This window comes from Neoarius graeffei, chromosome 12 (assembly GCF_027579695.1).
Source record: "Neoarius graeffei isolate fNeoGra1 chromosome 12, fNeoGra1.pri, whole genome shotgun sequence".
Taxonomy (NCBI): Eukaryota; Metazoa; Chordata; class Actinopteri; order Siluriformes; family Ariidae; genus Neoarius; species Neoarius graeffei.
This window is the reverse complement of record NC_083580.1, coordinates 58,002,101-58,290,458: the sequence shown is the minus strand read 5'-3', so window position 1 is coordinate 58,290,458 and position 288,358 is coordinate 58,002,101. Positions and strand designations below refer to the sequence as shown.

At 41.7% G+C, this 288,358-nt stretch overlaps 9 protein-coding genes and 1 long non-coding RNA gene across 20 annotated transcripts; 5 read left to right on the top strand and 5 right to left on the bottom strand.

The window, feature by feature from the left end:
• The first annotated feature begins 4,559 nt into the window (after positions 1-4,559).
• Positions 4,560-33,571, top strand: cysltr2a (cysteinyl leukotriene receptor 2a). Of its 2 annotated transcripts, none has more exons than XM_060936122.1 (2): positions 4,560-4,823; positions 29,326-33,571. In XM_060936122.1, the coding sequence occupies exons 1-2, from the start codon at positions 4,771-4,773 to the stop codon at positions 30,350-30,352; spliced, it is 1,080 nt and encodes a 359-aa protein (XP_060792105.1). In that variant the 5' UTR covers positions 4,560-4,770; the 3' UTR covers positions 30,353-33,571. The 2 variants fall into 2 exon arrangements, with proteins under 2 accessions (XP_060792105.1, XP_060792106.1); XM_060936123.1 differs by lacking the exon at positions 4,560-4,823 and adding an exon at positions 18,478-18,684.
• On the bottom strand, positions 13,153-25,100 carry LOC132895467 (uncharacterized). Its single transcript, XR_009655756.1, has 3 exons — positions 24,722-25,100; positions 13,648-13,805; positions 13,153-13,350 (listed from the first exon to the last, which is right to left on the bottom strand). It is a non-coding gene; the product is annotated as an uncharacterized LOC132895467 (long non-coding RNA).
• Positions 33,572-38,456: 4,885 nt separating the features above from the next.
• dub (duboraya) lies at positions 38,457-102,648 on the top strand. 3 transcript variants are annotated; one of them, XM_060936125.1, is made up of 7 exons: positions 38,457-38,588; positions 93,359-93,430; positions 95,160-95,237; positions 97,659-97,727; positions 100,253-100,447; positions 100,565-101,048; positions 102,430-102,648. In XM_060936125.1, exons 1-6 carry the CDS (start codon positions 38,541-38,543, stop codon positions 101,015-101,017), a joined length of 915 nt encoding a protein of 304 aa, XP_060792108.1. In that variant the 5' UTR covers positions 38,457-38,540; the 3' UTR covers positions 101,018-101,048; positions 102,430-102,648. The 3 variants fall into 3 exon arrangements, with proteins under 3 accessions (XP_060792108.1, XP_060792107.1, XP_060792109.1); XM_060936124.1 differs by lacking the exon at positions 102,430-102,648 and adding an exon at positions 101,144-102,099; XM_060936126.1 differs by lacking the exons at positions 38,457-38,588; positions 93,359-93,430; positions 102,430-102,648 and adding exons at positions 64,228-64,355; positions 101,144-102,099.
• A 20,694-nt stretch (positions 102,649-123,342) lies between these two features.
• Positions 123,343-134,537, top strand: guca1d (guanylate cyclase activator 1d). Its single transcript, XM_060935110.1, has 4 exons — positions 123,343-123,537; positions 124,315-124,464; positions 129,643-129,730; positions 134,386-134,537. The coding sequence occupies exons 1-4, from the start codon at positions 123,343-123,345 to the stop codon at positions 134,535-134,537; spliced, it is 585 nt and encodes a 194-aa protein (XP_060791093.1).
• A 3,161-nt stretch (positions 134,538-137,698) lies between these two features.
• On the bottom strand, positions 137,699-157,719 carry alg8 (ALG8 alpha-1,3-glucosyltransferase). The gene is made up of 13 exons (XM_060936121.1): positions 157,605-157,719; positions 154,819-154,897; positions 154,474-154,667; positions 154,237-154,343; positions 154,061-154,128; positions 145,717-145,843; positions 144,095-144,198; positions 143,859-143,979; positions 142,883-143,022; positions 140,132-140,271; positions 139,948-140,045; positions 139,786-139,858; positions 137,699-138,599 (listed from the first exon to the last, which is right to left on the bottom strand). Exons 1-13 carry the CDS (start codon positions 157,691-157,693, stop codon positions 138,371-138,373), a joined length of 1,569 nt encoding a protein of 522 aa, XP_060792104.1. The 5' UTR covers positions 157,694-157,719; the 3' UTR covers positions 137,699-138,370.
• Positions 157,720-162,162: 4,443 nt separating this feature from the next.
• On the top strand, positions 162,163-173,451 carry ccdc90b (coiled-coil domain containing 90B). 4 transcript variants are annotated; one of them, XM_060936120.1, is made up of 10 exons: positions 162,218-162,228; positions 162,347-162,426; positions 162,528-162,665; positions 166,439-166,542; positions 166,623-166,724; positions 169,465-169,506; positions 169,617-169,688; positions 171,405-171,458; positions 171,554-171,668; positions 171,761-173,451. In XM_060936120.1, exons 4-10 carry the CDS (start codon positions 166,501-166,503, stop codon positions 171,814-171,816), a joined length of 483 nt encoding a protein of 160 aa, XP_060792103.1. In that variant the 5' UTR covers positions 162,218-162,228; positions 162,347-162,426; positions 162,528-162,665; positions 166,439-166,500; the 3' UTR covers positions 171,817-173,451. The 4 variants fall into 4 exon arrangements, with proteins under 4 accessions (XP_060792101.1, XP_060792099.1, XP_060792103.1 ...); XM_060936118.1 differs by having other exon boundaries at positions 162,163-162,426; positions 162,528-162,647; XM_060936116.1 differs by having other exon boundaries at positions 162,163-162,426.
• Positions 173,452-175,882: 2,431 nt separating this feature from the next.
• On the bottom strand, positions 175,883-192,221 carry pcf11 (PCF11 cleavage and polyadenylation factor subunit). Its single transcript, XM_060936115.1, has 16 exons — positions 191,829-192,221; positions 189,312-189,437; positions 188,889-189,071; positions 188,641-188,793; positions 187,563-188,548; positions 187,238-187,421; positions 186,510-186,744; positions 184,442-185,910; positions 184,264-184,330; positions 184,064-184,177; positions 183,776-183,905; positions 183,510-183,693; positions 183,155-183,310; positions 182,531-182,623; positions 182,407-182,442; positions 175,883-176,859 (listed from the first exon to the last, which is right to left on the bottom strand). The coding sequence occupies exons 1-16, from the start codon at positions 191,994-191,996 to the stop codon at positions 176,644-176,646; spliced, it is 4,500 nt and encodes a 1,499-aa protein (XP_060792098.1). The 5' UTR covers positions 191,997-192,221; the 3' UTR covers positions 175,883-176,643.
• Positions 192,222-196,306: 4,085 nt separating this feature from the next.
• On the bottom strand, positions 196,307-210,415 carry ddias (DNA damage-induced apoptosis suppressor). Its single transcript, XM_060935109.1, has 4 exons — positions 210,180-210,415; positions 199,709-199,867; positions 199,509-199,614; positions 196,307-197,886 (listed from the first exon to the last, which is right to left on the bottom strand). The coding sequence occupies exons 1-4, from the start codon at positions 210,293-210,295 to the stop codon at positions 196,336-196,338; spliced, it is 1,932 nt and encodes a 643-aa protein (XP_060791092.1). The 5' UTR covers positions 210,296-210,415; the 3' UTR covers positions 196,307-196,335.
• A 2,122-nt stretch (positions 210,416-212,537) lies between these two features.
• Positions 212,538-262,811, top strand: polq (polymerase (DNA directed), theta). 3 transcript variants are annotated; one of them, XM_060936111.1, is made up of 32 exons: positions 212,538-212,966; positions 215,537-215,648; positions 215,738-216,380; positions 219,560-219,742; positions 221,671-221,801; positions 221,990-222,146; positions 222,260-222,368; positions 225,166-225,379; positions 225,461-225,602; positions 226,928-227,074; positions 227,848-228,060; positions 228,151-228,293; positions 232,364-232,553; positions 232,635-232,777; positions 235,610-235,803; positions 237,205-237,329; positions 237,442-237,685; positions 242,068-242,574; positions 244,477-244,643; positions 249,144-249,284; positions 249,382-249,584; positions 253,209-253,449; positions 253,563-253,756; positions 253,876-254,010; positions 255,872-256,046; positions 256,252-256,378; positions 256,470-256,588; positions 257,047-257,231; positions 261,531-261,642; positions 261,727-262,080; positions 262,148-262,254; positions 262,523-262,811. In XM_060936111.1, exons 1-32 carry the CDS (start codon positions 212,908-212,910, stop codon positions 262,634-262,636), a joined length of 6,030 nt encoding a protein of 2,009 aa, XP_060792094.1. In that variant the 5' UTR covers positions 212,538-212,907; the 3' UTR covers positions 262,637-262,811. The 3 variants fall into 3 exon arrangements, with proteins under 3 accessions (XP_060792094.1, XP_060792093.1, XP_060792092.1); XM_060936110.1 differs by having other exon boundaries at positions 242,068-244,643; positions 261,727-261,851; positions 261,939-262,080; XM_060936109.1 differs by having other exon boundaries at positions 242,068-244,643.
• On the bottom strand, positions 262,812-275,160 carry birc2 (baculoviral IAP repeat containing 2). 3 transcript variants are annotated; one of them, XM_060936112.1, is made up of 10 exons: positions 275,062-275,130; positions 274,642-274,748; positions 265,013-266,596; positions 264,826-264,925; positions 264,658-264,736; positions 264,527-264,569; positions 263,970-264,212; positions 263,635-263,889; positions 263,332-263,373; positions 262,812-263,165 (listed from the first exon to the last, which is right to left on the bottom strand). In XM_060936112.1, exons 3-10 carry the CDS (start codon positions 266,022-266,024, stop codon positions 262,972-262,974), a joined length of 1,968 nt encoding a protein of 655 aa, XP_060792095.1. In that variant the 5' UTR covers positions 266,025-266,596; positions 274,642-274,748; positions 275,062-275,130; the 3' UTR covers positions 262,812-262,971. The 3 variants fall into 3 exon arrangements, with proteins under 3 accessions (XP_060792095.1, XP_060792096.1, XP_060792097.1); XM_060936113.1 differs by lacking the exon at positions 274,642-274,748 and having other exon boundaries at positions 275,062-275,160; XM_060936114.1 differs by lacking the exon at positions 263,332-263,373.
• Positions 275,161-288,358: the final 13,198 nt, after the last annotated feature.

Here is a 288,358-nt window from a genome sequence, read left to right as displayed (position 1 = left end):
GAGGATAGCAGAGAGAGAGAGAAAAGGTAAGATTTAAGTTGAGTTTTGAACTTGAAGAGAGATGTGCCATCATGAAGGCTCTGAGGGAGAGAATTCCACAGCTTGGGGACTGCAACCCTAAATACCCTGGAACTTATAGTGGATTATTACCTCTGCTAACTTTGTTGGAGGAGGTTATGTTTTTGCCTCCATTTGTTTGTTTGTCTTTTCCCAATGTAACTCAAAAAGTAGTGAAAGGATTTTGAGGAAATGTGGGCCATTGGCCAAGGAACAATGGATTTAGATTTTGATGCAAATCTGAATATGTTGCTTGGCAGAGCCCTTTTGGTGGGTGCACAGGCAGAGAATTACCTGCTGGGCATTGCTGCCTGTTGCACCTCCAACAGTGCCTTAGGGACAGCTGCAGGGTCATCAGCCGGGAGCCACCCTTCATTGATATTTTGCTCCATTAATCCCTACCGCCCCCTACAACAAACCCTAGGATCCTTGTTTTCCCCATGCCTGATCCTTTCTTCTCAGCTAAAGCCAGAAGCTGCCTTGTTCCACCTCCTCTGAAAGGTCCTTGAGTGACTTCTTGAATTTGGGGGCAGATCTTCCTATGCTTCTCAAGAAGTGCTGGGTAGATGGTCCTCCGAACCCCTGATAGCCAACTTCCACAGGGACAGCTGAACATCCTGCCTCTCTGCACTTAGCTGCCAGCTCTGTTTACTTATCTCTTTTCCTCTTGAAGGCCACCTTCATCTCTCCCTCTCTCTCACAGGACCATGAGCTCAGCCATGATAACTGTCCGGGCTGTGGTGGACCATAAAATGATGTCTGGCCGCAGGGAGGTTGTAGTGATCTCCGTTGGGAACTTAAGCTCCCGCTTGAGGTCCACCCTCAGATTCCACTCATACCCAAGAGTTAAAGCTGATCTCACCCTTCGTGTTGTGTTCAGTGCCGTTCCTCCTTCTCCAATGAAATGGATCAGTCGTTTTGATGATGATTGGGGGGAGGGGTCTCTGGTTGTTTCCAGTCTGTGGGTTTCCAGAATTTCAGCCAGCTTTTGTAAGACTTGATCATGGCACCACCTGTACCGACCCTGGGCCAGTGCGGTTTTGCAACTGTCAAGGATGTGCTGCAGGGTCGGGTTCGTGGCATCACGGAGCTGGCAATTTTTGTCTGTGCTGTACCACAGGCACACTTTGCTGGGACTTGGGAGCATATAACAAGTTGACCTGATGAGCTTCATCTAGTTTGAGGGATCCTCCACATCAACTTATGCTCCTGGTGACAACTGCTTCCCACATAGTCCAGCCTCCTTGCTGCCGATGGCTGAGCACTTTGATCTTATATTTTTAGTTTAAATTTGGGGACAGACAACAGACCAGAAGATGAAGATCTGAGACTGCGAATGGTAGAGTAGGGTTGAAATAAATCCATTAGATATTGAGGAGTGTAGCAATGGAGTGTTTTAAATGTACACAGAAAATTTTATATTGAATGTAATATAGACCAGGGAGCCAGTAGAGGTTCTGGAGGATAGAGATTATGTGTGCGTTTAGTAAGGGTGAGGACTCTGGTTGCAGAGGTTTGAAGATACTGAAGCTGAGCAATAGACTTGGCTGGAAGACCGATGAACAAAGCAAGAAATAAATCAACAGTCTTTCCTGGGGATAACATAAACCATATTTCTGATAAAATCTATAGGTTTTGCATTGGAGTGACTGCAGGCTTTTTAATCTTGTTTGTATATCTTTGCAATACTTGAAGCATTGTGTTTGAGCATTCTTAAGATTACTAATGATAATCAGTGACTAAATCATGAGGCTCAGATCTTCTGAAAAAGATAAGACTTCCAACAAGAGGCGGGATACACCCTGGATGTAATGCACGTGTTTGGACTGTGGGAGGAAACCCACACAGGCACGGGGAGGACATGCAAACTCCACACAGAAATAGCCTGGGCCCGCCCATCCTAAGTGTGACGCAACACAGGGGGCTGTTGCGAACTTAGTCTGGCAAGGCAAGCTATCTCCAGCTCTTCCAAGCTTCCGAAAAATCAGGAGCCAATCAACTTTAAGCATCTCCACCGACCCTGGGTAGAAGCGTGTTCAAGGCAGTGATGTAGTAGAACTGTGACCGGAAGCCATAGATTGTTTACAGAATCTATGCCGGAAGCACTTCATTCACTAGAAACATTACGAACATGGAGCAGCGGCAAGCCTTTGACACAGCGGTAGATGCTGTATTGAAAGCATTCAACGGGAAGTTCTCATTGAAAACGGAGCAAAGAGCAGCCTGTTACTCAAGCAGTTTCCGTCGCGTCACATACGTCAGAGGAAAGAGTGATGTGATTGGTTTAAGCTTCGTCACAGCCTTATCTGGCTTCGACCAGTAGCAAACTGAGGCATTTCAGGGAGGCGGGTCAACTACGCGCTTTGGGAAACGGTTGGGCTTAATATCTATGCCAGACCAATGCTCGCAGAGCTTTGAAGTTGCGTTAGCCAGACTAACACAGAAAGGCCATGAGGTTCAAACCCAGAACCATCTTACTGTGAGGCAACGGTGCTCACCACTGCGTTGCCTCTTGCATGTTTCACCAAAGGAACGTCTTCTATCAGTAAATGGAATTTTAAACAAAGAAAAAACTATAATTAATAATACAGGGTGTTTAAAATTTTTTTTATATCATTTCACAATCTAATAACTTTGCCAATTCTTGTTCGACCAACCTCAAATTTCAACAGCATATGTGGAAACAGGTCAAAATTTTATGTTTAATGTTTTTTGTTTTTAGGTATAGAAATGCCCTTCACTGGAAAAGAAAAGGCATTTTGTGTGTTAGAGTACGCTCAAACACAGTCAAACAAGACTGTGCAGTGTGCATTCATGAGAGAATTCTCTAAAAATGCACTATTGCCAGAAAAGACTGTTACCAAAGACATGCTGCAGCATGTTTGGCAGGAGCTGTACTACCGACTTGAGGCATGTTGTGTCTCAGGTGGCGTGCGTATTGAAAATTTGTGAAATCTTTCATGGAATCCACATACCTTTGAATTTCTCATTCAGATTTTGAGGAATAAAGCTTATATTGCTCAACATTAAACCTGTTCAGTTTCATTTGCCGAGACTATGTAGCTTCTGGGAGATTTACATCTCAAATAATATCAAATTTTTTTGAAACACTCTGTATTACATGGGGACCTGTAAGGCAGATGTTTCATATATACAGATTAAAAATATGTACAGTGGTGCTTGAAAGTTTGTGAACCCTTTAGAATTCTCTATATTTCTGCATAAATATGACCTAAAACATCATCAGATTTTCACACAAGTCCTAAAAGTAGATAAAGAGAAACCAGTTAAACAAGAAACAACAACAAAAAAATCATTGAAAGTCCTGAATTAATTCTGCAGCATCTGCATCAACCAGTGTTGTAGTCGAGTCACTAAACCTCGAGTCCGAATCCGGTCTCAAGTTGTGTTCAAGTCCAAGTCAAATCCATGTCATCTCATCTCATCTCATTATCTCTAGCCGCTTTATCCTTCTACAGGGTCGCAGGCAAGCTGGAGCCTATCCCAGCTGACTACGGGCGAAAGGCGGGGTACACCCTGGACAAGTCGCCAGGTCATCACAGGGCTGACACATAGACACAGACAACCATTCACACTCACATTCACACCTACGGTCAATTTAGAGTCACCAGTTAACCTAACATGTCTTTGGACTGTGGGGGAAAGCGGAGCACCCGGAGGAAACCCACACGCGGACACGGGGAGAACATGCAAACTCCACACAGAAAGGCCCTCGCCGGCCACGGGGCTCGAACCCAGGACCTTCTTGCTGTGAGGTGACAGCGCTAACCACTACACCACCGTGCCGCCTATTGAAAATATGTAGAATGAGACGAACCCGGGACGTGATGCGTTTGGTGTGAGTGGGTCGTTTCTGTCGACCTCCCAACCTAAAGACCAAGAACTTGCCATTTTAACTATTTAAACCGCAGAAAACTGTCAATTCAATGTTAGTGATATGTCTGGAACAGAAGAGAACTCAAGTCAACGAGAAGCTTTGAAGGGGAGAACACGAGCTGGCAAGAAAATGCAGGCGGCTAATCGTGAGGGTGATGGTGATGCTGATGATAGCGTGGCTAACGCCATTGCTCAAAATGTTATTGAGAAGATCAGTGCACTTATGGAGTTGAAATTCGCTGAGTTACAGTCCTCCCTACAAGGTCTGAGTAACCGCATCGACGAAAACGCCAACAGGATTACCGATGCAGAAACGCGCATCGCATTTCTCTCGAGAGAGAAAAGTTGCCGAACTTGAGAAAATCGTTAAAGCCGTGGATGACCGAGTCTTGGATGCTGAAAACCGTAGCCGAAGGAGTAATTTACGCATCACCGGTCTCAAGGAAGGTACGGAGGGAACACAAGTAGTTGAATTTTTTGAAACCTGGCTGCCCGAAGTCTTGGGGCTGGAAACAAAGCACGGGCGTGTCAAGATTGACAGGGCTCACAGAGGCAGAGCGCCTGTGCCACGAAGGCAGAATTATATCCGGCCTGTCATTTTGAAATTGCACAATTTTAGAGACAAGGCGAGGATTCTAGCAGCCGTCAGAGACAAGGAAGAAATTCTCTACGAGGGAAAGCAGGTTTATATTCGCCAAGACCTGTCACCACGCGTGAAAGACGCTAGGCGTCAGTTCAACATAGCATGCCAGGAGCTTATCAAGAAGAAAGTACTGTTCCAAATGCGTTTCCCGGCCACGCTTCAGTTCTCCCTCGATGGGAAGGAATACTCATTTGAATCTGCAAAGGAGGCGGAGGAATTTCTTAAGGTTTGAAACTGAACATGGAAATGTTTGTTAGTAGCCTATAAAGCTACCTGCCCTTTTGTTTTACAGGAAAAAACAAGGTTATAGGATGACCTGATAACTTGTTTAATAGCCCACCACTTTTTCTTTTTCTTCTTCTAATAATTGTGTCTGGCATTGAAATTTCCCCTTTCTCCCTATGTTTTTTAAGGGTAGCCTACCCCTTTTCCCTCTATTTTCAGTCAATATTTATTAATGGCTTTGTCCTTTTACATGTATGTTATTTTACTTTTTTGTTCATTTTGTTTGCCATGACCCAGATACTATTTGACTGGGCTGGGCTATTGCTGGATTACATTATTTCTTCACTAATCATTTGACACATGTATCACTTACTAATTGTTTGCACAATGTTTCTCAATGTGTGGTTTTAAAGCCTTACTTAGTTGGCTTACAGGGTTGGGGGTGTGTGGAGAATGTGTGTCAGCGGGGGAATGGATTTAGATCTATCTTCTGCTGTCTGGTTCTCTCTAAATGATAGAGGGACACCGCTTTGCGTCACTTATCCTAAGTCCATGATTGCCATGCGATGGCAGTTTTTTTTTTTTTTTGTGTGGGGTGAGGGTTGTTCTTTATTGGGATGTGCTCCATCGTTTGGGGATGGACCTCTACAGGCAATTTTTCATTTTTTATTTCTCATTTGTTTTTTATATTGGTTTTTGTATGGGTTATTGTGCTCCTATCTTTAGGCTTAACCTGACACTGGTTTCAGTCTACAATTACTGTACCGCCCACATGCTGTTTTGTACATTTTTCAATTTAGACTACCGTAAAATACCAAATAATAGCCCGGGCTATTATTTGTCTCAATCACGTAAGAGACCCGGCGCGTATTAGAGACTAGGCGGCTATTTGGAACAGGCGATTAATTCCTTCTTCACAAACACCTTCCCCAAAATCTACCTCAAAACGGGGAAAAATCATTCTCAGATAGGCCTACTTTTAATCAGTATAACTTACAGTTTGTTTAGAGTTAGATTACAGATAGCACGGTGCCGACTTCGGGGAATTTTGAAGACGCAGAATGCATCTTCGCATGGCACAGTCGGGGTGGATAAAGGATAAATCACACACCTTTTCCTGTTAATGACTAGTTAAGCGCATGCTTTACAAAATAATCAAGAAACCACACCATTGTCTGTGCGCAGCACTGTGATTTAATTACTCTGCAAAGTTATGGTCACTTGCTCTCACCCTCACCCATGCAGCCTCCACCCTTTGCGCTTCGCGATGTCTGTCAATCTGAAATTGCATGGAGGGCGCGACGTTGAAGCAACATAATTAGGGTGCGAAGTGTCAAACCAAAGGGTTTTTTCTTATGCTGAAAAATAAGTGACCTGCAGTGGCTACATAGTATACTGTCATCTTGCATTCTCACGTTTCTCTCCAAGACGTTTCCCTATTTGGCCGATATGAGCCTATTCCCCGAGTGAGTTGGTACGGTGGCTCGACCCCGTAGAAAACTTAAAGTTCGGATGAAAGTTAGTTGAATAGGTTACTGACTTGTAGGCCTACATGTTGCGTGCCTGCGTGCTTCTGCCCAACTTGCACGACAGATTACTTGTTGAAAAGGCCCCTTGGATTAGATTGGCCGCGAGCAGACTGAAATGCATGTTAGAACGCTCTCACCTTTTTTGTAAAGCGTCTTCCAGATCCGAATGGGTAAGGGCAAGTGAAATGGTATAAGGTCTTTAATAAAACTCAGTGTGTGCTTTGACGCATGCATTCGGCAATTTAGGTCGTTTAACAGAAGCAGCAGTCCAACCTTGGAAACCCGCAGTCCTCAATGTCACCACACACGCTGGCTTTCGTTGGGTATACCCAAAGGGGTATTCCTCATTCGATGACGTAAGTGATATCCCACACACCCATGTCAAACGTAATTGGCTAAGACATCTGTCAAAAGTTACGGAGTTGCATTCCTCAAGAAATATTACGGTAGACCAAGATTATAACATTGAAATGGCATGTTTATTATCACGTAAGTTACGTGTAAGTTACGTGTCATTCTGAGATGCGCAGATAGACAGTAAAGGGAATTCCGAATTCCCTTTACTGTCTATCTGCGCATCTCAGAATGACACAGGACAATGGGCGAACTAGATTTTTTTTTTTCCCCAGCCACGGCGCGCCGGAAATCCGGCGCGGCGCGCCGGAACGCTATCACCCCTGCGTAACAAAATGTTGTAAACAGTATTATAGAAATAATTTCATTTTGCATTCATTCATTCATTCATTCATTCATTCATTCATATTGTTTCGGTAGAAAACTATGCAATGCAAAATCGTTTAAACACCAGAAAACCAGAAAAGTGCTGGGCCTCAAGATTCTAGATAGAACGTTCGGACGCTTTTTTTTTTTTAGACCCCGGCGAGTATTCGGAACCGGCCTTTATTTGTCACAACACACGCGTACACCCGGCCGTTAAAGGGAACTCGACGGTTAATTGGAACTCGGCTATTATTTGGTATTTTACGGTATTATGAGTAACATCAAAATTATTTCTCTCAACGTTAAGGGCATTAACCATGTGATTAAACGCCAGAAAATTTTCTCCTTCTTGAAGAAGGAAAAATGCCAGGTAGCATTTCTTCAGGAGACTCATCTTTCGGACTTAGAACATGTAAAATTAAGAAGGAGTTGGGTGGGACAAGTGTTTTATAATTCCAGAAGCAGAGGGGCTGCCATTCTTTTACATCGCAGCCTGCCTTTTACCCTTGAAAAAACAGTACATGACAAAGAAGGCCGCTATGTTTTACTTTCAGGGTATTTATTTGGGGAGCATGTTAGTTTTGGCTGTGTATATGCCCCTACCGTTTATGAAGCTTCCTTTTTTTCACAACTGTTCTCAGATTTGGCTTCACTTTCCTCATACTTGGTTGTGGGAGGCGATTTCAATTGTGTGCTGAACCCTAGCATTGATGCTTCACCGTCTCGTCCAGTGTTGTCTAAGAAAAGTACCGATTTGCTTGATTTAATGAAAGACGCAGACTTATATGATGTATGGAGGACATTACACCCCTTAGACAAAGATTATACTTTTTTCTCGATCCCTCACCAAGTCTTTTCTAGAATAGACTATTTTCTCTCATCAAGGTCTGTTTTGAGTACACTGTAAAAAATAGAATTATGCTTTGTTCAAGTAATTCCATATTCACAATTGAATGGACAAGAAAATATGAATAATTATTAACGAACAGAAAAATCCACATCAAACTGATAGGGTGCACCTCAATGATGTGTAAATATACAATAGTGAATAATCTGAATTGAAAATACATAATTGCCACAGGTGTTTATTCAGCGCATGCTCTTAATGACCAAGACACGGGGTTTCCTCTCCCAAATGCAAGGGCTGGGCAATGTGGTTCTCTCTCCAGTTGAAGTTCATGTTATCGTGGCTCAGGTGGATAAGGCGCCATACCATAAATCCGGGGACCCAGGTTCGAGGCCGACCTGAGGTCATTTCTCGATCCCTCCCTGTCTCTCTCTCTCTCCTGCTCATTTCCTGTCTCTACACTGTCCTATCCAAATAAAGGTAAAAAAAAAAAAGCCCCCCCCAAAAATTGTGATAACCTCAATTGCCTTTTTGTACTACTGTGAATGCCACTGTTCAGCAAAAAGAGAAATTTATGTTGGCAGAATGAGGAATTGAAAATTGACAATTAAGAATTCTTAATAAAGATAACAGTGTTATCATAGTTTGGATTATCATGGGCACATCGTTGGCAAAACATAAAATTCTTAATGCAGACGGTTGCCTTGAAATTTCAAGTATTCTCAACTATTCTTTTTTTACAGTGTAGGATAGTGAATTGTTCAATAGGCATCCAGTCTATTTCTGATCATTCTCCTGTTGCCATAACTATCTCACCTCCTTATAGGGATCCATCTTTTAGGCATTGGCGACTGAATCCTGTTTTACTTCAAAAACAGTGCTTCATTGATTATATAACTGCGGAAATTGGTCGCTTCTTTGCTGAGAATAATACATCTGGAATCAGCCCCACTATTCTGTGGGAATCTGCCAAGGCATATTTACGTGGGTCGATTATTTCTTACTCCTCAGCTCAAAAAAAGGATGCCATTAAAAAACAATTAGAATTGGAGGAAACTGTATGCGACCTTCAGGCTCAGCTTAAGCGCTCTTACAGTACCTCTTTGGCAAAACGGTTAGAGGCTGCCCAGTCAGCTCTAAATCAGTTGTTAACCCAAAAAGCAGAAGCACAAATATTCTTTGCAAAACACAGGCTATTTGAGGCAGGCAATAAGCCTGGCCGGTTGCTTGCTTGTCTTGCGCGTGGCATTAATGAACCAAATTTGATTCCCTCCCTAATAGATAAACATGGGTGCAGGCACTTCAAATCGGCTGATTTAAATAAAGTTATGAGGTCTTTCTATGAGGAACTTTATAGTTCAGACTATATATCCTCTGCAGAAGCACGCTCAAAATTTTTAGACCGTTTAGACCTGCCATATCTATCTGATGATCAAAAAGAAGCATTAAATAGGCCTATTAGTAAAGAAGAAGTTCTTGATGTCATTAAAAACCTCAAAGGAGGCAAGGCCCCTGGCCCAGATGGATTTGGCGCTGATTTTTATAAGGCTTTTGGCGGGCTTGTGGTAGACCATCTAACAAATATGTATTTGGATTCTTTTGACAAAGGCTGTCTGCCCCCTACTTTAAACCTTGCCCATATTTCAGTCATTCTGAAGAAAGGAAAACCACTGGAACAATACGGGTCCTACAGACCTATTAGTTTAATATCAGTTGACAATAAAATACTTTCCAAACTTCTGGCCAAACGTCTGGAGAATCTGCTCCCAGTGCTTATAAATTCGGATCAGACCGGTTTTATCCGTGGGCGTCATTCCCTCAGTAATGTAAGAAGGTTGTTGAATATTGTTCAGTACACAACTCACAGGAAGAAGAAAGCTCTTTCTATCTCTCTTGATGCCGAGAAGGCCTTTGATAGAGTAGAAATGTGCTATTTATTTGACATAATGCAGAAATTTGGTTTGGATGGGGACTTTCTTAAATGGACAAGAACAATATACCACTCTCCTACAGCTGCTGTCATAACCAACGGCTTACGGTCTGCACCCTTTTCAGTGGCTAGAGGTGTACGCCAAGGCTGTCCACTTAGTCCACTACTTTTTGCTTTGGCCTTAGAACCATTAGCAGAGCGTATAAGGTGCGATGCTGATGTGAGGGGAATAGAGCTGGGCGCCAGGGAGCATAAAATTGCGCTATATGCTGATGACATCCTTTTATTTGTAACATCTCCTGAATCGTCCATTCCCGTTATTATGAATATATTAAACGAGTTCAGTACTATATCAGGATATAAGATAAATTATGGGCGGCACGGTGGTGTAGTGGTTAGCGCTGTCGCCTCACAGCAAGAAGGTCCTGGGTTCGAGCCCCGGGGCCGGCGAGGGCCTTTCTGTGTGGAGTTTGCATGTTCTCCCCGTGTCCGCGTGGGTTTCCTCCGGGTGCTCCGGTTTCCCCCACAGTCCAAAGACATGCAGGTTAGGTTAACTGGTGACTCTAAATTGACCGTAGGTGTGAATGTGAGTGTGAATGGTTGTCTGTGTCTATGTGTCAGCCCTGTGATGACCTGGCGACTTGTCCAGGGTGTACCCCGCCTTTCGCCCATAGTCAGCTGGGATAGGCTCCAGCTTGCCTGCGACCCTGTAGAAGGATAAAGCGGCTAGAGATAATGAGATGAGATGAGAAGATAAATTATGATAAATCTGAAGCTATGCCACTTGGACCTTTGACTAATGCAGATGTTTTGGATGATTTTCCTTTCAGGTGGTCAGCTTCTGGTTTCAAATACTTAGGCGTTAAGATCTGCCCAGATTTGAGGGAACTATGGAAACTTAATTTTGTCCCAGTGTATATAGTGGTCAAGAGAGATATTAAACGATGGCATAACTTGCCTTTATCCTTATTTGGTAGAGTGAGTCTAGTGAAAATGAATGTGCTTCCTCGACTGTTATATCCCCTACAGATGCTTCCTATATATCTCACAAAAAAAGTCAACAGGGATCTTGAAAGGGTTGTTTCAAAGTTCATTTGGCAGGGTAAGAAGCCCAGACAAAGGCTCAAGCTATTGCAACTCCCTACAAACATGGGTGGTTTATCTGTGCCAAATCTTATTTTTTACAACTGGGCCTGCCATGCCCAACATCTCTGGGTTTGGCTACATACATACATTAAGAATGAGACGTGTGTTGACTCATGGGCATGCTATCCTCATAGTCCTTGGAGCCTAACAACCTGTGATGTATCAAATGTTAAACCGGAGCTTAAATACAATCCCATTATTTACAATAGTGTCAGAGTTTGGCGTGATATAACGAAGTTTTTAGGAAGAAAGCATTTGAAATCTTCATTATCTCCCATTACTCAAAACCCTGATTTCCCAGCTGGCGTGGGGTCTTCTGTGTTCTGTGCTTGGCGAGACAAGGGAATTCATGTACTGGCAGACTTATTTAGAGATAATACACTAATGTCCTTCCAGCAGTTGCAAGAATTATACAATATCCCTAAGACACATTTTTTTGGCTATTTACAAATCAGACACTTTGCTTCTTCACTATCAAATGCTCCCCTTACTAGTTTACCTCTCAATGACCCAGAAAGGTTCCTTTTTACATGTAAGAATTCTGAACATTTTGTTTCAGCTTTTTACTCCACTCTTACTTCCTCTGATGTGTATGAGCTCCCCAATATTGCTCGCAAATGGGAGAACAATTTAGGCAGTGAATATATAGAAGATGATTGGAAGGTGGCCATAGAGTTAGTTAGATCTATATCTACATGTAACAGGTATAAGGAGACTCAATATAAAATACTTCATAGGCTTCACATCACCCCTGTTATCTTGCATAAAATGGATAAATCATTCTCTCCTCTCTGTATAAAATGTCACTCTCAAAGGGCTACCTATTTTCACTGTTTCTGGGAATGCAAGTTTATCTCCCGATTTTGGATTCATATTGCTAAAGTAATTTCTGAGATACTCCATTTTGAGATCAAGAAAGACCCTTGTGTCTTCTTGGTAGGTCTCCCCTCCAGAGTATTTCAACTTTCTGCCTCAAGGTATACACTTCTTGAAAAGCTCCTCTTTATTGCTCGAAAGTGCATTTTGCATAACTGGATTAAAGAGTCCCCACCAACTGTTACTTTATGGTATAGGGAGATTTTTAATACCTTTCCACATGAACGCTTACAGGCTCTTACTAAGGGACGAGATGGGAAGTTTTTGAAAATTTGGTCCCTCTTCCTAGACTATCTACCAGACGACCTGGGATGCCTGTTTAGGAAAGGAGAAATTTGTGCCTTTAGGAATCAAAAACCATTTCATAGTGTGTAGCTGACACCTATAATTTAGGTTAAAATAATAAAAATAATGCCTTTACTTCATTACTTCATTTCTTGTTGCTCTTTAAAATTGTATAACTGAACCTATTCTGTAATTGTAGGTTTCTAGTTTAGAGCCAGCCTATACTTTTACATGTACCTTGTTTATGTTTTTTTTTCTTTCTTTTTTTTTCTTTCTTTGTCCTTTTTTCTGTCATCTTTTGTACTCATTGGTTGTAGTTTTATTAATATATTTGTAATTACGTTTAAGTGTATATTTCTTAATGTCTGTAGGGGGCACATGGGGGGGGGGTGGAATGTTATGTTGTTGTCCTATGTTTAAATTTAATAAACAGTGTTTAAAAAAAAAAAACTTAGACAAAAAAAAAAAGAAAATATGTAGAATATATTTTGCTAATTTTTGAACACCCAGGTAGTGTCCAGTCACATTCCTGTTCTTGGGAACTGAAAGAAAAATTTAACTTCATCACTGTTTGCTTTGGGTGCTAGATGGAACTTTCTTCAAAGCATGTAAAAAAGAACTAGTACCTTCAGTGACATGACAGTACCAGGTCTTCTGATTGGACAAAAGTGACATCCTCCTACAAACATTAATGTACAGTTACATTAGTTTTTTTGGGTTTTTTTGCCAATATTTAAAAAGTTTTTTTTTTTTTGGCTGTCAAGTCCCATGACCGTATCGTTTTACACCTTTTTACAGCTACATATTCACAAATAGTGACTTTACAAGTAGAACAGGATTTTATTTTGTGAACATCAGTGTCAAAAGTTGCGATTATGTTTTAACACTGCACTCCAAGAGTTTTGTCATTCTTCTACATTTCCAGTTATAATGCTGTGTTTGTCAGTGAGAGATTTGAACTTGCCAAACACTAACCCCATTAAATGTCACACATGCGTCTTCACATACTTTTTTATTCTCAAAACATTTAGTGAGTTTCCTGTCTCACATATCACACATAATGGTTGTTGATGTCTCTTTGACTTGGAAACATTTTAGCTCTGATCTGCATCCTGTTTCTTGACACCCTCCTTTGATGTGATGCGTACTATTTCAGGCGAAAAATTTCACTGGAATCTGGATGAGTAGTGGTTCTCTGAATCAACAAAAACACAAATTTAACATTATATGGGAAGAAATTGGAGTATTTTAAATTGACAAAACATGTAAGAATGTTTGCATCACAGTATTCAAGAATTCTCTGAGAAACAGGATGTGGGAGATTAGTCAGCCCCTTTGTACCGTATGTTGGTCAATAAGAATCTAGCTCATCATTTTTTTTTTGTGTGTGATAGAAAAATGTAACAGGAAATCGGTCGCATGTGAATGTTGGTTTGAACTGCACAGAGCACACTGAAACAGTATTTGTGTCATGTCATTTAAATAGACTTACCGTAACTGTAGAGAATTGCGTTTGTGAGTGTGATGCCACACAACCCAATGAAAGCGTTGCAGGAGATGTCGTCATATATGAAGCTCATGGGTCAATCAAGGGCCATGCTGATTAACAGATGAGTGCACTGGGTGCTCATGCGGTGCTCATGTGGTGCTCTGCGATGCAATAATGATTCACTCATTAATTCATATTTATTAACTGCTTATTTAGTGTCCTGGTCATTTCTCTTTACTTAGTTGAGTGGTTAACATAATATGGATTACTACAGTTGTGGAATAGGGCTATTTACTGTATTTTTTAAAAATTATTTTTTACTGTTTACAGTTTGGGGCGGCACGGTGGTGTAGTGGTTAGCATTGTTGCCAAACAGCAAGAAGGTTCTGGGTTCGAGCCTAATGGCCGACAGGGGCCTTTCTATGTGGAGTTTGCATGTTCTCCCTATGTCTGCATGGCTTTCCTCCGGGTGCTCCGGTTTCCCCCACAGTCCAAAGACATGCAGGTTAGGCTAATTGGTGGCTCTAAATTGACTGTGAGTGTGAATGGTTGTTTGTCTCTGTGTCAGCGCTGTGATAGCCTGGTGATTTGTCTAGGGTTTACCCCGCCTCTCACCCATAGTCAGCTGGGATAGGCTCCAGCTTGCCTGCAACCCTGCACAAGATACATGGTTACAGATAATGGATGGATGGATGTTTACTGTTTGATCTCAAACACATTAAAAAGACAAGAAATTGCACTAATTAATTCTTGATGAGGCACCTCTTAATTGAAAAGCATTCCAGGTGACTACCTCATGAAGCTGGTTAAGATCACACCAATAGTGTGCAAAGTGTCATCAAAGTAAACGGTGGCTACTTTGAAGAACCTAAAATATGAAACGTATTTTGTTTTTAAAACACTTTTTTGTTTACCACATTTCAAATATGTTCCATATGTTATTTCATAGTTTCAATGTCACAGTATTGTTCTACAATATAGGAAATAGCCAAAATACAGAAAAGCCTATGAATGAGTAGGGGTGTCTAAGCTTTTGACTGGAAATGTATTTCAACCACAAGTAAGGTTCTAGCATGTTTAAGCCTGATTACCCCAAAAGTGAATGGGAAGAAAATCACATTTAAAGATTTCAATCTAGTTACACTGAGACACAACAGTGTAATGATTGTCTAAAAGTAACAATTTCTCGAGTTCAGTCGGGTATGAAATAAAAACAAAGCTGTACAAATTATAATTATATTATACATTAAACACTTTCCCAAATGATTTATTTAACAATGTTATAGTTTTGCAGTGGAAAATGGTGTGGATTGTTGTTCAAATCTAGCAGTAATCCACACCAGTCTCTATCTCATCACCTGAGGTATTGAGGTATTTCACCTGACGTCACAGGGTCACGTGACGCCCCGGTGTCCACCATTTTGGACGCAAGCTAGCTAATGTCAACAACAGTAGCTAGTATGTTACTGTAGCAATATTTACGTTCAGTCATTTGGATGACTGTTAAAACCTTTCGGTCTCAAGTTTTTCCTTTACTGGATTTACTAGTTTACTGAGCTAGCGCGCGATGGCTCCCGGCTTGGCCGGAGAGCGCGCGATGGCTCCCGGCTTGGCCGGAGAGCGCGCGATGGCTCCCGGCTTGGCCGGAGAGCGCGCGATGGCTCCCGGCTTGGCCGGAGAGCGCGCGATGGCTCAGTAAACTAGTAAATACAGTAAAGGAAAAACTTGAGACTGAAAGGTTTTAACAGTCATCCAAATGACTGAACGTAAATATTGCTACAGTAACATACCAGCTACGATGTTGTTGACATTAGCTAGTGCTAACAGCTAGTTGCTAATACACTGCTACAACTACACCGACCCTAATAATACAGTTCTTGGTCATTGCCTGGTAACAGCAAATTTATAACGGGCCATGTCTCAACAGACTAAGAAGTTATTTCAATGACATTTAATAACATTTTGTTTATCCTGAGGACCGAAAGTAAATGAAAATGTGAACAAACCTTAGCTGTAATCAGATGGCGACCACCGGCTCCAGGGACGACCCGCTGATGTAGGCATGTTACCCAGCCTGACACAAAATATTTGTAGGCATCCAAACTCTTATACGCTTTCAGATCAATACCTGTGTATGGCGATGGGTTTTTAACGACATAGGTATACAGATCATGTGGGCCGAAGTCAGGTAAAGACGAGGGCTTCGTGTACTTCCGTACGTCAGTGAACAATCCTGGTGGAAGCAGGTAAACATCGTTCTCTAAGCCTGCTAACCTCAATTTTTGCAAATACCTCTCCCTCTGCTCGCCCTGTAAATGCCCTACGTCGCTGGATAGTGAAGGTGTTTTCTGCATCTCGCTCCTTTTCCTTTTATGTTTTTTGTTTGTCGCCTTCCTCGCATTCAAACTGATTCGAGCCGTGCCGTCCAAAATGGCAGCATCACATGACTTGGTCACGTGAGTGAAATACCTCAATAATGGTCACCCGATGTGTTTAAATTGATCACTGACTGCTCTTACACTGGAGGGAAAATGACCTTCTGTTGGCAAAACATTGACTTTTTTGGTAATTTAAGCATTTTAAGACTTTGCCCACTGTCTCCTAGACAGTGTGTGTTAGTTCTGCTTTTATAATGTAACAGCACACATCACAGACATTTTGACAGTTGGTATCTCATCACAAGCTGAATGGACTAGGATTTTGTCTGTTTCACTACAAATTCAAATGATTGAACATGCTTAAGAATGGCACACACACCTATGTGTGTATGAGGTCCAACAATTTCCAACATATATCAGACCAAAAGCCAAGCCATGAAGTCCAAGGAACTCTCTGTAGACCTCTGCAGTTAAATTGTATCAGTCTGGGCAAAGGTATAAAACCATTTCTAAAGTTTTGAAAGCGCACCATCATTGTGAAAGGGAAAAAGCTTGGATGCACCAGGTCACCCTAGAGCTGGCCATCCGGTCAAACTCAGCAACCCGGCTAGAAGGGCCTCAGTCAGGAAACGTGACCAGAAAACAGTGTTTCAGAAGTCCTCCACAGTGATAGGAGAACCTGCGAGAAGGACCACCTTTCCGGTAATACTCTATCAACTAGGCATTTATAGGAGCGTGGCTAGTTAGAAGCCTATCCTAAGTAAAAGGCATATGGCAGGCATGAGGAAGGGATTCTCTAGTCTAATGGGACAAAAATGGAATTTTTGGGGCTGCACTTCAAGCGCTATGTCTGATAAAACCAAGAACTCCTCATCAATGGGCTCCTGAAGCATGGTGGTGGCAGTATTTTTCTATGGAGGTACTTCACAGTGGCAGGGACAGGGAAACTGGTCAGAATTGAAGGAATGATGAATGCAGTCACAGTCACATAGAGAGAGGTCCTCCAAGTCCTTGCACTCTGGACCACACAACCTCAGACTGGGGCAATGTTTCACCTTTCAGTAGGACAAAGACCTGAGGCAAACAGTCAAGACAATGCTGAAGTGGATTTGGGACAAGTCTCTGACTGTCCTTGAGTGCCCCAGCCAAAGCCCAAACTTTAAACCGATAGACCATCTGTGGAGAGATCTAAAGAGAGCAGTTCACAGATGCTCCCCATCCTATATGATTGTGCTTGAGAAGATTTGCCAGGAAAAAATGAGAGAAACCAGCCAAATCCATATATGCAAAGCTTGTAAAGGCATCGTCAAAATGATTCAAAGCTGTAAATGGTGCCAAAGATGCTCCTGTTAAGTACTGAAAAATAACGGGTCTGAATACTTATCTCAGTGAGAGATTTCAGTTTTTGATTTTTAATAAATTTGCCAAAATGTCTAAAAACGTTTTACTTTGTCATTGAGTTATTGTGTGTACATTAATGGCACCCCCCCCCCCCCCCCCCCCCCGCCCCGAAATTTAATCCATTTAGAATTTGTTAAAACTGAAGAGGTGTGAATACTTTCCAAACTAACAAGGTTTTAGACATCTTTATGTCCAATTATTTGTCTTTATTGGGCGGCACGGTGGTGTAGTGGTTAGCGCTGTCGCCTCACAGCAAGAAGGTCCTGGGTTCGAGCCCCGGGGCCGACGAGGGCCTTTCTGTGCGGAGTTTGCATGTTCTCCCCGTGTCCGCGTGGGTTTCCTCCGGGTGCTCCGGTTTCCCCCACAGTCCAAAGACATGCAGGTTAGGTTAACTGGTGACTCTAAATCGACCGTAGGTGTGAATGTGAGTGTGAATGGTTGTCTGTGTCTATGTGTCAGCCCTGTGATGACCTGGCGACTTGTCCAGGGTGTACCCCGCCTTTCGCCCGTAGTCAGCTGGGATAGGCTCCAGCTTGCCTGCGACCCTGTAGAAGGATAAAGCGGCTAGAGATAATGAGATGAGATGAGCTCTTTACACAACATGATCTTTGGAGCAAGAAATTTGAGGCAAGATTAGGCTTTATGGTGCCTTTTTTTTTTTTTTTAATTTTCAGACATAGTGACATTCGACAGGTTTCCCACACTGCCACACATATAGTACAATAAACTTCTGGAGTGGTGCACACCTCTGCTTCACTGTGTCTTGATGTTCGGACACAGTTGGCCTTTTGTTAAATCAATGACTACTGGGATCTGTAATCATCTGAGCGATAAAAGTGAAGGACTGTTTTTTTATTTTAAATAATACAAGCTGAGAAACAGGAACTAGTGAACAAAGAAGTAAACAATGTTCAACAGAATGAGGAACTTTCACCTGTTAAAAAAAAAAACCAACAACAAACCTGAATGCTCAGAAGAGATTTTAAATGCAGTACCTAAACGTTGTTTTTAATGATAGATGTTTTTTTTCCTGGGTTTTCCCCCTCTCGCTTTTGGACTGTGTGCTTCCAGAGAACAAGAATTTATTAGCTTGCATTATGGAGAAACTGCAGGCCCTAACAAAACCAGTTCTCTTCAGCCCGCCTTCCTTCTTCAGTCTCACGTTGCCTGTGCAGCTCTTATCTCTTCTGGAAATGTAGCTCGAGACGCCTACATTTCCCTCTAACTGAAAGGTCTGCAGTTTTGAGTTGAACCTAAAAAGGTAACTAATTGCTTTTTATCTTTTAATATAGTGCTAGCTGAAATGACTGGATTGTGATTGGGTTGGATTTTGTTTCACTTGTAAATCACAGGAGAGTGACTTTAAATACCTGAGAAATTGAACGTCAAGCGTGAATGTCAGTTTAACGCTCCATGTGTTTAGAGATTGCTGTAAAAATTCAATGTAAATCTTGTGGTATGTTTAATCTGTTACTGTCTAGCTAATCTAAAATGGTTTCTGGCCTTTAAGCTCCACAGACTTTAGTTTCACTCCTTTATTAATGTCATTATAGTTTAATGAGTAGCTGAGTAAATTTGATTCATACAGCACATTTAAAACAACAAACGTTGACTAAATTCCTGTACAACGTTTCAAGCATATGTATAAAGAAAATAAACTGCTACTAATAAATAACTAAACAATAAGCTGCATGAATTTAAGGGGTTAAATAATAATTAAAAAATTGATAAAAGTGATATTTGTATATTTTTAAGATGCAATGATTTGTAAGATTTGAAATATTGAGATTTGTAATACTGTAACAAAGCAATACTCTTATTTTTAAATCTCTATTCAGCTTACAGAACTGTGCAAGTCTTAGGCACACTATTTTTTTTGAACAAACTTTGTAATAGATTTTTATTTTCTGACTTCTACATTACTGAGTCAGTACAAAAACATTTTAGATTTACAAACATTAGTTTTTCAGCACAAAATTAAATGTTGTTGGAATGACACCAAATGATTGTCAGATATTTTTGAAACACCATTATGAATAGCTTTGTTTAATCTGTTCAGAGATGGCACTGCTTTTTTTTTGAGGAAGAATTTGTGGTTTTGACAAAATTATCAGAGCAGATAAGTTACTCAAATAGTGGAGAGTTGGTACATGGCTATAGATAGATAGATAGATAGATAGATAGATAGATAGATAAGAACTGCTTTTCAGGATACAAACCCCATTTCCAGAAAAGTTGGGATATTTTCCAAAATGCAATAAAAACAAAAATCTGTGACTTGTTAATTCAAGTGAATCTTTATTTAACTGACAAAAGTACAGAGATTTTAATAGTTTTACTGACCAACTTTATTGTATTTTGTAAATATAATCGAAGTTAGAATTTGATTCCTGCAACACACTCAAAAAAGTTTGGACAGAGACAATATTACCTCACCCGGGACGAAGTCCACCAGGGGGTGAGGTATTGTTTTCAGTGGGGTTTGTTTGTTTGTTAATGATGATATGGAAAAATGGCTGGACCAATCTTCATGAAACTTTCAGGATCGATGGGCATTGGTCTCAAATAGAACCTCCAACATTTTGGGGGTCATCCAGTCAAAGTCAAGGTTTTTGTGGCCACTATGTCATCGTGCTGTAAGAATGTAAGACTGTAACAATCGCACAGTACGGCGTGAGAGCAGTACAGTGTGAGAGCAGTACGGTGTGTTCTGATTGGCTGAGAGTAGCGGAGAATCAGAATCAGAACCATGTTTATTGGCCAAGTATGTTCACACACAAGGTCAAAATCAAGGTCACCAAAAAGGTCGAAATCATTTTTTCACGATATCTTCCTTCATATTCATCATAAGTGCTACCGGGTGAGGTTTGCTTTGCCTGGCAACACTTGTTACCATTGTGTTACATCACCTTTCCTTTAATAACACTTTTTAATCGTATGCGATCTGAGGATACAAATTGTCACAGTTTTGCAATTGGAATTTTTTTGTCCATTCTTGCTTGATACAATACTTCAGCTGTGCAACCGTCTGTGGTCTCCGTTGTCTGATTCTCCTTTTCATGATGCGTCATACATTCTCAACAGGAGACAGATCAAGACTGGCAGCAGGCCAGTCAAGCACACACACTCTGTTTCTATGAAGCCACGCTGTTGTAGCCCGTGCAGAATGAGGCCTGGCATTGTCCTGCTCAAATAAGCATGGACTTCCCGGGAAGAGACATTGCCTTAATGAATATGTCTCTCTAAAATCCCAATACAAGAGTCTGCATTGATGGTAACTTCACACACATGCAACTCACCCATGCTGTGGGCACTGATGCCCCCCATACCATCATAGATGCTGGCTTTTGAACTTTTCTCTGATAACAAACTGGATGTTCGTGTTCACCTTTGGCACTGAAAACTTGACATCTGGTTTTCCTGAAAACAAACTGAAGTGTGAACTCATCTGATCACAGCACACATTTCTACTGTCTTTCGGTCCATCTGAGATGAGTTCGGGCCCAGAGAAATCGGCGGCATTTCTGAATAGAATTGATGAATGACTTCCTCCTTGTGTAATACAGTTTCAGGTTGCATTTCTGAATGTAGAGGTGGGCTGTGTTAAGTGACAACAGTTTTCCGAAGTACACCAGAGCCCATGTAGCTATATTTGTCACATTACCATGACAGTTTCTCAGGCAGTGCCACATGAGGGCTTGAAGGTCCCGCACATTCAATAGTGCTTTCTGACCTTGCCCTCTTCGCACTGAGATGTCTCCGAATTCCCTGAATCTTTTCACAATATTATGTACTGTAGACTTTGAAAGACCTAAAATCTCTGCAATCTTGCATTGAGAAATGTTCTTTTTGAATTGACTAACAATTCTCTCATGAATTTTGGCACAAAGGGGTGAGCCACAACCTATCCTTGCTGGCAAAGACTGAGCCTTTGGTGCTGCTCCTTTTATACCCAACCATGATATCCTCACCTGTTACTAATTAACCTGCTTATTGTGGAACCTTCCAAAATTTTGCCTCTTTCCCAATTTTTTTCGAGTGTGTTGCAAGCATCAAATTATTGAAATTTGGAAAATATCCCAACTTTTCTGGAAATGGGGTTTGTATACTGAAAAGTAGTTCTTATCTGTTTCTTTTTTTCCCATAGCTATGCAACAATAAGCCACTATTCTTGTAACTTATCTGATCTGGTAACTTGGTCAAAACTACAAAGTCTCCCTCTAAAAGAAGCAGTGCCGTCTCTGAACCGACTTTAGAAAGCTATTCATAATGAATGTGGTACAAAAATATCTGGCATAATCACTTTGTTTCATTCCAATAACTGCACTGAGATTTCCATTAAGTGACTTTCTGCTCTGTTGTCAGACATTCTTGTCCATGGTCCTCACACAAAAGCTACAAATGCAATGGCATTCATTCATTCATTCATTCATTCATTTATTTGCTAGCATGGTTGTGATCCACTTGTCCTTTTAGCGAGAACCAGGGGTTAAATTGGGCCGGGGCTGTCCGGGGCTGAGCCCCGGCACATAAGCTCGGAGCGGATGGCATATGATCACGCACACATCAAAAGCAACAAACCCTTTTCACGATTTTCAGTTCTGAATAATTAAATATCGTTTTATTAATCAATAAACCCATGACTTTTATGAGATAGATCATAGTTTTCCTGATAACAAGACGACCTGTCAAAGCTATTTAGAACAGAACTTGCGATCAGAGATTCTGGTTTCTGGAACACTGCGTGGGTTGCCAATTCCGCTTTTTATAAGCGACTTTGGGGTTTCTTTTTTTGTGAGCTCGCTTTAAAAAAAAAATCAGAAGTCGTGGTTTGCGGGTTTTTGGGCTTGTGTTTCAGCGTTGTGACTTGTTTATAATTTTCTCCGTACACCGTCTCCCCTTTTACCTGCATACGATCCTAATCCATCAGAGGTGCTTGAACGAACTGTCTGTGCATTTGGCGAGTTCAATTTCCATAGTCCCCAGTTATCGACAGAAATTAGCCAGGGAGAAGGGGGAGATAATCATTATCATATTTTTTATTATTAAAAACAAAATATCAAATAATACTGAAGAGGGGAAAAAATAATACTGATCTAAATATGTTGTGTTTTTATTTTTAGACAGTATGTGTTTAGCAAAACACATACTGTCTAAAAATAAAAACACAACATATTTAGATCAGTATTATTTTTCCCCTCTTCAGTATTATTTGATATTTTGTTTTTAATAATAAAAAATATGATAATGATGGGCGGCACGGTGGTGTAGTGGTTAGCGCTGTCGCCTCACAGCAAGAAGGTCCTGGGTTCGTGCCCCAGGGCCGGCGAGGGCCTTTCTGTGTGGAGTTTGCATGTTCTCCCCGTGTCCGCGTGGGTTTCCTCCGGGTGCTCCGGTTTCCCCCACAGTCCAAAGACATGCAGGTTAGGTTAACTGGTGACTATAAATTGACCGTGAGTGTGAATGGTTGTCTGTGTCTATGTGTCAGCCCTGTGATGACCTGGCGACTTGTCCAGGGTGTACCCCGCCTTTCGCCCGTAGTCAGCTGGGATAGGCTCCAGCTTGCCTGCGACCCTGTAGAAGGATAAAGCGGCTAGAGATAATGAGATGAGATGAGATGATAATGATTATGTTCACTGTATTGTTAATATTAATAGTGTTTTATTATTTATTGTTAATATTTAATTTAATGTTAATTTATTATTTATTGTTAATATTATTAGTGTATTATTAGTGTAATTATTATTGTTATTATTATGTATTCAATTATTTATTTGGCATGTGGTGCTTTTTGTATTGTCTAGAACATACATAAGATGAGCATATTATAGCAGCAAAATAGAAGCACAATCATTTGAATGCAGCAAAACTTTTGCTGCATTTAAATGATTGTGCTTCTATTTTGCTGCTATAATATGCTCATCTTATGTATGTTCTAGACAATACAAAAAGCACCACATGCCAAATAAATAATTGAATACATAATAATAACAATAATAATAAATGCTTCCAATGTTATAGTGTTGTTTGTATTTGGTTGCATTCACTGCATGAATATATTTGATTGACAATTTGACTGACAGTGTTTTGGCATATTTAACATTTATTCTCCAAAATAAATCAACTGTTTTGGTTTAAGATTGTGCAAGCCTTCAAATTTTCTTACTGAACATTTCTCCTTCACATTTTTCACCTGTAGGCATGTGACAAGATTTAACATGATATTGCTCAACCTACCTCTGTAAAGTCAGCTAACAACTTATTAAAATGCACCAGAATTCAGCAAATAACATGTATGATAATAAAAAACTTCTGGGGGAGGACCCCCAGACCCCCCACTAATCACTTCCTTCAACCAATGTACAACAACCTGTACAATCTGTTACATTGGCCAACCAATCTACATTCAAACTGCCATAATGTGTAGGGGGGCACTACAAGACACACATAGGCCTACAACACACAGATAAGGTGTATATCTCTGTGCAATATGATATGGTTATCAAATTAGAGGGTTATTTTCCAAAAAGTATATTGGGGCAGGGCGGCGGGGGCAGGGGCGGGTACGAGGCAGAGCCCCCCCACATAACCAATCCCAATTTAACCCCTGGCGAGAACCATGACTACGAATCAGTGCAAAATTCTTCTGACTGAACACCTTTATCTTCTGGTTCAACATTTCTATTCTGGTAGGAGTAATCTCATCCAGGATGACTCAGGGCATGAGGATTCAGTGAATGGTTTGATGAGGATGAAATGAATGTGAGTCATATGCTATGGCCTTTACAGTCACCAGATTTCAACCGAATTGAATACACCTTCGAGACTTTGTAGTGGTTTGTCTCAGTGCTCTCACCAACCATCATGAACAGTGGCGATCCTAGAGTGATTTACTCCCCGGGCGAAACACCCTGCTGGCGCCCCCCCCGGCCCAACCCGACAACCACCTCCCACCCACCACCTAAGAAAACACTAACTTCATCCAGAACACACACGACCCCATACACAAACTCACAACAACTATTTTCAAGAACAAATTTCCAGTTTTAATGACTAGTGCAATAAAAAATACAAAGATAAACAATAAAAGATAAACAATAAAAGATAAACAATAAACAAAAAGACTCAATGACTTCGCATTACAGCTATCCACAGCTATTTAACACGAAGTCCCAGAGAGGGGCCATTTGGCCTTTTTACCTAGAAAACCCACAAGAGGGCCAATTGGCCCCAAGTCCTCCCTGTAGACATTCATTTTGTTATGGAAATGTGGCTGTAGCTTAGAAATGAAATCTTACAATGCCTGTTGAATGTTGAATCTCTGCATCTTCGTTCCTTGGAGAGGAGCTTCTTTCACCACAAAATTCTTGAGGGAACTGAAGCGATAGTCCATGTGCACTGAGGTATTTATCCATCAAACAATTGTCTGGTTGCAGTCACATGAGTCGTTATGGTCACATGGGACATTCACATGTTCACATTTTAGAATAGAATGTGTTTTTATTCCTCATTCTCACATTCACACAGAAGTAGCCAACATGACTTCACCACTGAAGTGTGAAGTGTGTGAAATGTGACCCCCTCACCCCACACACTGCCACTAACAGCCTCATTACCATAACAAAATGAGTGATTAGTGTATTGGGGAAAAGCGGTCGGGCCAAATGGCCCCTATGTGGGTCTTCTAGGTAGACAGAAAAATGCTGGGACTGCTTTAAGAAAGCACAACTGCACTACAGCACCACCCGATGGTCAAAATATTGCACAAGTCAGTCAGTTTTACCAACAGAGTGCACAATGAATTATCATAGAGTACCATTCACCATTATTATTAACAAGAAGACTTAAACCTCCATTAAAGTCGCACCATATAAATAACAAAAGAAGCTAAACAGTTAAACAATCACAATTACAGAATAACATGAAGTGACAAAAGATCTAAAAATACTATACATTAAAGTGGCAAAAATGATAAAATGCAATCATGTATCATAAATAAATGAACTAACGACAGAGAAGAGGTAAATCCTATACATATTACTGTACACATAAGAAGAAATAACACACACTATTGTGTATCATAAATAACAAGAAGTAACAAATGAAGAAGTTAACACTCTTTAAAGCACTCAAAAAATAAAACATTGGATTTACTTAACCGAGTTATGGCAACCGGTCCCACGAAACTGTGTCAATTTAGATGTATTGAATACAGTTATGTTGAGTTATTCAAAACATAACTGTATTCAATACATCTAAATTAACACAGTTTCGTGGGACCGGTTGCCATAACTCGGTTAAGTAAATCCAATGTTTTATTTTTTTGAGTGAGTGGCAAAAATGCCAAACCACTATAATTTGTCATAAATAACAAGATGTGCAAAAGAAGTAAGAGGAAAACAGTCTATATACATTTAAAGGTCCCATGGCATGGTGGTTTGTTGATGCTTTAAACGGGCTCGTGGAGGTTTCCGGATGTTATATCCGCAGCCTTTCTCGAAATGAACCCTCGGCACGTAGATATAGCCTCCTGGGAGAAAGCCCCATTTCAGCGCTTTTCCCAGTGCGTCGTTTTGCTAATGAGAAGCAGGAGGCGGGGAAGGGTAGAGGGTAGGGGCGGGTCTTATCATTAATATTCATGACATGTAAACGTGTTACCTCTGATTGGCTAACAGCACTGTGACGCTACCTCCAGTGGGTCAGAACAAGCGGATGTGGGTGTCTTACTATGGCGAGAGAGAAGGAACAAACCGCGAAGGGAAAAATACCGCCCGCTGACGTCATTAAGGTGCAACACGAGGAAATAAAATAAATTCAACAAATGTTTGGGTTTTTACTGAACAAACAAACAAATAAAATGAACGAGTGACTTAAAAAAAAGAATGTGGGTGTCTTTGTAAAAACTGTTTTGATTGGCTATTATAACAGAGCATGCTGCATGCTTTTTGGTTTTGTAGTGCAGAGTACCTGGCTAACTGCAGGAAGCGGTTAGCTGCACAGCTAATGTAGCCATTGCAAGGCTAACGTGGCACCGATTTTAAAGCACGGCAAAACATAAGCTCATAAGTTACAGTCAATTTCCAGACTAAACTCAGTTTAACAGAGCATGCTGCATGCTTTTTGGTTTTGTAGTGCAGAGTACCTGGCTAACTGCAGGAAGCGGTTAGCTGCACAGCTAATGTAGCCATTGCAAGGCTAACGTGGCACCGATTTTAAAGCACGGCAAAACATAAGCTCATAAGTTACAGTCAATTTCCAGACTAAACTCAGTTTAACAGAGTATGCTGTATGCTTTTTGGTTTTGTAGCGCAGAGTACCTGGCTAACTGCAGGAAGCGGTTAGCTGCACAGCTAATGTAGCCATTGCAAGGCTAACGTGGCACCGATTTTAAAACACGGCAAAACGACTTAACAGTTATACACTTACTTGTTCGGTGTTTGTGGCTGATGCGGCAGGGATGCTTGGTACAGACCCAGGCTTCAGTGACAGTTGATGTGCAAAACCTGCCCTGTACTGTCCCAAGTTGTGGAAACATTCATCAGGAAAATGCTTCCGACAAACATACACCGTCTTAGGTAGACTCGACGGCGTATTATTGGAGTAAATAAAATTAAGCCACTGCGTCTTCAGGGGCTCTCCCGTCGGCAGTAAAAACAGACTCCTTTCTGTGTTGTCACATCCATGTACAGCGCAACTTCCATGTTTGGTGGCAACTTTTGAGCTGGGCGGGCAATCCATACAGTGGGTGGGAATCCAGAGGGGGGCGTGGGGATCATCTCCCTTGCTGACGTAGGCAAGGGAAGAGTTTATCAACGCGCCGTTTTGACGCGCCATTCTCAAATGTTGGGCATAGTTTGGTTTACACATTATGAAATTTCTAGCCACTGGGGTGACTTAAGAAGGTCAGAGGAACTGATTTTAACGTTAAAAAACCTCAGAAAGTGAAAATTTCATGCCATGGGACCTTTAACAGCACGCAGCAACAGCACGGTTGTCCTGTGTCACCGCATAAGCTGCCATTTTTAATTTGAAATAAACATTGGGATATAGGCATTAGTGTTTCTGTGTGTGTGTGCCTAACTTGTCGTAGCCCCATAATATGCACAATCCCGCCAGCAAAAGACTTTACTACCATAGTACTACACTACATGACATTATACAGAGTCTTAAGTAATACATTACGACTTGATCATTGCCATTCTGGTAACAGCAAATTTATAACGGGCCGTGTCCACGACGTACAACACACGACGAGAAATGTTTAAACGACCATGTAAAAATGTTAACATTCTGTTGGCTAATACAGAGCCCAACGTTAACCCAAGGCAATGACAGCAATAACTTTAAACGTTTTGTTGCAAAGCCTAATCGTTATGCTGAAATTAATTTCGTGTTGGGGGGCAGGCCAGGCCAGGTCATCCGACTTAGCAAGCATCAATAATATAAGGCTAATCAGGGCACTAATTCATGTCACTCACTGAAATTGATTCATAAAGCATACCTTTTTCTTTTGCTCGTTTCTCCTCCTCTTCTTTCCTTTTCTTCCGGAATTGGGCACCTGATGGCTTTGACCTTTTCCTATCCATTAGATCTATTCCCCCGCCCGCCCACCCACCCACCCGTCCGTCTTGTTTTTTTTCGGGTTTTTTTTGGGGGGGACCCGTTTTTTTTTTTTCACGCCCGCGCTCATGCCGCCCCCACGATGCCGCCCCGGGCGGCTGCCCGGTCGGACCGTCCCCAGGACCGCCCCTGATCATGAAAACCCCAACTTGGGGAATATGTTTTGCAAGAATGGTGTTAACCCCTTCGGTAGAGTTGTAGAGATGTGTAGAATCAATGCCAACATTTATTGAAGTTGTTCTGGCAGCTTATGGTGGCTCAACACTTTCTCATCTCATCTCATTATCTGTAGCCGCTTTATCCTGTTCTACAGGGTCGCAGGCAAGCTGGAGCCTATCCCAGCTGACTACGGGCGAAAGGCGGGGTACACCCTGGACAAGTCGCCAGGTCATCACAGGGCTGACACATAGACACAGACAACCATTCACACTCACACTCACACCTACGGTCAATTTAGAGTCACCAGTTAACCTAACCTGCATGTCTTTGGACTGTGGGGGAAACCGGAGCACCCGGAGGAAACCCACGCGGACACGGGGAGAACATGCAAACTCCGCACAGAAAGGCCCTCGCTGGCCACAGGGCTCGAACCCGGACCTTCTTGCTGTGAGGCGACAGCGCTAACCACTACACCACCATGCCGCCCCGGCTCAACACTTTACTAATACATATTAGTGTCAATACAGAGGTGATTATAGAAAATCATGTGTGCTGATTGGTCGAGAAGTTCGGACTATTTGTTGATAATCACCTCGAGTGACTCGGCAAAATGGCGGCCAATCGCTTTGTCACCTTGAGTGAGGAACAATTGCAAATTCTGAAAGAAAATGCTGTTCCTAAAAACACTAAAGATATTACGAAGTTTGGTCTAAAACTATTCAAAAGTAAGGTGGAATTGTGATTTATTTTATCTATTTCAAAACAAAGTATTTTATGTTGGTTGGTGTATAAGTAACACACGTCTGTGGGCATTACATTTGCATGCTGCTTTTGAAGTTTAAATAAATGATTTTTTAAAAAAATGTGATAAAAAAATCACCTGTGTATTTATACTAAAACAATGATCCACTTCAGGTTCAGTGAATATCAGTGAATAATTGTTAATTATAATGGTTTTTCCTTTAATTTGTCACCTATATATATTACATTCAAAAAATTCATGTGCATTCCTTTGAATACGATATGTACTTAAATGTTTCTATGTTTCTTTTACTGATATTTATGTTTTCCTTTCATGTTTTTCCTCAACATCGGATCTCTATTCTCAAATCCTGGTCTCAAGAGGTGACATGATTTCAGCGAACTGCAGCATTAAGGATTTCAAGGAGTCCATGTTTCCCATCGCCTACCTGCTCATCTTTATTCTGGGTATTACCGGTCACTTGGTCTCCATGTATGTCTTCTTCAGCATGTGGAGGAAGAAGAGGAGTCTGACGACGGTCAACTTGTTCATGGTTAATCTGCTGATGTCAGACCTTATGTTGGTGTGCTCGTTGCCCTTCAGAGTTTCTTACTACCTGTCAAACTCTTGTTGGACATTTGGCAGGGTGGGCTGCAAGCTCATATTCTACATCTTCTACCTGAACATGTACACGTCTATCTATTTCTTGGTTTCCCTTAACATCATGCGGTATTTGGCGCTGGTGCAGCCATACCGCTACAAACGCTTACAAAGATGGTGTAATGGACATCTGGTTTGTCTTTTCATCTGGCTTTTTGTAGCACTGACCTCCAGTCCTTTGCTGTTTTTGTCCAAGAATACAAATGCTACTAGAAACGATTCTTACCAATGCATGGAGCTACCAAACCACAACCGAACCATCCAGACTTTAATCACTATCAACAACACAACTATGTCTGTGGGTTTTGTGGTGCCTTTGGCACTTATTGTGTGGTGCTCTGTGTTTGTAGCCTACAGATTGTGCAAGCCTGGTCCAGCCCAGCGCATAGTCACCATTTCAAGGAAGAAAGCCTTTGCTTTGGTTATCATCAGCCTCAGCTCCTTCATCATCTGTTTTTTGCCATATCATGTCATGCGGACAGTGTTTTTATACACGGAGTTGGATGTGAGCAATGGCAAACATAGCAACTCTTGTGACTCCATCTGGCTAGTGCGTAAAGCTGCAGTGGTGACACTTTGTTCGTGTGTAGCCCACAGCTGCCTGGATCCCATCCTGTTCTTTTTTGTTGGTGAAAATTTCAGAACTTTCTTTGCAAAGCTACTGAGGCAAGAGAAATTGGATACAGGCAACAGAAAAAGAGGCCAGCAGAGGGCAGAGTTTGCAGATCCTGAAGAAATGAGACTATAACATTGGGGCGAATCATGAGTTCAAGTGACTTGTGCTTGAGGAACAAAAAACAACCTTGCAGCATTTCAGAGATACTGTTGTCTTTTTTGGCTCATTGTCTGTACAAGATTTAAATCATCATGGATGATAAGTTATTATGGAAAGTTTATGCTTGAGAAGCATGATACATTATCCAAACATTAAGTAATGTTTTCGCCAATTTGTAAAATACTTAGGCTGTAATGGTCAGTGTTACGGTAATGATGTGAAAAGATGTGACATAACATTTACTTCATAATATTTTATAATGATGCTTATAAAACATTCACTTATGGATTGAAACTAATATCACATCAGAAGCTGTGTATATGCTTAACATATTTTAAAGTAGCAACAAATGTTCAGACTGGAAACCTGGAAATTTTTACCTTTTTCTTGAGAAATGCTTAAAAAGTGAAATAAAGAAAGAATTAATTTTTAAAATGTCAACATAAATTCAGTATAATATCTTAATCTAGTAATTACACCGGGTGGCATGGTGGTGTAAGTGGTTAGCACGGTCGCCTCACAGCAAGAAGGTTCTGGATTCGAGCCCGGGGGCCGGCGGGAGCCTTTCTGTGTGGAGTTTGCATGTTCTCCCCGTGTCTGCGTAGGTTTCCTCCAGGTGCTCCGGTTTCCCCCACAGTCCAAAGGCATGCGGTTAGGTTAATATGGGATGGCCTTGGGCTAAGATGCCCTTGAGCGAGGCACCTAACTCCCAACTGCTCCCCGGGCGCTGTTAGCATGGCTGCCTACTGCTCTGGGTATGTGTGTGTGCTCATTGCTCACGTGTGTGTGCATGTGTGTGTTCACTGCTTCAGATGGGTTAAATGCAGAGAGGAATTTCACAAGTGTGTAATGAATAAAGTTGTGCTTTCTTTCTTTCTAATTACTGATAGCATTTTTTACACCCACAACCACACTCATACTGAAATGCTAAAATTGTTTGTGAAGTCCTGAAAGGGCTAATTTAACCTAATGTGACTGGAAAATGAACAGCAATGAAAAATTGCAAATGAATGACATCTCTGTAGTACTTGGAAAAAAAACAACAAAAAAATCATTGAAAGTCCTGAATTAATTTTGCAGCATCTGCATCAACCAGTGTTGTAGTCGAGTCACTAAACCTCGAGTCCGAATCCGGTCTCAAGTTGTGTTCAAGTCCAAGTCAAATCCATGTCATTAAAAATTTTTTTGAATCGAGTCCACTATTGATCCGAGTCGAGTCTAGTCCAACACGCCAACCACACCATCTGACGGTGGCTGTTTTAGCGCCATTACCATTAGTTTGTTCTTGAACATGATGTATGAACAGGTGAATGTGCTTCTCTTTGTCAGGGATTGTGAAGTATTCTGTCAGAGATGGTTGGGAGATGGATGTAAGTGCAGAAGATGTGTTTATTAATACAAGTGAAGACAGGTAAACAATCCAGAACGGCAGGCAAAATCTCATCTCATCTCATTATTTCAAGCCGCTTTATCCTTCTACAGGGTCGCAGGCAAGCTGGAGCCTATCCCAGCTGACTACGGGCGAAAGGCAGGGTACACCCTGGACAAGTCGCCAGGTCATCACAGGGCTGACACATAGACACAGACAACCATTCACACTCACATTCACACCTATGGTCAATTTAGAGTCACCAGTTAACCTAACCTGCATGTCTTTGGACTGTGGGGGAAACCGGAGCACCCGGAGGAAACCCACACGGACACGGGGAGAACATGCAAACTCCACACGGAAAGGCCCTCGCCGGCCCCGGGGCTCGAACCCAGGACCTTCTTGCTGTGAGGCGACAGCGCTAACCACTACACCACCGTGCCGCCCCAGGCAAAATCGTAAAACGGTGAAACAGGCAATAGGTCGAGCGAGGCACAAACAGGCTATCGTAGACTCGGCAGAATCAAAGACGAGAAACAGAAAGTCAGGGATCAGGAAACCAAACGAGGAAATAAGGTTTGGTAATGTGTCAGCAATGCAACTCAACACTTCGCAAAGTAAGTGCATTTTCACAGTTTTTATATAGGCGCGCTGATTGCACCTTAATCCTGTGCAGGTGCGAGTCATTTACGGCACATGCAAGAGTCCACTTGGCCCGTGCGCTGTCCAGAGCGCGCCCGAGAGTCTATCTGATGCACGCGCCAAGGCGCGCAGGTGTGACACTCTTGCAGGAAATCAGTGCAAAATTAATGTCGATATAAATATTGTATGCGAAATTATTATGGCATGTTACAAAAAATAAAGAAAAAATCAGAGTCCTCATCTACAATTTACGAGTCCGAATGCAGTTAATGCACGAGTCCAAGTCCGAGTCATCAGTGCTCAAGTCCAAGTCGAGTCACAAGTCCTTAAAATTAGGGCACGAGGCAGACTCGACTCCGAGTCCTGGACTCGAGTACTACAAGCTTGGCATCAACCCTGATAAACGAACCCTTCATACAAAACATTCACGCATGAAATTGTGAGCTGCGACAAGCAAAATGAGTCTTCATGCACAAGTCAGCTGCATTTCTATAATCTCTAATGCTAATAACACAGTTGTCTGTGGGTGAATTTTATGAATGTGTGAAATTTTGCGGAGCATGTTGATGTATTTTAAATATCCACTATGGGTGGATCAGATTCTTAAAAAGCAAGTGTGGGAAGCTCTTCCTTCTACATTTAGCCTACATGTAGCTGATGCTTTTATACAAAGTGCAAACAGCTGAAGGCGTAGCAATGCAAACAATCTGGAGAATCTATAAGGATTCATAACCATAACCTAAAGGCTAAACCTGGCTTCACACTATACAATTTTCAATACGATTTCAAGTTGAGATTGCCAGGCTTAAATGCAAAATGATATGTGTTTCACATAGGGTTGCCACCTGTGTCTGACAAAAATCCTGGACATTTCGACCATCCAATCGACCTTTTTGCTTGTAAGCAACAGCGCCCTTCGCACATCTAACCCAAGACAAAAAAAAAAAAATCGCCCTTCTACGCTGAAATTGTATTGCTCTAATTAGTAAAAATGACGCTTTTGCTAGTTATTTGTTTAGTTAATTGCTTTACATAATAAAGCAGGTCTTCATTATTTTGGTTTATTTCCAACAGTTTTTGGTTGTGGACACCTGGGGGCAGTAGTGGGCACAGGTAAAAGGGGAATACATAATTAAGTTCTGTTTGTTTGCTTATGTGGAATAAAAATAATTAATTTTTCATTGTATCTAAGAATACCTGAATGTAACAATGTAAGGTGTAGTGTCAAACAGCTTACCTGATTGCTTAGAGTGTGGTGTGTGCTTTGCTTGTGCTTGCCTGTGCCTCTGCTGCTTGCTGCTCTTGGCTAAACAAATACATAGGAGGACATGTAACTGATATAACTGGGCACATACAGGAGTATGTACTACACTACACTATTTCATTTAATTCACCAAAACCTTACCTAATCTTCCATTTATATTTGGTGTTTTTCTTTGCTGCTGCTATGAGTCCTGGCTGATTTTCAATGAATGTCTTGAACTCAGTACAGGACAACTGAAAGTTTAGCCTGACTTGAAGCTCAGCCTTCACCACTGCAACAGAGAGTCTGTTTCTTTTATCAGTCCAAGCATCCTCCATTGCCCCTTTTCCACCAAAGCAGTTCCAGGGCTGGTTCGGGGCCAGTGCTTAGTTTGGAACCGGGTTTTCTGTTTCCACTGACAAAGAACTGGCTCTGGGGCCAGAAAAACCGGTTCCAGGCTAGCACCAGCTCTCTGCTGGGCCAGAGGAAAGAACCGCTTACGTCAGCGGGGGGCGGAGTTGTTAAGACCAACAACAATAACAAGACCGCGAAAGATCGCCATTTTTAAGCGACGAGAAGCAGCAGCTGTACAAACGCGAAGTCAGCCATCATCATTATTATTGTTGTTGTTGCTGCTGCTTCTTCCGTGTTGTTTTTGCTTTGATATTCGCGCCAAGGTTTATGCAAACGTAGCGCCGTAACTGACGTATACAGCGACGTAAGTGACGTATACAGCGACGTAATGACGTATTCAGCGACGTAATGACGTGGCTCCGCTTAGCACGTCGAGCTCGGAAAAGCAAACTGGTTCTCAGCTGGCTCGCAAGTTGAAATACCCATTTTGCCCATTATGTACAAAAAACCGGGACATTCAGTGTCCCGGATTTTTATTTTTTTTTCCGGGACAGACCATGAAAATCCGGGACAATCAGGAAAAACCGGGACAGGTGGCAACACTAGTTTCACGACTGCCAATTTAGTGCCACTGTGACCAAAGACAGCTAAAAAAGTGAGAAATGTGAGGAATTCTTTTATTAAAATCTCACTGTGACCTCTGTTATGACACTCATCCAAAAGCCACCAATAAGGGAACAGCATCAAATTATGTGAAATTCATGGCACTGCAACAAATGCCATCCAGCGATAATGGCAATGGACAGAAAGAAATATGATTATTACCCTAAATTCACATTGAAGAATGTTTTTGTTTAATGCAAGCTGGATCACGATGATTGATGACACAAGCAGAAAGTAGACGAGAATGGGGTTAGTTGTCACATGGGTTGGTTGTCACACTCCTCAAAACTCACTCACTAGAGGCTGCTGTCATAAACTCATCTCATCTCATTATCTCTAGCCGCTTTATCCTTCTACAGGGTCGCAGGCAAGCTGGAGCCTATCCCAGCTGACTACGGGCGAAAGGCGGGGTACACCCTGGACAAGTCGCCAGGTCATCACAGGGCTGACACATAGACACAGACAACCATTCACACTCACATTCACACCTACGGTCAATTTAGAGTCACCAGTTAACCTAACCTGCATGTCTTTGGACTGTGGGGGAAACCGGAGCACCCGGAGGAAACCCACGCGGACACGGGGAGAACATGCAAACTCCGCACAGAAAGGCCCTCGCCGGCCCCGGGGCTCGAACCCAGGACCTTCTTGCTGTGAGGCGACAGCGCTAACCACTACACCACCGTGCCGCCCCTGTCATAAACTGATGAAAAAAAATTCAGAAGTGGGGTCAGAGGTCACCTACGAGGACATTTCTGCAGAAAGTGTTGACTCATTGCGGTGAGAGGAATATGAATGTTTTTCATGTCAAACTGTAAATGTTCAACACTTTGGTATTTCTCTTCTAGTTTTTTTTACACAATGGGTGTATAAAAAACAATTATTACAGTTAAATAGTTTGAAGGGAGAGCTATAGTTTTCATATGTTTTTTTCTTAGCTATGCTACAACAGGTGGATGCTACCGGTAGCATTAGCATTAGCAAAACAGCTTAGTTGGGGATGGTTGTCACATGAGACCACCAACCCCTTTCTTGGCATAGACATGCATAGTGTGATATATCTACTCCTTTTTTTCTTTTTAGATAGAAAAATGGGTAGGAATTTTGTCAGGAAGACAAACCAGGGCCAGATTCTGCCAGATGTAATGCTACAGTAAGGGCAGTCAGAGAGGTGAAGCTGCACAACCAAACCATTAGAGCCACTGCGAAGGAATTTCAGATTAATTACAGAACACTGGCAAGATACTGTAATAAAATAAGTCCATCAGAGGTTGCTGGAGATGCAATCTGCCCGTCCCTCTCAGTAGGGTATGTGAAAAATCATTTAGTTTTCAGTGAGGAGCAGGAAAGTCAGCTGGCAGAATACATAATGACTGCGTCAGACATCTTATTTTGGCCTCTTTCCTATTGAAGTTCAGAAACTTGCCGACACATGCTTTCCTGTTTGTTTCCTCAATCCAGGATATTGTTGGGTTGTTTCATTTCAGTGAAATAAACATTTTTAAATTCATTTTTTATAATGACTCCACTTTTTTATTTTTCGCCATGAAAGTAACATCGGGACAACCAACCCCACAGTGTGACTACCAACCCCACAATGGGGATGGTTGTCACAAAAGCACAAGACATATTTGACAGTACACATCTTTTAAACAGAATAAGCTGAAAGAGAGTAAGGGCATTCTATTTCTACCTGACACTGTAGGCTTCCATTACAGATTGAAAGGGACACTATTAAGGATACAGTATTGGAGGAATTCAAATAAAAGTAAAAAGTGTGACTACCAAGGGTGGCATGGTGATGTAGTGGTTAGTACTGTCGCCTCACAGCAAGAAGGTCCTGGGTTCGAGCCCGGTGGCTGGCGAGGGCCTTTCTGTGTGGAGTTTGCATGTTCTCCCTGTGTCTGCGTGGGTTTCCTCCGGGTGCTCCGGTTTCCCCCACAGTCCAAAGACATGCAGGTTAGGCTAATTGGTGGCTCTAAATTTACCGTAGGTGTGAGTGTGAATGGTTCTTTGTCTCTGTGTCAGCCCTGTGATGACCTGGTGACTTGTCCAGGGTGTACCCTGCCTCTCGCCCATAGTCAGCTGGGATAGGCTTCAGCTTGCCTGCGACCCAGTAGAACAAGATAAGCGGCTACAGATAATGGATGGATGAATGGAAGTGTGACTACCAACCCCATTCTCCTCTAGTAATTTTCTTTAAATCACAGGCTTAAGCCCTATTCGCACGGGATTAGTATTACCTGTGAACCTATAGTAATTTGTAAATTCCCACCCAACTTCTGTGTTAAATCCCTTGCATTCGCACGGGATAAGCAAAGTCCGTAATTTACTCAATTTACAGACATCACGACCGGATATGTCGCAACATCCTGTACTTCCGCTGCACTTGAGTGACAAAATGGTGACGACTTCAGCTCACGCTTCGTCTACGTGCAGAGCAGCAGCCAGAAGAAAGCAAGCGAAAACACACCATTGGACTCGTGAAGAGACCGTGAATTTGATAGCTGTTTGGGCTGAGCCACGTTGTCAAAGGCAGTTTGAGTCGTTGGTGCATAACCACACGGTGTGGGAGTAAATATATGAAGAGCTTGTGCGCCGCTGTCCTTCGGTTCACGATTTTGGCGATTGGGCCAAAATGAAAGACCGCATGGATTACCTCAAACGCAAGTACAGGGAATGCCTCAAAAATAACAAGAAGACTCGGTCCACACCGAGTCGGTGTCCCTATTATGAGGAATTGGACGCAGTTTTGGGTAAGTTAAAACATTGACTTTCACCTGCGACGTTAGCAAATTAGCTGCTAGCATGTAGTTGTTAGCTCGTTATGCTAGTGTTAATTTCACTAACGTTAAGGATAACATATGACACGTTTAACACATGTTTAGGAATTTGCTACCTGACGAACAGAATTCCCATTTCGTTTGATATATCACATGCTCATCTGTTTTCTAGCACACTAATTTTACTGTTTCTTTCATTGTGCTGTTAGGGTGCAGACCCATGAACAACCCAGGGGATCATCGACTGGACAGGGGGAGTTCAGAAGAGGAGGAGAATGAGGAGTCTTGTAAGTACAGTATTAACTTACAATAGGTCGGTAGACAATCCAATGTTGTAATCACATATTGTGTTTGATTAATTTAGACGTTTTTGTATCTTAATGACGGCAGTCAGACAGTAGAGGACAAGAGGTGACTGACATTGCCCAATATTGTCTGTGTTCAGCTGGTGAGTCACCAAGTGGGCATCAACCGGGTGAAGATGGTACAGAGGGGGTGGAGGATGAGGCGGCAGAGGATGAGGCAGCAGTGGATGAGCCAGTGGTGGATGAGCCTTCATTTGCTGAACCTGATCCTCAAGGTGAGATCTGTGTATTAATGTACTGGTAGTAAAATTGATTGATCTGTGTAGATTCAGTTAGATGATGCTTGGGATGAGTGTTTGTGGTGTGTTTTCAATAATATTTTAATTTAAATTACATTATGTGAGATAGTACCTTTATCTCCAGGCCTGTGAGTAATGCCAAAATGGTACAGTTTCTCCTGGCCATGTTGATTGCTGGCAGAGTAGCTCACAGAGGAAAAAAGTCAGGAGGCCCCAGTGCATATGCTGACTGAATCAGTTATGTCATATATTCCTATCTACTACAAAAAAGTGAATTAAAAAGACTGTATTTGAGGAATGTAATTGAAGCAGAATGCATTTTAAAAATAGTCATACATGCAATTTCATATGTAGTATGTATCAAGTATGTTATTTGAAAAATGAAATGTTTTTACAGCACAGTGCCGAAGAAAGGGCCGTAAAACTCAAATGATGGAGGCCCTTGAGAAGGGGTTGGACCGGCTGTGTCAACATGACTATGCCTATGAGCGAGAGCGCCTGGAATGGGAGAAGGAGGTGGAAAGGAAGTGGATGGAACTAGAAAACAAAAGGTTAGAATTTGAAATGAAGCGTATGGAAGCTGATGAACATAGATCTAGGGATAACAGAGACCTCATGGCCCAACTTTTCCAGTGCATCAGACCCCCAGCCCCCTTCTCTTACATGGCACCACATATGGCACCTCACCCATTTCCACCACCCCACCAAGGCACATCTATGGAGTGCTATTCTACAGCCCCTGGACCCCCTGCTCCAGCAGCACACCAGGTCCAATATTATGACTCCCCCTAGAGACGGATACATAGGGTTTCTCTGCACCTCCTTCACCTATTCTGTCAGGTTTTAGGCAGTCATTTGTTTATTTTTGTTCTTGTGTTTTAAATGAATCCTTTTGCACATTTGAAGTCTATTTATAAGACAAGTGAGCCTTTTCCGTACATATCTTTGTATTTTTCTATTTTATACTTGTCAATGTTGACAGCATATTTAATTTGCACTTAATGTGTAAAAGACAAGTGAACCCAAGCCTTTTCTTTATACATCTTGATATTCTTTATTTTATACTTGTCAATGTCGACAACACTTGAAACAATTTTTAAAAACTGAAACATTTGCACTTTATTTTAGAGAAAAGGTTAAGATACATTTGAATAAAAATTTGAATACACCTGAAACTATGAGCCTCTGCACTTTTTTAAAAAATGTAAACCTAGAGAAATTGCATGGTTAAAACAGGAAAGCATTATTTTAACAAGATTTGAAAAAAACTTCTCAGGAAAGCTCAGCCATTGTATTTGATACAAATTGTCATTGTAAAGTGTTGATATGGGCTACCAATGCTTCTCGTATGCGCTCTGCTGGGGAGAAGTCATCAAGTGCACCCTGCTGCTGTGGTCCTGCCTCTGGCTGCTCAAACATTTCTTCCTGGGTTTCCTGGTAAGCAACATTCTGCATCTCACAAAAGTTGTGCAACACTATACAAGCAGCTACGTGTTTCACTCTTTTGGTTTCGGAATCATTCCTCTTCATTATGCATCGCCAGCGACCCTTGAGACGACCAAATGCATGTTCCACGTGGATGCGTGCGCGGCTTAGGCAAGCATTGTAGGCTGCTCTTGGTCCCCTTACTCCATCTGGGAATGGCTTCATAATGTTGCTGGTTAAGCTGTACACAGAATCTGCTACAATCAGGGCAGGTATGTTGACCCCTTGGATGGTCCTGGTGACTGGAGGGAAAAAGGTGCCATCCTCCAGCTTACAGCACAGACGGGAGCACTCAAAAACATATGCGTCATGGCACTTTCCAGGCCACCCAACATCAAAGTCCATGAACGTGTAGGTGTGGTCTACAAGCCCTTGTAGTACAACACTATACCACCCTTTTCTGTTGTAGTAATCAGTAGGATAGCTTTGTGGGGCAATGATTGGAATATGTGTGCCATCCAAAGCACCAACACACATGGGGAATCCTGTCTTCCTCTCAAAACCAGCAATGTGTGATGTGAGTTCTGGGACAGATTTTGGCCTCTTCACATAAATCTTCCTGAGTTCGCTCAGCGCCTCGCACACCTCCCAGAAGATGTTGCAGACTGTGCTGGTCCCAATACCAAACAGGTTGGCAACGTCGTGAAACTCCACATTACTAGCAAGCCTGTAAATGGTGAGTGCCACCCTCTTCTCTAAAGGTACTGGTGCCAGCATGTTAGTGGTTTTGGGGTTGACATATGGGCGCAGCTGGTCACGCAGTTTCCTGAAGGCATCTTGGGGCATTCTGAAGTTCAGGTACCAGTCTTTCTCCACAAAATTCCCAAGCACCTCCATTTCCCAGAAAGACTGGCCTCTGTCCCATGGTGTTCTTTGAGGGTACCATACATCAGCTGCAAGGAAGAGGTTGGGTAGGTAGTGTAAAGGTGTCTGCTAACAATTCAGTACAAGCATGTTGGCAGTGTTGACATATTACTGTAGTAAGTATATGGATAAATTAACAAATAAGGATTAAAAACAGTTGGCATAAAAATAGCACCAAGTATCCAACCTATTAGGAATTAATAAATGACCGTCATTGATAGGCAAAAAGTCATAGGCCACAACTTCAGATAGCCGTCAATACTGCTATGTCCATGGAGGACATGGCCTAGCTATAGCTATGAAATATTAAAAATGTTCCTTACCGAAAGCAGCCACACAAGTCATCCAGGTCAAAAATCTCCGAGCTCTCCTCTTGGATTTCTTGCTGTTTTTGGGAAGCAGATTCCATGTAGTGTGGTATGGGGCACAACTACCACTTGCCCCTAAAACAGTACTCATGAAAATTTCAACCGTAGCCTCCATTAGCCTACTCACAGTAACCGGAAAAGATATAAAATGCGCGCAATTACAATAACAAACACGGACATGCGTATTCGCACGGGACTAGTATTGTCACTGGACGTCTGTGTTTGACAAAATATAGTAGGTAATTTGCGGCGGAATTATTACTTTACAAATTACAGACATGGCGCATTCGCATGGGACTAACATCTCAGACATTCTCTGCAATTATTACAAATCGCCAGAGGTTCACAGGTAATACTAATCCCGTGCGAATAGGGCTTTACATTGCAATTTGACATGGACAACACATTATCACACAGTTCAGCCAAGAATTTTATTGTGAATTTCTCATATAGTGTGATGTCATCATTTTAAAGGACTTCTGAAAGCTTGGCTTCTATTAGTGGTCTAGTTGATAACAACGACAAATTCAAACCCTAAATGAGGACCTGTGATGACCTGGCGACTTGTCCAGGGTGTACCCTGCCTCTCGCCCATAGTCAGCTGGGATAGGCTCCAGCTTGCCTGCGACCCAGTAGAACAATGTCCAGGGTTTAAGTTTTTCCTTGCCACCGTCACCACAGGCTTGCTCATTGGGGATAGATTAGGGATAAAATTAGCTCATGTTTTAAGTCGTTCAAATTCTTCATTACAATGGCACCTGTCAAGGGGTGGGATATATTAGGCAGGAAGAGAACAGTCAGTTCTTGAAGTTGTTGTGTTGGAATTGATGTGGTGTCGAAGGCTCACTCATTCACATGGGGCACGAAGGCTAGCTCATGTAGTCCAATCCCACAGAACAGCTACAGCACAAACTGCTGAAAAAGTTCCATCCATCCATTCTGGCATATCACTACAGTGACGTGGCCGTTCTGACAGCTTCAGCCATCAAAGTCTCTAGGTTTCCTGTTGTCTTCTACTGGATTATTATAGAGGTTTTCTCCTCTGAACCATTCACACTCACATTCACACCTATGGACAATTTAGAGCCACCAATTACCCTAACCTGCATGTCTTTGGACTGTGGGGGAAACCAGAGCACCCAGAGAAAATCCACGCAGACACGGGGAGAACATGCAAACTCCACACAGAAAGGCCCCCATCTTGCTGTGAGGCGACAGTGCTAACCACTACACCACCATGCCGCCTGCTGAAAAAGTTAAAGCTAACTAAAACAGAAAGGTGTCAACACGAACTTTTTCAGCAGTTTGTGCTACAATAGCTCTTCTGTAGGATTGGACCATATGGGCTCGCCTTCGTACGCCATGTGAATCAATGAGCCTTTGACACCCATGACCCTGTCGCCGGTTCACCAGTTATCCTTCCTTGGACCACTTTTGGTAGGTACTAACCACTGCATACTGGGAACACCCCAGAAGATGTGCCATTTTGGAGATGCTCAGACCTGGTCATCTAGCTATCACAATTTGACCCTTGTCAAAGCTGCTCAGATCCTTATGCTTGCCCATTTTTCCTGCATCCAACACATCAACTTCAAAAACTGTTTTCATGCTGCTTAATATATCCCACCCCTTGACCGGTACCATTGTAATGAAATAATCAGTGTTATTCACTTCATCTGTCAGTGGTCATATTATGGCTGATTGGTGTATAGTAAGAAACTATAGCACCCTCCAATAATTCCCACGTGTTGCACAGTATGTTCAATATTATTTTTTCAAAGGTTTGTTGTTTTATCTCATAATGACACTTTTTTCCATTATAAAACCACTGAATTACCACTATCCTATTAAAACCGTGAAAAGTGTGTGAAACATAACAACTACATAGTAAAATTGTGTTGAGGGAAAATTCCTCAGTTCTGAAGATGTTCCCATGGAACCTCACTGACCGTTATAGTGTGTTGACACTGGAGATTCCTTCCATAAATGTTAAATAAACAGAAATCTCTTAACAAAAAACTTCACCATATCAACAATTTTACAGTTTCCTTTGTTATACAACAAAACATTTCAATCTGTTTAGCTGTTTATTATTAGGCCTAAATTATGCAGCTCACAAGCCATACAAGTCCCTGAGTAAATTATTATGGTAGCTATATCATATTCAACACACAGAAGTAGAGCCAACATCATATCATTTGAATAATCTTTATTTTTGCAAACAATAAAATTAAATGTTTATGCGGATTGTTATTTTGTTTGTGGAAGATGGTTATGCCAATTTTCATTTAGTGATTTCAATTTTCATTCCTCAGCCGTCTCTAGCATCGTTTTCTGCAAGAAGCCCCTCTAACACTCTTACATACAATGTGTAGCGATTTACCTCCTGCACCATAAAGCATAAACATAAAGTGTTCCTCACAGGCAACGTCTGAAAGTAATTTAAATGCTCCAAAGCCTTCTTTAACAGATGCTTGTAGCACTTGAGCTGCTGCTCTAGAGACTGACAGGTGGAAAATGAAGGTAGGAGTTGAGGGTGCTGTGTCATCATATCACATGAAACAGGAATGAGTGGAGAAGCAGAGATACGGGCAGCGATGCGGTTAATGGTCATAACCCATGATGTCTGTTCTACTTCACTCTTGGCCTGTAAGTAGAAGTGTCTGGAGTCTCTAGTCCTAAGGCAGAACACATGTGACCTCTTTTTGTAATCTATAGGGTATGCCATGGCATGATGCAGTTTAATGCCATTGTCTGTCCTGAACATAGAAGATGTGTCGTTTTGGAAATCAAGAACTGTACCTTGTAGAACTGCATCAAGCAGCTTCCATGATCTCTGGTTCTTTCTGGTGTTAATTCCATTTTTGTCTGTAACTCTTTTGCACATAAGAGATCCTCTTTTATGGACAATATCCATGCCCATGGCCTGACAATTGGTTTCAAACGTTGCTTCCTCTTTTGCACCTTCTGCCCTTTCTGCTACTCCATCCATGAATTCTTCTCTTTCTGCTACTTCATCCACAAATTCTGCTACTCCATCCACGAATTCTTCCCTTTTTGCTACTCCATCCACGAATTCTTCCCTTTCTGCTACTTCATCTACAAATTCTGCTACTCCATCCACGAATTCTTCCCTTTCTGCTACTTCATCCACAAATTCTGCTACACCATCCACGAATTCTTCCCTTTCTGCTACTCCATCCACAAATTCTTCCCTTTCTGCTACTCCATCCATGAATTCTTCACTTTCTGCTACTCCATCCATGAATTCTTCACTTTCTGCTACTCCATCCACGAATTCTTCCCTTTCTGCTACTCCATCCATGAATTCTTCACTTTCTGCTACTCCATCCACGAATTCTTCCCTTTCTGCTACTCCATCGACGAATTCTTCACTTTCTGCTACTCCATCCACGAATTCTGCTACTCCATCCACAAATTCTTCCCTTTCTGCTACTCCATCCATGAATTCTTCCCTTTCTGCTACTCCATCCACGAATTCTTTTCCTTCTGCTACTCCATCCAGAAATTCTTTTGCTTCTGTTGCTTCATCCACAAATTCTTCCATTTCTGCTACTTCATCCGCACATTCTCCCCATTCTGTTGCAACATCTTTCCAGTCTGTTGATCCATCCGAAAGATCTGGCAGTTCTGTTACTCTGTTTTCAGCTTCTTCTGCTGCTTCAGTCGTGACTTCGTCCAGTCCATCACTGTCTTGCTTTTTTCTCCACTGTCCAAGCACGAATGACAGAATATATTGTGACATTATCGTGTATTAATCTGTCGTTCTGTAGCAAGAAAGTGGTAAGAAATCAGCTGGAATAAGTGAGCTTGTTGTTGTCTGCTTTGCCCCTGTTGTGATGCCTTTATGACGTCACAAACACCATTCGAAAACGTTGCCATGGGTACTATGGGGCTGCAGAGAGTCACGTGATCATGGTGTTTCTATGAGCTAAGAGCTGAAATTAATTTAGAAACAGTCCAGTGCAGCTCAATAACCAGTGTGGAAACTTCACCCCTCTCTGAAAAGGGAAAAATGAAGATGACGTTCATTATAATTTCTTCCTCAGTGTCTTCAGTGGAAAAAAAAACATGGACAATATCCAATCTATTGTTTCATATTGTTTGTTTTGTAAATAAAATAACATTTTCCTTTAAAAAAAAAAAGTGTTAATTTCCCATGTGGACCGAAATCGATCCTTAAAAAAAAAGAGTCGAGTCATTCATTTGAGAAAGTCTTTCGGGACACCCTGTAAACATCTGCTGCCTGTCTCACTCACTGAAACGCTGGTGCTCAATTAATTTCATTTGCGGTGTGTGCGCATGCGCGCGAGTCGAATCATAAAATGAGTGAGTCGAAAAAAACATAAACATAAAAATAAATTAATATGCTGTACAGTGGTGTTGTGATCTGTGTGAATGCAGAGCACCGTGTAAAATCCTGTGTATGTAGTTCAGAGACGAGACATAAATCAGTTAATTATGTAAATTACAAAACTGATCCTGTTGCTTTAATCAGTTATTTTTAAACTGTGATCCTACACTCTCAGAAATAAAGGCACCAAACTGCACTTATTACTGATGTGGGGCCACATAAAGACATCTTTTGGACCTTTAATATGCTTATTTAACCAGGAAACATGAACATAGTACAGCTTAAAAATAAATTATTAATAATAATAATAATAATAATAATAATGGGGCAGCGCGGTGGTGTAGTGGTTAGCACTGTTGCCTCACAGCAAGAAGGTCCTGGGTTCGAGCCAGCGGCCGACAGGGGCCTTTCTGTGTGGAGTTTGCATGTTCTCCCTGTGTCCGCGTGGGTTTCCTCCGGGTGCTCCGGTTTCCTCCACAGTCCAAAGGCATGCAGGTTAGGCTAATCGGTGGCTCTAAATTGACCATAGGTGTGAATGAGAGTGTGAATGGTTGTCTGTGTCTATGTGTTGGCCCTGTGATGATCTGGCAACTTGTCCAGGGTGTACCCGTCTTGCCCATAGTTAGCTAGGATAGGCTCCAGCTTGCCCACGACCCTGTAGGACAGGATAAGCGGCTAGAGATAATGGATGGATGGATAATAATAATAATAATAATAATAAGGTGTCTCCCATAACCCGGTACGGAAGGTATGTCAATCATGATCACTAACAGGAAGTTAAGAGACCTTGGACTTGGCAAGATAAGAGACATTTTGGAAGTTTCATCACTTCTGAATTAATAATCTAAGTGAGTGTATGTAAATTTTTGACCCTGGGACCCTGTGTTGATTTCAGAAAACCCAAAGAAAATTAAAACTTGTGCACCAAATTATGGTGTTTTTTATTTTTATTTTTTTTATTATTATTTTTGTACAATCATTCTGCCACAGAAAAAGAACAGTTCAAAGAAATTACTGAAAGCCCAAATATTGCCATGACATTCACCTTTAGAAAAGCCTTAGACAATGACAATCATATAAGATAAGATAAGATAGCCTTTTATTATCCCACAAGGGGAAATTTACATTGTTACAGCAGCAAAATATATACAGAGAAAAAGATAAGGCAGTGAAGGAGTAGTGCAAAAGTACTAAGTATACAAAAAAAGGATATATATATAAAAAAGAAATAAACTACAAATTTAGAGATAAAAAAATTAACAAATTTGCATAAATTAACAGGTTTGCAGATATACAGTTAACATAAGTGTATTACAAAGATGGTATTGCACGTGTAAGTATTGCACAGGTATTATTACCAGTATTACCCAGGTAGTATTGCACAAGTATATATGTAGAGAATGTTTTGTAAATACAATAACATTTTCCTTAAAAAAAAAGTGTTAATTTCCCATGTGTACCGAAATTGATCCTTAAAAAAAAAGAGTCGAGTCACTCATTTGAGAAAGTCTTTAGGGACACCCTGTAAACATCTGCTGCCTGTCTCACTCACTGAAACGCTGGTGCTCAATTAATTTTGTTTGCTGTGTGTGTGCATGCGCGCGAGTCGAATCATAAAATGAGTGAGTTGACTCTTTTTTAAAAATGATCGATTTGTATAGGTAATCATATGGAGCCGAGTAAAATTAAGGATTAATTTCACGAGTGATTTCGAAGTTTTGAAAATTGCCCGAGTCCTTGATTGACCAATCAGAATTGAGTAATTTGGCCCTATGTATTACACTACCGTTCAAAAGTTTGGGGTCACTTTGAAATGTCCTTATTTTTGAAAGAAAAGCACTGTTCTTTTCAATGAAGATCACTTTAAACTAATCAGAAATACACTCTATACATTGCTAATGTGGTAAATGACTATTCTAGCTGCAAATGTCTGGTTTTTGGTGCAATATCTCCATAGGTGTATAGAGGCCCATTTCCAGCAACTCTCACTCCAGTGTTCTAATGGTACAATGTGTTTGCTCATTGCCTCAGAAGGCTAATGGATGATTAGAAAACCCTTGTACAATCATGTTAGCACAGCTGAAAACAGTTTAGCTCTTTAGAGAAGCTATAAAACTGACCTTCCTTTGAGCAGATTGAGTTTCTGGAGCATCACATTTGTGGGGTCGATTAAATGCTCAAAATGGCCAGAAAAATGTCTTGACTATATTTTCTATTCATTTTACAACTTATGGTGGTAAATAAAAGTGTGACTTTTCATGGAAAACACAAAATTGTCTGGGTGACCCCAAACTTTTGAACGGTAGTGTATAACAATTGTAAACCAAAAGTAGGATGGAGACTTGATGGTTTGCAACACATTAAAAGTGCACAGTAGCTATGTATATTGTGTTTGCTAAGAATATACAATCATTTATCAGCGCTACTGGGTCAGAAAAACAGTTTAACTTCGAACAAAATAACTGATTCAAATGGTTTGGCTGTTTGCTGCATGACATCAGTTGTGTTTTGAAGTGAGAAACTGTTCATCTTGTAGATGAATTATTCGTGAGTTAGATCACAAGTGTCCAGAAAACCGGATATCAGTACAGTTAGGGTGTCTCCCATAACCTGGTATAGAAAGTATGAACCGGAACCAGATGGTACATTACAATAATGTTACATTTTCTAAATAGTCAGGGGTTTCATACTTTACATCTTGTACTCAGACATATCACTGTCAGGTATTCTTTGATTATCCAGTATTTTTTTATATCCCATCACATTGTATTAACATTATATTAACAATATTTTCAATCAAAATTGATCTAAAAGCCCTGAACTCCAATTACAGAATATACCTCAGTGTGACGTCACAAAGAAATCCAATGTGGCGGAACCAGCGCCATCCTGTTGGGATGGGTTCTCACTCGATAGTTGTCTCCACTTTTAACTGTAATGATGGAGATGTTGATGTGTTAGACAGTGGAGGAGGCAACTATCTCAGGTTAACATGTTTAAGGAGTGTGGGCAGCACGGTGGTGTAGTGGTTAGCACTGTCGCCTCACAGCAAGAAGGTCCTGGGTTTGCGGCCGGTGAGGGCCTTTTTGTGTGGAGTTTGCATGTTCTCCCTGTGCCTGCGTGGGTTTCCTCCGGGTGCTGCAGTTTCCCCCACAGTCCAAAGGCATGCAGGTTAGGTTAATTGGTGGCTCTAATGGCCCTTTTCCACTACCCTTTTTCAGCTCACTTCAGCTCGCTTCAGCTCACTTCAGCCCGACACGGCTCGCGTTTCGACTACCAAAAACCAGCACGACTCAGCTCGCTTCAGCCCTGCTTAGCCCCTAAAACTCGCACCGTTTTGGAGTGGGGCTGAAGCGAGCCAAAGCGAGCCGACTGAGGCTGGGGGCGTGAGCAGACACTCCCCTGTGCACTGATTGGTGAGGAGGAGTGTCCTCACATGCCCACACACGCCCCGCGAGCACGCTGGGATCTGTAAACACCGCAAACCCGGAAGAAGAATAATTACGAATTACGAGAATTTCTGAAGCCTTATGCGCCTCGCCTCATCTATACGCTCTTGCCAGTATCTGTTGGCGTTGTCGGTGACAACAAGCCACAGCACCAAGACCAGCAACACTAAAGACTCCATGTCCTCCATGTTTATTGTTTACTATTCGGGTCGTGAGACTACCGCTGAAAAGATCACTGAATCAGTGACATACAGAGCATCGTGGACGAGTTCGCGGAGCGCAAGGCTCGTCGTATGCCCTTCAAATAATGCGCGCAGTAGGCTATTGATGTTTTATTATGAGCCATGTACAGTATGTCGCCTAATGTTTTTTTGTTTCTGAGTTCGTTTGAAGGACTTAATGTACAAAATAACATAGTTGCACCCCGTAGTGTTGAAATTGGTAAACACAGTGCATTCAGTGAGGTTTGCACCGCCCTCCTTTTATTTCTGACTCTTCCTGTCACCGTTGCAACCTCTGAGCGCTCATTCGTATGCCCTTCAAATAATGTGCGCAGTATAGGCTATTGATGTTTTATTATGAGCCATGTACAGTATCCTAATGTTTTTTGTTTCTGAGTTACATGTTCGTTTGAAGGACTTGATGTACTAAATAACATAGTTGCACCCGGTAGTGTTGAAATTGGTAAACACCGCAGTTGCGGACATTTTGTAGCCTAAAATGATGTTATGATAAGCTTTAATAAAGGGCCCGGTCATTTGCCCCGCCCCCGGCCCGGCTCTGACTTGTTCCGCCACTGTCACTGATGTCACTGTTTGCGCTGCTTAACGACATCACATGACGTCCACCCACTTTCGCTAACTCCACCCAATGTGTCCACCCACTTCCAGCCAGCACGGTTCAGCGCGGTTGTAGTCGAAATGCAACTCCAACAGCCCCGCTCAGCTCGACTCAGCTCGACTCGGCACGGCACGGCTCAGCCGCGTTTGTAGTGGAAAAGCGGCATAAATTGACCGTAGGTATGAATGGTTGTTTGTCCCTATCAATCAATCAATCAATCAATCAAACTTTATTACAGACTCCAACGTCCAATTAGACATAAAAAACATGTACAGTACAAAACAAACATACATTGTGACAGTTGTAAAATCACAATAAATAAGTAAATAAATAAATATATTAATGCCCTTCCTATAGTGTGCACAAGTACCAGTGTTTCCACATATAGGACTGATATCTTACAGAACTGCACCTTGGATTGGTCAACTCCATAATGAGATTGTTCTGGGACCCCTGCAGCCTACCTATGAATTTATACATCAGTCCTCTCAGGGTGGCCTGAAAGGTGGTTAATCTTAAGTTACAAAACAGCTCGCTGGCACTACTACCCCTGGACTTCTTAAGCAATATTCTGAGGCAGTCGTTGTAAGCAACCTGGAGTTTACGCAAACTCTCTTTCTTATACCTGACCCAAAGGGGAGCTGTGTACATAGGGGTACAATACGCTCTGAACAGGTTCACCTTCACCTCATCAGAGCAATAGTGAAATTTCCCTACTAACACATTGGCTTGGGCATACAGTGTCCTTCTCTGTCTAAGCATGTCAGCATCATCCTCCAATTTATCATTGATGATGTGGCCTAGATATTTTGCACTGGTACACACAGACAGGGGTTGACCAGATAAGTGGAACCCTGGAAATTTAAGATGTTTATCCTCCTTGGTCCTACATATCATTACTATGCTCTTTTTGGCATTATACTTAATGTCAAACTTAACCCCATAGTCTGAGCATATATTGAGAAGCTGTTGGAATCCTGCACTACAGGGAGATATAATAGCCAAGTCATCAGCGTACATGATATGATTGATTAAGGTGTTACCTATTATACACCCTGTTCTGCAATCTCTCAACTGCCTTGACAGATCATCCATGTACAAACTAAATAGGCTTGGGGAAAGAAGCCCACCCTGTCGCACCCCATTGCCTACCCTAAAGGGAGAGGATAAGATATTACCCCATTTTACTTGCATAGTCTGTTTATCGTACCAATATGCCAGAATACGTATTATGCTGCTTGGAACACCCTTATGCTTCAGCTTGGTGAAGAGCTTATGATGGTTGACTCTATCAAATGCCTTGGAGGCATCAATAAAGCCAACCAGCATTGTTGTGCCCTGCCCTCTGTACTTATCCACAGCTTCTTTTAATGCATAAATACACATATCAGTGCTGTGCTTGCTCTTAAAGCCGAATTGATTATCCGTAGTACAGATAAGGTCCCCAACTTTGTACATTAACACACTTTCTAGCACCTTAGACAATATGCTGGCTAGGGCAATAGGCCGATAATTATCCATACTCCCTACCTTACCAGGCTTGTCTTTAATAACTGGAACAAGGATGACTGTCAGCATAGTATCTGGCAGGATGCCATGCGTCACCAACCCTGTGAGACAGATGGACAGTAACACTGCTACCCTAGGACTAGCTAGCTTTAGGTGCTCCGCAGTGATGTTATCCATTCCACATGCTTTGCCATCAGCTAGCTGCCTTATGGCTTGGGAAATCTCAGGAGGGCTGATGTATACCACCTCCTCCTCTATATTCCCTGTACAGTAAGGTTCGCTTTTGACACAGTTAAATAGAGCAGCATAATGCTGCCTCCATAATTCTGTGATATTTTCTCCACCAGATACACCCTCAATGTTACATGGCAGTGCTGTTTTAGCCCTATTTATGTTTTTGACTTCTTTCCAGAAACCAGTGACATTTCTGTCAAGCAGTTCCCCAGCCATGGAGTTCGCTCTCAGGGCTTGCTCATGCTTGCCCACAAAACGCACTGCATATTTATATCTAGCATTGGTTACCTTTTTATGTTCCAGAACAGGCCCCTGCCTAGGTCTACCAGCCATAACCCAAGCCTTATGGGCCGCCTTAGCTTCCGCATGGGGGCCAGCAACATACCTGTTCCACCCAGGTTTGTTTCTAGCTTTATTAAAATGAGTGAATAACGGTTTACTGGCCTCTAATAAGGCATACACAATACCATTATACAGTTCACAAAGATCAGCACAGTGTGAGATGTCTCTACAATTAACATTGGTACATAGAATGGCATGCATAGGTAGATATATTTTACTCAAGAATGCATCTGATCTTCCACAATAAAAAGATACATCCTCTGAGGAGAGTTTAGTCCAGTCTATCTTCTCCTCCCTTACACTACTGTCCTCCCTCATTATCTCAGGGAGGCTACCAATGTCAAATATGATCTCTATGGGAAAATGATCAGTTGTGGTTGCATCATAAAGCACTTTCATATGCCCAAGTGTGGCATGAGCATCTGCAGTACATATCACATGATCAAGCCAGCTAGTTGTTCTGTGGGCCTCACTATAGTAAGTGAAGCTATCCGCAGGTAGAAGCAACTGACTAGACAAAACCAAATTATTGTCCTCACACATCCTTAACATATGTTTAGCAAAGGGGGAAGTAATATCAGAAATATCAGCATTCATGTCTCCCATTACAAAAACAGTTGTACAGCAGTTATCAGCAATGAATGAGTTAATAAATGCCAGCCTATACACATATTCATCATCATTTTGGCTAGACTCATACGGTGTGTAGATATTCAAAATAATACACTCTTTGTTATTCATCCTGACCTGGACCCCAATGCACCAGTCAGTTTCCAGTCTGACAATATTAATCACTGAGTCAAGCCTTTTATGCCACAAGATGGCCACGTCCCCCGGGATTCTCCCCTTGATGATACCCTGGGAAAGATCCGTAGTTGACTCCCCAGCGCCATGAAAGTCATCATGGATACAATTCAAACCCCCCAAATCCTGCTTGCAGAGGAATGTCTCCTGCAGACACAAAATGTCACAGTTTTGTAGAAGTTTATCCACCTCGACTCGTCGAGCCCTGTCCCCTGCGCTGTTACCTATGCGCAACCCGTGACAGTTATAAGAGACAACCCGCATCACAGCTCAGGAGGATATAGCCACAGCTTCATTGTTCCCTGATTGCAGCAGTTCATTTCCCCCCACAAGAATATTGTCAGTGGAGACTCTGTGCCCGCGGGGCTCAAAATACCTCCTAACATACACCCCAGCAGGCCAGATCTGGGGACAGTACATATCAGCCACCTCTTTACAGTCTGCAACAACATGAAATGAGCCATATCTGCTCCCATGCGATTCTATCTTTCTACATGCCACAGACTTGTTGGCTAATTTCTCAGATAGATAACTGCGCAGTCTCAGCATCCACATCCAGAGAGAATCTAGTGCCAAATATACTCACTCTCTTAGTCGTGATCACTGAGATGCGACTCTCTGTGCCAGTGCCAATAATTCCAGGAGGCCTCTTCCTTTGCTCCCGTTTCCCCCGAGCCAGTGCGGGTCGCACCTTGGGTGTCAGCTTTCTGATTCCATTGCTCACGACAGAACTCCACAATTGTGACTCAGTCGGTGTGCGTGGCTGAGTGCTCTCTGCAGCCACTGGAGCCAGAGGGGGAAGTGTCACCTCTACCTGCTGAGCCGGGTCTGCCTTCCTCTGTGCCTGTGAGGTCCCCGCTACAGCCGGGTCTGCCTTCCTCTGTGCCTGTGAGGTCCCTACTACAGCCGGATCCATGGAGCAACTCCTCTCCATCGCCATCACCTGTCGATTCACAGCCGCAGTAGCTACTGTCAGGTTTTCATTCACTTCAGCCTGTGCTTCGATGGTCCTCCGCAACCCAGTAACCTCACTGCCCAGTTGCTCTACTCTCCTGAGCAGGGCCGATGCGTCTATACTGCCAAAGCCAACAGGTGGTAGCTTATCCAAACGGTGCGAGACAAACATAGGCATATTTTCCCCAAACTCGTTAAACAAGCTCAAGCATGCCTTCACGTTTTTAGCATCTTTGTCTTTTCCCGTATAATTAATTTTACATTGTGTTGTTGTCGAGCACACTTCAAACAGGAACCCCTTCGATTTTGCAATCCATTCCGATGAGAAGTTGTTTGTAGCTAACAACACGATTTCATTGTGGTCAAGAGTCCTCATTTTGTCTGAAATAAAGTTCAAGAACTCATCCACTACAATCATCTTCCCACATTGGGTTTTAAAAACTTCAGGTTTATCACAAGGGCAAGCAGTGATTTCTCCCGACCCACTGCCACCCGCCATCTTGGTATTGAGAAATAGTCCGAGTTTCTCAACCAATTTCTCAACAATCTATGTGTCAGCCCTGCGATGACCTGGCAGCTTGTCCTGGGTGTACCCCGCCTCTCGCCCATAGTCAGCTGGGATAGGCTCCAGCTTGCCTGCGACCCTGTAGAACAGGATAAAGCGGCTAGAGATAATGAGATGAGATGATGGAGATGTTGATGTGTTAGACAGTGGAGGAGGCAACTATCTCAGGTTAACATGTTTAAGGAGTGTGGGCAGCACGGTGGTGTAGTGGTTAGCACTGTCACCTCACAGCAAGAAGGTCCTGGGTTCGGGGCCGGTGAGGGCCTTTCTGTGTGGAGTTTACATGTTCTCCCTGTGTCTGCGTGGGTTTCCTCCGGGTGCTCCAGTTTCCCCCACAGTCCAAAGGCATGCAGGTTAGGTTAATTGGTGGCTCTAAATTGACCGTAGGTATGAATGGTTGTTTGTCTCTATGTGTCAGCCCTGCGATGACCTGGCGGCTTGTCCTGGGTGTACCCCGCCTCTCGCCCATAGTCAGCTGGGATAGGCTCCAGCTTGCCTGTGACCCTGTAGAACAGGATAAGCAGCTACAGATAATGGATGGATGTTTAAAAGTCCCTAAAGACTTTCTCAAATGAGTGAGTCGACTCTTTTTTTAATGATTGATTTTGGTACACATGGGAAATTAACACTTTTTTTTGAAGGAAAATTTTATTTTATTTAAAAAACATTCTCCACATGATTGCCATTGTCAAAGACTTTCCTAAAGGTGATCTGAAATTATACATACATACATATGTATGTTGTTAGCCCAGTGATAACCTGGCAACTTGTCCAGGGTGTACCCCGCCTCTCGCCCATAGTCAGCTGGGATAGGCTCCAGCTTGCCTGTGACCCTGTAGAACAGGATAAGTGGCTACAGATAATGGATGGATGGACATATGTATGTACAGTTGTGGTCAGAAGTTCGCATACAGTGACACGAATGTCATCTTGGATATGAATGTAATGGTGTCAAGTGCACGAGGGAGGCGGATGTATGTACAGAGGTGTTTATTATAATACAGTGCGATCAATACAAAAAGTGTAGAAAACACACAAAAGCAAGCAGTCCAAATTGGCAGGCAAGGTCATGAATGAGAAAACAAGCAAATGGTCGATCGAGGCGCAAACAGAATGTTGTAGGCAAAACGAGGACGAGAACCAGGAACAGGAGTCGAGAAACCAGGAAAACCACAAACATGGGAAACAAGGCTCGGTAATACGCACTGAATGTGGCATAATACTTCGCATCATCCTTGCATCAGCGCAGTCCTTAAATAGCCCAACACTTAGTTCATTGATTGAGAACAGGTGCCCCTTGTTCATGGCGCGTGTGCTGGAGCTCACTTGGTGCGTGCGCAGCCCAAGGCACGCCTTTTGGTGCATGTGTCACAGCACGCAGGACTGACACATGGCAATATTTGGGCTTTCAGTAATTTCTTCGAACTGTTCTTCTTCCGTGGCAGAATGATTGAACAGCATACATCTTTAATTAAAAAAAACCACAAGAAATTTGATGCACAAGTTTTAATTTTCTTTGGGTTTTCTGAAATCAACACAGGGTCAAAATTAAACATACAGGGTCAAAAATTTACATATGCTCGCTTAGATTATTAATTCAGAGGTGCTGAAACTTCCAAAATGTCTCTTATATTGCCAAGGCCAAGGTCTCTTAACTTCCTGTTAGTGATCACGATTGACTACAGCTGGTAGCTTCTCTGTGCCTTAATAAAAAGGGTTTGTTTACAGCACTCATTGGACTGACCAACACACAGTAAAATGGGAAAGTCCAAGGAGCTCAGTGCAGATCTGAGAAAGATGATTGCAGATATACACAACTCCAGAATGTCTCTTGAAGCCATTTCTAAACAACTGCAAATTCCAATATCAGTTCAAACAATTGTATGCAAGTTATTGTGAGGTGTAGTCACTTTGCCAAGCCACTTTGCTTCAAGAAAACCCAAACTGTCACCCTCAGCTGAAAGGAAATTGGTTTGGATGGTCAGGAACAACCTGGGAACCACTATGGCACAGCCCTGCCATGAATTGGAAGCTGATGGATCACTGTCTACAGTTCAGATCACCATGGACTAAGAGACTGCTATCCAAGAATTAACCTCCTGCTCCAAAATTGACACCTTCAAGCTTAACTAAAGTTTGAAGCTAACCACATGGGCAAAGAAAAAGCTTTCTGGAGGAAAGCTGTATGGTCAGATGAGACAAAGATTGAGTTGTTTGGCCACAATGACCACCATGTACAGAGGGACGCTGTACCAGCTGGTGGTGGTAGGATCATCATGCTCTGGGGCTGTCTTGCTGCCAGTGGGACTGGTTCATTGCACAAAGTGGATGGAATAACGAAGAAGGAGGACTACCTCAGAATTCTTCAGCATAAACCATCAGAAACTTGAACATGACTTAGGATTTGGGAGTTACAACAGGACAATGAACCCAAACACACATCAGAGCTGACTGTGGAGGATAAAGCAGGCTAACATTAAGTTTAAAACAAGTCCTGACTTCAACCCTATTGAAAATATATGGACAGTGCTTATAAGTCGAGTCCATGCGAAGAAAACAAATTTAATTGAACTCTCCCAATTCTACTATGAAGAGTCGTGAAATATCCAACCAGAATTCTGCCAGAAGCTTGTTCATGGTAAACAAAAATGTTTGGTCAAGGTTAATCTTGCAAAGAAACATTTTACCCAAATATTAGGTGTGCTGTATGTATATTTTTGACCCTGAAATGAAAATTAAAACTTGTGCACCAAATTCTAGTGGGTTTTTTTTAATTAAAGATATAAGCTGTACATTCTGCCACAGAAAAAGAACAATTCAAAGAAATTACTGAAAGCCCAAATATTGCCATGACATTCATATCCAAGATGACATTCATGTCACTGTATGTAAACTTCTGACCACAACCGTATGTACCATATGTATGAATATGATGAATGAGTGAGTGAAGCAAATGAGTGAAAATATTTTCAACATGAGGCACCATGTAATGTTCTTTATATTATATAGACACATCCACAAAAAAAATGCAAATTGATCAAAAGTTAGTGGGAAAACACTGGAAGTGATGTCATCGGAGTGAAATATCGGGAATTAGTATAAATACACAGGTGATTTATTGAAAATCGCGTGCGCTGATTGGCCGAGAAATTCAGATAATTTCTCAATAATCACCTTGAGCAACTTGGCAAAATGGCAGCCAATCGCTTTGTCACCGTAAGTGAGGAAGAATTCGATTATGAAAGAAAATGCTGTTCCTAAAAGCACTAAAGATGCTACGAAGTTTGGTCTAAAACTATTCAAAGGTAAGGTGGAATTGTGATTTATTTTATCTATTTTTATCTATTTCAAATCAAAATTTTATGTGAGTCGGCATAGATAAATGACACAACCCTGCACTACGCCGTTATTACATTTGCATGGCGCTTTTGAAGATTGAAATAAATTATTTTTTAATGATTTTTTAAATAATCACCTGTGTATTTATACTAAAACAATTATCTGCCTCAGGCTCAGTGAATATCGGTGAATAATAACCTCGACTTCGTCTCTGTTATTATTCACTGATATTTCAGAATCAGAATCAAATTTATTGCCAAGTACTTTCTCACATACAGTACAAGGAATTTGCTTTGGTGATTGGTGCTTGAACAGTTAAGAGAGAAGAATTTAGCAAAGACAAAAGTAGCTACTATATATACATAGAATAAAAAATAGAAGAATCTGAAACATACAAATTTGAAAAGTGGACAAATTTAAGGGGTATGTGTGTGAGTTATTGAAGTCCAAGCTGTACAGTATGTCCGGAACGTGCAAAAATAGGTCACATGATAAAGATGGAGAAGAGACATGATAAGAATGCGTGAGAGGAAGAGAATAATGGGCAAAGTCAATAACCAAGCTGTACAGTGTGAGCTGGAATGTGCAATAAAGGTTCACAGAATGGAGATGTATGACATGACCTTGAAATGTGCAAAATTGCAGTTCAGAGACAAAGTGCATTAATGTTGCAGATTGGAAGTGTGAGGTTAGAGTCAATAGGGGTCTCTGACCTTATTGATGAGGCCAACTGCAGTGGGGAAAAAGCTGGCCTTATGGTGTGAGGTTTTGGTTCAAAAGGATTGCAGCGTCCTACCAGAGGGGAATGATTCAAAAAGTTTGTGTCCGGGGTGAGAGGGGTCAGCCACAATCCTTTCTGCTCTCCTCAGGGTCCTGGACTCGTACCAGTCCTGAAGAGATGGAAGGTTGCAGCCAATCGTCCTCTCAGCAGAGCGAATGATGTGCTGCAGTCTGCCCTTGTCCCTGGCAGTGGCAGCAGCATACAGTACCAGACGGTGATGGAGGAAGTGAGGATGGACTCAGTGATGGTGGTGTAAAAGTGCACCATCACTGTCTTTGGCAGCTCAAACTTCTTCAACTGCTGCAGGAAGTACATCGTCTGCTGTGCTTTCTTGGTGAGAGAGCAGGTATATGTCTCCCACTTAAGGTCCTGGGTGATTATAGTGCCCAAGAAGCGGAAATACTTCACATATATAGAGATCTTGCAGTCACGTGACCGGAAAGTACACAGCCGCCATCTTGTTGGTAAAAAACACCGCTGAATACTGCTGCACTCGTGTACAAAATGGATAAATTTCAACCGGCGGACTACACGGCTCATTTTTCTAATGAACAGATAACTAGATATGTCTAAAATAAACGACCTACAGATTAGTGACCCTTATCGATTACCGGACGTAGTTTTCACGACCGTGTCAGTGGATATTGAACTGCCAGAGGTGGAATACCCAGATGTGTATAATTACCTCATTAACTTTCCCTCGCTGTTCAGTGGTGAAGCACTGCATGCTTATAAATCTCTGGACAGTTATTTTTACAGAAATTCAGGATTTGTCAGCCCCCCTCAGATGTGGCATCTCGTAAACAAGAAAATAACAATCCTCATTGGACGGGTAAGTCACTTAAGTATTACTAGTACTGATACTAGATATATCAGTAGTATCTAGTATAGCACTGACCAGCCGATTATAGAATAGAATAGAATAGAATAGAATAGAATAGAATAGAATAAGGTAATTCCAGCTGTAATTCCAAATCGTCCGTCTTGTTTACCATGGATCTGGCGTTGGAGAGGTAGAGGCTTGGCAGTGGAGATTTGAGTGGCTGTTTTCTGAGCTTAGTCAACAGGCCGGCTCTGCAGCCTCGCTTTTGCTTCCGCTCCCGACTCCGCCTCCTTCGCCTGCCAGACCCAATAACAATCCACGGAGACCCCGCTGGTCTCGCTATCTCGTCCGGAATGTTGTGCATGTGATGGAAATCGCTACAAACCGTCATTTTCTGCTGGAAACCAATGTCCAGTAAGTCCATACGGTTGTAGTGGATATTGAAGTCCGGTACAGACGAACAACATGCAAAATTACACATAAAAAACGTACACAGGTAGGGAGAGCTTGTAGCCGCAGCCATTGTAGGAGAATTGTATATAGTAGGGTTTTCCAGAAGAAAAGGTAGAAGCAGAAGTAGAACCAAAAGTAGAAGGCGGAAATATGGCGTTTGACTGACAAGATGGCATCTGTTACAATCTGGATCAGCTGTGACATCACATGCAAGATCTCTATAAATACTTACTGGGGAGTCAAACAGGGTGATGGGGGAGGGGGTGGCAGAGCTCCTTCTGAAGTCTACAATCATCTCCACTGTCTTTAGAGCGATGAGCTCTAAGTTGTTCTGCCTGCACCAGGACACCAGATGGTCAATCTCCCACCTGTAGGCAGACTCATCCTCATCAGAGATGACTCCAATGATGGTGGTGTCATCTGCAAACTTTAGGAGCTTGACAGACTGATGACTGGAGGTGCAGCTGTTGGTGTACAGGGAAAAGAGTAGAGGAGAAAGGACGGAGCCTTGAGGGGATTCACTTCACCTCTTGCAAATAATTGTTAAATATTTCACTCAGATCCATGATGTATTTTGCATGAAAAATGCAAGTTTTTCAACACAAGAAGATAAACTTCATATCTTCAAGCTAACGTGTGAGTTTCTTTTTATTATATAGACACATTCACAAACAAAAAAATACCCAAAAAGTACTTCCGCATATACTGTACACACACACACACACACACACACACACACACACAAATAAATCCTTAAAATCACTGCCCATCAAAAGTAGTAAAATAATTTTAATTAGTGCTTTTGCTTAAATTACAACCCCGATTCCAAAAAAGTTGGGACAAAGTACAAATTGTAAATAAAAACAGAATGCAATAATTTACAAATCTCAAAAACTGATATTGTATTCACAATAGAACATAGACAACATATCAAATGTCGAAAGTGAGACATTTCGAAATTTCATGCCAAATATTGGCTCATTTGAAATTTCATGACAGCAACACATCTCAAAAAAGTTGGAGCATGGGCAATAAGAGGCTGGAAAAGTTAAAGGTGCAAAAAAGGAACAGCTGGAGGACTAAATTGCAACTCATTAGGCCAACTGGCAATAGGTCATTAACATGACTGGGTATAAAAAGAGCATCTTGGAGTGGCAGCGGCTCTCAGAAGTAAAGATGGGAAGAGGATCACCAATCCCCCTAATTCTGCGCCGACAAATAGTGGAGCAATATCAGAAAGGAGTTTGACAGTGTAGCAAAGAGTTTGAACATATCATCATCTACAGTGCATACTATCATCAAAAGATTCAGAGAATCTGGAAGAATCTCTGTGCGTAAGGGTCAAGGCTGGAAAACCATACTGGGTGCCCGTGATCTTCGGGCCCTTAGACGGCACTGCATCACATACAGGCATGCTTCTGTATTGGAAATCACAAAATGGGCTCAGGAATATTTCCAGAGAACATTATCTGTGAACACAATTCACCGTGCCATCCGCTGTTGCCAGCTAAAACTCTATAGTTCAAAGAAGAAGCCGCATCTAAACATGATCCAGAAGCGCAGACGTCTTCTCGGGGCCAAGGCTCATTTAAAATGGACTGTGGCAAAGTAGAAAACTGTTCTGTGGTCAGACGAATCAAAATTTGAAGTTCTTTATGGAAATCAGGGACGCCGTGTCATTCGGACTAAAGAGGAGAAGGACGACCCAAGTTGTTATCAGCGCTCAGTTCAGAAGCCTGCATCTCTGGTGGTATGGGGTTGCATTAGTGCGTGTGGCATGGGCAGCTTACACATCTGGAAAGACACCATCAATGCTGAAAGGTATATCCAGGTTCTAGAGCAACATATGCTCCCATCCAGATGACGTCTCTTTCAGGGAAGACCTTGCATTTTCCAACATGACAATGCCAAACCACATACTGCATCAATTACAGTATCATGGCTGCGTAGAAGAAGGGTCCGGGTACTGAACTGGCCAGCCTGCAGTTCAGATCTTTCACCCATAGAAAACATTTGGCGCATCATAAAACGGATCCTACATTAGACAAGAATGGGTTAACATTCCTATCCCTAAACTTGAGCAACTTGTCTCCTCAGTCCCCAGACGTTTACAGACTGTTGTAAAGAGAAAAGGGGATGTCTCACAGTGGTAAACATGGCCTTGTCCCAACTTTTTTGAGATGTGTTGTTGTCATGAAATTTAAAATCACCTAATTTTTCTCTTTAAATGATACATTTTCTCAGTTTAAACATTTGATATGTCATCTATGTTCTATTCTGAATAAAATATGACATTTTGAAACTTCCACATCATTGCATTCCGTTTTTATTTACAATTTGTACTTTGTCCCAACTTTTTTGGAATCGGGGTTGTATATAAATTTAAATACTCCAAAAATTAAAAACAAACTTGATAATAACTAAAAAATCTAACCAGGTAAGAGATATCGGTGAATAAAGAAATGTTTATTATTACGTGAACTGAAAAATGGAAAAACAATTCTAGTAATATAATGTCTAACTATATTACACTGAGGTGGCACGGTGGTGTAGTGGTTAGCACTGTCGCCTCACAATAAGAAGGTTCTGGGTTTGAACCCAGTGGCTGATGGGGGCCTTTCTGTGTGGAGTTTGCATGGTCTGCGTGGGTTTCCTCCAGTTTCCTCCACAGTCCAAAGACATGCAGTTAGGTTAACATGGGATGGCTTTGGGCTGAAGTGTCCAAGAGTGGCGGCGTACACGTACGTAACAGCTTTGCTCTCCTATGATGAACTAAATTTCATTGTGCAGTGACAATAGAGGCATTCTATTCTAACTAGATTAAATTAAATCTAATGGAAAAGCCAAAATCTTTATTAAACTAATTTGTTATCTGTTATTGTTCACGAAATCTACTCATTAAGTGGGGGAGAATCCATTACCATGCTTGAATATGCATTTTAATTTGATTCAGATGTGTTGATAATATACAATCCAATTCCTTAAATGTTTTACCCTTTAAAAGTGAATCACAAACGGTCTATTTTGCTGCAACTCTACTGCACTACTAGTATTTGTTGCTGACTTCTGGGAACTATTGAGAGACTCCATGATCCATCATTGCTGTAAAAAAAAAAAAGGTCCATTGGAGTGAATGGAGTTGGCGTGACTCCCTCTCTCTCTATATGGCTCTGGAATACACTACACTGACATTAACGAGCTTTGTGTTACTCTCAGGGCGGCACGGTGGTGTAGTGGTTAGCGCTGTCGCCTCACAGCAAGAAGGTCCTGGGTTCGAGCCCAGCGGCCGACGAAGGCCTTTCTGTGTGGAGTTTGCATGTTCTCCCCGTGTCTGTGTGGGTTTCCTCCGGGTGCTCCGGTTTCCCCCACAGTCCAAAGGCATGCAGGTTAGGCTAATCGGTGGCTCTAAATTGACCGTAGGTGTGAATGTGAGTGTGAATGGTTGTCTGAGTCTATGTGTCAGCCCTGCGATGATCTGGCGATTTGTCCAAGATGTACCCCACCTCTCGCCCATAGTTAGTTGGGATAGGCTCCAGCTTGCCTGCGACTCTGTAGGACAGGATAAGCCGCTACAGAAAGTTGAATGAGGTGCAGCTTGAACCAACGCTCTGCTCCTATGTCATAATCGTAATGCTAGCAGTTTCAGCTGTTGTACTGCCAAACCATGGCAAACAATAAAAAATATGCCACTTCTGCTGGTACTACTGCCAGTCAGTGTGATCACCGCCTCGATGTAGGCTGACTAAAGTTATTTTGGATGTTTGCTAGTTGGAGAAATTAGGCTATGATGTTTTGAGTCCAGGGAAGGCTGTTAGATTACTGTTGATAAATTTTGCACTTCATTCAGCATTTGATCAGCACCAACTACAGCAGCCAGTGTTCGTGGTGCTGCTGATCATAGGTGAGCCTCTCCATGGTGACATAGCAATTGTCTGCTTTGCAGTTGTCTGGAGTGCTCGTGTGTGCATGAGCGTGTACTTTTGTTTGGGGTGAGGGGAGCCCAAGAAAAAAATGGGGCCAATGGCAATTATTTTACGCTACTGCCAAGGACACAACATAAATGTGACTGATGAATGCTAATAACACTGCTAGCAAGCCATTTTGAAAACAGCGGGAACTTTGTGAAGTGATATCCAACAGTAATAATGATTTAATGTGACATGGATATCGATGACACCTGACTGAAGAGAACTTACTTGTTCTAGCAGAAATGTCTTCCCCTTCCTCCGATACCCAGGGTCTGTCAAAATGCAGCTTCCGCTTTCATTTCCTCCATAAATGGTTGTGTTCTTGACACATCACAGAAACCATAACCTGCTACCTTAAGCTTCTGATTTGGGTGGCAGCGAAAGTGAACAGTAAATGAGCCCTTTATCTACGTGCATGCTCATTATTACTGCATGGCCACTTTACATTTCTGGGTGCATTTTGTTTGACTAATAATGACATAATTATGAAATTTGGACAGTAAGTCCTTTTGTGACTTAGGTACATGGTGAAAGATCTTTATTCTGTCAAGCTCCTAGATGTGATGTTCACAAGTGTTCACTGAATATCATTATTATATGTGTGTGTTGTTTAGTGTGGCATTATTTTTTAAATTATAATTTAATGTATTTGTGATGCTTATTATTTGATTTATTTTCTTATTTTTATCATTAGTGCTGACTTAAGATATTATTGAAATATTTATTATTGACATCCTGTGTTCTCCTTCTTTATGGGTGGTGGTCTCGCTGAGTCCTGCTGTGAGAAGCACAGCTAAATATAACCACTGGTCTGCATTATCACTACTCAGGCCTTCATCATGGACATGAGGGCTGGCATGAGGGCAAGGTTGCCAGATTGGAGAGTTCCATCTTCTTTTTGAGTACCATTAAATTAGATTATGATGAGCAAAAACATTGCAGCTTAGAGAAGTAGATAGTAGTCAAAGTGAGTTTGAAAGAGTCATTGTTAGGGAAGTTTCTACATCAGGTTTTTAGCTGTCAACACTAAGCCTCAATCTGGCAACCCTGACCTTGGGTGGAGGGTGAGAGGAGAGCTCCAGCTACAACTTCAGCTAGTTGATAAACTGGAGAGTAGTAAGAGTGTTCAGGGGAGCTCACCAAACACAGGAGGGGAAACATGGCGGTAAGCACAAGAAGCTCACTTTTATTTGAGGTTTGTTAATTTAAATGGATTAGTTTAACTGATCAGCTGCAGAGCTTCATGTGATGAGTCTTTATTAAAGTCTCTGTCTTTATTAAAGTCATGGAGACTGAATAAAAGTTAAGTCAAATGAGGCAATAAGGTGATGAAAGCTGAATTGGCAGTGTAACTTTACGTTCAAGTACTGCATAGTATTATAACAGGTTGATAACTGTGTTACTATAGAGTTATGAGTCAGGTGGCAGTGTGTGATTGATTGGCATGTTAAATGCCACTAAATACAAACAAACAAAACAAAACAAGAAGAAAAAGAAAACACCTTACAATGCTTATTGCATAGATTTAATCATAATAACAGATTATGACATTTGATAGGACATTGTGTTTTCAGGTAAAACAGGTTTTCTGTGAGCTTATGGATCACTAACAGGTGATAATAATGATAATAATTAAATGAAAGTAATATTAAAATTATTCTCCAAGTGAGAAATGGTGGAAAAAAAAACAAGACAGGTCATTGATTTCAGTTCCTATTTTCTTGCATATTTTATAAACTCTTTTTATAAAGTTTCGAATAAGCTGTTATTTTATTATTTTACACCACTCCATACTGATACATGATGTTTTGCACGTTTCTGTGTTCTGCTGGAGGACCAACAACATTTGACTCTTCAGTTAAACTAAAGCATGGCTGGCATTGTAGTGAGTTAACTGACACAGGAAGTGGTGTAACCTCATCCGTAGAACAGACCAAAATGGCGGGTTGATGTGACACACTGGTGTAAGCATGTATGTGTGCGAACAGACAATGGTACAGATTTGATAGTATTATTTAGTATGGTGCGTACAAGGCTGCTGAAATGTAAGAGTAATAAAAGGAAATGGCAGGGACCTTAAATAGCCTGTGGCTATTTTAAGGGTGAAGGCTGCAGAGATGTCACTCATAAACAGGCTTTAGCTTGACCTTAATAGATATTCATGCTGATTTCAGTGAGCTTAAAGAGGTTAACTGCCCAATAATGCACATTTTATGAGCAAGTATGGTGTTTAAAGGCCCAAACTGGAATAATTTATTTCTTTTTGAAGAGGTTATTATATAATAGAATGAGTTTGATACTGAGGCATTAAGTTTTTAAAGCATTACCAGCTTTAATTTAATGTGTGGTGTTATTTTTTATGTGTGTGCTCTGATCAAAATCTATAATATAATATAATACAATATCCATCCGTCCGTTGTCTGTAGCCACTTATCCTGTCCTACAGGGTCGCAGGCAAGCTGGAGCCTATCCCAGCTGACTATGGGCGAGAGGCGGGGTACACCCTGGACAAGTCGCCAGGTCATCACAGGGCTAACACATAGACATAGACAACCATTCACCCTCACGTTCACACCTATGGTCAATTTAGAGCCACCAATTAGCCTAACCTGCATGCCTTTGGACTGTGGGGGAAACCGGAGCACCCGGAGGAAACCCACGCGGACACGGGGAGAACATGCAAACTCCGCACAGAAAGGCCCTCATTGGCCGCTGGGCTCGAACCCGGACCTTCTTGCTGTGAGGCGACAGTGCTAACCACTACACCACCGTGCCACCATAATATAATATAATATAATATAATATAATATAATATAATATAATATAATATAATATAATATAATATATCATCTCATCTCATTATCTGTAGCCACTTTATCCTGTTCTACAGGGTCGCAGGCAAGCTGGAGCCTATCACAGCTGACTACAGGCGAAAGGCGGGGTACACCCTGGACAAGTCGCCAGGTCATCACAGGGCTGACACATAGACACAGACAACCATTCACACTCACACCTACGGTCAATTTAGAGTCACCAGTTAACCTAACCTGCATGTCTTTGGACTGTGGGGGAAACCGGAGCACCCGGAGGAAACCCACGCGGACACGGGGAGAACATGCAAACTCCGCACAGAAAGGCCCTCGCCGGCCACGGGGCTCGAACCCGGACCTTCTTGCTGTGAGGCAACAGTGCTAACTACTACATCACCCTGCCGCCCATAATATAATATAATATAATATAATATAATATAATATAATATAATATAATATAATATAATATAATATAATATAATATCGATACTAAGTGAGTAATAAAACATGACTGGACATGCTGTTGCAGGAAAATATACAATAGATTGGTGTGGTGATGCGGAATTACTGATACCAGCCCAAACCTGATTATTTTCTAATAACAGAATGCCCAAAATTTTTTGTTCCTCTTATACCAAGCTAATGATTTTTATTTACTCAAGAATGACAACTCATAGTACTGTGCAAAAGTCTTAGGAACCCTTTTTTTTTCAGACAAACTTTTAACAGATATCTATTTTATGACTTCTACATTATCGAGTCAGTACAAAAACATTTTAGAGTCCAAACGTTCGTTTTCCAGCACAAACTTTGTTACAGAAAAAAAATGTTTCTTTCTGAGCAGGATATGATATAAGAGACCACTTTTCCAATGAAAAAAGAAAACCTAATGAAGGCTGCTGGGTTTTTGGTGCAAAATTAAGAAGCAAGTGTGAGAGTCAAAGTGTCCAGAAGAACTGTGGCTGGTTCTGCAAGATGCTCAGTAAAACCTACAGCTCATTTCCTTATAAAACTGCACTCATTGTATCTCAGACTACTTTTTTTTTAAAGCAAAGGGTCGTCTCACACCAAATATTGACTTTGTTTCATTTATTAGGGCTTCTTGCTACTTATAGTATTTTTTTTATTTTGAAACATTTCATTTCATTACTTTCTTCCATCCATCCATTATCTGTAGCCACTTATCCTGTTAACTTAAATTAACTGGTACTTGAAGCAAATCCCTTTTTCACATATCACATCCTCTTGCATTCAAGTGAATTCCATTCAGTATTTTACGTGGTGGATTCTATTCCCCTGTGATGTGACTGTTGCTTTTTTTTTTTTTTTACAGCTCTAACTGACATGTCATCCAAATAATTTTTAATATACAATTCTTGTTTCAGACTTTAGGGAATGTCTCCTATTCACTACTAACACTGAGTGATAACAAACTATGTTCTCTTCAAGACGGAGCTACAACTGTTTTTAGCTCTGTGATCGTCCACTTTTAAAGATAACAGTAACTTTTATAGATAACTCTCATTTGATGTTAGTACAGTAGGAAGTAACATTAAGCTAGATGCTAAAAAAAGAAATATTTTTAAAAGTGTCAGACAGTGTCAGTAACCACAAAAGTGAGTTGAGGTGACTTAACAGCGTGGTGTGATTTGAGGTCTGTGAGGATTTAGCATGATGCTAAACCTTAGGTGGTAAGTTTTCCCTACTTGTTAGCACTATTAGACTTGTAACCAGTGTTATAGTTGAGGCACGAAACTTCGAGTCCAAGTCCAGTCTCGATTCCCCAGTGTTCAAGTCCAAATCAAGTCCAAGTCATTCAAGAGAATTTCGAATCAAGTCTGAGTTGAGTCTACTACTGAGTTGAGTCTGAGAACAAGACTCCAACCACAGCATTTGACGATGGCTGTTGCTGCCTTTATGTGAAACTGTCTCTGCTGCTGTGTTGGACTAACATTACTGCTTGACTGCCCCATTTTAGTTAATAGGCTACAGATAAAATCTTGTTCGTCACTCAGCAAGCCCCGCCCACTATCAACAGGGCAAATAACGTGAGAGAGGGTTAACACTAGCTAGTTCATCGGTCAGCAAGCCCCACCCACTATCAACAGGGCAATGAACATAGCGTGTCACTTACTTCTCTGGGTGGAGTCTTGCCAAATGACGATTGAAGTTCAAGGTTGTCCCCGTCGTCTCCTCGATAGTTCTTCTACATATGGAACACATAGCAGTGCATTTTTTCCCACTGCACGAGAAGTCTGTATAAGCAAAGTGGACAATCCTAAGGGCTTCTCTCCAGGCATTATAGTGCCATTAACGTTAGTTTGTTCTTGAACATGACGGATGAACAGGTGAATGTGCATTCTCTTGCACGGAATTAGTATAAAAATTAATGTAGATATAAATATCTTGTACCAAATTATTATGACATGTTACAAAAAAATAAAGAAAAAAATCAGAGTCCTCGTCTCCAATTTACGAGTCTGAATGCAGTTAATGCACAAGTCCAAGTCATCAGTGCTCAAGTCCAAGTCAAGTCATGAGTCCTTAAAATTAGGGCACGAGTCGGACTCAAGTCCGAGTCCTGGACTCGAGTACTACAAGCCTGCTTGTAACTCTAGAACAAATCCAAAGAAGCAAACTTTGACCAACAAACACATAGTCTAAGTGTAGCTACAAATGGATAGTGTGTCTCAATTTTTAACAAGTTCCAATCCTTGGCAAATTGCTGTGGTTAAGAGTAATAAACTACTCCAGGAAGTGCTGTGTGTTATAAGAAATGAATCAATGTCAGGGTGGTAAACTTTGCAGGGTAAGATTATTCAAGCATCATCGACATCTTGTTGAGGAAATACTGCAGTCAACCGATTATTGTGTGATGTTATAACTAATCCCAGTATGAGTCATGAGCTGAGCTCTGAGCTGACAACGTTTCCCTGTGATGTTAAAGGGCTGGTCCTAGGCGAGGGGGCTCTGTGTGTGTGTGTGTGTGTGTGTGTGTGTGTGTGTGTGTGTGTGTGTGTGTGTGTGCTTTCCAGGCTATTTGGGTTCATTACATCCTGAATGTCAGCGATGTGAAAAGTCTGGCAGGAATGAGTTATTGTCAGTCCCACCTCAGCAGCTGCCCCCAATGCGTGCATGCCCCCACACACACATATGAACCAGAGCAGGAAGTTACATGATCATGACTGATTACTTTCTATAAGAGAAAAGCACTCAAAAAGTGGTTGCAACAAAGTTTCTGCGGAAACAGAAGTCAGGCTCCACTTTCACAAGCTCTTATCCATTTTCAAAGTGCTAGTGAAACATATTTGTGTTAAGCATGCTAAGCATCTTTTTAAGTGTTGTAATGAATTATGAAAAAATGTTGGGTTTTTTTCATCAGGTTTTTTTTCTTACGTCAATTTTGTTCTGTTCCTCAAAATGTCGTTTTGATTCACTTCCACAGGAAAAACACTGCCTTAAACTGGTCTATCGGCTGGTTAGAGATCCTCTTTTTCCAGTTTCTAGCTTTAGAGGGGATTTCCATGAATATCACTTGCCTGAAATTGTTGTTGTATGTTTAATCTATGAGAATTAAATGGGTATCTATAATAGCAGTGGCATGCATGTATTGTATCGACTGGCATTCTGTAACTAATTACATTAGTGCTTGAGATTTTGCCCAAGCATAGTAATGGAAACCTTTTTTAGGCCCTGCAGACTGAGTGTTAGTGTGAATATGGTGGACAGATTGTACATACTGACCCAGCCCTTTTGGGACGTTCCTTCAAATTGAGCAACACAACTGCATTAGAAAGTTGCACAATTCTTCTTAAATAACTACTTTGCATACTGTTGCAGCACAGCCGGTCAGTTATGTCACTGCTGCTGTTGCCAGGGTTGCCATGTCTGGAAAAAAACAGTACAGTGATCATTAAAACTAGTTCAAATCCAAAATGTAAAATCTCCCAGACCCTGTAAAAAAAAAAAAAAAACCTCTGATATTTACTACAATTGTAATATTCACAAAACCGTTACACTGTGTAATATTATCATATCAGATTTAAGTTATTATGTAAGGAATAACATACTTGGGTAAAATATTATGCCATTATAGGAAATGAATCAACAATAGGTGTTGTGTTGTGTTGTGGCCAAGTGTGAAATGGAGCTACAGTTACCATCATGAAGTTGATTACCTTCCAACAACAGCCAGTCACAATGTGTTTTACTCCTGTTATACCACAGCAAATTGCCAACAATGTCAATTTCTATTAAGTATAGAACAACATATTGTACCTTTTATCCATTTATAGTTACATTTCATGTTGTGGAACATCCACAAAACAAGTTACTGCCTGTTATCATCTTGCAACAGCTATATTTATGGTCATTTCCTCAGCAGCCTCTCTTTCTCCCTCACTTTCTCCCTCACAGAATCTGCAAAGCTTTCCATCCTAAAGACTTTCCTGTATTAAGAAGCTTAAAGTTACAGCTTTACTGTTGACTCTTAGTCAATAGACACTGGAGACTCCTTCCACAAATGCTAATGTGTTATATGGAGTGTCCACTATCAAATCAAGTTGAGATGATAATGTATTCAAATGAGCACATTGATATAAACCTTGCAGCCAGAAATAATGACCAATCAGAACTGGGAATTCAACAGTACTGTGGTTAGAAAAGAAATATTTCTTTAAAAGAAGGTTTAAAGAAATCTGATACATGCTTGGATTTAAGCTCAACAGCTGAGCTTATTCAGTGTGTGTATGGTTACTACAAACCTGTTTCCAAAAAAGTTGGGACACTGTAAAATATAAATAAAAACAGAATACAATGATTTGTAAATCATGGAAACCCTATATTTCATTGCAAATAGTACAAAGACAAAATATGTAATGTTGAAACCAATAACTTTTTTGTTTCTTGAAAAATATATGCTCATTTTGAATTTGATGCCAGCAACAAGTTTCAAAAAAGTTGGGACAGGAACATGTTTACCACTGTTTTCCATCATTTTTATGTTTAACAATACTCTGTAAAGGGGCGGCACGGTGGTGTAGTGATTAGTGCTGTCACCTCACAGCAAGAAGGTCCGGGTTCGAGCCCCGTGGCCGGCTAGGGCCTTTCTGTGCGGAGTTTGCATGTTCTCCCCGTGTCCGCGTGGGTTTCCTCCGGGTGCTCCGGTTTCCCCCACAGTCCAAAGACATGCAGGTTAGGTTAACTGGTGACTCTAAATTGACCGTAGGTGTGAATGTGAATGGTTGTCTGTGTCTATGTGTCAGCCCTGTGATGACCTGGCAACTTGTCCAGGGTGTACCCTGCCTTTCGCCCGTAGTCAGCTGGGATAGGCTCCAGCATGCCTGCGACCCTGTAGAACAGGATAAAGTGGCTAGAGATAATGAGATGAGAATACTCTAAATATTTGGGAACTGAGGAGCCCAATTGCGGCAATTTTGAAAGAGAAATGTTGTTCCATTCTTACCGGATATACAATTTCAGTTGCTCAACAGTTCCGGGTCTCCTTTGTCACATTTTTTGTTTCATAATGTGGTAAATCTTTTCAATAGGAGACAGATATGGACTGCAGGCAGGCCAGTTTAGTACCTGGACTCTTTCACTACAGAGCCATGCACGTGTTTGGCATTGTCTTGCTGAAATAAGCAAAGCCTTCCCTGAAAAAGACATCATTTGGATGTCAGTATATGTCGCTCCAAAACCTGTATCTATCATTCTGCATTAATGGTGCCTTCCCAGATGTGCAACCTAAAGCTACCCATGTCATCACAGATGCTGGCTTTTGTACTGTGCGTTGATAACAACTGGATGGTCCCTTTCCTATTTACCCTGGAGGATACAGCAGCCATCATTTCCAGAAAGAATTGCAAAAAAGAACATTTTGATTCATCACACCACAGGACACAGGCAGCTGTGCTTCTGGATATTGTCTATATATGGTTTCTTCTTTGCATGGTAGAATTTTAACTTACATTTGTGGATGCAGCGATGCACTCTGTTCACAGACGATGATTTTCGGAAGATGTTCCTGAGCCCATACAGTGATTTCCACTACAGAATCATTTATGTTTTTAATGCAGTGTTGCCTGAGGGCCTGAAGATTACAGGCATCCAATATTGGTTTTTGGCCTTGTCCCTTATGTACGTACAGAGATTTCTCCAGATTCTCTGAATCTTTTAATGACATTATGTACCAGAGATGATATGATCCCCAATTTTTTTTGCAATTTTACATTGAGAAATGTTATTCTTAAATTGTTGCATTTTTTTCCCACGCAGTCTTTCACAGAGCAGTGAACCCCTCCCCATCTTTACTTCTGAGAGACTGAGCCTCTGTGGGATGCTCTTTTTATACCCAATCCTGTTACTGACCTGTTGCCAGTTAACCTATTTAGTTGTGAGATGTTCCACCAGGTGTTTTTTTTTTTTTACATTACATAACTTTTTCAGTCTTTTGTTGCCCCATCCCAACGTTTTTGAAATGTTTTGTTGGCATAAAATTCAAAATTAGTGTATATTTTTCAAAAAGCAATAAGTTTTCTCAGTTTCAACATTTATTATGTTGTTTTTATACTATTTTTGATGAAATATAGGGTTTCCATGATATGCAAATCATCTAATTCTGTTTTTGTTTACATTTTCCACAGCATGCAAAATTATCTGCAAATGGGGTTATACTAGTGAATTTTTTAAATGTGTTCTTCTTCAGTAGGTTTATTCTTGGGTTGCAGTGCAACCCCAAAAATGTATACAGTACATCATAGGCTGAGAAAGTAATCTAAAGTTCTGTTGCAGTTTTTTTAAATTATCATCAGATTTTTAATTGTGTTAAGAGATTATGTTGTACACTACCGTTCAAAAGTTTGGGGTCACCCAGACAATTTTGTGTTTTCCATGAAAAGTCACACTTTTATTTACCACCATAAATTGTAAAATGAATAGAAAATATAGTCAAGACTTTTTTCTGGCCATTTTGAGCATTTAATCGACCCCACAAATGTGATGCTCCAGAAACTCAATCTGCTCAAAGGAAGGTCAGTTTTATAGCTTCTCTAAAGAGCTCGACTGTTTTCAGCTGTGCTAACATGATTGTACAAGGGTTTTCTAATCATCCATTAGCCTTCTGAGGCAATGAGCAAACACATTGTACCATTAGAACACTGGAGTGATAGTTGCTGGAAATGGGCCTCTATACACCTATGGAGATATTGCACCAAAAACCAGACATTTGCAGCTAGAATAGTCATTTACCACATTAGCAATATATAGAGTGTATTTCTGATTAGTTTAAAGTGATCTTCATTGAAAAGAACAGTGCTTTTCTTTCAAAAATAAGGACATTTCAAAGTGACCCCAAACTTTTGAACGGTAGTGTATACAGTTGTGCTCATAGTTTACATACCCTGGCAGAATCTATGATTCTTTGACCATTTTTCAGAGAATATGAATGATAACACAAAAACATCTTTTCCACTCATGCTTAGTGGTTGGGTGAAACCATTTATTGTCAAACGACTGTGTTTTTCTCTTTTTAAATCTTAATGACAACAGAAACTACCCAAATGACCCTGATCAAAAGTTCACGTACCCTGGTGATTTTGGCCTGATAACATGCACAGAAGTTGACACAAATGGGTTTGAATGGCTACTAAAGGTACCGTAACATCCTCACCTGTGATCTGTTTGCTTGTAATCAGTGTGTGTGCATAAAAGCTGAGTGAGTTTCTGGGATCCAGACAGACTCTCGCATCTTTCATCCAGCCACTGACGTTTCTGGATTCTGAGTCATGGGGAAAGCAAAAGAATTGTCAATGGATCTACGGGAAAAGGTAGTTGAACTGTATAAAACAGGAAAGGGATACAAAAAGATATCCAAGGAATTGATAATGGCAGTCAGCAGTGTTCAAACTGTGATTAACAAATGGAAAATCAGAGGCTCTGTTAAAACCAAGCAAATGCCACAAAGTATCTCGCCTACAATACGCCAAACAGCACAGAGTCAAGCCTCAAAACTTTTGGAACAAGGTAATTTGGAGTGATGAGACCAAAATTGAACTTTTTGGCCACAACCATAAACGTTACATTTGGAGAGGTGTCAACAAGGCCTATGATGAAAGGAACACCATTCCTACTGTAAAGCACGGAGGTGGATCGCTGATGTTTTGGGGATGTGTGAGCTACAAAGGCATAGGAAACTTGGTCAAAGTTGAAGGAAAGATGAATGCAGCACGTTATCAACAAATACTGGAGGCAAATTTGCACTCATCAGCCCGGAAGCTGCGCATGGGACGTACTTGGACGTTCCAACATGACAACGATCCAAAACACAAGGCCAAGTCAACCTGTCATTGGCTACAGCAGAACAAAGTGAAGGTTCTGGAGTGGCCATCTCCGTCTCCTGACCTCAATATCATCGAGCCACTCTGGGGAGATCTCAAGCGTGCAGTTCATGCAAGACAGCCCAGGAATTTACAGGAACTGGAGGCTTTTTGCCAAGAAGAATGGGCAGCTTTACCATCTGAGAAAATAAAGAGCCTCATCCACAACTACCACAAAAGACTTCAGGCTGTCATTGATGTTAGAGGGGGCAATACACGGTATTAAGAACTGGGGTATGTAAACTTTTGATCATGGTCATTTGGATGTATTTTGTTGTCATTATGATTTAAAAATAGAAAACACAGTTGTTTATCAATAAATGGCTTCACCCAACCACTAACCATGAGTGGGGAAAAAAGTTTTTGTGTTATCATTCATATTCTCTGAAAAAAGGCCAAGAAAGCAAAAATTCTGCCAGGGTATGTAAACTTATGAGCACAACTGTATGTTAATGTCAAGTCATTACAGTCTCTTTAGGCATGTAGTGATGGGGTGACAATGAGAGCAGGGTGGAAATGCATAAGGCATTTGTACCTCACTCACTGACTCACGCTGCATACTTTTGGGAAGGTCCTATTTTTCCAACACAACAACAACCTGAGCCAAAGCATGAGGTCACACCTCAAAAAAAAAAAAAATCTCAGAGGAGGTTCTAGTAATGAGCCATTACAGCCAGACAATACTAGTCTTTAAAACAAGGAAATCAAGCTTCCATTTGCACAGGACATATTTTAAAATGGCTTATTAAATAATATCTTGAGTCATGTGCTTTGGTCTGCTTTATGGAAGATCTGGATGCACAGTAATGGGGGTCAATACTTACAGTGGGGCAAAAAAGTATTTAGTCAGCCATCAATTGTGCAAGTTCTCCCACTTAAAAAGATGAGAGAGGCCTGTAATTTTCATCATAGGTATACCTCAACTATGAGAGACAGAATGGGGGGAAAGAATCCAGGAAATCACATTGTAGGATTTTTAATGAATTAATTGGTAAATTCCTTGGTAAAATAAGTATTTGGTCACCTACAAACAAGCAAGATTTCTGGCTCTCACAGACCTGTAACTACTTCTTTAAGAGGCTCCTCTGTCCTCCACTCGTTACCTGTATTAATGGCACCTGTTTGAACTCGTTATCAGTATAAAAGACACCTGTCCACAACCTCAAACAGTCACACTCCAAACTCCACTATGGCCAAGACCAAAGAGCTGTCAAAGGACACCAGAAACAAAATTGTAGACCTGCACCAGGCTGGGAAGACTGAATCTGCAATAGGTAAGCAGCTTGGTGTGAAGAAATCAACTGTGGGAGCAATTATTAGAAAATGGAAGACATACAAGACCACTGATAATCTCCCTCGATCTGGGGCTCCACGCAAGATCTCACCCCGTGGAGTCAAAATGATCACAAGAACGGTGAGCAAAAATCCCAGAACCACATGGGGGGACCTAGTGAATGACCTGCAGAGAGCTGGTACCAAAGTAACAAAGGCTACCATCAGTAACACACTACGCCGCCAGGGACTCAAATCCTGCAGTGCCAGACGTGTCCCCCTGCTTAAGCCAGTAAATGTCCAGGCCCGTCTGAAGTTTGCTAGAGAGCATTTGGATGATCCAGAAGAGGATTGGGAGAATATCATATGGTCAGATGAAACCAAAATAGAACTTTTTGGTAAAAACTCAACTTGTGTTTGGAGGAGAAAGAATGCTGAGTTGCATCCAAAGAACACCATACCTACTGTGAAGCATGGGGGTGGAAACATCATGCTTTGGGGCTGTTTTTCTGCAAAGGGACCAGGACGACTGATCCGTGTAAAGGAAAGAATGAATGGGGCCATGTATCATGAGATTTTGAGTGAAAACCTCCTTCCATCAGCAAGGGCATTGAAGATGAAACGTGGCTGGGTCTTTCAGCATGACAATGATCCCAAACACACCGCCTGGGCAACGAAGGAGTGGCTTCGTAAGAAGCATTTCAAGGTCCTGGAGTGGCCTAGCCAGTCTCCAGATCTCAACCCCATAGAAAATCTTTGGAGGGAGTTGAAAGTCCGTGTTGCCCAGCGACAGCCCCAAAACATCACTGCTCTAGAGGAGATTTGCATGGAGGAATGGGCCAAAATACCAGCAACAGTGTGTGAAAACCTTGTGAAGACTTACAGAAAACATTTGACCTCTGTCATTGCCAACAAAGGGTATATAACAAAGTATTGAAATGAACTTTTGTTATTGACCAAATACTTATTTTCCACCATAATTTGCAAATAAATTCTTTAAAAATCAGACAAAGTGATTTTCTGGATTTTTTTTTCATTTTGTCTCTCATAGTTGAGGTATACCTATGATGAAAATTACAGGCCTCTCTCATCTTTTTAAGTGGGAGAACTTGCACAATTGGTGACTGACTAAATACTTTTTTGCCCCACTGTACATAATGACAACTTTTACATTTTTTTATTTGTGAATAATTTTGCAAATATATTTCCCCCAATTCAATATTATGGATTATTATACATACAGAACACTTTTTCGATTGAATAAAAACATGTATTTTATTCCCTGCTAGCAAGTTTCATTAATTTGGCTTGATAGCATGCAATATTGTTAGCATATCGCTTATCCTATGTGTATTACATCACTCTACCCAATGGAGAATGAGCGTTGAATAAGGTTTACGGTATTGCACGTTGTCAAGACAAGATGACGTCACACGTTGGAGATGTAAAACTTCCGTGCTAGTGAGCGACTGTGACAATTTGTAAACAAACATGGCCTCCAGGTTTGCTTTGTTAAATAAGGATGATTTTGAGAGAATTTTGAAAGAGAAAGACGCGTTGAACACCCGAAAGGAATGTGTACGTATAATAATAATAATAATATTGGCTGGCTTTTTTTGTGGTATATCAGATATATTCCATTCAGCTACTCGCCTTCGATTCATTCAATATCATGCTAGCTGAATGGAATATATCTGATATTCCACTCAACACCAGTCAATATTATTTAAATATTTTGTGTAGATTCATGACAAGTCCATTTCAATAACAGGTTTAAACATTGCAGAATGTGGAAAAGTTCAAAGGGGGTAAATACTTATCCAAGGCACATTACTTCATAGTTGTTTTGCACTGACAGATGCTCTTGCTGGTTCATAAGCCTAATCTTGAACAAATATGCCTGTTTTCACGACAAAGTAAGTGATATTTCCTCACACAGTGAATATTAAGTTGAGCAAGCTGCTGGATACCCAAGTGAAATGGAAGTACAGTACCAGTCAAAAGTTTGGACACCCCTACTCATTCATAGGTTTTTCTGTATTTTGACTATTTTTTATATTGTAGAACAATACTGAAGACATCAAAACTATGAAATAACATCTGGAACATATATGGAATTATGTGGTAAACAAAAAGCATTAAAAAATAAAACGTTTCATATTTCAGATTCTTCAAAGTAGCCACCATTTACCTTGATGACGCTTTGCACAGTATTGGCATTATCTTAACCAGCTTCATAGTCACCTGGAATGCTTTTCAGTTAACAGACGTGCCTCATCAAAAGTCAATTAATGCAATTTCTTGCCTTCTTAATGTGTTTGAGGTCAAATACTAAATAATTAATAATAAAAATACAGTAAATAGCCCTATTCCACAACTGTAGTAATCCATATTATGTCAAGAACCGCTCAACTAAGTAAAGAGAAATGACATCCATCATTACTTTAAGGCATGAAGTGTCCTTTAAGTAATAAAAAGAAAGAAAAACCATTTCATTAGATGGTGTGTCCAAACTTTTGACTGGTACTGTTAAGTCTAATAAATTCAGTTTTTAATCAGATACTGGTTGTCAAAATGTCAGAAAAAAAATACCTTCACTGTATTGCCAAATGCTATTACTAACAAAATGTCCTGGGGACAGCATAATTAAATAATATTGGCTGGCTTTTTTTCATGGTATATCAGATATATTCCATTCAGCTACGTAGCATGATATTGAATGAGTCGAAGAGGAGTTCAATATCATGCTAGCTGAATGGAATATATCTGATATACCATGAAAAAAAGCCATTATTATTATTAGTATTATTATTATACACTCTGTTCATATCAGCATACTTGAAGACCAATGCTAGCTTACCTATGACTCTGTGGTGTTAGCGCAGTAGTGCAGTCACCTTCCAGCTGGTGTAGCGTTCATCAGTTGTGTTAGTGAAGGCCAGCGCTAGCTTACCCGTGACTCAGTGCTGTTAGCACGGCAGTGCAGTTACCTTTCAGCCGGTGTACCATTCATCAGTAGCGTGAGTGAAGGCCAATAAAGCAGTCAAGCCAGTGCTATCGACAGCAAGTAGCACAGGCTAACGACTGAGAAACTAAGATTTCTGTCTCTAGACTCTTTTTCCACGTACACTCACCACAGTATTTTTCATTCATACTTACAGTAAGTATTCATTTCCCTGTGTAATTTACTTAGTTACTTTTAGAGTCAACATTGACAACTACACACAACGGTGCTACCTGGCAGTCAAAATTCTCTCAAAATCTTTTGTATTTAATGAGGCAAACCTGGCAGCCATGTTTGTTTACAAATTGCCACAGTCGCTCGCTAGCACGGAAGTTTTACATGTTCAACGTGTTTCTTTTCCAGTTTTTCAATGTCTGTTGGTATGTTTTTCTCTTGTAAATATGCGTGAAGAATAATTACGTTTTGGTAGCCTTTCAGGTGTTCAATGCATCTTTCTTTTTCCTGGCGAACACAGAAATGATTGTGCACATGCGCAGCAGAAAAGTTTCTCATTGCATATTCGTGCTATGTCGTGTTGTCTTGACAACGTACAATATTGTAACAATATTGCACACTCTCCATTGGGTAGAGTGGAGTAATACATGTAGGATAAGCAATATAATAACAATATTGCATGCTGTCGAACCAAATTAATGAAACCCACTAGAAGGGAATACAATGCATGATTTTATTCCATGGAAAAAGTGTCCTGTATGTATAATAATCTTTGACATTGTGTGTAATTATTGTCTATGATGATGTTCCACTGTGTAGTAGTGCATCTATGTGTGGAGACACAAAAGTAGTTGTCTTTGGACTTTAATATATGGTCCCAAGGCCAGTGGTAGAACTTGTAACATCATCTGTGGTTAATATTTTTACACCATTCATTAGCAATGCTCCAGGTTTCATTCTTAAAAAGATTTGATGATCCTCTGAATCAACATCGGCTCAATTACTGCCAATAGCAAAGGGTCTTACATACCTCACTCATCTTCTTGACAGGTTCATGATTAGTTTGATTAAATTTGTCTCTATTCCTTCAGTACAGCCATCAGTTTGAATGTCTTTGATTCCATGTGTAATTAAACGCGAGGGCTGGTGTACTTGGTGTTTTAGTTGTCTAGTTTGTCATGATGATTCTGTCCCTTTTGTCAAGATGAAGGTTTTGTTTGGTTCCTCTTCCGTTCTGTAGGAAGTCCTGAGGCACAAGAGCGCAGTTGTGTCTGTGAACTTTTTATAACCCTAGCTGAAATGTGCTAAAAACTGACATCACGGGTCCTTTGAATTAGGTTAGGTAATATTAGAGCAGACTGAGAGATAAACTGCAGAATCAACACCAACATCCTGTTACAACCCAGGCTCGCATGGGCCGCAAACATGAACGGAGTCAAACACCAAAACGAAGTCTCATCTCATCTCATTATCTCTAGCCGCTTTATCCTGTTCTACAGGGTCGCAGGCAAGCTGGAGCCTATCCCAGCCGACTACGGGCGAAAGGCGGGGTACACACTGGACAAGTCGCCAGGTCATCACAGGGCTGACACATAGACACAGACAACCATTCACACTCACATTCACACCTACCATCAATTTAGAGTTACCAGTTAACCTAACCTGCATGTCTTTGGACTGTGGGGGAAACCGGAGCACCCGGAGGAAACCCACGCGGACACGGAGAGAACATGCAAACTCCGCACAGAAAGGCCCTCGTTGGCCACGGCGCTCGAACCCGGACCTTCTTGCTGTGAGGCGACAGCGCCAACCACTACACCACCGTGCTGCCCCCAATAATGAAGTTAATAAAATTAATTTATTTGTATCAGAAAAAACAGAAGATATGTCTAGGGGATATGGGCTTCTGGTTGTGAATGTAATGAGTGAGTGAAATGCTGGCAGGGATCAGAATGAGAATGGAAAAATGATTGTGGTGTAGCAAGGGAGTGTATGAAAGATACACTGAGTGCATGCATGTCAAGGAGGAGAGAGAGTGTGAGTGTTAAGGCCTCTGCATGCTCTTGCGACAAGGCTTTCGCAGATAGCTTTTCGCAGACAGTTGTAATTTATTGTTGAGCGGGGAGTAATAGGCGTGCGCGATGTTATTCACCGCCACAATGCAAGGGGGCGCGAAGTCGCGAAATCGCTAGGAGTAGTTGGTGGGTGTGGTTAGTGGAGTGTTTATCCTCCGGTTACTTATAATGACTAGAACTGGAGTCGTATAGATGTACGTACTTCCTCACTTCCTCGATCAACCGCTCTTCGTGCTGCTCCATCTTCGCTCGTGTTTTTAAAAATGGCGGTCGTGAAAACAAACCAAACCGGGAAAGTAGGGAAGTGGAAGTGCGTGTACAGCGGATGTAGAGTGGACCAATCAGAGCCCTCTTGTCTGCGACGCTGTCTGCGAGGCTGTCTGCGGTGGTCACAATTTTTGGGAGGTTGGGAGGTGCGCGCAGAGCGTCTACGAAGGGGGGGCTTCGCAGACGCCATCTGCGACGCCATCTGCGAGGACTGGGTTGTCAGCATAAATTGGCCTATAGGCTCAAGTGTGGGGGCGGGGTCGAATCTGTCTAGGGGCAAGTTGTTCCCGGCTTTGAAAGCCGGCTGCCAGGTGCGGCTAATTCCAATCAACCACTCTGTCCTTCCTGCCAGCCAAGACTCCATGGTAGCCTAGACTGACAGAGATGCAGAGGGTTGTCACAATACACACATTGTAAACTTGCCCATTGTTCTCAGGGGAGAGGGTCTGCACCCTGCCCTACAGAGCTCTGCTAGCCAACCAAGCTGCTCAGGACAGTCTGCACTAAAAGATAACCAAGCAAAACACTCAGAAAATACAGTGTCTTGCAAAGTATTCATCCCCCTTGGTGTTTGTCCCATTTTGTTGCATTACAAGCTGAAATTAAAATGGATTTTTTGGGGGTTATTTGATTTACACAACATGCCTACAACTTTAAAGGTGAAAACTGTTGTTTTATTGTGACACAAACAATAATTAAGATGAAAAAACAGGAATCTGGAGTGTGCATAGGTATTCATCCCCCCTCCAAAAGTCAATACTTTGTAGAGCCACAATTACAGCTGCAAGTCTCTTGGGGTATGTCTCTATTAGCTTAGCACATCTAGCCACTGGGATTTTTGCCCATTCCTCAAGGCAAAACTGCTCCAACTCCTTCAAGTTAGATAGGTTGCATTGGTGTACAGCAATCTTCAAGTTATGCCACAGATTCTCAATTGGATTGAGGTCTGGGTTTTGATTAGGACATTCCAAGACATTTAAATGTTTCCCTTTAAACCACTCCAGTGTAGCTTTAGCAGTATGTTTAAGGCCATTATCCTGCTGGAATGTGAACCTTGGTCCCAGTCTCAAACCTGTGGCTGACTCAAACAGGTTTTCCTCCAGAACTGCCCTGTATTTAATGCCATCCATCTTTCCTTCAGTCCTGACCAGCTTTCCTGTCCCTGCAGATGAAAAACATCCCCACCACATGATGCTGCCACCACCATGCTTCACTGGAGGAATCGTGTTCTCAGGGTGTTGGGTTTGCACAACACATGGCATTTCCCATGATGGCCAAAAAGATCAATTTTAGTCTCATCTGACCAGAGAATCTTCTTCCATGTGTTTGGGGAGTCTGCTACATGCTGTTGGGCAAACTCCAAACGTGTTTTCTTAATCAGTAGCTTTTTTCTGGCCACTCTTCCATAAAGCCCCACTCTGTGGAGTGTATGGCTTAAAGTGGTCCTATGGACAGATACTCCCATCTCCACTGTGGATCTTTGCAGCTCTTTCAGTGTTATCTTTGCTGTCTTTGTTGCATCTCTGATTAATGCCCTCCTTGCCTCGTCTGTGAGTTTTGGTGGGTGGCCTTCTTTTGTCAGGTTTGTGGTGGTGCCATATTCTTTCCATTTTGCTGTAATGGATTTAATGGTGCTCCCTGGGATATTCAAAGTTTGGGATATTTTTTTATAACCCAACCCTGATCCATACTTCTCCACAACTTTGTCTCTGACCTGTTTGGAGTGCTCCTTGGTTCTCATGTTGCTTGCTTAGTAGTGTTGCAGAGTCAGGGTCCTTCCAGAACAGGTTGATTTATACAGACATCATGTTACAGATCATGTGACACTTTGATTGCACACAGGTGGATCTTAATCAACTAATTATGTGACTTCTGAAGTGAATTGGTTGGAGCAGCTCTTATTTAGGGGTTTCAAATGAAAGGGGGTGAATACCTATGCACACTCCAGATTTCTGTTTTTTCATCTTATTGTTTGTGTCACAATAAAACAATTTGCACCTTTAAAGTGGTAGGCATATTGTGTAAATCAAATGGTGCTACCCCTCCAAAAATCCATTTTAATTCCAGCTTGTAATGCAACAAAGCAGGACAAACACCAAGGGGGCTGAATACTTTTGCAAGACACTGTACAAAATTATTACTTACTACTGACTGCTTCAAAGAAAATAATTGCATTGTGCTATGTTTATTTTTTCACTGCAAATTTGTGCAAGGAAGTGCAGTGAGCCAACCAGATTGCACCATTCAACATTGTGAAGGCAAGAAATGACTCTCAGTCCACATGTACGGCGAGGTCCAAAAGTCTGAGACTACATTGAAAATCTGGGCTTTAAAAAAAAAAAAAAACTCGAAACAAACCTTTTTGGAATATTAGAAATTTGATAACATTAAAACAAAGAAAGGATAGATTAAATATCTTGAATATTCAGAATTTAAAGATTCTACATTATGGCACTATGTTAACTCCTTTGTACAAAAGGTCAGATTTTCCTTAAGGCTTATTCCTTCCATTAAATCATGTGTTCAGATGATGCGCTGATGGATTTAATTTCACATAGGTCATCAGGTTCTGGACAAACTGGAGGAGTGGAGTCCATGCCAGTGGAGTGCACACTGTTATTAAAGCAATTGGTGACATGCCAAAAACTAAGAAACTTTGAAACTTATGGAAATATTTCTAAGATTCATCTCTTCACTCAAGTTGTTGCGAGAAATCTAATTTGCAATGTATTAAACTAGAAAACAGTGCAAAATAGAAGCATTTTCACAAATGGTCTCAGACATTTGAACTGCACCAAATATTTTTGAAAAGTCCTGTCTGCGCAAACACGTTCAACAAATATATCAGGTTCGAAAATATCTCTGTCCACATGAAATTGCAAACCGCTCATATGAGCAGCCCAGTAATAGTATTTCTTTAATAAACTGTGATGCCAAACACTCTAAGAATAACCTTACAAGCAGTTGACAAAGCAAGTGCAGGATGCAAGATTGATATGTGTCAGCTAATGATAAAATACTGGTTAATGTTACACTTGAATACAAAGTCTGCATCCAAGTCTTATGCAGAATTTAAGTTCCCAGGTCAGTTTCTACTGTTGGAATGGTGGTTATACGAGCTGAAGAGTGAGCATCAAATCCTGACACCTCCTCATGATTGTATAGATTACAAAATAACAGTAGCAATGAGTCCTAGCACATTCATAGTACATGCAAAATGTCTGTGACATTTTGAATTTTGTAACCATTGTTATAAAAATATCATTCACTGCTTATTATTGGAGTTGACCTTTTGTGCAATCCTAATTGTTATATTCTTGTATATCACTTTTCTCACAGCTTTCCCATTTCTTAATGTGCTAACACCAGGTGTGTTACTCCAGCAGTGATTTTGTTTTCTGGTAATACATGAATAAAATCACACACAGCAGTAATAATATAATTACATAACAATAGTTATGATATTTGTAACCTAACCCCCCCCATATCACCAGGTTGTATAGCTAAATGGAAATCTGTACACAGCTACATGAGGTATGCTAACTGATATGTCGCTATGAGATATGCTATCAGTGCTGAGTAAGCTGTAGTCCTAACGTGACCAGACGTCCCGGTTTGACCGGGACAGTCCCGATTTTGAGTTGCATGTCCCCAGTCCCGACAAAGGTCCGTTGGGACGCTGAAATGTCCCGGTTTACACCAATCACTAACAAACTGTCCCAGTTACAGCGATCATATATAGCCAACGAGATGTCAATAAAGCTTCTAGCAATTCAGCATCAATGTGCGTGTGTGCGCAGTCAACCTTACAATGTATCTATTTGTACAATGTTACAATATAGAAGCCGCGTTATAACGTTTTTTTTCGCTAGCGGCTGTCAACTACTACGCGACAATGCCGAATGGATGAGCGCTGGGCGGAGATGTTCATGCACTTCAAGAGTAGGGAGATTCCTTACAGCAATGCCAGCCAGCTTTGCCAGTTTGCCATGTGCCTACCTGGCACCAATGCTCCAGTTGAGCGAATATTTTCACTCATGAGCAACACCTGGACTGACGAGAGGAATCGCATGACCATACCTACTCTCAAAGCCTTGCTCATTACCCGGGCCAATTTCAACGATACTTGCTCACAGTTTCACAGCAGGCTCTCAAGCAGTAAAGCGCTACTGGAGCAAATTCACTCATCATGTAAATATATGCAATAAAATGGCATCTTCTTTAGGGTGGGAGGGTGGGTTGGGTGGCTGTTTTTCTGAAACATTTTTTGTTGTCTTTCATCTGTTTCATCTGTCTTTAATCTGTATCACAGATTGTCTTGACTTGTTTGATGCTGTTGTCAACTCAGGGTTCATGTTTTCAAAACAGTTAATAGCCGACACTGGTTAAGATTAAACAGAGGCATTTTGGGTAAAGGTTCGGAGGTGACAACGATTAGGCTCATGCGCTCGTTCCTGTTACAATGCATAGCCTATTGTTTAAAAAAAAGTTCATCGCATAAAATGTTGATGTTAATATGCAAGCAATGCATTTTCTTGGCATTTTCACAAAGGTGAAATAAATCAGTTGAAATTTAGGCTATTGGCCTATCCCCTATCATCACATCTGTTGTCTGATTTTCTTACTTTAACTGAATTGTGATAGAAGTACATGTAGATAACAAGAAAATACTTGATTATTCTCTGAAATGTTGATAAAAGTGAGCTTCTACAAAGTGATAAAAGCACCTGTCTGAGCCATGGTTTGAGCCGGCGCATGTTTACATCAAAACGCGTGTGCGTGCACGAGTATCACGGTCACGCACAAAGTGTCCCAGTTTTAGACTCGGGAAATCTGGTCACCCTATGTAGTCCACAATTTCACTGTAACTATATTAAAGAGTCACTGTACAACTACAACTACTTTGACTTGCCTTAATCCCTTCGCCTCTTCGAGGAACATAGGTCATCCACTATCATCCACAAAAAAAACCCCTACAACTACAGTATGTATCAAATCTGTGTGAGGAGTTGCACGATGTTTAGCATGGTGCTACCATAACAAAATTCCCCTGTGAGGATGCTAGGTGAAGTTGTTAAACAAACAACAGCTACTGATTAAGTGAATTGAAGGTTTTAGTGTTTTATTTTGGTATATAATTATTTCTTTGTTAGGATTTTAGGCCTGATAAGGATCGTAGTGAAAGCTTCAACTCAGAAAACAATACAGCAGTGAATGAGAATGGATCAAAAGCTAAACTAGCATACACCTAGCGAGAGGTCTCAGAGGCATTATGCAAAATAAAAATGGTTGGTTTGTTTCAAAAAAAAAGAAGAGCATGTGTTTTTTTCCCCTTCTTCTTCTCAGCAGGCAGAAAGTGACTTATTGTCTGGAAAATATGGTTGTCTTTAGATCATTTTTGCATCTCAGTTCTTTGAGTGAATAAGCGTGTTCTCATTCTCATTATCTCTAGCCGCTTTATCCTGTTCTACAGGGTCGCAGGCAAGCTGGAGCCTATCCCAGCTGACTACAGGCGAAAGGCGGGGTACACCCTGGACAAGTCGCCAGGTCATCACAGGGCTGAATAAGCGTGTTTTCACATATAAACTTTTTAAAAGTACCAAACTGAGTCTTATGGTTTTCACACATGGTCTCTTTAAGCCCTCCAAACAAGACATGTGGTTAGGTTACGTTAGGTTAGGTTAATATGGGATGGCCTTGGGCTGAGGTGCCCTTGAGCGAGACACCCAACTCCCAACTGCTCTCCGGGCGCTGTTAGCATGGCTGCCCACTGCTCTGGGTATGTGTGTGTGCTCATTGCTCACGTATGTGTGTGTTCACTGCTTCAGATGGGTTAAATGCAGAGAGGAATTTCACAAGCGTGTGATGAATAAAGTTCTTCTTCTTCTTCTTGTAGAGATTTCATCGACAGGGCTACTATGATGACAGACTGCTCAGTCTTAAAAGGTTAAATCATTGAATAATATAATAGTAGCACAAATGGAAGTACACTGCCTGGCCAAAAAAAAAATTAAAAAAAAATCACCATATGGATTTAAATATGCAAATATTTCAATATTATCATTGGATAATTATTGCAGCGATTAATGTGTTTTAGCTGGCAACAGTTCTTTTAACCCTACTTGATGCAGTGAGTAGCTTCTTATTTCTTAAACAACCATGTCAGAAGATGTATCGTGTGGTCATGGAAAAGCTCTTACTGTGTTTCAGAAGAGTGCAGCACATGACAGCAACCAACATCATGTTCTGTAATACCTCTGACTGTTTAATACTAAACATCTTATTCATTTCAGTATTGTTGAGCACCACCAAATTTGTACTTGTCCTCTGTCTTAAAAAAAAATCTGATAAAGTATATGTATATTAAATACTACATCATTTTAGGATCTCACAGAGCTTTTTCTGAAATTTTATTTTATTTTTTTGACTGCTTGAGCAGAGCATCATAGCTTATTTATCTTGGTTTCCTGTTGTGGAAAATGAAATGTTGTTTCGTCTGGTATGTGAAAGGCATGTGGCAGTATAACAGATGTCTTGATTTCTTGCCTTTGGCATTATGCAGTGGCACGTTACTTCTTTAAAAGTACAGATAAAGATTCTTTGACAGCTTCTGAATGGTGTTTAACCATCACGTGACTGTCCTGTTGTCTTTAGAGCATCTTTGCATCTCAGTTCTTTGAGTGAATATGCGTGTTTTCACATATAGACTTTTTAAAAGTACCAAACTGAGCCTTATGGTTTTCACACATGGTCTCTTTAAGCCCTCCAAACAAACTCAGATCCCTCTGAAATGAATCAAACTGAGACCACTTTGGGGCGTGCTCTCAGTTGGGTTCACTTCACAATGCAGTTCACTTAACCTGCACACTGTAAAAAATAAAAATAAAAAATAAGATGTCTAGGGTATTTACATGAAATACTGGGGTATTTAAATAATACTTCAGTGTCTTCTAGGAAGACATGGGTGTATATGGAGGATGCAAGAAAACATGTGTGTCTATTATAAAGACACCGGCGTCTATCAGTAGACACAAGACATGTCTTCCAGGCATTGCTAATACCCTAGACATGTTTTCCAAGTATTTTTAAATACCAGATGTGGACAGTAACAAAGTACATTTACTTGAGTACTGTACTTAAGTACACTTTTTGAGTATCTGTACTTCACTTGAGTTTTTTTTTTAAAACTTATGACTTTAACTTCACTACATTTGAAAGGCAAATATCGTACTTTTTACTCCACTACATTTCTATCAAGGTCATTGTTACTCGTTATTATGAAGCAGCTTTGAAAGTGGATGTTTTTTCTTTTCTTTTCTAAAACGTGATTGATTTTTTTCGCAGGTGGCACTGAGACAGCCTATCAGTAATCACTAGGGTCATGTCATATTCTTAGACTGTATAAAATCAAGTTCAGTGACTTCTCAGCAGCATTATTTGAACACGATCAGTTGATGGCAGAATGGAAGGAGGCGGTTCTTCTGGGGAATGCATGCACCCATGGCCATACCTCGAACCCATGTTTCAGTTTTCTGAAAGGAATAAAGATTCGTTTTGTTTTAAATGTTTTGCTTTGTCTGCCGAAAATGAACCACATCACAGCCTACAAAAACTCACCCTCCAACCTGCGGAAGAATATTGAGGTATATAAACGTTTTATTCCAAGAAAAAGCTTGCAACGAAGTTGTCTGTGCTTTTAGAGCTAGCGATAACATTGCAATAGCTATGCAGTCTGGTTAGTCAAATGACTTTCTATGGATTTTCCCACCAAGTTGCCATAGCTTTGTCTACAGCTAACGTTAACACATAGCTAGTTAACTTGGACACTGTTAGTTTGCATGTAAAAACAGAGTTACACTAGAAGAAGTAGAAGAAACCTTTATTTGTCACATGCACACTTCAAGCACAGTGAAATTCATCCTCTGCATTTAACCCATCTGAAGCAGTGAACACACGCACACACCCAGAGCAGTGGGCAGCCACACTAGCGCGCCCGGGGAGCAGTCAGGCATTAAGTACCTTGCTCAAGGGCACTTCAGCCCAAGGCCACCCCACGTTAACCTATCTGCATGCCTTTGGACTGTGGGGGAAACCAGAACACCCGGAGGAAACCCACGCTGACACGGGGAGAACATGCAAACTCCACACAGAAAGGCCCTCACCGGCTGCTGGGTTCGATCCCAGAACGTTCTTGCTGTGAGGCGACCGTGCTAACTACTACACCACCATGCCACCCATGTTAACATGAATAATGTTAACTTATCTGAAGTCCTTTCAGAAATATGTTTTAGCATAATCTTGCCAAATAAACGGAATGTAGAAATCTTTCTTTTCTAGTAGCATTAGCTACCCAATATGATTTCGAGTTTGAAAAGAGTTTGCTAGCATGTCAGGTGGAGTTTCACTGACTAGCTAGCTTAACGTTAAACCACCATGATGGCACAGCATGTGTTCATTTTTTGAATTCACATTTCTTTCTTTGGTAACAGGGTTAAGTTTTGTAAGCGCTGTGGCAATAATACAGTGATGCATTGACAGAAAATGTACTTTTAATACAACCCCGATTCCAAAAAAGTTGGGACAAAGTACAAATTGTAAATAAAAACGGAATGCAATGATGTGGAAGTTTCAAAATTCCATATTTTATTCAGAATAGAACATAGATGACATATCAAATGTTTAAACTGAGAAAATGTATCATTCAAAGAGAAAAATTAGGTGATTTTAAATTTCATGACATCTCAAAAAAGTTGGGACAAGGCCATGTTTACCACTGTGAGACATCCCCTTTTCTCTTTACAACAGTCTGTAAACGTCTGGGGAGAAGACGTCTGCGCTTCTGGATCATGTTTAGATACGGCTTCTTCTTTGAACTATAGAGTTTTAGCTGGCAACAGCGGATGGCATGGTGAATTTTGTTCACAGATAATGTTCTCTGGAAATATTCCTGAGCCCATTTTGTGATTTCCAATACAGAAGCATGCCTGTATGTGATGCAGTGCCGTCTAAGGGCCCGAAGATCACGGGCACCCAGTATGGTTTTCTGGCCTTGACCCTTACACACAGAGATTCTTCCAGATTCTCTGAATCTTTTGATGATATTATGCACTGTAGATGATGATATGTTCAAACTCTTTGTAATTTTACACTGTCGAACTCCTTTCTGATATTGCTCCACTATTTGTTGGCACAGAATTAGGGGGATTGGTGATCCTCTTCCCATCTTTACTTCTGAGAGCCGCTGCCACTCCAAGATGCTCTTTTTATACCCAGTCATGTTAATGACCTATTGCCAATTGACCTAATGAGTTGCAATTTGGTCCTCCAGCTGTTCCTTTTTTGTACCTTTAACTTTTCCAGCCTCTTATTGCCCCGTCCCAACTTTTTTGAGATGTGTTGCTGTCGTGAAATTTCAAATGAGCCAATATTTGGCATGAAATTTCAAAATGTCTCACTTTCGACATTTGGTATGTTGTCTATGTTCTATCGTGAATACAATATCAGTTTTTGAGATTTGTAAATTATTGCATTCCGTTTTTATTTACAATTTGCACTTTGTCCCAACTTTTTTGGAATCGGGGTTGTACTTAAGTATTTCTAAAAGCAAGTACTTCAGTACTTTAACTTAAGTAAAAATTTGATTGTACAATTTTCACTTGTATCAGAGTAACATTTGACCAGTGGGATCTGTACTTTGACTTAAGTAAAGAAGTTGGGTACTTTGTCCACTTCTGTTAAATACCCAAGACATGTCTTCTAAGTATTACATTTAGGGGTATTTAAATAAGACATGTCTAAGCCCTTTTTCATTTACAGTGCATGCATTGTGAACACAAAATGCTCCAGGATTGCTTGTTCCAAATAAAAGCTACCAATAATACAAACCAATAAAGATCTGAGACCTCCAGAGAAACTATAGTGTGAACAGAAAGAGGACTGTGGCCCTATTAGAGCTGAAGTGAACCAGAAAGAGAACTAAGTCCTCTTTCAAATGAACTCGCAATGTGAACACAAAAAGAAAAGTCCTTTTTCCGTTGGTCCACTTTTTGGCCCACTTTAAGAGGACTGAGTTTGGTTCTTTTAAAAAGGAACATATGTGAAAACACCCTGAATTCATTTGGCGTGTTCATGTATGAAAAAAATGGGGGGGGGAATAGAAAATTGGAGAATGAATTGTAGCATGTTGAATAGTACAACACCTTTCTACACAAATTGAACAGTAGTCCCAAGCTATTTAAAAATATTTACATTACGAGCCTTCATGTTTTCTCAGATAAGTGTACTCAATTGATCCTTACACAAAGTAAATATTTTAATTACACAACACATAATCAAATGTTGATGAATTTCAGTAGCATTCTAGAAAATTAATGCAAAACACATTTGTCTTGTTTTGTATTTTATATTCTTAGTAAGCACAATATGTATTTTCCCTCCCATACTTGATCCCTTACCTGTATGTAGCTTTATAGTACTGGGTGCAAAAGTTTGCCCACCTTTAGCAAAATGTGAGAAATCACATCACAAGCAGGGGTGGAAAACAATATGAACTCAAAATAAAAGTATGTGTTTTGAATGAAAACCTTTGAAACACATTTTGCGATATTATTGTCATTATTTCTCGAGACTCATCATTTTGAGATACAATCTTTATAAATCATCTCATTATTGAAACTTAGTGAATGACATCAGTTTGTGTTTATTTGGGCGAAACTTCTGCAAATATAATACATGCTCTTTGGATGTATTCATTTGCACACTTTCAGGTTTAGTAAATCACACTGTGAGTGTTAAATTAATAATATTTGCATTGACTCCATCCTGTATTTTTTATTTGTAGATAAAAACACCCCAAATAAACATATTCATTAAGACAAACATTCCAAACTGGACAAACGTGCAATGTTGCTGATTTCAAAAGACGCAGTCCTGCATAGACACTGTTAGTAAATCAGCTTGAATTTTTTTTGGGGGGTGCTTTCAAGTTTGCATGTTTTTACACACAAGCTAACTTAAAGTTGTTAGCTGGAGCCTATCCCAGCTGACTACGGGCGAAAGGCGGGGTACACCCTGGACAAGTCGCCAGGTCATCACAGGGCTGACACAGAGACACAGACAACCATTCACACTCACATTCACACCTACGGTCAATTTAGAGTCACCAGTTAACCTAACCTGCATGTCTTTGGACTGTGGGGGAAACCGGAGCACCCGGAGGAAACCCACGCAGACACGGGGAGAACATGCAAACTCCACACAGAAAGGCCCTCGCCGGCCACGGGGCTCAAACCCGGACCTTCTTGCTGTGAGGCGACAGCGCTAACCACTACACCACCGTGCCACCCTATATATATAAAAAAATTTATAGTTTGATGTCCCTGCTCAAATTATATATATATATATATATATATATATATATATATATATATATATATATATATAATTTGAGCAAGGACATCAAACTATAAATTTTTATATATATATATATATATATATATATATATAGAGGGTGGCACGGTGGTGTAGTGGTTAGCGCTGTCGCCTCACAGCAAGAAGGTCCGGGTTTGAGCCCCGTGGCCGGCGAGGGCCTTTCTGTGCGGAGTTTGCATGTTCTCCCCGTGTCCGCGTGGGTTTCCTCCGGGTGCTCCGGTTTCCCCCACAGTCCAAAGACATGCAGGTTAGGTTAACTGGTGACTCTAAATTGACCATAGGTGTGAATGTGAGTGTGAATGGTTGTCTGTGTCTCTGTGTCAGCCCTGTGATGACCTGGCGACTTGTCCAGGGTGTACCCCGCCTTTCGCCCGTAGTCAGCTGGGATAGGCTCCAGCTTGCCTGCGACCCTGTAGAACAGGATAAAGCGGCTAGAGATAATGAGATGAGATATATCATAAATATACAGTAGATGTCATCATAATAAAATGCCAATGGGCTGTAAGAGCACTAAGAGTCCACCAGTCCTTTGTTAAAAATGAGAGTGCAATTGCAACTAAGCCTACAGCTTGTTTAAAAACCCACCAGAACAAAACTCCTCGGGAGAATGTACGTCCTCCCTGATGGCAAGGGTTGAAATGCTGCATGAAGTGGGTGTTGAGGGTCTGTCAGGATGGCCTTTGCCCTCTGAGTGGCTCTAAATTGAACACTTGGTCTGCCTGGTTATTTGATGATACGAGTCTTTCTGCCATTTACAGGTTTTAATGCTTTAATTTCCTCAAGACGAAAGAATTCTGAAATTATTTCTGTCTTCATTCCAGATGACCACACACATCCACACACACACACACACACACACACACACACACACACACACACACACACACACACACACACACACACACACACACACACACTTCCATTTCAGCAGCTGTTGTTTCATGCATGCTTTACACTCCACTAACACTGATGTATTTCAGAATGGGTCGAGACTCTCTGTGGCTGAACTGGCTGGAAAGTTCGCATCTCCCATTCCTACAGCAGATGAAGTGGTGAGGCTTCCCAAACTGTACCTGATCAGTCTCTCCATCCTTCCTCATTCAGACTACGTCTCTTACTTCCTTGTGCTTACATTTTCACACTTCACTCTGCTTAATCAGACTCTCTCAGTCCCTCCATCAACCTACCCTTCCGTTACACTATTATTTTCTTATTAGTTATTGTTTATAATTTACTGGGATTGAATACTCTGGAATTCATGTCAAGCTCAGTCACTCAAAATAAGTCTCAAAAAAAAATCTGTAATCTTGAATCTTCAGTTGCAATTATTAAAATAGAAAAGTGACATTTTATACGATGTGTTTGTAATCTATATAATAAAACAGTGTAATTAGATGTTTTTTTCTGGGGCAATTCAGAAATAAAATGCTTTCATGACTCCTCTAATTAAGAATAACCTGCTGTTATAGGAAAAAATAATTAACTACCAGTTACAGGGACCACCCCCAGGTTGATTATTATCCTAGAACAGCATATCCTGAAATGTTTTATTCCTCTTACACCACAGTATTTGGTCAACAATTACAACTTAAAGTTATAGCTTTAGTTCTGACTGTTACAAAGTACTGAACTGGAAACTCAGCTGAAAGGAGTCTCTTTACAGAAAACAGTTTGACATTCTTTGTGAACTAACAATACATTTATCTGTTGATTTTTAGACTTTTTATTATTAGATTATATGGATCATCTGCTATTAAAGTTTGAATGAGATTAGAACTGAAAACAACATGCTGGTGTGGTCATAACAGGTTGTACAGTACATGCATGTAGACTCCGAGGAGGTGGTTTGACAGGGCTGGGCTGTAACCTCAAAACCCCTCACTGGCAAATCCTGACTGCATGCTAATAAAAAGGACTGTTCCATAACAGTAATAGGTTGTAGCCCTGTGCTGAAATTGCACCAGCGGCAATTTCAAATAACAGAGTGATTATATGTATTATTTACTTCATATATTTTGAAGTTATTTGTGTAATCACTTGAACTGATTGGGTTGAATCCAAAACTGATTAATGAGAAAACAATTAGACTGTAAGTAATATTAACTTCGCCCTACCTAATAGTTATAATAAAAATGGGATGCAAAGCTCTTTTGCTTTATTTTACTATCTATCTATCTATCTATCTATCTATCTATCTATCTATCTATCTATCTATCTATCTATCTATCTATCTATCTATCTATCTATCTATCTATCTATCTATCTATCTATCTATCTATCTATCTATCTATCTATCTATCTATCTATCTATCTATCTATCTAAGTTAAAGGGGTCCCTGGCCAGAAGAACATTGAGAACCCTGATTTAGGCTGCTGATCTTTGCTTTTTTTTTCTCCCCAGCATCAGAGCTTTGAATGAAACCATTTTCAAGCCTCTGTTTCTCACTTTCACTGCGTTTATTATCAGCGACCTGTTCTTTTTTCTGCATTCCTGCCCTTTGTATCCATCTCTCCTGCTTTTCTTTCCCATTTCCCACTGATTTTATTCACAGACATGTGACTATCATTCTCTTGTTTTCTTTTTTTTGTGGCGCTTCCTTCAATAAATATATATTTTGAAGGGTGATGAACGAATGAATTCTTTGGAAAAGTTATACCCGATTGTACTTTTGCTGTCTTGCTCTATTTACCAAACTTGTCACATCTGATCCAAGCTCAACTCTTAAAAATCTGATGATCCAGTGTGATAAAAAATACAGCTTTTGTTTCACTGTGTTTCAGAACAAGCCTGTACGGAGGAGACCTCCACGCACACTGCCACTTCCTGGCAGTAATGATGTGGCTCAGGGTCAGGACGAGGTAAGACAAGATGAGATGCCTGAAGGGAAACCATATTTTGCTCGGACTTGTTTTGATTACAAATTCACAAACTGTGAGAAAATATTTCACTGAGCTGTTTTCTGTATCAAAGAAACTGAGAGGTTCTACTTGGAAACTTTTCTGAAAGGGAAATGTTCTACTGGAGAGTTCAATATGTAATTAATAAAACATTTAAGGGTGTGCTGTTATACCACTCTTATGCCACAGCCATTTTCCAAAACTGCAATTTTTATTTAACAAAGACCAAAACCAGCCAGAGGCGATTCTAGAGTCTGCTGTGGCCCCAAGCAAAAATTTCCAGGGGGCCCTTCTGACCAGTGTTCATCACCAATATGTTATAAATAACCTGACACCAACGAAAAATATATGAAACCAAAGTTTTTTAAATTCCAAATGTGAAAATACAATGGTAAAGAACAATAAAAACAATAAAAAACAAAATAAATAAGCCCTCGGGCCCCGACTCTTGGGGGCCCCCTGGGCCAGGGGGCCCCAAGCAGTTGCCTGCCTTGCCTGTTCACAAGCTGCGCATCTGAAACCAGCAGGCTCAAGGACAGTTTCTTTCACCAGGCGGTCAGGAGGCTCAACTCCCTCCCTGTTCTGCTCCTCCTCCCCTCTCTGCCCCCTGCCACAGATTCTGCCCGTACACCCCCTGCCCCCCCTTCAACATCTGACATCATGTCACCCTCACAGTTCCCCCCCCAACACACACACACACACACACACACACTCTCAACATTCATTCGCACACTGAACTCAGGGACTGCACATTTCACTTTACTTCGCTCATTTGCACTATTCCGCACTACCTCACCTTAACAGCTATTAGTTTATTGTTTATACTGCTTATTTTATGTTTACCTGCTATACCTCAAGTGCCCTTGACTGTTTATTTTATGTCCTTTTGCTCCAATTTATGTGTGTGTGTGTGTGTGTGTGTGTGTGTATATGCGTGTGTGTATATATGAGTGTTTAGTCTATGTCTATTTCTTATCTAGAGTGTTTATACTGTTTATATTGTTTATTTCAATTATTCTATTTTTATTTATTGCATTGCCTGTTTGCACCATGGGCAGAGAGGACTGAAATTTCATCTGGGCTGTATGTCGAGCATGTATAGCATATTTGACAAAGTTGACTTGACTTGACCAACATGGCATACTTGTTATCCATTTCATGTTGTGGAATGCTCCCAAGTCAAGTTAGTACCTGTTATATAAAGAGTCATTCCTTCACTGCCTTTCATATTTTTTTCTTTCTCTTGAATAAAACAAAATAAAGAATTAACAAGACAACAAAAATGCAGCTTGTTCCTGAGAAACCAGAAAGTGTAAAGTCCTCTGTCCTGAAGACCTTATGGACAGTTGCAAGAAGCTGAGACTGGAAACTCCTTCCATAAACGGCCCCTTAGAAAAAACTTCAATCAATCACTGCTGGTTTTTTTCTCTCTTATTAAATAACAGCGTGGTTTAGTCTGTTTATTAGCCTATTGGTCTTAGAATAGTTGGAGCACTTTATATGTGGAGCACTTTTTTAATCCTAGATGGAACATTCAGTGCGTTTACATGCACATAGAGAGAATCGAATTTCTGCCGTTGCTCGACTGAAATCGAAGTTCAAAATGCCATGTATACACCTTAGCTCGGCTGAAATTGAACCGAACTTGATTTCTCGGAATCGAGCTACACGACCTAGATTATGCGATTTCTGCCGAGCTACTTAGTGCATGTATACCCTATCGAGCTAGTAGTCGAGCTACTTACTGCCCCTTCCGGAAGTGACGAGTGACGAGACCACAAGCGGGAAACACAACAGCCTCGGTCGGCATGACAACAGTAGTAGCGAGCAGCAGAAGAGGTCAGGAGGAACAAACGGAGAAGAGAAAATGGCGAGCAGAAACGTGCACTTCTGGAGCAATGAGGAGACAGAGTTCATGCTCATTCAGTTTAAGGAGTTGAATATATTAAAATTCATGGACGGGAGAAAAACGCGCAATGGAGAACACGGAACTGATAACTTTGTTTACACTCTTGAATAGCTCTTCTTCATGACGACAACCGGAGGTGTACCAACACGATGGGGCGTGTAGCGCCACCTGTGGCTCGGGTGCACAATGCACCTCACACAATAGCCCGATTTCATTGTGTGCATGTACGATTGGATTTCTCTGGCACCCTGCTGGGACCTTCAGCTCGATTACCGACAGCAGCTTGATTTGGATGTGCATGTAAACGTAGTCACAGTTTTAAGATGTTGGGTTGTACATTCTTGTGCAAGTTGTGCATTCTTATTTCTTCATCTCTGTTGCTTGAAGCAACTTCTTGCATACAAGAACATTTTGCATACAATCATACTTTGTTTCCAGGGTTTATTCATTTGTGTATGTTATTTTGTAAACAGCAGAAAGCAGAAGTGGAGTCCCACCCGCCGAGAAAGAATCGAAACTCTGCCCTCATTGAGAAACTACAGGTGGGTGGGTTTTTGCTGCAAACCATCTTCACATCTTCACCAAATACCCCAATCATAACACCTCCCCTACAACATACACACGTACCGTATGTTTGTTTCACTACCCCTGTGAGGACCTTCCATTGACATAATTATTATTGCAGTTAATTAAAGGGGAACTGAAGGCAAATTTTTTATTATCAAAATTCAATTTCTCATTTTATTAAATATAGGAATGCATTTTTGATCGCTATTTTGTCACTGCTATAGCAAGTTATGAGTGTTTGAAATATGCTCTGTAATATATCAGCCCATATGTCAAAGCAATGGCCATAAGCGAGATTCGTTGAGACCTGTGCGAAACATCGTAGGACGGAAGTAAAACATACAGCGGAAATCAAAGTGACCAACATCTGCCAACGTTGTCAAAAGACACGCGCGCCCTCTTTCGAATGCTGATGTAAATCAAGCCGGAAGTTTTGTTTGATTTGATAGCAATCAGGAAAGTTTGAAAAAAGTAGACAGTAATCATCATTTAAACTCGTTTTTGTGGAATATTTCGTTTGGAAAACAGTTTTCAAAATGGCGGCACTGACACCTGGCTGACACTTCACGTTTTGAAGTCTCGCACAAGTCTCATGAAGATCGCGCGGATAAGCAACGCCTGCCATGGACCAAATGAACTAAATTCAGCATGGCTAAAAACCGAATAGGCCGATAAGTATAATATTTAATTGCAATTAGTTGCCAATATGAGTCATGATATAAGGTTACTAAAACCGAAAACGTAATTGAATAACATGTTAATTAAGAAATAAAGCAAGTTTAAAAATGACTTCAGTTCCTCTTTAATGCTGTGCCTGCATCTCAACCTAACCTTAACCTTAAGCTCAGTAATGAAAAGTAAACTGTTTGTCTCTATTATTATTATTATTATTGTTGTTGTTAAAACACACACACAACAGCAATTTCCTTATGGGGACCATCCAAATGTCCCCACAAGGTCGAAATTGTCAGATTTTACTGTCCTTGTGGGGACATTTGGTCCCTAGTAGTAAATAAAAACAGGTACACACACGCTCTCTCTCTCTCTCTCTCTCTCTCTCTCTCTATTTGGTCTCCCTCTAGTGGCAAGATATGCATATAGCGATATTATTTGAAGCCTATCACACAAGTTTTACAGTAATGAGTCTCCTTTTACCCCAGTATATACAATCTCAGGATCTCTGCTAGGCTCTGTATTTGTTTAAAAGAACACAGGATGGTTAAAGGAGAGAGTTCTTTCTTTTTATTTTATATAAATCTTTCACAACTTTCTGTTGATATTGGCATGCACAATAGCAGGGTATACCTAATAAGGAACGACACACATTACAGTTTTTTCTGTAAATGCTTGCTTTCTTCCCCTGTTTTTTCTCTTTAACATGGTGTGTTTATTTATTTTGCTGTTACATGCTATTTTAAAGTGCTGTTTAGCAGGAAAGGAATGTCATTTCATCATTGACATAACCGGTGGGATTGGCGTTAACAGGGCCAGAGCATGATGTCCATCCTTCTTTGTAGAACCGCTCTTGGTAGATCAGCTCAAAAACTAATAACCCAAACCACCATGGACTCCAGCAACCAATGCCAAAACTCCAGGAGTGCAATGACAGCCATTGGCTATGTTTCTAGTGCTCACAAGAGGACAGAGAGAATCAGCATTCCATTGATCACCTTAACGGGCAATCCATTGATCACCCTAATGACTCCCGAGGCCGTTCACATCCAGCCCCCAGTGACCCACACCAACAGGATGACTCAACGACACCTTAGATGAGCTTTTCATCCATGAGAGGATAAATACCTGATACTCCCTACTAGTCAGACAGAACTGAAGAAGCCTTTCGGATGAGAGGTGAAACGTCTTCAAGAATCTTCAAGCAAGTCCAGTTGCTCTCTTTTACCACCCACAGTTTCTAGTGCTATGGTATTAACCATCTGAGAAATGCTGTCCTCAGCTCTAAGGCTTCATGCTCAGCAGTTTGTCTCAGCAAGCCCAATTGTTTCTGAGTCCACTCTTACCTAGCCAGATAATTGAAACCAAAATCATTAATTTTAGGGCCGAAGCCACACTTCAGTGGCATCCTCCTGATAGTTTCAGGTTCAAGCCTTCCTCTTGGTGCTCAACCAAGAAGTACAAGGACAGTGTGTGTGGCCATGTCCAAGAGATTCTTCCAGAAGAATGAAGAACCGACATTTGACCTGCGTCACTCAACTTCAAGCTCAACTGCATCCAGGAAGAGTCCAGATCAGCATCTGCCAGCTCAGGGACAAACCTGACACGATGTACGGTTCAATACTGTGGCTCCACCCATAACACTGAATTCTATGTACTTTATTCTATGGACTTCAATGCAAGGAATACATCAAAAGCTACATGCTGAGACCCGAGAGACCCTAGAATCGTTAGACAACATCAGATATTGAATGTATCTCATCGGTTTGATTACATCTGGGATAAAATTGTGTAAATTTGATTTTTCGATGTGTTATGTTTGTCACAGGCAACTCTTTCACCAACAGCCCTCTTGCCTTCCCCATTGAGTCCAGGAGCTGGGAAACCACAGCTGCCATTTTTTCCACCTCACCCACCCTGTGACCCAGGAAACTCAACCTCAGCATCCAAACTGAGCCCAACAGAGGCCCCAGCCAGCTTCGAGGCCCCTGCGGAAAGCACTGTCCTTCTAAGCGTCAACAAGGTTAAAAAAAACCTCATTGCCACCGTTCAGTCTTTAATTAGAAACAGTATTACTTATAGGGAGTGTATGTTATATATTGAGATTTAAAATACGTGTTGCTCTGGATCTCACACACAGGGTCGTGCTCGTCATTCTATCAAACGCCGTCCGCCATCTCGCCGACTCAGGAAGTCCAGTGGGGAGGAAGAGGAAAAGACCTCCTCACCTGTCTCTGGTCCGACAACTCCAGACGGAAAGGAGAATGATGTGTTTGAGAAGCAGAAGGTGGAGAAAGAGGAGATTGATGGTACTGACTCAGCGTCTGCTACGTCTGAACAACAGCAAGATCAAGAGCAATGTGAAGCCTCAGCGGATTCAGAACAGCAGCCCTTAACTTCAACAGGAGGAGAAGACGAGAGCAAGGAGTGTGTTGTGTTAGCTGAGAACAAGGAGACACTAGACGAGGAGATGAAGTCTGAGCAACCTGAGTTAGACAGCAGTAAAGAAGAATCCATAAAACAAGAGCCTGATGACGAGACAGCCATGGAGGCACAGAGTGAGCCAGCAACAGCAACAGATGACAAAATATAATGGGAAGTGAAAAAAGAGAAAGAAGACAGAGGTGAGGCTTTGGTTATGTTGTTCCTTATAGGAATTCCTGCTTATTTATTTTTCAATGCTTAATCTAAATAGTTGTCTGTGTTTGTCATACTGCAGGAATGTAAATGCTCCAAGCAATGAAAATAGGAATTCTGCTCAAGGGATAGTTCAGTAAATCCAAGCCACATGGGAGAACCACAAGGGTGAAACAGAGGCCCAATAGTAATGTGAATAAAATGCCATGAAACCTTCCAACAAAGCTTTATCTCCAGTTAAAGCTTTTGGCCATATATATATATATATATATATATATATATATATATATATATATATATATATATATATATATATATAATGTGTGTGTTAAAGTGCAAGTTCATCACAAAGAGGAAAGAAAACCATTTTTTCTTGTACAGCTTTTTTTTTTTAACATTTTGCTAACATCTTTTTTTGTGCTGGTAGAATTATTTCAGATTCAGTATTTGATGGCATTTTGTATATACATTGCACTAAAGTTGTTGTTGTTGTTGTTGTTGTTGTGAAGGATGGATGGATAGATGGATGGATGGAATATTCTAGTGAAGGATGGATGTTGACATGAACCTGCTTTTTATTTAAACTCCAAAACACTGGGATTTAGAGCAAGTGTATAGTGTGTTGCCAGATACAGTCAGGTATTATGTTAAAAATCAATGTTTTAGTCAAATAATAAAATCACAGACGTACATGTTCCAAGGATTAACAGCCATAGGAGTGATAGCTGAATCGTGCTTTAAAGTGCATTAAAGTTGATTTTCACCCTTAAACTAAAGCAAGCACAATCTTGAACCTGTTTGAACGTGACACGATGTGTGTGTTGTCAAGAATTTAAACATTTGACAATATTTCTGCTTTCCAAAATATACCTCTCTGAGTTCTACATTGAATGAATCAAAGGCAGTTACCATATCAAAAAGTAGTTAGCAGTTTAATAATCATACACTGGAAATACTTCCATTTTAGTCTTTTTTTTTGCACTGTGATGTTTTTTTTTAAGTATGTGAATAAAAAAACTTGCAGTTATGTGTACGTCATATTGCTGTGTGCTTCTTCCTATAGTGCACTAGATGGTTTAAGCTGTTTCATTGTGGTAATTTTAGATGCCTTTAATTCAGAGGTGGAAAGTAATGAAGTACATTTACTTGAGTACTGTACTTAAGTACACTTTTTGAGTATCTGTACTTTACTTGAGTATTATTATTATTTTTTTAAACTTATGACTTTAACTTCACTACATTTGAAAGGCAAATATCATACTTTTTACTCCACTACATTTCTGTCAGGGTCCTCGTTACTCGTTATTATGAAGCAGCTTTGAAAGTGGGTTTTTTTCTTTTCTAAAATGTGGTTGTTTTTTTTCGCAGGTGACACTGAGACAGCCTATCAGTAATCACTAGGGTCACGTCACGTCGCAGACTGTATAAAATCAAGCTCAATGATTTCTCAGCAGCGTTATTTGAATACGATCAGTTGATGGCAGAATGGAAGGAGGCAGTTCTTCTGGGGAATGCATGCACCCATGGCTTTACCTAGAACCCATGTTTCAGTTTTATGAAAGGATTAAAGATTTGTTTTGTTTTAAATGTTTGCTTTGTTTGCCGAAAACGAACCACATCACGGCCTACAAAAATTCGCCATGCAACCTGCGGAAGCATATTGAGGTATACAAATGTTTTATTCCAAGAGAAAGCTTGCAACGAAGTTGTCTGTGCTTTGAGAGCTAGTGATAACGTTGCAATAGCTATGCAGTCTGGTTAGTCAAATGACTTTCTATGGATTTGCCCACCAAGTTGCCGTAGCCTTGTCCACGGCTAACATTAACAAATAGCTAGTTAACTTGGACACTGTTAGTTACCGTAGCATGTAAAAATGGAGTTACGGTAACATGAATAACGTTAACTTATCTGAAGTCCTTTCAGAAATATGTTTTAGCGTAATCTTGCCAAATAAACAGAATGTAGAAATTTTTATTTTCTATTAGCGTTAGCTACCCAATATGATTTTGAGTTTTAAAAGAGTTTGCTAGCATGTCAGGTGGAGTTTCACTGACTAGCTAGCTTAACGTTAAACCACCATGATGGCACAGCATGTGTTCATTTTGTGAATTCATATTTCTGTCTTTGGTAACGGCATTAGGTTTTGTAAGCATTGTGGCAATAATACAACGATGCGTTGACAGAAAATGTACTTTTAATACTTAAGTATTTTTAAAAGCGAGTACTTCAGTACTTTGACTGAAGTAAAAAATTTACTGGACAACTTTCACTTGTATCGGAGTAACATTTGACCAGTGGGATCTGTACTTTGACTTAAGTAATGAAGTTGGTTACTTTGTCCACCTCTGCTTTAATTAAACATCGCTCCTTTTCAAACTGAGTAGTTACAAAATATTGATCTCTGGTTGTGGATTGTAACTAAGGACATTTAATCAACGACTGTACTTACGGTAAGTACAAATTCGAGTTACTTGTACATTACTTGAGTATTTCAATTTTATGCAACTTTATACTTCTAGTCCACTATAATTAATAATAATCATAATAATAATTTAAACTTATAGGATATAGCACCTTTCTCACAGCCAACGTCGCTTTACAATGACAAAAAATAAATAAATAAATAAATAAATAAATAATCCACCAAAAGAGATCAGGATGTAACTCTAGTGGCATAGCTGGCCACAATCCCGCCAAAAGGTGCACGAGGGTAAATCCCACACTGCCTCCACAGCTGCCACGACGCCACTGGGCAACAGCACTTGGAACACTGCACCATGGATCCAGAAAGCGAGCACACCGCACAGAGTGCTGGGCAACTCCGATGTTCAAGAGAACAACAAACTCACTGCAGTCCATAGCAAGGAGCACAGGCATTATCCATGGTGGACCAAGGCCTGAGGAAACCGACACCCAAAACTGGGTCTGGAGCTACACCACAAGTGGCAGACAAAACATTCAAACAAAGAGCATTCAAACAAAGAGCAAACATCAAACTATACAAACACAAAAAGAAAAACAAAGGGAAAAAAAGGAAAAGCTCCGAACCCAAAGTGAATATCAGTGAATAATAAGCAAGACGAAGTCGAGGATATTCACTGAGTCTGAGGTGGATAATTGTTTTAGTATAAATACACAGGTGATTATTTTTTACAAATCATATCTCATCTCATTATCTGTAGCCGCTTTATCCTGTTCTACAGGGTCGCAGGCAAGCTGGAGCCTATCCCAGCTGACTACGGGCGAAAGGCGGGGTACACCCTGGACAAGTCGCCAGGTCATCACAGGGCTGACACATAGACACAGACAACCATTCACACTCACATTCACACCTACGGTCAATTTAGAGTCACCAGTTAACCTAACCTGCATGTCTTTGGACTGTGGGGGAAACCGGAGCACCCAGAGGAAACCCACGCGGACACGGGGAGAACATGCAAACTCCGCACAGAAAGGCCCTCGCCGGCCACGGGGATCGAACCCGGACCTTCTTGCTGTGAGGCGACAGCGCTAACCACTACACCACCGTGCCGCCCCGAAATCATATTTTAAAAATAATTTATTTCAAACTTCAAAAGCAGCATGCAAATATAATAACGGGGCGGCACAGTGTTGTCTCACCTATCTACATCGAGTCCTATAAAATACTTTGTTTTGAAATCGATAAAATAAATCACAGTTCCACCTTACCTTTGAATAGTTTTAGACCAAACTTCGTAGCATCTTTAGTGCTTTGAGGAACAGCACTTTCTTTCATAATTTTGAATTCTTACTCACTTACGGTGACAAAACAATTGGCTGCTATTTTGCCAAGTCACTCAAGGTGATTATTGAGAAGTAGTCTGAATTTCTTAACCAATCAGTGCACACGATTTCCTATAATCACCTGTGTATTTATACTCATCACAATTATAATACTTTTCAGATTACAATTTTTCATCCCCTTCCTGTCCAGTGAAAATGATGTATCTTCAAATTTGGTGATTTTGAATGCTTGTGATAAACTGAAGGATAAAGTGTTCCTTTATGGGTTGAGAAAACTGTCCTTCTTCTGAGGCTAAATAAACTATTTAAATAAACTTCTTTCTTGGATTAGCTGGAAAATTCGATGTCACAAAGATGAAAAACAGGGCTGTTTTTCTGAGCACACGAAAGGCTGACTTTTTAGTGGTACGGTATGCAGTTCTCACAGGATATTAACACTACAATCATATAATGATCCTATAGAACATGATGCTTTGCTGTACACTAAACTACCCAATGGTATATAAACTAGTTAAAATTAACTCAATCTTAAACATCCACAGTAGTAAAATGCAACATACACATAAATGCAACAGTAATATTAATCCAAAAACAATATCAGTGGCAAACTATTAGAGCTGTCCCAGACACACCACAAAAGCAACAGGGCAAAGGATTTTGCAAGGGATTTGCGGCAGGCTGTGAGGTCGCTCCGTTGTGTGTAGCTGTCAATGTTGATTTTAAAAGTAAGTAAATTACACAGGGAACTGAATACTTAAGTATGAGTGAAAAATACTGTAGTGAGCATGCAGTGTGGAAGAAGAGTCTGGAGACAGAAATCTTAGTTTCTCGGTCGTTAGCCTGTGTTACTTGCTCTCAATTGAGGTTTTTCACCCACGTGACCAAGTCATGTGATGCATCGTTAGGCTGCCATTTTGGACGTCACGGCTCGAATCAGTTTGAATGCGAGGAAGGCGACAAATGAAAAACATAAAAGAAAAAGGAGCGAGATGCAGAAAACACCTTCACTATCCAGCGACGTAGGGCATTTACAGGGCGAGCAGAGGGAGAGGTATTTGCAAAAATTGAGGTTAGCAGGCTTAGAGAACGACGTTTACCTGCTTCCACCAGGATTGTTCACTGACGTACGGAAGTACACGAAGCCCTCGTCTTTACCTGACTTCGGCCCACATGGTCTGTATACCTATGTCGTTAAAAACCCATCACCATACACAAGTATTGATCTGAAAGCGTATAAGAGTTTGGATGCCTACAAATATTTTGTGTCAGGCTGGGTAACATGCCTACATCAGTGGGTCGTCCCTGGAGCCGGTGGTCGCCATCTTATTACAGCTAAGGTTTGTTCACATTTTCATTTACTTTCGGTCCTCAGGATAAACAAAATGTTATTAAATGTCATTGAAATAACTTCTTAGTCTGTTGAGACATGGCCCGTTATAAATTTGCTGTTACCAGGCAATGACCAAGAACTGTATTATTAGGGTCAGTGTCTGTGTTGTAGCAGTGTACTAGCAGCTAGCTGTTAGCACTAGCTAATGTCAACAACATAGTAGCTAGTATGTTACTGTAGCAATGTTTACGTTCAGTCATTTGGATGACTGTTAAAACCTTTCAGTCTCAAGTTTTTCCTTTACTGTATTTACTAGTTTACTGTAATTATGATCCAGCAGCTATTTACACCGGATCCAGTGTAAATAGCTGCCGGAGCGCGCTCCGGCTTGCTCCCCCTCAAATTAAGCAGCGCACTCCGGGAGCAAGCCGGAGCGCGCTGCTTAATTTGAGGGGGAGCAAGCCGGAGCGCGCTCCGGAACCTCGGCCAGAGCACTCCGGGAGCAAGCCGGAGCGCGCTGCTTAATTTGAGGGGGAGCAAGCCGGAGCGCGCTCCGGCAGCTATTTACACTGGATCCGGTGTAAATAGCTGCCGGATCATAATTACAGTAAACTAGTAAATACAGTAAAGGAAAAACTTGAGACTGAAAGGTTTTAACAGTCATCCAAATGACTGAACGTAAACATTGCTACAGTAACATACTAGCTACTATGTTGTTGACATTAGCTAGCTTGACCTTCAAAATGGCGGACACTGGGGCGTCACGTGCCCCTGTGACGTCAGGTGAAATACCTCAATAGCACTGGTTTGACTGCTTTATTAGCATTTGCTAACACTACTGATGAATGCTACACCAACTGGAAGGTGACTTCACTGCTGTGCTGACAGCGCCGACTTGTGGTTAAGCTCGCGTTGGCCTTCGAGAAGACCGAGGGTCCCTTGCACTATAAGTCAAAATCTGATTGATTAACATAAACATACACTGCCATGGCATTCTGTCCCGGCAATGAAGTCCTAACCAATGAGTGAGCCAGCTCGAAACTCTTCTCAGCCTAGTGACAGCAAACAATCTCACTGGATAACTCCATTTTAATGTTTTCAGGACAGTAATCTTTTCATTTCTGAAGCAAATTTGATAGAAAATGAGGCCAAATTAGAATTAGAAGAGAATAATTATAATGAAATTATGAAAGAATGAAAGCAATTAAAGAATGAAAGAAATTAAATATAGCATTTGAAATGCTGATATGTTTGGGCCTTCTCTGAAGGCCTAGAAGGCCCTAATGGTTCCCCTGTGATATATATACAGTGTCTTGCAAAAGTATTCATCCCCCTTGGTGTTTGTCCTGTTTTGTTGCATTACAACATGGAATTAAAATGGATTTTTGGATGGTTAGCGCTATTTGATTTACACAATGCGCATTTGGAGTTTGGGGAAACGTAATTTCAATCCTCTGTGTAATTCTGTTACATGGTCTGATTGACAATAAAGTTCACTTTGATTTTGACAATATGCCTACCACTTTAAAGGTGAAAATTGTTGTTTTATTGTGACACAAACAATAATCTCATCTCATCTCATTATCTGTAACCGCTTTATCCTGTTATACAGGGTCGCAGGCAAGCTGGAGCCTATCCCAGCTGACTATGGGCGAAAGGCGGGGTACACCCTGTGAAGTTGTGAAGTTATAATGAAACAACTTGAAGTTAGTTTTGTTTAACTTGTTTACTGAACTTCGTGACTGAGTGGCATACAGCTTCTCTGGTTACTGCACACACTGATACATATCACAGGTGATGTGTCTTATATATGGGACGTACCACATTAAGGCATAACTCCGCATTAGAAAATAGATCCTTACATCACATCACCCTTCCTTTTGAGATAACAAAAAAAAAACGTCATAACTGTCTAAACAAATACTGAAACATTTTACTCAGGGTATCCAGGCTGCAGCATTTCCTAATAACACATTTCATTCATTACGTGTATCCAAACAATAGCCTCTTGATAAACTTTAACTAAGGCTACTTAAATCCATTAATTGAAACTCATTCTTTAATAAAATCAGTCCTTCATCCAGTCTTGTGGTGTGTAGGTATCATGCCGCCATCTTGCTCTAAGAACTATAACTACCAGCCAACTTCCGCGTTGACTACGTCAAGCCTGGACGGGATCATGGACATCACATTCCTCAGGAATTCAACAAAAGACTTGGAAATCCACCATCTCGTGCTCTTTCGCGTCGGACTCTAACCGAGACTGACCTAAAAAGAGAAGTCATCATCAGACGTCTAAACAGCGCGTTTCCTTCTTTAATCTGCTCCTGATCAAAGTAGATATCGGAAACACGCGATCATCAACTCAAGCGAGTTATTAACCGGTTTTTGCAAGTATTACTTGTCTTTTAACGCGTATGCGGCTGCGAGCAAAGGCAGTTTTCTAAAGAGCTCTTCTCTTTTCTTTCTTTTAAATACGTGCACGGTGTTGAACAAAGACTTTTCGTCTTATCAACTACGAAGATCACCAAAGAAAGCTTCAGAACTTCTCTCTCCCTCACCGAAGACTTCTGACCTCAGGAAGCACGCGCAACTTCCTCGAGCCTCCAACTTCAAACAGAAGACAAACTTCCTCTGCAGTAAGAAGGCATTGGGCAAACAGAAGTTTAAGTCTTAGGAATTAGTTATTCACTTAATGTGAAGATTGTATGAAGTTAAATGAAGTGTATACACTGAATCTTGGTTCTCTATCATTTGTTTGTTGATTTAAAATTGGTTAATCCATAAGTTTGTGCATGTCTTTCTCTCTCTCCTAACATTCTAATTTCATTTAACTCAGTCATATTGTGACCTCATTAAGATTTCAGAATGTTTTGCCTCTAAAAAGGGCGTTTGCATGCTTAGGAAGAGCCCCTCTTCCTTCCCCTTTTGTTCCAAGAGGTCCTGTATCTCATCTTTGAATTAAATATCATAAGTCCCAAGTTTAATTCAACCTTGATAGCAATTCTGCTGTTTACATTTAAAGCCATATAAACTACAGATGACTGTTTGAATGTTTAATTTTAATTAAAGCCTTCAGCTTTTACACACTAGGCCTGAAAGCACATGCTAGTTAGCATCTCTTTGTCTGATTAGCCTACAAGCTAACCACTAGGCTGGAAGCACATGGCTAGTTAGAAATTCTTTTGTTCAGTTAGCTCACAAGCTAAAACTGCTTATACACACATGTGCTCACTAAACTTTGAGGATTCCCCTCCTCCAAGATTGCAGATAAGACACCCTGGTCTGTCCTGGCACGGGGACACACACACACACACACACACACACCAAGATTGCAGATAGCACGTCCTGGTACGGACACATTCCAACTTCGAGAGAGAGCCAAGGTCTCTCTCTCTCTTTTCTCACACACACACACACACACACACACATACACACACACACACACACACACACACTCTGTTTACAGAAGATTTCAATTCTGCTGCTATTAGATTGTTCAATTTTTCCTTTTCTTTTTATTAAAATTTTTATTATCTTTTTATAATAAACTCCATTATTATCAGAATTGAAGTGGTGTCGTGTCTGTTGTCCCAATATCTTCTGGAAGTCGCCCACATCGTCAAAGAATTCCTAAGGTGTATGAATAATTAGATGCAGTTTGGTAAGTGATAAATTTGAATTATCAAATTTTAAACGATTCTTCAATTGATAACTTTAAATGATTCACTAAATGATTCATTTGATTCACTGACTCGATTCATTGAATGATTCACTTCAACCAATTCAATGAGACTGTTTCTATGGTATGATTCAATTCAAATGAGTCAAATTAAACGATTCAATAGGATTGATTCATTTTAACTATTAACCTTCAAATTTAATGAGACTGATTTCATGTAATTATTAAAGATTGATCACTTATCCAATCTTAAATACACAAAATCATTAATTACACCTACAGGTGGATTCAGAACCTGTAAAGAAAGCTTGTTAATTATAGCACGAACACCCTGTAAAGAAAGATTATTAGTACTACACAAAGTCTTTGTATCTTTCAGGAGGCTTCACGGCATGGCCACTGTGTGTCTTCACAGGAGACGGTGAGGCCTCCACTGCTGGTGGTTGGTGACTTGGACCCTGGTGCGGTTGAATGTCTTTGTTAGCCTGCGCTTCCTGCACAGGTGTAGGTTGCTCAGGAGCAGGTGTGTCTTGCTCAGGTGCTCCTGGGCCGTCGTCCATGTCAACTTTGGGCATCAAATGATGACGGTTGCGACGCAGTACTCCTTTGTCTGTTTGTATGAGATAGGATCTTGGTGTCTCGCACATTTTGAGCACTTTGCCATCTTTTCGCCATCCTTGCTCGCCATCAAGCTTCAGGGCAACTGCAGTTCCAGGATTAAGCTCAGGTAAGTCTGTGACATTGTGCCTTCTGTTGAAGTTGCGCCTGTAGTTTGCTTTGGCGTCTGCCTGTCTCACCTGGTGCAGGTCAGGCCAAGCAGGCTGCAGGTGTGACTCCAGTGTGGGGATCGGTGTCCTGATCTGCCTCCCCATCATCAGCTGCGCCGGGCTCGTGCCCGTGGCCTGGAGAGGAGTTGATCGGTAGCTCAACAGTGCTGCAAAAGGGTTAGACTGTTTCAGGATTTTCTTTGCTGTCTGTACAGCCCTTTCTGCTTCGCCATTAGCCTGGGGGTAATGGGGACTGGTTGTAATATGTTGAAAGTCATAGTCTTTTGCAAACTGCTGAAAAGCTCGGCCCGTGAACTGTGGGCCATTATCAGTAATTAAGACATTAGGACAACCCCATCTTGCAAATATGCACTTCAGTCTGGCACGAGTTGTCTCGCCAGCTAGGTTAGGATGTGCAATCTCTATATATCTAGAGAAGTAATCTACAGCTACTAGATAGTACTGTTTGTTCAACTCGCATATATCCACTCCCACTCTTTCCCATGGACGGGCAGGCAGCGGGGTGGTCAGCAGCGGTTCTCTTCTCTGTGTAGGTCGTGATTCTTGACAGTCTTTGCAGCTGCTGACTAACTGCTGAATGTCTTTTCCTATGGCAGGCCACCAGATGCTCATTTGGGCCCTCTCACGGCACTTCACGATGCCCTGATAACCGCTGTGAATCTTCTGCAAGATGTCAGCACGCATGTTTTGGGGTATGACAATTCTGTCGCCGTAGAGCACTAGCCCCTGGGAGATGGATAGGTGATGTCTCTCACTGAAGTATGGCTTCACTGCATGAGGAACGTTAGCAGCGTACTTGGGCCAACCAGCCCTGATGTAGTGCCTCACCTTTTCCATATCTGCATCTTTTCCTGTCTCTGCCCTAACAATGTCCATTTTGGTGGGCGAGATGGGCCATGCGTTGCTGACTGCTTCCTCATATGCCTCTACTTCCTGGATCAGCTCGCAGACATCTGCAGTGATGACTGGCTGGGGGTGTCTTGAAAGCGCATCCGCGACAATTAGCTCTTTGCCAGGCACATACACAGCAACTGGGTTGTATCGCATCATTCTCATGAGCAATCTCTGACACCTGAGTGGGACTGAGTCAAGGTCTTTGGCGTTTATCAACGGGACGATTGTGGTCAGTTTGAAGGGTGAAGTTTTCTAAGCCGTACAGGAATCTGGAGAACTTTTCACATGCCCACACAGAGGCTAAGCACTCCTTCTCAATTTGGGCGTATCATTTCTCCGCATCTGTAAGCACTCTTGAGCAGTAGGCTATCGGCTTCAGTACGCCCTCGTGGTCCTGTAGGATAACACCGCCCACTCCATAACTACTGGCGTCAGCACTAACAATTGTTTTCTTTGTAACGTCATAGAATGCCAAAACAGGTGATTCTGTGATTAGGCACTTTACCTTGTGGAATGCTTCATCTTGAACTGGGCCCCAGGTCCACACTGTGTCTTTTCTCAGGAGCTCGTTGAGTGGCCTTGTCACCTCAGACAGGTGTGGAACATACCTGCCCAGATAATGGACCATGCCCAGCATCCGTCTCAGGTCAGATACATTCTCAGGTGTCTGTAGTTGTGTTATGGCCTCGATCTTTGCATTGTCAGGATGTATGCCATTGCTGTCGATCACATGCCCTAGGTAGCAGAGCTGGCTCTGTCTCAGCAGACACTTTTCATTGTTCAATTTCAGTCCTGCATTCTCAATGGTGCATAGTGCACTCTGAAGTCTTTGTTTGTGTTGCTCTGTTGTGTTTCCATACACTAATATGTCATCCATGAAAACTGCTACGCCGTCTTGGTCTTTCAGGAGCTCTGACATTTCTCTCTGGAAAATCTCTGGCGCACTTGTTATTTCGAAAGGCAGTCATCGGAAGTAGTACCTGCCAAAAGGTGTTATAAATGTAGTCAGCTTTGCACTGTCCTCATGCAAGGGCAACTGCCAGAAGCCACTAGCAGCGTCGAGGAGTGAAAAGACTTTGGCTTCTGCAAGTCTAGGTAGGATATCGTCAATGGTGGGGAGCATGTATTTCTCTCTCTTTACTGCCTTATTGAGTTGTTTGAGGTCCACACATCCTAATTTGTCCATTTTTCTTGGGGACAGCCACCATCGGCGCACACCATTCAGTTGGCTCCTTTATTTCCTCAATTACGCCAGCCGCCATCATTCTGTCTAACTCCATCTTGACCTTGGAAAGCATTGGCACAGAAATTCTTCTGGCTGTTGTGACACTGTATGGGACCGCATTGTCTTTCAAGCAAAGCTGAATTGGCTTAATTTTCAGCAAACCAATGTCTGTTGGGACTGCCGATTTGAGTTCATCCAGCCTTTTGACTAAGCCCATCGCGACTGACGCTCCACGTCCTAGGAGGTTGCTCACAGTAGATCCACTCACAACGAACAGCTTTATCCTAAGAGGCTTGTTCTTGACAGTAGTTGTGACCGTGAACTGTCCTTTGCACTGTAGTTTTCCTCCCGGGCTCTCCAACTTGGCAGTCACTTTTGTCAGTTTAGGTTTGTATTTTAGGCTTGAAAATGTCTTTTCAGAAATTACACTATCATCCCCAGTATCAATTTTGAAATCAACAGCAGTGTCAAGTATTGGGAGAGAAATAGTCCATGCACTGTTATCCTGCATTTGCCTGGTTTCACCTAGGAAATGTGTGGCAACGGCGCCATCTTCTGGTGCACTAACATCATTGACTTCTCGAGTACGGCACACTACTGCAAAATGCCCCGTTCTATTGCACTGTCTGCATGTTGCATTTTTAGCTGGGCAATCATTCCTCCCATGGCTTCTGCCACATCTCTTACATTTCCACTCACCGGTGTTTTCTCTCAGATGTTTGTTGGCTTGTCCGTGTCCTCCACTTTTAGGTCTCCCCTTTTCTTTGTGCTGCTGTTGCTGCCGTTGTCGTGCCACTTCATTCAAATGAGCACTGCTGCTAGCTGTTTGTTCACTGACATGTTCCTTTACTTGTTCCGATTGTCGCACAAGTTCCACTGCTTTGCTCAACGTTAAACTCGGCATTAATTGCATCTTCTCAGACAGTTCTTTGTCGATAATTCCTATCACAAGTCTGTCGCGGATATTCTCATCCTTTGCATTTCCGAAAGCACACGTCTGGGCTAGCTCATGAAGGCTGCGAATGTATTCTTCAGCAGATTCGCCTGGTTTCTGAGCACGCAGGTGGAATCGTGCACGCTCATGGATCACATTAACTTGCGGCACAAAATAGCTGTCAAACTTCCCTAACACAGTCTCATACGTCTCTTCTTCTTCGAAAACGAATGTCTTGTATATCTGTTCTGCCTCCTTCCCGAGTGCATAAATCAAAGTACAGACCTGTACATCGTCTTCCTCTTTGTTTAATTTCACCGCAGTCCTGTAGCGGGAAAAACATTGCTTCCATTCTGGCCAACGTTCCGGATGGTTGAATTCAAAGTTTTCTGGAGGATGGAATTTCGCCATTCCTTAACTTCTGACACCATGTGAAGTTGTGAAGTTATAATGAAACAACTTGAAGCTAGTTTCGTTTAACTTGTTTACTGAACTTCATGACTGAGTGGCATACAGCTTCTCTGGTTACTGCGCACACTGATGCATATCACAGGTGATGTGTCTTATATACGGGACGTACCACATTAAGGCATAACTCCGCATTAGAAAATAGGTCCTTACATCACACACCCTGGACAAGTCGCCAGGTCATCACAGGGCACAAACAATAATTAAGATTAAAAAAAAAGAAATCTGGAGTGTGCATAGGTGTTCACCCCACCAAAAAAAAAAAAGTCAATACTTTGTAGATCCACCTTTTGCTGCAATTACAGCTGCAAGTCTCTTGGGGTATGTCTCTATTAGCTTAGCACATCTAGCCACTGGAATTTTTTGCCCATTCCTCAAGGCAAAACTGCTCCAACTCATTCAAGTTAGATGGGTTGCATTGGTGTACAGCAGTCTTCAAGTTATGCCACAGATTCTCAATTGGATTGAGGTCTGGGTTTTGATTAGGCTATTCTAAGACATTTAAATGTTTCCCTTTAAACCACTTGTGGCGGGTACAATGTGTGGGTGGAGCACAGAAGACGGCAGGACAGAGATCAGGATGAAAACAACTGGCTTTTATTGCCAAACTTTTCAGTTTAACATATAATTCAATCTCTCAGAGGCTGACTCGCACGCGCACACACAGACTGTTGTCTCCTCTGGATAATCACTCCCCTCTGCTCTCACTCTCCCTCCTTAAATAGGGTGCGGTTTACTGGGGAGAACACACACAAAACATGGGTTAATCACACTCAGGTGAAGCGATTCTGCCACTTACCTTCCCCAACTCCGCCCTCCTGTCACAGACCGGCACTTGACCACGCCCCCACTGCCACATACCCCCACCGCCCGACTCAGGCCGGGCGCCTGTCCGGCCCGCAGCCGACTCCCCCCCCCCCCCTTGACGGGAGAGGAAGTCCGCCACGACCATCTGCGCCCCCGGCCTGTGGACCACCTTGAAGCTGAAAGGTTGGAGCGCTAGATACCAACAGGTGATCCGCGCATTGGCATCCTTCATGCGGTGGAGCCACTGGAGGGGCGTGTGGTCCGAACAGAGGGTGAAAGAGCGCCCCAGCAGGTAGTAACGGAGTGCGAGGACCGCCCACTTGATCGCCAGACACTCCTTCTCGATGGTGCTGTAGCACCCCTCACGCACCGACAGCTTTCGGCTGATGTATAATACTGGGCGATCCTCTCCCCCCACCTGCTGGGACAAAACGGCCCCCAGCCCTCTGTCCGACGCATCCGTCTGTAACAAAAAAGGGAGAGAGAAGTCAGGGGAGTGCAAAAGTGGCCCCCCACACAGTGCAGCCTTTACCTCAGAGAAAGCCCGCTGGCACTGCTCCGTCCACTGGACCGGATCTGGCGCCCCCTTTTTAGTGAGGTCAGTCAGCGGGCTGGTGACGTCCGAATAATTAGGTATAAACCTACGATAATAGCCAGCCAGCCCCAGGAACTGTCTCACCCCCTTTTTGGTCTTGGGCCTCGGGCAGGCCGCAATCGCTGCTGTCTTATTAATTTGGGGACGCACCTGCCCGTTACCCAAGTGGAAGCCCAGATACCGTACTTCCACCTGCCCAATCGCACACTTCTTCGGGTTGGCAGTGAGCCCCGCCCGCCTCAGCGACCTAAGGACAGCCCTCAGGTGTTGCAGGTGACGCTGCCAGTCATTACTATAAATGATGATGTTATCTAAGTAAGTGGCCGCATAGGTGGCGTGGGGCCGGAGGATCCGGTCCATCAGCCGCTGAAACGTAGCGGGCGCCCCAAACAGCCCAAACGGAAGTGTGACGAACTGGTGTAAGCCGAACGGTGTGGAAAAGGCCGTTTTTTCCCAGGATAATGGAGTCAAGGGGATCTGCCAATATCCCTTCGTCAAATCTAGTGTCGAGTAAAAGCGAGCCGTGCCTAGTCGATCGAGCAGCTCATCAATATGAGGCATTGGGTACGCGTCGAATTTAGACACCGCGTTGACTTTTCTATAGTCCACACAGAACCAGACCGAGCCGTCGGCCTTGGGAACCAAGACCACCGGGCTGCTCCAGTCACTGTGGGACTCCTCGACGATGCCCATTTCGAGCATGGCCTGAAGTTCTTCCCGAACCACCTTTTTTTTGTGTTCGGGTAATCTATAAGGACGGCTACGCACTACCACCCCCGGGGGCATCTCTATGTGGTTTTCTATGAGGTTGGTGCGACCAGGCAGGGGCGAGAACACATCCGAAAACTCGGCCTGCAACTGGGCGACCTCCGTGAGTTGGGTCGGGGAGAGGTGGTCTCCACAGGGGACCGGAGAGGTGCGAGATGCCAATGACCCTTTTTGGACCTCCAGCCCCAGCTCTGCCTTCTCCAGAACTACCGACACCAATGCCACGGGGACCTCCTCGTTCCAGAGCTTCAGCAGATTGAGGTGGTAGATCTGTAGCGCCCCCTCCCTGTCTGTTCGCCTAACCTCATAGTCGACGTCCCCGACTCGCCGTGTGACCTCAAAGGGCCCTTGCCACTTGGCGATTAATTTGGAGCTCGACGTGGGCAACAGGATGAGTACCTTATCTCCCGGAGTGAACTCTCTAAGGCGCGTGCCCTTGTTGTACAGGCGGGTTTGCCGTTCCTGGGCCTGCTGCAAATTCTCCTGAGTTAAGTGGGTGAGCGTGTGGTTTTGCGCGCAGATCCATAACGTATTGAATTTCATTTTTGCTCTGCGAAGGTCCCTCCTCCCAATTTTCCCGCAGTACATCTAAGATGCCGTGCGGCTTACGCCCATACAATAATTCAAACGGGGAGAACCCCGTGGAGGCTTGGGGAACCTCTCGCACTGCAAACAATAAGGGTTCGAGCCACTTATCCCAGTTACGTGCGTCCTCACTTACGAATTTTTTGATAATATTCTTGAGGGTGTGGTTGAACCGTTCGACTAAACCGTCCGTCTGTGGGTGATACACGCTGGTGCGGATCGGCTTAATACCCAGTAGCCCATACAGTTCGGCCAGTGTTCGTGACATAAACGAGGTGCCTTGGTCAGTCAGAATCTCTTTCGGGATTCCGACCCGGGAGATGACGTGGAAGAGGGCCTCTGCAATACTACGTGCGGAGATATTGCGAAGAGGCACCGCTTCCGGGTATCGCGTTGCATAGTCCACCAGAACCAATATAAAGCGGTACCCTCGTGTTGACCGATCTAATGGCCCGACGAGATCCATCCCAATTCTTTCAAACGGGGTCTCGATTAATGGTAGGGGGCGCAAGGGCGCTTTTGGAATGGCCGCTGGATTTACTAACTGGCATTCGCGGCACGCCGTACACCACTTACGGACGTCGCCACGAATCCCCGGCCAATAGAATCGGGCCATTATCCGGGCGAGTGTTTTATCCTGCCCGAGGTGTCCCGCCATGGGATTAAAGTGAGCCGCCTGGAATACCAATTCCCGGCGGCTCTTTGGAATTAACAACTGGGTGATACGCTCCTTCGTCTGAGTGTCCTGCGTCACTCGGTATAACCTATCCTTTAAAATGGAAAAATAGGGGAAGGTCGGGGTGGCATTTGGCTGGAGCGTTTGACCATCGATTACTCTCACTTGGTCAAACGCGTGTCGCAGAGTTTCATCTCGCGATTGTTCCAGTGGGAAATCCGCGAGGGATTCCCCAATAGAAAGAGGAGGGGCCGGGGGCTCCTCACTCTGTCGCGGAGATGACGTAGACGGCTCTGCGACCGCAGCTCCAGCCAAAACGACACCGGGACCCCCCCCTGCTAACCGGCAGGACCCACTCTTTACTAGGTGTGCCATCAACCCCCGAAATCCCGGCCAATCAGTCCCCAAGATCAAAGAGTGGGTAAGGCGAGGATTAACCGCCGTCTTTACTATGGATTTGTCCCCTCTGAAATGTATGTGGACCGACACCAACGGGTAGCAGTGAACATCCCCATGCACACACAACACCTTCACCCCTTGTGCTCCCCCCAATGCCTCGTCTTGCACCAGGCTTTGGCGGATCGAGGTCTGGTTGCAACCCGAATCCACCAACGCCTGATATGTCGCCCCTTGTACACTTATCGGTATGCGATACGCTCTGGCCTGATTGAGGGCAGCCTCTGGCGCATCGGGGATCCACACCACCGCCCCCACCTCCATCGCGGCACACTGTTGCTGCAGGTGGCCCGGTTCCCCGCAGCGCCAGCAAACCGGCCCGGGCCTCCCCTCTGCAGCTGTGGTTTGAGGGTCACTCACCTGAGGGGGGGGAGAGACAGACACAGAAGGGAGAAATGGGAGGGCACCACGGGTGCGGCGGGCCAGCTGGGGTGGAGCCGGCCCCCGCCTCCGTGGTGGGGGAATGGGGCGAGGATGGGACACGGGAGGAGGGGGAAGCGAGAGAGAGAGAAGATGATGTCATCCGTTGTCCTGCCGCCGGGACAGCCGCCAGATGATCCTCTGCCAGTCCTACGGCCTGATCCAGCGACGCCGGGTGGTGGCACTGGACCCACTCCGCGGTTCCGGCGGGTAGGCGGGCGATGAACTGTTCCAGCGCCACCTGGTCGATGATCCCCTCGGCATCGCGATCTTCGGCCTTCAGCCACCGCCAGCAGGCGTCCCGGAGCTGCTGGCCGAACGCAAACGGGCTGCCGACTTCCTCCATTCGCAGCGCGCGGAAGCACTGGCGCTGCTGCTCCGGCGTGCGCCCCACGCGCTGGAGGACAGCCCGGCAAAGGTCGGCGTAGGCCAGCCGGTGGTTGGCGGGGAGCTGTAGTGCGGCTAACTGCGCCTCTCCCGTCAGGAGGGGGAGGAGGCGCGCCGCGCGCTGCTCCATCGGCCACCCCGAGGCTTCGGCGACCTGTTCGAACAATGCGATGAACGCCTCGGGGTCGTCCTGCGGGCCCATCTTAGTCAAGGTGATGGGAGATGGGCCCGCGGCCGGGGCGCTGGTGGACCCCGCCGACGCGAGGAGGCGCCGGAACGCCTCTCGGTCTTCCTGTTGAGCCAGCACCAGGGCTTCGAAGTGGCGCTCCTGCTCCTTCCGGAGCGTGACGAGTGCCTGGTGCTGGCTCTGCTGAGCCGTGGCGAGGGCGTGGACCAAGTCCGCGAACGGGGAGGATTCCATGGAGCTGCAGGACAGGTGCTCCACCTTCCCGGGTTTCGGCACCACTGTGGCGGGTACAATGTGTGGGTGGAGCACAGAAGACGGCAGGACAGAGACCAGGATGGAAACAACTGGCTTTTATTGCCAAACTTTTCAGTTTAACATATAATTCAATCTCTCAGAGGCTGACTCGCGCACGCGCACACACAGACTGTCGTCTCCTCTGGATAATCACTCCCCTCTGCTCTCACTCTCCCTCCTTAAATAGGGCGCGGTTTACTGGGGAGAACACACACAAAACATAGGTTAATCACACTCAGGTGAAGCGATTCTGCCACTTACCTTCCCCAACTCCGCCCTCCTGTCACAGACCGGTGCTTGACCACGCCCCCGCTGCCACACCACTCCAGTGAAGCTTTAGCAGAATGTTTAGGGTCATTGTCCTGCTGGAATGTGAACCTTCGTCCCAGTCTCAAACCTCTGGCTGACTCAAGCAGGTTTTCCTCCAGAACTGCCCTGTATTTAGTGCCATCCATCTTTCCTTCAGTCCTGACCAGCTTTCCTGTCCCTGCAGATGAAAAACATCCCCACCACATGATGCTGCCATCACCATGCTTCACTGGAGAAATGGTGTTCTCAGGGTGTTGGGTTTGCACCACACATGGCATTTCCCATGATGGCCAAAAAGATCAATTTTAGTCTCATTTGACCAGAGAATCTTCTTCCATGTATTTGGGGAGTCTGCCACATGCTATTGGGCAAACTCCAAACGTGATTTCTTAATCAATGGCTTTTTTTCTGGCCACTCTTCCATAAAGCCCCACTCTGTGGAGTGTATGGCTTAAAATGGTCCTATGGACAGATACTCCCATCTCCACTGTGGATCATTGCAGCTCCTTCAGTGTTCTCTTTGGTGTCTTTGTTGCATCTCTGATTAATGCCCTCCTTGCCTTGTCTGTGAGTTTTGGTGGGTGGCCTTCTCTTTGTAGTGGTGCCGTATTCTTTCCATTTTGCTATAATGGATTTAATGGTGCCCCCTGGGATATTCAAAGTTTGGGATATTTTTTATGACCCAACCCTGATCTATACGTCTCCACAACTTTGTCTCTGACCTGTTTGGAGGTTCCTTGGTTTTCATGTTGCTTGCTTAGTAGTGTTGCAGAGTCAGGGTCCTTCCAGAACAGGTTGATTTATACAGACATCATGTGACAGATCATGTGACACTTTGATTGCACACAGGTGGATCTTAATCAAATAATTATGTGACTTCCATCCATCCATTATCTGTAGCTGCTTATCCTGTTCTACAGGGTCGCAGGCAAGCTGGAGCCTATGGGCAAGAGGCAGAGTACACCCTGGATAAGTCACCAGATTATCGCAGGGCTGACACATAGAGACAAACAACCATTCACACTCACACCTACGGTCAATTTAGAGCCACCAATTAGCCTAACCTGCATGCCTTTGGACTGTGGGGGAAACCAGAGCACCCAGTAGAAACCCATGCAGACACAGGGAGAACATGCAAACTCCACACAGAAAGGCCATCGTCAGCCACTGCGCTCGAACCCAGGACCTTCTTGCTGTCAGGCGACAGTGCTAACCACTACACCACCGTACCGTTCAATCCCAAGATGATTTAAAAAAAAAAAAGATCTGTGCTTTGTTGTCATTGCTGCCTGTTGTTATAGTTTTGGTAGCTGATGTTAATGGTGGAATGTTCTGGGTTTTTGTTATTCCATATAATTTAGCTTGTACTGTTCTTAAAATCATTGTTTGGTACAAAGAAGATTGGTGAAAATCTTACTGTTATGCTGCTGGTGTGTCAGTACCATTATTGTACTGGAGTACTTTGTGCTGTCAGTGAGGTTGGAAGTGTTGCTGCTGTTTGTCCAGAAATTTAATTGTAATTCCAGCTTGTAATGCAACAAAACAGGACAAACTCTGAGGGGGATGAATACTTTTGCAAGGCACTGTATAGTGTGCTATCACTACTTTTATTTAAGTGAAGGATCTGAAAACTTCTCCCACAACCGTTGATATCAGCTAATACTTAGTATTGTTATCAGAAAACAAAAAATGGTATCATGCTTTTCCTATTATCCTGTAAATGCTGATCATTATGCATCGTGGTATACAAAATGTACTTAATGTATTAAATCATTTACTTTTTTACTAATAGCCAGGATTGCCTCTGAGCACAGAGGTGAGGTCAGAATGTCTTACATAAACAATCTCTTTTTCCGTACCAGCAACTCTTAAAAATACAACCCCGATTCCAAAAAAGTTGGGACAAAGTACAAATTGTAAATAAAAACGGAATGCAATGATGTGGAAGTTTCAAAATTCCATATTTTATTCAGAATAGAACATAGATGACATATCAAATGTTTAAACTGAGACAATGTATCATTTAAAGAGAAAAATTAGGTGATTTTAAATTTCATGACAACAACGCATCTCAAAAAAGTTGGGACAAGGCCATGTTTACCACTGTGAGACATCCCCTTTTCTCTTTACAACAGTCTGTAAACGTCTGGGGACTGAGGAGACAAGTTGCTCAAGTTTAGGGATAGGAATGTTAACCCATTCTTGTCTAATGTAGGATTCTAGTTGCTCAACTGTCTTAGGTCTTTTTTGTCGTATCTTCCGTTTTATGATGCGCCAAATGTTTTCTATGGGTGAAAGATCTGGACTGCAGGCTGGCCAGTTCAGTACCCGGACCCTTCTTCTACCCAGCCATGATGCTGTAATTGATGCAGTATGTGGTTTGGCATTGTCATGTTGGAAAATGCAAGGTCTTCCCTGAAAGAGATGTCATCTAGATAGGAGCATATGTTGCTCTAGAACCTGGATATACCTTTCAGCACTGATGGTGTCTTTCCAGATGTGTAAGCTGCCCATGCCACACGCACTAATGCAACCCCATACCATCAGAGATGCAGGCTTCTGAACTGAGCGCTGATAACAACTTGGGTCGTCCTTCTCCTCTTTAGTCCGAATGACACGGCATCCCTGATTTCCATAAAGAACTTCAAATTTTGATTCGTCTGACCACAGAACAGTTTTCCACTTTGCCACAGTCCATTTTAAATGAGCCTTGGCCCCGAGAAGACGTCTGCGCTTCTGGATCATGTTTAGATACGGCTTCTTCTTTGAACTATAGAGTTTTAGCTGGCAACGGTGGATGGCACGGTGAATTGTGTTCACAGATAATGTTCTCTGGGAATATTCCTGAGCCCATTTTGTGATTTCCAATACAGAAGCATGCCTGTATGTGATGCAGTGCCGTCTAAGGGCCCGAAGATCACGGGCACCCAGTATGGTTTTCCGCCCTTGACCCTTACGCACAGAGATTCTTCCAGATTCTCTGAATCTTTTGATGATATTATGCACTGTAGATGATGATATGTTCAAACTCTTTGCAATTTTACACTGTCAAACTCCTTTCTGATATTGCTCCACTATTTGTCGGCGCAGAATTAGGGGGATTGGTGATCCTCTCCCCATCTTTACTTCTGAGAGCCGCTGCCACTCCAAGATGCTCTTTTTATACCCAGTCATGTTAATGACCTATTGCCAATTGACCTAATGAGTTGCAATTTGGTCCTCCAGCTGTTCCTTTTTTTGTACCTTTAACTTTTCCAGCCTCTTATTGCCCCTGTCCCAACTTTTTTGAGATGTGTTGCTGTCATGAAATTTCAAATGAGCCAATATTTGGCATGAAATTTCAAAATGTCTCACTTTCGACATTTGATATGTTGTCTATGTTCTATTGTGAATACAATATCAGTTTTTGAGATTTGTAAATTATTGCATTCCGTTTTTATTTATAATTTGTACTTTGTCCCAACTTTTCTGGAATCGGGGTTGTACACTCTGTACAAAGCTGCCTATTATCCTATTACAGGTTATTTCAAGTGAACACTCTTTTTAGTGACGCTGACATAAGAGGTTTAGAAACCCTTCCTTGAGCTGTCTGTAGTGCTCAGTGAGTGACTGGTTGGCAGTGCCACAGGATACAGGAGACATGGTAAGTGCCTAGCTGATACCCCAGAGCGCTGAGGTGAACCAGGTGTAGGACAAAGAGTTTCCTCAGACATGGGCAACAAACACACCACCCTGGATGACATCCTGGCTGAGGACATGCACCACTGGTACAACAAATTCATGAAGGAGTCTCCATCAGGCCTGATCACGCTCTTTGAGCTGAAGTCCATCCTCGGGCTGCAGGGGATGCCTGAGCATGCTAACAGTTATGTGGACCAGGTCTTCTACACGTTTGACATGAATGGGGTGAGAAGTCTCTAATATATCATCGTGTCTAATGTACAGCTTGGTTGAATTTTTGCTCTCAGTGATGTGACACTGACCATGTCACATAAGATACAGCTATTAGTTACTTGATGTCAATTTGGACAGGATTATACAGTGTTACATGATATATGAAAATAATTCTGAACTTCAAATTCAGAAGTCATCAGTTAATTTGATTAGACAATGAGCAAGTTCATGTGTCCAGAATTTACTGATAATTGCAAAACAAAAATTTCATTTTGCACATAAGATGGACACAATAATCTGATAATGAGAAAACTCTACTCTGATTCTACAATTATTATATAAAAAATGTCTAAAGATGAAAATAAAGAGCACATCTCTGCAGCCACTTCATACCAGATCATACTGGATAAGAATGTGGTGTTAAACTTGTTTTAATTTTTCAGGGTTTTTTGTTGTTGTACATAATTGTACATAATACTGTCCGTATTTGACTTGTTAAAGCACATACTTGGATGTAGAACAAGAACAGATTAAAAGTGTACATGCGTTGTGTAATCTGATTACTAATTAAAATCCAGTTTTGTTTTCTGTTAAATGTCTAATACTGGATTTAATCCAGTGTAAAGTTCTCGGTAACCTTTGCATGATCGCTTGAATAACCTGCTGAAGTCTGATAATGATCACATTAATAGTGCACATAAAGACGCTCTTAATACCTGCATCATCGAACTGAATTAATCTTACAAAATGATTACTTATTAAAGCTGACATCATGTTTTTTCTGTTCAGGATGGATACATAGACTTTGTGGAATACATTGCTGCAATCAGTCTGATGCTTAAAGGTGAAATCAACCAGAAATTAAAGTGGTACTTTAAACTGTTTGACCAGGACGGCAATGGAAAAATTGACAAAGAAGAACTGGAGACAATATTCACGGTATGCTGGAAAAAACAGTCGTGCTTTTCATGTGTGTCTATGCATATGGAAATAAATATATACATTTTTAAATTGCATATATTTCGTTATAGATAAGTATCTGTACTTAAAAATACAAAATACATGAGATTCAGTAAATACTGTGTGTATCATGACACTGATATTCTGCATTATGCATAAGAAGAAGAACAACATCAACAACAAAGTTATACAGTATTTATGAGAATGAGCAGCATGAACCTTGAGTGCAAAGATTCTTGGCTCTTGAGGTCGACTAAGATCGTTAGCCGTCTAAGATCAGAGTGGAGCGTATGCAGAACATATGACCACATTTTCATGTAGTCGTGCATGGTTGTGTAAAGGATATGTATGCAATCCAGGACCACACATAAAAGTCCCTTAATGATTTGATTTTTGAGTTCAGACTGCAGTCAGCCATGTCTCACATTCAACAAGACTACAGCACTTAATCTGTGCATGTGTGACTTAATCCCAATTAGGAGTTGACACTGATGTATCTTTGGCACAACCTCAAAGAGCTTCACTATTTTCACCATAAAAAAGAAGTGACAGAGCCGATGTGTGACATTTCAAGTGATGCAGCAATCTCCATTTTATGTATTCCTAATACCAGTATCAAAGCGACAAACATCCTCACAGTTGCCAAAACATCAGAGGCTTTTAGAGAATCTGACGCAATGAATGATCCGTCCATCCATCCATTATCCATAACCACTTATCCCATGTAGGGTTGCAGGCAAGCTGGAGCCTATCCTAGCTAACTATGGGCAAGAGGAGGGGTACACCCTGGACAAGTCACCAGCTCATTGCAGAGCTGACACAAAGAGACACACAACCATTTGCACTCACGTTCATACCTACGGTCAATTTAGAGCCACCAATTAGCCTAACCTGCATGTCTTTGAACTGTGGTGGAAACCGGAGCACCCGGAGGAAACCCACACAGGCACAGGGAGGGCATGCAAACTCCACACAGAAAGGCCCATGTTGGCCACTAGGCTCGAACCCAGAACCTTCTTGCTGTGAGGCGACAGTGCTAACTACTACACCATCGTGCCGCCCTGAATGAATGGTGCAATTATTTAATGCATTTTGACTATTTGTTTGGGTTTTTGTTACACTGTGACCTTTTTTTATACTTTGAACAAGAAGAAGAAGCCTTTATTTATCACACGTACACTCAAGCACAGACTCTTTTCACACAGTGAAATTCTTCCTCTTCATTTAACCCATCTGAAGCAGTGAACACACACATACCTGGAGCAGTGGGCAGCTATGCTACAGCGCGAGGAGCATTTGGGAGTTAGGTGCCTTGCTCAAGAGCACTTCAGCCCAACCTTCAGGCCATGGCTGCCCCATGTTAACCTAACCGCATGTCTTTGGACTGTGGAGGAAACCAGAGCATCCGGAGGAAACCCACGCAGACACGGGGAGAACATGCAAACTCCATTTTGATTACGTAAATGCTGAACCTTAGTGTATGCAACATTCAGTGAAATCCTGGGTTTTCAACAGCTGTGGAGGGGCACAAATCTTTTGTGATGAAACATGCAGTTTTGACCTGGTTATTCATTTTGCTCTTTCTGACTCACCAGACGCTTTTCCACTTACTTGATTGTTCTCTGTTTAACAAGAACAGCAGAAAATCATTTTCCCTCCGATTCCAGCTGCACATGTGTAATGTGATTTTGCATCTTCATTGTATACCCACAATACTTGATTTTGACACACAGCATCTTTTATCCAGTATCCAATTTTAACTCGTAAAATCCTCAATGTGCCCACACGGTCACTTCCAAAGCAAAGGAAAAAGCTCTGAGTTTCTCCAACTCTTTAAATCTGCTAGCTAGCTCATAGACATAGTGCACATGCTAGCCTACAATTTTCCATTTCACTACTCAACTAGTCAAGATAGGGCAGTACAGTGGTGTAGTGGTTAGTGCTATCGCCTCACAGCAAGAAGGTCTGGGTTCGAGCCCCGTGGCCGGCGAGGGCCTTTCTGTGTGGAGTTTGCATGTTCTCCCCGTGTCCGCATGGGTTTCCTCCGGGTGCTCCGGTTTCCCCCACAGTCCAAAGACATGCAGGTTAGGTTAACTGGTGACTCTAAATTGACCGTAGGTGCGAATGTGAGTGTGAATGGTTGTCTGTGTCTATGTGTCAGCCCTGTGATGACTTGGCGACTTGTCCAGGGTGTACCCCGCCTTTCACCCGTAGTCAGCTGGGATAGGCTCCAGCTTGCCTGCGACCCTGTAGAACAGGATAAAGCGGCTAGAGATAATGAGATGAGAATGAGAACTAGTCAAGATCTGCGTCATATTGTTTTTGAACTTTTTTATGTGGATTTTTCCCTAATTTTCTCCCTAATTTAATCTTGGTCCCTAATTTAGTCATGCCCAATTCCCACCCATCAGGCATCTCTCCCCAGCTGGCTGCATCTTTTCAATGAGCTGCTCAAGCAATGTCACAGGACAGCGTAATACACTCTAACTGCTATTCGCCCACTTCTGCATACATGAGCTCACAGACACCCAAGATTCCCTTCCTGAGAGCACCATCAATTTTGATTTCTTGAGCTTTTGGCCATGGATGGCTGTGGCATTATTAGGATTCAAACTCATGATCACCAAACACTTTTCTGTTGCACCATTTGAGAGCCCCATATCTCATCTCATCTCATTATCTGTAGCTGCTTTATCCTGTTCTACAGGGTCGCAGGCAAGCTGGAGCCTATCCCAGCTGACTACGGGCGAAAGGCGGGGTACACCCTGGACAAGTCACCAGGTCATCACAGGGTTGACACATAGACACAGACAACCATTCACACTCACATTCACGCCTACGGTCAATTTAGAGTCACCAGTTAACCTAACCTGCATGTCTTTGGACTGTGGGGGAAACCGGAGCACCCGGAGGAAACCCACGCGGACATGGGGAGAACATGCAAACTCTGCACAGAAAGGCCCTTGCCAGCCATGAGGCTCGAACCCAGGACCTTCTTGCTGTGAGGCAACAGCGCTAACCACTACACCACCGTGCCACCCAGCCCCATATTTGAAATGTTAAATTTGTTTGTGTATGGATATCTGCTCATCAATGCAGAATCAGGGGCAGAACATACAGTACCAGTCAAAAGTTTGAACACATCTTGTAATTCAATGTTTTTTCTTCATGTCTTAAAGTAAAGATGGATTTCATTTCTCTTTACTTAGTTGAGCGGTTCTTGACATAATATGAATTATTACAGTTGTGGAATAGGGCTATTTACTGTATGATTATTATTTACTATTTACTGTTTGATATAAAACATATTAAGAAGGCAAGAAATTACACTAACTTTTAACAAGGCACACCTCATTTTTGCACTGTTGGGCCCTTGAGCAAGGCCCTTAACCTTCTCTGCTCCAGGCATGCTGTATGATGGTGGACCCTGCGCTCTGATCCCAACTTCCTAACAAGCTGGGATAAGCAAAGAAAAGAATTTCACTGTGCTGTAATGTATATGTGACAAATTAAAGTCCATATCACTGGTAAATTCAGGAGCAAGATCAATGTAATTCTCATCTCCTCTAGCCGCTTTATCCTGTTCTACAGGGTCGTAGGCAAGCTGGAGCCTATCCCAGCTGACTATGGGCAAGAGGCAGGGTACACCCTGGACAAGTCACCAGGTCATCACAGGGCTGACACATAGACACAGACAACCATTCACACCTACGGTCAATTTAGAGTCACCAGTTAACCTAACCTACATGTCTTTGGGGGAAACAGGAGCACCCGGAGGAAACCCACGCGGACAACATGCAAACTCCGCACAGAAAGGCCCTCGCCGGCCACGGGGCTCAAACCCGGACCTTCTTGCTGTGAGGCGACAGCGCTAAGCGCTACACCACCGTGCCGCCCATGTAATTCTCCTATTTTATATTAAACTTTAGTCAAATGTCCGTCACATTTTGCATTTTGTGCAATTTTTTTACCTTGCGCAATACCAGAAAAATTCAGTTGAAATCAAACCATTTAAGGCGAATTGGTCCGCCTCTGAAAAAACTTGGCATTTGGATTTCCCGGCAAACATTGATTTTCGTGACGTCGCGTGCGGGACGCCTCCCTCTGAATCCTATGTCAGCGCTGGTTTGTTTATGAGAAAACGACCTGGTGGTTTTCTGCAAATTTCTTCAACGTTATCGTGTAATTATTAAAATGGTTAACAGATGTATCGTAGGAGGGTGTAGCAACGCCAATCTTGATGGGATTAGTATGCATCATTTTAAAGAAGACCGGACAATGAGAGAGAAATGGGAGCGCTTGGTCTACACAGGCTGTGTACTGAAACCGTGCAAAGCTCACGCAGCCTGCTGGCGCTTCCGCAGGTAACGTCACGAATCTGGCTCCAGACTCCCTTGGGATTTTTCCAGATGCATTTTGTTATTTTATTTTTTTTCTGCTGTAGACAGATGGCCTTGTGCAAAATTACCCTTCTGGATGAATGTGTAAAGGGACATACTTTCATATAAAAAAAAATTGGTCCAGGATATGCACTTTAAGGCTTCTTCTCTTTTGTTAATTGAAAAGTGTTCCAGGTGACTACCTCATGAAGCTGGTTAAGATAATGCCAGTAGCGTGCAAAGCGTCATCAAGGTAAATGGTGGCTACTTTGAAGATTCTAAAATATTAAACATATTTTGTTTTTTCACACTTTTTTTGTTTACCACATAATTTCATATATATTCCAGATGTTATTTCACAGTTTTGACGTCTTCAGTGTTGTTCTACAATGTAGAAAAGAGTCAAAGTACATTTAAAAAAACTGTGAATGAGTAGGGGTGTCTAAACTTTCAACTGGTACTATATATGTACATTCTGGAGAGCATTTAATTGGACAAACACAAGACTAATACAGAATGAATCATCAAAAAATCTAGAAAAAGAAAGCTCTGAAACAGTTTTGATTTCAGTGGAACTAAAGAGAAAATCTAAGAATGCATCTAAGAATCAATTTTTCAAAAAATATACGTTTATGGATTGGATAAAAAAAATTATCTTTGTAAATATGTTAGAGCCAACAGCAATCCAGCATTTCAGGCCAATACTGGTCTATACTTCATTATCACAACCAGATGATAGCATGGCACTTTATCCACTTTTTATTTTTCATTACTACAGGCCATACAGGACATCACACAAAATCACAGCATCGTACCGGAAGAGATAGTAGCACTTATATTCGAAAAAATTGATGTCAATGGAGAAGGTAAGCAATAAGACTTAAGCCAGATGAATCATTTAATATCCTCTGGAGTTGATGCTATTAAAGGTTTATGTGAAATTCTGGAGGATCAAATTCTTATTTGTAAACTGTCTACATTTAAATTTGAAGTTACATAACAATGAAGCCAACCTGTTTGTTGGATAGCTTCTTTTGATATTATTTAAAGAATGACTGAAGGCAAATTTTTAATTATCAAAATTCTATTTCTCATTTTATTAAATATAGGAATGCATTTGTGATCACTATTTTGTCACTGCTATAGCAAATTATGAGTGTTTGAAATATGCTATGTAATATATCAGTCCATATGTCAAAGCAATGGCCGTAAACGAGATTTGCTGAGACCTGTGCGAGACATCGTAGGACGGAAGCAAAACGTACAGTGGAAATCAAAGTGACTGACATCTGCCAACGTTGTCAAAAGACGCACGCGCCCTCTTTCGAATGCTGATGTAATCAAGCTGGAAGTTTTGTTTGTTTTGATAGCAATCAGGAAAGTTTGAAAAAAGTAGGCAGTAACCGTCATTTAAACTCGTTTTTGTGCGATATTTCATTTGGAAAACAGTTTTCAAAATGGCGGCACTGACACAGGGGCGCAGATAGAATTTTTGAACTGGGGGGGACTGAGCTGTCAGCAAATGATTCCATTTTGTGTATATATATATATATATATATATATATATATATATATATATATATATATATATATATATATTGTGTGTGTGTGTGTGTGTGTGTGTATATATATATATGAGTGATTCCACGCTTATGGGTACTGAAATGGGGACATGAACTTATTTTTAAAAATTCACCTAAAACCATTTCTTTTTTTACCATCAGGTCACAAAACATGTAATCTTTAATGAATGATATGTTAAAAGATAACTTTAATTTTCTGAGATGTAATAAAAACATATTTATATGCCAAAGTCAGAACGTAACAGAAGTGTTGTGGACATATATATTCTCAATTTTAACAATGTAGAATTACTTTTTGAAACATAGGAAGGTGATGTTTTAGCAAATATAATTAATAAACATGTGTAGTAGAATAAACATACACATTCTTTCAATAAGATTAACATGGTATATAGCTAGATTGTAATTAATTTGTAACAGACGCGAGATGGACAATCGTAACAGAAGTAATGTAACAGACATCATTTTGGAACTCATAGGCTTGACTTTGGCATATAAATATGTTTTTATTACATCTCAGAAAATTAAAGTTATCTTTTAACATATCATTCATTAAAGGTTACATGTTTTGTGACCTGATGGTAAAAAAAGAAATGGTTTTAGGTGAATAAGTTCATGTCCCCATTTCAGTCCCCATAAGCGTGGAATCACTCATATATATATATATATATATATATATATATATATATATATATATATATATATATATATATATGTACACACACACACACACTACCATTCAAAAGTTTGGGGTCACTTTGAAATGTCCTTATTTTTGAAAGAAAAGCACTGTTCTTTTCAATGAAGATCACTTTAAACTAATCAGAAATCCACTCTATACATTGCTAATGTGGTAAATGACTATTCTAGCTGCAAATGTCTGGTTTTTGGTGCAATATCTCCATAGGTGTATAGAGGCCCATTTCCAGCAACTATCACTCCAGTAAAATAATAAAATGGTACAATGTGTTTGCTCATTGCCTCAGAAGGCTAATGGATGATTAGAAAACCCTTGTACAATCATGTTAGCACAGCTGAAAACAGTTTAGCTCTTTAGAGAAGCTATAAAACTGACCTTCCTTTGAGCAGATTGAGTTTCTGGAGCATCACATTTGCGGGGTCGATTAAATGCTCAAAATGGCCAGAAAAATGTCTTGACTATATTTTCTATTCATTTTACAACTTATGGTGGTAAATAAAAGTGTGACTTTTCATGGAAAACACAAAATTGTCTGGGTGACCCCAAACTTTTGAACGGTAGTGTGTATACATGTTATTTCACCTCCCTCACTGCCATCACCAGGAACTACCTGCAGGCCAGGACAATGATAACATTTTAACATCGCCTATGGAAATCTAAAGTTTACACATTATCATCACGCACAGAAATTGCAAAACTAGTTTTAAAACCGCTAAGTTCCAACTGTTAAACATAGCGAGAGGCTGGGCTACGTGTGTGTGTAAAGTGTAAACCAGTGCATCCTGACTTTCTAACTATGCCTGTGTGTTGCGTGAGCAGCAGTCAGTCAACAACTCTTCGCAAAGTTTCCTTATGAAACAATATGCTCGCTGAAATTATGGCAGGGAACGCCAGATTAAACATTAAAACTGCCTTCTGAGCACTGTATCTACAGGCTACCACCGAAAGAAGGAGGCTACCAGAAAGGCATCTCTACTCCGTACGATTTTACTTTCACTACGACATTACTTTGAACAGACTATCAAAAAATTGCAAGGTCATATGATAAAGTAAGGCACAGTTTACTTACAGTCTTTTTTTTTTTTTTAAAAAACGATGCAATCGTTTTCTGCCTTTTGGCACCCTTCATCATGCCGTGTTGGGGTCCTGAACTAGGAGGAGCTGTTCCCGATATGCCTGTCAAACTTGTAACCATAGCAACCAAGCTCGAGCTCGCAACCCGTGCAGTCTGCGCAGTTGCAACTATGTATGTACTGCTGTGCACCTCAATAAACCGAATGGTAATTAGTCTTTTGATTTTTCCGTGAGGTTTGCCTTATGCAAAGAAAGACAGCATAGACGTTTTTTCCTCCCTATAAGTGGGGGGGACCGAACGAGGTGAATTTAAATCTGGGTGGGACGAATCCCCCCGTCCCCCCCTCTATCTGCGCCCGTGCACTGACACCTGGCTGACACTTCATGTTTCGAAGTCTCGCACAAGTTTCATGAAGATCGCGCGGATAAGCGACGCCTGCCGTGGACCAAATGAACTAAATTCAGCATGGCTAAAAACCAAACAGGCCGATAAGTATAATATTTAATTGCAATTAGTTGCCAATATGTGTAGTGGTTAGCACTGTCGCCTCACAGCAAGAAGGTCCGGGTTCGAGCCCAGCGGCCGACAAGGGCCTTTCTGTGTGGAGTTTGCATGTTCTCCCCGTATCTGTGTGGGTTTCCTCCGGGTGCTCCGGTTTCCCCCACAGTCCAAAGACATGCAGGTTAGGCTAATTAGTGGCTCTAAATTGACCATAGGTGTGAATGTGAGCGTGAATGGTTGACTGTGTCTATGTGTCAGCCCTGCGATAACCTGGTGACTTGTCCAGGGTGTACCCCGCCTCTCGTCCATAGTCAGCTGGGATAGGCTCCAGCTTGCCTGCGACCCTGTAGGACAGGATAAGTGGCTACAGATAATGGATGGAAGGATGGATAGTTGCCAATATGAGTCATAATATAAGGTTACTAAAACCGAAAACGTAATTCAATAACACAATAATTAAGAAATAAAGCAAGTTTAAAAATGACTTCAGTTCCCCTTTAACGGTTATTCCATGAAATCGAGTCGTACATGAGCTGACAGTTGACGAGGCACATACTGCCAAGTTGGCTACAATCCATGTACGACGAGATTGAGTGGAATAACTGTTTTATTCTATCCACATTCACCAGATTTTGAGAAACAGAGCATTTTTATTTTTTGCAAATCCGATAAATAAAAACTTTATATAAAATGTCAGACAAAATAATTTCAGCTTAGAATGTAAACAAATCAGCGAAATGACAGTAGCAATTTGTGAAAAATGCTATAATCATAATTATCAAAAAATTAAAAAAATACATTCTTACCATCAAATATTTTTATTCCATATTGTGTTGCATTTTTTTTTTTTCGGGGGTTTTGTTTTCGAGTAGAGTTTTTATTTCATCCTCCGTTGGTTCAGCAACACACTCCGCCATTTTGTTTTTCTCTACTCACGGTATATGAGCTTATATACTAGTAGTAGAGTAGCCAATCAGAGTGCACGATTGCTCATATCCAGTGAATGTGGATAGAATAATTGTAATTATACCACAGCACTGTTGAATTCTCAATTCTGATTGTTTAGGAAGTGATTTTTTTTTTTTTTATAACAGCAGCTCTGACAGTAATTCCAACTGTAAGGCAAATCACAGATTTATATTTTATTATATAAAAAACGTTATTGGACAAAAAAATTTAATTCTTGGTAAGGTGTTCTATCAGGAGATATTTATTAAACAACATTTATTTAACAAACAGCTGCAAATTTAGGTTTTCTGGCACAGGAATATCTTCCAAACAGTGGACTTTCCCAATTTTGTAAATTGTTGTGGTATAAAAGGAATAAAACACTTCAGGACACTATCATGATAATTAAACTTGGTGTGTTAACAGTAACTCCACTTTGGGCTGGGATACATCGCACCCTGTTGTTGATTATTTTCCTGTAACAGAATGCCTGAAAGTGTTTCATTCCTTTCTAAGTATATGATCAGTCTTGGATGTTCTGCTTTTGCCTTTTTTGGGTTCCATGTCAGTTGACATAAGCAAAATTCTTCAAATAGAGTAACATCTCCATTTCATGTACTTTCCATATACTGTATACTGTACAGTGGTGCAGCTTTCAGTTTGTTTCTTGTCTGCTGGACTAAATGCTCATTTTTGCACTATTTCTCACTAAAGGTGAATTAACACTAGAAGAATTCATTGAAGGAGCCAGAGGGCACCCAGACATAATGGAGATGCTGAAGGGAATAATGGATCTGACCCCAGTGCTAGAGATTATTGTTGAAGGGCGACAGAAAGCAGACAACTGTGAACAAGGCCAGACCTAACAATTTTTGGAGGACTTGAGTTAAATTTCTGACAAACAGCAGCAACACTTTCAACCTCACTGACAGCACAATGCACTCCAGTACAGTAATGGTACTGGCACACCAGCAACATGATGGTAATATTTTCACCAATCTTCTTTGTACCAAACAATGATTTTAAGAACAGTAGAAGCTAAATCATATGGAATAACAAAAACCCAGAACATTCCACCATTAACATCAGCTACCAAAACTATAATAACAGGCAGCAATGACAACAAAGCACAGATCTTTTTTTTTAATCATCTTGGGATTAAAAGTGACCTAAAGTGAAATGTTAAGCCAGCATTGTATCATTGCATTGCGTCAGAATGATGAACGTGTCGTACCTCACTTCAAGCACAAGCACTAAACATTCAACCATGTGAAAGCAACATACTTTTACATATTATATACACAGATTTAATAAATGCACATAAACGCATCCTGGTTTAATAATATGTATATTAAGAGAATGGCCTGATAGATATTGTATATGCAACTGTAGAAATAAGTCTAAATTGGTTGTATTTGTAGATAGCAAACAAGAAGAGGATGTCAAAATCTAAAAAAAAAATGTATTTCTATAATCTCCAGATTCTCAAAAATCAGGAGATTTTTGACTGCAATTTTTTTTCAAATGGCAAATATGGATATGGAAAGAAATCGAGAGAATAGAAATTTCACTGCTTATATATAGTATGTGATGTGTATATACAGGAAATAGTATATGGCGATGTGCTTTGTTAGTAGTTTCAAAATTGAAGTAATGAAATTAATTAAATTAACTCAATGAAACAAATGAAATACAACCACGAATCAGAAAAAGTTGGGACGGTCTGGAAAATGCAAATAAAAAAAGAAAGTAGTACTTTCTAAATTTACTTTGACTTGTATTTCATTGCAGACAGTATGAACCAAAAGATACAGTGGTGCTTAAAAGTTTGTGAATCCTTTAGAATTTTCTATATTTCTGCATAAATATGACCTAAAACAACATCAGATTTTCACACAAGTCCTAAAAGTAGATAAAGAGAACCCAGTTAAACAAATGAGACAAAAATATTATACTTGGTCATTTATTTATTGAGAAAAATGATCCAATATTACATATCTGTGAGTGGCAAAAGTATGTGAACCTTTGCTTTCAGTATCTGGTGTGACCCCCTTGTGCAGCAATAACTGCAACTAAATGTTTCCAGTAACTGTTGATCAGTCCTGCACACCGGCTTGGAGGAATTTTAGCCCATTCCTCCATACAGAACAGCTTCAACTCTGGGATGTTGGTGGGTTTCCTCACATGAACTGCTCGCTTCAGGTCCTTCTGCAACATTTCGATTGGATTAAGGTCAGGACTTTGACTTGGCCATTCCAAAACATTAACTTTATTATTCTTTAACCATTCTTTGGTAGAACGACTTGTGTGCTTAGGGTCGTTGTCTTGCTGCATGAACCACCTTCTCTTGAGATTCAGTTCATGGACAGATGTCCTGACATTTTCCTTTAGAATTCGCTGGTATAATTCAGAATTCATTGTTCCATCAATGATGGCAAGCCGTCCTGGCCCAGATGCAGCAAAACAGGCCCAAACTGTGATACTACCACCACCGTGTTTCACAGATGGGATAAGTTTCTTATGCCAGAATGCAGTGTTTTCCTTTCTCCAAACATAACGCTTATCATTTAAAACAAAAAGTTCTATTTTGGTCTCATCCGTCCACAAAACATTTTTCCAATAGCCTTCTGGCTTGTCCACGTGCTCTTTAGCAAACTACAGAGGAGCAGCAATGTTCTTTTTGGAGAGCAGTGGCTTTCTCCTTGCAACCCTGCCATGCACACCATTGTTGTTCAGTGTTCTCCTGATGGTGGACTCATGAACATTAGCCAATGTGAGAGAGGCCTTCAGTTGCTTAGAAGTTACCCTGGAGTCCTTTGTGACCTTGCCGACTATTACACGCCTTGCTCTCAGAATGATCTTTGCTGGTCGACCACTCCTGAGGAGGGTAACAATGGTCTTGAATTTCCTCCATTTGTACACAATTTGTCTGACTGTGTATTGGTGGAGTCCAAACTCTTTAAAGATGGTTTTGTAACCTTTTCCAGCCTGATGAGCATCAACAACGCTTTTTCTGAGGTCCTCAGAAATCTCCTTTGTTCGTGCCATGATACACTTCCACAAACGTGTTGTGAAGATCAGACTTTGATAGAGCCCTGTTCTTTAAATAAAACAGGGTGCCCACTCACACCTGATTTTCATCCCATTGATTGAAAACACCTGACTCTAATTTCACCTTCAAATTAACTGCTAATCCTATCAGTATCCAGGAAAGGTTTAGTCTTTGAGCAGCAAAAAAATGAGAAAATTATTGAAATGTTTAAAAGCAATGTTCCTCAAAGAAAGATAGAAAGGGATTTGGATAGTTCACCCTCTATGGTATATAATATTTAAATGATTCAAGGAATCTGGAGGAATTTTGGTGCATAAAGGGCAAGGGCATAAGCCTAAGCTGAACACCTGTGATCTCCGATTCCTCAGACAGCACTGCATCAAGAACCATCATTCAGCTATAGCTAATATAACCGCATGGGCTCGGGATTACTTTGGCAAACCTTTGTCAAGCACTATTAACTTACCCTTCTGTGATGACAGCATTAATTCAGAAGAGTACATTGAAATTTTGGAGCAATATATACTGCCTTCAAGACGATAGCTTTTCCAGGGGTATTTCAAGACAATGCAAAAACACATTCTGCACACATTACAAAGGCATGGCTGTAGAAGGAGAGAGAGCCTGTCCCCTCTGTCCACAATAGAGAATGTGTGGTGAATTTTGAAACAAAAAAATATGATAATGTCACCCCCAAACTGCTGCACACCTTTACACCTGTTTGCAGGAGCCATGGGCCAAAATAACACCGGAAACACTTTATCACTTGGTGTCTTCAGTCCCTAAATATCTTTTAAGTGTTGTGAGAAGGAATGGCAACATTACAAAGTGGTTAATGCTTTACTTTCCCAACTTTTTTTGAAATGTGTTGCAAGAATCAAAATTGAAATGTATTTATTTTGAAAAAAAAACTCATGAGGTAAAACATCAAATAATGTGCTGTTGTATTATTTTGAATGCAAGACAGGACAAAGATTATTTACAAATCATTGTTTTCAGTTTTAATTTCAATTTCAACATAGCGCCCCAGCTTTTCCTGATTTTGGGGTTGTAAATGACAGGTTTCACATTATATTTGTAGAAATTGTAAAAATTATCATATACTGTACATTATTTATTTACTTACAATTTCTACCAATATCATGTTTTATGTCCACATTCAATCATGAATAAGGGCTTTTCTTCAACTGTAATCTCTGAGGACTACATTATAATACATGTACACATTTCATTTTCATGCTGTAAACACTAAGTATTAATCAGAATTTATTTTTGTGGACACTTTACAAGTCAAGTGAAGTATAGCCTGAACATCTATGCAGTTGTGTTTTTGCCTTATGAAGAATAAAATGTGGAAAAATATCAATGTTGTGGGGGTTTTTTTGCCTCCGAGCTGCAATATTATTTATTAAAAAAAAGCCAGGAAAAGGTGATGGAAGAAAAGTGAAAGTATAGTTCTTTAATTAAAACACCACATTCAAGAGAAAATGACTGCATATCAAAATAAAAGTACTTACATTGATAGACACCCCTTCCTCAAAAGTAGTTTTATGGGTCCAAAGTAACATATGGTCACATAATTGTAAACAAAATTTAATTAGAGCTCCACGTTATCGAACATCCCAGTGTTTCTACAACCTTCATGCATTACTGAGTTTTCACTTTGCTGCTGGAAGCACTGAACACTGACAGGTAGAGTCTGATGAAGCTGTAGACTACACCCAGTGCACAATAGACAGAGGTGAAGAGCAGAGGGATGAAGGGAAACGTCTGCTGCCAGCGAGTCAGCGGGTAAACAATCTCACAGATGAGCTCCAGAACAACCAGGCCCAGGAGATATACAGCTTCCACTGAGTTCACCAACCAGCCCGCTTTACTGCAAGAAAAAAAAAATCATCAGGGATAACGAGTCAGTGGTATAACATCTGCTTCTTGAAAAACACAAAGCAAAACATCCAACTCTTTTACACTCATATATCCATACAGTACTGTGCAGAAGTCTTAGGCACATGTAAAGAAATGCTGTCAACCAAAAATAGCTTAAAAATAATGAAATTAAATGTTTCAACAATTTAAAATTAAAAAAAAAAAAAAAACTACCAACAGCAGTAAGCCATAATAAATGAAAGTCAATATTTGGTCTGAGACAACCCTTTGCTTAAAAAAAAAGTAGTCTCAGGTACAATGAGTGCAGTTTTATAAGGAAATGAGCTGTAGGTTTTACTGAGCATCTTGCAGAACCACATGTGCGGGATGCCTCCCTCTGAATCCTACATCAGCGCTGGTTTGTTTATGAGAAAACGACCTGGTGGTTTTCTGCAAATTTCTTCAACATTATCGCAGAATTATTAAAATGGTTAACAGATGCATCGTAGGAGGGTGTAGCAACACCAATCTTGATGGGATTAGTACTCATCGTTTTCCAAAAGACCAGACAATGAGAGAGAAATGGGAGCGCTTGGTCTACACAGGCTGTGCACTGAAACCGTGCAAAGCTCGCGCAGCCTGCTGGCGCTTCCGCAGGTAACGTCACGAATCTGGCTCCAGACTCCCTTGGGATTTTTCCAGATGTGCTTTGTTATTTTATTTTTTTCTGCTGTAGACAGATGGCCTTGTGCAAAATTACTCTTCTGGATGAGTGTGTAAAGGGACATACTTTCGTATAAAAAAACAAAAAAACAAATTGGTCCAGAATATGCACTTTAAGCAATCAGTCTAACAGCGCACATCTGGGCAACAAGAAACACCCGTCAGCCACGTTTCCATATTGTTCATCTCTTGAAAATATGGGTAGGTTCAAACAAAAAGGTGCTATGTTCTAAGTTAGTTAACAGATCTAGATGTAAAGATCAGGAAATGAAAGCTGAAAATCTGATCCATCATCTCATATTCAACAAAATATTATATTTTTGTGGTACTCTAACTGTAATACATGTTTATTTGTAGTGTATGTTACAAAAAACATACTACTCCCAAAGATACTGTTTAGAATCTAAGGTGGTGAAATTCATCAATGTGTTGTATTGAAAAATGGCAAAATAGCCAAAATATCATGAACTGACCTGAAAAGCTTCCTGAATGAGGTAAAACTGAAGATTGTAAACATCAGCACGAATAGAATTTTGATAGGCAGCTCTGCATGAAAAAAAAAAAAAAAGAGGATGAGATGTTTATAAACTTAACCACAGTTCTGTAATGTTGAAGTGACAGACACGTGTCCATACCTGGTGCTGTAAAGAGGAGTGGAAAAAGGGAAAAATGGCCTGTTGTACTTAGGATCAGAAAGGTTCGAGCATCATCTTTACTTTCTACCGCTAGCAAGCTGGAAAGAAACAGACAAAAAAAAAAAAAAGTATGAGCAACAAAATAAGTTTAGATTCTGTTCTAAAATATAAAGTAAAAGATTACCTTAGAGGAAGTATTGCCATTAGAATGGCTTTCTCATGGACATGCCAACCAAACATGAAAGAGCCGAGGGCACAAATAATCATGCAGCGCAGGAAACCTCGGGCTCCGTTAGGTCTTTGCCACGTACTGAACACAACAGGCTACAAGGGACAAAAAGGAAAAAATATTTCTGGCAAAACTTTATAGAATCTTCCAATTAGCATCGGACTCTGGCAGGGGGCGTGGCCAAGGATTTGAAATGAGAATTGTCAATCAACAGTAATTCAGATGACAATATAATTTGATTTCTGGATAAACTATTTCTTTAACAAATACACTACTTAAACTAAACCATTTAAGGTTAATAGGATTTCTTGAATCTATATCAATATGTGTACAATAATAGTATGAACGGGATATATATAAAGATGAAGTGATGTTCTTAAAATTCTTAAAAATAATCAATTTACAGGCATTTCTATTTTTTAATTCCTGTGTGTACAAAAAAAAAAGCTAATGTACTTTATCAAGTAATCAGCAGTAGGGGTACATCATTTTTTTAAAGATATCTTTCTTATAAAGTTATTATTTATGAATGTAAGTGATAATTTTCAAATGAAATATTCTTCATGAATTGACACTTTTACTTAATTTAGACTTCATACTTTTTAGTCAGTCATTCTTATTCTGTATAATGTACATTATTCTATCCACATTCACTGGACATGAGCAATTACGCACTCTGATTGGCTACTCTACTACTAGGCTATCAGCTCATATACCTTGAGCAGAGAAAAACAAAATGGCAGAGCATATTGCTGAACCAACCGAGCGCAAAATAAAAACTACTCCAAAACAAAACCCCAAAAAATACAAAGAAAAAAATAAAAGCAACAAAATATGGAATGAAAGCATTTGATGGTAAGAATGTATCTCTTTTTTTTCCATTTTTCAAGCATTAAATAATATTGGCTGGCTTTGAGTGGTATATCAGATATATTCCATTCAGCTAGCATGATACTGAACGAGTCAAAGATGAGTTCAATATCATGCTAGCTAAAAAGCCAGCCAATATTATTATTAATATTATAATACATACATACTCTTCATATCAGCATACTCGAAGACCAGCGCTAGCTTACGTGCAAGTTGGTGCTGTTAGTGCAGCAGTAAAGTCACCTACAGCCGGTGTAGGGTTCATCAGCACGGCAGTGAAGTCACCTTCCAGCCGAGGAAGTGTTCATCAGTAGCACAGGCTAACGACCGAGAAACTAAGATTTCTGTCCCAAGACTCTTCTTCCACGCACGCACGCCACAACATTTTTCCACTCAGACTTAAGTATTCATTTCCCTGTGCAATTTACTTAGTTACTTTTAAAATCAACATCGACAACTACACACAACGAAGCGACCTGGCGACCAAAATTCTCTCAAAATCTTCCACTTTTAACAAAGCAAACCTCACGGTCATGTTTGTTTCCAAATTGTCACAGTCACTCACTAGCACGGAAATTTTACATCTCCGACGTGTCTCTTTTCCAGTTTTTCGATGTCCGTTGGTATGTTTTTCTCTTATAAATATGCGTGAAGAATATATAATGAAGTTTTGGTAGGCTTTCAGGTGTTCAGCGCGTCTTTAGTTTCAGTTTTTAGTTTATTTATTTAATGCTTAAATTATAGCATAGCTAATCCAAGCAGTAGCACTGGATTAGCCTCGTCTTCTCTTTTTCCCGGCAGACAAAGAAATGATTGTGCACATGCGCAGCAGAAAAGTTTTGTGTCACTGGATATTTGCATGAGCTCCAATGTGTGATGTCGTATTGTCTTGACAACGTGCAATATCGTAACAATATTGCATGCTCATTCTCCATTGGGTACAGTGGCGTAATACACAGAGGATAAGCGATATGATAATATTGCATGCCATCAATAAACCCATTAGAAGGGAACAGAATACATGTTTTTATTCCACGGAAAAAGTGGCCCGTATGTATAATTCATCTCATCTCATTATCTGTAGCTGCTTTATCCTGTTCTACAGGGTTGCAGGCAAGCTGGAGCCTATCCCAGCTGACTACGGGCGAAAGGCGGGGTACACCCTGGACAAGTCGCCAGGTCATCACAGGGCGTATGTATAATTATTATTATTATAGCATTTTTCACAAATTGCTACTGCCATTTTGCCGGTTTCTTGACATTCTTCATCTTTAAGCATTAAAATTTGCTGAATTTTTTTAGACTGATTCAAAAGCTCAAAGACGTTTGAAAATTACATGACTGAAATGTCCAAGAAAGAATTAAATAAATGTCTAAAGCTATTCTATACCTTGGCATGACAGCAAGACGGAACTTTCTACAAAAAAAACAAACACGAAAAAGTCAATTCATTCAGCCATCGATAGGTTTGTAAGAAGTCCGCCTAAGCGGACATTATTTTGCTGGACGTTTTGTATAAAGTTTTTATTTATCGAATTTGTAAAAAATAAAAATGCTCTGTTTCTCAAAATCCAGTGAATGTGGATAGAACAGTTATTCCACTCATTCTAGTTGTATATGGCTTATAGCCAACTCAGCGCTATGTGCCTCATCGGCTATCAGCTCATGTATGATTCGATTTCGTGGAATAACTGTTGAAGATAAATGTCGATGAAAAACAATTCAGCTGCTCAGTGAGGCTGAATGAGGTTCATCAAGTTATTTCAAATCACAACTATTTTAACAGAACTGGGCACCAGCAGGGTTATTACTTATAGTGCACAACCAAACACTCACCAGGATTGACAGTAAAGTACAAACAAGTGTCACTAGAGGAGACACAGGTGGAAGAACGGCGTGTTGAAATTCCTGAACCAAACCTCCAGTCATCGAAGCTTTGGGAAGTTTGTTCTGGTCAAGCAGTTTGAATTTTACACCTAAAATAAGCAATAACTGTTAGGCGGAGTTTTAATAATCACGACTGCTTATACTACAGCACTGGCGAATTCTTAAATCTGATCAGACGGTGTTGATTAATTTTCTAAAACAGCATCTCTGACAGTATTGCTGGCTCCCTATGTTCTCCCCTGCCATTTCCCACCCTCCAGTCAGCTCTCCCCAATCATACAACAGCTACCAACTGGACAGGGTGAGGGCTAACACATGTGCCAACTACATGTTTTCACACTGCTGCTCATGCTGTGCCACAAGGCAGTGTAACACACACGGATGAAAGCATTATCTGCCCTCTTCCGCATACATGAGTTCACAGACACTGGAGATTAACAAGGGTCACTGTGATTGACAGGAGAGAGAGAGTATGCCCCGCCCACCTAGACAGCATGGCTAATTTTGCCCCCTTGTCTCCTGGCCAGAGATAGCTATGGCATCATCGGGATTCAAACTCACATCTACTGAAGAAAACGTGAACAAGGTTCTGTTGCAGGAACTAACTTCTTGTGTGAATGTTCCATAACATAAATGCTACCTAGAAATGGATAAAAGTGCAATATTCCAAATGGTGTTTATTTTGTCATAAATAAAACATTGTAATCAATCACTGACAACTTGCTGAGGTAGAAGAAGAATAAAGCACGTTGGGATATGCTATTATAGGAAAATATTCAACGTTATGGTGATTACAGAAACTACGCTTGGCGTCAGGCCGAATTACACCAGCCCACCTTTGATTATTTTCCTATCGTAGCACATCCCCAAGTGTTTTACTCCTAACAAATGGATTGTTATAAGAAAAACATTTTTTTTTCCATACCCAGGACAGAGAGAGCTTTGTCTGCTATGTTGTACAGTGCCCAGATATTAGGGGCCCAGTAGGCGTGACATAACCCACGCTTGAAAGGGAAGAGTCTGGAAAGGACTTGTGGAATTTGACCCTTTAATAGATCAGAAAAAAAAAAGAAGTATTCAGCAATAATGTTGCTTTATATCAAAGAAACAATCAGAGAGAGTTCATGAAGTTTATGACAAAGAATCAAATGAGATACATACCAGAATAATAAAGGGTCCAAATGACACAGCAAAGATGGACAGCACAATAAATCCAAGAACTACGAAGCGGAAAAAGCTGAAACTTTTCCACCTCACTGAACCATCTAAAGAAAAAAGAGACGTTAAGAAAATTTTATGCTTTAATTCATATACACGTACCATGAACTTGTGGAATTCGTGCAAAGCACTGAATTTCATGATATTATTAAAATTTTTATATCAAAATTTCTTGTTATTTCTTGTTTAGGCTTATTAATTATGCATATACAACGATGCTATTGAAGCCCCAATTCTGATAATTTCATAATTAGTACTAGAAAAGCACATGGTAGAGTGTATACCTCCGCCAAGTCACATTATCAACATCAAAATCACTTGAATCTAGGATAATACTACACCAAATTTCAACAGAATCCATTCACTACTTTTTGAGTTACGTTGGGAACAGACAAAAAAAAAAAAATCCTGGAGCCACATTTGCATCAAAATCTAATAAATTTTTCCTTGGTCCACGGCTTACCTTTCTTCAAAATTTCATCAAACTCTGTTCACTACTTTTTGAGTTATGTTGGGAACAAGCAAACAAACAAATAAACTGAGGCGAAAACATGACCTCCTCCAACAAAGTTGGTAGTCGTAAAAACATAACGTTTCATTCTTTAATAAATAAAAAATGTAAAATCATGGCAGGTTTACATTGTATAAGAGGAATACAACACTTTGGCATAATGCTGCTATTGGAAATTATTCTATCCACTGATAGCCTACTACTAGGATATCAGCTTATATACCATGAGTAGAGAAAAACAAAATGGTGGCGTGTTGCTGAACCAAACGGGGACGAAATAAAAACTCTACTCGAAAGCGAAACCCAATAAATAAATAAATAAATAAATAAATAAATGGAATAAAAAGTACGTATTTGATAAGAATGTATTTTTTTATTTTTCAAGAATTATTATTATCACATTTTTCACAAATTTTCACACATTTTTCAAAACTGTCATTTCGCCAGTTTGTTTACATTCTAAGCAGAAATGATTTGGTAGGACGTTTTTGTTTATCGAATTTGCAAAAAATAAAAATGCTCTGTTTCTCAAAATCCAGTGAATGCGAATATAATAAGTTATTCCATTCAATATCGTCATACGTGGCTTATAGCAAACTCAGCGCTACACGCCTCGTCGGCTATCAGCTCATGTACAACTCGATTTCGTGGAATAACTGTTAAATAATCTTAAATTAACTGAAAATGAATTGCAGGTCCAATCTAACACATGAAATTCTAAATGAAATAAGCAGATAAACAAAAGAAAAAAGTATTCAATCTATAAATTCAATGTACGATTCTGCGCATGTATTTCCTGGATGTTATTTTACGTTGCGAAAAATGTGAATGAATTTAGCGACGTGTAGAAAAGGACTAAAGTGCTTGTGTGTTTTTTTAATGTCAAATCATGTATTCAAGCAGGAGTTCAGATTCTGAACTGTTCTAGTATGAATTTCGAACTGCAATTTCGATGTTAGATTAATTCTCAACAACATTCAAATTATCATCACTGAAGCACACGTAGAACTCCATAAACGCAACAAGACACTCCGATGTTTTTGAAAATCCAAACCTGCGTTACTCTGAGTGAAGCAGAAACACCTGAGCAGGAAGATTCCATAGGCTGGTGCAATGTACAGGAATATGTGCTTCAGGTTTAAGAGGAGAGAAAACAGTAGGGCACCCTCGAAATGTCTGTTCTGTTTAAACACAAGCAGAGAAAGACAATGGATTAACAGAGTGCTTTATAAGAAGAGATGAGGTGAGGAGTACAAATCCTACTCAGGCTACAATTATTATAGCAAAAGTGAAACATTTAAAGATGAGAGGATATTTGCTATTTTAATTCTTTAAAAAGGACTAAACATTTACTTTTTCCATTTAAACAACAGTGTTGAGAATGCAGGAATAATCAGTGCCATTTATGCACACTGATCTATTCACTGCAACATCCACAATGTGGAAAAATTATTAGTGTGCTTAAAGGCAAGCACACTATTGTTCTTCTTAAGTTTACTTATTCTGCCTTATTCCGACACGTTTTTTGGATCCACTACTCCTCCTAGGCCGTTCGAGATAGAGACACCGTTCCAACTCTGAGACGTCTGGCCCGAAGTGGTGTAGTGTGCTTGTATACAGCTTTTGGATCAACGTGCCCGTTCTCTTGTTCTTGTCGTTTTTCTTTTGTTTTTTTCCCCATAGAGAATGAATAGGGCTCATGAATCGAATCGTCCTACTCGGACACGCTCCATCGCAGATGCACCAAACCTCATATGATACTTCAGGCCAACTCCCCTGACACATACATGCAATCGGTTCTGACCCGCACTCATATTTTTCCTTCCTTTTTGCTCATCCCTTTTTCCCTCTATAGGCTTGCATTGATTTTTGGCCCCATTGAAAATGAATGGTGTTTCAGGAGAAAAACTTTCACTCTCCATCAGTTTTTTAACCAAGTAACCAAACTTCAAGAAACTTCACTTGATGCCTCAGGCCAAGTCCCTGCACAGATCCATCCCCTCATCTGAGACCTGCACTTGTCTTTTCCTTGGTGTTCACGCATCTCTTTTTACCTCCACAGGTTTCCAATGATTTTTGGCCCCATTCAAATGAATGGAGTTTTGCTCAGTAACACTTCACCACACATCCACCAAACTTCATACGGCACCTCAGGCCAAATCACCCATCACACACGATATCGGTTCTGACCCGCACTCGTCTTTGTCTTGCCTTTCATCCGTCCATTTTTTCTCCATTTTGCCGCTAATCAATGGAAGCTTGACTGAGTCATTCCTCCCTTCCCCCATAGGTGATGATGCATTTGGCAAGGATCTGCTCATTTGAGACTTTTATAGCAAATCAACTTCAACTTAATGGCCACTTTATTAGGAATACTTACACGCACACATGATAGCAATTAGCATATAAGCATTCACGTGTTACCATGCTAGCTGTTAGCATGTTACCCATTACGATATCATGCCCGCTGTTAGCTCGCGAGTTGTTAGCATGTTCATCATTAGCAAGTTATCATGAGAGCTGTTAACATGTTAGGATTAGCATGGTAGCATGCAGAGTTCGCATGTTTGCTGTTAGCAAGTTTGTCTGAGCATGTTAGCATGCTAACTGTTAGCATGTCACCCTCAGCGTGTTAGCATGCTAAAAGTTAACATACTAGCCATTAGCATGTTAGCCTGTTAGCATGATAGCTGTCCGCATATTAGCCTTAAAGTGTTAGAATTTTAACAAATAGCATGTTAATCATCATTAGCATGTTAGAATGCTAGCTGTTAGCATGTTATCTATTAGCATGTTATCATTAACATGTTAGCTTTTAGCATGTTAGTATGCTAACTGTTAGCATGCTAGTTGTTAGTATGTTGGCATTAGCATGTTGGCATGCTAGCTTTTAGCATGCTAGCTGTTCTGCTACAGCTCAGCAAGCACACTGCATTTTCTCTGCGGAAATGCAGTCTAGTTACATTTGCATGCCTCTTTTGAAGCTTGAAATAAATTATTTTTTAAAATAATTGCCTGTGTACTTACACAAACAATTATCAGTGAATATCGGTGAATAACAACCTCAAATTCGTCTCGCTTATTATTCACCAATATTCATTTCACCTTCAGCGAATAACTGTTAAATAGTAAAAGATAAAATCATTAAAAAGAGAGGTAGAAGGGCCTCACACCACCATCCTCAACCAGCTACAGAACAAAGAATAGTGCAAGGTGGGCAATTGACACAGTAACTAACTTTAAAGTTATACGGCCTTTCGACTTCATAAAATCTGTGAAATTTAGTTCCCTCTGAAATTTGGTCATTGTGATATGTTTATTTCTGTAATATCCCCCCCCCCCCCCAAAAAAAAAAAACCCACACAACCCCAGGCCATTCTGTGGCTGGGAAGTTATTTAATTTGAGGGGATTCCCAAGCAAATAATGTGCATGAAATTGCTTGCTTCATGCAGTCAAGCAGACAAAGGAAGTCCGTGTGCGCATGCGCAGGTTTATTTTCTTCTTTTGGGTTTTACAGCAGCTGGCATTCACAGTGTTGCATTACTGCCATCTCTACAGGTATACCTTGACCGTGCACTGACAGTTACATCATTCTGTCGCTAAACAAACAGCTGATAACACAGAAGTGCTCGCTGACCGCCGATATTTATTAGTTTGGTCCTGTGTTTCCTTTCTTTTGCAACATAACATCTTTTCTTCTCGCTTTCCATTACTGTAGTCGGTCTTTCACATTTCATTCGCACACTCGCGTCCATCATTTTTCTCTCCTGTTTCAAATTTGTATCCCACAATGCTTTGCATGAACAGGGAAGGCCCAGCATGTGATGCATGACATAGTATCTTGAACTGGGCCCTAAATTCATTAAATTGTTCTATTAATAAAAACATTGGAAGTCTGTGATTCAAATTCAGTAGCTTTCGGTCCACTCAACAAAAATAATTGGGTCCATCCATCCATTTTCTACCGCTTATCCGGCTCGCGGGGGTAGCAGCCTAAGAAGAGCAGCCCAGACTTCCCTCTCCCCGGCCACCACCAGCTCTTCTAGGGGAATATCGAGGCATTCCCAGGCCAACCAAGAGATGTAATCTCTCCAGCGTGTCCTCCCGGTGGGGCATGCCCAGAGAACCTCCCTTGGGAGGCGTCCAGGGGGCATCCTAACAAGGTGCCCGAACCACCTCAACTGACTCCTTTCAATGTGGAGGAGCAGTGGTTCTACTCTGAGTCTCTCCTGAATGACCAAGCTTCTCCCTGTCTCCAAGGGAGAGCCCAGCCACCCTGCGGAGAAAACTCATTTCTACCACTTGTATCCACAATCGCATTCTTTCGGTCACTACCCACAGCTCGTGACCATAGGTAAGAGTGGGAACGTAGGTGGACCAATAAATTGAGAGCTTTGCCTTTTGGCTCAGCTCTCTCTTTACCACAACAGACCAGTTTAGCGTTCGCATCACTGCTGACACTGCCCCAATCCGACTGTCCAACTCCCACTCCCCCTTACCCTTACTCGTGAACAAAACCCAGAGATATTTAAACTCCTCCACTTTACGTAGCAACTCCCCCCCCCGACCTGAAGTAGGCACTCCACCCGTTTCCAGCTGAGCGCCATGGCCACAGAATTGGAGGTACTGATCCTCATCGCAGCCACTTTGCACTCAGCTGCAAACTGTTACAGCGCATGCTGTAAGGTCACAGATTGATGAAGTCAACAGGACCACATCATCCACAAAAAGCAGAGACATGATCCTGATGCCACCAAACCGGACACCCTCCGCCCCTTGGCTGTGCCTAGAAATTCTGTCCATAAAAGTTAATGAACAGAACTGGTGACAAAGGACAGCCCTGGCAGAGTCCAACATGCACCGGGAACGAGTCTGACTTACTGCTGGCAATGCGAACCAAACTCCTGCTCCGGTCATACAGGGACCAAATGGCCTGCAGTAGTGGGCCCTGAACCCCATACTCCCAAAGCACCCCCCACAGGGCGCCACGAGGGACACGGTCATAAGCCTTCTCCAGGTCCACAAAACACATGTAGACTGATTGGGCAAACTCCCATGCACCCTCCAGTACCCTTGCAAGGGTAAAGAGCTGGTCCAGTGTTCCATGACCAGGACGAAAACCGCATTGTTCCTCCTGAATCCGAGGTTCGACTACCAACCAGACTCTCTTCTCCAGCACCCCAGCATAGGCTTTCCCAAGGAGGCTGAGAAGTGTGATCCCCCTATAGTTGGAACACACTCTCCAGTCCCCCTTTTTAAAAAGGGGGACCACCACCCCAGTCTGCCAATCCAGAGGCACTGTCCCTGACCTCCACGCAAATGTTGAAGAGGCGTGTCAGCCAAGACAGCCCAACAACATCCAGTGCCTTCAGGAACTCAGGATGAACCTCATCCACCCCCAGAGCCTGGCCACCGAGGAGCTTTTTAACCACCTCGGCAACCTCAGCCCCTGTGATGGGCGAGTCCTCTCAAGCACCCTCAGACTCTGTGCCCTCCTCAAACAACATGAAGGTGGGATTGAGGAGATCCTCGAAGTATTCCTTCCACTGCCAAATGATGTCCCCAGTTGAGGTCAACAGCACTCCATCCTCACTGTAAACGGTAGGGACAGAGCACTGCTTCCCCTTCCTGAGCCGCCGGACGGTTTGCCAGAATCTCTTCGAGGCCGACCGAAAGTCACTTTCCATGGCCTCACCGAACTCCTCCCACACCCGAGATTTTGCTTCAGTGACCGCCAGAGCTGCGTTCCGCTTGGCCCGTCGGTATCTGTCAGCTGCCTCTGGAGACCCACAGGCTAACCAAGCCCAATAAGACTCCAACTTGACAGCTCCCCTCACCGCAGGTGTCCACCACCGGGTTCGGTGATTACCGCCATGACAGGCACCAACAACCTTGCAGCCGCAGATCTGCATGGCCACCTCAGCAATGGAGGTGCGGAACATGGTCCACTCGGACTCAATGTCCCCATCCTCCCCGGTATATAGTTGAAGCTCTGCCGGAGGTGGCAGTTGAAGATCCGACGGACGGGAGCCTCCGCCAGACGTTCCCAGCATACCCTCACTACATATTTGGGCCTACCAGGTCTGTCCGGCCTCCTCACCCACCATCTGATCCAGTTCGCCACCAGGTAGTGATCAGTTGATAGCTCTGCTCCTCTCTTCACCCGAATGTCCAAGACATATGGTCGTAGATCAGATGAAACGACTACAAAGTCAATCATCGATCTATGGCCTAGGGTGTCCTCGTGCCACGTGCACTTATGGACACCCTTATGCTCGAACATGGTGTTCGCTATGGCCAAACCGCGCATGGCACAAAAGTCCAACAACAGAACACTGCTCAGGTTCAGATCGGGCAGGCCGTTCCTCCCAAATCACACCCCTCCAGGTCTCACCGTCATTGCCCACATGAGCGTTGAAGTCCCCCAGTAAAACAATGGAGTCCCCTCGTGGTGCACTGTCTAGCACCCCACTCAAGGACTCCAAGAAGGCCGGGTACTCTGAACTACCATTTGGTGCATAAGCGCAAATGACAGTCAGAGACCATTCCCTGACCCGAAGTTGCAGGGAAACGACCCTCTCATTCACTGGGGAGAACTCTGATGTTAGCACGCTCAACTGGGGGGCTACCAATAGCCCCACCCCTACCCAGCGCCGCTCACTCTTGGCAACTCCAGCATGGAAGAGAATCCAACCCCCCTCCAAGAAATTGGTTCCAGAGCCCAAGCTATGCGTTGAGGTAAGCCCAACTATATCTAGTCAGTACCACTCAACCTCACGCACAAGCTCAGACTCCTTTCCCACCAGAGAGGTGACATTCCATGTCCCAAAAGCCAGTTTTGTCAGCCGGGGATCAGTATGCCAGGGCCTCCGCCTTTGGCTGCTACCCGATCCACAGTGCACTGGACCCTTACAGCACCTCCTGCGGGTGGTGGATCCACAGGAGAGTGGTTCCGTGTTGCTCATTCAGGCTGGGCCCAGCCGGGCCAAATTAATTGGGTGTCGGGGAAAATTCTTTTTATGACCTAAACTTGAAAAATATGAAAGGCAGTCTACCTTTAATCCAAGCACAACTTTAAATTGTCGTAAGTTATAACACAAAATAATTTTGCCATAATTTATCATTTTGCATATACAGTATGCTGTAGTACAAATATCACACTACAATTATCAATTAAATACTGCAAAACTTACAAGAGCAGGTGGTGTTTATTCAGCACCAGATGCCAAACTGTTCCTCAATTCCCTAATGGAAATTGTACCTTAGGTTGGAAAATCTAACTAATTTCGTCTGGTTTAACAAAATAAATTGAGGTTTTTAAACTGTGATCTTTTTTCCTTATAATATATAATAACCTCTATTTCTTAAGATAAAGACATATCTTACATTACAAACACTGACTTGTAATCTGCCTCTACTATACACTATTTTGAATAAAAGTAATTGAAATGGATGGGTGAAAAATAGAAGAAAAGATGAAGAAAAAGACAGAGAAAACTAGAAGGGCACTCAGTAGAGTGCTTATTTCTGCTAAGCCACATATTAGAATATTTAAAAAAAAAATTTTTTTAAATCCTGGATCCACATATACAGTTGTGGTCAAAAGTTTACAAACAGTGACATGAATGTCATCTTGGATATGAATGTCATGGCAATATTTGGGCTTTCAATAATTTATTTGATCTGTTCTTTTTCCGTGGCAGAATGATTGAACGGTGTACATCTTTAATTAATTTATTTATTTTTTTAAAGAAAAACATGGGGGGCACGGTGGTGTAGTGGTTAGCACTGTCACCTCACAGCAAGAAGGTCCGGGTTCGAGCCCCGTGGCCGGCGAGGGCCTTTCTGTGCGGAGTTTGCATGTTCTCCCCGTGTCCGTGTGGGTTTCCTCCGGGTGCTCCGGTTTCCCCCACAGTCCAAAGACATGCAGGTTAGGTTAACTGGTGACTCTAAATTGACCGTAGGTGTGAATGGTTGCCTGTGTCTATGTGTCAGCCCTGTGATGACCTGGCGACTTGTCCAGGGTGTACCCTGCCTTTCGCCCGTAGTCAGCTGGGATAGGGTCCAGCTTGCCTGCGACCCTGTAGAACAGGATAAAGCAGCTAGAGATAATGAGAAAAACACTAGAATTTGGTGCATCAGTTTTAAATTTCTTTGGGTTTTCTGAAATCAACACAGGGTCAAAATTATACATACAGGGTCAAAAATATACATATGCTCACTTGGATTATTAAGTCCAAGGAGCTCAGTGCAGATCTGAGAAAGAGGATCGCAGATATACACAACTCTGAAATGTCTCTTGGAGCCATTTCTAAACAACTGCAAATTCCAAGATCAATTCAAACAATTGCATCCAAGTTATTGTGAGGTGTAGTCACTTTGCCAAGCCACTTTGCTTCAAGAAAACCCAAACTGTCACCCTCAGCTGAAAGGAAATTGGTTTGGATGGTCAGAAACAACCTGGGAACCACCATGGTACAGCCCTGCCATGAATTGGAAGCTGATGGATCACTGTCTACAGTTCAGATCACCATGGACTAAGAGGCTGCTATCCAAGAAATAACCCCCTGCTCCAAAATTGACACCTTCAAGCTTAACTAAAGTTTGAAGCAGACCACACGGACAAAGAAAAAGCCTTCTGGAAGAAAGCTGTGTGGTCAGATGAAACAAAGATTGAGTTGTTTGGCCACAATGACCACCATGTACAGAGGGACACTGTACCAGCTGGTGGTGATGGTAGGATCATCATGCTCTGGAGCTGTTTTGCTGCCAGTGGAACTGGTTCATTGCACAAAGTGGATGGAATAATGAAGAAGGAGGACTACCTCAGAATTCTTCAGCATAAACAATCAGAGACTTGAACATGACTTGGGAGTTACAACAGGACAATGAACCCAAACACAGATCAGAGCTGGTTGTGGAGGATAAAGCAGGCTAACATTAAGCGTCAAACAAGTCCTGACTTCAACCCTATTAAAAATATATGAACCGTGCTTATAGGTCGAGACCATGCCAAGAAAAAAAAACAAGTTTAATTGAACTCTATGAATTCTACCATGAAAAGTGTTGATTTCAGAAAACCCAAAGAAAATTAAAACTTGTGCACCAAATTCTAGTGTTTTTTTTTTTTTAAAGATGTATGCTGTACATTCTGCCATGGAAAAAGAACAGTTCAAAGAAATTACTAAAAGCCCAAATATTGCCATGACATTCATGTCACTGTATGTAAACTTCTGACCACAATTGTATGTCCTAAAATCTAAATCAATTGTTCCTTGGCCCACCTTTCCTCAAAATTTCCTAAATCCATCCACTATTTTTTGAGTTACATGGGGAACTTATCATCAAACAAATAAATAGAGGCGAAAACACAAGTCCTCCAACAAATAATCAGTACCTGAAGATGTCGTGCGACTGAAAGCAGAAGAATTCCAAAAAGGAAGCCATTGTACTGGAAATGAATGTCTACATCATGTTATTTAAGGATTAAACACATGGATTCAAAGTGAGCAGAAATACACTATTGGATTGTTTCATATTTATGAGGACAGTATATAATTTTAATAAGGATACGATCAACAATCAGAAGTCCACAGTTCCACAGCAGCAGTGTGGCCAGGATGAAACATGGCTTTGCCAGCAGATCCTTTCCTTTGTCTTCCCGTAAACATTTACAACATCTAAAAATGGCACAAACCCCAAATATAAACGATTTAACAGTATGTACACAAGTTCAGAATGATGCCAATGGCATTTTTAGTTGGTTGGGGTCATCATAGTGTGGGTGAGATATGATTATCACAATCGTACTCGCTAACAGCATAAATGAAGATCACATCAGTGGTAATGACAGAAAGTCTCTGGAACAACACTGTGGCAGGACTGGCATAATTAAGGTTCTCAACAACCAGCATCTTCGCATCGAAGTATTTGGCGATGTGTGACAGTCCAAACTCAAACCATGCAAACAGGGGAGGATAATCCAGTGTCCACTCTGATGTGGCCTGAAAGCATTAAGGCAAGAAAATAAAAAGCTGTCAAACTCTTCGTTAATTACAGGGATGTAAAGGCTTGATTGTAATTACACTACGATAATTAGAGGTCAATGGCATCACCAGACTGAGTGTACTGGAATTGTTCATTGTGAGTAAATACCTCATAATACCACTTTGACACAGGCAGAGAGTGAGTGATGGCGAGCCAGTTCCGGTGGACTTCAAAATCTGTAGAGTGACTGGAAAATAAGACGTTTATTCATTACATTACAGGCATTTAGCAGATGCTCTTATCCAGACCGACATACAACATACCCAGAGCAGCCTATCAGGGGTTAGCTGCCTTGCTCAAGGGCACTTCAGCCATTCCTGCATGTCCAGGGAATTGAACCAGCAACCTTTTGGTCCCAAAGCTGCTTCTTTAACCATAAGGCCATGGCTTCCCCATTCAAATTACAAACAGCTAAACAGTGCTGTGCAAAAGTCTTAGGAACCCTATTTTTTGAATACAAACTTTGTTAAAGAGTTTCATTTTATAACTTCTACGTTATTGAGTAGAACAAAAACATTTCAGATTTCCGAACATTAGTTTTCCAGCACAAAATGAAACGTTACAGAAAAATGTTTGCATGTCAGTACAGAAAGCAGACACTTTTCAGACAAAAGCACACTGAAGGCTGCTGGGTTTTGATGTGAAAATAAGAAGCTAACGTGACTGGTTCTGCAAGATGCTCAGCAAAATGTACAACTCATTTCCTTACAAAACTGCACTAATTATACCTGAGACTACTATATTTAAGTAAAGGATCATTATACCAAATATTGACTTTATTTCATTTATTACTGTTTACTCCTTCCTACAGTATTTTTTTAAAATGTAGAATCATTTCATTATTTTTGAAGGCATCTTTGCTCTACAGCATTTCTTTGCACGTGCCTAGGACTTTTGCACAGTACTGTATATAGCTATGAAATCCTAAAATATTACATAGATTCAGTATCAATCTATGAACTAGTTAAATTACATTACAAGCATTTTAGCAAACACTCTTTTCCAGAGCTATGTACAACAAGCACACACATACCCAGTGCCTGGGGAGCAGTTGAGGGTTAGGTGCCTTGCTCAAGAGCACTTTAGCCATGGATTTTCCTGCCGGTCCTGGGAATCAAACTGGTGAATCTTTGGGCCCAAGGCTGCTTCTCTAACCTTTACGCCATGGCTAAGTATTACTGTACAATAATCCCAATAAATGCATTATTGGGTAAATGGGGACCAATAAGATCGTGAGCTGGCCTAGTGGTTACTGTGTCTGCCTCTCGATCATGAGTTCTACTTGCAGTCAGGTCATAAAAAAGACCAAGATAAAAATGGTACTGGCTGCCATCTGGCAAGGCACACTGCAAAACAGATGTGAGTGGGGAGTCAAACTCTCACGGTTACCAGAGGACTAGCCCACCACTGTAACCCTAGCTGTATAATAGGTGAGAGGCTGAGGGCTACTGAAACGGAGATTGGCACCACACCTATGTGCCTCAAGAGCTGGTTAGTACTGGGACAGGAGACTGCCTGGGAAGACCAGGTCCTGGCGCAGGAAGGACTTTGACTTGGGGACCAACATGCAAAGGTTTAAGAAAGAAAAGAAAGAAAGCACAACTTTATTCATCACACACTTGTGAGATTCCTCTCTGCATTTAACCCATCTGAAGCAGTGAACACACACACATACCCAGAGCAGTGGGCAGCCATGCTAACAGCGCCCGGGGAGCAGTTGGGAGTTAGGTGCTTCACTCAGCCCAAGGCCATCCCATATTAACCTAACCGCATGTCTTTGGAGGAAACCCATGCAGACACGGGGAGAACATGCAAACTCCACACAGAAAGGCCTCCGCCGGCCGCTGGGCTCGAACCCAGAACCTTCTTGCTGTGAGGCGACCAAGGTAACCACTTACACCACCGTGCTGCCCACAATAAAACAATTTCAACAATAAAAAGACATCTACACACTGTACAAGGTTTGATCTGGATCCCACATAAGAGCATTTACTGTTAACAAATCTCATATCATCTCTAGCTGCTTTATCCTTCTACAGGGTCGCAGGCAAGCTGGAGCCTATCCCAGCTGACTACGGGCGAAAGGCGGGGTACACCCTGGACAAGTCGCCAGGTTGTCACAGGGCTGACACATAGACACAGACAACCATTCACACTCACATTCACACCTACGGTCAATTTAGAGTCACCAGTTAACCTAACCTGCATGTCTTTGGACTGTGGGGGAAACCGGAGCACCCGGAGGAAACCCACGCGGACACGGGGAGAACATGCAAACTCCACACAGAAGGGCCCTCGCCGGCCACGGGGCTCGAACCCGGACCTTCTTGCTGTGAGGCGACAGCGCTAACTACTACACCACCGTGCCGCCCCCTGTTAACAAATATGGAATGAAATGCTGCTGTAAAGTACAACTTGTCTGAACAGTTACCAGGCTCCCAAATCACAGGCCCAGCTGGTCAAACTAGTTTTGGCAGCTGGTAACAGTTTAGATCAAGCTGGATTTTTGAGCAGAGAAATACAGATATTAGTACAAAAATAACTGGAAAACATGTAACTAGCTACTCTTTACAGTGAGTATCAATGGAGGTATACAACAATTCATAATGTTGGATCATAATGATAATATCGTGATGTCATACTGTCATTTTGCTCAGTCCTAGGGAATGACTGAGGCTAGATCAACTGGCCAGTTACTATAACAAGAACCCCCCCCCCCCCCCCCCCCCACACACACACACACACTTTTTTCCCCCAAGCTTCATACCATTACAGTGGCAAGAAACTTTTTTTTTTAATCAACATTTAACACCAAAGTTAGAGCAAGTAATCCAATAAAATTAATGTATCAAACGTGTCAACACTCATTTTAACAGGTTAAACTGTTCACTCACTAGGCATTTATCAGTAAACATTTCAGAAAAGAAACTCCAAGAGCCAAAGCGAGAAACCAGCTCCAGCCCTGGCTTGTGGACGCCGCCATGACAACTCGCTGAAACAATAAAGTTTACTTTATTTAAAACACAACCCACAGCAACGCTTGTTTCCGGAAGTATGACGAAAGACAGTAGTAATGGCTCGATCCCAAATGCCTTCATAGTTGATATGAAGTGCACTCAATAGGGTGCAGGATGTCGGATTCGAGAAATTCGACTCCCATTCTGATTCAACGTGTTATGAATCGCTGGAGTCTTTACTGTGGGTGGAATGATTCTCAATTCCACTACCTATGGACTATAGAGTCGACTCTGGTATTCAGAGAATCGGGAATCTTTTGAAATTGACTCCTAGTCCTAAGAGAAGATATTTATTTCCAAAAAGAGTCGATTATCGATTCCACAAAATAAAACCCAAGGCAAGAAGGAAACGATATTTAAGTATACAATTACAGAGCCATATATATACACAGCAGAGGTGGACAAAGTACCCAACTTCATTACTTAAGTCAAAGTACAGATCCCACTCATCAAGTGAAAGTTGTCCAGTCAAATTTTTACTTAAGTTAAAGTACTTGCTTTTAAAAATACTTAAGTATTAAAAGTACATTTTCTGTCAACGCATCGTTGTATTATTGCCGCAACACTTACAAAACCTAACGCCGTTACCAAAGACAGAAATATGAATTCACAAAACAAACACATGCCATGCCATCATGGCGGTTTAATGTTAAGCTAGCTAGTCAGTGAAACTCCACCTGACATGCTAGCAAACTCTTCAAACTCGAAATCATATTGGGTAGCTAACGCTTCTAGAAAAGAAAGATTTCTACATTCTGTTTATTTAGCAAGATTATGCTAAAACATATTTCTGAAAAGACTTCAGATAAGGGCGGCACAGTGGTGTAGTGGTTAGCGCTGTCGCCTCACAGCAAGAAGGTCCGGGTTCGAGCCCCGTGGCCGGCGAGGGTCTTTCTGTGCGGAGTTTGCATGTTCTCCCCGTGTCTGCATGGGTTTCCTCTGGGTGCTCCGGTTTCCCCCACAGTCCAAAGACATGCAGGTTAGGTTTACTGGTGACTCTAAATTGACCATAGGTGTGAATGGTTGTCTGTGTCTATGTGTCAGCCCTGTGATGACCTGGCGACTTGTCCAGGGTGTACCCCGCCTTTCGCCCGTAGTCAGCTGGGATAGGCTCCAGCTTGCCTGCAACCCTGTGAACAGGATAAAGCGGCTAGAGATGATGAGACTTCAGATAAGTTAACGTACTTCATGTTAGCGTAACTCCGTTTTTACATGCTAACTAAGAGTGTCCAAGTTAACTAGCTATGTGTAAACGTTAGCCGTGGTCAAGGTGATGGCAACTTGGTGGGCAAATCCATAGAAAGTCATTTGACTAACCAGACTGCACAGCATAGGCTCCAGCTTGCCTACGACCCTGTAGAACAGGATAAGCGGCTACAGATAATGAATGGATGGATGGGATGGGATGGACTGCATAGCTATTGCAACGTTATCGCTAGCTCTAAAAGCACAGACAACTTCATTGCAAGCTTTCTCTTGGAATAAAACGTTTACATCCCTAAATATGCTTCCGTAGGTCGGACGGCGAGTTTTTGTAAGGCATGATGTGGTTCGTTTTGGCAAACAAAGCAAACGTTTAAAATGAAACGAATCTTTAAGCCTTTCAGAAAACTGAAACACAGGTTCGAGGTATGGCCATGGGTGTGTGTGCATTCCCCAGAAGAACCGCCTCCTTCCATTCTGCCATCAACTGATCGTGTTCAAATAATGCTGCTGAGGAATCATTGAACTTGATTTTATACAGTCTATGGACATGACGTGACCCTAATGATTACTGACTGGCTGTCTCAGTGTCACCTGCGGAAAAACTAATCACGTTTTATAAAAGAAAAGTAAAAAACATCCACTTTCAAAGCTGCTTCATAGTAACGAGTAACAAGGACCTTGATAGAAATGTAGTGGAGTAAAAAGTACGATATTCTCATTATCTCTAGCCGCTTTATCCTGTTCTACAGGGTCGCAGGCAAGCTGGAGCCTATCCCAGCTGACTACGGGCAAAAGGTGGGGTACACCCTGGACAAGTCGCCAGGTCATCACAGGGCTGACACATAGACACAGACAACCATTCACACCTACCGTCAATTTAGAGTCACCAGTTAACCTAACCTGCATGTCTTTGGACTGTGGGGGAAACCGGAGCACCCGGAGGAAACCCACACGGACAACATGCAAACTCCGCACAGAAAGGCCCTCGCCGGCCACGGGGCTTGAACCCAGACCTTCTTGCTGTGAGGCGACAGTGCTAACCACTACACCACTGTGCCATCCACTCTCAGAAATATATACTAGTGCATCTCAAAAAATTAGAATATTGTGAAAAAGTTCAATATTTTCCATCAGTTATTTAAGAAAGTGAAAATGTTATATATTATAGACTCATTACACATAAATGAAAATGTTTCAAGCATTTTTCTATTTTAATTTTAATCAGTATGGCATACAGTACAAAAACAAAAAATAAATCTCAAAATATTAGAATATTTCATTTCGAGTTTGAGTAAAACAGTATGAACACAGTGTATCTCTCGGTCTAGTTCAGTACACACAACCACAATCATGGGGAAGACTGCTGACTTGACTGTTGTCCAGAAGATGATCACTGATGCCCTCCACAAGGAGGGTAAGCCACAAAAGGTCATTGCTGAAAAGGGTGGCTTGAAAAGGTGCACAAGCAACAGGGATGCCCGCAGTCTTGAGAGGATTGTCAAGAAAAGTTGATTCAAGAACTTGGGAGAGCTTCACAAGGAGTGGACTGAGGCTGGTGTCAGTGTATCAAGACCCATCACGAACAGACATCTTCAAGAAAGGGGATACAACTTTCGCATTCCTAATATCAAGCTACTCCTGAGCCAGAGACAATGTCAGAAGTGTCTTATCTGGGCTAAGGAGAGAAAGAAATGGACTGTTGCTCAGTGGTCCAAAGTCCTCTTTTCAGATGAAAGTACATTTTGCATTTAATTTGGAAATCACGGTTCTAGAGTCTGGAGGAAGAGTGGAGAGGCACAGAATCCAAGGTGTTTGAAGCCCAGTGTGAAGTTTCCACAGTCTGTGATGATTTGGGGTGCCATGTCATCTGCTGGTGTTGGTCCACTGTATTTTATCAAGTCCAAAGTCAACGCAGCCATCTACCAGGAGATTTTAGAGCACTTCATGCTTCCATCTGCTGACGAGCTTTTTGGAGATGCTGATTTCCTTTTCCAGCAGGACTTAGCACCTACCCACAGTGCCAAAACTACTACCAGATGGTTTGCTGACCATGATATTACTGTGTTTGATTGGCCAGCCAACTTGCCTGACCTGAACCGAATCTATGGGGTATTGTCAAGAGGAAGATGAGAAACACCCAACCCAAAAATACAGATACGCTGAAGGCCACTATCAAAGCAACCTGGGCTTCAATAACACCTCAGCAGTGCCACAGACTGATCACCTCCATGCCACACCGCATTGATACAGTGATTCATGGTAAAGGAGCCCCAACCAAGTATTGAGTGTATAAATGAATATACTTTTCAGAAGTTGGACATTTCTGTATTGTAAATCCTTTTTTTGATTGATCTTAGGGAATATTCTAATAATTTGAGATACTGGATTTCTGATTTTCACGAGCTATAAGCCATCTCATCTCATCTCATTATCTCTAGCCGCTTTATCCTTCTACAGGGTCGCAGGCAAACTGGAGCCTATCCCAGCTGACTACGGGCGAAAGGCGGGGTACACCCTGGACAAGTCGCCAGGTCATCACAGGGCTGACACATAGACACAGACAACCATTCACACTCACATTCACACCTACGGTCAATTTAGAGTCACCAGTTAACCTAACCTGCATGTCTTTGGACTGTGGGGGAAACCGGAGCACCCGGAGGAAACCCATGCAGACACGGGGAGAACATGCAAACTCCACACAGAAGGGCCCTCGCCGGCCCCGGGGCTCGAACCCAGACCTTCTTGCTGTGAGGCGACAGCGCTAACCACTACACCACCGTGCCGCCCCGCTATAAGCCATAATCATCAAAATTAAAACAAAAAAGGCTTTAAATATTTCACTTTACATGTAATGAATATAGAATATATGAAAGTTTGCCTTGTTGAATTAAATTATGAAAAAAAGGAACTTTTTCATGGTATTCTAATTTTTTGAGATGCGCTAGTATATATTTTAAAATTCCTATTTATGCAGTATACAAGAGTCAAGGATGGAGATACTATCCAATCAGAAATGTATTTAAAAATAAAGGTTCTGTGTATCTGGTTAAGTACAGAACTCAAGTACTTTGTTACTGTCCGCCTCTGATACACAGTCACTGGTTGGTACAGAAAGCTTCGGAGTCGACTCCGTATTTCCCAGTTCAAAGAATCGGAGAGTCGATTCTAAATACATTTTCGTTGAGTGTGTAGGAAGCAGGGAGTCGTTTAGAATGAAACCGGAATGAAGTGGTGTAAGTGACTGTAGAACTGAGCTGGTGTGTTGGAAAGGTTGATCTGTTCCTTGGGTTAGGTAATTCAACACTACCTCATAACGTTATAACAAGCATGTTAGTGTGACTTGCTGTTTTTAAGCCATAAATAAGCAGATAATAGTTGTGGATCATGCCCTGGAGGTCGCTCTTCCACAGGTACTGTGCTGTTCAGATCAGACAGCATGTCCGAGCTCATCAGTGGGTCAGGCCGACATCATCCTGGCTTTCTGCGAGAGGTAAAGTCGATGCGGTGCTTGTGGCTGTTTAACTTTTTTTTTTTGCATAACTGATATGATATTGCAGGTTTATTGTCTGAGCTGGTTGTGTTTTTATTCAGGGCTCCACGTGACTGGCAGTAGGAGGTCATATGATGTGCGGAAGGTGGAGCTCACACCCCTGGAGCAGAGGAAACTCACCTTTGACAGTCATGCCCTTGTCAGAGAGCTGGAGTCTAACGGTACAGTGGTGCTAAAAAGTTTGTAAACCCCTTAAAAAGTCAGAATTTCTGCATAGATTTGACATGAACAAAATTCATCTCGTCTCATTATCTCTAGCCGCTTTATCCTTCTACAGGGTCGCAGGCAAGCTGGAGCCTATCCCAGCTGACTACGGGCGAAAGGCGGGGTACACCCTGGACAAGTCGCCAGGTCATCACAGGGCTGACACATAGACACAGACAACCATTCACACTCACGGTCAATTTAGAGTCACCAGTTAACCAAACCTGCATGTCTTTGGGGGAAACCGGAGCACCCGGAGGAAACCCACGTGGACAACATGCAAACTGCGCACAGAAGGGCCCTCACCGGCCACGGGGCTCGAACCCAGACCTTCTTGCTGTGAGGCAACAGCACTAACCACTACACCACCGTGCCACCCCTGAACAAAATTATACTTTTTTATTATTATGACATATGGTGGTGCAGTGGTTAGCAAGAAGGTTCTGGGCTCGAACCTCACACCCGAACAAGGCCTTTCTGTGTAGAGTTTGTATGTTCATGCACCAGGTGGTACGGTGGTTAGAAGAAGAAACCTTTATTTGTCACACTTCAATTCATCCTCTGCATTTAACCCATCTGAAGCAGTGAAAACACACACAGTCCTATACAAACTCCACACAGAAAGGCCCCCGCCAGCCACTGGGTTCAAACCCAGGACCTTCTCGCTGTGAGGCAACTGTGCTAACCACTACACCACCGTGCCACCCCCAAGGGTTAGCATGGTCACCTCACAGCAAGAAGTCAAATCAAGTTTATTTGTATAGCGCTTTTAACAATAAACATTGTCGCAAAGCAGCTTTACAGAATTTGAACGACTTAAAATATGACCTAATTTTATCCCTAATCTATCCCCAATGAGCATGCCTGTGGCGACGGCGGCAAGGAAAAACTCCCCCAGATGACACGAGGAAGAAACCTCGAGAGGAACCAGACCCAAAAGGGAACCCATCCTCATTTGGGCAACAACAGACAACATTACTATAACATTAACAGTCCTAGCATAAAGTCAGCTTCGTTGATGCTATAAACCCCCCACCGACGGAAACCCGAGCGCAAAACCGTTCACGACAACTGCAGTCCCAAAGTCAGCAAGTCAACTGCAGTCCCCAGCCACAAAAGCACCACTGCAAGAGTCCAGAGCATCCTCCAGGCGCAACCCCCAACTGTCCACATGGGGCTGCCCTCCACAGGAGCGATGCGATGAGACTCCAACCAGACGGAGGGCACCAGGATGGATCAGGCAGGTCCGAGGAGCAGAAGAGGTCAGCATCTCGATCCCAGGGCCGACATGTAACTCAGAGGGACAGATTTGGTGGGGGGGGAGAAAGGTTCTGGGTTTGCATTTGGTGGGGGCCTTTCTTTTTGCATGTTGTCTGCGTGGGTGTGCTCCAGTTTCCCCCACAATCCAAAGACATGCGGTTAGGTTAATATGGGACGGCCTTGGGCTGAGGTGCCCTTGAGCGAGGCACCTAACTCCCAACTGCTCTCCGGGCGCTGTTAGCATGGCTGCCCACTGCTCTGGGTATGTGTGTGTGCTCATTGCTCACGCATGTGTGTGTTCACTGCTTCAGATGGGTTAAATGCAGAGAGGAATTTCACAAGTGTGTGATGAATAAAGTTGTTGAATAAAGTTTTCTTTCTTTTTCTTTTCTGTCCGTTTCTGTGTGGGTTTCCTCCAGGTGCTCCGTTTTCCCCTACAGTTCAAAGACATGCAGATTAGGTAAAATACACCCCCCCCCACTGGGGTTGTACAAGCCAGTGCATGTTTAATGCCGGTCCGGACAGATTGGGGAGGGTTGCGTCAGGAAGGGCATCCGGCATAAAACCTATGCCAAATCAAATATACAGAACAGATCCACTGTGGCAACTCCTAACAGGAGCAGCTGAAAGAAGCAGTCGTATTGGTTTCACATGGGACAGTTGTGGCTCAGTGAGTTAAGGTTCAGGGTTACTGGTTGGAGAGTTGGGGGTTCAAGTCCCAGCACCTTGTTGGGTCCTTTGGCAAAGCCTATCAGCTCAGCCTATCCATATAGATATGGAGGAAACAGTGCAATGGCTTTATGTAGACCTCTCTCTCATTGGAAAACCCTCCTTTGTAGGCTTCTATATGAAACCTTTAATGATTCCCCCATTGGGACAAACATAAAGGGGAACTGAAGTCATTTTTAAACTTGCTTTATTTCTTAATTAACGTGTTATTCAATTGGGTTTTCAATTTTATTAACCTTATATCATGACTCATATTGGCATATTATATTACACTTATCAGCCTTTTCGGTTTTTAGCCATGTTGAATATAGTTCGTATGGTTCACAGCAGACGTTGCTTATCCGCGCGATTTTCACGAGACTTGTGCGAGACTTCAAACGTGAAGTGTCAGCGTTGGAAAGACGACAGGATAAGGACTAGTCTGTCGTGCTGGTATTTACATCATTACTGTCGCAAAATTAAAACATGCCAGATCAGGCGGCTGGTGGGTTTTCAAAATAATAAATGCATGCATGTATTTTTGTGATAAATACATATTATACTGAGCGTATTTCCCACATAATCCTCACTAAGGTTTTGGACAGCACTACAAAATGTCTTCCCCACTATATAGTGCCCTTTATAGTGAGTAGGGAGCGATTTCGGACGCAGGGAAAACTTCCAGCTTGATTACGTCAGCATTTGAAAGAGGGCGTGCGCGTCTTTTGACAACGTTGGTAGATGTTGGTCACTTTGATTTCCGCTGTACGTTTTGCTTCTGTCCTACGATGTCTCGCACAGGTCTCAGTGAATCTCGTTTACGGCCATTGCTTTGACATATGGACTGATATATTACAGAGCATATTTCAAACACTCATAACTTGCTATAGCAGTGACAAAATAGCTATCAAAAATGCATTCCTATATTTAATAAAATGAGATAAATAGAATTTTGATAATAAAAAATTTGCCTTCAGTTCTTCTTTAAAGAGCCCTTAAGTGTTCCTTTAGAATGAACTTTTTTCTGAGAGTGTAACTGTTGATAAGTCCTGCACATGGGTATGGACAAACCTTTTGGCTTATTCCTACTTACAGGATTACTTCAATTCTGTGATGCTGCTCATTTTTCTTGTGTCATACTGGATTAAGCTCAGGCTTGTCAACATTGTGTTTGGCAGGTTTTACTGGGTCTCTTTTTAATTTGTGCTAGTAGCGGTAGTGCAAATTGTTACTCTCACTCAGGATCTTTATACTTTCTTCCTATTATTATTATTATTATTTTTTTATTATCCTAACGTTTTTAGGACGCTATTTCTCCCTCAGTTTTCAACCAGTTGTTACCAAATTTCACATGCAGAATACCTTTGGGCTGAATTACATTGCTATGACTTTTGGTGCTGATCTGGATCACTGAACTGGAATGATCCACGGGCTTTTTCCTCACTAAGCGCCATTCTCTATCTCTTACCGTTCCAGATCTATTGGGTACAGTGACCAGACGTTCCGGTTTGTAAGAGCTAGCACAAATCACTGTAACTTTAGTCACAGTCTCTGTCTAGTTTATATTTTGAGTCTTATAATGAACTCAAGCTTCTGGTGAAGCTGTTATATTTAAATCAGATTTTGGTTTGGACTTTTGTTGAGATCTTTCATAGAATGTCCTGTTACAATTCAAAATGTTATATTTTTAATAGTTTATGTCGAATTTGTACAGAAATTAAGAGAGTTCTGAGGAACGTTGATGCCAGATTGTTAACACTCCAAGCTCTAATGTGTGTAGGATTTGAGAAGAAGCAGGCAGAGTTGATCGTCAATGCGCTGGTCACTCTGACAACAGCCAACATGGACATTGTATACAGGGACATGGTAACAGGAGCTCATCAGGTAAAGAGTCAAACAGGAACATGCTGTAAATATATACTAATTACAGTGCTGCTTTTCTTCACCAAGTGTTTCTGTTGCAGGAAATCGCGCTCCAGCAAATTATGGCTCATCTGGATTCCATTAGGAAGGACATGGTTATTCTTGAGAAAAGTGAATTTGCCAACTTAAGATCGGAAAACGCAGTATGTTTCTTGCGCCTCTTTTATAACCAAAAGAATTAGAGTGGACACGCTTTAGATTAAATTAACTAAAGAGTTTTAGGTTTAGATTTTGCAGTGTGTTTTCAAAAGGTTTATATCGATGTATAAATGAAAAGCCTAAATCTTTGTGAAGCAGATTGGAAAAACTCTTTGCATTTTTTTACTCTATAGTTATGAAAACTACAGGATTCGTTGAACAGAAATATGTTTTTCTAGTGCGTACATCTCAAACAGACGTTATAGCATTTTAAATACTGCTTCCTCCCAAAAAGTGAAAAGGGAGAAAATTTGGCATTTAACTATTCTGTTCAGACTGACATACAGAAGAACATCAGACATTTGGAGAGTTGGCATCTGAATACATACTGAGTACATACTGGACTGTAGCTATCCAACAGCTTGAACAAAGTGTGACATTCACTGTGTGAGGAACTCAGGGATCTAGACATCGTTATTACCCAGTTTATTAAAATTTCCTTATCTAACATGAACTCTGCAGCAAAATAGCCTTGGTGAAATTAAACATTTGGGTGAAATATATTTTATTCTATCCACATTCCCTGGATATGAGCAATCATGCACTCTGATTGGCTACTCAACTACTAGGATATCAGCTCATATACAGTGAGTAGAGAAAAACAAAATGGTGGAGTGCATCAAGTAGAGCCCTGCACTCCCGCGGGACTCGCGGGACCCGCCGCAAAGCAGTGTGACGCGGGACAAATTTTGAAAGCTCATTGCGGGCGCGGGCGGGAGCGGGAGTGCACATATGCGGGCGCGAGAGGTGATAAGCTGCAGTCCCGCTAACTAAAAACGTGTTTAAAATAAAATTTATAAATTATTAATTTATGTCTATCATATATAATTTGTGCTGGATATTTTATTTGGCATTAATAAAAACATTTTAAGATGCCTAAATTTGCAGAGAGAGTCAGATTGCCAGATTGAGTGAGGAATGGCATCTTAAATTTGCCATTGATCACCCTAACGGGCAATCCTTTGATCACTCTAATGACTCGCCGTTCACACCCAGCCTCCAGTGACCCACACTAACATGATGCCTCAATGACACCTTAGATGAGCTGGTCATCAGAATTCTGATTCTGATCCAGGAGAGGATAAATAACTCTCGTACGTTTCCGATTCCTTTCCTCTTCCTTTCACACTAATTATTCATAGGAGACGCACCACGGGAGAGCGCATACTTAAATGATTAGCCTACTTAAATAATAATAATAATAATTATTATTATTAGAGACACTGACGAAGGCAACAGCCAAAACGTTTGTCTCCTTCTGCTGCTAAAAACAACTGAAAAGAAATGTAACTAAAAGAATAAGTTCAAGAGTGCGATCCATCTCTCCTTTCACACTAATTATTCATAGGAGACGCACCACGGGAGAGTGCATACTTAAATGATTAGCCTACTTAAATAATTATTATTATTAGGTCTACATGCTGCCATTTCAACATTCCGAATTCAGAAACAAGGTAAATAATAACAAACGTGAACGTGAGCTGTAGATATTTATGCTCAAATCCACTCAAAGTAGGGGGCGGAGCACCATCACGCTGTGTCAAGACAAGAACTTTCCTGAGAAATAACGCGAACGTCTGCATCATGCGGGATTTGCGGGCGGGAGTGGGACTGAAAATCATAATTCTTTGCGGGCGTGGGCGGGACTGAAAAATCATAATTCTTTGCGGGCGCGGGCGGGAACGGGACTGAAAAATCCGACCCGCGCAGACCTCTAGCATCAAGTCACATATATCACTTTATCAAGTATTTAAAAAAAAAACAGAAATAGCAAAACGAATATAGTTGTTCCCCCCCCCCCAATATCTCCTGTTCCACACTCCAGTCCAGTCGATGGTAATGCATCTTTAATTTGGTTTTCCAACCGCCAAAAAACCCTACAGAAGAAAAAGAAAATGGCGGCATGTGTTGCTGAACCAACTGAGGATGAAATAAAAACTGTACTCAAAATCAACCCCCCCCCCCAAAAAAAAGCAACAAAATATGGAATCAAAGTATTTGATGCTAAGAACATTTCTTTTTTTATTCTTTAAGAATTATGATGATAGCATTTTTCACTGATTGCTCCTGTCATTTCGCTGGCTTGTTTACATTCTAAGTGGAAACGATTTTGTCGGACGTTTTGTACAAAGTTTTTATTTATCGAATTTGCAAAAAATAAAAATAAAACTGCTCTGTTTCTCAAAATCCAGTGAATGTGGATAGAATCAAACAGTTATTCCACTCAAGCTTGTCGTACATGGCTTATAGCCAATGAACAACTCGATTTCATGGAATAACTGTTAATCAGTTTGAAGTGTCAGTGTGCTGTTTTTGTTTCAGAAAAAAACCACATTTTGGTCGAAACTTTTTTTGGCTGTTGGATAGAATTTAGTTGTGGCAATGTCTGACAGGTTTTCCTCAATGGCCACACATTTCTGGTGTCTGAAACCTGTTTCTAGTTGTGCACTCATAGCTATCAGTTAAAAAAAATCCATACATAATCAATACCAAACATCACAGAGAGTTCTAGATTTAGATCTAGATTGTACACTTAGCTTAGTTTTTAGCTTCGATGCTCCAAAAGTCCAAAACTTAGAAAGCATGTCTTGCTTGATCAGATGCGTTTCTGATCCATGGAATAAAGTGTTTTTGTTTCTTTTTATGATTTTATTGTCTTGTTAAACTCAGTACTATTTTGTTTAGAAAATGAAGACTGAACTTGAACAGATCAAGAACAGACTGCTTGTGAGTAGAAGCTCTTCTGCCTGAATGAATGACGTCAACTGCAGGCTGATTTTTGTCATCATGGTTATTAATGTTACATTGATCTTTAACGTTGTGTCTTTTGATCGAAGGAGGAAAGTAAAAAAATCAGAGCAGATGCAAAGTTGGATATAAATTTTGAGCGAAATCGAGTAATCGACATCGTAAGTAACCTCCTGCTTGTGTATCCTGTTTCCGAGTTTGTAAAAAGCTTAATTACAGTCAAGCCCAAAATTATTCATATCCCTGGCAAATTTTGACTTAGTTACTTTTATTCAACCAGCAAGTTTTTTCTTGATTGGAAATGACACAGGCGTCTCACAGAAGATAATAAGACAATGTACAAGAGGCATCATTGTGGAAAAAAAAATGTCTCAGCTTTTATTTACATTTGAACAAAAAGTGGCATGTCCAAAATTATTCATACCCTTCTCAATAATCAATAGAAAAGCCTTTATTGGCTATTACAGCAATCAAACGCTTCCTATAATTGCTGACCAGCTTTTTGCATGTCTCCACTGGTATTTTTGCCCATTCATCTTTAGCGATGAGCTCCAACTCTTTCAGGTTGGAGGGTCTCCTTGCCATCACCCTGACCTTTAGCTCCCTCCACAGATTCTTGATTGGATTTAAGTCAGGACTGTGGCTGGGCCACTGCAAAATGTTAATGTTTTTGTCAGCCAATCATTTCTTCACCATTTTTGCTGTGTGTTTTGGGTCGTTGTCATGCTGAAATGTCCACTGGTGCCCAAGGCCAAGTTTCTCTGCAGACTGCCTGATGTTGTTATTGAGAATCCTGATGTTCTGCTCTTTTTTCATGGTGCCATTTACTGTGATTAGGTTCCCTGGTCCATTGGCTGAAAAACACCCCCAAAACATTAGGTTTCCACCACCATGTTTGACAGTGGGGATGGTGTTCTTAGGGTTGAAGGCTTCTCCTTTTTTACGCCAAATGAAGGACACATCATTGTGGCCAAACAATTCAATTTTTGTTTCATCTGACCATAAAACAGAAGACCAGAAGTCTTCTTCTTTGTCCAGATGAGCATTTGCAAAGGCCAAGCGGGCTTTTGTGTGCCTTATCTGGAGAAGTGGCGTCCTCCTTGGTCTGCGTCTGTGGAACCCAGCAGTGTGCAGTGTCCGTTGGACTGTCTGCCTTGAGATCTTGCCACCAGCAGAGCTCAGATTCACCAGGATGGCCTTGGTGGTGATCCTTGGATTTTTTTCCATCTCTCTCACTATCCTCCTGGCCAGCACAGGTGTCACTTTTGGCTTCTGACCACGTCCTCTGAGATTTTCCACAGTGTGGAACGTCTTATATTTTTTAATAATACTTTGCACTGTAGCCACTGGAACTTGAAAACATTTAGATATGGCCTTATAGCCCTTTCCTGACTTGTGAGCAGCCACAATGCGCAGCCTCAGGTCCTCAGGGAGCTCCTTTGTCTTAGCCATGACTGTCCACAAACCAACTGCAGAGAGCTGCTGTTTTTCACCTGTTGAGTTGATTAAAACAGCTGTTCCCAATTAATCAGGGTAATTAGGATGCTTTAGAACAGCTTGGACTATTTGGAATGGTATAGAACTTTGGATTTTCCCATAGACTGTGACAGTTTGCAAAGGGTATGAATAATTTTGGACATGCCACTTTTTGTTGAAATGTAAATAAAAGCTAAGAAATAATTTTTTCCACAATGATGCCTCTTGTACATGGTCTTATCTTTTGGGAGAAGCCTGTCTCACTTCCGGTCAAAAAAAACCCTTGCTGGTTGAATAAAAGTAACTTTAAGTCAAAATTTGCCAGGGGTATGAATAATTTCGGGCTTGAGTGTAGATGCTTTATATACACCAAAAAACTGAACCAGTTTCTCATGCATCAGTTCACAGAGCAAGAGAAAAAATTGATGGAAATCACCTCTGAGTTTCACAAAAAGGTAGGTTGTGAGGGAGTGAAGCTGATTAGAAGAATAAAAAAATAATAAAATCCGATATTTAGTTTAAAAGCTGTCTGTCTTTTTGTAATGTTTAGAATGCTGAAATTGAAACTAGCGCAATCGAAACCACCAAGAAAATAGACATCGAAGTGGCTTCGCTGAAAACGCTCCTGGAATCGCTGAAGCTTCAGACGATCCGATATCTCGCAGGTACGCCAAGATCAGACACTTTGCTTCATGTATTACCAGATACTGTACATCAATTCCAAAATACCAATATCTGTCTTGATATTTTTCCACAGCGTGCATCTTCTCATGTTTGGCCATTGCTCTCGGTGTCTACAGGTTATGGAAGTAAAATAAATGTCTTTTACTTTATTAACAGTTTTAGCTTTTTCAGTTATGTAAAATGATTTGAAATATTATTGTCAACAAAACCTGTTTTTAATTTTTTTTAATATGATAAACATATCCTCCTTGTATTGTTTTCTTTCATGATGTAGCACAGCACCAGTCAATAACCACTAAAATACCTGAGCGGTGTTTTTGAGCCACAGAACATGCAGCTTGTTCATAAATATTTAAGTTATTCCATGAAATCGAATCATACATGAGCTGATACACACAAGGTGTGTAGCACTGAGTTGGCTATAAACCATGCACGACGAGATTGAATGGAATAACTCTTTTATTCTACCCACAATCACTGGATTTTGAAATACGGCACATTTTTATTTTTAGCAAATTTGATAAATAAAAAACTTTATACAAGACGTCTGACAATCAGATTCAAAACTTCTTAAAAACCTATTGAAGGCTGCACGAATTGACTTTTTTTAGTGTTGTTTTTTTGTAGAAAGTGCCGTCTTGCTGTCGTGCCGAGGTATAGAATAGCTTTAGACATTTATTTCATTCTTCCTTGGACATTTCACTTGTGCAATTTTCAAACTTCTTTGAGCTTTTGAACCAGTCTAAAAAAAATTAAACAAATTTTAATGTTTAAAGATGAACAATGTTAACAAACCGACAAAGACAGGAGCAATTTGTGAAAAATGCTATAATAATTACTGAAAAATAAAAAACATATGTTCTTACCATCAAATACTTTCATTCCATATTTTGTTGCTTTTTTTGTATTTTTGGGGGTTTTGTTTTCGAGTAGTTTTTATTTCGTCCTCGGTTGTTTCAGCAACACGCTCCGCCATTTTGTTTTTCTCTACTCATGGTATATGAGCTGATAGCCTAGTAGTAGAGTAGCCAATCAGAGCACGCGATTGCTCATATCCAGTGAATGTGGATAGGATAATTTGTGTTATGACCACTAAATCCTACTGGTCTGGAATTAAAACTCACTCTACTGCTATTTCTACCTTCTGTGAGGCCATCCTTTATTATTATTATTATTATTATTATTATTAATAAAGCATACATTTTGTTTTAAGGCAGTTAAAATGAACCAGAGTTTTAACAGGGAATTTTACACACAATGCTCTGGATTTTCTTTCATACATTTTTCTAAAGCACAGAGTATCAGCGAGGTAAAGACTAGACTCGTTTGTAATGGTATAATCACTAATGAATTGGTGTGAAACGATCAGATAATTAGGACTCATGCAGAAGTTTAAGATTGAAATGAATTGAAGCAACAATCAAACGGATTATAAATGGATCATTGTAAAAAAGACAAACCAACTGGAGTATAAAATTAATTTTTTAATGTGTAAATAATTTAAACGGCTCGCATTTTTTGCTAGTGAAAGGGGTATTAAGTTAAATTTTTTTTTAATGCAAAGATATGCTTATTGATTTTTTTTTTTTTTACATTATAAGCCTTGTGAACCAGGCGCTCTAATGATAACCCTGTGCCTCTGGAACGAGCTCAGAGTTATAAGTTACTCATCTCATCTCATCTCATCTCATTATCTCTAGCCGCTTTATCCTTCTACAGGGTCGCAGGCAAGCTGGAGCCTATCCCAGCTGACTACGGGCGAAAGGCGGGGTACACCCTGGACAAGTCGCCAGGTCATCACAGGGCTGACACATAGACACAGACAACCATTCACACTCACATTCACACCTACGGTCAATTTAGAGTCACCAGTTAACCTAACCTGCATGTCTTTGGACTGTGGGGGAAACCGGAGCACCCGGAGGAAACCCACGCGGACACGGGGAGAACATGCAAACTCCACACAGAAAGGCCCTCGCCGGACCCGGGGTTCGAACCCAGGACCTTCTTGCTGTGAGGCGACAGCGCTAACCACTACACCACCGTGCCGCCCTGTTATAAGTTACTAGGTGCATATATTTCTAATAATCTCTCATGCAATGTTTATTGTAATTAAGAACGCTAACAAAAGATTACTCGTTATTAGATTGCTTTAGAGCCGTGCTCTCTTTCCTTTGGATCTGGTTACGGTCTATTGTTCAGTCCTTAGGTCCATTCTTGAATATACGTCCCCAGTCTGGGTTACCTGGGCTGACTTTATTGAGCCAGTTCAAAAGAAAGTATTATACATTATTCTATCTACATTCACTGGATATGAGCAACCAAGCTCTCTGATTGGCTACTCGACTACTAGGATATCAGCTCATATATTATGAGTAGAGAAAAACAAAATGGCAGCACGTGCTCCTGAACAAACCAAGGATGAAATAAAAACTCTACTTGAAAATGAACCCCTAAAAATACAAAAATATATATATATGGAAAGAAAAGTATTTGATGGTAAGAATGCATCTTTTTTTAATTTTTCAAGAATGATTATTATTATAATAGCATTTTTCACAAATTGCTCTGGTCATTTCACCAGTTTGTTGACATTCTTAGCAGAAATTATTTTGGCCAGTTTGTATAAAATTATTTATTGAATTTGCAAAAAATAAAAATGCTCGTCGTACATGGCTTATAGCCTACTCGGCTATCAGCTCATGTACGACTCGATTTCGTGGAATAACTTATCCAGGTTCAAGCTATAAAGAAACCTTACAGCTTTCTAAATTACCTCAGTGATAGATGTGAGGAATTATGTATTAAGTTTATGAAGAAGTGAAGTGGGATCCCTCTGAATTTCACCAGCCTGATAATTTTAAGCAATAAAATCATTAAAGTGCTTGGTTCTACTACCCTGATTATGCAGGACTCATGCAGAAGTTTAAGATTGAAATGAATTGAGGCAACAATCAGACTGATTATAAATGGATCATTGTAAAAAGGACAAACCAACTGGAGTAGAAAATTAATTTTTTTTAAATGTGCCCCAGCACTTCAGGGTAGTAGAACCAAGCACTTTCATGATTTTATTACCATCTGCCACCAAGTGTTTGCTGGATAGGGCACAAGTTGATACTAGGATATTAAGCTACATTATATCACCTGACTGATCCCCATTTATGGTATTTAATATGCAAGAATGTATTTATTGCTTTGCATTTTTGTATGTAGGATTGTGTCTTACCAACATTCCTTGTAACTCTGTTGTTATTGCTAAAAGGTATAAATAAATTGATTGCAAGGTGATTTGCCTGTAACTCCGCTGCTTAAAATAGTCCACCTCGATGTCATCATTCCCAAATCAGCTATTAATTACCTACCTGAGATTCTGATGAACATATATTGATTGATATGAACACATGTATGACATATATCAGTGAGAGGCTATTAAAGTCATACCAAAACAGATTCGGTGGTATTAAATCATTGCAAAAATTACATGGAAAGCAGAGATTTACATCCCTACTAATGACATGCTCTGAAAAGTGTATTTGATATGGAAAATAACTTTTGTTGAAGTGATGCATTTGTAGCGTTTTAGTAATAATAACCGCTTTTTACACATAAAAATAAGGTTTGGAGCGCACTATAGACATCTCATCTCATTATCTCTAGCCGCTTTATCCTTCTACAGGGTCGCAGGCAAGCTGGAGCCTATCCCAGCTGACTACGGGCGAAAGGCAGGGTACACCCTGGACAAGTCGCCAGGTCATCACAGGGCTGACACATAGACACAGACAACCATTCACACTCACATTCACACCTACGGTCAATTTAGAGTCACCAGTTAACCTAACCTGCATGTCTTTGGACTGTGGGGGAAACCGGAGCACCCGGAGGAAACCCACGCAGACACGGGGAGAACATGCAAACTCCACACAGAAAGGCCCTCGCCGGCCCCGGGGCTCAAACCCGGACCTTCTTGCTGTGAGGCGACAGCGCTAACCACTACACCACCGTGCCGCCCCACTATAGACATTAGAAAAGAAATTTTAATCTGGTGTCCGTTTGTGTGATTGTCAGATGGCAGGAACCGAAATCCGCTTTGGAACTAATCTAAAAATACACACACACAGCTGTCACTGGTGATGCAAAAGGTATAGTGTCCAAGTTGATAAAGGAGAAAAAGAAAGACCACATGAGGCATGCATCATTAACACTATTTATTTATTTAAGATAAGTACTTCAAAAAGCACACAAGTAAACACTTTGCACACACAGACACTATTTTTTTTATGATGATTCACTTTATTGAATTCAGTATGTCAAGCAAACCTCTTTAAATCTCTGCAAATTATTTATTTTTTTCCTTTTTAAACTAAATACATTTTATTAACCAGAACCAAAAACATTAGTAAACTCAATGGGTTTGACACGTATTTATTTACACATTTAGGCTGAGGAGGGGAGAAAAAAATGGATCCATCTTTAAATCTTAGTAACTGAAACCCTCTGCCTTGTAGGAATTTGTAACGACTGAAACGGGGCATTATAGACCCGTCGTCACGTCGTCTGTAAAAGTAGTCAGTCATTGCTGTTCGTCTCTCAAAATATCTGTACAAATGTCTAATCAGGGGGAAGGGGGAAAAAAAAAAGAACTCTTGGAGGATTTAAACCCAAAAGTTTTAGATTCTCAATATTACACAAAGAATACCAAAAATATTTCTTTATTTATAAATTAAATTATAGATGCATTTCCCCCCCCAACATACAACTTATAGTACATTTCACTTGGTATTCACACAGCAAAAAAAACACCTGACATTTGCAGGTAGTTACAAATACAAAAATGTATTTAAACGTATGCATTGCTGAGGACCCTGCCTCAGAGCCGTCCTGTATAAAAATAGTCCTACAGAAACTCAACTCAAGTAACCACGAGAGAAGGAGGTCTTAAAGCAGCAGCACGGTTTAAAATGGAATTGCACTAATCATTTGAGACCCTCCTTCTGACTCATTCTGAACCTCCTGTTTTACCGTTACGGCCTCTGTGTCTCCCTCAGCTGGCTCTTCTTTAATACTGGAGCAAGACCCCTCACCTTCTCTCTCTTGTTTTAAGAAAGCATTTAAAGGGTTTTCTGTGAGCATCTTATTGGGGGATGGAGTGGAATCCACAAAGGAAGATGTCTATAGTGTTTATGTAAGAGAAAAAAAAAAAAGAAGCGTTTTTAAAGTGGCTTGAATTGAGGACACATGAGAAGCTCTTCTTTATTTACAACACATCACTGACATTAAACGAGTGGTTCAGCAAAAATCTCATTTACTACACAAGTTTCCATTTAGCCTGAATTAGCCAAGACATGTCTGGTGTCCGGCGTTTGCTTCTTTAATTCTGCACTGGAACTACCAAGTAATGCCAAGTCCACCTCACCCAAACACTTCCTATTAACTTTTCCAGAATAATTAATATTAAGATTTTTAAACAACATTGTAAAAGAGCAAATTTAAAGTAAAACTGTATCATCCAAAAAACCCTGCACCTTTCCTGTACATCACAGGGGTCTTCAGAAAATCTAAAGTAGCCAGCGGCTCTGGAATCAAGGCACGTTAATGTTAGTGGGGTCTTGCGGGATGCCCGCCAGAAAATTTTTGAAAATGTACATGCCTTCTGGTGCATTTTCAGCTAATAAATTACTAACCATTTCCCTGGAAAATACTTGCAAAATATATGTATGAAATTTCCCTCCAAATGCAAATGGCTTTCCCGGTTACCCTCTGTAGTGCACTGCCTGGCTCTGTAACATAACTACATACGCTACGGCGTGGTCCGGCTCAGCCAATCAGAATGTGAGAATCGATCAAAAAACATGGCGTCGCTTCTGGTCATGCTAGACTTGAATCGAAGACTATTTTGTGGTGGAAAAATTGGCTTTGCAGCAAATTATGGACAACGGACTATATAAAAATCGCCTGAACATTGAAAGGCAAGTTGTTAATTTTTTTTCTGGGATTGAGTAGCCGACGCAGACCGTCTGTGTAGGCGGAGAAAACCCGCCGGCGCTTGCGGACATGGGTCTAGTGTGAAGACAATTGTGAATTTAAACCTCCCTTACAATAAATTTTTAAAAAGTCAAACTCGATGTCAGTGGCGTCAACCAGTCTAGTCCTTCATTATTAATTTTGATGCCTTAAAATATACAGTACCAGTCAAAAGTTTGGACACCCCTACTCAACTCATTCATAGGTTTTTCTGTATTTTGACCATTTTCTACATTGTAGTACACCACTGAAGACATCAAAACTATGGAATAACACATAGAACAATGTGGTAAACAAAACACGTTTCATAGTTTAGATTCTTCAAAAGTAGCCACCGTTTACCTTGACGCTTTGCACACTATGGCCATTACCTTAACCAGCTTCATGAGGTAGTCGCCTGGAATGCATTTCAATTAACAGATGCCTCGTCAAAAGTTAATTAGTGCAATTTCTTGCCTTCAAACAGTACATTTTTTTTATTAAAATAAAGGAATACCACTGAATTAGAAGGTGTCCCCAAACTTTTGACTGGTTCTGTACTTCCACCAAGAAGGAAGCTACTGAAGAAAAACTATTTTAGACATTTGACCTCGTTTGGGTCCAATGACGCATCCATATAAATCCTACAAACAAAAACATTCAACCACCACTTAGTGGCCGAGGCAATAAATAAATGAATAAATAAATAAGAGACAGATAAATACCCACACACACACACTTGTCCAAAATAACAATTAGTAAGGTAGCCGCATCCATAAACATTACAGCGTTCAGCTCCATGGTGGAGTTTTGTTCTTGTTTATAGAGAACAGTCCCACTGTGTCCTAAATCACATCAGTACATCTATTACAGCACTGAAGAACTGGGTGTGCTTGAGGCAGACTGACTTATTACTTGTTAGCTACAGAGAACCAGACAGCAAACATGCCTTCACATTTGGGGTAAGACATGACACACTGACACTAGGGCTGGGCGATATGTAGGGGATAACATACAGCGAGCTGTTCATTATTGTGAAACAAAACCTGACAGGGTGATGCAAGACCCTGAGGCAAGGAAGTTTTTTTTTTTTGCAATAATGACCAGCTCGCTGTACATACCCTTCTTTATTATGCTATTTACTAAAGAAATCAATAATTTGACAAAATATTGATTTAAAAATTATTTTATTGCTTCCGTTAATGACGTGGTCCATAGCAACAGTCTGTTATACATAGCAACGGTCCATTAGACAGAAATAACGGACCATAGAATGCCATAACTGACCGATCAGAAATCAACAAAACTGTGTAGTAAGACGATAACGATATTTTAAATATCAAAAACACTTGTTTTATAAAGCGCAATTAAAAACTCGAAACTGAGAAATATAATTGCTTTTTTTTATTTCTCCTTATTGTTGATTTATCCTTATAGACATAATACAACAGTATCAGGAATTTACATCATTGAAATGTCTTCAAGTATCATATCACCCACTCCTATCAGGGCTCGACCGATATACTATACTAGCTGGCCGATAAATAAGCCAGATATTAAGGTTATCGAACAAGTATAGTGGTGTTGACAGAAATCCCAGCAATAACACCAATAATCTCCCTGCTCTTTAAAAATAGTTTTCTAAAGTTTCACACAGTAGACAGTTATAATAGTGTGACCGTTAAGTGTTAAAGTAATGAGGCCTCACTGTGTGACAGCCCCACATCGCTCAAACACTTCACTACGAATAGACCCTTCCCACTGACGTCACCGGAAACCGGAAGTAAACAAACCCTGCGCCATATTGGAAGACCAACAAACTCGTGATTAGGGGGAAATAACGGCAGCGCGCGGAATTTAAACCCACGAGGCACTTGATTCATCATAAACCTACAATGGTAAACTTTTGTGCTGTGTTAGGGTGTTCCAACAAAGCTGATGGGAAAGGTGAAAAGAAGTCGTTCTACAGAATACCAGCTGTGACTGAGACACAAGCAAACCAAGGAGCTTTCTGCCAGGAGACAGAGAATAAGTGCATTACTGAGTGTCCGTGAGCAAAGGAGAGCCTGAACGTTGCAACCTCCCTATTGACTGTTTGTAAAAATGTATCAATTGTTGCCCTTCATCGCGGGCTCGAGAGACGAGACCTGACGAGTTAGTTCGTTGGTAGCAGAACAAAATGTCTGGACACAAATTGGGTTTTCAGAAAAGGAAAGAAAATAAACGCAGGGTCGAAAATACAAAAAAGGAGGCAGAAAAAGCAAAACGAGTTAAGGTAGGACAAATGGTTACTTTTCTGAGGCAGCCCGCCGTGGCTGCCTGCAGGCTTATTTATTATAGCCCATTTAGTTAAAATAGTTGATATAAAATGTTTATAGTTATTAGTTATGTGATGGTTGTCCTCAGTGTTCGAACTATGCCGATATTTTCGGGGGGGGTCCCTTTTTTTCCCTGGGGGGTGCTTGCGCTTGTCTCGGAGCGCGGATCTCCAAACACGAGAAGCCTATCTTACGCACATATCACGCGGACTCCACACCTCCACACACGCATCGCGTCTGAAGTCATAACTCATCAGGGGAAATCGTGTCCGCATTGGCATGTTCAAAAAAACAACCTCGCGTCAACAATGATACCACACGCAAGAAAAAAAAACAGTCAGGCTACTCAACAACCAACCTGGCAGCAGCAGTCGTTGTCATATCGGTTTATTTTATCTTTGATGTAAACACAACACTTCGGATATGCAAATGCTTCCCGTTACACACGATTGCTATGTCAATAAACATCATTTTGCCAATATTTTAGAGACCATCCAACATTTCCCAAATCATGTTTTCAAGGGATCTCATGTCTGTTTCAGGGGATCTCGGATCCCCCGAGTACCCCCGCAGTTCGAACACTGGTTGTCCTGATTTAGACTGCTGTGTTTTGTTTTTTTTTGGGGGGGGGGGGGGGGGGGGGGTTGTTGCGCGATGTTGCACCCGGGTCCAGATTAGGGCAGAACCGGCCCTGGCTACATTTCAGGTGTAGTTTGTTTTATGTATGTACTTGCACAGATGTGTACTTGGTCTTCCAATATGGCGACTACCGAACTCTCGCGGCGCGGTGACGTCGTGCGGGAACCCTCTATAGGCCATTTGCAGGAATTGGTCACGTGTCAGTTTTTCCCATAGCAACAAGCCCGTGGTGGGCAAGCTAACTTGACATTCCTTGACAACCATAAGAGTTTGACTGGCGATGCGAAGCAATCCATTTCTATAATAGCTGTTTTTACCTTTTCTACTGTCTTTTTTTTTTACCCGAATTTTCGTGTACACTTGGGAAAAGTTTGTGGTTTTAACTCCTGTCGTAAGTTAAAGCGAATCATTGGCTGTAAAATGCCGCTTTTCCACTACAAACGCGGCTGAGTTGGGCTGAGCCGTGCCGTGCTGAGTTGGGCTGAGTCGAGCTGAGCGGGGCTGTTGGAGTTGCATTTCGACTACAACCGGGCTGAACCGTGCTGGCTGGAAGTGGGTGGACACATTGGGTGGAGTTAGCGAAAGTGGGTGGACGTCACGTGATGTCGTTAAGCAGCGCAAACAGTGACATCAGTGAGCTTTTAAGCGGTAGTCTCACGACCCGAATAGTAAACAATAAACATGGAGTTGTTAGTATTGCTGGTCTTGGTGCTGTGGCTTGTTGTCACCGACAACGCCAACAGATACTGGCAAGAGCGTATAGATGAGGCGAGGCGCATAAGGCTTCAGAAATTCTCGTAATTCTTCTTCTTCCGGGTTTACGGTGTTTACAGATCTCAGCGTGCTCGCGGGGCGTGTGTGGGAGTGTGAGGACACTCCTCCTCACCAATCAGTGCACAGGGGAGTGTCTGCTCACGCCCCTAGCCTCACTCGGCTCGCTTTGGCTCGCTTCAGCCCCACTCCAAAACGGTGCGAGTTTTAGGGGCTAGGCAGGGCTGAAGCGAGCCGAGTCGTGCTGTTCTTTGGTAGTCGAAACGCGAGCCGTGTCGGGCTGAAGTGAGCTGAAAAAGGGTAGTGGAAAAGGGCCAAAAGAGAGTTTTTTGGATTCAAGTTGGTCGCCGCCGAAAGAAATTCACGTGCGAAATGGCAGATTTCTCAGGTATGTTTATAACTTAGAATTTCTCCTTTTCTACCTTTATCATTCACTTACTGTAGTTTGCACCCGTCCAGGTTTTTTGACCATGAGATCCTGCACTTTCGGCAGCGACCAACTTGAGTCCAAAAACCTCTCTTTTATGGCCAATGATTCGCTTTAACTTACACGACAGGAGTTAAAACCACAAACTTTTTCTAAGTACACACAAAAATTCAGGTCAAAAAAAGACAGTAGAAAAGGTAAAAACAGCTATTATAGAAATAGATTGCTTCGCATCGCCAGTCAAACTCTTATGGTCGTCAAGGAATGTCAAGTTAGCTTGCCCACCACGGGCTTGTTGCTATGGGGAAAACTGACGTGACCAATTCCTACAAATAGCCGATTAACAAATTCAATTTATAATCAAGTCTGTTTGTCAATCATAACACTACCATCTGTCCAAAGTCTGAACACAAATTTATCTCCAATTTCCAGAGATTTTAGCCCAATTTTTATTTTTTTAATGGTATTGGTGGTAATTTTCATATCAGCCAGGCCCTGGTAAGAACATTTATCGCTATAAATCAAAAGCTTGCATACCAAATCTTGAAGTCCAACACTTACTTTTGTGTAGTCTTCATAACACAAGGGATGGTACGTCTGAAAGAAAAGAGTGAAGCATGAATCTGTTGTCTGCACTCATCACCAGACAGAACCAGACAATGAACATGTGCATCAAATTTCATACCTTTTCATCAACTCTGATGGCGTTCTTCAGGTGCCATTCCTCCTCATCTTCTTCCCAGTACATCTCAAACTGCTCTTGGCAAATCTCACAAGACTAGAGCGAGACACAGGAGGAGAACGCAATTTAAATGCATTGCTACTTGAAGTATTGAATGGATTAATGCAGCTGCCAGTGGGGCTCATCAATACGACGATATTATATAAAAAAATAAACATGGACAGCTTGAATGTCAAGTATTGTGATGGAACACTTTAGTCATATGGCCCACACTAAAACTGCACCATGATCAATGTTGTTTAAATTAAGGATGCACCAATCTGATACTGAGCATAGGTGTTGGACCAACTGGTCCGAACGAATGAATTGGAATGCAATTAGAATTGATATATTTTCCAATCTATTGAGTTTTCCAATTATGCATGCTGTAAACAGTGTAATGCTGACTATGCTTTTTTTCTTTTCATGTTCAAGCTTAGTATTAGAGCTAAGAAAATAACAGCAAATTATGCATCCTCAAGCAACAACTTACGCCTTTTTTTTTTTGCAAGTGAACATACATGGTGAAACTAGTGTTGCGTATTTTATACTATAAAATGTGTTCAAGGCTTTACTCTGCATGCTTACTTCATGAACAACATCTGCAGCAGCCTTCACACTCTGGAATTCTCTCTCTTTGGCTGCTTCTTGGTTTTTCTGCACAACCTCTTCATGCACTTTTTCAAAGAACTGGCTCTTTGCCCTCTCTTCAAGATCAGCGATTTCTTCAAATTCAATCCAGTCCTAAACAAACAGTTGTTTGCTTTAAATCATTTGTCAATAAGGTTTGTTACTCCGAGCATGTCTTAAGGAACAAAACCATGCACCTTGTCAGTACAGAAAAAGCACACTGGTGAGTATCTCAGTGACCTTTCCACTACATTGTACAGCTTCTTAAAAATAAGAATGCATCAAGAGCAAAACTTGCGCTTTTTACACTTACCGTGAGACTGTAGTACCACCGCCGGTGCGTGATTTTCCTACTGATGTCCTTCTCTGAGCGGTTTTGTCTGTAGTGCCAATCCAAGTGATCAGCATAAATATCAGTCTGAGATGCAGTAAAGCGCATCCCACAGGAGTAACACTGGATTCCAGTGTACAATTTGGTGATGACACTTTCATGTCTCCTGTTAAGTGACAGAACCAAAGCCAGTTTAAAAACTCTGAGATTAAACATACAAACGTAAAGACTAATCAGTAAATACATACTGTTTCATATCGTCTACAATAAAGCCGGTCAAATCAGGAAGGACATCATCGTCATCCTGCTCCTCCTCCTCCTCCTCCTCTGGTTCCTCTTCTTCTGGTGCACTCTGAGATGGAGTCACAGATGCAGATTCTGAAATAAACAAAAAAATTTGTTTACAAAGACAAAAATCAGATAAATGCAAGATAATTGTTAATAATTTTAGAAATCAGACATTACATGATCTTAGAGTGCACGCAAGTCAATGTTTCAAATAAAAAAAAAAAAATAATAATAAATAAGGATCTTACCACTGCTTGAGTCCGTTTGTGTTGGTTTGATTATTCCAAAATCTATCAGTTTAGCCATCAGATCATTAACATCCATTTGGCCTAGATGACTCTCAGGCTGTACAAATTGGGACCCTAACATGCAAAAAACCCCATAAGTTGTCTTCATGGAAGATCACGTACTTATAAGACCCCAAAACAAAAATGTTCAGAAATCTTACCTGGTGGGTTGAAAGGCGCTGGGTTTGGTGGTGCAAAGTTCTGAACTGGAGCAGGCATAACAGGCATCTAAAAAACAGAAGATGACAACAATCAGGTTTCACCACCAGCCTCCAAAGCCAACCACATTCATCTTTAATCCTATACTTTTAGAATCCAGCTATACTTTTTGGTACTCACAGGCTGAAGGTGGTTTGCAGGAGCAGCCCCAGGAAATGGAGCAACAGGCCTGTATGAATTCTGAAATCCTGAAGGTGTAGGTTCTGGCACATTAAAGGTGGATGCCTGTGAGATGTTTTGCTGTATGTGAAACGGCAGTGGTTGACCATCAAATGCATTAGGTGCTCCCATGTTAAAACTGTGGGGTGGGACACCAGGATTTAACATTGGACCTGGATTCTGAGGCTGATCGATCATCATCTGCCCTTGTGGTCTGAATGAATTTTGCATGTTTGGAGGTCCATGGTATCGTGGAGGACCCTGTGGTGCAGACTCGAATCTTGGCATGCCAGAGGGTTGTCCTTCAAATCTCATTGGTGCTGGTTGTACTGGATTGTCAAAGCGTATCATGTTCGACTGATTGCCTGGCCCTTCAAGTCTCCTTGGTCCCTCATAATTTACCATCCCAGAAGGATACCTCACTGGGCCTTCAAAACCTCCAGGAGGGCCTTGTGGTACATGGGGATTCTCAAACCTTGAGGGGCCATCAAACCTATTTGGCTGCATTGGACTGTTGTACCGTATAGGTCCTGGGCCATCAAATCTTACAGGACCTTGATGTCCCATTGGACCATCAAAACGGCCTGATCCTGGCCCTTCGAATCGGCCATGAGGCTCTGTATACCTCATTGGTCCGTGTGGCACTGACTGGTTATCATATCTTCCAGGCCCTTTCAGCAGTGGGGGTCTTTCAAATCTGTGTTGTCCAGGACCATCATATCGACCGTGCCCCTCAAACCTAGGTGGACCATGAGCACCCAGACCGTCGTATCTCCCTGGACCTGCATTTCCGTCATATCTCCCTGGAGGATGAGGTCTGGATGGACCCTCTGGTCGTGGCTGTCCTACGAGGCCATGTGTTCCTTCAAACTGAGAATGGGAACTCGTATGGCCATCAAATCGTGGTGGAACGTTTGCTCCATCATGTCTTGGCATATTTATCTGTATGCTAGGCCCTTCAGATGCATGAGGCGGTGTTTGGCCAGGAGATTCATTAAGGTTTCGGCCACCTCTCCCTGGCCCTGGTCCAGGCATCATTTCATGCCTTGAAGGAGCATCTAAACCTAGTGGAGCGTCATTGTCTGGACCTGTATCGGAATGAACACTGTTAGGACTCTCGAACCTGGGACTGATATCTCCATCCTCAAGTTGATCCATGTCCATGGATTGTGCTGATCCTTCAAATGGCAAACTTGAAGATTTTCCAGTGTTTCCATCACAACCGACCGGACTTGGGGAATTTCTGAAGGAGTGTCCTGTTCGAGATGGTGGTCTGTCGTTTCTTCTAGGGTCATCGGGCCCTGAGAAAGGCTTAAAGGCTTCACCGCCCTTTTTGAGTGCATCTGAGGTGAATGGATCATCGTGCTCTTGTTGAGGCCTATGATGTTGCACGTTCTCTCTTGATGGTGAGCTCCGATGAAATAGAAGAGCTAGAAAACATAGTTAAACATTAATAAACACATTTTCATCCCACTAGTACAGTGATCACTAGTCCTTTTCCTATAGCAGGAAAGCCCAACCCTAATCTATCATATCTGCTCCAGATAATCAGACCTCTTGATTATCCAAACCAGTTCTAAAGGTTTAGGGCCATTATTATACATACAGGACACTTTTTTTTGATGGAATTAAAGCATGTATTCTATTCATTCTATTCTAGCGAGCGGCTTTTTGGCGTTGGACCGTTTTTTATTTTTAGACCTTTAACTTTTTACATGTACATTGGATTGACAGAACACTGAATTACAGTGGATCAGAATCAGCATTGAATACTGATAAGTGACCCCCGTTCTTAACTTTTTGTAAAATCTATAATTGTTCCATCAAATGTACATGTATAATAATATTGGCTGGCTTTTTTTTTTTCATGGCATATCAGATATATTCCATTCAGCTAGCATGATACTGAACGAGTCAAAGAGGAGCTGGAAGATAAGATGGAATATATCCAATATACCACTCAACGGCAGCCAATATTATTAATTCGCACTTCTCATAAGTAGTGTTCCACATTAATACAGCATAGTACCTGGGCGTTGCAACTGTGTTCTTTTCAGCTTCGATTTGTGCTCCAAATAAGAGAGCTCAGCAACAGACATGTGTCCATGGGGTTTCTTTCTCGTGCACACACCATCATCATTCGGTCCCTCCCAAGAATCAGAGCGCTGTCTTTCTTCTTGGTACTGAAATACCTGCTTGATTTGATGGGCCACGTTGAGGAATTCTTCCTGGGATAGCTCTCCATCAGCCAATCGCTGGCTAGCCTAGAAGACAGTATGACATGCAAGATTTGCTACTGGATGACTAATGTGAACTAGTACAAAAAAATTACTAAGTAGGGCCTCATTTGCATTAGAAAGCCTTACTATGATATAAAAATGTGACCAGGAAGCACATGACTTGTTTTACAAATGGATGTACATGGGCATCTGGAGATGGCTTTGGAGACCATCTGTGATCAGATTTAAGGTTTACTGACATTAGCGAGAAAGCACCCACAACCATCCAGAGGATACAAGGTCATTAAAATTGTTCCAAACAAAAGTTTTGTCTAATAATCTGGGGAGAAGTGGAGCAAAGTGCATTTCGTGTGTCAGCAGAAAGGAATACTAAAACTAGATACAGGACTATGTAAACGTCAAACGTAATGCTATTTAAGTAGCCTAGGTAATACGGAGATAGCTTAATTTGTAATGAACACAGTTTTGCTAGTAGAGCACTGTTTGAGAGAAAGAAACTTGAAGGTGTCTATTATACCTTTAGTAAAATCTCTCTCTTGCTGGCGGAATTAAGCACATCTGGAATCTGCAGGTTGGCGTCGACACTCAGACGGTGCGGTTTTGGTGCCCGTGATGTCGGAGATCTCTGATAACTGTTCCACGCTTTATGCCTTTGTGGACCAGGTTTGCCATGCGAGAGATCTGGGTCAGGTTGTTTGAGACTGTAAATTAAAGTTACACAAAAACTTGTTTCAATTATACTCTTAAAAATGAACACACATTCCATACAAGTTCATGCCACAAGAAAAAAAAAAAAAAAAAAAAAGTGTGTTGGGGCAGGGGGTGCCTATGAAGCTACTTACAGCTTACTTTCTTCCCATCCACTCCTCCATCTCTTGATGTCTTTTGTACTTTTATGTTCTGCAGGGGACACCCTCTGCAGCTGGACATCTCTGTGCTCAGGAATTCTATCTTCCAGCAGTCTTTTTAACCGCCTTGGCTCGGGAAGGTTCTTCTTTGGTACATTCCGATCCTCCCTGACATTTGCTTGTTGGTGATCATCTTCATTATGTTTGCTTAACTGCCGAGTCTTTACGGATGATTTCTGAGGTGGAGTGATGCTCCTTGTTCTTCTCTTTGGGGACCGCCTATCTTTTCTTTTAGGAGAGTGCTGAGATGGAGAACGAGATCTAGACCGAGACCGTTTCCTGATGTTTGTTTTACTGGGTTTAAGATCTTGTTTTTGAAAAGAATCAAATCGGTCATGCTTACTCAGAGACCCATTTACTAGCCTGCCTCTAGAGTTGCTGGATCTCTGCAGCTCAGCGCCTTTGCCAACATCTTCCCGTTCCTTCCTCTCTGTACTTCTTTTCTTTTCTTTGACTTCTTCCTCTTTCAGATCGGCCTTCTCATGCATCTGCTTTCGCAACCTTGGATCCTTTTTATTAACATCTAATGTCTTTGGGTGCTCAGGCTCAGAGTCTTTGCTTTTGTGAAGGACTCCTTTGTTTAATGGTGACACTGACTTGGATTTTGCTTTTTCATCAGTTGCAGAGGTATCTTTTTTTGGTATTCTCATTAGTTTACTCGGCCTTTCTGGAGGTACAGGTGCTCTCCTTTCAGGTACATTGACAACAGGTCGTGTGACTTGGCTCTCCTTCCTGAATGGCCCTTGTTCCTTTGTATTTACAGATGAGGCAGAAGCTCTGTTTAATCTGGGATCTCTGTTTGATGGCTTGTCTGCTGGTGGTTGAGACCATGACTTGTGTTGGGTAGGAGCTGGCTGACTCACAGCAGGTGACTCAAACTGGCCTGGAACACTCTGAGGTGGGTGGCTTGTACTGGCCGCCTTGAAGAAAGAAAAATTGTAGATTTAACCGTTTGCACTTTAATTCCCCTTTAAATTGAAGTGAAAATTCCACGAGTCAACACACAGCTTACCAGTTGCGCTTTTGTTTGTTCAAGTTCAAGCTCTATCTTCTTCTGCTGAAGTTCTAACAACTGTTTTTGCTTAGCAAGCAACTGTTGCCTTATTATCTGTTCCTCTGCCAAGTTCTTCTCACTGATTGTAGGATGAGGAGCTAGCTCTTCAGTCTACACAAAGAGAAAAACATTATAATTAACCCTTTTTCTTACCTACACTGAGGATTTGAGCACCAAGCTCCTGTTTAATCATTCCACATGCTTACCGGCTTTAAGAATTTGGGGTTGACATGAATGCTGGCATTCACATTTGGTGGTAAAGGCTTAATAGGCCAAGCAGGATCTACTGCGTTCACACGAACGTCTAAAGCGTATAGCTTCTTCAAGGGGAAAATTTCATCCCAGGTGGAACGCAATTTGAAAAGACATTTTCTAGTGTTTTCATCCACCTAAAGCAAGGCAGAAGAAAGGAATACTGACATCCATTTCTTTGGCAGATATAGAAAAAAAATTAGAAGACTAACTTCCTAAAATAAGTTTCATAGAAATTTGTAAACCTATTACCAAATACCATCACTGGTTAAGAAAATATTACAGTACAAATCGATACATGAACAACATGAACTCATTGAGGCACTAGACGTTTAATGTTCAGCAACATAAGAAGAAATAAGTGGAAAATTAAGTACCTTCTCAAACACACATATAAAGGAAGGGATTAGGTTTTTAGTAAACACTTCAAGGTACTGTCCTCCAACATTCTTCACTATGGAATCCACTAAGTACAAAACAGGAAGCTTCTCAGCAGGAGGCGCCTACAGCGATAGAAAACTCACAAGTTTAGTACACAACATGACAAACGTGCATCTACAGTGTGATATTAGCTTGTATCCTTTGGAGTTAAAGTTGACTGGGGGTGTGTGTCCCATATCCCTCCACTGCCCCCTCCCAAAAAAAACCCCCATGAAAAATACACTGATTTCTCCATTTTCTTCCAATTGCGCCAGCCTTCGATTGGGAAAAAAATGAAAAATCTTGAGGAAAGAAAAAAAAAAAAAAAAAGACTTGCAAGGATATATAGTGACTCAAACCACCATACATTTATTCTAAAACAGGAAGGGGGGAGGAAAAAAAAAAAGTTGTATTCCACTTCAAAAGGAAAAAAAAAAAAAGCTCCAACGATGAATCTTCAGCGCAGGTATCCCAGGGTAAAAATATGCAGGATGTCTTTTTTTTTTTTATTAGTCATTTGTTAGAGTCACCATTTGAGAAACATTTTTGGAAGTGCTGCTTTTTAAGTAAGAAAGTCTTTTTGTGGGGAAAAAAGAGGGGGGAATACATGAAGTCTTATTTTATTTTAATAAATTTTTGCAATTGACCATATTCACCCTTTCAGACATCAAATGCAAAATTAAACATTGGCTTTAAAAAAAAAATCCATTGTAATTTTAACCAAAGGTTGTTTGAAGTTTGTCCTTTAAATTGTAGGGTTTGTCATTTTGTCCCTCTTCCCAAGGCTACATCACTGACAACTTTGTTTTAAAGATAATTAAACATTTGATCAAATTATGAAGTTACTATGAAAAAAGACACTGTACCTATTAAGCACTGTCTGATAAAGACCATTTCTCACAAACCAACTCAAAAGAACAGACAGATGTTCCCACAAAAAAATTACACTGGTAAAGAAAGACAAAACCACATTTCATATAGTTTATTGTCACATTTTTATAGCATTTATTAACAATGAAAAATCAAGAGAGAAAAATTACTCAGCAATCTAAACACGCTATGAACCCTTTATTAGTTAGTAAATACAAAAATAGAAATGAGCTCGACTTCACGAACCACCAAATGTTACGACCACAGGACTATGGCATCACAGCGATCATGAGCATGTTGAGGATTATACGCACACTTACACTGACAGCGGTAGATACAAGTAGTGCAACTTTTATTGGTCCGGACACAGATTAAAAATGAACTTGACTCTCACACGTGCTCATTTCTACCCAGCGTCCTGGTTAATATACCTGCTACTAATACACTGGAACGCATAATCCCGATTACTGCTTGGCCAAAACAATGAGCTGGTCCACCACATGCCCACTGTCGTTAAGAGAAGACCTGTTGGCTGAGCAAGCTACTCAGTCTGTCATGTAACAAACACTGGTTAGTCGCTTTTCTTCGCAGACAATGGAAACAAAGCCAACAAATTAAAATTAGGCTTTGCTTTTGATAGTCATCTTTTTAGTGATAATGTTTCCAAAGCCATGATCATTTCCTATTATTACAGTAACTGATTTTTAATTCATAGAGACTCAAAAACTTTGTGCTGCCAGAAACCTGTTTAACTGTAAAATAAATGCCATGGACCCTCACTCAGTTTACATTAGGTCCAAGCTGACTTGCTTTTGAGTTACTTTGGTTTGGACTGGAAACAGTCAAACAGACTTGTATCAAAATATCAATTTAGTATTTCAGGACACATGATGGAAATTTGTAGAGATCAAAATGAAAAACTGGCAGAAAAAAAAAATCACTTCACATTTCAGATCTGACAGCTGTATCACTGAGCTACTCTAAGGTTTGAGATGGATAGATTTTTTTAAAATAAGGTACTGTATATACTTGCACTGAACTACCTGTTCAATGCCTAACTGCTCTAAAATATTTGCTCTTTGGGTGTAATTTAAATCTATTATATTTATAACAGCCGTACAGATTAATACAGAAACCGGATGTTAAGTTAGTTAAGACACTCTGCGTTATTAAAATTGCCTACATGTTCGTTCCATATTTTAAAAACACACCAAGACAAATTTTAGAATCTACGACTTGTATTTGTTTTTGTTCAAATTTGAATCGTTAAAGCTAAAAATACACCTCAGGTAAATAAGCTAGCATCTTAGCAAGACGTTAGCCAACATGCACGCGCCAGCAAAAATAAAGCAAAATGGACGTCCAAGATCAGGTCCTGCGACATAAATAAGTTATAAAAGGTCTCAAGGGAAAAAAAATTTAGGTTTTGTTTATTCGTTTAACTAAAGTCGGATATACAAAACACTGTGGTATTTCTGCGCCGCGTTAAGGCCTCAACACGCTTTAGCTGACTCTGCACATGCGCGTACTTGTTGTATTCGACGAGAACAATATGGCTGCCATGTACGTGACAAAACAAAAAAAAAAGCTATTTTCATAAAAACCTTGGCAATTTGTGCTTCAATTATAGCGACGATATCCTCGGAGAAGTGCAGATTTTCTTCAGCGAGGATGGTCAGCATGTTGATGTGCGGTTTGCTGTTGAAAGTCAAGTCTTCCAGAGACGACTGATACTCTCGACAGGCGTCTTCTCTCGCGGCTTCGGCCGACATCTTCGAGTCGTATCTTTAAAGCAGTTTCGACCGAATTTCGGATAATATACAACCACAAAATTCGGTACAGTCCATTTACATATTCATCCTTTTCTTTTATTCTTCAAAAGCCGGTTCTGGTACAGTACCGCTCACAGTTTCCTCTTCTATTTCGGTTCGGTATCAGACACCAGAAAATGTCTGTCCTCTTTCAACGGTTGCCTGCGTCATACAAAATGGTTTGTAACTAACCGACGTCACTGCGTTCTGATTGGCTATCTTCTTAATCTTCCGGTTTGCGTTTGCAACAAACAGCCACTCCGTGTCACGTCCTCGCAGGCTTGCACACGGTCCGCCGGTGAATCAGACCTGACCTTTGTTTTTCACCCTGTTTACACACGGACTGCTGATATAATGACGCTTTCCAACGAATTAGAATCCGAATCAGAACGCCCTTTATTGTCATTCCATGCTAACATACAACAAAATTTGCTGCCTCTTTGAATTAAAACAAACAAACAAAAAAACTATACCTCACTCACTCACTAAGTAGAGAAGAAACCTTTATTTGTCACATGCACACTTCAAGCACAGTTTAATTCATTCTCTGCATTTAACCCATCTGAAGCAATGAACATGCGCACACACACCCAGAGCAGTGGGCAGCCACACCAGAGCGCCCGGGGAGCAGTCAGGGGTTCGGTACCTTGCTCAAGGGCACTTCAGCCCAAGGCCGCCCCACGTTAACCTAACTGCATGTCTTTGGACTGTTGGGGAAACCGGAGGAAACCCACGCAGACACAAGAAGAACATGCAAACTCTACACAGAAAGGCCTTCGCCAGCCGAACCCAGAACCTTCTTGCTGTGAGGCGACCGTGCCATCCCCCCCCCCTTTTTTTTAAATATATCTACAGTACCAGCCTTTTTTTTTTTAAATACCTAATCATGTTACTGACCTGTTACCAATTAACCAAATTATTTTTTTAATATTACACAACGGCGGCACGGTGGTGTAGTGGTTAGCGCTGTCGCCTCACAGCAAGGAGGTCCTGGGTTCGAGCCCCGGGGCCGGCGAGGGCCTTTCTGTGTGGAGTTTGCATGTTCTCCCTGTGTCCGCGTGGGTTTCCTCCGGGTGCTCCGGTTTCCCCCACAGTCCAAAGACATGCAGGTTAGGTTAACTGGTGATTCTAAATTGACCGTAGGTGTGAGTGTGAATGGTTGTCTGTGTCTATGTGTCAGCCCTGTGATGACCTGGCGACTTGTCCAGGGTGTACCCCGCCTTTCGCCCGTAGTCAGCTGGGATAGGCTCCAGCTTGCCTGCGACCCTGTAGAACAGGATAAAGCGGCTAGAGATAATGAGATGAGAGACATTACACAACTTTTCCAGTCTTTTGTTGCCCCGTTCCAACTTTTTTGAAACGTTGCTGACATCAAATTCAACATGAGCATACAGTTTTAAAAACAACTAACACTTCTCAGTTTCGACATTTGATATGTTGTCTTTGTACTATTTTCAATGAAATATAGGGTTTCCATGATTTGCAAATCATTGCATTCTCTTTTTATTTACATTTTACACAGTGTCCCAACTTTTTTGGAATCGGAGTTGTACATGTAGACTCTGTATTCCCTGATATTTAGTGCGCCATCGGTTTGGCATTTATAATATGTTAAAAAAGATGGATATGACATTAAACGGATGTCTAGATTCTGGCTGGAGTGAAAGTTTTAAGTTGTTAAAAAGTTAACTGCTCACTGAGTACTCATTAAATGTAATATAATTGTGGTCCCATTACTCAGGGGGAGATCTTCCCTTTTCTCCTGGAGAAGCCTTATGATTAGGATCACTTAATTTGTAATGGTGATGTTTCTAGGACAACTGAAGTGATTCTTCTCCATAGCAACAGATCAATGATTCCACCAAGAACAATATTTCCTTAGTTTTTAGTCTTTTCTTGGTCGTAGCTTATCTAATGGCATTCTCATTGTTTTTTTTCAAGCGACTGGCAAAAAATCTTCATACAATTGTGTTTTTGGAAGTCAGAACGATCAAGGTTTAGCTTAACAGTAGTGTGGCATGGTGCTGTAGTGGTTAGCACGGTCGCCTCACAGCAAGAAAGTTCCAGGTTTGAACCCAGCGGCTGGTGAGGGCCTTTCTATGTGGAGTTTGCATGTTCTCCCCGTGTCTGCATGGGTTTCCTCTGGGTGCTCCGGTTTCCCCTACAGTCCAAAGACATGCAGTTAGGTTAACGTGGGGCGGCCTTGGGCTGAAGTGCCCTTGAGCAAGGTACCTAACACCTGACTGCTCCCTGGGCGCTCTAGTGTGGCTGCCCACTGCTCTGGGTGTGTGTGTTCACTGCTTCAGATAGGTTAAATGCAGAGGATAAATTTCACTGTGCTTGAAGTGTGCATGTGGCAAATAAAGGTTTCTTTTATTCTTCTAGTCACACCAATATTTTACAGTAAATTACTTATCTCAAGTCTATTCCGACATATTAATAAGCTGTTCAAATTATCATATCCACCACTGAACCTCACCCAAGATGTACTCAACATCTTGCAAATCCCCATTTCTAACATTTTTGGCCTGTTGAGTCATCGTCCAAGGTATATGAATATAAAGCCACAGTACTCATTTCCTGATCTGCGCCAGTCACCAGGCTCTGTGGGCATTTTCAGTGTTGTGTCACGTATGTTTCAAAATACATCAAATCAGTATTTGTATGCTGCCTCTAAAATAACTCATCCTGTTTGTTTTGCAAGGACATCATGTGCCGCATTGCATCGGCCTTGTAGCCTGCACGCTGGGACTTGGAATAAACCATGAGTGGTAGTTGCCAACATTTTTTTTTTTTTTGCAGCACTTGACCATAATACCAGCAGAAGAAAATGAAACAGACACTTCTCTTAAACCTTAAAGAACTTTCAAGGGACAGATTTTTTAAATCAAAATCTTTATTGCATCAAATTTGTACATCTATACATGATAGAAAATTGATTTTCGTTTTTCTGAAGGAGTTCATGGGCTATGTTCGGTGACTTCTGTTTAACTTTATGCATTAAATATTTAAATAAATTATATATATGTAACTTTAATAAATTAAACCTGACATCAGAATAACATTCTCCAGTCATCATTACGTAGGGTTTAAGGACATGTAAGGCTTGCATTATGTTACTCAGGAATGTACTTAAAAACCACATTGTTTTTTCTTTCCCCCAAGGTGATAGTCTTTCCAAATAAATGACAACTCAGAAATCATCATAGGAATGTTCTGAAATACAAATAACTCAAATCTGGTCATCTAATAAAAATGTACTTTCTTATTACCAACATATATTTTTTAAAATATTGTTCGAGATCCAAGCACTTACAAAAACATTTGAGTGAAATAATTACTTATGGGTATGTCCTAGGTAAAAAAAATAAATAAAATAATAATAAATAAAATTACATCACAATACCTGAATATACTGTATTGTCACTATATACCGAATATCTAACATTATTCTATCCACATTCACTGGATATGAGCAATTGCGCGTTCTGATTGGCTACTCTACTACTAGGATACCAGCTCATATACCATGAGTAGAGAAAAACAAAATGGCAGAGTGTGTTGCTGAACCAACCGAGGACAAAATAAAAACTCTACCTGAAAACAAAACTCCAAAAAAATAAAAAAAAGCAACAAAATATGGAATACAAGTATTTAATGGTAAGAACATATCTTTTTTTTTTCAAGAATTATTATAGCATTTTTCACAAATTGCTACCATCATTTCACCGGTTTGTTTACATTCTAAGCGGAAATGGGCGTTTTGTATAGGATGTTTTGTATAGTTTTTATTTATCGAATTTGCAAAAAATAAAAATGCTCCATTTCTCAAAATCCAGTGAATGTGGATAGAATAAAAGTTATTCAACTCAATCTCGTCGTACATGTCTTATAGCCTATTCTACGCTACGCGCCTCATCGGCTATCAGCTCATGTATGACTCGATTACATGGAATAACTTAAATATTTAGTTAACAATGTGGCGCAATCACTAACAGTGGAAAAAAGCAGAAGGGTTGCGTTATATCCAAAAGTTTTATATTTTCTGTTACAGATGAACAAGACAAACCGTTCCTAACATTGTTACAATTACATTGAAACAACAAAATGCTCAAATTTATTTTCTTACAACTCAAACACTCTTCAATCATATTTGGTCATGTGAGAATTTACAAACTCAGCTCATAACCAAAAAAAAAAAAAATATATATATATATATATATATATATATATATATATATATATATATATATATTTGATTAGATTTCAGAACTACAATTTTTAAAATCTTAATCAGTACTCAGAACAAAGAATCAAAAAGGTCTCTCGAGCAGTCATTAGCGGTGGAGGGGAAAGCAGAGTTTCCAGGTGTGTGTTTCATATCTGCTTTCAGTTCACAGCCACCTGCTGAACTTTCAGAGATTTCGAGAGAAGAATCAGAATGCAAAGTGTGATTACATTCAGATTTTACCACCTGCAACCCTTTGCTGTTATTAGTGTGGTTTTGCATTACTCTAATATGGCTTGTACGAGCGATTCTTTTCTTAGACCTTTGCAAGCCTGACCGTTTTTTGCTGAGTTTACGCCTCTGTCCATGTGCGCACTGGATGGATGGATCCACAATAGGGGTGGACTGCAGAGAAGGAGCAAAATTGAAACTCAAAATATTAGGCTCAAAAATGTTATCACAAACACGGTCTTGCTTTTTTGAATCGGCGTCAGAGACGGCGCTTTCAGCTACATCAAACATGTCCATGCTGCTTTGGTGAAATAAGTCCGCTGAACAATTATAGGCATCAGAGCCACTCAATTGATTTTCTTGCTCTTTTATGGCATGACTTTGTGCACGAGTACTTGTGTTTCTTTTTGACGCCACATCCTTTGAGACACACGGGAGCAACTCCTTAGAAACATGTGATAGTTTTGTTGTATGTTTAGATGCTGAGGACGTTTTCTGCTTTCTATCCGTTCTTTCCAGCGACTTATCGTCATTGGTAGCATCATGCAATGGTGTGAGAACAGAAAGGGAAGAGTACAGTGATCCAACCTCTGAGGTACACCTGGGAATTGTGTCATTGTCAAGCAGAACACTGTTTTCAGGTGTGACTTGATCTCTTTTACTGGTGAAACCGAGGACTTTCTGATTAACAATCTGCGGCTCTATGCTGACAAAGCCTCCTAAGGATTCTGACAGAGGTGCATCCTCTAAAGCAAAACTGGTGTGATTGACAAGCGGTTTTTCAGGAAAAGATGCATTAAATTGGCTAAGACAGTTTTTTGAAGCCCACTGATTCAAGGAGAAGCTTTTCGATTCAGGATCACAGGGTGTGGTTTTTACGGGGGACGTAGGCGAAGCATTAAACAAAGACTCATGTGAAGTAGAGAGTCTGTTATGTTTTGATTCAGAAGGCTTGAAGGGGCAGAGTTCAGCACCTTGCACACCATTTGACCACTGCGAGACCAAAGGTTCTTGTGATTCATCGTCCACCGAAACCTCCGGTAAAGAGCATCCTCTTGTTTTCTCTGGAGAGAAGCATAAAACCAGGTCTGACACTGAATGCCATGCATGTGGGGGTGTTAATCCATCCTGGCTGCTTTCGGAGTACGAGTTCTGACACAGCGGGAGAGTGTGGTCAAAGCTGCTCCCTGGAGAAACGTTCTGCTGCCACGGACAACCAGCTTTTGGAGAACAGCCTGAGCGAGCATTTGCCTGCATAAGTCTTTGCAAGTAGCCGAAAACAGTGATGCCCAGAAAAGCTCCATGAGGAGGAATGACTTGACAGGCCACAAACTGCACTGATTCAGCAGCATGTTTGCCAAGTAAACAGCTCTCTGCATCGCGGCCGGAAAGCTGTAAAACAGAATTTCAAAAGAACTGATGAAACAGAGATCTCATTCCCTCTACCCATTTTCTCACCAATGTGGTCTTGCCAATTTCCACCCATTAGCCAACTCTCCCTTACCACACAACACCGACCAACTGGGGAGGGTGGGGGAAACATAGTCTTTCTCCAAGTCCCATAATGCCAACCTTTGCATCTTTTCAAACTGCTGCTTTTTCTGCATCACAGGGAAAGCTCTAGCTGCCCTGTTCTACATACATGAACTCACAGATACCGGTGATTGGCTAGTGTCGCTGTGATTATCTCCCCTGTCAGAGTATGTCATCCTTTCCACCCAGACAGCATGGAAATTCTTGCTCTCTTTACTCCCAGCCATAGATGGGTGTGGCATCAACGGGATTTGAACTTATGATTTCCCAACTATAAGGACACCCCCCAAGGTCTCATTTTCCATCTTGAATGAACTTGGGGTCTGTGTCTAGATCACAATCCAATCTCGCTCTTGCACTTACCTCTGCTAATGACACGCGTTCTCCCCCCAATTATATTCAGAAATGCTTCCGTTTCCGGTTGAGAGTACGCTGTGCGCATTTTGGCTGACGCTTCTCACCTGAGCTTTTTATTTTTTATTTCTTCCCTGTGTTTTACTTTTTTGGGACTGTATGGTCTGATGTTTGTTCTCTGTTTGAATGTTTTGTCCGCCACTTGTGGCGTAGCTCCAGACCCAGTTTTGGGTGTTGGCTTCCTTCAGGCCTTGGTTCGCCGTGGGCGATGCCTGTGCTCCTCGCTATGGACTGCAGTGAGCTCGTTGCGCTTTTTTAACATCGGGGCTGTCCAGCGCTCTGTGCGGCGGTGCTTCTGTGCTTGGCGCGGCGTTCCAAGCAATGTTGCGCGATGACGTCGCAGCGACTGTGCAGGTGGTGTGGGACACACCTTCATGCGCCTTTGGTGGGACTGTGGGCAGCTACGCCACTGGAATTACATCCTGACCCTCTTTTTTTTTTTTTTTTCCTTGGTAATTGTAAAGCGACCTTGGGTGTGAGAAACGTGCTATGCAAGTTGAACGACGACGACTTCTCATCATCATCATTATTTATTAAATGCTGGAACTACAATATACTCTACAAAATATTAAGGTGGTTTTAAATATGCAGTATTTACTCTGTTTTAATCCAACTCTGGTGCATTTGTCCCCACTAATTTGTTCAGCAAGTGGAAACAGAGCTGTCATATCTGATCTTTTATTGTTGTTTTACTCTATTTATATACATGTTTAACACATTCTCTTCTAACACTGACTTTTCCCATGCTCGTAGAGTTTTTAAAAAGAGTTTTCAAGCAAGAAACCCTTCACGGTTTTCGATTTCACCCCCCCCACTACAGTGAAATAGGCACTAGTGATGATTAGTGATTTATGCTGTATTTGACTTAACTCGCAAGTGGGACATAGGAATTCAGAATATACATCGTTTTTCGAACTCTGTGTTTTCAAGCTCCAAAGTGGGCCTGAAGCCTCCATGTTCATCATTTGTGAGCAGCAATCTAATCTAACTGTTCATACAAGGCGTAAATGGGGCTGTGTTGTATTTAAAATAAAAGAATAAAGAAAAGACAGAACAGATAAACATACCTTAAATCCAAAAACTAAGCATTTTCCAATAAAGCAATCCTCCACGGCTTTGATTAGTAGTTGCTGTAAACTCTGTGGTCCTTCAAACTTTTCTGACTCTACAAATCTGAAAAATTAAAGCATAAAATAAAGTGGGAAGTAAGGTACAAATGGGAAGTATGTACATCCTGTGAATTTAAAATAGCATTTAAGAAGCGTACCTCTGTAAACCACCAGCCGTAATGCCAAAAAACGGATTCAGACAACCTCCAAAAACTGTCACTCCAAACAGACTCGTATCTCGAGACACTTTTAGAGACAGCCTGAATCTGTAGTCCACATTTCGTGTTTCACATGTGAAGCCACACTTGGGACACCGGCTTCAGGAAGAGAATAAGTACAGAGTTAATATTCCTTTTTATACAATAGAGTCATTGCTTCAGTTGGGATTGAGGCGCGCGCGCACACACACACACACAGAGATCAGCCATAACATGACAGGTGATGTGAATCACATTGATTATCTCATTACAATGGCACCTGTCAAGGGGTGGGATATATTAGGCAGCAAGAGAACAATCAGTTCTTGAAGTTGATGTGTTGAAAGCAACTTTGACACGGGCCAAATTGTGATAGCTAGATCAGCCTCTCTCAACCGGGGTGCCATCTGGCTTCATTAGGGGTGCCATCAAAAAATTATATATTCTAACATTGAAATAAATAAGGGGCGGCACGGTGGTGTAGTGGTTAGCAGTGTCGCCTCACAGCAAGAAGGTCCGGGTTCGAGCCCCGTGGCCGGCGAGGGCCTCAGGGCTCGAAATTAACTTTTTTTCTTTGTGTCCCCCAGTGGTCCCGAATTCTGTGTTGTATTGTCCCGAATGGAAGCAATAGTGTCCCCATTTTTTTCCTCTCTGAAATAACCAGTGGTTAATATTATCATATGAAGTCTCATCTCATCTCATTATCTCTAGCCGCTTTATCCTGTCCTACAGGGTCGCAGGCAAGCTGGAGCCCATCCCAGCCGACCACGAGCGAAAGGTGGGGTACACCCTGGACAAGTCGCCAGGTCATCACAGGGCTGACACATAGACACAGACAACCATTCACACTCACATTCACACCTACGCTCCATTTAGAGTCACCAGTTAACCTAACCTGCATGTCTTTGGACTGTGGGGGAAACCGGAGCACCCGGAGGAAACCCATGCGGACACGGGGAGAACATGCAAACTCCGCACAGAAAGGCCCTCGCCGGCCACGGGGCTCGAACCCAGGACCTTCTTGCTGTGAGGCGACAGCGCTAACCACTACACCACTGTGCCACCCATCATATGAAGTTACTATTATATTTGTAACTATGCGATTTTGAACCCTTTATATAATTTTTACAATAAGTCACAAGACACAAGAGACACATGTCCTATACATCATCTACTTCAAAATTACAGTTATTGCATTTTCCGTTTATTAAACTTTGGCGATCTCACTGTATGAATAGATACCCGTTTATTTAAAGGGCCCAACTAGCTCATTCAGAAAATGTTTCAACTCCCTACATCTGCAGTACACTTTAGTTGAAAATAAGACCCCTTTTATGTTCATTTCATCTACTTATACCTTGAATATCTGTTGGCACGGGGCGGCACGGTGGTGTAGTGGTTAGCGCTGTTGCCTCACAGCAAGAAGGTCCTGGGTTCGAGCCCCGGGGCTGGCGAGGGCCTTTCTGTGCGGAGTTTGCATGTTCTCCCCGTGTCCGCATGGGTTTCCTCCGGGTGCTCCGGTTTCCCCCACAGTCCAAAGACATGCAGGTTAGGTTAACTGGTGACTCTAAATTGACCGTAGGTGTGAATGTGAGTGTGAATGGTTGTCTGTGTCTATGTGTCAGCCCTGTGATGACCTGGCGACTTGTCCAGGGTGTACCCCGCCTTTCGCCCATAGTCAGCTGGGATAGGCTCCAGCTTGCCTGCGACCCTGTAAAAGGATAAAGCAGCTAGAGATAATGAGATGAGATGAGATGAGATCTGTTGGCACTTATAAGGCCAACTTATAATTTTCACCATTACCGTTATCCATTTTTATGAACTTTCCGTTATCCATTACCGTTATCCATTTTTATGAACTTTCCGTTATCCATTTTATGAACTTTCGCTGCCGGGTGCAAACGTTAGCAACATCAGCATAGTGGCAGGTCCGAGCCTAGTTGTGCTGTTGACTGACTAAACTTTCTGAACTAGAAAGACACCAAGAAAACTCACTTATTCTGTTGAACGGTATCTTCCGTCAATATCATCCACATCATTCCTGTTGTATTTTATAACGTGTCTAACAGTGTTCATTAAGTTCATTCAGTTGCTAGCGTTGCCTGCAGACCAGGCGATGACACTTTGGATCCTGAAGGTCCCGGAGACGTTATGTCTGGGCTTTCAGTTTCTTCCCCGCGGTCGGTCCGCTTCAACCACTTCAGCATTTTTGTTCTGGCAAGAGTCGGCGCAGCGTGTGCGGTAGCAATTCCATTCCAAGTCCATATAATGCGGACTCCGGCCGAAGATTCTAGAACAGAATGCGCTGCTCTGTAGCCTACGGATGCAGGTGCATCGCAAGTGTAGCTACTATGTATTTTTCGCTGTTAACGTTTTAAAATTAAAATTGACAAATTAGGTGAATGTCTACGTATGTGTTACAGCTTTGTAAATAATATTAATGTAGAACTTTTTTTCTAGATCTATTTTTTTCCATTGTCCCGGGATTGTCCCAGATATGATAATTTTGTGTCCCGATGACATTTTTTATGGTCCCCGGGACACCGTTAGTTTCGAGCGCTGGAGGGCCTTTCTGTGCGGAGTTTGCATGTTCTCCCCGTGTCCGCGTGGGTTTCCTCCGGGTGCTCCGGTTTCCCCCACAGTCCAAAGACATGCAGGTTAGGTTAACTGGTGACTCTAAATTGACCGTAGGTGTGAATGTGAGTGTGAATGGTTGTCTGTGTCTATGTGTCAGCCCTGTGATGACCTGGCGACTTGTCCAGGGTGTACCCCGCCTTTCGCCCGTAGTCAGCTGGGATAGGCTCCAGCTTGCCTGTGACCCTGTAGAACAGGATAAAGCGGCTAGAGATAATGAGATGAGATGAATTAAAATTCAAAAAAACAATAGTTACACTAATACAGATCATCGCCGCCTCATGCATCATCAAAATTTGTCTCACGGCCCCCTTTCCCATGTCAGAACGTCACTGCTGGGGTCAGCATATGGTCAGCGTGACTGCGTATATTTTCTATGGGGGTGCCTTGAGAATTTGCATACTTCTGAAGGGTGCCGTGACTGAAAAAAGGTTGAGAAACACTGAGCTAGATGACTGGGTCTGAGCATCTCCAAAACAGCAGGTCTTGTGTTCCTCGTAAGCAGTGGTTAGTACCAAAAGTGGTCCAAGGGAGGGCAACAGGTGAACCAGTGACAAGGCGATGGGCACCCAAGGGTCACTGATGCACGTCGAGAGCAAAGGCTAGCCCTTCTGGTCCGATCCCACAGAAGAGCTACTGTAGCACAAATTGCTGAAAAAGTTAATGCTGGCGATGATAAAAAGATGTCCGAACACACAGCGCATTGCAGCTTGCTGCGTAGGAGCAGACTGGTCAGAATGTGTGTGATGGGCCGCGTCCACTGTCAAAAACACCTACAATGGGCACATGAGCGTCAGAACTACACCATGGAGCAATGGAAGAAGGTGGCCTGGTCTAATGAATCATCTTTTCTTTTACATTATGTGGACTGCCGGGTGCGCTGATTACCTGCAAAAGAGATGGCACCAGGATGCGCTATGGGAAGAAGGTAAGTTGGCAGAGGCAAGGTGATACTCTGGGTAATGTTCCGCTGGAAAACCTTGGGTCCTGGCATTCATGTGGATGTTACGTTCACATGTACCAACTACCTAAATGCTGTTGCAGATCAAGTACAACCCCTCCACCGCAGCAGTATTCACTAATGGCAGTGGCTTCTTCCAGCAGGATAATGCACCCTGCCACACTGCAAAAACTGTTCAGGAATGGTTTGAGGAACATAAAGAGTTCAACGTTTTGACCTGACCTCCCAATTCCCCAGAAGTCAATTTGATCCGGCATCTGTGGGATGTGCTGCACAAACAAGTCTGAAGGCTCCACCTCACAACTTACAGGACTTAAAGGATCTGCTGATAACATCTTGGTGCCAGATAACACAAGACACCTTCAGAGGTTTTGTGGAGTCCATGCATCGACAGATCAGAGATGTTTTGACAGCACAAGGAGGACCTACACAGTATTAGGCAGGTGGTTTCAATGTTACGGCTGATCTGTGCGTGTGGATATAGCAGACACGCCATATAAAGAGATTAAAATCTGTATAATCAATTCAGAGGTGGACAAAGTACCCAACTTCATTACTTAAGTCAAAGTACAGATCCCACTGGTCAAATGTTACTCCGATGCAAGTGAAAGTTCATCTCATCTCATTATCTGTAGCCGCTTTATCCTGTTCTACAGGGTCGCAGGCAAGCTGGAGCCTATCCCAGCTGACTACGGGCGAAAGGCGGGGTACACCCTGGACAAGTCGCCAGGTCATCACAGGGCTGACACATAGACACAGACAACCATTCACACTCACATTCACACCTACGGTCAATTTAGAGTCACCGGTTAACCTAACCTGCATGTCTTTGGACTGTGGGGGAAACCGGAGCACCCGGAGGAAACCCACGCGGACACGGGGAGAACATGCAAACTCCGCACAGAAAGGCCCTCGCCGGCCACGGGGCTCGAACCCAGACCTTCTTGCTCTGAGGCGACAGCGCTAACCACTACACCACCGTGCCGCCGCAAGTGAAAGTTGTCCAGTCAAATTTTTACTTAAGTTAAAGTACTGAAGTACTTGCTTTTAAAAATATTTAAGTATTAAAAGTACATTTTCTCTCAACGCATCGTTGTATTATTGCCACAATGCTTACAAAACCTAATGATGTTACCAAAGACAGAAATGTGAATTCGCAAAACAAACGCATGCTGTGCCATCATGGTGGTTTAACGTTAAGCTAGCTAGTCAGTGAAGCTCCACCTGACATGCTAGCAAACTCTTTTCAAACTCGAAATCATATTGGATAGCAAATGCTACTAGAAAAGAAAGATTTCTACATTCGGTTTATTTAGCAAGATTATGCTAAAACATATTTCTGAAAGGACTTCAGATAAGTTCACTTCATTCATGTTCGTGCAACTCCGTTTTTACATGCTAACTAAGAGTGTCCAAGTTAACTAGCTATGTGTAAACGTTAGCCGTGGACAAGGCGATGGCAACTTGGCGGGCAAATCCATAGAAAGTCATTTGACTAACCAAACTGCACAGCATAGGCTCCAGCTTGCCTGCAACCCTGTAGAACAGGATAAGTGGCTACAGATAATGAATGGATGGATGGGATGGACTGCATAGCTATTGCAACGTTATCACTAGCTCTAAAAGCACAGACAACTTCGTTGCAAGCTTTCTCTTGGAATAAAACGTTTACATCCCTCAATATACTTCCGCAGGTTGGATGGAGAGTTTTTGTAGGCCGTGATGTGGTTCGTTTTCGGCAAACAAAACAAACATTTAAAACGAAACGAATCTTTAAGCCTTTCAGAAAACTGAAACACAGGTTCGAGGTATGGCCATGGGTGTGTGTGCATTCCCCAGAAGAACCGCCTCCTTCCATTCCGCCATCAACTGATCGTGTTCAAATAATGCTGCTGAGGAATCACTGATCTTGATTTTATAGTCTATGGACGTTACGTGACCCTAATGATTACTGACTGGCTGTCTCAGTGTCACCTGCGGAAAAACTAATCACATTTTAGAAAAGAAAAGTAAAAAACGTCCACTTTCAAAGCTGCTTCAGAGTAACGAGTAACAAGGACCTTGATAGAAATGTAGTGGAGTAGAAAGTACGATATTTGCCTTTCAAATGTAGTGACGTTAAAGTCATACTGTAAGTTTCCAAAAAAAAAAAAAAACCTCAAGTAAAGTACAGATACTCAAAAAGTGTACTTAAGTACAGTGCTCAAGTAAATGTACTTTGTTACGGTCCACTTCTGATAATCATCGATACGGTGAAGTTTTCAGTGAGGAGACATTCATATAATATACAGGGTGTTTCAAAAAATTTGATATAATTTCACAATCTAATACCTTTGCCAATTCTCATTCAATTAACCTCAAATTTTAACAGCACGTGTGGAAACAGGTCAAAATCTTATGTTTAGTGTTTATCTTTTTTAGGTATAGAAATGCCATTCACTGGAAAAGAAAAGGCGTTTTGTGTGTTAGAGTACGCTCGAACAAAACTGCAACGTGCATTTATAAGAAAATTCTCTAAAAATGCACCAACTGCAATGCAGATTTGGACATGGCACACAAAAGAGGAGAACAACACTCATGTGCGGATGCTGTTCCTGGACTTCAGTTCAGCGTTCAATACTATCATTCCACAGCATCTGGTGAACAAACTGGGTCCCCTGGGCTTCAGCACCCCCCATACAACTGGCTGCTGGACTTCCTCACTGAAAGACCACAGTCAGTGCGGGTCGGACAGAACACCTCCAGTGTCATCACCCTCAGCACAGGCTCCCCTCAGGGCTGTATCCTGAGCCCTCTGCTGTTCACTCTGATGACACATGACCGCATCCCCAGGGCTGCCAGCAACCACACTGTGAAGTTTGCGAACAACACAACAGTGGTGGGCCTCATCAGGGACGACAACGACCTGGCCTATAGACCCTTTTCAGTCACGTGACCTTCGTAAACGCGACCGCCATTTTGGACATGTAGTGGACTTCGGCTCGAATCGGTTTGAATGCGAGGAAGGCGACAAACATAAAAGAAAAAAGGAGTGAGATGCAGAAAACTGTATTTACTAGTTTACTGTAATTATGATCTGGCAGCTACTTACACCGGATCCAGTGTAAATAGCTGCCAGAGCCGCCGGCCGCGAGCTAGCGCGCGCTCTCCCTCCCCGGCCGGCCGAGAGCTAGCGCGCGCGCGCTCTCCGGAACCTCGGACGTTGGCTCCGGCAGCTATTTACACTGGATCTGGTGTAAATAGCTGCCAGATCATAATTACAGTAAACTAGAATGGAATGTTAACAGCAATGTAATGCCTTTTCTGGCTAATTTTATTCGTCTTACCTCCAACAAAGTGGTCACTACACAAGCGTTGGTATGCCGCTATCCATCTTCTCCGTCGGTCAGCATCTACCGGGATCCGATAAAATGATAACCCTTGCCTTGTGTGTTGATGGTTACTACATCCAGGTGCACAACAATATAGTGGCATGATGGAAGTCTTGCTGAAAATAAACACTTTCTTTGCTGCCGTTCCTCAATGTTGGCTGTGGTAAACTACTGGTAGTACATGTCCAAAATGGCGGCCGCGTTTGTCGTGACGTCACGTGAAAAGGGTCCATAGAGAGGAGGTGGAGCAACTGGTGGGCTGGTGCAGAGAAAACAACCTGGTCCTGAACGTGGACAAAACTAAAGAGATTATTGTTGACTTCAGGAAAAATCAACCCAGCCACACTCCACTTCTCATCAAGAATACGTCCGTGGAGGTGGTCAATAGCACCAAGTTCCTGGGGATGCACATCACAGACAACTTCACCTGGTCTGTGAACACCACGTCACTGGTCAAGAAGGCACAGCAATGTCTGCACTTCCTGCATAGGATAAGGAGAGCCCACCTGCCCCCGCCCATCCTCACTACATTCTACAGAAGCACCATAGAGAGCGTTCTAACCAGCTGCATCTCTGTGTGGTCTGGAGGTTGCAGTGCCTCTGACTGGAAGAACGTGAGGAGAGTGGTGAGGACAACTGAGAAAATCACTGGGACTTCTCTTCCCTCCATTCAGGACATCGCACCAAGGCGCTGCATGTCCTGAGCCAGAAACATCATCAGTGACCCCTCACACCCTTACTATGGACTGTTCTCCCACCTGGCCTCTGGAAAGAGGTTCCGCAGCATTCGGTGCAGGACCACCAGGTTCTGTAGCAGCTTTTTCCCCCAGGTCACTAGACTCCTGAACTCCAAATCCAAACTCTAAACTTCTATTTATAACTTGAACATTCCAAATTCCACAGATCACTTTATACTCTTGCACTTTATAATATTTTTGCTGCTGCATAATTTAATTTAATACACTTCATATTTATTTCTGTGCTGAGACAAACTGGAACAAAATTTTGTTCGGTGTACACTTGTTGCATACTGAATGACAATAAAGGTTGTCTAAGTCTAAGTTCAAAGAGGAAGGCTGTGTGCGCAGGGCAAAAGGACCTGGACGACCACCAGCATCGGAAGAGACAGTCAAGCGGGTATATATATAAAAAAAAGGGCGGCACAGCGGTGTAGTGGTTAGCATGGTCACCTCACAGCAAGAAGGTTCCGGGTTCGAACCCAGCAGCTGGCGAGGGCCTTTCTGTGTGGAGTTTGCATGTTCTCCCCGTGTCTGCATGGGTTTCCCCCACAATCCAAAGACATGCAGTTAGGTTGACGTGGGGTGGCCTTGGGCTGAGGTGTCCTTGAGCAAGGTACCTAACCCCTGACTGCTCCCCAGGTGCTCTGGTGTGGCTGCCCACTGCTCTGGGTGTGCGTGTGCGTAGGGCTGCACAATTAATCGAATTTAATCAAAAATCGCGATTTTGGCTGCCACGATTAAATTAAATGAAAATCGCGATTTATTTCCATTTAAAATGCGAGCTCTGCTGCATATCTGATCAAGCACTTTTTGACCAGTACTCCGCCAAACCATTAGGGGGCGAACCGACGCATGTAAGGTTTCATTACTCCGCCTAAATAAGCAAGCAAGCCAAGTGCGCAGAACTTCAGTGCAGCGGTATCCAGTGTTGCCAGATTGGGCGGTTTGAACATATTTTGGGCTGGAAAAAGTCAGCAGTGTCTGGCAACACTGGCGGTATCTTCTTCAAGGGGTGATACCGTGAGAGTAGGTAACCTGCCTTCGCTCATGTTTAAAGCCAGAGCATGTTGATAGGCTGGTCTTTCTAGCTAAAAACTTGTAGGCCTCAGTATACGTAATGCTATGTAATTGTTGCAATTGAGTTTTCAGTTCCTTCATCCTTTGGTAATTTCTTGGATAAATTTCATTTATTTGTCATTTGGAAATCAGAATTTCTCTTTTAAATTTCATTCTGCACTGAAAGCTGTTCATATTGTTTGTTTGAATATAGTGAAATAAAATTTAAGTGATTTCCCCAACATCAAGAATAATCGTGATTAATAATCATGATTACAATTTTGATCAAGATAATCGTGATTATCATTTTTTCCATAATCGTGCAGCCCTATGTGCGCGTGTGTTCACTGCTTCAGATGGGTTAAATGCAGAGGATGAATTTCACCGTGCTTGAAGTGTGCATGTGACAAATAAAGGTTTCTTCTTCTTTGTGAAAAACTCTTGCGAAGCCTCAAGAAGTCCATAAGAAGAGCAAGCCTGGAGACCCAGATTCCTCCAAGGACAGTTTGGTGTGTCCTGAGGAAACGTTTGCGAATGAAACCCTACAAGTTGCACCTTATTCAGTGCCCTGTCTCATGCGGCGCGCATATTGAAAATTTGCGAAATTGTTCATGGACTCCACATATGGTGGATTCCATGAACGATTTCACAAAGTGGTTAGCACTTAGACCACATTGGCGGCACGGTGGTGTAAGTGGTTAGCACTGTCGCCTCACAGCAAGAAGGTTCTGGGTTCGAGCCCAGCAGCTGGCGAGGGCCTTTCTGTGTGGAGTTTGCATGTTCTCCCCGTGTCTGCGTGGGTTTCCCCCACAGTCCAAAGACATGCGGTTAGGTTAACATGGGACAGCCGTGGGCTGAGGTGCCCTTGAGCGAGGCGTCTAACTCCCGACTGCTCCCCGGGCGCTGTTAGCATGGCTGCCCACTGCTCTGGGTATGTGTGTGTGCTCGTTGCTCACATGTGTGTGTTCACTGCTTCAGGTGGGTTAAATGCAGAGAGGAATTTCACAAGTGTGTGATGAATATAGTTGTGCTTTCTTTGTTTTTCTTTCATACCTTTGAATTTCTCATTCAAATTTTGAGGAATAGATCTTATATCGCTCAACATTATATGTTGCATATATCCTGGATATATAGTGAATTGACAATAAAGAATCTTTGAATCTTAAGCCTGTTCAGTTTTGCCTAGACTATGTAGTTTGTGGGAGATTTACATCTCAAATAAGATCACGTTTTTTGAAACTCCCTGTATTTATGGACGGTATCTCCAGTGGCAGGGCTAGGAATAAACTTAACTGTCACATATACATTAGAAGGAAAATTATTTAAAAATAGGTTGTAATAATATTTTTCTGAGAGGATTTTTTCCCCTAAGTGTATGCTGTGTTTGAAATCTTTTGAAGGATGCTAACAGTTCTGATAATGACTGTATATTACCATTTTATAAAATTCATTTGAAAATTCCTCAAACACACTGTGTGACTTCAGAAATAAACACACAACAGAACTGTTTTGTTTATATGCTATAAATCTAAACACAAAGCCTGTTAGCTTATAGAGAGAATTTTGATTTTATATAAAACACCCTGTCATTAATTTGTAATGTGGATTTTAGCTTGTTGTTTTGTTTTTCTAGGAAGGTAAATGAAGTAATAAAATGGCGAATAATTTACCTGAAGCTCGCCTCCTGCGTTAATTTGCACAGACAGAGTTTACAGCCCGGATACACAAACCGAGTGTCCTGCAGTGAGATCACTGTACCGCTGAGGAGAACCCTTTTAGTGCTCATAAATACTGTGGGGACGGAACATTACTGCCGAAATGCCCAATAAAATAAAAACTAAATTATGTATAAAACTGTAATAACTGGCAAAATGAAAACAGGAAATCACAGATTACACTGACTTCATCTCTGGTGGTAGCGCAGATCAGCCTGAGGTGATTTACTGCCACCTACTGAACTGGAGTGTGTGTGAGGGAGGGAGAGAGAGAGTGTGTGTGAGCGAGAGAGAGAAGGATAGAGTGTGAGGGAGAGAGAGTGTGTGTGTGTGAGGGAGGGAAGGAGATAATGAGATGAGATATATATATATATATATATATATATATATATATATATATATATATATATATATATAATATATATGTGTGTGTGTGTGAAATAAATAAAAACAATTATTTTTTTCGCAGTCCGGTTTCCATCAAATCGTGAGGTCTAATTGGCTTGCAAGTGGTCCGGAATCCAATGATCCGGACCCTGGTTACAGACCTTTGGCGACTCGCTCATTCACAACAAAACAAACATCTCACCTCATCTCATTATCTCTAGCCGCTTTATCCTGTTCTACAGGGTCGCAGGCAAGCTGGAGCCTATCCCAGCTGACTACGGGCGAAAGGCGGGGTACACCCTGGACAAGTCGCCAGGTCATCACAGGGCTGACACATAGACACAGACAACCATTCACACTCACATTCACACCTACGGTCAATTTAGAGTCACCAGTTAACCTAACCTGCATGTCTTTGGACTGTGGGGGAAACCGGAGCACCCGGAGGAAACCCACGGGGAGAACATGCAAACTCCACACAGAAAGGCCCTCGCCGGCCACGGGGCTCGAACCCGGACCTTCTTGCTGTGAGGCGACACCGCTAACCACTACACCACCGTGCCGCCCCAACAACAAACATCGGAGCAATTTTTCTGTCAACATTTATTTTCACATTTCTCGGTATAACAGCATTAATTTTACAGCATGGATAGTGATAATGACAGTGTTCAGAGCAAAAGTGAGTTTTACTACCCTGATGGTTTCCCTTTCGGGTGCTCTCATTTTCTGTTAGAATTTGGTGAAGGCCCAGAGGCCTCGGTCAGTATTTTCAAGACCTCGGTCACGGTATTTCACAATACGGACCGAGCTTAAGCTGGTAAATTTTATATATATATATATATATATATATATATATATATATATATATAAAGGGCGGCACGGTGGTGTAGTGGTTAGCACTGTCGCCTCACAGCAAGAAGGTCCGGGTTCGAGTCCCGTGGCCGGCGAGGGCCTTTCTGTGCGGAGTTTGCATGTTCTCCCCATGTCCGCGTGGGTTTCCTCCAGGTGCTCCGGTTTCCCCCACAGTCCAAAGACATGCAGGTTAGGTTAACTGGTGACTCTAAATTGACCGTAGGTGTGAGTGTGAATGGTTGTCTGTGTCTATGTGTCAGCCCTGTGATGACCTGGCGACTTGTCCAGGGTGTACCCCGCCTTTCACCCGTAGTCAGCTGGGATAGGCTCCAGCTTGCCTGCGACCCTGTAGAACAGGATAAAGCGGCTAGAGATAATGAGATGAGATGAGATGAGATAATGAGATTTTATATATATATATATATATATATATATATATATATATATATAAATAAAGGGCGGCATGGTGGTGTAGTGGTTAGCGCTGTTGCCTCACAGCAAGAAGGTCCGGGTTTGAGCCCAGTGGCCGACGAGGGCCTTTCTGTGTGGAGTTTGCATGTTCTCCCCGTGTCCGCGTGGGTTTCCTCCGGGTGCTCCGGTTTCCCCCACAGTCCAAAGACATGCAGGTTAGGTTAACTGGTGACTCTAAATTGACCGTAGGTGTGAATGTGAGTGTGAATGGTTGTCTGTGTCTATGTGTCAGCCCTGTGATGACCTGGCGACTTGTCCAGGGTGTACCCCGCCTTTTGCCCGTAGTCAGCTGGGATAGGCTCCAGCTCGCCTGCGACCCTGTAGAACAGGATAAAGCGGCTAGAGATAATGAGATGAGATGAGAAAAATAAACACAAAGCCTTGAAGTAAAATTAACTTTGTTTATACATTTATATATACTTTTGGTTTCCTACAATGTAAAATAAAATAGTAAAACTATATACAGTCTCATCAATGAAATTTTGAATATTTTAAGTGAAGCTGTTTGTTTGTTAGGATTCTCTGATTTTTGCCCTGAGACTTTTTTCCGGAACCTTTCATCCAGAGCGACCGTACCAACCCGGACAAATACGGTGGAACACAGCGGGCTTTTTAAGAGATGTTTGTTTGTTTTTATTTGCGGTTGCTGTATACAAGCTAGTTGCTAATTTTATACAAACACATTTTTGATTTGCGGCGAAGTAAATGTTAAGATCGGTATGAAATTGTACGATGATGGAAGAAAGGTTTTAGTTGTCCTCGATAATAAAAAACCCTGTCTGTAATGTTTAATAATCAGCCATCTTGCTAGCGTCACTAAAAATGAACATGATTATGATACAGGATGATTAACTGACTATATTTCGATGTCGTAAAAATCTGAAAATCCTGATTTAAGAAAAGGATTTCCTAGTCTTGAACACAGTTGGCTTTTCTTAGCTACTGAAAAAGCATTTAACTGACAGTTTGTGTGATGAATTGTTCCTCAAGGACATTCTGCCTTGGACAGCATCCCATAACAAAGAAAAATAGGTAAGAACCTATTTCTGACTTTCATCTGAATGACATATTATTACTCTGATCACTTATATGAATGCATTAAAGCTCGTGTTCTCAAGCTCCTTGAACGCAGAGACTCTTTAACTGTAAATAAATTCCACAGGCTCTCTCAGTATAGATTAGATTAGATAGAACTTTATTGATCCCTTTGGGAGGGTTCCCTCAGGGAAATTAAGATTCCAGCAGCATCATTACAGGATAAACAGAGAATAGAAAATAGAGAAAAAACTTATAGATAAATTAAATTTAATATTTACATATACAAATATAAAAAGAATAAGATATATGGGGAAGAGAGGAGGGGGGCAGCAGGAGAGATATTACACATTATATTGCACATTGTCCAGTATTGCTTTTTGTCAGGCGAGGCTACTGCTCCTTCTCGTCCTGTGCCCCCCCCCCCCAGAGAGGAGTTGTACAGTCTGATGGCGTGAGGGACAAAGGAGTTTCTAAGTCTGTTCATCCTGCACTTGCGAAGGAGCATTCTGTCACTGAACAGGCTCTTCTGGTTGCTGATGACGGTGTGCAGAGGGTGACTGGCATCGCCCATGATGTTAGAGATATGAATATTATTTAAAAGTGTGCAACAATATTTACGTTGTTTATTCGAGCCATAGAGCTTTTCATTTGTGTACTGCCTTAGAATCACGTCTATTTTGTTAGGCTACTTCTTTTTAAGTGATTTATGTTCGGAATAAAAACATAAAAGCAGTCGGGCCAGATGGTATCCCGATTGAGGCTTGGAGATATTTGGGTGAGACGGCTGTGGAGTTCCTAACGAGATTGTTTAATAAGATCCTAGAGAATGAGAAAATGCCAAATGAATGGAGAAAGAGTGTGCTAGTCCCAATATAGAAGAATAAGGGAGATGTACCGTACAGAGCTGCAGTAATTACAGAGGAATAAAATTGATGAGCCACACCATGAAGCTACAGGAAAGGGTATTGGAGGTGAGATTGAGAAGAGAGGTAGCAATCTGTGAACAGCAGTACGGGTTTATGCCAAGGAAGAGCACGTCGGATGCAATTTTTGCTTTAAGAATGTTAATGGAGAAGTACAGGGAAGGCCAGAGAAAGCTACATTGTGTGTTTGTAGACCTGGAGAAGGCATACGATAGAGTGCCGAGAGATGAGTTATGGTATTGTATGAGAAAGAGTGGAGTGAATGAGAAGTATATTAGAGTGGTGCAAGACATGTATGAGAACAGTGAAACAGTAGTGAGGTGTGCAGTTGGAACGACTGAATGGTTCAAGGTGAAGGTGGGACTCCATCAAGGATCTGCTTTGAGTCCTTTTTTGTTTGCCATAGTGATGGATAGCTTGATGGACGAAGTGAGGCAAGAGTCACCATGGAACATGATGTTTGCGGGTGATATGTGGTGAAAGGAGGTTGAGCTGGGTTTGGAGAGATGGAGGTATGCATTGGAATGAAGAGGAATGAAGGTGAGCAGTAGCAAAACAGGGGATTTGAGTGTAGTGAAGATGCAAGGAGTAGACGTAAAGAAAGTTGGTGAATTCAAGTACCTGGGGTCAACTGTGCAGGAAAATGGGGGCTGCGATAGTGAGGTGAGAAAGAGAGTGCAGGCAGGGTGGAGCAGTTGGAGAAGGATTTCGGGAGTCATTTGTGATAGGAAAGTCCCAGCAAAAGTGAAAGGTAAGATGTCTAAGACAGTAGTGAGACCAGCTGTGATGTATGGATTAGAGACCGTACCCTTAACGAAGAGACAGGAGGTAAAGTTGGAGGTGGCGGAGTTGACGATGTTAAGGTTTGCGATGGGAGTGATGAGGTTGGACAGGATAAGGAACGAGTACATCAGAGGGACAGCGCATGTGGAGAGTTTGGGAATTAAGCTAAGAGAGATGAGACTGAGATGGTATGGGCACATCCTGAGAAGAGATGCAGAGCATGTGGGAAGGAGAATGTTGAGGATGGAGCTGCCAGGCACACGAAAACGAGGAAGGCCAAAGAGGAGACACATGGATGTGGTGAGAGAGGACATGAAAGTGGCAGGTGTGGTGGAGAAGGATGCGGAAGACAGGGAGCAATGGAGATGAAAGATCTGCTGTGGCGACCCCTAATCGGGAGCAGCCAAAAGATGATGATGTTTGGAATAAACCCATTCAGTTATGTATTAAATGTATAATCATTTATATGGAAGGAGTCTCCAGTGTCAATACTTTGCAACCCTCAGTAAGTTTTCTCTTATTAACTCCGAGAGAGAGACAATGCATTCGTGGGAACAAAAGTTGATAGCTGCTATGACAAGTGATGATTACAGGGATTAATTTGTTTCGTGGTTGTTGCACAACATTAAGGGCAATTATAAATGGACAAAAAGGATATGTAATTTGTGAATTAACTAAAGCATTGTACTTGTGGGCAAATTGCTGTGGCATCAGGGGAATAAAATACTTCGGGATGCGCTGCATTTCTGGCTGGTAATAATAAATCTGCTTCCTCTCACCAGCCCGTTGATTATTTTCCTATAACATCACCCCAAGTGTTTTATTCCTTTATCAGAGTGATTACTTGTTTTCTGGTAGATTGCATGTGGATCAAAAACCAGCAACTAGAAGGTCGAGCCGCCTCCAACATCCTCATCCCTCTGAACATGGAATACAGAAGATGGGAAGCCATGACAGCTCTTCTACTATGGTAAGCGTACATGCTTAAGTACAAATGCGCTGTTTTATTTAATGGTTTTGAGCTAAAAAAAAAAAAAAAAAAACTGATTCTACTTTCAGCGAAATGAGAAGAAACTGTTGATGCCTGTTGATTCAACTTCAATGAAAGATGCAGGGAATATAAAAGAGCCTTTGTTGACCAAAGAAACATGTCGAATGCCTGTGAAACCACCTGATTTGCAAAAGCAAAGAGCTCACCTTTCAGAAATCAATGAAAATGGTCATCATAAACTAAATCATGAAGGGCAAAGTATAAAAAATATTAGGCCTTCAGAGCCAGGGCCACCATCACCCTTACTGGAAAATGGAAGAAATAAAATGCATGCAAAAAAAGCAAAGGACTGGAAGGACCTGGCTCAACGGTTGCTGTTCAGTGAAACCAAGAACAGCAGTACAGGAAGACACAAGTGTGGTCACGAGTCAGAATTTGAGCAAGAGACCGAAAACTGTTCCCCTAACGACAAAACCTCCGACAGCAGGCCGAAGTTAAAATTCAGAAGCGTGACATCAGCAACTGGCTCGACTGGATCTATGAACAATTCGAAGGATTATATACTGTTTAGTCCAACACACATGGCTGCTGCCAAAAAAAGATCCGGTTTCCAGCAGCAGAAGCCGAGGCATGGGAACCTGTCCGTCTCTGTCCTCACTCCTCCACCTGGCCTGGACCTCAGCTCGCTGTGTAACTCGTCAGCAGATGCAGGTAGAATTATTCTTCACTCAACACCATTAAACACTATGAAACAAGAAAAAAGTTTGACCAAAAGTAACTTTTACACAATTTTCCCCTCGATGGTGATCTGAGAAATGTATGTTGTCCTTGTCTTTCAATTTGCACTAATTCTATGAGATTGATGTTACTAATAAATGATGAATGCTACCAGTTTAGCACTGTGCAAACTCAAAAAGTGTTTTGTAAATAAATAACATAAATCTTAAAATGGTCCCCCTTCCCAGGGCAGCTTATCACACTTTGAGGACTGTACCTTCTTCTGCATGCATGAATTTATAGTTGCCCACTATTGGTTAGTTGATTGACAGGAGAGAGAGAGAGAGTATATCATTATGCATTAACCTATGAAATCTTTAGAAACCGTTGAGCAAACAATAATAATTGGTAATCTTTTTTTTCTTCATTATACAATCGCTGTTACATTTACACTTTTTATTTATTATTATTATTATTTATTTTTTGGGGGGGGGCTTTTTTCACCTTTTTTAATTTTTTATTATTGGATAGGACAGTGTAGAGACAGGATATGTGCGGGGGAGGGATCGGGAAATGACCTCGGGCCGGAATCGAACCCGGGTCCCCGGATTTATGGTATGGCGCCTTAGCCACCTGAGCCACGACGCCCCACACTTTTTATTTTTTATCAATTAGGTAATCGTATCGTTTAATTCCTTCACTTTGTCTCAGATAATTTTTCCTCTATTAGTATCATAGTATTGCTCAAGTTTCAAATTTGACTTAGTTTTCATATATCTCCAATATTTAGTATTATAAGTAAAGGTGGGTTTTGTTTGTTTGTTTGTTTGTTGTATCTCAGGTGAGGAAATTTTCTTATCTTTTATATTTATTATTATAAGTTTAACAATTAGTATTTAGGATTTTTAACATAAGTAGAGTATGTATATTTAGCTTTTATATCAGGTGAAGAGCCATATTTGTGGAAGCGCTGATATTAAACCATTTATTATTATTATTATTATTATTATTATTATTAGGCAGCACGGTGGTGTAGTGGTTAGCACTGTCACCTCACAGCAAGAAGGTCCGGGTTCAAGCCCCGTGGCCAACGAGGGCCTTTCTGTGCGGAGTTTGCATGTTCTCCCCGTGTCCGCGTGGGTTTCCTCCGGGTGCTCCGGTTTGCCCCACAGTCCAAAGACATGCAGGTTAGGTTAACTGGTGACTCTAAATTGACCGTAGGTGTGAATGTGAGTGTGAATGGTTGTCTGTGTCTATGGTGGGGTTTACATTAGACCGTATCAGCGGATCATCAGATTAACGTTTTTAAAACGATTAGTGTGCACACAGCAACATCAATACACGATTCGCCTGCACACAGCAACGCCAATACACGGATACGCTCGGCTCCGCAGGCATCCTGCGCTCCAAATCACTCCGCCCTGAACAGCGAGTGCCCTCTGGAGGGTGTGCACTCTGGCCCTGCGCAGCTCACAGAGCGCGCGAGTGAAGTGCACAAGCAGTAATTCGGGACTGAGCCGCTGTGTGTGTGATCCCAGCGCATATCACTTACCACTTGCAAGTGGAAGGATGGCAAGCCTAAAGACAATCATAACTACACAATGGGCAGTATTTGCATCAGTATTTGCAGTATTTTCATACTTTTATACTCTTTAATGAAAGGTGACACAAGGCGGAAGTCCGCGCCGTTTTTCAGCAGTCGCGTCACATGACCAACGCCAGCGAATCAGGAAGGTGGATGTCACAGTGACGTTGTCCAATGACAACGCCAGCTAGAGCTCAGCACAGCGTATCCGCGTATTTTCAATGTTTACACAGCACCGGACCAGACACGATCTAGATTGAATACGTGGACCCTGGCGGATTCCCGTTTCCAGGTGTTTTAATGTAAACGGACAGTGCATCCGCAAAGAAAACGAGACAGATACGGTCTAATGTAAACTTGGCCTATGTGTCAGCCCTGTGATGACCTGGCGACTTGTCCAGGGTGTACCCCGCCTTTCGCCCGTAGTCAGCTGGGATAGGCTCCAGCTTGCCTGCGACCCTGTAGAACAGGATAAAGCAGCTAGAGATAATGAGATGAGATTATTATTTATTATGGCTAATTTTGCTCTGTGGACTCCCAGCCACGGATGGCTGTGGCAATTTTTAGGATTAAACTCCCGATTTCCTGATGACAGGCCAAACGCATTTCAGTCACGTCCCTCAGAAGCCCATCTGAATCACTTCGAATGTACAATTCCAGCTTCAATCTTTGGAACCTGATTCGTATGCTTGTCTTGAGTAAGACAGAACTGTAAGCTGAGGAAGAAAGCAAAGTTTAGATGATGCTTGTGTTTTATAAGCAGTAAATTACCTTTCTGGAGTTAAAAGTTGCTTTACCATTAGTTTGTCCATTTTATAGGTAAGCGTGTCAGTCAGCGTTAGAAACCATATAAGCAAGTGTTCCCTGGTTTGAGGTGAGTGTGATATGGCTGGCATGGTGACAGAATGGGTAGCGTTTCTGCTTCATAGCTCTAGTTCTTTGGTTTGAGCCTGATCTTGGGTTACTATTTTCTGGCGATATCCCAAAAACACAATGGTAGGTCAAAGGTGAATTTAAATTGCTCCTTGCTGTACAGGAGTGTGTGAGGTGTTTGTGCTTGGTGCCCTGGGATGAACTGAACTCCCATGCAGTGTATGTTCCCAGAACAAGGTCCAGATCCAACACAAACCTGACCAAAATAAAGTGCTGCTTCTTCTTTCTATAGCCAGCAAGGGCTGTTGGGGCACCACTGATGACATTTTAACAGTCCATCATTGGTGTGTCTAGGGCATTTAAACTTGGTGGAGCCCATCCCTCTCCAAGCTTGATCAATGGACAATTTAGAGTAGCCAGTTAGCATGACTGCATGTCTTGGGGCTGTGGGGGAAACCCACGCAGACACTGGGAGAACATGCAAACTCCACACAGAAAGGCTTCTCATCGGCCACTGGGCTCAAACCCAGAACCTTCTTGCTGTGAGGTGACGGTGCTAACCACTACACCACCGTGCTGCCCAAAGTGCTTAATGAAGATGAATAAATGTATGAATATTTGGGAGATGCTAAACTGGTGTCTATAAGTTTGACTTTGTTTCTTGTTGTTCTTCATTATAATAATAATCATCATCATCCTCCCCATCCCAAAACAGGGCACAGCATCCACATGGCTGTTCCTGCTGATCAGTCAGACAAGCTGCTGCTCTCCAGCTGGGGTCTGCCCAAACCTGTACTGGAGAAGTACCAGAGTATGGGTGTGAAGCAGATGTTTGAGTGGCAGGCTGAATGCCTCACTCTGGGCAAAGTGTTGGAGGGACACAATCTGGTGTACTCAGGTAATTAAACTTTTCTGCCTACAACACCTACTTAATAAAATTTTGGAGTGGAGCAACTGATGATGGCTTCATCAAATCACAATAATTTGAGATGAACGTGACTAAGCATTAGATTCAACAAACACATTTTGTGAAACACAATATTCATATTGAAAATATCACAATAAGGCTACAACATAAATCATGATTGACATTCCGCGTAAGAAATAGAAATTTACAATTTAAATATTGCATACCGAACTGCTAATTATGAAAAATACTGTATAGGCCACTGTGTGGTGCTGTTGAGTGAGGTTCACCACAGCTTTTTACCAGTATTAGTTTTGGTACTAATACTAGAAGCAAAAGGAAGTCCCATGTTAATGTCACTGAATATTGTATTTGGCGTTGTAAGATTATGTGAGGACGATTACATCATTAGACAGCGAGTTGGCCTAGCGGTTAGAGTGTTTGCCTCTCAACTGGGAGATCCTGAGTCGGCTGGGTCATACCAAAGACCATCATAAAAATGGTACCTACTGCCATCTGGCGAGGCAATACAGATGCAAGTAGGGAGTCAAACTGTCGTGTTTACCAGAGGACCAGCCCCCATTGTAACCCTAGCTATGAAATAGGCAAGAGGTTGAGGGCTATAGAGGATGTGCAGTCACGCGACCCGTCCGTGTTTACTCCGCCATATTGGACGGCTTCAGGATTGTTTACCTTGCGCGAGCATCATGGATCCAGGGAGTAATCCCCAAGAAAATTCGGAAAATACCCCATCTACATCGCGCGATAACTTGTCTAAGTTTGTTCAGCATCTTGAAGGTGACGTGAGGCAGCGTTACGTGGAAAAGTGTTCCAGGTTGGGGATTGCAGATCCGTACAACTTGCCGCAATCCTTGTTCAGGGAAATTCGGAGCTGTGGTGCTGGCGATTTGCCCAATCTGGCCTACCACGACATTTACAATTTTCTTGTTAATCGTGAATCGTGTTACACTGGCAAAGCCCTCAAAGCTTACAAGAGCCTGGAAGCTTATAAATATTTTGTTGCGGGATGGATATCCCAACTATACCTCTGGAAGGTTCCGAAGAAGAATGTCTACTTGATAACCTCACGGGTAAGTGGCATTAATTAAGACGTTTATCATAAAGAGACTATGCAGGACGTTTTATCGTAAGAATGTTCGAAATCTAAACTCAGTTCCAGATAATGACAGGGTTGTATATATGTATGTTTTTGTCTAAAAAAAAAAAAAATCACAAATCACCGCTATCTTTATCTGTGCAGAATTATTATTCAATATCAGATATAAATGTATTAGAAGATTACACCTACCTGATATGAAATGTTCACTACAAATTCGGCTGGTAGAACTGGGGTACCAGTTTTCTCTTCGCACAGCGGACACCCATTTTGCGCGTCTCTCCTCGTCTGCGGGGAATCTATAAAATGACAGGCCCTCCTTTTGGCCCTGTCTATTGGTACAACCAAATGCTGAACAAGTTATAACCATTCTTGAAAGATCTACTCCCACACACTTGATAATTAGAACGGGTTCGTCTAAGTTCTATGCGTGGCCATGCCGTCCAAGATGGCAGATAAACAAATATCACGTGACGTCACGTGCACGCTCTCTATAGAAACGGAGATCAGCCTTAAGGGCCTGGTTAGTACTTGGATGGGAGACTGCCTGGGAATACCAACTGCTGGCACAGGAAGGACTTTGATACACCTGTATCTTATAGTCTGGTATACATCATTTAAGAGACCCAACTGCAATTAAACTTTACTTCCAGAGGCCCAGAGGCATTGTTCGTTTTGTCTGTGGATATTTTGTATACTGACTGTTACTCCATCTTTCCCCATTATGAAGCTTTTAATATAATGTTAGAATTGTAGTTGATCTGCTTCACCATTGTGCCTTTGCTGTCCTTTTTACTTTCAGCCCCAACGAGTGCTGGGAAAACGCTGGTTTCGGAGTTATTAATCTTAAAACGAGTTTTGGAGACTAGACGCAAGGCCATATTCATCCTGCCTTTTGTTTCTGTGGCCAGAGAGAAAATGTTTTATCTACAGGTTGGTTTATATTCTCACCAGTTTTCACCATAGCCATCACACTCACATACCGAAAACACTTCTAGACAATTCAGACATTTTCCCTGATAACTGTAGTGTTCTTATATTGTCAGTCTTCTCACCAACACATAATGTGTGTCAGTTCATTAAACACTGTCTAAAGATTTTCTAATTGTGCTTGTTTCCAGAATGTGTTTCAGGAGGCAGGGGTCCGAGTTGAAGGCTATATGGGAAGCACTTCGGCCCCGGGTGGTTTCTCTGCACTCGATGTGGCTGTATGTACAATAGAGAAAGCCAATGGGCTCATCAACCGGCTCATTGAAGAGGACAGGATGGATTTGCTTGGTAATTTATGTTGTAGTTGCTATATGTCTTGTGTGCTTTGTGATATCAATGCACAAGATTCCACCTTTTTTTTTTCTTTTTTCTTTTTTTTTTTTCTTTTTTGGCTCTCCTAGGAATTGTCGTGGTAGATGAGCTGCACATGCTGGGTGACTCTGGCCGTGGATATTTGTTGGAGCTCTTGCTGACTAAAATCCAGTACATTGCAAAGAAAACAGCAGAGAAGTATGGCACTGTTTAAATATCATGTTGCTATCTCTGGTTATGCTGCTGGAAGAACTGATCCAGGACCAATAAAATAATTTTAATCTCATCTCATTATCTCTAGCCGCTTTATCCTGTTCTACAGGGTCGCAGGCAAGCTGGAGCCTATCCCAGCTGACTACGGGCGAAAGGCGGGGTACACCCTGGACAAGTCGCCAGGTCATCACAGGGCTGACACATAGACACAGACAACCATTCACACTCACATTCACACCTACGGTCAATTTAGAGTCACCAGTTAACCTAACCTGCATGTCTTTGGACTGTGGGGGAAACCGGAGCACCCGGAGGAAACCCACGCGGACACGGGGAGAACATGCAAACTCCGCACAGAAAGGCCCTCGCCGGCCACGGGGCTCGAACCCGGACCTTCTTGCTGTGAGGTGACAGCGCTAACCACTACACCACCGTGCCGCCCTATTGTAATCCTATAACAGGAAATTGTAGATCAGTTTGACAATATTCGAGATATTTTTCACTTGCTCAAATGTTTTTATAGTGTAGTAATTTGGCCATAAACTTGTCTTGGCTAATTTTCATTTATACAACCAAAGGCAATGTTTTTATTGTTTTTTTTTTTTGGTCTTCCAACTCAAATGGCCTCGTGTTCACAACATACAATATGCTCACTTCCTAGGTGCTCCAACATTATTACATTTTGTCCCATGTAGTACATTACATGCTCAGTAGAACATTATTTGAGTGTGACTAGGGATAAAATTAGCTCACGTTTAAAGCCATTAAAATTATATAAAGCTGCTTTGCGACAATGTCTTTTGTTAAAAGCGCTTACAAAAATAAACTGGACTCCTTCTGTTCACTAGTTATGCATAGTATCACTTTTAAGACAGGCTTTGTATAGATCTAATTTTAAAATATACTATATACATAAATTTTAATACATTCTGGAAAAAGCCAAAGATTAGTTGCATTAAATATTTCCTACATGGATAATGATTTAAGAAAACCTACATGAGCTGTGAAATGTATTCTGACGGCTTGAATGCAAAGACACCATTTGAATTAAGGGTTAAATGGAAATTATTAAATTTTATTTAAACTCTTCAAGAGTAAGATTGGAGATATCTGGGTTAAGGTTCGATAAAAATTTGTCTAAAATATAATACCTACAGTACCAGTCTAATGTTTGTTTGAACACACCTTGTACAGTAATTAAATGTTTTTTCTTTATTTTTATTAATTAAAAGACACTTCATGTCTTAAAGTAATGATTTATGTCGTTTCTCTTTACTTAGTTAAGCAGTTTTTAATGTGACCTGGATTACTACAGTTGTTGAATAGGGCTATTTACTGTATTTTGTATTATTTACTGTTTGAACTCACATTAAGAAGGCAAGAAATTGCACTAATTAATTTTTGACGAGGCACACTTGTTAATTTAAAAGCAGTCCAGGTGACTACCTCATGAAGCTGGTTAAGATAATGCTAATAGTGTGCAAAGCTTCATCAAGGTAAACGCTGACTACTTTGAAGAATCACATTTTTATTTTTTTTTTAAAGATATTTTTTGGGCTTTTTTCACCTTTATTGGATAGGACAGTGTAGAGACAGGACAGGAAATGAGTGGGAAAGAGAGATGGGGAGGGATCAGGAAATGACCTCGGGTCGCAATCAAACCCAGGTCCCCGGATTTATGGTATGGCGCCTTAGCCACCTGAGCCACGACGCCCCAGAATCAAATTTTTTTAACACTTTTTTTAATCACATTCCATATATTATATGGGCACGAGTGTTTTACTGCGAAATATACCACTCGTAATTTTCATATGAGCTACATCCAGGACGTGCAGAACCAAAACCATGACACAAATCTATATGTTGCTTGTGAGGAAATCCATATATATATATATATATATATATATATATATATATATATATATATATTTATTTATTTATTTATTTATTTTTTTTGGTGGATGTGTCCAGATATTATAAAGAACATTACACGGTTATGTAAAGATATGATGTTTTTCTCATGTTGAAAATATTTTCACTCGTTTGCTTTGCTCACTCATATGTTCACCACTTGAAGATCTCATCTCATTATCTCTAGCCGCTTTATCCTTCTACAGGGTCGCAGGCAAGCTGGAGCCTATCCCAGCTGACTACGGGCGAAAGGCGGGGTACACCCTGGACAAGTCGCCAGGTCATCACAGCGCTGACACATAGACACAGACAACCATTCACACGCACATTCACACCTACGGTCAATTTAGAGTCACCAGTTAACCTAACCTGCATGTCTTTGGACTGTGGGGGAAACCGGAGCACCCAGAGGAAACCCACGCGGACACGGGGAGAACATGCAAACTCCACACAGAAAGGCCCTTGCCGGCCCCGGGGCTCGAACCCAGGACCTTCTTGCTGTGAGGCGACAGCGCTAACCACTACATCACCGTGCTGCCCCCACTTGAAGATAAACTTCATATCTTTGCACAACCGTGTAATATCCTCTATATATGTTCCATATGTTATTTCATAGTTTTGATGTCTTGAGTATTGTTCTAAAATGCAGAAAATAGTCAAAATACAGAAAAACCTATGAATGGGTAGGGGTGCCCAAACTTGTGACTGGTACTGCATTTCAGAGCTAGCCATTACATAAGTTTATGATGTGTATAAAAAATGCTTTGTTATATATTTAAATACTCAACATTGGGTTGTTGCACCCATATGTAATTATGATTTGGATAGTATTACGTACGTGCAAAAATATAACCTATTTCCTCCGCTGTAGGTGCGCTGATAAAGGTTCCACTGATGGCGTACAGATTGTGGGAATGAGTGCCACTTTGCCAAACTTAGACCTCCTTGCCCGCTGGCTAAGTGCTGAACTGTACCATACAGATTATCGTCCTGTGCCACTGATGGAGTGGGTCAAGATTGGTGCTAACATATATGATGGCTCCATGAATCTTGTCAGACCTTTCACTCCTGCTCGCCCTGTTAAGGTCAGGATTTACCATGGCACTGAACATACATCATTGCTGTATACAGCTGTAAAATGAGAAGAGTATGTTTTCTGTCTTCAGGGTGATGATGACCACATTGTGAGCCTTTGTTTTGAGACTGTGCAGGATGGTCACTCTGCGCTGCTCTTCTGTCCGTCTAAGAACTGGTGTGAAAAGCTGGCGGACAGCATTGCCAGGGAGTTTTACAGCCTTCATCACCAGGGTTTGTATACTGGCCTGCTCAGAACTAACTATTAAAAAAAACCCTTGGGCATTAAAAACTGAAGAAAACCTCTATTCTAGTGCTGGTTTATATGTATTCTAGCTTGCGTGTATTTTAACACTCCTGTCTCATTAACCTAGGCTACGTAATTAGATTTTGTAACTCAACATCTTCAGCTCACTGATTACTAATATAGACAATATATTGGAAGTGTTATTGTTACTCATCACCATATTGGTGGTGCTGTTGCACAAAGTTTAACAAAAACAACCCCGCAACAACACTTTATGCCTTGCTTAACAGAAAATAAGACAACATGGATCTCAAAAATGTCTTATTTGATTTTATTACTTTTTCTAACAATGAGAGGGACAGCTTAGCGTGCCAGTTCGGGATAAGATTTTTTTTTTACAGATTGAGTAGGTTTATTGAAGAACCTGAGCCAAGCAACATTAATTCATGTTGAGAAAAGCAGTCAATGTTTATATTAAAACCAAAAAAAAAAAAATCCGCCCATTTTGTACTCGAGGTTTGAATAGTGGTTTTAAAATTGAATGGTGCCCAAGCTGATTATTATCCCCCCACCCAAAAGAAGTTTGGCGGGGGATATAGAAACGGGTTCCGTCCGTCCAGTCACATTTTCGTTTCCAGGCCATATCTTTGAAACTTCTGAAGATATTTTCATACAACTTTGTATACATATCAATCAACATGTGAACTGGTGCCTTTTGCTATTTTGGATTTTTGAAAAAAAAAAGTTTTTTCAAATTTTTACATAAAAAAATAGATTTTGACTTAGTTTCTAAGAGCAACGTTCGTTTCCGGAGCATATATCCAAAACTATTCATGACACGGATTTGAAACTTGGTAGACATGTTAACAAGGTGATGCAGATGTGCCTTTTCATACTAAGAAATTTTAATTTTTCATGTTTCCATGGAAACAATTTCAGACTTAGTCTCTCAGGTTAATTTTAGGGGTAGGTTTTGTTTCCAGAGTAGAACTTGGAAACTATGAGTGATATGGTCTTGAAAGTTGGTATATGTGTTGATTTAAGTAATGTATATGTGCCTTTTGATACTAAGAAATGTGAGAGATTTTAATTTTTACCTCACCTGGACCAAAGGTCCGGTGGGTTTATGCCATGGGTCGTTGAGGTCAATGTAAAGAGGTAGGGTTGGTTTCCTGCAGCAGAACTTGAAAAATATGACAATATCTTGAAACTTGGTATACAAGGCGGGGGATATAGATGACTGTCGTTGTTATTGTTGTTGTTGTTATTATTATTATTATTATTATTATTAATTAAAAAAAATTTTTTTTAGAAAAGCAGTCAGAATCTGGAGTGCGCTCTGTGTCTCTAAACCTTGAGGGTCTCCAGGATGTTGTGGAACAGTTAACACATACGCCTGCAGGCCTTGATGAAATCCTGAAGCGCACAGTACCCTGGGGCGTAGCCTTCCATCATGCAGGTACCTGGAGTTTATACTGACCATCATTACCATCAGAATATAGTCAAGTGTCCAGTATGCCACAGCCTGTGATTCACAGCTGATGTTTTTTGCCAGTTTGGGAGCTCCTTGGCACCTCTTATAAACACTTTAAGAATGCATCGAAACAGTTTTTAATAAGTCAAATTTCATTTTTCATATACAATAGTAAAGAAGGAAATCAGAGCTGCACAAGTAACCGTGGTCACAAATTTTGGCTTTCCAAATTCTAATATAAAATAAAATATTTCAAACTGCAATACTGGTTAGTGTGCATAGTTAATATGCTCTTGAGAGTAGTTGAAAGTAGATTTTGTTTGTTTTTGTTTCTTGTTTTTTTTCTTTCCCCTTTCTTTTCTTTTCCTTTCCCTGTTTTCTTTCCCCTTCCTTCCTTCCTTCCTCCCGCCCGCCCGCCCCAGTCATTTTATATTCAAAGTCCAACACATTTCAAGGAATGTACAGTATATATGAATAGGCTTTCTTTCTTTCATTTATTTCCTTTCTTTGTCTTTCTAACTTTCACTTCTTTTAGATCTTTTTTCTATTTACCATTTGAAGTATTAGTCACTTAATTGATGTTGTAATTGATTGATTTAAGAATCAGTATTCAGTGATTGGCACATTTGAAGGAATGCTTGTTTATAGATGGACTGTTCTGTAGATTTAAAATGAGTAAAATTAATTTGTGTTCTTTGGCTGCATAATATTGATAAAGAATTGTGATTTCATGATGTTCATCACAATTTTTGATTTAGGCTTGACGTTTGAAGAGCGGGACATCCTGGAGAGTGCTTTTCGTCAAGGCTTCGTCAGGGTCCTGGTCGCCACTTCCACTTTGTCCTCTGGTGTAAATCTGCCTGCACGCCGTGTGATTATCAGAACGCCAGTGTTTAACGGACATCTACTGGACATACTGTCCTACAAACAGATGGTGGGACGAGCAGGACGTAAAGGAGTGGACACTGTTGGTAAGTCCTTTTTTCATTTTTGAAAGTAATAGAATCTCAGGATGTCACACACGGGTATTTCCTTGATCATTCTTCTAAATTTTGTCCCAGGTGAGAGCGTCTTGGTGTGTAAGGAGTCTGAACGCATGAAAGGAATGAGTTTAATCCAAGGCTCCCTAAAGCCCATCAGCAGCTGCCTAGTGAAGCGTGAAGGAGAGGGAGTCACTACCAGTATGCTCCGAGCCATCCTGGAGGTTGTTAATGCCTATTTACTTTATTTATGCCTTATCTTTAATGCATTTAAACTGCAGTTAACAGTACTTTATGATGGATGCAAAGAATGTAACATGGAAAAAACCCAGGAAGAATTAAACTGAGGAAAAATAAGCACAGAATCATCTTTATTTTTGTAAATTGTATTTATGAATAAGGCGTTTTCATTTAAAAATGTTTAAACTGCTTCTAAAACGGCACTTGAAAGCCTTCTCATGTTGTGGTTTTCTTGTTGTCCTGTTAGTGTTGCTGAAGGATGGAGCTTTTTTATTTTTATTTTTTTTAAATCTTAGGTATGAATGGAATTTTTCTGTAAGTGCATCCTAACTAATTAAATAGTCATTATATAATACAGGGTGTTTCAAAAAATGTGATCTTATTTGAGATGTAAATCTCCCAGAAACTACATAGGCCTAGTCTCGGCAAATGAAACTGAACAGGCTTAATGTTGAGCAATATGAGATTTATTCCTCAAAATTTGAATGAGAAATTCAAAGGTATGTGGATTCCATGAACGATTTCACAAATTTTCAATCTGCGCGCTGCATGAGACACGGCACTGAACGAGGTGCAACTTGTAGGGTTTCATTTGCAAACGTTTCCTCAGGACATGACAAACTGTCGTTGGAGGAATCTGGGTCTCCAGGCTTGCTCTTCTTATGGACTTCTTGAGGCTTCGCATGAGTTTTTTGCAAACCCGCTCGGCCGTCTCTTCCGATGCTGGTGGTCGCCCACATCCTTTTGCCCTGCGCACACAGCCTTCCTCTTTGAACTTTGTGTGCCATGTCCAAATCTGCATTGCAGTTGGTGCATTTTTAGAGAATTCTCTCATAAATGCACGCTGCAGTCTTGTTCGAGTGTACTCTAACACACAAAACGCCTTTTCTTTTCCAGTGAATGGCATTTCTATACCTAAAAATATAAAAACAAAAAAAACAAAATTTTGACCTGTTTCCACACATACTGTTAAAATTTGAGGTCAATTGAACGAGAATTGGCAAAGTTATTAGATTGTGAAATTGCATCTCAATTTTTGAAACACCCTGTATAGCAATGCTTACATCTAAAACCATTTAATTCATTTTAGACTGAGTAGCTTACTGTATATGGGTAAGTCTATGTATTTGTAACAGTAGGATTAAAGTTACACTAAGATTTAAGTGTGACGATATTTTCAGCTAGCATAACGATAAGGGTTTGGTTTTTTGTTTTGTTTTTTTTTAAACCAAATGGTAGTTTAACAAAATATTGTCATGCTGTAGAACACTGAGTGAAGTACAATAGATTAACAAATCAGACTAATGCAGAAATAGAATGTAACTACATTTATATCCACAAGTTGCAGGAAAAAGACAAAAAATGTAATCTTGTTTTTAAAAAAAAACCCAGAATTTACTAAATTAAAGGTCTTAGGCAATGGTCCGAGGTGAACCGTAGAATATCAACTTTATTGTCTTGGCCAGGTCTCCCTTGTAAAAGAGGTTTTTAATCTCAATGGGATTTTTTTTGTTACCTGGTTAAATAAAGGTTAAATAAAAAAAAATAAATAAATTGTCGAGAAGAACGACCCAAAAAGCGAATTCAATCTTCCTGGTGTCTAATTTGCACCCTAAAATTGAATAAAACGGTTAAAATATACTGTTTTGCCCAATTTCCGAAGGTTTGTTTACATCTCACTTATGCGCACTTTCACTGCCAGGGGGCAGTCGTCGTGACGTTATTTAAGCCAAACAGACTGGGAGCAGTTCTGTGTTTACTTGCGAACCAAGCACACATGTACGGACTTTGGTCGTGAGAGGTTGTGTAAAATGTCTGAAAGCGATAGCGATTTTGAAGCAGGAACTCTCCAAATTGAATATCGAGAGGTGAAACCAGATATGTATGAACCTATGGCCGTTGCAAAGCAGTCGGTGAATGTGGCTCACTGGTTTGACCGTGCAGTCTCAGAATCGGACAGCGACTCGGCCGACTCTGATCGCGGTGACCCCGGACCTCAACAAGACTTGCGCCCAAACAATTTATCCTGGTAGTTATGATAAATTCCTACTTTTGTCGTAATACTAAATAAGAGCCCTTTTGAAGAATAATTAAACCGCCCTTTCTAGTGGATATAGGGAACGATTACTGGACAGTGCGCCGGTAGGCCACATTAGCCTGCCATCCGCAGCATTATACTATTTATAGCCGACTCTAAGCGAGGAAATATCCCTTTGTCTCATTTCCACAATGATTGTACAGGATCCCTCAGGATTCTTGACTTGTCAATTGCAAGCAAAAGTAACAATGTTTACCTCCAATCTTCTCCTTTTTGCTTGAGCGTTGCTGCTCTGTTTCTTCTTTGACTACTTGATTTTGTTTCACGCGCACAATCCACTCTCTCTGCCTCTTCTCCTCTTCCGGAAAAAAAAAAACAACCCTCTGGCTTCACGCGCACAATCCACTCTCTCCCCCTCATCTCCTCTTCCGGAAAAAGCCAACCCTCTGGCTTCACGCGCACAATCCACTCTCTCCGCCTCGTCTCCTCTTTCGGAAAAAAACAACCCTCTGGCTTCACATGCACAATCCACTCTCTCTGCCTTGTCTCCTCTTTCGGAAAAAGCCAACCCACTCACTCCGCCTCTTCTCCTTTTTCGGAAAAAGCCAATCCACTCTCTCCGCCTCTTCTCCTCTCTCAGAAAAAGGTAAAAACTTCTTCCTGAACCGGTCCCGTTGTTACAGTTCACTGCACAACAATAAGGCATGGTTTTTCTCTGGAAATTCCTGAACGCATGTCTGCACTCAAGCCGAACGGCAATGTAAGTAAACGGAAGTGGACTCAACTCAAGCGGTTTGTTTGGCTTAAATGACGTCACGCGCCAAGTGGTCACGAAAATAGCTGAACAGAAATTGGCCGCGATCCGCGTTAACTTATTTTAATTATTACTTATTAACAATACTTCTTGGGACCAGAAGAAAATTACAGAGGGTTTTTTAACATATAAAGTTTCAAATGTGCATAAAATTAAAACCGTTGCCTATGAGCTTTAAGGCCATGTGTCGCAGAACGCCAAGTTCCCAAGCACCCTGGACAAAAAAATACTGCTATCATATGTATAACCTTTTCCTTAATATTTGGTTATGCCTCCTCTCACCAGAATAACAGCACCAATCTTGTGAAGTAAATTCCCTTTGTGGGTGACTATTTATTTTCCAAATATTTATGAGTTTGAGGTCTAGTGCTTTCATAGGTCGTTTAAAGTGTCCTATTGTTCTATCCTCCTCATCAGATTTGGCCTTTGTAATTTACAGTTGTTATCTTGGAATGTGCATGCGTATAAAAAGACAACCTCAGCGTATGTCCATCTGCATTTTCTGGACTATAGAGCGCACCTGTATATAAGCCGCATCCGCTCTATTTAAAAAAAAAATTAAAAAAAAGATATACAAGCCGCACCGGGCTATAAGCCGCAGATATCTATGGTGAAAAATTAGATATTTACTGCATGTACAGAACGATTTTGTACTGTAAATGTACATGTATGTACCTGAACAGATTCTTTCCGAACAGTGCCTTTTAACACGGCAGCAACTTTGCTGATTAAAACGGAACAGAACCAAGAGAAAATAACCGGTATTTATTTACCTTCATTTCTCGTGTTTGAAACCACAAGTCACTTTAATCATCTTCGCTGGATTTAAAAATAATTACCAGTTAGTAATTTGTCGTGCGTGTTCTATCTGCTAAAGATCTGCTAATTCTTCTTTGCATTGATTTTTCGTCTATCTTATTTTTGATTCTACTTCCGGTTAGAGCGCCCCTAGCGGTGGAAGAAAAATCCACAGAATAGCCGCACCTTTGTATAAGCCGCATGGTTCAAAACCTAGGAAAAAAGTAGCGGCTTATAGTCCAGAAAATACGGTAGTGGTATTTCTCTGGGTGCACAAACTAATGACATTGTACAGTTAGGTGCTGCTGTTGATGGATATGTCCAATTTTTTGTCAGGGAAGCTTAGGGTCACCCATACAAATGAATTTTCATCACTGTAAACCTCTTGTGTCTTCCATTATAAGATCATAGTGGGTGAAGTTGCCAGCACACCAGAAGAAGTGAGGATGTATGCGTCATGCACACTCCTGGCAGCCAGCATGGCGTCTGAACAACCTGATCAGCCCGGAGCAGCTCAGAGCCATGGGGCCATTGAGGCCTGTATGGATTGGCTGATGGATAATGAGTTTATTCACATCCAAAAGGAAGGAGATGGTGCGGAAACTTTTAGCTACAGTAAGACTATTTCACATAGTTTGCATACCAACATTGTGCAGCTGTGCTGTTCTCTTGCAGAGGAAAAATACTGTCCTACTCATCTGGGTTGTGCCACAATGTCATCATCTCTGTCACCACCAGAAGCTCTGGGAATTTTTGCTGACTTACAAAGAGCAATGAAAGGCTTTGTTCTCGAAAATGATCTCCACATTCTTTACCAGGTAGAGACCAATTTGGTCTCATATATGTTATTATATTTGATGTTTTAAAAGAGCTGTTTTTCATTTTTATGGTTTTCTACTGCTGACAGTGTCGACCACACGTACTTACGGTAAAACACTGAAAAAGCTTCCCCTTCCCTCAACCAATCTCATCACCTTGGATGAAACTTTATCACTTGTGAGTTGCCTTTGATTATACGGGGCAGAAGAAGCCTTGAATTGAGAAGCTACTCGGATTAATTTCATGGCAATATTGTAGCTTTGAAACTACACGGCTATTGCAGGTCTAAAACAGTACAAGCTGATCCTTTAAGATAAAATTTCACACATTTGTACCTTTTTTATATTTTATAGTTACAGTGCCTTGAAAAATTATTCATACCCCTTGAACTTTTTCACATTTTTCCACCTTACAACCATGAACTTAAAAGTTTTTTATTGAGATTTTATGTGATGGACCAACACGGAGTAGCACATAGTTGTGAAGTGAAACGAAAATGGTAAATGGTCTTCAAAATTTTAAACAAATAAAAATCTGAAAAATGTGGTGTGCATTAGTATTCAGCCCCCTGTCCTCTGATACCTCTAAATACAATCCAGTGCAATCAATTGCCTTCAGAAGTCATCTAATTAGTTAATAGAGTCCTACTGTGTGTAATTTAGTCTCAGCATAAATACACTTGTTCTGTGAAGGCCTCAGTGGTTTGTTAGAGAACACTGAAGAACAAACAGCATCATGAAGACCAAAGAACTCACCAGACAGGTCAGGGATAAAGTTCTGGAGAAGTTTAAAGCAGGGTTAGGTTATAAAAAATATCCCAAGCTCTGAACATCTCAAGAAGCACTGTTCAATCCATCATTCAAAAATGGAAAAAGTATGGCACAACTGCAAACCTACCAAGACATGGCCGTCCACCTAAACTGACAGAGCGAGCAAGGAGAGCATTGGTCAGAGAAGCAGCCAAGAGGCCCATGATCATTCTGGAGGAGCTGCAGAAATCCACAGCTCAGGTGGGAGAATCTGTGCACAGGACAACTATAAGTCGTACACTCCACAAATCTGGCCTTTTTGGAAGAGTGGCAAGAAGAAAGCCATTGTTGAAAGACAGGCATAAGAAGTCCTGTTTGCAGTTTGCCAGAAGCCATGTAGGGGACACTGCAAACATGTGGAAGAAGGTGCTTTGGTCAGATGAGACCAAAGTTGAACTTTTTGGACTAAATACAAAGCGCTATGTGTGGTGGAAAACTAACACTGCTCATCACCCTGCACACACCATCCCCACTGTGAAACATGGTGGTGGCAGCATCATGCTATGGGGATGCTTTTCTTCAGCAGGGACAGGGAAGCTGGTCAGAGTTGATGGGAAGATGGATGGAGCTAAATACAGGGCAATCCTGGAAGAAAACCTGTTGGAGGCTGCAAAATACTTGAGACTGGGAAGGAGATTCACCTTCCAGCAAGACAGTGACCCTAAACATACAGCCAGAGCTACAATGGAATGTTTTAGATCAAAGAATATTCATGTGTTAGAATGGCTCAGTCAAAGTCCAGACCTAAATCCCATTGAGCATCTGTGGCAAGACTTGAAAATTGCTGTTCACAGACGCTCTCCATCCAATCTGGCTGAGCTTGAGCTATTTTGCAAAGAAGAATGGGCAAAAATTTCAGTGTCTAGATGTGCAAAGCTGGTAGAGACATACCACAAAAGACTTGCAGCTGTAATTGCAGCAAAAGGTGGCTCTACAAAGTATTGACGCAGGGGGGCTGAATACTAATGCACACCACATTTTTCAGATTTTTATTTGTTTAAAATTTTGAAGACCATTTATCATTTTTGTTTCACTTCACAATTATGTGCTACTCTGTGTTGGTCTATCACATAAAATCTCAATAAACTTAATTTTGTGGTTGTAAGGTGGAAAAATGTGAAAAAGTTCAAGGGGTATGAATACTTTTTCAAGGCACTGTATTCCATGAAATCGAGTCGTACATGAGCTGATGGCCAACGAGGCACGTAGCACACATTCACTGGATTTTGAGAAATGGGGCATTTTTATTTTTTGCAAATTTGATAAATAAAAACTTTATACAAAACGTCTGACAAAATAATTTCTGCTTAGAATGTAAACAAACCAGCAAAATGACAGTAGTAATTTGTGAAAAATGCTATAATAATAATTCTTGGGGAAAAAAAAAAGATACATTCTTACCATCAAATACTTTTATTCCATATTTTTTGGGGTTTTGTTTTTGAGTAAAGTTTTATTTCATCCTCAGCTGGTTCAGCAGCACCGCTCCGCCATTTTGTTTTTCTCTACTCACGGTATATGAGCCGATATCCTAGTGGTAGAGTAGCCAATCAGAGAAGCACGATTGCTCATATCCAATGAATGTGGATAGAATAATTTTTTTTATCTACCTATCTCAAAAAAAATCTTAACTTTATTATTCTTGTTACTGGGGCGGTTAAAATTAATGTCATGAATGTTATGTTTTTGTTTTTTTTTTCCCTCAGTTTCTCCCTAATTTTTGATCTTGGCTGATTCCCAAACACCAGCCAGCTCTCCCCTATAATACGACAACTACCAGCTAGGGAGGGTGAAAGCGAACATGTTTTTCCTCCTAGACATGTGAAACCAGCCAAGCACAGCTTTTTGAACTGCTGCTCAGGTCATAGGACATTTTAGCATACTCGGAGGAAAGAACTATCCACATTCTTCCGCATGCATGAGTTCAAAGCTGCCCAAAATTAGCTGGTGTCATTGTGATTGACAGGGGAGTTTCATAAAACTTAGAACCAGTTTATGACTTGATGTCTGTCTATTTCTCAGATAACACCAGTATATGTCGACTGGACAACAATAGACTGGTACCAGTTCTTCTGTCTGTGGGAGCAGCTACCTTCTGCAATGAAAAGAGTTGCAGAGATGGTGGGAATTCAGGAAGGCTTTCTGGCACGTTCTGTCAGTGGCAAATTAATCGCCAAAACAGAAAAACAGCGCAGACAGCTGGCCATTCACAAACGGTAATTTCACATTTCTGAACTTTTTTTTTTTCATGCAGGATGCTTAAAATTGTTAAATACTCATATTTGTCTACTTTATGAGTCCTGCATGTTGCCTGGTATTTTCTACTCTGGAAAGCATGAACAAAATACTTTTTTCTTAGCTAAGACAAATATTGGGGGAAAATTGCTTGGCGTGAAGAATGGTTAAGGGCTTGTTAAAATTCAGAATATTTGTAATCCTCTGCCTGATGGAGAAAAATGGTACGTGTGCATGCCCATAGTAACATCCGTATCTGTGTTATGGATTAAATGTTTTTGAGAAAGAGAGCTTTTTGCTGTGAGAAACCAGAGAGTGAATGAAAGTGGTGGGGTTTTTTTTTGTCATAAGCTCCATCTTTCTCTCTCTCTCTCAAGTACTGTCGTCGTCTTCTTTAGTGTTCTAACTGACGGCAGGTCCAAGTTTCTAGGAAAGAATCACAGTAGTGTTTTCCTGTTGTCTTCTACTGGATTATTTATAGAGGTTTACTCCTCTCAACCATTCACACACACACATTCACACCAATGGGCAGTTTAGAGTAAACAGTTAGCCTAACTGCATGTCTTTGGACTTGTGGGGAAAATCGGAGCACCCGGAGGAAACCCACACATGCCCCTTTTCCACCAAAGCAGTTCCAGGGCTGGTTCGGGGCCAGTGCTTTAGTTTGGAACTGGGTTTTCTGTTTCCACTGACAAAGAACTGGCTCTGGGGCCAGAAAAACCGGTTCCAGGCTAGCACCAACTCTCTGCTGGGCCAGAGGAAAGAACCACTTACGTCAGCGGGGGGGGAGTTGTTAAGACCAACAACAATAACAAGACCGCGAAAGATCGCCATTTTTAAGCGACGAGAAGCAGCAGCTGTACAAACGCGAAGTCATCCATTATTATTGTTGTTGCTGCTTCTTCCATGTTGTTTTTGTTTTGATATTCGCGCCAAGGTTTATGTAAACGTAGCGCCGTAACTGACGTATACAGCGACGTAATGACGTGGCTCTGCTTAGCACCGCGAGCTATGGAAAAGCAAACTGGTTCTCAGCTGGCTTGCAAGTTGAACGAGTTGTGAACCAGCACCAGCCCTGGAACTGATTTGGTGGAAAAGGGGTAACAGACACGGGGAGAACGTACAAACTCCACACAGAAAGGCCCCCCCCCTTGGCCACTGGACTTGAACCCAGAACTTTCTTGCTGTGAGGCAACAGTACTAACCACTGCACCACCATGCCGCCCCCTCACTAAGTCAGTCTGCCTGCCTGCAATCTTTACTGAACAGGAAACAGAAAATTTGCTTCACAGTCTTCGTAGGAAGAATTGCCTTTCGGTTTACAAAAATATTCCGAAATAAATGTAAGGTAGCCATGTTACTTTTGTTTTGTTGTCTTGCAGTTTTTTCACCACGCTTGTATTGTTTGATCTGGTCAACGAGGAACCTCTTGGAGTTGTAGCGAAGAAGTACAGCTGTAGCCGAGGACAGCTCCAGTCACTTCAGCAGTCAGCTTCTACCTATGCAGGTTTCCCCTCTATTTATTACTTAGAGCTGTAAAACTATACAGTACATTGTATAGAGCTTTGTTAAGAAGAGAATTTGTACCTGGCAGGAAGTAACATTATTCTGAATGGCAGGTATGGTTACAGTCTTCTGTAATCGTCTCGGATGGCACAACCTTGAGCTCCTGCTGTCCCAGTTCCAAAGTCGTCTGAGCTTTGGAGTACAGCGAGAGCTGTGTGATCTGGTGCGTATTTCTTTGCTGAACGCCCAGAGAGCACGAACGCTCTACAGTGCTGGGTTGGTTACTGTGGCTGAGGTTGCGCGTGCAAATATTACTGATGTGGAAAAAGCCTTGAGGAAAGCTGTTCCTTTCAAAAGGTAACGTATCACTGCTCACTTTACAGAAGAAGGGTGTTGGTTTGGTGCTCGGGCCAGTCCTGGTGGCAAACCATTTTAAGAAATTGTACTTTTGGTTTTGAGAACATATTTAAGCATAAAATATATTCATGAGAGAGAGGAACGTTTATTGGTTTTAACTGTTTCATCTGAACGTGTAATACACTACCGTTCAAAAGTTTGGGGTCACCCAGACAATTTTGTTTTCTCCATGAAAAGTCACACTTTTATTTCCCACCATAAGTTGTAATATGAATAGAAAATATAGTCAAGACATTTTTCTGGCCATTTTGAGCATTTAATCGACCCCACAAATGTGATGCTCCAGAAACTCAATCTGCTCAAAGGAAGGTCAGTTTTATAGCTTCTCTAAAGAGCTAAACTGTTTTCAGCTGTGCTAACATGATTGTACAAGGGTTTTCTAATCATCCATTAGCCTTCTGAGGCAATGAGCAAACACATTGTACCATTAGAACACTGGAGTGATAGTTGCTGGAAATGGGCCTCTATACACCTATGGAGATATTGCACCAAAAACCAGACATTTGCAGCTAGAATAGTCATTTACCACATTAGCAATGTATAGAGTGGATTTCTGATTAGTTAGGGCCCGAGCCCTATAGGGCGAAGGCCCTATTGTTCTTGTAAGAGTTCACTATTATTATTCTTCCGTCTTCTTCTTCTTCTTCTTTATTTTTCTCCGCTGTTGGGCCATTTTCGGGGCGCTTGCCATGGGCGAAAACGCACGAAATTTGGCACCAGTTCCGAGAATTGCCACCGCTACTCAGAACCAAAAGCCCAAACTTGGCCGGGGCTCAGGGCCTCTTTAGCGCCCCCTAAGTCGTTGTGATTTTGGCCTCCCACATTAAGGTGCCTGGTTGCCATATAGTTTGTAGTAGTGGCGTGCCATTTGGTATGCATATGTATCTCACTAAGCTGGACAAAAATGTAATGCCAATGCATTAGCCACGCCCAACAGGAAGTGAGGTAATTTCACTTTTGTGCGAAATGCATGGCCACGAAGACGGCGCAACTCCTCCTAGACCGTTCATGGGAATGTCACCACAATTGATACACATCATCTACAGACATGGCTGACAAAAGTTACTAAATACGTTTCACGTAGGATAAACCGTTCAGAAGTTTTACGTCTATCAATTTTCACTTCAAAATTTTACATGCTAAAAAATTCATAACAAATCTTCTAATTGCTCAAAACTGCTCATACTTCACACGCAAATCACTCATTGGGCTTCTGACATGTTACCCAATTTCTGTGATATTTCGCCACTGGGGGCGCTATTTTTGGGCAAAAAATCCAATCTTTCCTCAAATTTGGTCAAACTTCACGGCCACCCTCTTACTACCTCCCATGTCATGCATACTGCATTTTGGGAATTTTCGTCCATGGGGGGCGCTGTTTTTGGCCGACGCAATTGCTCCAAAACGGGTTTTTGGTAAATAATTCCATAATGCTTTTCCTTCACACCACTACCTTGTGATAGTGCGTTCCTGTTGTAGACACTTATTTTTCCAACTCATAATCGCTCATGTACAGCATAGCGCCACCTTCTGACATGGGAAAAACCAAAAAATTTATTCTTCAAAAATCTATATCTCATCTTCTATTTACTCAATTGTCATCAAACTTCATACGCAAACTCTTCATAGCTCACCTGACATGTACGCCAAATTTTGTGCACTTTCGCCCCTGGGGGTGCTGGTTATGGCGGAAATGATATTGCAGCTTCTGATTTGTCAAACTTGGCAAGCAAACTCTTTTCAAGACCCTTATTGGGGCGCTTGCCATGGTCGACAACGCACGAAATTTGGCTCCTTTTTCTTAGACTGCCACCGCTACTGAGAACCAAAAGCCCAGATCCAGGCGGGCCTCAGGGCCTCTATAGCGCCCCCTAAATCGTTGTGATTTTGGCCTCCCGCTTTAAGGTGCCTGGTTGCCATCTAGTTTGTAGTAGTGGCATGCCATTTGGTACGCATATGTATCTCACTAAGCCGGACAAAAATGTAATGCCAATGCATTAGCCACGCCCAACAGGAAGTGAGGTTATTTCACTTTTGTGCGAAATGCATGGCCACGAAGACGGCGCAACTCCTCCTAGACCGTTCATAGGAATGTCACCACAATTGATACACATCATCTACAGACATGGCTGACAAAAGTTACTAAATAAGTTTCACGTAACGTAAACCGTTCAGAAGTTATACGTCAATCAATTTTCAATGCAAAATTTTACATGCTTAAAAATTCATAACAAATCTTCTCATTGCTCAAAACTGCTCATACTTCACACGCAAATCACTCATTGGGCTTCTGACATGTTACCCAATTTCTGTGATATTTCGCCACTGGGGGCGCTATTTTTGGGCACAAAATCCAATCTTTCCTCAAATTTGGTCAAACTTCACGGCCACCCTCTTACTACCTCCCATGTCATGTCTACCACATTTTGGGAATTTTCGTCCATGGGGGGGGCTGTTTTTGGCCGACGCAATTGCTCCAAAACGGGTTTTTGGTAAATAATTCCATAATGCTTTTCCTTCACACCACTACCTTGTGATAGTGCGTTGCTGTTGTAGACACTTATTTCTCCAACTCATAATCGCTCATGTACAGCATAGCGCCACCTACTGACATGGGAAAAACCAAAAAATTTATTCTTCAAAAATCTATATCTCATCTTCTATTTACTCAATTGTCATCAAACTTCATACGCAAACTCTTCATAGCTCACCTGACATATACGCCAAATTTTGTGCACTTTCGCCCCTGGGGGTGCTGGTTATGGCACAAATGATATTGCAGCTTCTGATTTGTCAAACTTGGCAAGCAAACTCTTTACGGTATTTCGCGGGGACGCATGCCCCCGCCCCCCCTGGCCGCTGGCGCGAGGGCCCGTCGAGGCCGCTTGCGGCTTTAATTTAAAGTGATCTTTATTGAAAAGAACAGTGCTTTTCTTTCAAAAGTAAGGAAATTTCAAAGTGACCCCAAACTTTTGAACGGTAGTGTATATGGGGAGAAATTTGTGCTACTGGAAACTGCAATTCAAATTCTCGTTCAATTCAAATTCAGTTCTTGTAATTCGATTTCAGTTTGACGGTGACGCACATTGAGGAACAGCAGTCGAGTGCACATCATTAACCGTAGCCATGGGGACCAGCTTTGTACCCCTGTAATGTAGTCAGGCAGGTGAAGCTGGTGTTTTGTTGTTGTTGTTTTTCCCCTTAATAAATACACAGAAGTGTGTTAATTTGAGTTGCAACTACCAGCGGTTATGTGGAGTTCCAAGTTACAACCACACAACCGCTGGTAGTTGTAATTCAAACTAAAACACCCATATATTAAAAAAACATCAGCTTCAGAAGATCTTGGCTGTCTCTCCTACTGCCTGACTATATTAGAGAGGTACCCAGGTGGTCCCCATGGTTACATTTATATACAGTCAATGATCTGTACTTAATTGCTTTTCCTCACCAATCCAGATGTGTCACAGACTAACTGAATTTGAATAATGAGGATTGAAAGTATAGAGAATTGAATTTTCAGTGAGGATCAAATGCAGTTTCAGAGCAAATGAATTCAATTTCATTATATTCCATTCAGTTTCAATTTTACTGGAATTCAGTTCCAAACTAATACATTTAATTTCAAATTGTTGTTCAGTTTTTCAATGCAGTTAAAGTTCAGCAAATCAAATTCAAATATAAATATTTCAAATGTAGTTTCTCGTGGCACAAATTTCTCCCCTGAGTGTCGCATGTCATTTTCTGTAAAAATGCATCGAAATATTCTAGATTAGATACTGTGAGGGGAAATTTAGTGGATGAACATTCCTATTCTCTGTGTTTGTGTGTTGAGCTCAAGTGGCCTAGTGTACTGAGAAAGTTGTTTTTCCCATGTTGTAATCGCCTTTCTGTGGCCTTGGTGGTGATAAGCAGGGTGCCTGAGTACTCCCTAACTACACATCTGCCTGCACATATCGGCGCATTCCGGGTGCACTCATTAGCAAAGCTTCATAGAAAATCTTGAGCCAATCACGTACAGATGCGAGCAGTAAGCAAATATCTTCAGAGTATAATAGATAACATTCCGGAGACAGAACTCAGAGTGCACTCTCAACATCACTAGAAGTGGTGTTTTTTTTCTTCTCTTTCTTCTTTTTTCCTTTCCTATTTTATATATCTGTTTTATTTGATCTATTATAATAAATAACTGAAAAGACAACTGCTAAGCGTTCTGAAGTGTTTATTAGAAGTTTCCATTACAGTACTGACTCAATTTATATACTGTATGTGGGTTGATATTTTAAAAGATGACTAACTGCTTGCCATTTCTGAAATGATAGTTCTCGGCAGGCAGTAGATGAGAGCGAGGAAGAGGCTGAGGAACGCAGAAGCATGCGCTGTATTTGGGTCAGCGGGAAAAAGGCTTTGACTGAAAATGAGGCTGCGCAGCAGATCGTGTCAGAGGCTAGGCAGCTCCTCCAGCAGGACCTGGCCCTTCTTGGTGTGGAGTGGAACCCCAACTCTCTCTCACCAGAAGCGAGAACAAATTCTTCTGATGAATCAACAGATTCCAGTTTACAGTCTCCATCTGAGGGTTCATCCAACGAGAAGAATGTTAGGACTGAGAAATTGAAGAAGCTCGTAAAAGGACATCATATACCAGCTGGTCCTCCATCTGATAACTCTCAAAGTCATATAAACCCAAAGAGTTCCACTGCAAATGTAGAAAACCCTGTGGACACTGAACAGCAATCTAGTGCTTTACACAAAGTAAAAGCAAAAGATAAAGTAGATCAGAATGGCTGTGGGACTACAGAGGTGATTTCTGCATTTCTACGAAACTCCAGGTACAGTTCTGATCGAAGTTGCATCTCATGCAATAACAGTCCTCCTGCAAGTCCACGATCTAAACGTAGACGGGTGAAAGATGATGAAACCAAGGTGGTTTCTGGAAATAGAGTAACTGAAGAAGAAAAACCCTGTACAGAGTTCAGGCAAACCTTAACTGCTTCTTTGAAGAATTATCACTCTGATAGCAGAAAAACACCCAATATTACTGAATCTCAAAGCACAGCAGTACACCAAAACCGTAAGCCTCAGACATCCTCTCCATCATCCATTCCTTTTCATCTTGGAAAGACACAAACTTTAACCAATCGGCCCCACTTTCCATCTTGTGATGAGAAAACATTCACAGATGACGTGAAAAATGAATATCAAGCTGTAACCGAGATAAACAGGATGTCTGTTTCTGATAAGGGAGCTAATAAGGGGAAGTATGCTGATCGTTACAATAAAAAGTCAAAAGGAAATTACCTTTTAAGACAACCTAATCTTAGTATTTCTGCTGACTTTTTGGCAAGTTCAGATATAAAGTGTAGCGTTGTATCTGAAGTCATACTAATTTCAGGGGAAAAGTGTAGTTCTCCAGATTTGTACACGGGGGAATTAGAAGAATTTGGTGACAGTTTTCAGCTCGATACTCAGACTGAACGAATGTTGCTTCAAGACGACAAATTGCCTCATAGTATTGGCAATTCAAACACTAGTCATGAATTCAGGACTACACACAAATATGCTGGGACTGACCAAATCTCTCCTCCTAAAAATGAAAATCTAGTCCCAGAGAAGAGGCATGAACAAAAAAATAACAAAGATTCAAACGATGGAGCATCGCTAGTTTCTGATAATATTCCAAATGAGTTGCCTTCAATTCAAGCCAAACCAAAGTACAACATTTCACTGACAGACAGTCAAATGGAGAAGCTTCTCAATTTCACGAACCAAACAACCGAATCATGTGAAAAGCACTTAAATTCAAAACCCCAAGGCCAAACAGCCAATTCAGACACTGTGACAAAAGCGATACCTGAAGGTACTATGGACAACAGTCCCAATAGGAGCAGCAGTTTTCTCTTCGATAGTCTGTATGACAGCTCCATCTTGGAGGCCATGGAGGACGAGGCAGGATTTGCCGAGGAGTCTGAAAGAGACAAAGCTGGAGATGCAAATACAAGTTTACATGCTCCACCCATCACTTTGAATGCAGAGAACCAAGTGGATGATCAAGAAGCAGTACAATGGGGCGAGTCTTCTTTTAACCTCTCAGAATGGGGTGATTCGTTACTTATAGGAGAGCACTATCTGGAGAAGCGGAACAGTGGTTTGAAGGTCTGTACTGGACCAAAAGATACCTCGAGTGAAGCAGAAAAGCCCGGTTACACAGATGACGTTGTGTCCGAGATACAAGTGTCGCAAAGCAACGCACCTTGTTCAAGAAGTGCCACCAGGTCTTCATTTCATCTGAGCCCAGGAATGCAAGACATTTTTGAAAAGTGGTCTGACCAGTTTTCAACAGTCCATGAACCTTCAGGGCAAGCGGATGCAAAGGAACAGAAGGTGGTTTCTGCTGAAGTTCAGCCTGAGCATGGAAATCAAAAAGGCTCGTTGTCAGATGATTTGTGTATAGTTAAATTAAATTCCGTGAACCATGACCTTATTCCTCCCACACCAGTATGTGAGCCTGTTACGCCCCGGGTCAAAATGACCACTTCAGCTGTTCAGTCACCTCTAAATCACCAAACTTGCATAGAGTCTAGACTAAATTCATCTCCAAAACATGGCCCCGAGGGCAATCAACAGCTTTGTGTGGAAGTGAAGGCCATGTCACAGTTACAGACATCCTTGGCTGATGAGGGCTTTTCACTGCAGCTTTCACAGCATACCTCTATCTCTGCCTCCAACTTTAGCAGTCCCGAATCCTTCTCTATTATTGATGTAGCAAGTGATAAAAGACTGTTTGAAACATTTATAAATGAGTGGAAAACAAAGGAGAGATTTTCTCTGGCTGTTGCCTGTGAGAGGAGAGATGGCCCAGTGCAACCTGAAGCAGTTATCGGGAGCAAATTTAAAAAAGGTAATTCGTGTATGTTGTTATAGTTGAGCATGTTGTGCTGTGTATATCAGCAATATTGAATTCTCAGTTCAGAAGGGGTTGACGACTTCTCTATAACAACGCAGCTTTAAAGTGCATATCCTTGGACCAATTTCATGTTTTTTTTATTATTATTTTTTTTTTTACATGAAAGTATGTCCCTTTACGCACTCATCCAGAAGGGTAATTTTGCACAAGGCCATCTGTCTACAGCAGAAAAAAATAAAACGCGTCTGGAAAAATCCCAAGGGGTTATTCCATGTCAATTCACACGCCCTCCCCAGTGACACCTCTTCAATTTGCCTGATATTTATTTTATTAGTGCCTTATGATGTCAAAAGAAAGAATCCAAAATTTCAGCTTCCTAGCTGGAACGGTTTATTTCGGAATATTATGGGTTAATCTCTCTAAAGTTAGTAAACTTGTGCTATTTTTAGGTGCAGAATCAGATAGACAGGGCCAGAATACATAGATATAGCAATTTACAGGTCTATATGCCCCTTAGAACAAAAGATATGGGCCTCCAAAAATGCTTGCAAATTAAAGGCCCTTTTCCACTACCCTTTTTCAGCTCACTTCAGCTCGCTTCAGCTCGCTTCAGCTCACTTCAGCCCGACACGGCTTGCGTTTCGACTACCAAAAAACAGCACGACTCAGCTCGCTTCAGCCCTGCTTAGCCCCTAAAACTCGCACCGTTTTGGAGTGGGGCTGAAGCGAGCCAAACCGAGCCGAGTGAGGCTGGGGGCGTGAGCAGACACTCCCCTGTGCACTGATTGGTGAGGAGGAGTGTCCTCACATGCCCACACACGCCCCGCGAGCACGCTGGGATCTGTAAACACCGTAAACCCGGAAGAAGAAGAATTACGAATTACGAGAATTTCTGAAGCCTTATGCGCCTCGCCTCATCTATACGCTCTTGCCAGTATCTGTTGGCGTTGTCGGTGACAACAAGCCACAGCACCAAGACCAGCAACACTAACGACTGCATGTCCATGTTTATTGTTTACTATTCGGGTCGTGAGACTACCGCTTAAAAGCTCACTGATGTCACTGTTTGCGCTGCTTAACGACATCACGTGACGTCCACCCACTTTCGCTAACTCCACCCAATGTGTCCACCCACTTCCAGCCAGCACGGTTCAGCGCGGTTGTAGTCGAAATGCAACTCCAACAGCCCCGCTCAGCTCGACTCAGCACGGCATGGCTCAGCCCAACTCAGCCGCGTTTGTAGTGGAAAAGCAGCATAAGTGTACAATTCCCGGACCCCAAAAGTGGGCGTGGCATCCAAACTTTGAAGGGCCATAACTCAAAAAACGTTTGAGCTAGGAAGCTAAAATTTTGGATTCTTTCATTTGACATCATAAGGCACTAAGAAAATTAAAATAAGGCAAATTGGAGAGGTGTCACTGGGGAGGTTTTGGGCATTTGTGTGAATTGACATGGAATGACCCCAAGGGAGTCTGGAGCCAGATTCGTGACGTCACGTGCGGATCCGCCAGCAGGCTGCTAGAGCTTGCATGGATTCAGTGTAGACCAAGTTTAGCAGCTAGCGATTTTGCATTGAAATATGGAATTGTCGCCTGAGCTTCTAAACCCATGGATTCATGTATCAATGCTCCTCTATCTATTGTTACATAAATCGTATTTTTTTCTAATTACTATTATGTATTTATTAGTGCTGTCAAAAATGTCGCGTTATTAACGCGTTAACTTGACTCAATTTTAACGGCGATAATTTTTTTTATCTCGAGATTAACGCTCTGTGACATGATGTAGGTTTTTCATAAGCTTTTGAAACTGCCAGGAACTTGGAACAGCGACTTTGCTTAGAAAACCGATAGCAGCTAGACTGTAATGCCACGCCCCGCACAGCCAGAGTCCTCTGCCCTCCTCCCCCAAAGAACCAGCGCGGGCAGGGTGCGCTAGTAGAGCTGGGATTTATGGCTCTTTGATGGGATCCGCATCTTTGTGATCCGTTCTTTGAAAAGAGCCGTTCAAAAGACTGGCTCATTTGGCTCTTTTTAAATATTTATTCAGTTTTAAGAAGACAGCGTCTAAAGAAGCCAGATCCCTCTGAACTGTAAACTCAATGCTATCCCAGAAATCCTTCCTGTAATATGCAAATTTGGCCGCCTCTGATTGGACAGCGCGACGCATCAACAGGCAGAAAGTGTGAAAGTACAAAATGTGTTAAGTGAGCTGAAACAGTAAAGATCAGATTCAATGCAATATTTATCAATGAACAACGGAGATTAAAAAAAAAAAGATGGATAATTCAACAGTAGATCATTTCACTCATGGTTCTCTTGCTAGCCCCGCGCCGGTGCTCGGCTTAGGTTTCACTTTGCAGTGGCTGTGTCAAGACGTGTTATGCTTTGCAATAAAAAAAAACATTGGTACAAAGCAAGCCCATGCACTTTTTTATGCTGATAAGAGAATTACAATGGTTTTTTATGTGACAAAAATGTGCGATTAAATTGCGATTAATCGTGAGTTAACTATGACTGTCGCGACATTAATCGCAATTAAATATTTTAATCGCTTGACAGCACTAGTATTTATATATTTCTTCATTTAGAAGAGTACTGGCTACTGTAGGAGAAATATTTCATAAGCTACACACGTGGAATCGGCTAAGCGGGGTTGTATATACATTTAATGTGTTTGACAGGTCCCAAGATCTCAAGCCCTGACACGCATGTCCCTTGATACATGTGAAGTAAGTGTATTATCACCCAGCGCTTTCGTGTTGTTTACTTTTGTGTGCGTCAGTAAATAACATTATCTGTGTACCACACAAACACAGGAACACCTAATTTAGAGTATAGTCTCTCTTATTTCTTACCCTGGCAACAATCAACTTGTGAATCGCCGATTTTCTTGGTCTTTTTCTCGGCTCTGCTTTGGTCTTCGGCTTCCAGATGCCTCGCACGAAGCGCTCCCATTTCTCTCTCATTGTCCGGTCTTTTGCAAAACGATGAGCACTAATCCCATCAAGATTGGTGTTGCTACACCCTCCTACGATACATCTGTTAACCATTTTAATAATTGCTCCATAACATTGAAGAAATTTGTAGAAAACCACCAGCTCGTTTTCTCATAAACAAACCAACGCTAACTTAGGATTCAGAGGGAGGCGTCCCGCACGTGACGTCACGAAAATCAATGTTTGCCGGGAAATCCAAATGCCAAGTTTTTTCAGAGGCGGACCAATTCGCCTCAAATGGCTTGATTTCAACTGAATTTTTCTGGTATTGCGCAAGGTAAAAAAATTGGGCAAAATGTGACATATTTGACCAAAGTTTAATATACTCGTAAAATAGGAGAATTACATTGATCTTGCTCCTGAATTTACCCGTGATATGTACTTTAAAGGAGATGTTTGTTTAACTTTTTTGGGAGGAGTCTCCGGTGTCAGTCAGATGTAAAGCTGTAACAAGTCTTCAGTCATTGTGACCAAGCACTTTGTGCTTTGCAGTTTCTCTGTAATACTTTATTAACTTTTATTTAAAGAGAGAGAAACAAGAGAGGTGAATCCTGCTGTAGTAAGTGATAACATATTCCATAACATTTTAAATGTAGCTATTTAACAATTATTCCACGAAATCGAGTCGTACAGGAGCTGATAGCTGATGAGGCGTGTTGCGTCGAGTCGGCTGTAAGACATGTACGACGAGATTGAGTGGAATAACTGTTTTATTCTATCCACATTCACTGTATTTTGAGAAACAGAGCATTTTTATTTTTTTGCAAATTCAATAAATAAAGACTTTATACAAAACGTCCGGCAAAATAATTTCCACTTAGAATGTAAACAATCTGGCAAAATGACAGTAGCAATTTGTGAAAAATGCTAGAATAATACTTAAAGATACATTCTTACCATGAAATACTTTCATTCCATACTTTGTAGCTTTTTTTTGGGGGGGGGGGTTGTTTTCGAGTAGAGTTTTTATTTCATCCTTGGTTGGTTCAGCAACATACTCCGCCATTTTCCTCTTCTTTTTCTTCTTCAGGGTTTTTTTTTTTTTTGCTGGTTGGCAAACCAACTTAAAGGTGCATTACCGCTACCAACTGGGCTGGAATGTGGAAGAGGAGATATTTGGGGGGGGTGGGGATGGGAACTATATTCTTTTAGCTATTTCTGTTTCTTTTAAACACTTGATGATAACGTGATATATTTGACTTGATGCGCTCTGCTACTTTTTCTCTACTCACGGTATATGAGCTGATAGCCTAGTAGTAGAGTAGCCAATCACAGCGTGCAATTGCTCATATCCAGTGAGTGTGGATAGAATAAAAATGGATGGTAAGTATGATGGCTGGTTTTTTTTGTTTGTTTGTTTTGAAAAATGTGTTGATTTGCTGTCGTGTAAGTGGACACACCACAGCATCTTGTCGTTGATTGATTGATTCTTATCTTTTAAAAGCACACCCCCACTATTTTTGTTTTATTCATTGCTTAATGTTTTCTGTTTAAAGCAACGACCCCAATGAGGACCAAAAGAAAAGACGGCTTTCCCGTAAAAGGACATGAGAATCTGTTTGTAACTGGCTTATCTATATGCTGGGGAGGAAAGGATGCATATTATGTATCACTACAAAAGGAATTAACAGACACAGGTACTAAATGCACCTTTTAACTTTAAATCCTTAATCTTATTTTTAAAACAGTATTTGAATCATGTTTATTTAAAACCCTTCAAACTGATTTTTCCAGCAAATATAAGCGCAAGCTTAGCGCCACCTCCACTTGATGAAAATCTGCCAGTGGGAGAGAGGATGAAGGGCATTCAGGCCTGTGTGACAAGGTCCACTTCTGGTGCTGAGGGTGTGACTGTTGCTTATGACTATGTTCAGGTGTATAAAACTCTAGTCCTGGCCTGTGGACTTTCAATAACGGGGGTATTTGAGGACCCCAAGGTGAGAAATTCAGCAAATGTCATCCATGTGCATCTATCAAACAATGATTCCATATCAACAATGATTATACCACAGTGCTGATGAATTCTCAAATCTGATAAGTCAGAAGGTGTTGATTAATTTTCTATAACAGCAGCTCTGACAATAGTCAAAATCCTTGTAGGCAAGTCTTGCCACTCGGCAGCCATCTTGGTAACGCTCCTGGGCAGTTATTTCAGGCTAACAAGACCAAGCACCTACCTAAATGAATGAGGAGAGAGCAATCACTGCACCTTCAATGGCTACCGGGGCATAAAAACCGCCAGACAAATCTGATTAAAAACCGCTTAAAAAGTTTGGCGACTTTGCCCCAAAATAAGGTTTAAAAAGTGGTTCATCCCCCATTTACTTCTACAATGCATGCGCAACTGTGTGCTTACATCAGTGCAACAACACTTGTTATTGTTAAGCCACTTATTGTGGCTTAATGTGTTTCCTGGTTCGTCAGACGATTGGCTTTTTGGGGAGGGGGTGGGATATGTGTTTACAGTCTCCATGTTTGGATTTATGGACTTTCCCCATAGATTTCTATTCAGGATTCTTAAAGTGGGATGTCTCCTCCCTCATACCGTCTCCGCAGTAGTCCAAGCTAGGGCTGGGTGATATGATCATTTAATATCAATATCGTGATAAATTGTGTTGCAATACACTTTTTGGAGATATCATGGGTATCTTGATCTCTTTTTCAAACTTTTTTAAGAATAGAATGGCAAATTCTGATTGGACGCAGCTGATCTAATTTTCTGAATCTCATCTCATTATCTCTAGCCGCTTTATCCTGTTCTACAGGGTCGCAGGCAAGCTGGAGCCTATCCCAGCTGACTACGGGTGAAAGGCGGGGTACACCCTGGACAAGTCGCCAGGTCATCACAGGGCTGACACATAGACACAGGCAACCATTCACATTCACACCTACGGTCAATTTAGGTGGGGTTTACATTAGACCGTATCAGCGGATCATCAGATTAACGTTTTTAAAACGATTAGCGTGCACACAGCAACGCCAATACACGGATACGCTCAGCTCCGCAGGCATCCTGCGCTCCAAATCACTCCGCCCTGAACAGCGAGTGCCCTCTGGAGGGTGCGCACTCCGGCCCTGCGCAGCTCACAGAGCGCGCGAGTGGAGCGCACGAGCTGTGATTTGGGACTGAGCCGCTGTGTGTGTGATCTCGGTGCATGTCGGGTATGCGCGTCACTTACCACTTGCAAGTGGAAGGATGGCAAGCCTAAAGACAATCATAACTACACAATGGGCAGTATTTGTATCAGTATTTGCAGTATTTTCATACTTTTATACTCTTTAATGAAAGGTGATACAAGGCGGAAGTCCGCGCCGTTTTTCAGCAGTCGCATCACATGACCAACGCCAGCGAATCAGGAAGGTGGATGTCACAGTGACGTTGTCCAATGACGACGCCAGCTAGAGCTCAGCACAGCGTATCCGCGTATTCTCAATGTTTACACAGCACCGGACCAGACACGATCTGGATTGAATACGTGGACCCTGGCAGATTCCCGTTTCCCGGCGTTTCCAGGCGTTTTAATGTAAACGGACAGTGCATCCGCGAAGAAAACGAGACAGATACGGTCTAATGTAAACTTGGCCTTAGAGTCACCAGTTAACCTAACCTGCATGTCTTTGGACTGTGGGGGAAACCGGAGCACCCGGAGGAAACCCACGCGGACACGGGGAGAACATGCAAACTCCGCACAGAAAGGCCCTCACCGGCCACGGGGCTCGAACCCGGACCTTCTTGCTGTGAGGCGACAGTGCTAACCACTACACCACCGTGCTGCCCCATTTTCTGAACCATAAAATAAAAAAAAAATTGTGCGATATGATTGATTTGTAAAACGTATTTTTTAAAAATTAAAAGTATTTGATTTTTAAATTTTTACTCTTAAGTCAGTTTATTTTTATAGATATTGTTAGCAAACCTAAATATCGTGATAAATATTGTGTATCATAAAAAGGTCTTCAAGTATTATATGATTTTTTATTTTATTTTTTAATTTTTGTCATATTGTTTACCCCTAGTTCTGGCTGTAATTAAAATCACAGTTTTATAATAATGTCGTTATTCTAATAGTTATAACGTCTGTAGTAATAACTTGTTCACAGGGACTTGTATGGCAGATGCTCAGTATAACTGAAGCCTAATAACAAACAGATTAAAACATGTTCATTAACAAATGGAAAACATGAAGAGTTCCAGAAAGATGTTTTTGTATTATTTGTGGAAGGAGTCTCCGTTGTCAGCACTTTATAACTGTCAGTGGAAAAGCACTGGTAAAGCCCTTGAGTTTTACAGCATAGGAAAGGCTTGAGGGTTCCAGTTTCTCATTTGCATAATAGGTTTTGGTTTCTCATCTCATTTTCTTCCGCTTATCCGGGGCCGGGTCATGGAGGCAGCAGTCTGAGCATGGAAGCCCAAACTTCCCTTTCCCCAGACACCTCGTCCAGCTCCTCAGGAAGAACATCGAGGCGTTCCCAGGCCAGCCGAGAGACATAGTCCCTCCAGCGTGTCCTGGGTCTTCCCCGGGGCCTCCTCCCGGGGGGACATGCCTGGAACACCTCCCCAGGGAGGCGTCCAGGAGGCATCCGAAAGAGATGCCCGAGCCACCTCAGCTGATTCCTCTCGATATGGAGGAGCAGCGGCTCTACTCCGAGCTCCTCCCGAGTGACTGTGCTTCTCACCCTATCTCTAAGGGAGCGCCCAGCCACCCTGCGAAGGAAACTCATTTCGGCCATTTGTATCCGCGATCTTGTTCTTTTGGTCGTTACCCAAAGCTCATGACCATAGGTGAGAGTCGGAACGTAGATCGACCGGTAAATTGAGAGCTTTGCCTTTTGGCTCAGCTCCTTCTTCACCACGATGGACCGGTAAAGCGACCGCATCACTGCGGAGGCTGCACCGATCCGCCTGTTGATCTCACGCTCCATCCTTCCCTCACTCGTGAATAAGATCCCGAGATACTTAAACTCCTCCACTTGAGGCAGGACTTCTCCACCAACCCGAAGAGGGCAAGCCACCCTTTTCCGGTCGAGAACCATGGCCTCGGACTTGGAGGTGCTGATTCTTATCCCAGCCGCTTCACACTCGACTGCAAACTGCCCCAGTGCATGCTGAAGGTCCTGGTTTGAAGAAGCCAAGGTTTTGGTTTCTGTCTTAGTAAGTTCGAGAGAGCGGAAAAACAGGCTGATGAGTGAATGACTGACTGTTTATAGCTGATGTAATGTAAATGATAACAGGAACAAATTTTGTCTCGTGGACTAAACGTAACAAACTTGTACAAAGTGTCGGCCTTTAATTAAAAATCATTTATTGACATTGCTATAGTAAAAGATAAAACTTCAGGATGTGCTGTTATTGGAAAATAATCAACTTCAGGGTGGTAACGGTCCTCTGTTCACTTTCCTCAATTTGTATCACATTACACCATCATTGAGTTTAGTTTACTATAAGAGAAAACACGTAGTGTTTTATTCTTTACCTTGTGACAGTATGTAAGGAAATGTTTTCATTTAATTACCTGACCTGTCACTTTGTACTTCCTCTGAAATAGCTTTGTTAATTTTAGGTTGCTTGTTGGCTTCTGGATCCAGGCTCTGAGGAACGCACCCTTCACAACATGGTGACAAACTTTACTCCACAGGATCTGCCGTTGTTGGACGGAATTAGCCCAGGACAGGGTGTGGAAAGTCTGGGAATATATGGAAACCCAAGTCATTCTGGTCGATACAGAGCAGCCATAGAGTCTGTTCTTATCTTCAGAGTCATGACACAACTCAATGTGCTCATGGAAAAAGATGGCTTCTTAGGTGTTTATCACAAATTTTATGTCTTGTTCTATCATGATATTTAGTGTAGTTACTCTCTTAGTTACTGAATAGCTTGCTGTTTTGTTTTGTTTGTTTATTTGTTTGTTTCTCAGATGTATTCCAGCGAGTAGAAATGCCCACTCAGTACTGCTTGGCTCTCTTGGAGCTGAACGGTATCGGCTTTAGCGTCGCCGAATGTGAAGCTCAGAAAAATGTGATGCAGGCTAAACTCAGTGACCTGGAAAACAAGGCCTATCAACTAGCTGGACACAGTTTCTCCTTGACCAGTCCAGAGGATGTTGCTGAGGTCTGTGAATCTGGGCAAGCCTGATAAAACACTCTTCGTGGACTATGTGGTGTCTGAAATGACTATAGAATTTTCAGGGTTTTCCCTCCTCTTGAATGGGTATGCTGTGTAATTTCTAGGTCTTGTTCCTTGAACTGAAGCTACCACCAAATGGTGATTTAAATTCTCTAAGGAATAAAAAGACTCTGGGCTACACCAGGCGGGGAGGAGCAGGTGCTCGTGTAAAACTTTCCAAACAGTTTAGCACAACAAAGGTATTTTCCACAGTTGTTTTTCAATCATGTATTCAATTTAAACTATGAACTTTACCACACCCTTCAGTCTTCCCTTTTAAATATATCATTTACATATGAGGTCAGTTAGCACTGTCTCCTCACAGCAAGAAGGTCCTGGGTTCGAGCCCCGTGGCCGGCGAGGGCCTTTCTGTGTGGAGTTTGCATGTTCTCCCCGTGTCCGCGTGGGTTTCCTCCGGGTGCTCCGGTTTCCCCCACAGTCCAAAGACATGCAGGTTAGGTTAACTGGTGACTCTAAATTGACCGTAGGTGTGAATGTGAGTGTGAATGGTTGTCTGTGTCTGTGTCGGCCCTGTGATGACCTGGCGACTTGTCCAGGGTGTACCCCGCCTTTCACCCGTAGTCAGCTGGGATAGGCTCCAGCTTGCCTGCGACCCTGTAGAACAGGATGAAGTGGCTAGAGATAATGAGATGAGATATGAGGTCAGAAACTTCCATCATGACTTTTGTATGCAAAAAAAGAGAAAATATACCACTATTTTACTCCCCCCCCCCCCGTCTGTCACCATCCTCATAGTTGAGGGTCGGCGATCCAGGAATCCATCAGCTAGCTTCCCTGAATTCTCTTGGGTGATTATAGCACACCAGAGGGACCCAAACCCTCATCTGGTGGAGGGTACACATACACACGGGCAATTTTAGAGTAGCTAATCGACCTAATCTACATGTCTTTGGACTGTGGGGGAAAACCGGAGCACCCAGAGGAAACCCACGCAGACACGGGGAGAACATGCAAACTCCACACAGAAAGGCCCTCGTCAGCCACGGGGCTCGAACCCGGGAACCTTCTTGCTATGAGGCAACATTGCTAACTACTTCACCACCGTGCCGCCCATTTTATAATTTAGCTACAAAAAAAAAATAATTCCAAAAATGTCTAAAAAGAAATGAGAGAATCCACAAGCTGCTCAGAAAATGTATAAGAGGTTGGAGGAAGTGATAAATGCACACAGGTTATTAGACATTATTACACATACAGGACACTTTTGATGGAATAAAAACGTGTTCTAGTCCTTTCTAGTGGGTTTCATTCATTTGGTTGGATAGCATGCAATATTGTTAGCATATCGCTTATCCTACGTGTATTACGTCACTCTACCCAATGGAGAATGAGCATTGAAGATGGTTTGCAATATTGCATGGTTATCAAGACAGTATGACAGCACACATCGGAGACGTAAAACTTCCACGATTAGCGAGCGACTGTGACAATTTGTAAACAAGCATGGCAGCCAGGTTTGCTTCATTAAATACGAAAGATTGAGAGAAGTTTGAAAGAGAAAGACGCGTTGAACACCCAAAAGGAATGTGTATGTGCCGTATAATAATAATATTGGCTGGCATTTTTTTGTGGAATATATCAGGTAACTCATCTTTAATTTGTTCAATATCATGCTAGCTGAATGGAATATATCTGATATACCACTCAATGCCAGCCAGTATTATTTAAATACTGGCCCTATTCAGAATGGGAGATTTTGTTAATTTGATATTTTTGTCAACTTTAACATTTGACCATTTTTATGTAGAAGTATCTGTAAACCGAGCACATTAATTATCTTGCCACAAATTAGTTTTTTGTCTTCTTTATTTATTACCATTGTTATTGCAAATAGGTTTCGAAATGTGTAACATTTCATCTACACAATCTCCATTTCATTCAGTACAAGTGGTCTAGACCTTAATAAGTGTCTGTCTGGATTTCTCATAAATATTTGTTTCACTTCTGATTTCTCACACTAAGGTTTTCATTTGATTCACCCTCTTACAAATACTGCACCTCAACTCTGTAAAGACACACTTTCACTTTTGATTTAAATAGGATGTGTTGGAAAAGCTCAAGCCCCTGCATCAGTTACCAGTCATCATTCTAGAGTGGAGAAAGATGACAAACGCCATGACAAAAGTGGTATTTCCCCTGCAAAGAGAAAAGTGCTGGCACCCTAGACTGGAAATGGACCGAATTTACTCAGTATCTCAGTCCCACACAGCTACAGGTGTGAAACATTAAAATGAACTGTGGGTGGTAAAAAAAAGAGCAAGTCTAATTGCTTTTTTTTTTTTTTAAACCACCCACAATTTATTATGACCTGGATGACTGAGAATCTTCACAGACAACATTAAAATGACAATTCATGCTCAATATGATTTTAGCTTTGTCTTGTTTCAACAAATTAACAAACTTCTTTTTGTCTCCTGTAGGAAGGGTGAGCTTTACTGAGCCCAATATCCAGAATGTACCAAAAGACTTTGAAATCCAAATGCCAACTCTTATTGGAGAAAGCCAAGCATCACAAAATAACACGGCCATTATCTCAACTAAGACAAGGTGAGCCTCTGCGCTCATGGCAAAAGAAATTTTAAAATGATGTATGGTTTCTGTTGACTCTCACATCTTTGACATTTTTGTTTTTCCAAAGGGCTAAAATATCCCGGACACGCCATCAGTTGGTGTCACTGATCAAAGATTCAGACAGATCCCCAGAGAAGGGGATGCCTTTTTCTGTTAGCATGAGGCATGCTTTTGTTCCTTTCTCAGGTAAAGAACCTTTTTTTTTTTTTTTTGACAGATGCATAGAAGAGGTTTAGTAGCCCTGATTCATCAATATGCTTCTTGGGTGGCACGGTGGTGTAGTGGTTAGCACGGTCGCCTCACAGCAAGAAGGTTCTGGGTTCGAACCCAGCAGCCTTTCTGCGTGGAGTTTGCATGTTCTCCCCATGTCTGCGTGGGTTTCCTCCGAGTGCTCCGGTTTCCCCCACAGTCCAAAGACATGCAGGTTAGGTTAATATGGGACGGCCTTGGGCTGAGGTGCCTTTGAGCGAGGCACCTAACTCCCGACTGCTCCCTGGGCGCTGTTAGCATGGCTGCCCACTGCTCTGGGTATGTGTGTGCGCGCATGTGTGTGTTCACTGCTTCAGATGGGTTAAATGCAGAGAGGAAATTTCACAAGTGTGTGATGAATAAAGTTGTGCTTTCTTTTTTTCTTGTTTTAATAGGGGGATTAATTTTGGCTGCAGACTACTCCCAGTTGGAGCTGCGTGTTTTGGCTCACTTGTCCCATGACAGACGGCTTCTTCAGGTTCTCAACAGTGGCGAAGATGTTTTCAAAAGCATTGCTGCAGAATGGAAAATGGTACATCCCAAGACAGTTAATGATAGCCTAAGACAACAAGCTAAACAGGTGAGACATGGCTGTGCCCTGCGGAAGTCCCAGGGAATGTAGATTGCTGTCTAATTATGTAGGTAGTAATGCTGGTCTTGCTGGCTAAAACATGCAGTTCTTTCAGAATAGCTCCCTTTATTGTCTCAAGTCTGGTAGTTCTGGTCCCTCCCTGATCACCCCCCCTGCTTTTATCAAAGCAACGATTTCCCGAGCCTTTTTGAGTCCGAATAATCTTGTGCTTAGTTCTGCTCGAGGGAAGTCAATTGTGCATGCTCATGAGAATGTTAGGCCCACACCCTTACAGTTCTTGGATCGCTTTGCAAACTCAGCTGAAGTTTAAGCAATGGTTTTATACCACAGTGGTGCTGATTTCTTGATTTTGATTTGTCAGAACCTGATGATTCATTTTCTATAACAGCAGCCCTGACATGCGTGCAGCTGTAAATTACAGGCTTACATTAATACACTCTTCTAATACAACTCCGATTCCAAAAAAGTTGGGATGCTGTGTAAATAAATAAATAAATAAATATTTTTCACAATAGAACATGGACAACATATCAAATATTTAAGAAAATGTACCATTTTAAGAAAAAAAACCCCAAAACCTCAAAAAAGTTGGGACAAGGCCATGTTTACCACTGTGCAGCATCCCATCTTCTTTTAACAACAGTCTGTAAACGTCTGGGAACTAAGGAGACCAGTTGCTGGAGTTTTGGGAGAGGAATGTTGTCCCATTATCGCCTGAGCTAGGATTCTAGCTGTTCAACAGTCCTGGGTCGTCTTTGTCGTACTTTTTTGTTTCATGATGCACCAAATGTTTTCAGTTGGTCAAAGGTCTGGACTGCAGGCAGGCCAGTTCAGCACCCATACTCTTCTACTCCGAAGCCATGCTGTTGTAACAGATGCAGTATGCAGTTTAGCATTGTCTTGCTGAAATATGCAAGGCCTTCCTGGAAAAAGACGTCGTCTGGATGGGAGCATATGTTGCTCGAAAACCTGTTTATACCTTTCAGCATTGATGGTGTCTTTCCAGATGTGCAAGCTGCCCATGCCATAGGCATTAATGCACCCCCATACCATCAGAGATGCTGGCATTTGAACTGAGCGCTGATAAAGCAGATGGTCCCTCTCCTCTTTAGTCCAGGGGACGTGGCGTCCATGGTTTCCAAAAAGAATTTAAAATTTTGATTCGTCTGACCACAGAACAGTTATCCACTTTGCCTCAGTCCATTTTAAATGAGCTTTGGCCCAGAGAAGATGGCGGTGTTTCTGGATCATGTTCACATATGGCTTCTTTGCATGATCGAGCTTGAACCTGCATTTGTGGATGGCCCGGCGAACTATGTTCAGACAATGATTTCTGGAAGAGTTTCTGAGCCCATGCAGTGATTTCTATTACAGAATCATGGCTGCTTTTAATGCAGTGCTACCTGAGGGTCCGAAGATCAGGGGTATCCAATATTGATTTTCGGCCTTGTCCCTTGCGCACAGAGGTTTCTCCAGATTCGTGGAATCTTTTGATTGTTATGAACTGTAGATGATGATTCAAAATCTTCACAATTTTACGTTGAGAAACATTCTGAAATTGTTCCACAATTTGTCAACGCGGTTTTTCCGCAGATTGGTGAACCTCTGCCCATCTTTACTTCTGAGAGACTCTGCTTCTCTAAGATGCTACTTTATACCCAATCATGTTACTGACCTGTTGTCAATTAATCTAATTAGTTGCAAAATGTTCCTCCTGCTGTTTCTTTTTGCACCATTTACTTTTCCAGTCTTTCGTTGCTCCCGTCCCAACTTTTTTGAGACGTGTTGCTGCTGCCACCATCAAATTCAAAATGAGTTAATATTTTCATGAAATGGTAAAACATCTCAGTTTAAACATTTGACATGTCTGTGTTCTATTGTGAAAAAAATATGGGTTTGAGATTTTGCAAATCATTGCATTCTGTTTATTTACATTTTACACAGCATCCCAACTGTTTTGGAATTGGGGTTGTATGTGATAGTTTCTGTAGTAACAGCTAATTCACAGGGATCTATTGGGCGGGTGCTCCACGTATTCAAAGACTAGTAATAAATTGGTTTAAAAAATGTGTTGATTTAATAAGAAAAACTGTATGATATGCTGATGTTTTTTGTACGCTCATTTATGGAAGGAGTCTCTAGCGTCAGTGTTTTTATAACAGTACAGGAACACGAATGGCTTGTGGCCATAGGCGGTGGGTTTTGCAATTTCTTGTTAGCTCGGTTTTCTTATTAATGTTGCGAGAGGAAACGAGAGACTGGTGATAGCATGACTCAAGGGGTATACAGGAAGAGACTAGCAGCAATATGGTGACCAAAGACCATGGAATACCAATGAAATTCGGCAACTTGTGATGGGCTAAATAACTGTTGGGTAGGTACCGAATTAAAGTAATCGCAACTTTGAGGTGACTATGATTGGGATATACAGTTATGTGCAAAATAATAGCAGTCTAACATCACTAATGTGTTTAATTACTGATTTTGGCAGAAAAGATAATACAACATGGGAAAATATAGGTGTAGTAGAGTAATGGGCAACCAAAAGAATCAAGAATTGTGACATGCACTCTGCTAATTGGGTGCAATTGACTCATTTAATGAAAGGGGCGTGTTCAAATTAATAGTAGTGTGGAGTTCAATTAGTGAGGTCATTCATTTTGTGAAGAAACAAGTGTCAATTATGGCCCTTATTTAAAGAAGGAGGGCAGCGAATGTTGTACCTGCTGGTTTTAGCCCTTGCTCAGTGAGTAAAATGGGTCATTCCAGACATTGTACCGAAGGAGAAAGAACTTTGATCAAGAAGTTGATTGGAGAGGGGAAAACATATAAAGTGCAGAAAATAATTGGCTGCTCAGCTAAAATGATCTCAAATGCTTTAAAATGGCAAACAAAACCTGAAACACATGGTAGGGAAAGAAATACTACCACCTGTGTAGATCATAGAATAACAAGAATGGCAAAGAAGCATCCAATGATCAGCTCCAGGGAAATCAAAGATCATCTTCAGTTACCTGTGAGTGCTGCAATAATCAGAAGACGCCTATGTGAAGCCAAACTATTTACAAGAAACCCTCGTAAAGTACCATTGCTGAGAAAAAAGATGTGCTAAAGGTTACAGTTTGCCAAAGAACACACTGACTGGCCTAAAGAGAAATGGCGCAAAATTGTTCTTATTGGGTCTAAAGGCCACAGACAGTTTGTGAGACGGCCCATAAAGCCACAGTGCAGACTGTAAAACATGGAAGTGCAAGCATAATGGTTTGGGGACGTTTCTCATACTTTGGAGTCGGGCCCATTTATCGCATACCAGGCACCATGGACCAGTTTGAATATATCAAAATCCTGGAAGAGGTCATGTTGCCTTATGCTGAAGAAGAAATGCCCTTGAAATGGGTGTTTCAGCAGGGCAACGACCCCAAACGCAACAGCAAGCAGGCAACATCCTGGTTCCAGACCAACAAGATTGATGATATGAAGTGGCCAGCCCAATTTCCAGACCTCAATCCGATTGAGAATTTGTGGAGTGACATCATAAATGCTGTTTTTGATGCAAAACCCAAGAATGCGGAAGAACTGTGGAATGTAGTCCAGTCAGCTTGGGCTGGAATATCTCTTTGCAGGTGTCAGATGACTCCATGCCACACAGATGTAAAGCAGTTATCAGAAATAAAGGTTATACAGCTAAATATTAGTTCAGTGATTAACAGAAAAGCTAAATCTGTAAACAAATCAGTTTATACTGTAAATATTCAAGTTTGTAAATGAAGATGTAGACACTTTTTTTTTGAACAGCTTATTCTTTTTTGTTTCGTTTTCATTTGGAATTGAATGTGCTCCCAGTACCTTTGTGTATATGGAAATAAATGCTGCTATGAGGATTGAGCTTTTTCTCAGTTGTTTTAAACACACTTATTTATTTTGTACAAGATGGATACCAAGGCAACTAAAGGCCTGGAATATCCACTAGTGTCAGCTACAAAGCAATGGGTGATGAGCAAATCGTTTTGTGTGTTATGCTGTTTTCACATACTAAGTGATAATAGAAACAAACTTATTTCAGATGTTCCATAACATTAAATGTAACTATAAACAGACAAAGTACAAGGTGTCATTTTGTAATTAAAACACCATTTTAATCATTCACATATTGCAGTTGTATAAGAGGAATAAAATGCACACGCAAGCATGTTGCCACTACCATACACGCTACCTGACATTTTTAATATGATGTTTAAATTTTAACAATGTTCCATAAGCTAAATGAAGTTGTGCTTGTGTGTACAGATTTGTTATGGAATAATCTACGGCATGGGAGCAAAGTCATTAGGAGAGCAAATGGGTATCGATGAAAACGATGCTGCCTGTTACATTGAAACGTTCAAGTCCAGATACACAGGTAAAGTCTAGGATAGTTCTCAGATTTGGAATAACTTCTAATATAATTGCACCTTGTCATTCAGGGCTTTATTTTACCTCAAAGGTATACAAGCGTTTCTGCATGAAACTGTGAAGAACTGTAGTAAAAATGGATTTGTGAAGACGTTACTTGGCAGGAAGCGGTTTCTGCCTGGAATCAAGGCCGCAAACATGTACATTAAGTCTCATGTAAGTTTCTTTATTAGACCTCTTCAGAATGATGGGAAGAACAGCTTTTATTTTTTGCTTTCCAAGTTAATTTCTTCTATACTTCAGGCAGAGCGACAGGCTGTGAATACAACGGTCCAGGGCTCTGCAGCAGATATTGTCAAACTGGCTACTATCAATATCCAACGCAGACTGGAGATGGCTTTTCCTGATGTGCTGTTGTCACATCAGCATTACCCCAGTGGGACAGGTAAATCCTTCTGTCTCAAATGTGAAGGTGATCTTTTACGATATTCATGATTTTGTTCATTTATTAGACAAAGGACGGGGCAGGCTTCAGTCGAGACCTTCCCGTGGCGCCTTCTTTATACTTCAGCTACATGACGAGCTCCTCTATGAGGTTGCGGAGGAAGATGTTATCCAGGTATGCAGACTTCTTTATAAAAAGGGCCAAACTCTGAGAAAATAACACCATTCGTTCCTCCTCGATCATATGTGACGGGGTAAGCGTAATGGTTTGAAAAGATGTAGTGCTTCACGTGTCTTAGGGGAAACACATGCTCACCTTCACCACCTGGTAGGCGTTGCGTGATGAAGTGCTAACTAGTGGGTGGCAGATGAGGAAACAAGCTTAATCATCATGTTTAAAATAATGGTCAAGTGCGATTAAATTTTCCTCTTTCCTTTCTTAGGTCGCACAAATTGTGAAACGGGAAATGGAAGCTGCTGTGAAATTGTATGTGAAGCTCAGGGTAAAGGTTAAAGTGGGTCCAAGCTGGGGTAACCTTCAAGAGTTGGATATATAAAAAAATTCTTTTTACGAAATGTGCTGCTTAACCACATGACTCAATATAATTCTGTACTTACTGAATGTGAAATCTATAAAACTCAACCATCCTTAATGAATATGAACTTAAGACTAATCATGGATTGTATGTGATGGAGTATTTTTAACCTGTAAATAAAAACCAAAAGCCAAAATTTCAAATGACTGTTTAATACAGCTATTCTTGTCTCCCCCCCTTTGAAGAAACATTAAACTCAGCCACACTATTTGCATTCTCTTCTATGCAGGTACTATTTGTTTTATATTCACTTTGACAATGCTTCAAACAATATGCATCTAAAGCACTTGGCCCATTTAAGATAGAAAGGTGCGTACAGTGCCTTTTACCAAGCCTCTACAGATGGGGCACTTGCGTAATGAAGGTGCACACTCTTTACAAACCACCAGGTGCCCACATGGTATAAAGACAATGTTGACCTCTTTATCCATGCACACTTTACATGTACGCTCCTCTTGAAGTCGCCTCAGCTGTTCTTCCATGGGCAAGTCTGTGGAATAAAACAAAACCAGGTCACTTTAAATATTTTCCATATTATGCTCAGTCTTTCAGGGCAGGATCTGTATCTGATTCCCTTAGTGTCAAAGCTACAAACTAAACAAAAGGCAAAAAAAAAAACTCAAACAAAACAAAAAACCTCTCATATTTGAGGATACCTGAAAGATCTTGACTCGGTGATACAGCTTCATTTGTCTGGGCTGAAATTGCAGTGAAAAGAACATAAAACGGATTGTCAGTAATATGTCGTGGTGTACGTTTGTTGTGGAATTGTCCCTGCATACTTAAGTTCTTTTAAAAAAAAAAGTTCTCTGAGCATCACCTAGTTTTTCTTTTAAGGGAATCCCATTTGTGTGTTGTGTACCTGCTATAAATGTCAACTATACACAACTTACACAAGACGAAAGACTAACACTGAATTCACAGACACTGACAAAGGGGGGGAAAAAAAGGTTAAATACCCATTAGTTCTCTTAAGAGGTACACATCATTCTTTTTGATCCAGTTGCGGAAGACCTCTGCTGCTGCGTTCCCCTTTGATAAGACCAAATCAATGAGCTGACCCGTCTGCTGCTTGACGGACGTGCAGTTGCGTATGGTGTCGTACTCCTTCTGTGAAATTACGTTCTCCTCCAACAGATGATCCATTAGGCTCTGGACACTTTTCAAACGCTGTGTCAAGGCAGCATGGTGCTTCTTCAAAAAAGTAAATCCATCTACAAAAAAGCAAACATATTACAGATGGATATCCACACACTGGATTTGAACTGGCGAGTGAACCTGCACGAAGACACACCTGATGCCATTTCCTCTGCAAACATTTCTCGTTCCTCTTCTCTTTTCTCATCCTCCGCACTCAGCAGGTCAGACACCAATTCTTGTACAGTTTTATAATTTTCTCCACTGGTGAGAATTTTGCTCTGGACAGTCTGCTTCACTAAACCGCGCTCAAAGCCCATTTCTAAGGCTGCTTTCACCACAGGTGTGTTCATCATTATAGCATCTTCTGAGCGCTCTTCTCCTGGACCCAAGTGTACAACTACAAATAAAAGTGAACAGAAATTAGATGCATATAGCATTCATTTATACCACAGCACTATTGAATTGTCAATTCTGATTAAACACCTAATCCAATGTTCCAGCAGCAAGGAAATGTTTATTGAGCAATGGCAAATTGCTAAAGGAAAAAAACCATGTTGGGATGTGCTGTTATTAGAACATTATCAGGGTGGCAACACTAACTTTGTGGCAGGCTGCATCACATCATACCACCGCATCATTGATCATTTTCCTATTACATTGCAACATCACATTTGTTTTACTTAAACATCGTGTAATATGTTCCATATTTACCAGGTGGATCAACAAATTCCCTCGAGTCCCCATTGTTCAACAGCTGCAGGGATAAAATTAAGAACCAAGGTTGATCTCTCGCAGTAAGAAAAGTCAGTACAGGGTTTTTGGTTTTTTTTGTCTTTACATACCTGTTCAAACAGTCTTGGAAATCTGGCTTGGATCTGATGAACAAACTCTTGTCCCTTTTCTTGCAAAAGGTACTCGCACCTATAACGAAAGGATTTAAAATGAGGGTTTGACCCACAATGATAATAAATCTGACTAGAAAGACATTGAGAAATAAAAAGTCATGTTACCTGGGAAACCATTTAGCATGTTCAACCCAAGGATCATCCCCCGATTCCCAACATCTGAGTCCTCCATCACAACAGAAGCACTTTACGTCATCGTTACGACCTACCAATAAACAAAAGAATGGTCTTTAGCATGATCTCTAACCAAGTACAAAACCTAAATTAGTGGAAAAATCTCTACTGTTCTCACCAACGTAGTAAAAACCAGCCTTGGCCAGTTGGTCTGGGCGGACAGGTATTCTTGCAGGCCAGTTGACAAACGTAAGCAGCCTTTCATCACACTGCTGCATTGCTGGGTTTGACACGTTGGCCAAACCAGCAGTTATAGGGATGTTATCGGCTCTGTCACCTCTCACAAAGCGGCAGTTAGGGTAGTGCCTCTGGTGCTCAGATACAGCCCTATCTCCAGGCTCCCAGTTGCTCAGGTGCCCACCACAGCTGAAGCAAGCCACTCTGTCTCCCTGACTGAGATAATAGAAACCAGCCTTGGCAAGCTCGGCAGGCGTGATTGTGGCAAGAGTCCAATTCTGAAAGGTGTCCAAGCGGTCCTGCTCACGCCGCATGCTGGGATTGTGGCAAGCAGGTGGCCTCTGATGGGACATGTCTTCCACGCCACGAGATGACAGAGGGCTAGAGGGGGCAAGGTTGCTCATGTTCAGGTAACCAGCTTGCTCATCTGTCTGGCCTGAAGCTGAAGTGACTGCAGGAAGGTTTAGTTGCAGGATGGTAGCATTGCGGAGAGGTGAAAAGGCTGAATGAGAAGAGGACAGGAGATTGGTGGTGGAAGGCAGGCTCTGAATGAAGGTGCAGTTGGGGGAGATCTGCTTGTGCCTCTCGGCTGGGCATTCGCCTGACTGCCAGTTGTCAATGGTCACATTGCAGCGGAAACATTGGACCCTGTCTCCTATGCCAGTGTAGAAAAACCCAGCACGGGCAAGGCTTCTCTCAGTCACCGGTGCTGTCGAGGGGAACTTTGCAAAGGTCGAAATCCGAAACAGTTCACTTGTGTTATCATACTGTAGGTCTGCTGGTGCACTAGTACGACACAGACCTCTTAAGAAAGCACTATTTTGTAATATTTCCATTTTTAGGAGAAAAAGAGGGATGTCCTCAGGGAGAAGGACTTTAATTAGCACACCCAGGGTCTTAAGTGCACACTGGTGACATGGGTAAGCGAGTACACTGAACTTAGAACAAAACATTAAAACAGTTACAGGAACTTGTGACTAGCACAAGATTAGTCATGAGTTGAACAAACATTTCCCCCTGACCAAAAAGGAATTTCCTCCCACCTAAAACCAACGCCTTAGAGTCAAACAAAGAACACAAACAAAACTCCAAACACCAGTGTATACTGCGAACAGTCCAAACTACCATCTCTGCTAGAATGGGTACATGACCTCTAAAACTGAACTGAAAGCCACACGTGAGAAAAGACATCTCATGTACAAAGAAAAGGTGAGCAAACATGAACTAAACCGGGTGATTATCCATTTCTGCTGTTCACTTTCACCCAGGATCATTAACAAATACAATAAACCAAACCAAACACGATCTAAACGTTAAACAAGACATGTGTTAATGACAGACCCTATGGTAGTAGACTTCCTGGATGTGGTAAAAAAAAGGCCAACTCCCTGCGGACATCCCTTATGGTGGCGTTTACGTATCCATGTGTGAAGTTTTAGTATAATTATGAAATAAAAATATGTTCTTTAAGAGACAGGGATTTAGTTTGGTGTGAGAAATCCCTTTGCTTCAGTGGCGCAGTTACCTGGGGATAAAAGAAATAAAAGGTCATCTGATGCTAATAAATTGAGACAATTATATTTAACTTGAAGCTTTGTTCATTTTTCCAATTGCACTGACGACACACAGTAAATGCGTCTTTGCTTTAACCTTTGCTTGACTTGCAAACATGGAGATGTAAATGATTAACCAAAACCAGATTTGGATGAAGTCAGCACAAGTACATAGACTAGCAAGTTGAAAATCCATGTTAAAAGCAATCCAGAACACCACAATAGAATAGCACTTGTCTCATCATTGGGAGACAAGTTCAAATACCTGGAGCATAACTGGAATGGATTTCTGGATGGAAAGGAAGAAATTACTCTGTCAATTAGAATGACATTCACCAATCACAGCTTTTGTGAGCTCATGTATAGAGCTTTCCTCTGATCGCCTTCCAACTTTCAAGCTGCCCAGGTGCTGGGTATACACTATGATTTTGGGCTGCCTCAGATAAAACAACCAACATGAAAAAGAAATGTGGCGATATCTTTGGTTGCGACTCAAACAATTATCCCCATGTCACAATGCGAGAGTTTCAAAAGATGGCTGTTGTCATTCATGGTCTTGTGACCAAGATAGCCTGGGACAAAATTCTGACAGTGTCGGCAATTTAGGATGATCATTTCACAATGTGACTGCTACTACGACCTACATCTACTAACCAACCAACAGGGAATACAGTAAAAAAATGATACACTGATCAGTGCCACACTGGCACCAAACCCATTCAGGCTTAGTTTAATTTTTACCACTACAATGGTGGTGATCTGGAACACAAGCTAACGATTCTTTTTTTTTTTTTTAAGAAGTGCTCCTGTACAATCTACATAGATCAAACTTGATATGGTACTCAAGTTTTAGATCCATGTCAGATAGGTTTTTGACTGATTTCCTTGAAGGTTGCATTGACAAAGTATGATCGAGAAATGTAGTTCTCTGCTGCCTTGGAGATTCTGCCTCACAGATCCAGGAGCAACATTCACTGACTCAGATAGCAGTTTAGAGATGTTTCGCAGTTTATTGAAAGACAACCATGAGAGAGAGAGAGAGAGAGAGAGAGAGAATATAATTATTTACCAGTTGGGAGGTCCGTATCGTAAGATACCGTGACTGAGGTCTTGAAAGTACTGACCGAGGCTCTCTGGGCTGAGGTCAGTATTTAAGGCCGAGGTCACGGTATTTCACCATACGGACCGATTTTAAGCTGGTAAATAATATTTTTTCTTTACCAAATTCTAACAGAAAACGAGAGCACCCAAAAGGGAAAACCAAGCCGAGCCGCCATTTTGAATCCTCATTCACAGCTGTAATGCAAATTGCTTCCTCCTCGGTATAGAGATCTTGCAGTCACGTGACCGGAAAGTACACAGCCGCCATCTTGTCGGTCAACAGCACAGCTGAATATTGCTGCACTCGTGTACAGAATGGATCAATTTCAACCGACGGACTACACGGCTCATTTTTCTAATGAACAGATAACTAGATACATGTCTAAAATAAACGATCTACAGATTAGTGACCCTTATGGCTTACCGGACGGAGTTTTCACGACCGTGTCAGTGGATATGGAACTGCCAGAGGTGGAATACCCGGACTATAATTACCTCATCAACTTTCCCTCGCTGTTCAGTGGTGAAGCACTGCGTGCTTATAAATCTCTGGACAGTTATCTTTACAGAAATTCAGGATTTGTCAGCGACTCAGATGTGGCATCTTGTAAACAAGAAAATGATCCTCACTGGATGGGTAAGTCACTTAAGTATTGAATATAGCACTGACCAGCTGATTATAGAATAGAATAAGGTAATTCCAGTTGTAATTCCAAATCGTCCGTCTTGTTTACCTGGCGCTGGAGAGATAGAGGCTTACCAGTGGAGATTTGAGTGGCTGTTTTCTGAGCTTAGTCAACAGGCCGGCTCTGCAGCCTCGCTTTTGCTTCCGCTCCCGGCGCCGCCTCCTTCGCTTTGCTTCCGATAACAATCCAGAGAGACCCCGCTGGTCTTGCTATCTCGTCCAGAATGTTTTTTTTTTCTTGTCCGGAATGTTGTGCATGCAATGGGAATCGCTACAAATCGTCATTTTCTGCTGGAAACCAATGTCCAGTAAGTCCATACGGTTGTAGTGGATATTGAAGTCCGGTACAGACGAACAACACGCAAAAATACACACAAAAAACATAAACGTGCACAGGTAGGGAGAGCTTGTAGCCGCAGCCGTTGTAGTAGAATTGTATATAGTAGGGTTTTCCAGAAGAAAAGGTAGAAGTAGAAGCAGAAGTAGAACCAGAAGTAAAAGTAGAAGGCGGAAATATGACGTTTGACCGACAAGATGGCGTCTGTCACAATCTGGATCGGCTGTGACGTCACATGCAAGTGCTCCATACAAATGCACTTCCATGGCAGGAAAAAAAAAAAACTACATTTTGCCGCCTATGTAGTCCCCTAGGTGGCACGGTGGTGTAGTGGTTAGCACCATCACGTCACAGCAAGAAGGTCCGGGTTCGAGCCCCGTGGCTAGCGAGGGCCTTTCTATGCGGAGTTTGCATGTTCTCCCCGTGTCCACGTGGGTTTCCTCTGGGTGCTCCGGTTTCCCCCACAGTCCAAAGACATGCAGGTTAAGTTAACTGGTGACTCTAAATTGACCGTAGGTGTGAATGTGAGCGTGAATGGTTGTCTGTGTCTGTCAGCCCTGTGATGACCTGGCAACTTGTCCAGAGTGTACCCCGGCTTTCGCCTGTAGTCAGCTGGGATCGGCTCCAGCTTGCCTGCGACCCTGTAGAACAGGATAAAGCAGCTAGAGATAATGAGATGGAGATTGCACCTCTCATTTACACATAAACGGAGGTTTCAGTCACTGAAAACGGATCTCTTTGAAAACTCCGGGCAAAGTGGAGATTTCTGAAGACTCCATTTTCATGCCTGCATGTAAATCGTGGAAAACGGAGTTTTAGGTTTTCCCGACGTCACAGAACAATATTTGCATCCGGCGCTCAATATTTTGGTTTGATGGTCTCATGGATGCAACACGGGTGGTCATCTTTTTTACACATTTGCCAACACTTTTGGTTTGTTTGCATTTGCAAATAGGACTACAACTGCTTTATGAAGAGCAGAGGAGAAGGACTGCGAGGAGGGTCACAATTTTCCAGGCACTTTTCCTCCCACCAAGACAAAGGCTTGCTGCTTACCAACGCCGCCACCGCCTTTGGATCCGACCTGGGCGAACTGCTGCCTGGTGGCTAAACTTCACAAATGAAGTTGTTCTCCCGGAGGAATGGCACCTACATGTTTGGCATGCTCATAATAGCGCTTAGCCACGTATCTCTGCGGATCCGTGTAAATGCAGATATTTTGGAGAACAGTCTGGTGTAATCGTGGATATTTTTGAAAACGGAGAGGTGGGGTTATCTGTTTCTATACATACCCGGGTACGTGTACACTATGCACATGATTGGATGTCTATATGCAATAGGATAGAATTACTGATCAGGGGTTGGGTTTCTAAAAAGCATCGCAGCACAAAGATCATCGTTAAATGATAAAGCAAGCAGCACAATGAATTCCCTCTCTCTCTTATACCCCTTGTCCACCAAATCAGTTCCAGGGCTGGTTCGGGGCCAGTGCTGGTTCACAACTCGTTCAACTTGCGAACCAGCTGAGAACCAGTTTGCTTTTCCATAGATTGGGGTGCTAAGGGGAGCCACGTCATTACGTCGCTGCATTTGCATAAACCTTGGCACGAACATCAAAGCAACAACACGGAGAAGAAGCAGTAACAACAATAATAAATGACTGCTGCTTTACTGCATCCATGATATCTTGTTGCTTATTTAAAAAATGGCACCGAATACAGTCTTGCTATTGTTGCTGGTCTTAACAACTCTGCCCCCCTGCTGACGCAAGTAGTTCTTTCCTCTAGCCCAGCAAAGAGCTGGTGGAACCGGTTTTTCTGGCCCAGAGCCAGTTCTTTGTCAGTGGAAACAGAAAACCCCGTTCCAAACTAAGCACCAGCCCTGGAACTGATTTGGTAAAAAAGGGGTATTAGTTAACACAATCTTAGTGTTAAGAGGCTTTTGGGAAACCCACTGCAGGATAGTCTAAGGGCCTCTGCATGCTCTTGCAACAAGGCTTTCGCAGATAGCTTTTCGCAGACAGTTGTAATTTATTGTTGAGCGGGGAGTAATAGGCGTGCGCGATGTTATTCACCGCCACAACACAAGGGGGTGCAAAGTCGCTAGGAGTAGTTGGTGGGTGTGGTTAGTGGAGTGTTTATCCTCCGGTTACTTATAATGACTAGAACTAGAGTCATATAGATGTACGTACTTCCTCACGTCCTCGATCAACCGCTCTTCGTGCTGCTCCATCTTCGCTCGTGTTTTTAAAAATGGCGGTCGTGAAAACAAAACAAACCGGGAAAGTAGGGAAGCGGAAGTGCGTGTACAGCGGATGTAGAGTGGACCAATCAGAGCCCTCTTGTCTGCGAGGCTTCTGCGGTGGTCACAATTTTTGGGAGGTGCGCACAGAGCATCTGCGAAGGTGGGGGGGCTATGCAGACGCCACCATCTGTGAGGACTGCGTTGTCAGCATAAATTGGCCTTAAGGGTTGTTTTACAATCAGGGTACGCAAGCTAAAAATCACATTTAACACTTATCTTCAATATCAAAAGGCTTGACTAAATAAACTTGGTTGTTTATTGTAGCCCTGTGATAGCTCTATTTACCATGCAAAAAAAAAAATTTGGTGATAACGTTATTTTTGGGCAATGTGTGTCATATTTAGCAAAATTACTCGCGTCATTTAGAAAAAGTGCTTTTTTGACCACAGGTAGCTCCAAAAGGGATGCACTCATCATTCTTTATACCATAAAACAAATATTTGGTTCCATATCATTGGAAACATAGTTAAGTTTTAATGTTGAATGCCAGTAAGTTTTCAGACTATTCTGATCAAATTAGTATGTAATTGTGTCAAAAAAAAAAGTCCTCTCCGAGACAGCTAATTTTTCAATATAAATAACATATCTAAAATGATTACTGTCATCCTAAAATGTGGTCAAGATATTGGGACATAAATATTAGAGACAACTAACACAAAGCTTACAGCCTTATATTTAAAAGCACTATGGAAGTAGTGGATTCTGAATTGTCAAAAAAAAAATGTCCTCTCCGAGAATCACTTCATTTGGCCCCGGTCACACTGCCCGAACTTTGCTGGAGCGTTCCTTGAACGGTAGGGAGGGGGGGCCGAATTTCGACAACGCTCGTCACCGCGCACAAAATGGGAAAAAAAATCGAAAACACGGGCGTTGGCTTAGCGGTGCACCGCTGAAGCCGGCGTTGCTTTAGCGGTAGCGAGCGTTGGTTTAGCGGCATTCTGCGCATGCGGGCTTTGGCTCGGCGGGGGTATAAAGTTGGTTTAGCACCAATCATAGCAAGTTTCTCAGCATCCATGGTGATACAGTTTTACTGTAACTTTGAGCAAATTCGATATAGATGAGGTCTGAACTCAACGGCAGCTCGATTCCAAATGAGCTCCTGGTCCATTTCTCCCCGCATTTATAGCCAAATTCTGGTCCCGCTCTGACACCTCTATACCAACGCCAAACCAAAGTTCATCGCCGCCATGGATAGCTGCTTCAACGCCCGACACCGTTCCAGCAACCCTGTGTCCGCTCGTAAAACGCTTACAACCGCGCCACCGAAGTTTGTGCAACGTTTAATCGCCGCCCGGGCAACACTGGCGAAGCAGCGGTGGTCCAGTGTTCAAGATTTCTGCGTTGGCCTAGCGGACCCAAGCGTCCACGAACTTGCGTCTAGCGGTGCCAAACTTTGACTGGGCGTTGGTGGAGCGGGGGTGAACTTTGCCGGGGCGGAAAATTGCCCCCTCCTCACCGCTCGCAATATTTTGTGCAGCTCAAAACTTTCGGAGCAGTAGGAGGGCCCCTCGAGAAACATCAGCGGTGGCAGAGTGTATACGGCGTTGCTTTAACGGGGGCCAACTTTTGTTAAATGGTGGTGAACGGTTACGAGCGGTGATGAATTTTTTTCACCACTCCAGGAACGCTCCAGCAAAGTTCGGGCGGTGTGACCAGGGCCTTTGTTTCTCCCAGCCCTGCTTAAAGCTACACTTAATCTTGTTATACTACAAACTATTACACATGCCTATCTGTTCTTTAACTTGTCCTTCACTTAAAAACTCTTACAAGAACCAGTTTGAATCAATTTGAATTTTGGACCCGTGTCAAACTTTGTACCCCAGGGGTGATAGCGTTCCGGCGCGCTGCGCCGGATTTCCGGCACGCAGTGGCTGAGGGAAAAAAAAAAAAAATCTAGTTCGCCCATTGTCCTGTCATTCTGAGATGCGCAGATAGACAGTAAAGGGAATTCGGAATTCCCTTTACTGTCTATCTGCGCATCTCAGAATGACACAGGACAATGGGCGAACTAGATTTTTTTTTTTCCTCAGCCACGGCGCGCCGGAAATCCGGCGCAGCGCGCCGGAACGCCATCACCCCTGGTACCCTGATTGTAAAACAACCCGTAATGAAAAAAGACAGACTGTGCAAGTTTCAAGAATTTAACAAACTAGCTGAAACAAGTTCCAAGCATGCCACACACAGTCTGACTTACAATATCAGATTACTGTAATCAGCCTGTAGGCATCATTAGTACTGCAGGCTTAGGTGCCAGTAAATTTAAGACAAGATCTGAAGAACATGAGGGCTTGGAAAAGGTGAAGATTTGCAGTATTCTGAATGGTCAGAAACACATCCCACCATTTTAAAAGCCCTGCACTGCAAAAAGTAAAAATTAAATTTTAATTTAAATATCTTAAATCAAGACAAAATATGCTTGTTATTTGTCTGCCAAGATAATTCTCCTTTCCAGGTAGGTTGTGTGTAAGAGTATTTCACTTACTTTAAGCATTTTTTCCCCTCAATTATCTTATTAAGGTATTATAACTTGTTATTGAGATTTTATTACTGGTTATGAGTCTTAAAATGAGAATTACCATAATTTCATCGGTGTTATATTAACCATGTCAAAGTCAGAATTTCTTATTTCAAGCATCTTATCCTCTCTTTTAATCTCTTAACACAAAACAGATAACTAAATGAAATGAATTATTGTATTGTCAATCTGGCAACAAAAATAGGCTACAAAATGGATTGGTTTGTTGTTTTGATTTATTTGGCGGTCTCAGTTGGTATAAACACTTACTTAAACAGAGCACACCAATATGCCCAGATGAAATAGTCAAACTGTTGGTTGGGGGACAAAGTTTCTAGCATGTTAAAGTGAATAGTACAAATCTACTTGTTTACACTAGTTTTAAGACATCTGTGGGGTTTCTAAAGCTAGATATATTTACTTGTTTTAAAAAATCTTGCCAAGTCAAATTTTCTTGTTCTGTTGGCAGATAATTTTGCTTATTTTAAGTAAAATATTCCTCATTTTATTACTTTTTTTCTTGTTTTTGTAAGCCGGGTTTTTTTTGTAAGCTTGTTGTATATCTGACTGAAGTGGCCTAACTGGTTAGACAAGAATTCACTAAAGAGTTAAAGTTTAACCTGGACTAATTGTTTAAAAAAATCTGGTTTAAATAAATAAATAAGACACTTTTACACCAACCCATTTGTTCTGTGTGAATATAAAAGGCTCACTTATGGCGTCCGTCTGTTTCACCAACACCCTGTTTTTCTACTCAAATAGGCTCATAAACCTGTTTTACAGGTTCTTGTATTTATCTACACCATCAACACGACGTTTGTCCAAAATGAAAACAGTCTAACTTGACCGTATAGAACTCTCAAAATACATTTTTTTTTTTTTTTTTGCGAGAAAGACAGACCATAAGTTTGGTTACAAAGCCAAACCGACTACAGCCGCCATTATGAATTTTTTTTGGGTGTTGTTTTCGTGTTAAGATAGTATAACGAATATATAATAATGCGACGAATATAAAGACAAACATTGATTAATTCTTATTCTTCGATAATTATCCATTAGTTAGTGTCAGACGTACCACATAAGGTCCATAAACGAAGCTGCAGACAGATGACTCCCCTTCACTGCTCCTTTCCACAAGACACAAAATGGCGGACTGATTTAAATCACCTCAGACTGCTGATGCTAGCCAGGAAAAACCCAGAGCGTCAAAATACGGAAGTACACACGCGCACTTGACTCATATGCAGGTTTTTAGGGTTTTTTTATTTAATTTAATTTAATTTTTTATTTATTAAGATTATATATTACTGCTCTTGTGTACCACTTTTGTGATTCTGCGTCAGTATTATAGAATAAAAGCTTTCCAATAATAGAAAACACGACATAAAGAGCTGCTTTATATTATTTCATGGTTACATTAACATATGAATGCAGAAGAAAAAAATTAACTCGTTTTACATCAGAAATAGAAATAAAATTTAAACAATTAACTAACCTGGATGAGAACAATACAGAAAGTCTGAAACACGTCAGCAAACTGCGAAACCCCGGGACTTTCCACTGAGGCGTTTGCAGGGGCAGTCCTTAAAGCTAGACTGTCTTTTTTTTTTTGACCATAAAAAGAATTTTCTGACACCCAACTTTAAAAAAAAAAAAGGACCGAAAGCTACTGAATTCAAATCACAGACTTCCAATTTTATAATTAAAAAAAAAATAGAACAATTAAGGCACGGTCACCTCACAGCAAGAAGGTTCCAGGTTCGAACCCAGCAGCCGGCGAGGACCTTTCTGTGCGGAGTTTGCATGTTCTCCCCGTGTCCGCGTGGGTTTCCTCCGGGTGCTCCGGTTTCCCTCACAGTCCAAAGACATGCAGTTTAGGTTAACTGGTGACTCTAAATTGACCGTAGGTGTGAATGGTTGTCTATGTCTATGTGTCAGCCCTGTGATGACCTGGCGACTTGTCCAGGGTATACCCCGCTTTTCGCCCGCAGTCAGCTGGGATAGGCTCCAGCTTGCCTGCGACCCTGTAGAACAGGATAAAGCGGCTAGAGATAATGAGATGAGATGAGACAGTGGTTAGCACGGTCGCCTCACAGCAAGAAGGTTCTGGGTTCGAACCCCACGGCCGGCGAGGGCCTTTCTGTGCGGAATTTGCATGTTGTCTGCGTGGGTTTCCTCCGGGTGCTCCGGTTTCCCCCACAGTCCAAAGACATGCAGTTAGGTTGACCTTGGGCTGAGGTGCCCTTGAGCAAGGTACCTAACCCCCTGACTGCTCCCCAGGTGCTGTAGTGTGGCTGCCCACTGCTCTGGGTGTGTGTGTTCACTGCTTCAGAAGGGTTAAATGCAGAGGATGAATTTCACTGTGCTTGAAGTGTGCATGTGACATTTCTTCTTCTTCTGTCTGCGTGGGTTTCCTTCGAGTGCTCTGGTTTCCTCCACAGTCATGCAGGTTAGGCTAACTGGTGGCTCTAAATTGACCGTGAGTGTGAATGAAAGAAAGAAAGGACAACTTTATTCATCACACACTTGTGAAATTCCTCTCTGTATTTAACCCATCTGAAGCACACACACATACCCAGAGCAGTGGGCAGCCATGCTAACAGCACTCAGGGAGCAGTTAGGAGTTAGGTGCCTTGCTCAAGGGCACCTCAGCCCAAGGCCATCCCATATTAACCTAACTGTATGTCTTTGGACTGTGGGAGAAACCGGAGCACCCGGACAAAACCCATCCAGACACGGGGACAACATGCAAACTCCACACAGAAAGGCCCTCGTCAGCCGCTGAACTCGAACCCAGAACCTTCTTGCTGTAAGGCGACCGCGCTAACCACTTACACCACCGTGCCGCCCCGCACAGTGAATGAATGGTTGTTTGTCTTTGTGTGTCAGCCTTGCGATAACCTGGCGATTTGTCCAGGGTGTACCCCGCCTCTCGCCCATAGTCAGCTGGGATGGGGTCCAGCTTGCCTGCGACCCTGTAGAACAGGATAAGTGGCTACAGATAATGGATGGATAGAACAGTTAATGAATTTAGGGCCATGTGGCCAAATTCTACATCTTAAGAATTCTGAACAGGCTTCTCCACTCCAGCCTCTAAAAAGAAAGATTTGATTTGGGGTGCTCTGTGCACCATCAAGCTAAAATAAACCACTTTAGTTTGAGCAGGTTATTTTAGCATGGAATTATTCAAAGGAGGTATTAGGACTCGTCTTACCTTTTACTTCAACGCAAAACTTGATTTACAGTTGAACAGAGTCGAGAAAAATCTTGGCCCAACCAACAGTGAATGAATTCAAGTTTCCTGTTGATTTATAAATTGAGCACAGAATGACACCGGGTTTTTCATTATACGTTTGTCACACGGGGTCAACACGCCCCGCCCCCGAAACACAGTTCCTTTCAGTGGCTTGCTGCCTGACAGCACTTTCACTTTTATTTTTTTAAACCAACCCCTGTATTACTGACATGGTCCGATGTGCTCAGGGATAGTAGTAGGGGCTCTGAGCGTGCCTCTCCCGTGGCTGTTTCAGCCCTTAAATCATCTTCAGTGCTTGAAGAAGCTCGCCCAAAAAAACCTTCATTGGCTTAAACTGCACCAGACCGATTAAGACGCATTGTAATATTAGGGCCTGGTTCAAAGAAAATGGCACAAAACGTGAAACTACAGTCTGTCTGTCTATTTTAGTTTGTTTGTTGCAGGTGTGAGAAACTACCAGATGTTCGAAACCAAGCAGAAGTCTGTATGTGTTAAATATGGTTGCAATAATGCAATGCAATACATGATATATTCCAATTCCTTTATCTGGTACTGCCACCCCAAATCCTGTCAGTCTTGTCTCTGGTTCCTTAGCACCATCTGTGTAAATCTGTGTGAAATCACTATACTGTGTCCTTACATGATCTGTGAATGAATTTACCAAATCAGTTTTCTCTCTGGGCGGCACGGTGGTGTAGTGGTTAGCACTGTCGCCTCACAGCAAGAAGGTCCGGGTTCGAGCCCCGGGGCCGGCGAGGGCCTTTCTGTGTGGAGTTTGCATGTTCTCCCCGTGTCCGCGTGGGTTTCCTCCGGGTGCTCCGGTTTCCCCCACAGTCCAAAGACATGCAGGTTAGGTTAACTGGTGGCTCTAAATTGACCGTAGGTGTGAATGTGAGTGTGAATGGTTGTCTATGTGTCAGCCCTGTGATGACCTGGTGACTTGTCCAGGGTGTACCCCGCCTTTCGCCCGTAGTCAGCTGAGATAGGCTCCAGCTTGCCTGCGACCCTGTAGAAGGATAAAGCCGCTAGAGATAATGAATGAATGAATGAGTTTTCTCTCTTTCCTTTTGACGTTTTAACAAAAATCAGTCCATGTCCGGCCACAGCCATGGAGCCACCACCAGATAAACTACTGAAGGACTCATTCTCAGACCAAATACTCCTAACTGTTTTGCAAGATCATTCCCTGCTTGCCCAAGGTTATCCTTCTGACTACTCCCATTCTCCCAGCACTCCTGTAAAACTTCTTTTGTGGGGTGAGAATCACTGTGACCCTGCAAGTTAGCCCAGTAATTTGCCATCGGTTGCATTGTTAACCCCGCCGACAGTAGTCGGAGGGATTATTATTTTCACCTGCGTCAGTCTGTGTGTGTGTGTGTGTATCTGTCTGTCTGTCTGTCTGTCTGTCTGTGTGTCTGCAAGATATCTCAAGAACCAATGGATCGATTTGGACCAAATTTTGTACATGTGTTGCCAATCACCCAGGAAGGAAACCATTAAATTTTGGAGGTCAAAGGTCAAGGTCATGGCAGAACTTCGAAATTTTCGCCCAATGTATTTTAATAGGGAAAAGGCGGGGTTTGCACTCGTTAGAGTGTCCCTGTCTAGTTCTTAATTGTAAAGGCATTTCTCCCATTTCCACCTGTAGGGCCGGTACTGGTGATGTTTTAAAAGCCCCACTGACCACTCTCAATTCCTTTGCCTGAATCTTATGCAGTTTCCTTATGAAAGACCTAGATGACCCCATGCACCCCTCACACAATCTCTTTACCCTCCTGCCATCTGGAAAAAGGTACCGAAGCATTCGGGCCTTCACAGCCAAACTCTGTAACAGTTTCTTTCCACATGCCATCAGACTCCTCAACTCCGAGGGACTGAACTGATGCACACAGACTGTTGAACACACCACTCACACTGTAATCTTTGCACAGTGAACAACGATAATGCACTATTACTTTTTACAATGTTTACAATGTCTGTCGCACACGCAGTGTTTACATGTATTTAGGTCTTTTTTTACATGTACTACCTCATACGCACACTCGACTTCCGCACATTAACAGTAACAGGTACTGGATGGCACTGGACTGTTTGTGCTAGTTGTCGTTTTTGCACTGTCCTTGATGTCTGCACTTTATGTTGTTTGTGTAGTTTATTGTCTGCAATGTTTGCACTCATTGCACTCTTTCACTTTATGTTGTATTGTAGATTTGTAGTCCTGTGATGTTTAATGTAGCACCATGGTCCTGGAGAAACGTTGTTTCGTTTTAACTGTGCACCATACCAACTGTATATGGTTGATATGACAATAAACAAGCTTTGACCTTGACCTTGGCTGCTGACCCCTACACAATACTGCCATAATCCATCACAGATCTTACTGAAGCCACATACACTCTTTTTCAATGGTGCACCATTGAAAAAGAGTGTATGTGGCTTCAGTAAGATCTGTGATGGATTATGTTTCAACCTTTTCCAGGTCTTTCCCATACAGCCTCAGTGTTCTCCCTGGGTTCTGAAAAATATTCTCCACTTTTTTCCTTGAAAAATCAAGTCAAAGAAGTATTCTTCACTTAGTCTGTATTTTTTCTTAGTTACCAACATATCAAAATGGACTTAATACAGGTTTATACCAACCAAACTGGCACAATTCAAATATTTCTACAGATATAGGCCTCTCTATTACATATTTGCCGCTTTCACATATCCTACAATCCACTGCGCGGCTGAGAACTTCGAATATTGGGCTACATAATCAGTTTCGATGTTCAAATATTATTGCAGGTTTACATGGTCTCACAGATTTTTTTTTTCAAGATTAATACTGCTCGAAATGACCTGCACATTTACAATTTGTCATCAGTGTAAATGTACACTGTTAATGTTGTTGGCCAGAGTTATAGTGCTGAGTAGTTGGAATATGTACTTTGTGTAAACAATGCAGCAAGTGAAAGGGCTGTAAGGGCGGTAATATAAGAATGACCGATTAAAAGCTTCTGTGCTGATGAAAAATATAATGGAACCAGTAACTAGACATATAAAAGCAATCTAATAGCCTCACATTTCAGCTTGCATCTGATATTTGAACATCAAAACTGATTATATAGCCCAATATTGGTTTGTGTACCGCCAGCAGCCTGGGTCTGGCCACCGGAAGTTCCCAACCGCGCAGTGGATTGTGGGATATGTGAAAGGGACGACTCCAGCCTCTAATAAGAAAGGGCTGTGGCTATTCTTATAACGAGTCGTAAGAATAATATTTTCCCTATTCTTTGTTTGAGAGACTCACAAGATTCAAATTCTGCACCTTCATGCAAAAATTGTGAACAATTATCCTGTGCTGAGTTGCTCGTTTCTTCAGCCATTTTTTCCATTTGTTGATAATTATCTTCCACCAATCTGTTGATAGCGATTTGTGCATGCGTTACGGGAACTTATTTTCATGTCGTAAGAATAGGGGAAAATATTATCCTTACGACTCGTCGTAAGAATAGCCACTTCCATTCCAAAGACTTGTTTTTGGGCAGCCTGTGCACCATCAAGCTAAAATAAACCTCTTTAGTTTGACCTTACTTAAGGTTATTTTAGCATGGACTTATTCAAAAGTGATATTAGGAGTCCCCTTTAGTGAGGTCCTTTAGTGCACACAGGTCCTAAAAAAGTGTGCACTACTGGATAAAATATTAGCTCTTTGACCCAATGTCCCTTCGGCTGTAAGGAACGAAAAAAAAAATGATGTAAGCACTTTCCCCCATCATTCCGGTGGCCATTGTGGACAAAACCCAGAGGGTCACCTTTGACAAAGAGAAAAGTGCATAATTTTGCTTTTTAAAAAAAATCTAATTTAAATAAGTTTAAAGCATAAATGTAGGTTTTAAGTGGACTTAGTTTGATGACAAGGGTTTTAAAACAGTTTGTGGTAATATTGTAAATACTGAGCCAAAAATTTATGGTCATGCAACATCCGAACTGTGACTGCCAGATACACCATCAAACATCTCGAGCCAAATTTTTGCCAATGCTTCAAAATTTTAGTTATCGTTTAATATTTGATCCTGATTAGACAAAATTTTAAAAGGTATTACAAAATATCTTATGTGCATGATTTGGGAGAAGAACAAGCAGGTAGCAATTTTACAAGATTGACACATTTTTCTGAAGCAATGAATTTTTTTTATTCAAGTTATACAAATCATTGGCATTTAGAAGAGCAGATGATTACAAAGACTAGTATGGCAAAATCTATAGTTACAGAGTATCATTATTGACACAACCACCCTGGCAATGGCAGAGAAGTGTACAACGCAGGCTTGCTTTAGAGCATTTGCAGTTACCCCTACATTCTTTCAATCAGAATCAGAAAAAGCTTTGCTGCCAAGTAACTGCTGCAACTACAAGGAATTTGGCTTGGAGTTAAGGTGCTCAATAAATAAATGCTAAATAAAGACAGTCTATTCTAATAAAGGAGCTACATAAAAAGTCTATTCTAAGATGTTAAGAAATAAGAACTAAGTAAACAAGATAAAAATAAGATAAATAAACAACTGTGCAGGTAAACAAATGTGCAAATTAGGTAAACAATAAGATAAACAATATGCAAATCAGGTAGACAACTGGGGGGGCAGAGTAAATGGGGTCACTGGTCTTGTTTATTGAGGTGGGGGGGCAGAGTGGGTCAGGAATCTGAGGTATGGTACTGGTGGGGAGGCAGAGTAAGTGGGGGTTACTAGTCATGTTTATGAGGCCAGCAGTGGTAGGAAAGAAACTGTTTCTGTGGCGTGAGGTTTTGGTCTTGATGGACCGCAGCCTCCTGCCGGAGGGGAGTGTCTCAAAGAGTATGTCCAGGGAGGAAGGGATCAGCCACGATCTTTCCTGCCTGCCTCAGTGTCCTGTAGGCAAACAGGTCCTCAAGTGAAAGCAGGCTGCAGCCGATCACCTTCTCTGCAGAGCGAATGATATCCTGCAGTCTACCCTTGTCCCTAGCAGAGGCAGCAGCATACCAGATGGTGATGGAGGAGGTGAGGATGGACTTGATGATGGCTGTGTAGAAGTGCACCATCATTGTCTTTGGCAGGTTGAACTTCTTTAACTGCCACAGGAAGTACATCCTCTGCTGTGCTTTTGAGATGAGTGAGCTGATGTTCAGTTCCCACTTCAGGTCATGGGTGATTATGGTGCCCAGGAAGCGGAAGGACTCCACAGTGTCCACTGGTGAGCCATGCAGGGTGATGTGGAGAAGAGGGGCTGGGTTCTTCGTGAAGTCCACAATCATTTCCACTGTTTTTGCAGTATTTAGTGCCAGGTTGTTTTGGCTGCACCAGGTCACCAGATGGTCGATCTCCCACCTGTAGGTGGACTCATCCTCACCAGAGATGAGTCCAATGAGGGTGGTGTCATCCGCAAACTTCAGGAGCTTGACGGACTGGTGGGTGGAGGTGCAGCTGTTTGTATACAGGGAAAAGAGAGCAGAGGAGAAAGAATGCAGTCATGGGGGCATCCGGTGCTAATTGTCTGAGTGTCGGAGACGTGCTTCCCCAGCCTCACTTGCTGCTTCCTGTCAGTCAGGAAGTCAGTGATCCACTTGCTGGTGGGGACAGACACATTTAGCTGGGACAGTTTTGTCCTATAGCAGAGCTGGAATGATTGTGTTGAACGCAGAGCTGAAGTCCACACACAGCATCCTGGCGTAGGTTCCTGGGGAATCCAGGTGCTGGAGGATAACGCGGAGGGCCGTGTTGACGGAGTCATCCACAGACCTGTTGGCTCTGTAGGCAAACTGCAAGGGGTCCAGAAGGGGGTCTGCACTGCAAAAAACTGAAAAGGAATTTTCTCCTCAAATTCAGTTAACACTAGTGAAATTATTTTGCTGCACAGACAGATAATTTTACTTGACAAGACATCTTGGAATAAGTTGGTTGCAATCTAGAACTAGTTTTAATAATCTCACACTGCAAAAAATGAAAACTGAATTTGAGGAGAAAATTCCTTAATACTAGTGAAATTATCTTGCTGCATGGACAGATAATTTTACTTGACAAGACATCTTGGAATAAGTTGGTTACAATCTAAAACTAGTTTTAATAATCTCATAGTTGGTGTCTTGTATTTTTCTAATAGGAAATACTAGATTGTTTCAACTATATTCAAGATATTCTAACTTAAGATATAATTTCTGCAGTGTAGAAGAATACATCAACTCTGCAGATCTCAGAATTGGTGTCTTGTATTCCTCTAATAGGAAATGGTAGATAGTTTCAACTATTTTCAAGATATTTTCACTTGCTAAGATATCATATTTTGCAGTGTGAAGAGAGGGGGGAGGTGGGGGTGTTGAAGTGAAGGTGGTGATTGTGGAGGGAGGTATCAGAACTATCCCATTGTTTTTCAAAATGGCAGTAGAAGGTGTTAAGGTCGTTTGCAAGGCAAAGATTGTTGACAGAGTGAGGGGGTTTGGGTTTGTAGTTTGTGATTTGCCTAAGGGCCTCTGCATGCTCTTGCGACAAGGCTTTCGCAGATAGTTTTTCGCAGACAGTTGTAATTTATCGTTGAGCGGGGAGTAATAGGCGTGCGCGATGTTATTCACTGCCACAACGCAAGGGGGCGCGAAGTGGCGAAATCGCTAGGAGTAGTTGGTGGGTGTGGTTAGTGGAGTGTTTATCCTCCGGTTACTTATAATGACTAGAACTGGAGTCGTATAGATGTACGTACTTCCTCACTTCCTCGATCAACCGCTCTTCGTGCTGCTCCATCTTCGCTCATGTTTTTAAAAATGGCGGTAGTGAAAACAAAACAAACCGGGAAAGTAGGGAAGCGGAAGTGCGTGTACAGCGGATGTAGAGTGGACCAATCAGAGCCCTCTTGTCTGCGACGCTGTCTGCGACGCTGTCTGCGAGGCTTCTGCGGTGGTCACAATTTTTGGGAGGTGCGTGCAGAGCGTCTGCGAAGGGGGGGGGCTACGCAGATGCCATCTGCGACGCCATCTGTGAGGACTGCGTTGTCAGCATAAATTGGCCTTAAGTCTTCATACCCCTTGTCTGTGGTAAGATGGCCGCCCTGTGCGGACGTTCTGGAATAGATAGTTTTCACATGACGTCACAGAATCGGGGATTCCCTGGTGGCGGCCATCTTGGAGGGCTAGCTTACCGTACGGGTCACTGAGCACACATTGTAGCACGCGAGTTACATTCATTTATATATTATTTACATTTATAGTTACATTACTACTATTTAAAACTAGCAATGGTGCACACTTGTATTCACGGCTGTCGTAATAGGTCAGATGATGAAGTCAAGTGGAGCTTTTATGGAATTCCCACTGTACGGGAGCACTCAGCATACAAAGGAGAAATCTATGGCTTGCGAGAATCAACCGCAAGGATTATCAGCCTTCCAAACACAGCAAAGTCTGCTCCGATCATTTTATAAGTGGTAAGTTGTTTAAATAAACAATCAATTGTGTTTAAGTTTGTTTTTGGAAACCAAAACATCGTGTAAACAATCTCTGGAGAATGCCTAACTGGAACCGCTGAGTGTACATTTACATTGTAATGTACACTTAATATCGCTCGTTTGTCACGTTTCTATTTGACACTTGTCACTTCACTCACGCAAGGGTCATTTTTGAAAAACATTTTAGGTCTATTCTGTATGAGTTGATTTGTGTTTGGGATGCAAACAGCGCGCCTTTTGGCGGATGCCACCTGAATCGCGCAGATCCGTTTTTTTTTTTTTTTTTAGGGGGGGCGTTGTAGTGTCTGATTATAATTTCAAAGTAAATTCTGTATTACAATTACTAAATAAGCAAATCCGTTACAGTCCATGAAACAGGAAGTATAAGGATGAGAAAAAAACAGTTTAAATCGGGAAGCTGCGCACACTTGTGCAGCCTGAGCGGTGTGCAGGACTGTGCAAATGTGCGCAGCTTCCCGATTTAAACTGGTTTTTTCTCATCCTTATACTTCCTGTTTCATGGACTGTAACGGATTTGCTTATTTAGTAATTTTAATACAGAATTTACTTTGAAATTATAATCAGACACTCCAACGCCCCCCCTAAAAAAAAAAAATCGGATCTGCGCGATTCAGGCGGCATCCGCCAAAAGGCGAGCTGTGAATATATGAAGTTGTATATATCAGACAGCCTTTAAAGTTTGATGAAGTCAGTTTCAGGCTTTGGCAGTTTTAGGCCAAGTTTACATTAGACCGTATCTGTCTCGTTTTCTTCGCGGATGCACTGTCCGTTTACATTAAAACACCTGGAAACGCCAGGAAACGGGAATCCGCCAGGGTCCACGTATTCAATCCAGATCGTGTCTGGTCCGGTGCTGTGTAAACATTGAGAATACGCGGATACGCTGTGCTGAGCTCTAGCTGGCGTCGTCATTGGACAACGTCACTGTGACATCCACCTTCCTGATTCGCAAGCGTTGGTCATGTGACGCGACTGCTGAAAAACGGCGCGGACTTCCGCCTTGTATCACCTTTCATTAAAGAGTATAAAAGTATGAAAATACTGCAAATACTGATGCAAATACTGCCCATTGTGTAGTTATGATTGTCTTTAGGCTTGCCATCCTTCCACTTGCAAGTGGTAAGTGACTTGCGCATGCTGCCCGATATGCACTGGAATCACACACACACAGCGGCTCAGTCCCGAATCACTGCTCGTGCACTTCACTCGCGCGCTCTGTGAGCTGCGCAGGGCCGGAGTGCACACCCTCCAGAGGGCACTCGCTGTTCAGGGCGGAGTGATTTGGAGCGCAGCCGCTGAGGAGGAAGCGATGAGCCGCACTGACACATTTCAACTTACGTGCCGAATTAGTCATGTGATTAGCGTATCCGTGTATTGGCGCTGCTGTGTGCACGCGAATCATGTATTGGCGTTGCTGTGTGCACGCTAATCGTTTTTAAAAACGTTAATCTGATGATCCACTGATACAGTCTAATGTAAACCCCACCTCAGGCTTTGGCAGCCCTGCATAGTCACTTGAAAATGCATCTTTGTCCACTTCGTAGGGGTCAATTCCCCCAATCAAGGCCAGTTTGGCTGCATACCGTTGTCGTGAGATGTCGTCTAATGTATCTATATACTTCTGTTTGCTTGATTTTGCCGACAATGATCTTTATTTTAGAAAACTGACTATATAACTTCATAAATTCGTCCGAGATAACGTAGCCGGTAGTGGCGATGGTCCGTTTTGTTTGCCCTCCAAGATGGCGGCTGGGGGGCGTTCCCCGGAATGCCGTGACGTCAGTGAAAACTATCTATACGCGGTGAGGAATCTAGTCTTCTATGTAAATCTATGATTGTGTGTAGTGGTGGGGAAATTCTGCGCTGGCCCTTTAAGAGCGCAGGTAGTTATGGGAACGAGGCGCTGGCCTCTTTCAGTTCGTTTTGGAAATGTAAGCTCCAATGCCACTGGACGTTTGCAGCCCGTCCTCAGCAGTGTATTTGTGTCTCATTTCTTCAGAATAAAAAGACTGGTGAACAACACAACGTCTGTTACACGCATAAACCCCTTCTTCTATCCGGCGTGAAGCACTCACAGGAACAAACACACAACAACAAGAAGATGGCTGTGACTACGCGAGGAAATCGTGCCTTCTGTGTGTACAAATTAGTTTTATTAGTGTGCATAGTTTTATATAACTGAATTCTCTTATTGTGTGTGAACATTTTGAAAAGCATTTTTATATAATTTATATAACTTTTTATATTGTGTGTGAACATTTTGAAAAGCAGTCTTATCCAATAAAAAAAAAGAAATTCAAGAAATGGTTCAGTTGTTTATTTAAAAGAAAAGCTGTATACAAAAGTGAATGCAATGCAGTGATTCATACAAAACAGTCTGTTGAAGGGTCTTCTGACCCTTTTCCCCTCTGCCTCCATTATTGAGGTATTTCACCTGACGTCACAGGGTCACGTGACGCCCCGGTGTCCGCCATTTTGGACGGCAAGCTACATACTAACGCTGCAGACAGAGAGGGAGAACCAGCTTGAAAAAAAACGTACAAGTACAATTTCTTGTTAAGAATGTAAATAATATACTGCAGATGAATTCAGTAATGCACCAGAAATCACCAGTAAATTGAAAAACAAAATATTGTATCTTTTTTATGACGAATGAGCCCCCTAAAGTAAATCATTTAATTTTTCCTGTTTTCTCTGTTTACCCTGTTCGAACTATGCTGATATTTTCGGGGGGGTCCCTTTTTTTCCCTTGGGGGGGTGCTTGCGCTTGTCTCAGAGCGCGGATTTTTTTTTTTAATATTGAAAGTATCAAGTCATTACAAAACAAGTAGATAAAGTGACATCAGACATAAAACGCAATAACAGAGGCTAGAAAGAAACGGGACAGAAATAAACAGAGAAATTACGTAAAAAGAAAGAAAAAAGAAAATAAAAAGAGCGCGGATCTCCAAACACATGAGGAGCCTATCTTACGCACATATCACGCGGACTCCACACCTCCACACACGCATCGCGTCTGAAGTCATAACTCATCAGGGGAAATTGTGTCCGCATTGGCATGTTAAAAAAACAACCTCGCGTCAACAATGATACCACACGCAAAGAAAAAAAAAACAGTCAGGCTACTCAACAACCAACCTGGCAGCAGCAGTCGTTGTCAAGTAAACACAACACTTCGGATATGCAAATGCTTCCCGTTACACACGATTGCTATGTCAATAAACATCATTTTGCCAATATTTTAGAGAGCCCCCAACATTTCCCAAATCATGTTTTCAAGGGATCTCATGTCTGTTTCAGGGGATCTCGGATCCCCCGAGTAACAAGAAAGTGTTGTGAACATAGCCTACCTTGTACTGTTTCAAACTGCTGGGGTCATCCTTCATCAAATTGTTGACTTCTGTTGACAACCTTGGCTCCATACCAAGGCTGGGTAGTGTTTATAATAAAAGACAGATCCAATTTAACACGAATCACTGCTTACTTTCTTGTTAAAACGCGCAAAGGTCTCCACCATCTCATACTGCCTTGCACTGAAGGACTTAAGCGTGCCGTCCAAAATGGCGGCATCACGTGACTTGGTCACGTGAGTGAAATACCTCAATAGTCAGGTAACTGTTGCTTTGTGTGGAAGGCTGTACTTTCTGTTCATCAAAGCAGGTGTAAATTGTCTGTCTGGCAGGTCAGTCAGGTTAATGTGTGTAGGTACAATCACAGTTACTATTAATATTAAGTGATCAATCTCATTAAATCAGTCTCATTAAATTTGAAGGTTAATAATTATATTGAATCAATCCCATTGAATCATTTAATTTGACACATTTGAATTGAATCATACCATAGAATCAGTCTCATTGAATCGTTTGAACTGAATCATTCAGGTGAATCATACCATTAATCCTGGTGCTTAATAACAAATTACCAAACAGCTAAATTATGGTATATTCCAAATTATTATTGATCACTTACCATATTACATAAATCATCTGCACCTTTTTGAATTCTTTGAGAGATTGGGGACTTCAGATATATTGGAACACCAACAAGATGAATACACACAGTTTTG

Coding starts and splice junctions, on each gene's coding strand:
- cysltr2a (XM_060936122.1), top strand. CDS start 4,771: ATGGGAAGGAATACTCATTTGAATCTGCAAAGGAGGCGGAGGAATTTC. Junction 4,824..29,325: donor AGGCGGAGGAATTTCTTAAG/GTTTGAAACTGA, acceptor CCTGGTCTCAAG/AGGTGACATGATTTCAGCGA.
- dub (XM_060936125.1), top strand. CDS start 38,541: ATGGGAGAAGGAGGTGGAAAGGAAGTGGATGGAACTAGAAAACAAAAG. Junction 97,728..100,252: donor CCCTCATTGAGAAACTACAG/GTGGGTGGGTTT, acceptor TGTTTGTCACAG/GCAACTCTTTCACCAACAGC. Junction 100,448..100,564: donor TCCTTCTAAGCGTCAACAAG/GTTAAAAAAAAC, acceptor TCTCACACACAG/GGTCGTGCTCGTCATTCTAT.
- guca1d (XM_060935110.1), top strand. CDS start 123,343: ATGGGCAACAAACACACCACCCTGGATGACATCCTGGCTGAGGACATG. Junction 123,538..124,314: donor ACACGTTTGACATGAATGGG/GTGAGAAGTCTC, acceptor TTTTCTGTTCAG/GATGGATACATAGACTTTGT. Junction 129,731..134,385: donor AATTGATGTCAATGGAGAAG/GTAAGCAATAAG, acceptor TTCTCACTAAAG/GTGAATTAACACTAGAAGAA.
- alg8 (XM_060936121.1), bottom strand. CDS start 157,693: ATGGCGGCGTCCACAAGCCAGGGCTGGAGCTGGTTTCTCGCTTTGGCT. Junction 154,668..154,818: donor TGTCAAAGTGGTATTATGAG/GTATTTACTCAC, acceptor TAATGCTTTCAG/GCCACATCAGAGTGGACACT. Junction 145,844..154,060: donor CAGTCGCACGACATCTTCAG/GTACTGATTATT, acceptor GTGTTTAAACAG/AACAGACATTTCGAGGGTGC.
- ccdc90b (XM_060936116.1), top strand. CDS start 162,321: ATGCCCTGGAGGTCGCTCTTCCACAGGTACTGTGCTGTTCAGATCAGA. Junction 166,543..166,622: donor TGGTAACAGGAGCTCATCAG/GTAAAGAGTCAA, acceptor TTTCTGTTGCAG/GAAATCGCGCTCCAGCAAAT. Junction 169,689..171,404: donor GAAATCGAGTAATCGACATC/GTAAGTAACCTC, acceptor CTCATGCATCAG/TTCACAGAGCAAGAGAAAAA.
- pcf11 (XM_060936115.1), bottom strand. CDS start 191,996: ATGTCGGCCGAAGCCGCGAGAGAAGACGCCTGTCGAGAGTATCAGTCG. Junction 189,438..191,828: donor TTGAAGCACAAATTGCCAAG/GTTTTTATGAAA, acceptor CTATCGCTGTAG/GCGCCTCCTGCTGAGAAGCT. Junction 184,178..184,263: donor AGCGCCTTTCAACCCACCAG/GTAAGATTTCTG, acceptor TTTGCATGTTAG/GGTCCCAATTTGTACAGCCT.
- ddias (XM_060935109.1), bottom strand. CDS start 210,295: ATGAGCACTAAAAGGGTTCTCCTCAGCGGTACAGTGATCTCACTGCAG. Junction 199,868..210,179: donor ACGCAGGAGGCGAGCTTCAG/GTAAATTATTCG, acceptor CTCTTCCTGAAG/CCGGTGTCCCAAGTGTGGCT. Junction 197,887..199,508: donor GCTTAGTTTTTGGATTTAAG/GTATGTTTATCT, acceptor TCTGTTTTACAG/CTTTCCGGCCGCGATGCAGA.
- polq (XM_060936109.1), top strand. CDS start 212,908: ATGAATTGTTCCTCAAGGACATTCTGCCTTGGACAGCATCCCATAACA. Junction 219,743..221,670: donor ACACAATCTGGTGTACTCAG/GTAATTAAACTT, acceptor TTTTACTTTCAG/CCCCAACGAGTGCTGGGAAA. Junction 256,589..257,046: donor TGCTTTTGTTCCTTTCTCAG/GTAAAGAACCTT, acceptor TTGTTTTAATAG/GGGGATTAATTTTGGCTGCA.
- birc2 (XM_060936113.1), bottom strand. CDS start 266,024: ATGTTTTGTTCTAAGTTCAGTGTACTCGCTTACCCATGTCACCAGTGT. Junction 264,570..264,657: donor TTCCAAGACTGTTTGAACAG/GTATGTAAAGAC, acceptor TTATCCCTGCAG/CTGTTGAACAATGGGGACTC. Junction 264,213..264,526: donor GGAATTTGTTGATCCACCTG/GTAAATATGGAA, acceptor TTTTATTTGTAG/TTGTACACTTGGGTCCAGGA.